The sequence below is a fragment of the Furipterus horrens genome, unplaced genomic scaffold, assembly GCF_987537825.1.
Source record: "Furipterus horrens unplaced genomic scaffold, mFurHor1.1.pri manual_scaffold_4, whole genome shotgun sequence".
Taxonomy (NCBI): Eukaryota; Metazoa; Chordata; class Mammalia; order Chiroptera; family Furipteridae; genus Furipterus; species Furipterus horrens.
Genome location: NW_028327174.1, coordinates 174299421 through 174567924, shown reverse-complemented (window position 1 = coordinate 174567924; position 268504 = coordinate 174299421). Strand labels below are relative to the sequence as shown.

The window sequence follows — 268504 nt, the reverse complement described above, 5'->3', positions numbered from 1 at the left end:
AAGACCACATCTTCTGTCATGTGGCTGTCTTCTCTACACAGCCTCTTCTCCCTCTCCTTGCCCCTTTAGGTGTAGGGTTGGTGATGTTCCCTGTAATTGTGGACTCTAGAGTACAGTGCCATCTTTGTTAGTTTCCCTAAGCCATGCCCTCCCCTTTACATATCGTCCCTTTATTGAACTTTCCTCAATTATTTATTTCAAATGCACCATCTCTTTCTTGATGGAACTCTAGTTCATTCATCTACAACTTACTAAATGGGCACATCTCTCTGGACTGAAATCAGCCTTCAGTAGTCCAGCAACTCTCCAAGGTAAAGGAAGTTTTAACAATTACTTTGCAGTTTTTTCTAGCTGTTGAATATATGTAAGCCCTTGATTGGATATAGGGACAGGAGGAGTTTGAAAAACAAGGAAGAGAGCTTGCTGCTTTTTATGTCAGATATACACACATGAGAGATGACACTTATTCAAACCACAAGGCTCTGGATCCCAATTAGAACTATTGAATTTAAAACTTGGGACTGCAGTTTCCTTAAGTAGGAACAAAAATATTCTTTTTAGGTAACGGGTGCTACAGCTCTATCTAAGATACAGGAGCAAACAAACACAGGAGTCTGTCAAGATGAGACAGAGAAATATGGCCCATAAGAGGGAATGGATCAAGGTTCCATTGGGAGAACTAAGCGATGAGGAGATAGCCAACTTAACGGGTGCAGAGTTCAAAACACTGGTGATAAAGATTCTCACAGGCTTGACAGATATGCTTGAGTAGGGCAGATGCATAAAGGAAGCAGTGAAGGCTACACTAACTGAAACAAAGGAAAATCCACACAAAACCAATGGTGAAGGGAAGTAAACTGGGGTTCAAATTAGTGATTTAGAACATAAGGAAGAAAAAACAGTCAACCAGTATAGAATGAAGAAACAAGAATTTTAAAAAATGAGGAGAGGCTTAGGAACCTCTGGGACAACTTTAAATGTGCCAACATCTGAATCACAGGGGTGCCAGAAGGAGAAGAGGAAGAGCAAGAAATTGAAAGCTTATGTGAAAAAATAATGAAGGAAAACTTCACAAGTTTGGTGAAGGAAACAGACATACAAGTCCAGGAAGCACAGAGAGTCCCAAACAAGCTAGACCCAAAGAAGACCACACCAAGACATACCATCATTAAAATGCCAAAGGTTCAAGATAAAGAGAGAATCTTATACACAGCAAGAGAAAAGCAGAGAGTTACCTACAAAGGGATGCCTATAAGTCTATCAGCTAATTTCTCAAAAGAAACTTTGCAGGCTAGAAGGGACTGGCAAGAAGGATTCAATGTGATGAAAAGAAAGGGGCTACAACCAAGATTACTCTATCCAGAAAAGCTATCATTTAGAATGGAAGGGCAGAGAAAGTGCTTCCCAGACAAGATAAAGTGAAAGGAGTTCATCATCACCAAGCCATTATTATATGAAATGTTAAAAGGACTTATTTAAGAAAAAGAAGACTAAAACTATGAACAGTAAAATGACAACAAACTCACAACTATCAACAACTGACTCTAAAAAATAAAAACAAAATCCAACTAAGCAAACCAGAACAAGAACAGAATCATAGGTATGGGGATCATTTGGACGGTTACCAGCTGGGAGGGGGAAGTGAGAGAAATGGGGAAATGGTGCAGGGATTAAAATATATATATTTTACCTTTACTTCTGATTTTGTTCATCATCTATTGCCAATATCCTGGATTAGCATCTGACAATGACATGCTCTATGCTTGAATTTAGGGGCTTCCAAGGAGTTGAGCCTAGCCCAATTCTTGGTTCGTAACTGCCTCCATCACAAAGGCCTTAATGGATTCTACAATAAGTCTCTTGATCCAGGGAAACATATGTGCTGGCAACACATATGTATTAATTTCCAGCAGCTGCTGCAACAAATTAACAAAAACTGATGGCTTAAAGCACCAGAAATTTATTCTTTCACAATTCTGAAGGCTAAAACTCTGAGATCAAGATTCAGTAGGGTCATGCTCTCTCTAGGACAGAATCCTTCAGTGCCTCTTCCTGGCTTTTGAGATTCTTAGCAATCCTTGGCATTCCACAACCAGTAGATATATCACTTCAATCTCAGCCTCGGTTGTCACAGGGCCATATTCTCCCCATGAGTCCCTCTGCTCCTCTTATAAGGTGACCAGTTGTATTACTTGGAATAGAGGCCCATCTTACTCCAATATGAGCACATCTTTTCTAAAGTTTATTTATTGTTTCAAGAGAGAGAGGAAGGTAGAGAAACATTGACCTGCTGTTCCATCCATCCATGCATTCATTGGTTTATTCTTGTATGTACCCTGGCCCTGGATTAAACCCACAACCTTGGTGCATCAAGACCATACTCCAACCAACTGAACTACCTGGCCAGGGTCGGTATGAGCATATCTTAATTAATTATATCCGCAAAGACCCTATGTCCAGATTAGGTCACATTCTGACATACTGGAGGTTAGGTCTTCAACATATCTTGGGAAAAACAATGCAATCCATAACAATATATATTCATAATTTTGAGGGATCAGATCTAGCTTACTAACTAATTGCAGTCCAGGAAGAGAAAATCTCACATATAAAAAATTTTTAGAACATCTTATTCAAGGAAAGCAATAGGTGAGTGGAAAATAACCCTGAACTGGAAGTCAAAGCACAGGTTTATTTCCCTAGGTGTGACATAGCTTGACTGTGTGAACTTCCAAGCCATTTTACTTCCATGCACTTCAATTTCTTTATTTATAAAATGAGAATCCAGACTTAATAATTGCAAAAGCAGGTCCCTTTGAGCTCCCAACTTCTATGATTCTTTATCATATGTGTCCAGTGCTAACAGATATTTTGCTAATAGTAGTGTGGACTTGTTTAAACTCTTTCCTTAGATTTCTTATGCTAAATGTCTCTCTGGGCTCATTTCCAATTACTGTCTCATTGACCATGAGATAGTTTGGTTTATTTTGAAAACATCTGGAGGATTCACTAGCCTTAATTCCCAGTGTCAAATATAAAGGCCCCATTTAAAGCTCCATAATTAGAGCCAGATGTTTCTCCTAATGCTATTAAATCCTCTTATCTAACCTTAGTTCCAAAAAGAGTATGGGGTTTCCTCTCAGGGAGACTGAGATAGAAGAAGGTCATTGGGGTCAAAAGGGGAAGGAGGAGAGTGGGAAGATTTAGGGTCCCTCAACATCCCACCTGTACACTTGGCCTCAATATATCCTCGTCTTCACTTATTTACAGCAGGGATTCCTCCAGGGAAGGTATTCTATTTTATTCATATCTGAGTCCCCTCACACACATGCTTTAGCCCTCAAAACAAGACCTGGCCCAGACTTTTGGAGAGAGGAAGGAAGAAAGGGAGGGAGATCAGTCATAAGACAAGCTTCATCACTGTTCTGTTTCCGCCCCATTGCTTTCTCGGACCCCCTTGAGATCCAGAAACTGACTCTCCTTTTTTTCTTTTTTTCTTTTTGGCTTTATTTATTTATTTATTTTTAGACAGAGGGGAAGAGAGGAAGAAAGAGAGGGAGAAAAACATTGATGTAAGAGAGAAACATTGATAGGTTACCTCTCATACACGCCCTGACTGGGACCGAACCCACAACCCAGGCATGTGCCCTGACCAGGAATTGAATCAATGACCTTTCACTTTGTAGGATTACGCCCAACCATCTGAGCCATGCCAGTCAGGGCTGGCTCTCCTTGTTTTGAAAAACTGTGGGAAAATATACATAACATAAAAATGAACCATTTTAACTATGTTTCAGTATATAGTTTAGTAACATTAAGTACTATATATTCACATGGTTGTGCAACCATTATCACCACCCATTTTCAGAACGATTCCATCATCCCAAACTAAAACTCTATACCCATTAAACAATAATTCCCCATTTTTGCCCTCCTCTCAACCCCTGGCAACCACCATTCTATTTCTGTCTCTATGAATTTGATACTCTAGGTACATAATATAGGGGGTATATAGTATCTGTCTTTTTGTGGCTGGTTTAGTATAATGTTCTTATTTGGTATACTGTCTTCAAGTTCATCGTTGTTGTGGGCATATTTATACCATGAAAATCAGCAGTTGCTTTAAATCAGGACTTCCCCATCCTCACCTCCCTGAGTGCCAGTTATTAAACATTTACAGCACACCACTAGATGAGGTTCCACGGCCCAGAGAGATGCACTGAGGAAAAAGGGGAAGTAGTAGGATATCCTGGTTACTAGGTGGGCAGCTAGTTTTTCAAAAATTCTCTAGTTTCAGTAGCCTTCCACAGAGAGGGCACTGTGCTGTTCTAAAGTCAATCAGGGCCCCAGCTGGTGTGGCTCAATGGGCTGAATGCTGGCCTGCAAACCAAAGGATCACCGGTTTGATTCCCAACCAGGGCACATGCCTGGGTTGCAGGCCAGGTTCCCAGTTAGGGATGTGTGAGAGGCAACTGCACATTGATGTTTCTCTCCCTCTCTTTCTCCATCCCTTCCCCTCTCTCTAAAAATAAATAAATAAAATCTTTTAAAATAAATAAATAAAGTCAATCCAGGACTTTGTAAGAGAGAGCAAAGATTCTGCTGATTCTTCAGGACCAAGAATATTATTTTGTCCAATAATTTGCAACCAAGGGAGAGTAGAATTTCAAAAAACTCCTGTTTTTATGCCACCTCCCTGAGGCCTTGGTTGAATAGGTCTGTACATCCTTGGAAAGGTTTAGCAGGGGTATGACAAGGTCATATTTTCATATTACAAATAATAGCATCACTTTAGTTTGCAAAAGGGTGAAGGAAGGAGGGTGGTTGCAGAGGCAAAGAGACGAGTCAAATAATTATTGCAGTCATCCTTGGGAGAGGTGACAAAAGCTGAACCTAAAAAATGGCAATGGGGATGCACCTGAGAGATGATGGAAAGGTAGACTTCACAATACATAGTGACTGAGTGTGGGGAAGGGGAAGGGTCACTAGGTGGCTGCTGAAACTGTTTATTGAGATAAAGAGACCAGACAGAGAGCAGATTTTTTTTTAAATGGAACCACTTTTAGCCTCACAGAATCTGAAGTGTCTTTGGATATCCAGGTAGAAAAGTCTGATAGAGGAAAAGGTGCTCAAAAGAGAGAGTTCTGCATATACACATGTTGTATATTTGGGAGTCTTCAGCTGAGAGATGACAATTGAAACCTTGGATAGAAATTTGCTTATTTGAGGACAATGCATAGGATGAGAAGAAAATTAAGGACAGAACCCTGGGTCTTAGACTCCAAGGTTAAGAGGCAGGCCAAGGAGCTGGCAGCAAAGGATCGAGAGGGGAGGGGGATCAGATGCTGGAATAACATGGCAAGAGAAGTATGAGAAAGCTGGGAGGGAGTGGTGACTGACAGAAGACACTTTGGGAGACAGGATTGATTGTGATGTCAGATAACAATGCCAAGAGAAATCTGGAGCATCCCCTGGGTGCAGCAGCCAAGAGTCCCAGAGGCCAGACTAAGTGAAAGGGGAGAAGCAGTTGCCAGTGTGCTCTGACTGGAGAAGAAGTGGGAGATGAGGTTACAGACAAACACATGCAAGTCTTTTGAGGACCATACTAGAAAGGGAACAACACCAAGGTTTAAGGTATTTTTTAGTGGTGTTTTATAAGAAAAGAGAGGCCCTAGCATGTTTGTTGCTGTGGGAAAGTAGAGAAAATTTTGGAAAGGAAGGAAAGACTGGAAATGATCCGTCAAGAGACCTACCAAGGAACACAGGAGAGGAGTGGAACTGTCAGTTTCTTAAACGTGTAATGGGTGCATGAGTTATCTGAGGCTCTTATTAAAGTTCATATTCTGATTCAATAAGTCAAGAATGGGGCCAGGAATTCTGCATTCCTCTAACATGCTCTCAGGTGAAGCTGGAACCATACTTTGAGAAGCAGGAGGCTAGAGCTCTGAATGGTAATAGTGTGTTCATTTGTCTCCCGCTCTAGGGAGAATTCTTCCTGATAATCCCTATTGTCTTACAATGTACCTGTCATATAAAGGTCTGTTGAATATATTGAATATATTGAGATGTGTATTTGGCATTATATACAACTATAAAAAAATAGGAAGGAACCCTAAAAGTCCAATAAAACAAGAATGGATAAGTTAATTCAAGTACAAATATACTTTGGAATATTCTTAATTAATTGAACTGATCATTGTCAAGTCCATATGATCATAGGGGGAAATTACTTTAACAAAATTTTAGAAAACATGTGAGTTTTTACTTACAATATTATGATTGCCACTATGTGAAATTATGCATTTGGACAAGAACCAGAATGGTACAGAAAAAGCAACTTCGATTTGTTGGAGCAATAAGATCATGGATGAATTTTTACATTTAGATCTCTGTCAATATTATAAAAATTCAGGCAAAAAATAACACTGTTACACATATGAAAGAAAAGAAATCAAGCATAGATGTTCTAACTAGAAAACCAAAACAGAGATAAGTAATCCCTACATGTGGTAGCTTAGATTTGAGATTGTATGTATTGCTTAAAATATATGTGTGTGTGCGTATCTGTGTGTATAAAACTTTTCTTTGCACAATCATTCTTGTATTCTTATTTGACAGCTTCTCTCTTCCTTTGTCTCTTTTTCCTTCCTTTATTCCCTTTCCTTATGCTTCTGCTCTCCCCTCCTTCTTTTTGAGACGTCTCTCCCTGAAGGAATTCCAATTCCCAATGATATCTCATCAAAGGAGAACATGAGTAGCTGACATTATGTAATGCTCTGACATTTGGCATTCCCAAGGCATTACCCCACCCTTGATGCAGAATAAGTTGTCAGAGCATGAAACTGGTATTTTTACATATTCTTAATGTACAGATGTCAGTCTGAAAAACATTCATTGCTATGATGATTACATTCGTTGTCTCATTTTCTTTCTATGCCAAGAGTTGCTTTTGAGATTTCTTTTCTTTTGGGGGTTTCAGAGAAGGAAGGAAAAACTTTAATGATCCAGCTTACTGATTCTGCCAAAAGGTAAAAGTAAACTTTTATGTCTCTGACCATTTTTGGCAAGCATCCTTTGGGCACAGGGGCTAACATGTAACAAGAAGGACCAGGCCCATTTGATGGTGCCCGATTCCTCAGCATGTTCCAAATCAAATCTGCTTGCAGTTTACAAATTTGTTATTCTGTGTTAATCACAAAAATGAATGGCCTATGCTTCTGGGAAGAACAACATGTGTAAAAATAATAACCTTGTAGAAAATACACAAGGTAAAAACTGGAAGGGATTTAGAGACAGTCCTATCCACCTTCCCATATATTCAACAACACCTTCCTTAATAGGATCCCTGACAGATGAGCATCCAATCTCAGTCTGAACACTTTCAGTGATGGACATCTCACTACCTCATGAAGCAACCATTCCATACTTGGACAGTGGCAAATACTGTCCAGCATTCTTTCCCCCTTCTAGAAACAGTACCAACTTCCTTTGGGGAAATGCTACTTCTTCATTCTATATGGTTTCTGACAGGACACACGGTGGAAGGCTGCTCCCTAGCATATTTGCCCTTGCATTCATTCCTTGTCTTTCCCCTGCCCTTTTCCTGGATTGTAGAGGAGAAGGTGCTGACCCCCACAGGCCCTCAGTCACAGGCTCCCGTGTCAGCTGGGTTCTGATGGGTCTGACCAAGGGGAGGCATTGGCAGGAGATGGGAGGGTGAGGCAAAGGAGAAATGCCAAGGCATTTCTCCCCCTCTTCATGGATCCATGAAGATTTCCTATCTAGGATTCATCTTATGATTCTTTTTCTTAAATATTTATTTATTTATTTTTAGAGAGGGGGAAGGGAGGGAGAAAGAGGGAGAGAAACATCGCTGTGTGAGAGAAACATTGGTTGCCTCTTGCACACCCCCAACCAGGGACCTGGCCGGCAACCCCGACATGTGCCCTCACTGAGAACTGAACCAGCAACCTTTCTCTCTGCAAGACAATGCCCAACTCACTGAGCCACACCAGTAAGGAAGTTGCTGAATGTTTTCAAGAGAAATAGTTGCTCTTCCAGACCTACTTTCTACCCTCCTCCCCTCTGTTTGGCTCCCTGGCCATCTTACTTTCTATCTGGTGCGAATATGAAGCACCACATAGAAAGCAGAGGACGGGAAAAGAGAGAAGTCAAAATACTTATTCCTTTGGTGCTGTGAAAAGAGCATAGCTGGTGATGTGGGATTAAAATGACTGAAAGTAAAATGCTGCTCCAAACTCTTCTCTGGCTGTCTGGTCCTTCCGAGTAAGGTGCAAACTCCTTAGCATGATGTTTAAGGCCCTTTGTGATGTGATCCCTGTTCAGCTCTCAGGGGTATCTCTCCCCATGGACCTCTCTGGCACACCATACCAAAGGCTCTGCATTGACTCAACTAAGCCAAGGTTCACATCAGTGTAGCTTTCCACTTGCTCTTCCCTTTGTCCAAATTGCCCTTTCCTTTCTACTCCTTGCAGAAAAACTGCTCGGTGCCACCCCACTAGACTGGGAGCTCCTCTAGAGGAGGAACACTTCTTACTTGGCTTTGGATCCCCACCATCTAGCCTAGGAAGTGCCATACAGAAGACACAGAGTAACACTTGTTGAATGAATAACTGACCATATGAAACAACTAATCAATAATTAAATGTATGCATGAAGAAAGAAAAGAAGGAAGAAAAGAATGAAGGAAGAAGCCAAGGGAACAGAGGGAATTTATTGGTTACACACAAGTGATGGACCAGTGAAGCTACTCAGGTATTACCAACAATGAGAGGTGGGTGCTAGTCCTAAACTGGAGGGGTTAAGGGAGAAGGTAGTGTTGCTGGGGTCACCCAGGGGAAGTTGAAACCATGATGGGTCTGTCCCGGGGAACTTGGAGCTGAGGCATGGAAGAAATGCAGCTGCAGTACAGGAATCTGACAGATTCTTCTTCCCCAGCATTACCTGGCTTGCTCATACATCCATGAAACCTGACTATAGAGAGTGTGTGTATAAAGGGGTGCAGAGTGAAGCCATCAAGAGAAACACATTACCTCACCTTTGTTACAAGGCAATCATGAACTAATCCATGACAAAATGGAGAGAACACAGGCCTCAGGATCAGGAGACCAGGGTTCTGACCTGAGTTCTGCTGCTAATTCAGTAGGTGACCTTGGGCATGTCCCTTCTACTCTCTGGACTTCAGTTTGACCCTCTATAAAATGACAGGGAAGGATTATGATGATGTCTTAGCGGCTCTCTTCCAGCTCTATCATTCTGTGATTCTAAATCCCTTTATAACAAAGTCGAGGAGAGGAGCTTTGCTCTTGCAAATGGAGTGTAAAGTTAATCCTGCCTGTGCTGAGGCTAACTACTGTGCGTGTGGTTTATCCTACTTCATTAAACCCTGACTCCCCACAGAGCACGCGTAAGGCAGCCCAGGCAGGTAATACCAATGTGTTGCTGAACTGGGTCTCCTAATGGAAAATGATTTTGCCTCCACTCTTTCTAGGGTTTATAAACACAAAACCTATATATGTATCCCATTTTCCATATTGTTACTTTGCAACATGTGTAGATTCAGACCCAATCAGAGGTATAGCAAATTGGGTCCTGGTACTTTATTTATGCACACACTCCCTGCTCCCATCCTATCCCATGCTGCAGGCAGAACCTTCATTTTACATGTGAAGAAACCAAAGCTCAAACACATTAGGAAACCTGCTAAGGGAAGGCACAGGGAGTTGTGTGTGATGTAGGAAGTAAGGGCAGTGTTGCTCTTGAGTGAATGCTCACGAAGGGGTGGAAAAAAGGGAAGGTAACTAGGAACCTCTGAGGTAAAGTCCCCAAGTGAAAAATTTCCCCAAGGATCTTTACCTTTCCTAAAAATTCTTGCAGAATCCCAGGTCACTTTCCTGAGACTAGAAGAGAGCACCGATTCTAGATTATCTCTTGATGAAAATTGAACAGTAACTGTCTTGGGCTCCTTCAGTTTTTCTTCTTTTATTTTGAAATATAGTACAGATATTGAAAAATGCAGATATTGAAAAATGCATAAAGTATCTGTATATAGTATAATGACTAATTAAAAGTGAACACTGGTAATCTCCACTCCAGCCAGGAAGTAAGAGTATTATGTTGAGTGACCAAAGCAAGGCACAGAGAATACATCCACTATGATCCCATTCATAGGAAGTTAGAAAACTGACATACTTGATGTTTGGGCAAAGTGACCAAGTTCTTTGCTTACTCCTATGCATATGTAGACCTGGAAAGCCTTCTTCCCCTCCACCTCATTGAGTGTAGAGCCCACTAGGAACCAAGGGGCACAGAAGCACTGTATAGTAGAGCTAGAAGCCACTTTACATGACTTTCAGTCACTTGTTCATTCATTCCTCAGATGCGTTGGTGAGGGGTTCTTACTACATAGGGACCTCTGGGCTGGGAATAATGGGTGATGTAGCTTGGCATTATCTTGATTAGATCCTGCCCGAAGGATTTGATAACCAGCCTGCTTTGGGACTCACTGGACTAGACAGATTACCAAGATCTTTTCCAACATTTATGCTTACTTTATTTGTAACTTCATTACCATAAAACCCCATGATTCTAAAAAGTCATCTTGGAAAATACTGTTGCGCTGGTCTGGGCTGAGAAAGAGAACTATTTATAGAGGCAGGCACCTCTATTATAGTCCTGGGTTACCCTCAAGATATCCAGCTGACATGGAAAAGTCACTTTTCTCTGGATCTCAGTCTTCACAAAACAAGGGCTTTGGACCAGGCAATGTTGGAGGGCCCTTCCTCTCTGACATTTCAGAGCTTAATTTCTGATGTTTTGGGGATTCATCCATTTGCACATAAACTGCCATCTAGTTAATTTTCAATAACAAAGATTGTCATGAAGGCTGGCTGTGGTCATCTGCAGTAATCTACTCATTCTTTTCAAGGCTAGAGAGTCTCTCTTGGCTCCTCCCTTGCAGTTGGTCCTGCTCCATCTGTTTTTACAGAGGAGTGTAAGGGTGTGTCCTGGCTGACTACAAGGTACTTCCAAGACCCTCATGGTTTTCTCCATTTCAGACTCAATTCATTTCAGCTTTTCTTGCTCCTGAGGACAAGTCTGTGATAAAATGAGATGTGACCTTGTATAGTTATTCTGGACCATCCCTATTCTGGACCTCAGTTTCTTCCTCTATCAGCTAGACAGAGTTATCTAGGCCTATGAATGTCCCAGAAAAATCAGTTGGGGGCTTTAAATATATATAAATGGCCAAGCCATTCTACTAAATCCAAGTCCTTCTTAAACTCCAACCTCTGGGGCCTGGGGTCCCAGAATCTATATTTTTACTATAAACTCAGTTGTTCGGAAGAGAACTGAGCCAGGTTGCATATCTAAGAGCCTTGATGTATTAGTAGTTTTCCCCCAAAATTGTTTTTGTGGTTAACACATTTTATTTTTTGAAACAGCTTAAAATATTCCTAGCTACACTGCAAGGCATTCAGATTTGTGCAATGTTTACAATGACTTTGTTGTTCATTAAACAAATTTACCCAGACTAACCCAACATGAAAGAAATCATCTTGTTTACAGTGAGCTCCTGATAAAAATACATGTAGCAAAGACAGACAAACACACATAAACCTGGATTGCCAAGTGGGACGTAATTTGCTGCCACATCCAATTTTTCTCATTAGAACTTGTTTTATTTGAACATGACTCAGTACCCCGTGTAAATGCGAGGTTGTTAATCTTATTACTATACGGAAAACAAATTAATTAGTATGCATGCTATTGGAGATGAGTTGTAAGGTTGGTGTTGGAAAGATTAGGAAAATACACTCATTATTCCAAATGATATCTGATATACACGTCTGACTTTCACTTTAAAATCAGTTCCATCATATGGGCAACAAATATAGCTAATAAAAATCAAGCTTTTGTGCTCAGCATTTAAATGTTGGAATTGACCAGATATAAACATGCTGGCCTTTTTTCTTTTAAAACAAAGGTCATGTGATGAATAACTGCTTATCTCTCTTCCTCAGCTGAGACTCAGCTGCTGTAGACTCCTTTTCAGGGACTAGCTCCCACCCCAGACAGAACCAGCTGAAAACGACCTTCTCTTTCTTCTATTGATACATGGTCACAACTTTATATGCTCTTCCCTAAGTACTTTGTAACTTCATTTAGTGGTCATTGTAAACACACCTCATTTTTCCAGGGGCCTGTGTGCTCCCTGAAGGTGGAGAACATGAGGTCTGTCCAGAAAGTATCCAACCATATGCCAAGAAAAATAGAGACATTTATTGAAGAAGATGCAAGATACAAGAAACATTGTACATAGGACAGTGCCGCCTCAGTCCCCTTCAAAACAAGCACCTTGGGACCTCACACAGTTCTTCCAATTGCCATCTGTCCCATCATATTTTCTTGAATCTCATCGGTGGTCTGAAATCTCTTCCCTTTCAAAGGTGATTTTAGTTTTGGGAAAAGCCAGAAGTTTCAGGGTGCCAAATCTGGACTGTAGGGGGTCTGAGTCACCTGGGTGATTAGATGTTTCACCAAAACATGCTGCACGAGATGTGATGTATGAGCGGGTGTGTGTGTGTGTGTGTGTGTGTGTGTGTGTGTGTTTAATTTTTTGTGTATTTTATTGATCATGCTGTTACAGTTGTTCTAATCTCTTCTCATTTTGCTCCCCTCTGCTCAGTACCCCCCTCCTCCAGTAGTCTCTCCCCCTTAGTTCATGTTCATGGGTCATGCATATAAGTTCTTTGACTTTACCCTTTCCTACATTATTCTTAACATCCCCCTGTCCATTCTGCATCCTCCTACTATACTTCTTAATTCCTGCACCATTTCCCTCCCTCTCCCCTCTTCCCCTTCCCAGCTGACCTCCCCCTACATGCTCCCCATACCTATGATTCTGTTCCTGCTCTTGTTGCCTGCTTAGTTTGCCTTTGTTTTCATTCTCTAGCTTCTGTTGTTGATAGTTGTGATAGTGTTTTCACTTTAATGTTCATAGTTTTGATCTTCTTTTTCTTAAACAAGTGCCTTTGACATTTCATATAATAATGGCCTGGTGATGATGAACTCCTTCAGCTTTACCTTGTCTGGGCAGCAGTTTCTCTGCCCTTCCATTCTAAATGATAGCTTTGCTGGATAGACTAATCTTAGTTGTAGGTCCTTGCTTTTCATCACTTTGAATATTTCCTGCTAGTCCCTTCTTGCCTGCAAAGTTTCTTTTGCAAAATCAGCTGATAGTCTTATAGGCACACCTTTGTAGGTAATTTCCTTCTTTTCTCTTGCTGCTTTTAAGATTCTTTATCCTTAACCTTTGACATTTTGATTATGGTGTGTCTTGGTGTGGTCCTCCCTGGGTCTAGTTTGTTTGGGACTTTCTGTGCTTCCTGGACTTGTATGTCTATTTCCTTTCCCAAATTAGGGAAGTTTTCCTTCATTATATTTTCACATAGTTTTCCAATTTCTTGTTTTTCCTCTTCTCCTTCTGGCACCCCTATGATTCAGATGTTAGCACGTTTAAAGCTATTCCAGAGGTTTCCAAGCCTCTTCTTATTTTAAAAAATTCTTGTTTCCTCCTTCTGTACTGATTGACTGTTTCTTTCTTCCTTATGTTCCAAATTTTTTATTTGAGGCTTGGTTTTCTTTCCTTCACCACTAGTTTTGTGTGGATTTTCCTTCATTTCACTTAGTGTAGCTTTTATTTATTCCCGGTCCTGTTTAATCTTTTCTGTCAGGTCTGTTAACATCTTTATCACCAGTACTTTGAACTGTGCATCTATTAAATTGGCTGTCTCCTCGTCTGTTAGGTTGGCTATCTCCTCACCTGTTAGGTTTGCTATTTCCTTGTAGCTTAGTTCTCTCATTGCAACCTTGATCTAACCTCCCTTTTGGGCCATACTTCTCTGTCTCCTCATCTTGACAGCTTTCTGTGTTTGCCTCTGTGTCTTGGTAGAGTTGTCACACTTTTCTGGTTGAATATTTCTTCTTTATTTCTTTGCTGAATTTCCCTGTAGTTTTGATTTTCTGGATTTTCTGGGTCTTTTTCTCATTTTGAAGTGGTTTCTTCATAGTTGTGCAAAAGACGCAGTGTGTCTATTTACACCTCTATCTTTAGAATAAGGGACAATTTTGAATTTTTTTATTATTGGACTTGCTTTTTAATAATGGGAGATGAAATAGAATCTTAGTGAGATAATCTTTGGTCTAGGTTTCTGATTTCACCAGTTGTTTCAGACACGCCATTGAAGACAATATTTGGCCTGGTTACTGGGTCTGAGTATAGATGACAGTGCTCTCTGTATGGTGTCTTCACTTAACTTCATCAATAATAGGTTCTGCGACTGGAAGATGACCTGCGGGGAACTTTACTCCTGGGAAGCTGGCACAGGTGTGGTGTGGGCCGGTTTTGCACCTCGCTGAAACCAGGCAGGCATAGATCTTGAAACCACGCTGGATAATGAGGCGAGCCAGCCCAGCAAAGGCAGCTCGGAAGCCGGAGCTAGACCCTGCGGTGAGCCTGGGAGGCGCCGTTAGCTTACCGGCTCTGCCGCAGCACCCCTCCCTTGCTGCTCCTTGCCCCCTGGGCCCCACCTTTTCAGCCGATATCCAGGGCTAGCGGAGATGGGGGCATGGGTGGGCCGAGCTGTGGGCCGTCAGGGATTCGGGGGGGCTCTGAGCGGGTGTGTTGTTGTGGTGAAGCTGCCAATAACCAGTGGCCTATAGCTGCAGCCTTCTGAATCATCCGGATAGTCTCAGTGGAGGAATGTTCAAGCCTAATGCAAAATTTGATGCAGATTCATTGCTCTACTTGCTCAGTAATTTTGAATGCAATGGCCACACAGTACACATGCTCACTTAACTGCATCTACTGCCCCCACTGACTAGTACAGTCAAGTCGTCATTGTGTGTGCATGCACATTCCAGTCCACTCTTCTTAGCTGTCAGGTCACATTGATGTCACACACATCATTCTCCTTATATTTATGATGGTTGAACTTTTTCTGGACAGACCTCATATATTTCAATTGGAGATTCAAATATTGATCAGAATGCAATGTGGTAGAAAAAAAATACAAAGAATAAGAAAGCTCTGTATATACCAATGTGGAATAATCACCAAGCTATATTGTTAAGTACACACCTATGGACTTCCTTTGGAAGTATACTGGTAACATTCATTCCCAGACTACCAAGAAGGGGACCTGTGGCTGAGGGACAGAGACAAGAAGAGGCTTTTCCTCAGGTTTCTTTTGTACCTTTTGAGTTTGAATCATACATATGTACTATCAGGTTAAAAGAAAGAAAGAAAGAAAGAAAGAACATTAAACTTAAAAATAAAATCTAGTAAAAAAGAAATATTTGTTCAGAATTTCAAAACACAAAAAATAAAACAAATAAATAAAAACAAATGTCTTTTAGGGTGTCATAGACTTTGGTAAGTCCTTTAATAAATAAACCTGTTTTATTTTAACTTAGTGTTACTGGACTTATTTTACCAGGGAGCTCCAAAAGAAACATAAGGTATCCAGTGTTACTCAAAGGTTTTGACCCTGAAATCCTTTATAAAAATATTCACAGATTATTATCTCACAAAACACAAGTGACCCACTAATATGCTCTAGGCAACATTTTAAACCAGAAGGTGGGAGCAAAGGGGGGATATTGACTCTGCAGCCAACTTCATGAATGAACCTGGTCAAGTCTTCTTGTCTCTAGACCTCAGTTTTGTCATCTCTAAAATAAGCCAGGTGTATGAAATTACCTCTGAAGTCCCTTCCAGCTCTGCAGCCCTGGAGAGAATATATTATAGCTCTCCTCCACAGTGAGCCCCTGCTTTGAGTAAAAGTTGGAGGCAAGGAGGTCTACCACGCTTGTTAAAAGAAGTTACAAATGTACGTAATGTGGACGTATTTTCCCATCTTCTTAAAAAAACCTCTGGGATCAAAAACAGACAAACAAAGAAACAAACAAACACAAACATTTCAGGAGATTATAAGAAACCAATGCAATCATCTGTTTCACTACAGCTACTGTCACTATCAAGTCTCAGTGCTTCCACTTATTCACTTGTGTGTCCATGGGCAAAGCCCTAAGTTGAGACTCAGTTTCCTCAGCTATAAAGTAGGTATAACAATTGCTTTGCTGTTTTCCTTAAATTCTTAGTAAAAGCATTTAATTCATAACAGCAAAAGAGATAAGAGAGTAGAAAGCAAATGACAGGTTTGTCAAATCATTTACTTAACAAGCAAAAATGTTGCTTATCAAGTTATTTTTCATTTATCAGTAGAATACCCTAGGTTGTAGCAAGAGGGTGGTATGAAATTATCATATTCATTCATTATTAGGGGCACAATAAATTTATAACGGCCTTTTACAAAGTGACTTATCCATGTATATTAAGAACCATAAAAGACTTCTGGTCAAGATGGAGGCATAGACAGACATGCTGTGTCTCCCTCCACAACTAAGAAGGAATATAACTACCTCAAAACTAGAAACAACCAGAAGTTCCAGAAAAATCAAACTGCATGGAAGTCCGACAAGCAAAATATAAAGAAGAAATACTCATCCAGACAGGTAGGTGGGGCGGAGCCAGGGTAGAGAGGACACGGTATGGTGGCAGCAGCAGCAGCAGTGGCGGCAGCTGCAGGCCGGTGAAAAGCACAGTCACACATTTAAAAAAGTCAGGAGGGACACCTGGGTAGTGTTTCCAGCTTCAAACCAGACCGGGAAGCTCACCGTTCCAGCACTGGAGGAAAAAAAGCCTCATTGCTTCTGACAGTGCAAACGAGTGGGGGTTGCGGCAGAAGAAGAAATGGCTAGTATCTCAGAAGAGTCTTCTTGTTTAAAGAGCCCCCACAGCCCTAGAATGTCTGCAGACCCACCCACTCTGGGAACGATGGCCAGGGCAACACCTAGGAGGTGCTAGTCCCATATGGAAGTGGGAAAAGTACCTGGAAAAGGGGCAAGTGCTGAGCAAGTGGCATTGTTCCCTCTTAGACCCCTCCCCCACATACAGTGCCACAATGCAGTGAAACAGGTTGCCCCATACTGACGAATACCTAAGGCTCCACCCCTTACAACATAACAGGAGCGACAGCTCTACCTAAGACACAGAGGCAAACACAGGAGCCTGTCGAGATGAGGAGGCAGAGAAGTATGGCCCAAAATGGGGAACGGATCAAGGTTCCAGTAGAAGAACTAAGCAACAAGGAGCTAGCCAATCTAACAGACGAGGAGATAGCCAACCTAATAAACGTAGAGTTCAAAATACTGGTGATAAAGATGCTCACAGGCTTGATGCATATGCTTGAGTACAGTAAACGCATAAGGGAAGAAGTGAAGGCTATGCTAAATGAAACAAAGGAATATCCATACAAAGCCTATGGTGAAGAAAAGGAAACCGGGGTTCAAATCAATGGTTTGGAACATAGGAAAGAAAAATACAGTCAACCAGTACAGAATGAGGAAACAAGAATTACAAAAAAAAATGAGGAGAGGCTTAGGAACCTCTGGGACAACTTTAAATGTGCCAACAGCGGAGTCATAGGGGTGCCAGAAGGAGAAGAGGAAGAGCAAGAAATTGAAAGCTTATGTGGAAAAAATAATAAAGGAAAACTTCCCAAATTTGGTGAAGGAAATAGATATACAAGTCCAGGAAGCACAGAGAGTCCCAAACAAGCTAGGCCCAAAGAGATCACACCAAAACACATCATAATTAAAATCCCAAAGGCAAAAGATAAAGAGAGAATCTTAAATGCAGCAGGAGAAAAGCAGAGAGTTACCTGCAAAGGGGTTCCTATAAGACTCTCAGCTGATTCTCAAAAGAAACTTTGCAGGCAAGAAGGGACTGGCAAGAAGGATTCAATGTGATGAAAAGCAAGGACCTACAACTAAGATTACTCTATCCATTTGCCCAGGTTTCTCTTCTGATTTTAAGATTACTCTATCCAGCAAAGGTATCATTTAGAATGGAAGGGCAGATAAAGTGCTTCCCAGACAAGGTAAAGCTAAAAGAGTTCACCATCACCAAGCGATTATTATATGAAATGTTAAAGAGACTTATTTAAGAAAAAGATCAAAACTATGAACACTAAAATGACAACAAACTTACAACTATCAACAACTGAATCTAAAAAATAAAAACAAAACCCAACTAAGCAAACCAGAATAGGAACAGAATCATAGCTAGAGGAATCATTTGGAGGGTTATCAGCTGGGAGGGAGAAGGGGAAGAAATGGAGAAATGGTGCAGGGATTAAGAAGCATAATTGGTTGGTACAAAATAGACAGGGGGAAGTTAAGAATAACATAGGAAAGGGTGAAGCCAAAGGACTCATATGCAGGACCCATGGACATGAACTAAGGGGAGTGGGTTTGCTGAAGGTAAGGGGGTACTGGGCAGAGGGGAGCAAAGGGGGAAAAAATGGGTCTACTGTAACAACATAATCAATAAAATATACTTAAAAAAAAAAAAAAAGAACCATAAAAGAATTCGGGCCCTCTGACCAGCATATCTAGATCTGGGGATTTTAGGAAATAAGAAAAAGAAAAGAAAAATTAAAAAGTGAGAGGTATACAAATTATACTTAGGATTATCTGTCATAGTACTAAGTTGAGTCCTTCTAAATATACAGTAGTAGGGAATACCATAGCTACTTAAAAGAGTATTAGCAACCATTAAAATAATTATTAAAACAGTTATTTAAAAATGATCATTATAAAGACCATGTAGAATTATAATGATAAACTGTTAAGTGAAAAAGCTAAGTACAAAACTGTAACTACATTAATAAATTACCTTTGTACATTTCTCTGGGATGTAAGGACAGAAGAGAACCAAATCGTTCATTTGTTAGGATGGTAAATTATGGATAATTTTTTCCTTTTCATTTTCTTTATTGTTATAACATTGTAAACTGAATAAAAATGAAAATATAGAAAAAATACAATGAAAGTGACAGATAGGTACATTTTGTTGTATCCTTTGTAAATCCTTTCACTAAAGAAAGGGATTAAATGTGGCTTACCATAGCAAATCATGAAATAAGCCCCATATATTGCATTTCCTTCAGACCCTCCTACCCTTCTAAGAATAAATTAAAATGTAAACACCAGAGTTTATTTTTTAAATCCAGGATTATCTCATTATTCTATTTAAAACATATAAAGGAAGAAAATGCACGCTTTTTTCTTTGGGATTAAACGTTTTCTCAGCCAAGTTCCATATATTGTTGTTCCCTGTCGATGGGGCATGGGTCCCCATTCCTACATTAAGCATTTCTCAACCTGCGGGACCTTCACTCAGATGTATGGATAGTAGTGGAGGAGGTCCAGTCAACTGAAGGGACTCCAAATGGTCCTGTTTTGAGACATGAGCCTACTAATTTCTGCCCAGGTTGCCACCTAGGTCTGTTGTCAGGATCCCTTGAAATAATACATACAAAGACCTGAAAGTGCAAATAAGTCCTCCAGAACTGCGTCCAGTGGATCTTTTTTCTTTAGGAGTCAGTGTGGCATACAGGGATAGAATCTGGGTGAGAGCGAGTGTCTGAGAGAGAGGAAGATTAGGTTTTAGGGACGCAGTAAATCTGAGCTCTGGCCAGGTAACTCACAGATGGTTAGATCATTGTTCTGAAACGCCTGGGTTGTGGGTTCAGTCCCTGGTCAGGGCACATACAAGAATCAATGAATGAATGCATAAATAAGTGGAACAACAAATTGATATTTCTCTCTCTTCCTCCCTCTCTCTCTAAAATCAATAAATAAAATTAAAAAAAATTTTGACTGTGAAGTCAGAACTGGCTTTCAAATTCCAGCTCTGCCATGAAGCCTGAGGTGAGAGAGACTTCACTCAACTCATGGTGTTAACGTATATAAAATACAGTGCCTAGTAAATAGTGAGCACTCAAGAAATGTCAGTTATTCTAATTAGTCCTGTCTCTCTTAACTCACTTTGGAATCTTTGGCAATTCTATTTCCTTCTCTGGGCCTCAGTGTCTCCATCTGTCAAACAGGGCAAGGGGCTGGATTCAATGGCTTTCTGGCACTGTGTAAGAGACAATGGTTTCACAGTGGTGGTTTTAGCAATGTCCTTTTACTTTATTATTATTTTTAAAGATTTTATTTATTTTAATTTTTAGAGAGAGGGGAAGGGAGGGAGAAAGAAAAGGAGAGAAACATTGATGTGTGAGAGATACATCAACCTGTTACCTCGCAGACCCCCAATTGGGGACCTGGCCCACAATCCAGGTATGCGCCTTGACTAGGAATCAAACCAGCGACCTTTTGGTTTGCAGGCCAGCGCTCAGTCCACTAAGCCAAACCAGCCAGTGCGCAATGTCCTTTTAAAGATAGCTTTATGTGAGAATCTATACCCCTTGGAGATACAACCATGGGAATGGGGTTCCAGAAACTTTCTGCAGGTTGGACTCTCAGTCCGATAATCCTGCTCCTGGTTTAATGCCTGAATGTGCTTCCCCCAGATGACATTCCCAGACCACTTCTTCCAGCTGAGGTTATTTGTTCAAAGACATAGGGAAGATGTTGAAGTTCACCTCACACTGTTTGAGCAGATATCTTCACAGGAACCTTCACTGTGCCACCTTATTTGTTCTTTCTTGAGGGCAATGGCCCCCAAAAGGCAGAACTAGGACCAGTATATAGAAGTTACATGGAAGCCAATGTATGCTCAATAAAGACTTCCTGGCAGCCATTCCATAATACTAATTCCACAAGGGAGTAGTGAGCTCACTGTCCCTGGAGGTATCCAAGCTCAGACTGAGTAACTATTCAATGGGATGCTGTAGGAAGGCCAGCCTAGATACAGCTTCTACAATTTAATGAGGCTCACTATCCCATGTTCCTGTGCTATTAATGAACTACTTACTGATTTATTATTATTATACTTTATCAGTACAGTGATTAATAAACTACTTGTTGTACTACCTTCAAGGCTCTGGTTTATTCTAATTTCTCTCTGAAGAAAATGCCCCTTAGGAAGTATCCTGGGGTTAGGGGTTGTTGGAGAAACACATAGAACATATGACTTATGACTCGTCTTTCTGAGCCTTCTTTCCCACAGTGACATTCTTTCTACGATGTATAGGATATGTGTGCGTATAGTGGAGTTCACCTCATTAACGCACTAATGACTACAATTATGTCTGTTCATTTTCCCTCTAGGATCTGAGGTTTTCATCTTCTTTCAGCTCTGTCTGCTGGTTCCCCCCCCTCCCTCCAGCAATTCTAGACCCGACATTGCCTTTTCAGAAATTTAGCAGCAGTATCATGACAGCTGTTAACCTATGGCTCTCAGATGTGCTTGAGTTGAATTTTTTGTTCTTTGCTTTCTCTCTTGTGTTGGCAAAGGATACTTCAAAAAGAACCACATGATTTTTTTTAACATATGAATACTGTCAGCCTCTTCCTATACAAACCTTCATTCATAGCTCCTGTCAGATGTTGGGCCATCGGCTCTTCTACCAAAGGAGAAATACATTGAGCCAACTAAACTAAAAAAAAAAAAAAAAAAAAGATGTTCTTAAAACAGCATTGAGAAGTCCAAACCCATGGTAACAATACTTCCTGAAGCAAGTGTCAGGCTATTATATTTGGTTCTCACAACAGCCCTGAGAGGTAGGTTGAGTAGGCAGCAATTAATCTCATTATGCAGGTTAGCAAACTGAGGGACAGAGCGGGGAAGTGCTAGGACATGGCAAAGGAGAAAGCATGAGTAACGAACTACAGAGGCCCCTTCCCCACATGTTTTCTTTCATCAGACACTCGACTCAAATGAGCATCTTTTATATGCAAGTCTTATGTTGTGCTGGGTTTGCAGAGATGGATCAGACACTCTCCCTGCTCTCATGAGAGGAGAGAAAGACAAAAATTGCTACAATAGAGTGGCAAAGACATTAGCAGAAGTGTGGGTCCTAGAGGGAACCTGATGTGCTCACTCAAGGAGTGACCCTAGGCACAAAGCAGACACAAAAGCCCCAAAAGCAGGCAGCACTGACCTCTGCTTAGCCAACGGGGCTCCTCAGGAAAAACGGTCTTGCAAAGCTCAGAAGGAAGTTCAGATGTTCCCATGAGTGCCACCTGGGAGTGGTAGCTAAGTGGTTCAAACTGTGAGATTGCTCTAATGCAAATCCTACTATACTCCTTGGGGACTCCATTTCCTCAGCTGTCCCCAGTTTCACCACTAGGGAACACTGACTACCTTCCTGCTCTGCCAATCCCTAAATAAGCCAAGCATTTCTGTCTTTAAGCCATTGCTCATACTGAACCCCTGGCTTATAGCACCCTCTGCTCATCTCTTCCAACTCATTCTCCCAGGCTTAAATCAAAGACTACTTCCCTCAAGAAGCCTTCATAAATTCCCCCTAGCAGAAAAGGATTCCTCCTTCATTTTCCTAACTGTATTTAATTAAAAGCCTGATTGGATTTTACCTTATAGTACAGGCTTATTTCTCTGCCCTGACTTCAAGCAACTCAAGGGCAGAAGAGTCTCATTTCCCTTTAGTACTAAGCACTGAACTCTTTGTTGAATGGAATTGTATTAAAAATGGGAGCAGGGGACAGGTGGTTCTTTGGTCCTTTGGAGGCACATTGAGAGTTGTTTGCAAATAGCATTTCTGGTACTTTGGGAATATGGATGTTGCCACTCTGACAAGCTCCAAGTTCTCGATATTTGGACAGATATAGACCTGGTGAGGGGGGCAGTACTCAGTGGATCACAGTGATTTAGTCCTTGCCCTGGAAGAGCTTTTAAGCCAGTGCTTCTCAATGGATAGTCGTGTACCTTGGGTGTCTCGGTCACCTGGAGAAGTTAGTAAACATTCAGATTCCAAGCTCTTTCCCATACCACTATATCAAGCTCTCTGGATGTGGAACTCAGGGATCTGAATGTGATTCTTCTCACACTGAAGTTTAGAAGCTACTGTTCTAAGGAAACAGAATGACTTGCTGCTGGAAGAACCTGGGTCCCAGGTGAAACTCTGTCCACAGGAGCTCACAATCTAGGAGGAGAGGTGAAGACTGGGCACACTCTATCGCCAATGCACAGGGAAATAGGGATGAGAGCGCTGAGGGCTGTGTAGCCAAAGCAGTGAGTGGTAGCCACCAGCTCAAGCTCTGAAAGGGTCTCCCACAGCCTGGGAAGATTTAGTAAGGTGCATGGGGAACATTCCAGGCTGCAGTTTTTTCGGTTTTGTTTTGTTTAATTTCCTAGACTGAGATTTTTGATGATCTTTGCAAATTTCCCAAGGCTGAAGGTGGGAAACTGATAGCTTTCTTGTGTTTCTCTCCTTTGGTCCCGAGGCCTTTCCCTTATCCTCTCTTCCTTTGATCTGGGATTCCACTCACTCCATCTGGTAAGGGGAGAATATATGTAGCTGCTGCTCTGGAAATCTTAAGGGGCTTTCCCACCTTATTCATCCTTCCCCCTTTGCCCCACTCCACAAGCCACTGTGAATTCCTTCCTTCAGAAGCATTTGCCTTTCCTCCCAATCTTTAAGTTCTTGGTCAGCTCTTTTCATAGCATTTTGCTTATATGTTAATATCTAGTAGCCTCATCTGCAAAATGGCAACATTTGCTAGATAAGTAAGGACATGCGCTCCATGTTCCACTCCCCTTTCAACACACATCTAGGTCACTTGCCTGCAAAAGGTCTCCTCCAACCTCCCTCTTTCCAGAGTCTGGCTTGACCACCCTGCTTGGTTCTCCCTCAGCCCTCTTTGCATATACCCATCCTCACAATCTTAAGGCCTAAGCAGAAGTCTGTCTCCTCTGGACAGGGCCTGGGGCTCAAGTGACAGTACATCCTGGCACTTGACACAGGGCTGTGCACCATTTCCCAGGGTGGCTGTGAGGATCAAATGACTGCTGTGTTGAGACTCACTAAGGGCTTCTCTGCCAATGTTCTTGCCCTCCTCTCTGGCACTCATGACTGTGAAGGGCGCTGGGATGGCCCATGAGGCCAAGGGGGCCAGGGTACCAAGTACCTCAGGTATCAGACTCTCCCACTGGGTCTGGAGAAAGAGTGGAGAGCAGGTATCAGATTCTCCCACTAGGCCTGGAGAAAGAGCAGAGGGCTATCCACATGGGGTACGTGGCCCTTCTAGACCAAGAAGCACACCTCTCCCTCTCCCCCATGCCAGCTGGGAAGCAGCTTCTGCCTGGGTGGCCAGAAGGGCATTAGGGTCTGCAGAGCTGCCTGGGCTGCCCAAACCCAAGCACCTGGCCTGCACTGAGAGCTTCAAAGGAAATGGAGGAACCAAATCAAGCGCTCATTAACCGAGTTTTGGTAAAAGAAACCAGGCCAAAGCCCAGCTCTGAGCTTAGTTAAAAAGAGTGCTTAATCCCTCCCCCAACAAATGTAGATCAAACACAAAGAACAGGACTGTCAGTGGCCAGGAAGACCCGAAGCCTTATAAACAAGCACTTTGGACTGTGCAGGGCAACTCCGCTATGATCTGATACAATGACTATTGTCAAGGAAGGCTGTTTTTCCATGTTTTTGTATCCTTTTCTTCGCATTTTCTTTTGCTACCTAATTTCATGCATCAGAGGTCAAAAGACAAAAGGTCAGGCCTGGTTTGGAGACAGCTCCCGCCCCACCACCAGGAACGTGTGTGTCCAAAGGAGCGCTTTGAGGCACCACATGCAGACACCGGCAGGTTTTCATCCCAGCCTAATTCTCTTTTGTCACTTCATGGAGTCCACGAGTCTACGTGCAAATTGCATGAAAAATGAGACATGAATTGCTGTATCAAAGTAGGAAAAATCGCCCCCTTTCAATTCACCAAACTGTTTCCATCTGATAGCTTGTTTGTAAGAATTTGTGCCTAACAAGAAGCCCATCTGAGAACTCTCAACCTGCCTATGTATGGAACCTTCTACATATATAATATGTGTAATATAAAATTTGAATAGATATTCCTTAATTGTTTTTTTTTCTAGGAAATTTATAAAGCTCTCTCTAGAAATATACCATTTGTCTTAAAATTGCTTTTATTGATATTTTTAGCAACATTTTAGTATAAATAATTTACTATGGTCCTTTCAGTATAAACATTCTGTCTCAGACCTCCAATCTCTCCATGACCCATTTTGCGTACTTAAGAAATAGCAGATTTTTAGTTTTCTTGTATGATAATCAAACACATATTTACAAAGAGAATATAGCATCATGATTTTCCATTAGAAATATTTTCATCATTTCAAAGGGAAATGGCTTTTTTGTCCTACGTTTAGAAGTTTCTCCTATCAACATGGGGACATCTTTAATTTTTCTTCTTTTAAATAATTTTTAGTCTATGTATTGGCATTTCATGTCTGAAAGTCTGGCCCCCCACCTCCAGTACAAAGTAGAGGAGAAGTTAAGCACGTTGGGAGGTGTCTCTGGTGATCACTGGACACTGATGCTGAGCGCAGGGCTCACCTCAAAGGCTTTTTGGACCCCTGAACAGCTCTTCTTTTCCATCTTCCTCTGAGCTGAGTTCTGGAGAAGGCTACCAGCAAGTAGTCCACCAGGTTGCTAAAATTAGGTAATCAGCAGCAAATCTGAAGGCATTTTAGGCATGTTTTCAAATCCAAACTTTACATCCCACAGCCCCTTCTTCAATGTACCAAACTTCCCCTCCAAAAGAAAAAAGAAAAAAAAAGCCATAAAAATCAGTCCACAACCTGCCAGCAGACTGAGGTGTCTGCAAGACCACACGATAGGATCCAGGGAAAGCACCCCAATCCTGTGATCCTCAGCTATAGCTCTGAAGTTATTACAGAAAAATGAAGAATGTAGTAAGTGAGGATATTAAAGGGCCTGCTCACAGGCGGGCTTCACTTCTGTTTAACATTCCAATCAGTGTCCAAAAACTTAAAGAACTGTCTAACCTGTGCACTCACTCAAAATTGCTTGGAAGTAGGCTCCTTTATGCTCCTCTACTTCATGGAGTCAAATTATATCACATTAAAATGTTATTAGTTTAAAACATATTAAATAAATGCCAGTCTTGGCTGCCGCATGAATATTTAAATCCCACATTACACAGAGAAATATCAGAAGAAAAGGGTGGGATAGCTAACAGTTCATTGTATACATATAAACTTTCTTCCATAACATATGGTTTTATTACTTACAATTATGGCATTCTTAAATTTAAAAAGAAATAGAAGAATAAATAAACTAATTTACACTTGTTTTCAGTGTTGAACAATCAGAGTGCCAGTAAATCTTTTCAATGTTTCGTTTTGGATTCTTAAGTTATGGTGGATTTCTGGGACGTGTTGGCAAATTTTAAATATAACTGACTGCCTGTATTACATATTCATATATTTTGAATGTAACTCCAGTAGAGTAAATTTTATCTCAAAATTTTTCAAGAGTTGCCTTTAAATCATCTCTGCGCATATGTATACAGCATACACTTGAGGTCTGCCATGTGTACCTGTGCGCTGGAAACCAGTCGTGGAACTGAATTGAATTACTGGATTTGAGTTGAAATGAACCCATCCAAACGACCCAGCTCTGTGCTCTTTGAGGCTTCTCTCAATAACACTTTTAATTAAAGCAAGAAAGACAGTAAAGTAAAACAACGATAGCAATAACCCAGCATGAGCACACATTCCCCGAACACAGCCCCATCGTATTTTCCATCCACACCAGAGTATTTCTGGATAGCGAGCCACTAGCACATGGTGCCCCAGCGAGCCAACAGCCAGCGCTCGAAGCCCTATACACGCAGAGGACCACACTGGCTGCAGAAATGGGTGCTTTGACCCAAACCATTTCTCAGACCCTTTCTGCCGCGGGCGCCACTTTAAAACCTGCCGCGGCAACTGGCCTGCGTTGTACACTTTTTGCGCTCTGTGCCCGGGGAGATGTGAATGGAGAGGCGCCCCCATTGCCCCCTGTGCGTACCCCTAAGCAAGCCTCTAGGTGGTACTGAGAGGGATCTACTCGTCGCGACCCGGCGTCCACCCTCAATCTTGACACCATCTAGACCCGGCAAACGAAGCGGGGCGGGGCTGGGTTTTAGGGGCGACGCCTGCCCAAGGTGCTGTGCCACGTGCGCACTCACTGCGCGGCCCCGGAATCCTGCGAGTCCAGCTGCGGCCTCAGCCTCTCCCAGAAGTGGGTTCCCAGCTTTAGGGCGGGGCTTCCTCCTTGCCTCCTTGCTGGACAGAGGCTCCCACCCAGTCTCAACCCAGAGCCCCAAGGTCAGGGTCTTCCACCGCGACTTCTTGCAGGGCTCGCACTGAGGGAGGCCCAGCGGCGGACTGCGGCGGCCCAGCCTTTGCTGGATTCCGGGCTGGGCGTTTAGGGATGGGGAGGTGGGGGCGCCCTGCCAGAACTGGGTCCTGGTCCCGGCTCCATCAGCCCTGGAGTTCTCAGATGTCTCCTGGCAGAGTAGAATAGCCTAACCTAGGCTTCTCGCTTCGCGACATCGGCCTCCCCCTCCCTAGACTGCAGTGTCCTAGGCTGGAGAGAAGCTCGCATCAGGCCTAGGCCAACCCCTTCTGCGACTCTTTCCTTTTCCTCTCACTCTGTTCTCGGTTTCTGCTTTCTCCCTCTGGAGAACGCCAGAGCGCTCGGGGGCCGGAGGAGCTTCCTCACCAGCCCCTTTCCTGCGCCTCCAGCCTGCCTTTCCCCAACAGTGTTGTCTCCCCCTCTTCATATTTTTTTTCCTCTGTAGATTGTTCCCGCATTCCCTTGCCGGTTTAGCCAACATGTCTTTCTGCCTCTAAATTTGCCTCTCCTTTTCTTCCTGGTGCAGCATTAAACAAATTCACGTGTATCGAGGTTGAAGTTCCGGCAATGTGGACAGAAAGAATGCCTTTTCTGTCCTCGGAACATTTCCGGACACTACAATTTGGCTTCCCCTTGAGGTGGTGCCCGCGCTGGATCCGCCATGCAGGCCGCTGCTACCAAGGCGCCGGTTCTCCTTCTCCTTCTCTAGCTGTGTAAGCGTTATGTTCGAGTGTGGATTTATCTATCTATGGTTGCAAACCAGAGCAGGCTCTACAAACCGAAAGCTGAGCGGAGTTGGGTTTCAGGGATTCTAAGGCTGCGGACAAGTGAGATGGGGGATTTTTCGGGGGTCTCAACGCAGATCTCCTAAGTTACATGCATCCCTAAACCCTTGCGCAGTAGCTCTAAGGGCCGCAGCATCAATTCCGTGTCCTCCGAAGAGGCTTGCCACCTGCTCCGCGGCGGGGAGCCGGCCCTCGGTCTCACGCTGCGGAAGTTGGGGAGGTCAGAAGCACACTGGCCAAGGACAAGAGGAGATGGACCCACGGCAGACAGGGTGGGGCAACAGGACGGCGGCTGGGCCTGAGTACCCCGCGAGGGGTGGGGCGGGCTCTGTGAATTCTGGCCTAAGCACTGGAGCCACAGGACCCGCGCAAGGTTAGAACTAGGGGCAGGCGCTCCAGCCGGAGCGCACAAGTATTTTGCCTCGGTCTGGAATGTGCAGAGCAAGACTCGGAAGTGCTGGGTCACGTATTTCGGAACCGGCGAGCCCACCATTCGTGATACTTGGCCTAATTCTTTGCCCTTCCTGGGTGCGGACAGGAACGGAGTAGTGGCCGGTGTCCCCTCCCTAATCAAAAGTCGCCCAAAGCCAAAACACACACGCACTCCGCAAACATAAAAACTAAAGTCAATACACGAAAACATAAACCAAAATCCCCATCACAACGCACAGCTCATAAAAACAAAATCAAAATCGAAGAAAACAAAATACATACAAACACAAAATTCACCTAACACAAAACACACAAACGACACCCACTAACATAAAATCAAGACACATCAAAGCACCACGCAGAAAGAACAGACTTCCAAACGACACACAAAAAGACAACCTACAAGGACAAAGTATAAAACATACACAAAATCAAAACACACAAGACGGAAAACAAAACCCACACAAAAGATCAAGACTCACAAAGCAAAACCCGCTAAAATGAAATCCAAGGAAGAACAACACTCAAAACACCGAAACAAAAGACTCTCTCTTAGATAATGAGGGAAAAAAAAAAAAAAAAAAACCTCACAGAAAACAAAACCAAACAAACCCTCTAAATAGAAAAACAAAACAAAAACCCAAACCACTCCCGCCCCCGTCTGGGGTGAAATGTCAGTTCCAGGAGGGCTTTTGATCTCAAGGTGCGGACAGGCCTCTCGTCCTTGGCGCAGCCTCCCCGCGCGGGCTAAGCCGGAGGGCGGGAAGCAGGGGCTGGGGCCTGGCCGCGGAGGGGAAGAGTCTAGCTCTCGGAATTGGCCAAAAATCAAATCGTCAGGCAGGGACTCCCGACCCGCAGGTTGCTGGAAGGAGGCGGCGCAGAGGGTCTGCGCAGACTACTTGGTGGTGGTGGTGGTGGGGGCGCCCGGGATTCCACAGCCAGATTTCCGATTGTGGCAAAATCCGTTCAGTGAATAAGCGATGTCCGGTTTCACCGCGCCCCCCACCCCTTCTCTCGAGCTCTGGGCTCTTCCTCTCAGGTTGCGGCCCAGCCTCGTGACCACCCCCTCCAAAAAACAAACAACACCCTCGCTGAGGACGATTCACTTTCCGAAACTGCCATTGTCCAGCGGGCCAAGAGTCCTCCTGTGGAGCGCTCCCCCCGTGGAGAACCGTGCCCCTTCGACCACCCCACAGCGGGGCCCCACCGGCTTCCAGTGGCCAAGCCGAGCAGCTGGACTCGGACTGGGGAGGGGGAAGGGGAGGGAAGTCTGGAGACTGGGCCGAAGAGAGCGAGTTGGACATGCCACTCCTCTGCCCTGTCTCTCAGGAATCAAGTCCAGGAACTCAGGGACGCCGCAACGTCTCGGGACTTGAGGGCAAAGGGATTCCATTTATGGGCCGGGGTAAGGTGTCCGGGACTCCCGCCAATCTCCAGGACTTTCTGAGATGGTTCTGCTCAGCCGGGGAGCTCCAAACCAGAGGCCCGGATTTTATCTCCAGCACTTCACAGCTTAGCCTCCGTGCTCTGAGCCAGAATGAGACATGTAGGAAGAATTGCGACCGGGAGGCTGAATGGGACCTGGGGTCTTCGGGGTTCTGGCACTGTCCAAAAGTTAGGGACCCAGCAGTAGTATTAGAGCTGCAAATTGGGGTGGGGGTGGGGTAGCCGGGAGCGCTGGGGACGGGCGCCGCCCTAGGGGTGAATCTGAGGAAACTGGATGTCTGGCAACGTCTCTTGCCTCTGCACCCCCTTCAGATGCACCTGCTTGGCAAACTGGTTAATTTCTTTAAAAACAAAAACCCGGCCTGCGCCCGCCTACGCGGCGAGGTTTGCATCTAGAGGGGTCACAGGCCGGGCGCACCTAGAAGAGGGCCGCGACACCAAGACTCAGGGGGTTTGCTGGAGGTGCTGCAGAGAGGTCAGGGCTCCAGGCTCGCCTTTGGTCGGCCCCATCCCGTAAGTGCGCGGGCTAGCTCCCGGCTGTCTGAAGCCTTCCTTCCCTCCCCCCAACCCCCTATAAAAGTCCAGGGCGGCGCGGCGGCAACATTGCTAAGCTCCCGGCCTCCAGCACTACTACCGCCCGGCCCGGCCCTGCCCGCCCCGTCTGGCCAGCTGAGCAGGCCCTGCCGCACAGCGCGGACACCCTTGCCCAGCTCTGGGCCCGCAGTGCGGGGCCGCACGCTGGGGGCGCGGCGTGTCAGGGGACATCTTGTGATGTTGGCGAGAACAGGACATGATCTCACATGGCGAGAAGCTCTTTAGTTCCTTAATCATTTCACGGTGCCTTCGGACGCTTTTTTTCCACCTAAAACGTTTAGTTTCAGCTCAGTGATCAGCTACCCCAGCTCGGCGGGGGAGCGGAAGGCTTGAATTATTTCGACCTGTGAGCGGCCCCTGACACCAGAAAAAAAAAAAAAAAAAAAAGTACAAAAAAAGTGGAAACTTTTTTCCCCTTGTCCATTCCATCAAGTTCTGAAAAATCAAAATGGATTTAGAGAAAAATTACCCAACTCCTCGGACCGGCAGGACAGGTAGGACCGCGATACTGGCTCTAGGCGCGCTAACTTCGGGACCCAGCCGGGACCCAACTGGGTGCTGGTCCTCAAGCGCGTCGGGATTGATTGCCTGTCTGTTTGTGGCACGTTTGTGTGTCTTTTTTTTTTCCACCAATCTATTCACGGACTTCTGCATCAGTCCAAGTGTCTGAGAGTTTGCCCATTTTTTCTCTATTTCTGAATGTTTATGTAGGTGTCTAGCTAGGGTTCTGAAAGTTTCTTTGGGTCTGCGTGTTTACATATGGGTTCAGAGTGTGCATGAGTGATAATGAGTCTGTGTGTCCTGTATTTTCAAATGCCTGAGTGTGTCCATGAGTTTATATGCCTGTGTGTTTATATAGTCATGAATGTGTTAGTGTGTGTTTAGGAGTTGTGTTCTTGGGTACTGTTCTTTTGTACCCAAAATGTGATGTGTGTAATATATATAATTTGGATACATATCTGAGTGTATATCTACTCCTTTAGGGGTCTGTGTTAATCTGTCATATCCCAAGTAATTTTAGAAGTGAGAAAAGTGAATACATGTCAACATGTATTCTGTGTACATGTCAATATACACGAAAGTGCCAGTTTCTAGGCACAGAGATGGGTCTGGGGCCTGTGGGGGTCTGTTGTGCTAAGCCTGTGAACAGTCAGGCTCAGGTCCCATTCTGTTGGGAGAACCAGGAATGGAAGTGTGAATTCAGGGTGTGTGTGAATTCAGGGTGTGCACACTGCTTCTCTCTGTGGGCACTGTTAAGCCTACTATTTATATAAAAGGGTCTCCAGTGGCAGGCACAGCCTTGGCAGGTGAAAGCAGGCAGCCTATAGCATAGTTGAGACATTTTTAGGGACTCCTAGCCTGCCTTCACTTTCACCTAGACAAGTCTCTGACACTGGTGTGTGTGTGCGTGTGGGGGTGTGTGTGTGTACGTGTGTACTGTGTGCTCAGGTTCTATCTTGTGGGTGCCCCTCCAGTGGAGGAAAGCACAAGTGGAGTGGACATGTGTGCCTTGCCTGGGTGAGTTCTGGTGCCTGTATGCACACAGGCCTCTCTGGCACAGGACCAGGTGTGCCTCCCACAGGCCCAGGCAGTGAGTAGCAGGGTGTGTTTATATCTGAGGGGAGATGGCAGGCAGCAGGAAGACTCTGTTTGCTCTGAGCACTGTTTGCTCTGGTAGCCCCAGAGCACTTGCCCTTTGTGGGTAAAAGCTGGGCACAGGAGCCTTTTTTATTCATTAGGTCAAGTGTGCTAACCCACACCCAAACACACTCTTGGCCCTGGCTAGAACTCCTCTTTCCCCATTCCTGTGGATCTGTAACCCAGCCCTAAATATAGGTCAGAAAGCAGAAAGAAAGGGGTGAGTTTATATTCCAAACCCAGGAAATTCCCAGGGCTTAGATGTGTTTCCAAAATTATGACTGAAGAGAAGTTAAGGCAGAAGTCAAAGACGCAGAATTGAAGAGGATTCCCCAGATTGAGAGTGCAGGAAGGGGAACCTGGAAATCCTCTCTGCTCCATCCCCAGTTCCCCTCCTCACTTCCCCAGTGGGTCCCTTAGTATGTGGGACTCCCAGAGATGCCTGTGCTGGGACTAGGGGTTGTGATTGTGTTGGGGATAGGTTCGAGGCTGGTAAAAGTTCAGTGGAGGGTCTGCATGGCTGGCCCTGGCTGCCTTTCCCGACAAGCTGTCTGCAAAGAATGTAATTCATGGTGGTCGATGGGCTCTTTGATTAGTTCAATCGCCTGAATAATCATTTAATCAATAAAGCATTTCATTCTTCAGTGAGATGGACCTGGGTGTGGTTGGGAAGAGTGGCCTAGGCTGGCCAGAGTTTTAAAATCTGAGGAGCCACGCCCCCTCTTCAAGACGAGTTGGGATAAGGGCCACCTGCTTAGGTAACTGCCAATGTCTCAGGTGACACTGCCCTTCCGCCTGTCTGCCACAGCCTGGGCCCCAGCTGGGGAAGAGCAGAGTTGAGAAGCTGGATGGACTGGGGGCATCCAGGTCTTGTTTTGGGATTGGTTTTTTTGTTGTTGTTGTCGTGGGCTTCTTTCCTCTTCTAACTTTGAGGCTTTTAATGGGCCTCATGACCTTCCTTTCCTTTCTTCAGAACTATTCCATTCTGTCTCTTGACCTCAGTTTCCCCATCTGTACAATTGGGAAGGAGTCTGTGCCCTTATAGCTCTAAGCCCAAGATCTGGTGAGGTCAGCCCTGAATAGGGAGCCACTTAGGATTTTGTTTTTTGTCTACTTTTTTCTTTGTGGTACCAAATAGGAAAAACTGAGGTCCAGGGAGGGGTGGGGATTTGTGGGGGACTTTTCTGCCCTTAGACCTCTCATTCCTGCTGGGGGAGGAGATAGAACCCCATCCTCATGGGTACCCTTGGAGAAAAACTACATTTGAACAAACAAACTTCTGTGTGAGTTAAGGCTCCCCAAGGCCAGGGAGACCAAGATAGGCAGAACACTATCTGACCAGGCAATGGCATCCAGAGCCTCAGCTCTAGAATGAGCCTGGTGGGATGATGACAATATTCTCTACCCATGGATCTTCATCTTTCAGAACCGTGGGAGGCCTCATCTCAGGGGTTCTTTTCCCTATTAGAACACATGGGGAAGCTGAGTCCTAGAAGAGCCCCTGCCTAAAGTCTTTAGAGAGAGAAAGGTAGCCCCAGAGCATTTGCCCTTTGTGGGTGCACTAATAATGAAAACAAAACCTGACAAAGACAATTGGCATTGTTCTTAAATTCTTCCCCCCTTTTCACCCACTTCAACAATTCCTACAGGCAGACCTGGGCCAGGCAGAGCAGATTCCTGATCCAGGAGCAGGAATTAGCTTTGACCTCACTAGCTGTGTAACCTCGGGTCAGTTGCTTTCTCTCTTTGAGGTTTTTAAAATAAGGGTTAGAGAAGACCCACCAAGTTAGGACTGCGATGGCTGTGTCATCTCTGACTTGATCCAACTGAACAACCAGTCTGAGCCCTGTGGGCCTCGCTTTGCCCGAAGCAAGAGCAGGGAAATGGGCTGGACTTGCGCTGCGGGAATCAATCTCAGGCCCAAGGAGCGCTATAGCAGCCGCAACCCCCTGCCACAGCTGGGCGCTGGAGGGGCGGGCGGCAGGGGAGGGTGGTGGCCTAGGGTGTGTGTTCCAGTGAAGCCAGGTTTTCTAGCTGAAGATCGAGGCGGACGTTTCTCTGGAGGTGTGTTGGCTTCTCAAACATTATTCTCAATGGGCTTTCTTTCAGTAGCAAAACTTTTAAAGGTAGTTTAATTTACATAAATTGGGTTTCTTCCCGGAAGGTTTCGTTCCCCGGCCTCCTACCTCCAGCGCTCAGCAAAGGGCTCATCCCAAAGTCCTCCTGCGGGGGGAACGAAACTATACGACTGTTGTGCAGAGCGAAGCCCGACGGCTTACAGCGGGGCGGTGTCGAAACCAGCTCCCTGCTTGTGTCTCTCCTGGACTCAGACTTGTGGGCTCGTGAGCTTCTGAAGGCCGGACTTAGGCGCGGAAGCCTGGTTTGGGCATGGAATCTCTGTAATCTGAGAATGGTTTTGTAACCTCTCTGGGGCGCCGTGGCCAGGACATCAGGTCTGGCATTAGAACCTCCCGGACACCGGTCCAGTCCGGAGGCGGTGAATTACCCAGGAGCCAGATAGAGGCTCCCTGACATGCGAAGCGCACAGTGGGGAAGGGGGTAGCTCTCAACTAAGACACCGTCCTGAAGCAGAACACCTGTGTGAAAAGGGAATCTGAGCTATTTCTTTTCAGTCAACATCTGCAGTTCAATCCTACCCTGGCAGCGCTCCGGGGACTCTGATCAAGCCTCCCAGATATGGGAAGGAAACCCGTTTGCGCAGGCATATCCTACCTGGGTCCTTTTATTTGGCACAGCACCCCACGCCCACTCCCAGATGCCCCGCCGTCCCGAGAGTGGCTATGGAGAGACCCTTTTGAGAAAGAGGTTCCCGGCCCACAGCCCTTCATCTACCCCGGACTTGCTATGTGACCTTGGACAAGTCGCATCCCGCCTTAGCCTCATTTGGCGCATCTGTAAACGGGGAAAGTATAGCCTCGGGGCCCTTGTAGCTCAAAGGGTTTACAATATGAGATTCCAAGCTTGAACTCAATGAGCGAGGCTGGAGGTGGAGCTGTCAGTTGCTGCATCCCTCTAGGCGACCCCCTCCCCCCGACGCCCCACCCCCGACTCTCAGGTAGGAATGTAGAGCTGCCCGATCGAAATCTAGTCACTTTCGTTCTACTGCGCGCTACCGGTGGAGCGAAAGCGGGAACCCTAACTCATCCTGGTCTCTTTTTAATGTTGCGATCTTCCTGCTACAGGGCATGGGTGGAGGGATGGGAGGATGGTGAAGATCCGGACAGGCCTGGTTCCAGACAAAGAAGATATAACGCCCCCACCTCCCCGCAGGGGCCCCAGAGGCCCGCCTGAGGCAGTTTTTCTGCAGCTGTGCCCTAGAGGGGGTGGGGACGGGTCAGCGTCAGAAATTTAACTACCCGTTCAAGGGCAGCTGGGACAGAAAGAAGGTGGGCCAGAGGACCGACCCAGTGTAGGGGTGTGAGAAATAGGGCAAATGTAGAGAGAGTGAAGACTGGAGCCGAGAATGACTTGGGAGCTTTCCCAGGGTCAACATGTGCTCTATCCTCCCTACTAGTCGGGGCCTAGAGTGGGCATCTCAGAGCCCTTGTTCTGGTGGGTTTATTTTTAATATTAGAGGATTATCGCTTATTAATTGTAAATAGTGGGACTTGGGGCCACTCCCATGAGCTGCTGGGGCAGGAGAGTCTTCATTGTCTCTGCCAGGACCCTGGCAGACATAAGGGCTCACAGAACTATTGGTTCCTGGATATAGACTGGCTGTCACATGCTTTCTTTTCAAAGACCAGTTCCTTTGATTGTGGTCTCAGGTTCTCACAGCCACTGAAAAACAGACTCGTTGGTCAAAGACCTGCCCTTCTGGACCAGGAGAGTTTTGTTATAAATTCCACCCATTTTGTCTTAAAAGCAACAAGAAATTCCCCAGGAGAGGGAAGGTCAGGTTTTCTCAGCAGCTGAAAGCTGCAGCATGGTAGCACGACTGGCGTGGTTTGGTACGGCCCTTGCAGATAGAATGCGCCGGCCCACCCCCCACTCGCCCGCTTCAGGGACCTTCATTAGCACTGGGCAGGACTGGGTTCATTCAGTTCCCAAGAGGCCTTGCACCGGATGCGGAATTGCCCCTGTGGAGAAGAAGCCTCCCGCTCCACGAATCACTAGCCCCCAAAGCGTCTGGCAGCTCCTTTCCTGAGGCTGGAAGGAGGTGTTCAGGCATCGGATAGCCTCCTTATCCCAGAAGCACCCTAATAACCAACTTTAAAGGAATGTGAGATTTCTTTCGCCTCAATATCTCTGCCTCTCGGTTATCTCAGAATTGGGGACCCTGGAGTAAAAGGAGAGGGGTGGACAAAGAGGCGGCGGCTTAGCAGGAGTTTGATACACTTAGGAAATGTTTCCACTGGAAGTAGCCTTCATTAAAAGACTAAATGAGCCAACTCTGCCCATTTTACAGATGAAGAAACTGAGAACGGGGCAGATGTGCACACTACCAGTCCATCGCGAGAGCGATGGCACTTAGATTGAAAGTCCGTTCTCTGTTACGCTTCTTGTCTTTCTCCAACATTCGTTGTGTGTGTGTTTTCTGGAGACTGTTTCCCCCACCTTCACTCCCCATCCCGGCATTCGCTGTCCTCAATCCTTCAGGGCATCCCAGGGTCCCATCGCCGCAGCGGATAGCCCAGGCTCTCTCGGGATGTGCTGCGGGACTCTCCAGGCACTAGGTGGATCCCCTCACCCCTCCCTCCACCCTTGCTTCACTACGCCTTCGCGCCGCGGGTTTGTCAATGAACGTGGCGCCGCCGCCCGGGCCCCGCCTCCCATTCTCTCCCATTGCCCAGGTATCCGCTAATTAGGCGGAGTCCGCCGGTTGCTCAGCCAATGGGGCGGTGTCTCGGGCCAGGGCCGGCTGCCACTGCTATGATTGGCTTGATGAAGCGTGATTGGCATGTAAACACCCGCCCCCGCCCCCGCCCCCGCCCGGAGGGAGGCTGAGCCCCGGGCGGCGCTGTCCACACGCAGCGGGTCCTGAAAGCGGCTCCGGGGTGGCGCGGTGGCGCACTGTGCGCGCCGAGCAGGCGGAGGGCTAGCGCCCGCGGCGGCCGCGCGGGCAAAGCCAACGGTGGCTTCATTTCAGCACCAGTAGTCCCGGCGGCCTTGGTGGAGGGGACCTTCTTCTCTCTCCTCTGTCCCTCCCTCCACGTCTGGGGGAAGCACGGCGGCCGTCCCGGAAGAGGCAACTGAAAGACAGTAGAACCAGACCTCCGAGAGAGGGCGGCGGGGCTCCAAGAGTTGGTGGGCGTGAAGCAGATACTCATGCAAGGAGAAGACTATCGCTGTTGTCCCTTTTCCTGGTCCCAGCGATGGGGGAGCAGCGGAAGCCGCGGGAACTTTGAAGGCAGCTGCTCCCAGGGTATGAAAGCTACAAGCTTCGGGGGACTCCGGTATCTCAGCCCCAACATCCGTGGCGGAAACGTCTGCGGACCCGCCTGAACCCCAGCACCGCCAGAGAGGAAGTTCTTTGCAACTTCGTCCGAGACGTCTGAGAGCCGGGTAAAAAGAGGCTGAAGCAGCAAGTCCGAGTGTCAGAGACTCAGAGAAGCAGAGAGAAAGAGGATCCGGTGGAGACCGAGAAGTAAAGACTGCAGAGGTAGCGAGGCCGCGGAACCAGCCTGGCAGCCCGTGGGCCTCGCCGCCCACTGAGTAAAGCCAAGGGCTGGTGTCCTGCAGGCCTCCTCAAAGCTGCTCCTATTGGAGGCCAGGGGGGCCTTGCCGTCCCGGAAGCGGGCCCCTACGCTATGCCCCCGAGGCTGCAAGCGCCTTGGCAGCAGCTACCCCGAGCCATGTCCGGAGCCGCCGCCTGAGCCAGCCCAAGAGGGAAGCCACCAGGAGTTGGGCGCCCTGCATTCAACCGGACTGTACTAGCGCGTTTTCCTGCCCGTAGGCGCCGATCTCGGCGATCTCCGGCAGGGCGGCTCTGAGAGAAACCCCGAAGCTCCAGCAGTGTTTTCTGAGCCCAGCTCGCAAGGTGCCTGGCCTGGCGGCGCAACTCCTTAGCCGAGCTGGGCAGCCCCTTGGCGCTGGGAGGCGGCGGCGTGGGTCGGCCTGCAGTCTGGAGCGCCCCGATGGAAATACACTGTAAGCACGACCCGTTTGCATCCATGCATAGTAAGTAGGCGGCGAGCTCGCTTCTCTCACTCTCCGGCCGGGACGGGGTTGGGGGTGCCGGACTGCAGGGCACGCACTAAGGCCGGTAGGACCCATGACTTCTGCAGACGTGCAGTCAAGTTTGCAAAGTTTAGGGTTCTCAGGCAGGGATGTGGAACAAAGTGCCTGGTCGCCTGGGCCCAGTGCACCTGGCACCGGGAATCCCGCCTCCACCAACTCGTAACGTAGGCAGAGAGCTGCAGCCTTTCCTGCAGTCTTTTGGAGGCTCTGGCAGCAACATTTCAGCGTGCTGGGAGAAGCCAGGCTGGGATCTGGAGAGAGCTCCGACTGGACTAGTTGGAGGGCGCGAAGTTCTAGCGAAAGGTCAGTCTGAGTCTCAGACAGCGCCCCATACCCAAGCCCCGATAGCGCCTTATTCAACAGTGGGGTTGATCAAGACAAGGGGTTGGAGGGAAAGTGGGGCCCCAGCCAGTGCTGTTTGCTTCTATGTATGAAGGACGAGGCTGAAAGATAAATGAGACACCGTGTCCAGAGCTTCCAAGGCGTTCTGGAGTTGAGGAGTGGGATTTGAAAAATCAACCAAGTAGAGGTCCCTGAGCTGAGTTTCTGCTTAGAAGCCTCCAGTTCATACACAGACCCTTAAAGACACCATCAAGTCCTTCTCTGCAGGACGCTTGCCTTATGATGGGTTCTACCCTTAAAAAAAAAAATCAAGAAGAAGCAGCCAATTAGTCACCACAAAGGCGCCCCCACCTTCGGAAAGACGCCGCGTGTGTAGGAGACGGGAAGGGTCATTTTGAGCGCGAGCGACGCCGACAGGGACAGACTGCCTGACCCACCCGGATCTGCCAGTTCACACTTTAGCACAGCCTCCTGTGAGATGAGCGTTCCTCTCACAGCGAGTTAGCGCCGGATTAGATTCGGAGATTTCAAGGAAATACCAAGTGGAACGAATCGCGTTTCCCCTCTGCGCGCTGTAGAGCTGGGTCGGAACAAGGCGCCAGGCTTTGGCGGCATCCAGCCGGGTGCCCAGCTTGGGTCCCCACCTGCCGCAGGTCATAGGGGTCGCTCCCTGGCTGGGAGCCCCCCCCCACCCCAGACAGCCTTTCAGACAGCCCAGGATCCTGCTTACCAGCCATGAGTCCCCTATTTAACAAAGGCAACAGAGACCCGGCTAGAGAGAAGGCGAATTTGTCCTTTTTTACTCGGAGAACCAAATGGCCTAGGAGGCAGAGAAATGCTGATCTAGGCGGTCGGGGCTGACTGCCCGCCGGTCAGTTTCTCTTTGTGTCAATTTCCCGAGTCAGAGGTAATCCACCCAAGCTGTGGGGAGGTTTGTGCAGAAAAGCCGCTTGCTCCGGTCCCAGCCCGAACGATTCCTCGTTTGAAGCCTTTGCCAAAAAAGGTTTACAGTCCGTGGTGACCCCAGTGCCCCCGCAGCCGGCTCCTGCGCACACTTGAGCTAAACTCGGGGGAGGCTCTGATCTCGTACAGTTAGCTAGAAAACAGACGAGTTGGGGTCAATACTCTGAGAGGTAGGCAAGCTCTCAGCTCAGCTAAAGAGCGATTAAGGGACAAAATGGGGAGGGCTGGATCCTGCGCTACTCTTCTCACGGTGGGGGAGGAATCAACAGACCCTCACTGCTTCCTTTTGCGCAGATGGGCGCCCCAGAGGTCTTGCACAAGCCCTTGGGGAGATAGCGTCAGACCCGGTGGTCTCCCAGCTGTGCATGAGGATGGAGAAGACAGCTACTTACAGGTGCTGTTAGCCCACCGCTAATGACTGTGTCTCTGTCCCTTTTTGTCCGGGCCTACATCTGCCCCCTCCTTGGGAAGGGCTCCCTCCTCCCATTTTCAACCTCTGGGCAGCATGGTGGGGGCTGGGTCCCAGCCAGCCTAGCTTCTAGAACTGGCTTCTCTGGAAGTGCCCTTGGTTCAGGACATCCAAAGCTATTTCCTTGCATAATGTAGGCCCGCTATGGGGCCTCAATTTGTTCGTGATCAGAGGCGGGGAGTTGGGTGCACAGTAGATCCCTTAGAGGTTGCTAGGGTAGTAGGGTCTCAGACCAAGTCTCACCTCCTCATCACCCCTCTTGGCGCTGGTCAGTTTTGTTCCCCTCTTTCCCTGCCCCTGATGGGACAGGACAGCTTTCTGTGAGGGACAGGGAGCAGGCACTGGCAGGAAATGGGCTTCTGAGTTCCCCCGCCCCTACCCCCTATTCCAGACTCATCACTGTCTTCAGCACAATGTCTCCTGCTTCCCTCCCCAGATGTTTCCCTCCCTCAGGTATGGCTACCATTTATAAAGCACTTTTATACCAGTCTCCTACCTGAGAATTGTCTAAACCTTTAGTTACACCCATTTTATGTAGTATGATATTGAGGTCAGAGAGACAAAAGGACTGACAGGGAGTTCACATGGGCAAACCTGGAGCTGGTTCTTAGGTCTTCAAGGATTCCAGAAAGATGAGAGTGGACTGTCTGGGTGGGTTCACACATGTGCAAGGTGCTGTGACTGATTTAACTGTATCTGTATCTATGACCCGACTGGCAATGTGTGTCAGCACCTGTCTGTCACTTAGAGAGTCCATTAATGCAATTTCATCCCTGCTCTTCCCTGTGTCCCTTCGTTCATCCTCTTGGGTGCCACTAGGAAAAAATTCCAATGACCCTGAAAGCCCTGGAGTTCAATCTGCGACTGAGCAGAGACCCTCCCTGGAGTTCAATCTGTGACTGAGCAGAGACCCTCCCTCTAAGATCCTATGCCCAGCCATGTGGGCAGCATGTTCTTATCAGGGCCTGAGGAGCATCTGTGGAGGCTGGCCCTTCCAGACCAGAGCCACAAAGACCCCAGGGGCATCTGCAATTCAACCTTTCTCCCTCCGCTGCTCACCCCCTAAACCCTTTTCTGTCCGTCCTGTGGGGGCAGGGCTGTTTCCCTGGTATCTGTGTGTCTGTTTCCTGGTCTTTGCCTTAATTTGTTTCCATCTATCTTTGTGTCAGTCTCTCTGTAAATTCTATTGGGCTCTGAAAAGTGTTGCTGAGTCTGTGTCCTTCCCTCCACCTCCCCAAATTCCCCCCACGGGGAAAAAAACCGTTACCCAGCTGCAGTCCACAGGAAGTGGAGGCTGGACTTGTGTTCTCTGAGGAGATGCAGGGCTGAAGCTGGGGGTCTGTAAAACAAAGGTCCCCCTGCACAGAAGTCCCCAGACCTCCAGTTTCCTCCTTACTGGGCTGCCTCCATTTTCTCACCTGATCTCCTTGCCTTCCTCTGTACACCACACGCACCTTTCTCTTCTTTACCTGTTCTGGCTCATCCATTCCTTTCTTCCCTCCTCTGCCTTTCTAACTTGAGGCTTCCCTTCCAGTCTAGTCTCTGTTCTTGCTGTCTCATTTAGTTGCACTCTTTGCAGGCTTCCCCTTACACCTCACTTTCTTTTCCGTCTTTTCTTTCCCTGTTGTACCTCCCCTCTCTCAGACATCTAGTTTTGCTTCTTTTTAATCTCAGGCTAAGTGGCAGACATTGCTCTCTCAGATCACAGTTGCAAATCACCTCCCTTCCAGCCTCAAAATGCTTTATTGGATAGGACTGTGACTGAGGCAGAGAGGGCCAGGTGGATTTGGGGGCCGTTCTAGGGGGCTCCCAGGTCACTCTGGGTCTGGTTTCAGCTCTGGAGGAGTACTGGTAGCCTAGTCTATGTGGGCAAGAGTATAGGGTTTAGGGGCTTGCTGTCACCCAGAATGTCCATGATACAAATGGTTCCCAAAACTCACAGATGTCCTATAGGACTGCTCTTGAAATTTGAGTCCTCTGAAGGTTGACGTTATGTTTTGAGCAGAAAGTTTAAATTGTCAGTGATACAGGGAACAGGCTATTGCAGATGGGCTACAATGCCTGGACTAACAGTTTATCTCAAAAGTGTACTGGATGCTTTAACTTCCTTTTAGTCCTTTCAGATGAGCTTGTACCAATTTTGAATTTACTTTCTTCTTAAATCCAGCTTGTTCTTGAAAGAGCCATACAATGTTTTTTTATTAGGTATTCCCAATGCCAGAACAAAGCCTTCTTAAGGCCCTTGGCCAGGCGTGGCTACAGCCTTTCAGTTTTAGGTGAACTATGCAGTCATGTTTCTAAATTGCAAAATCTTGTTTGGGATGGTTTTCCTTTTCTTATGCCTTGAGTGTTGTCGAACAATCAAAACCAGTTAATGCTCACTTATTACTTAGAACTAGAATTAAGTACTGTTGTTATCTATAAAATTGTGTTTTTCCTTGAAATCGCCCTGCTATTGGAAATTTGGGGATACATTCAACTCAGACTCTCCTGGGAAACTTCATTAATTGGTTTGGAAGGTTTTAGGAAATAAGTTATGTTATGGGTACCTTTTCCTCATCCATTTCAAATGTACATGAACCTGGACAGTACTTGAGAGCTGGGGAGAAGGTGGAGAGCTGAGATGAGGTGGCTATTTTATGCTTTAAGTTGGAGTGTGTGTACGTGTGTATATGTATGTGTGACCTCTGAGGTGCCCTGGCTTCTGTGGTGCAGTCTAGTCCCAGGCAAGTCCCAGTGTAGATTATCACCCCCCTCCCAGCCTCTGAGCTGCCATCAGCATTGGTAAATGCTTGAACTTGGCTTTTGGCTTTTGACAGTCATCAGTGATGTCAGTGGCTGATTAATAGCTATAAGGTCAATACTGTTGCTACCCCTTGTGTTTACTGGTTTAGCTCTTCAGTGGCTTCTATCTCTGTTTCCCTCCAGATGGACCTGGATGTAAGAGAAGGAAGCTTATTGGGCAGAGGAGAGTCTTTCCCAGGTCCTTTTTACTTAAAATTTGTCTCTGAGCCTTTGTAAAACCTGGGATGCAGAAGCCTTCTTCGGCTTTTTTATTTCCCCTGAACCAACTTATAGCTCTTGTCAATTGCAAAACACTCCAAAAATTTTAAGAAAACTCCTTTATAGCAAATCCTAGTGCAATAGAGTGGAATATGGTCCTCCGATCCATTTCTTTTGTGTGCTTTGAGAGGGTACAGTGGTCAAATCTGCACATCAGCCTCATCTTTTGAGTTTTTTGTTTTTTCCAGCTTTATTGTGGTGTGGGACTCACCTTCTTAAAGAAAGTGCTTTTATCAAGGCTGTGGTTGGGTTTTGTCTCAGTACCATGCAGATACTATTTAAAAAATTTAAAAAGTACGTAGCCTTTAATCAGATTGCTGATCTAAAAAAGCATTTTTTTTTTTCATGAGATCTGGGTTTATTGGGGTAGTCCTTTTCACTTTGAAGATATTTGTTAAAGGGATAGATTCACTTTTAAAAATCTCTTTAAAGTTGATGTATTTTAAAATGTATTTTTTCCCGAAGCTTTTTCTTCGATCTCAGCATCACGTATGTAATAAGTTGTGTCCCTGGTATAGACTGAGGTCTTCACATATTCCATTGTTAAAGAATGACAAGAAAAATGCTAGTAACTAAAATAAAGAAAAATCATATGGAGATGCTTGTTCTCGAGAGCCCAATCGATTGGCTGAAGACTGACAGAGGTTAAGGTTAGTTTTACAAAGCAATCTGAGGTGTTGATGTAGTCTGTATGATCAGACTCTCGGCTCAAAACATCCATTCTGTAGCCATTTCTATCTGAGGGGCTCTGGGCATTCGCTACAGCGTTTCACCTTCTGTGTGACTGGTTCTAACTACCCGTTCCCTTGCTTTCTGTTTCTGATCTGTTTCAGGACATGGAGGAGTGAATCAGCTTGGGGGGGTTTTTGTGAATGGACGGCCACTCCCGGATGTAGTCCGCCAAAGAATAGTGGAACTTGCTCATCAAGGTGTCAGGCCCTGCGACATCTCCAGGCAGCTTCGGGTCAGCCACGGTTGTGTCAGCAAAATCCTTGGCAGGTAAAGGCAGAAGCTCCAGACTTCCCTTGATTTTTCAGATAACGACCTGAAAATGACCCAGCAGCTGTCCAGTGTGCCAGTGTCACAGTGAAAATCACTGTGGCATTTCACCCACACGCACAGCACTTTAGAGTCTGCAAAGCCCTTTCGAGGCTATTCCGTTCAAAATGGTCTTGGAAAACCCCAATAACGAGGGACGAGGACTCAGTCAGGAGGGGTGACATGTTTTCTGAAAGTGTGGTTAATTATTCCAAGAACCCAAGGGTAAGAGGTTCTTGAGAATTTCCCCTGCACATCTTAGGTGAGACCAGGGTCTGAGCAGGGCTGGGTGGGAAATCCACAAGTTAAAATCACCAAAATGACCCGAGTTCAATGTTTCATTTTAATGTTTCCAAAAAGCGCATTCCATTTTATAAAGTCAGCTGTGTTTTTCAGTTTGGAGTTATCATCAACCTCATGTTGGGCTCCATCCAGTATTTTCCTTCTATGTTTTGTTTCCTTCTTGTGACAGGCAGGCATCATGAGTATATATTAAATTAGAGGGGGAAAAAATCCAAACAAACACTAACTCTCAAGTTTGACATTTGCAAGTTGCCACTTGACCCAGCGATTTGCTGCAAGCAAAATGCTAACAATGCTGATTCTCCCAAGAGGGCTGTACAGCCTTCCTCATTCCCATTGAATCCAGTGAGGGAAGCAGTTTTGAGATGAGGAAACAAACCTAGAAAGGCAAAGTGGCTGACCCAGGCCCAGCCAGCCAGTCAGTACCTGGGTGGAGAAGAGGATTTAAGGATTCTCAGACCGTGTGCATCTCACCATACCCCAAAATCAAAGCCACAGGTTTGTTTCCAGGCGTGTGAAATTGTTAGAGATCTGCCCTGGCAGCCAGGAGCAGTCCTGGGTTTTAACTGTTCAATGTTCTCTCACAGGATTTCTCTCCCCGGGTCAGAGAACAACCTTTGTCCTGTAGCTGGCATCATGGTTTGAGAACAGATGCCTGAATAGGAAATATTTTGAAGTATGTCAGTGATTTCGTGACTTTCTGCTTGCTCTTTCCCTTCCATCTTCTGGAATTCAAGAAATTCTCTTAGATGGAAGGGAACGACAGTTTTTAACCTTGGGGAGCCTTGCTAAAGGCCAAAGAAGAAGTTTCAGGGCCAGAGGTCTGGCAGCCTCTTTAGGAACCTTGATCCTTGTGTTTATTCCCCATTCCCCTGCCTAGCTTGGGTCAGCTCAGCCATGGAGGCTGTGGGCTCCACTCCTGTTTAGTACTCAGCAGCAAAGGAGCCCCAGGCAGAGTTCAAGGAGGAAGGCAGCACACCAGTGTGGTGTTCTTGTTAGATGGTGGTTTTCTTGGATGGAGAATCAGAAAAGAAAATAGAGGAAAGGAGATAGAGAAAAGAGAAAGAGAAAAAGAGAATGATTGATTTAAAAAAGAAAAAAAGAGAAATAGAGAAATGAAGACAGAAATAGAGCTAAAGAAAGGACATATTTTAGACTATCTCAGCATCAGACTCTGAGAGCCGAATGGATCTTAGACATCTTCTGGGGAAGCCTCTTCATTGTATGGAGAGAGAGAGAGAGAGAGAGAGTGAGTGAGAAGGCCCTTCCTTTGTTTTTGCTGAAACATCTTTGCTGAGCCGACATTTTGCTTGCTATTTGAAATCTTCTCAGGGCAAGATACTGAGCCATTCTCAGAGGCAATGTCTAGGTGCCAGGTCCTCATATTCTGGTGCCTGGGAGCCCTCCAGATCTCCCCTGGAGACTGAAGGGGATAGGGATCTTCCCAGGCTCAGCCGGCAGCCTCCCATGACCCAGAATAGATTTGTCACTAGGTAGAGTGGCACTCGGAAGTTACACGCCGCTCCGGTGCCTGGCCGTTTAAGTTGTCAACAATAAATTGGAATTTCATAGCTCATTATTTTCATAACTAAGAACCACAGTGGACAAAATGTCACTCTAATTAGAACTGCCTTTTAAGAAACAAGTTCAGCCCTAAAACAGTGTGACTGGGAATTTCTGAACTGGGGCTGTTCCATCCACTGATTTTTTTTTTTTTTTTTTTTTTTTTTTTTTTGTCACTGCAGAATTTGATGGGCTCATACAGGGTGACAGATTGTAGAGAGCTTATGGTGTGTGGTGGCCGTCATTTTCAGAGACTGTATGGCAAGGCAGGCAGAGTCCCCAGGGCTGGCAGAGACCTCCATCATCCCAAGAAGGTGGCGGTCTGCCAGGAGTGTGGGCATTCAGTTCACAGGGTTCAAGGCTCCAGAGAAGCTTGAGAAGCACAGCCTGTTCGCATGTGAGGCCCATTTAAATCCATCCAGAAAGACTGGCTCTTGCCTTCTTTCACTACAGCCTGTCTGGGAGGTTCAGGCCATTTGGAATTGGGTGGTATGTTACATAGTAATAAACACTCAAAGGATTTTAATCTGCCAACACATGCTCTTTATGTTTTACAGAGTTTTTCTTAATCATTCTGCATTTTTGTCTTCACAAGAGCACTGCACGGCAGGCAGGGCCAACATCTTCCCCTTATTATACAAATGGGATAACTGAGGCCCAGAGAGACTAAGTGAGTTGGCCAAGGTCACACAGCGAGTTAGTGTCAGAGCTACTGACTAGCATCTACACCTCTTTGCTCCCAAACTAATGCCCTTTGCACTGAACTGCACTGTGTGTTGATGGCTGCTGTTTGCCTGTTGTGTGTGAGCCAAAGAAATGTGTGACTGTTTTGCTGAGATGGAAGGGAGGTTTTTTAGTTTGAATCCTCACTTGACACAGTTGCCAGTTGGGGTTTCTTGGAGTATTAGAGTTGCCTTCTAAGTGCCTGGCCCATGTGTCAGTCAAAAGGAAGACAGAGACTTGCCGTGTCAAGAGCATAGTCTCCTGTGGCTGGCACTGCTCAGGTGGGATAGGTGGAGAGCCAAGGACTGCCACCCCAGCCATGCACGCAGGACAAGTGCTGGGGGTGGGGGGACTTCATCCGCCACCTTTACAGAGTTGCTGCCTGAATATTGCAGCTGCTCTCAACTAACATGTTGAGTATCCAGCACAAGGTTGTCTGTGTGTCTGTGACCCGTGCCCCAGGACAGTACCTGTCCCAGCAGGCACTCAACTATTGCGTGAATGAAAGAAAAAAATGCATGTTATAATTCTTGATAAACAGTAAAGCTTTCTACAATTGCAAAGGATTATTATTATTATTATTATTATTATTATTAAAATTCTTACAACCAAAGCAGCAGTGTGCCCTAGTAGGAGGAACTCCACATTCAGAGTCAGGTTTAAAAGCTGGGGCTGCTCCTGACTTCCCGTAGGGAGCTGAGCAAGTCACTTAGTCTTCTGATTATTGGTTTTCCTTTCTGTAAGACCTTACTGGCCTCTCAGGATTGGTGTGAGGATCGAGGTAATTCAAGGAAGAGCTCTGTAAACTTAGAGCCCTGTGCCTAAATAATAGGTTGCTGTGTTGATATTAACAAATGACTTTTCATTGTAAAATTGAAGGGATAATTGGAAGCTACAGAGATTGCTGTGTGCCTTGATTTAGATACTTTTCTAGTCTTCTGGCAAAAAGAGTATTTTCTTAGAGGTTTCTAAAAACCCTTTTATGACTAATAACAATTTTCCAGCAATTACAGAAAGAAGGAGGATAGGTTGAGTTTTGCCTTATGGTCTAAATTTGTACATGACTCATTCTTGTCAATGAAAAATAGAATTTCCAATTCCACATCACTGCTCCCAAATTATCTCATCTGTTTCTAGACTATTCACTAACTTGGCCCTAACCAGACTTACCCAGGCTGAGAATTTCAACATCTCTTTAAATTGTAACTTGTCGTTGTTCTGGGTGATGTTTCCTACCCATCTCACGAAAAGATCACTTCTTCCTTTTACCAATTATAAACTCTTGCTAGGTTTGAAAATTACCCGTCATTTCTAAAACATCTTTCTGGCTAAAAAGAAATTGCAGCTGCAAGATAATCTCCTTTGCAAGAGGAAGTCAAGAATTCCTCTGTGAATGTTGAGAGAGACATCCAGGGAAGGCTCAGATTCCGAAAAGGAATCAAGTCGTTTTGTCACCCTGAAATGATCTTTCATGGCACTCTTCTCCCTGGTCTCGGTTTTCTGTAAAGCCCTGACATCCTATTTGCGTTAACGAGGAAGAGCTGATAGCATGGAAATGCCCTTAGAAACAGTGATTTACCTCAGGGGAGGTCCCTGGAAGAGCTGCTGTGAATAGTTTTTTTGATTGCTTGGGTTTTGACTTACATTTCTAGATAATTCTGAAAATCCAACACTCCCTTTAATTTTACACTGGGGTTATTGTTTTTGTTTGTTTTTATTTATGGAAAAATAAGTTGCATTTTAAGGGACAGTTTTACAGAAGACAGATGAAAATCTGCTAGGGGATGGGAGGGCTGGCAGCTTAAAGGTATATAAGCCACTCTCTGGGGAAATTGGAGCTCAGGAGGCTGGGCCACGGTCCTGGTTTGGCCAGTGGGTTTTTCGGACTATGAGCAAGGCATTTCTCCTCTATGGATCTCTGTTTTATACTGTAGGTGGGGACCCATTCATTTATTTATTTATTCACTCAAAATGTTTATGTGCTTTAGTACAGTTGTGGGGATCAAATGGGAAAACTGACTTGAGAGTGTTCTGTAAACTGTAAAATGGTAGATAGATCTGAAGGAATAAATGAATGCATAGTATCCTGACCAATACTGTTCAATAGAAATATAATGTCACATAGGAAATTGGAATTTTTCTAATAACACATTTAAAAATGAAAAAAAGTACGATTAATTTTAATTATATATTTTATTTAACCCCACATCATTTCAACGTATGAGCAATATAAAAATTATTAACGGGATATTTTACATTTCTTGTACTAAGTTTTGAAAATCTGGTGTGTATTAAGTTTATAGCATGTACCAATGAACCATATTTCAAATGTTTAGAAGCCACATATGGCCAGTGGCTATATTATTGGACAGCGCAGATCTGAACCTTTTCTGGACAGAGTAGCCTGTTTTTTTTGTTGCCCTAATCCATTTTTGCTGGTTCCTCATGGCTAAGCTCCTTTCTCCTTGGTCCTAGGTATTATGAGACGGGGAGCATCAAGCCTGGGGTAATTGGAGGATCCAAACCAAAGGTCGCCACACCCAAAGTGGTGGAGAAAATAGCTGAGTATAAACGCCAGAACCCCACTATGTTTGCCTGGGAGATCAGGGACCGGCTGCTGTCAGAGCGAGTGTGTGACAATGACACGGTGCCCAGCGTCAGTTCCATCAACAGGTAAGAGGACCGCTGCCTGTGCGGACGGGGGGAGTGTGTGTGGAATGGCAGTAGCTAGGGATCTGGGTGGAGTGGGCGATCCTGGAAGGGTGTGTTTTCTGAAGATCTGGTCTTTCCTTTCACCAAGGCCCCTTAGGGGCCATCTGACTGGAGAGATGCTTGTGGGGCCAGATGGGTCTCTCTATTGCCATTCTTTTCTCTCCAAAGTGGACAGGCGTTCTAGCCCCAGGGAAAGGAGGCCATGCCAGCACTGTGGTTGCTTGAGAGTCTTCTGAGTCTAGAGGGATTTCTATCACTCTCTCTGCTACCCTACTCTGTGTGTGTGGAGCACTTGAAAGTGAATTGTTCTGATTAGACCTTCAGATGTCACTTTCTTGCAAGCTCAGACTCCAGGTCTGAGCACTGGCCCATTTCAGAACTTCCCAGGAGGAAAATATCCATCATCCAGTTGGGGCAGAGAGATTGAGTCCTTGAGTGCAGGAAACGGAGCCCTGATTTCGAGTTAGGAGATTTAGCTCCTTGTCTCAGATCTGCCACAAACTCAGAGTGTGACTTGGACAGAGCTCTTCCTCTCTTTGAGTCTATGGCCCTGGATGGTTCCAATGTGAGTCTGTGACCTCCAAGAGTAATGTTCTTCCGGGTGCAAAGATGCTGTGGAGTTAGGGACTTGCCCTCTCCCCGGCTGTCCCAAATCTTGGACAGAAGGAACCAGAGAGACACCATGAGTGCCAGGCTCTGGACCTTCCTAGGAGCCACAGTGGCTCCTTCTCTTCTCCTGTCTGATCCAGGATACATCTAACAGAGCTCTCAGAGCTTTAAAAATAAATTTCTGAAAGTTAGTTTTCCACTGTCAAGTGGTATAGTCTCAATTCTACTTAAACCCACAGAGTCAGGGGTGAAGTTGTGAGATAAACAGAAATGATTGTTCTATAAACTCCACACAAAAAAAAATAGAAAGAAAGAAAGAAAATAAAAGAAAAAAAAAAAAAAAAGAAAGCGGCAGACTGAAAATTTGAGCAGTTCCCATTTCTTCAGGGTCATGCGCTACCCTTGCCAGTGCAGAGCCTGTCTGGGCTAGGGAACCCCTCACACCCACCAGAAAGAGTGCTCATATGAGAATGTTTCTGAGATTTCCTCTGATTCTGACAGTTATTCCTTCTGTAGTGACTCCAGTGCACAGAATCACTGTGTGAATATGTGATGACGTTTTGAATCCTGGTATTTCATAAACCATTAGCTTGTTTTCCTTTTTTCAGTAAACCTTTACCTTGGCCCTGGCATCATGCAAGGTGCTGAGAATAGAGAGGGGAATGGGGAACACAGTCTCTTAGTCTCTGTTCTGGAGGGGCTGCTTGTCCAGGCTGGGGTTCTGGCATGCACGTAGATGTCTGGACAGCCTGAATTATGTACAAAATGACAACTATTGTGGTGGGCTCACGAAGACTAACTCCTGTCCTTTTTTGGATTACGATGGGTTCCAATGTGCTTTGTGAGTTCCCTGCTTTTGGCTTGTTGTAGGATTTCTATGACACAAAGCAACATGATGTTTTTTCTGGGTCTCCAAAAGCCCAAACATGGAATGAGGCACATAGTGCCCAGAGCAACGAAGGAGCAGCAGTCAGCCTGCTGCTCAGAGGAACCTCCGCAAACCCGTGGTCAGGCTTTGGGGGCCTAAAGATGTCCCAGTGTAGGGTATACATGAAATGTGTGGATCAAAAAGTAACTAGGTTGCTTGTGGGGGTCCCAAACTCTAGCGCCTTTACAAGCCAGACAGATAATGCAACAAGTGAAGCAGGGCAGGAGTAAGCTGATAGGGAAACACTGGGTCTGTGGCAAACTAGACAGGATAAGCCCATGGAAAGGGCAGTTGCTCCTCAGCTCCAGTTGAGTGCCGCCAGGAATGTGGGCTCAGTGTTTGCCAGCCTTCTTTCCCATTCTTAAAGAGAAGCTAGAAACTAGGACTTGTATGTGCATGTCTGTACGTAAGCTTGTGTATATGAAATACCTCTATTTTTAAACGGTGGCAACTAATTTCCATGAAAAAATGCCTTGTAGGACAAGCATAACTGAGTTGCAGGGCTCCAGCTTCCATCCTTTGTAACACAAGGAGGAAAGTGGTCTTGTGATGAATTGGTTTGAATGTATTTTAGAAACATGTAACGAGCACACCAAACCAATGAGTGTGAACTTCATGAACTCCCCCCGCCCCATTTATAGTAAAGAATGAATATTATCTATTAAAGTCAAGAAGTAAGTTATTTGAAGGAAACATACGAAATAGAGAACAGTGATTACAGACGTGGCAAAAGCTATGAAGGGGGTACTTGAGTGAGTGTTTGGGGATATCGTGGATCAGCTGATGCTTTATGCCTAGAGCTGTGCTGTGCATGGCTTGGGGCTCTGACTGCTGGTTGCTGGGGCCATGGCCAGTCTCAGGGGCCTCCTGGGTGTACTAATCCACACTGGTGACCCAGCTGGCTGTGCCTCTAAGGTGCTTTTACATCTGTGGTCTTCTACAACCCTCCAAACCTAAATCTATCCTGTGACAGGTATAAAAACTGAGGCCCAGAAGGGGCGTGCAGAGGAACAATGATTTTGACATGGAGAAGGGAATAGGGCCTGGGTCCCCTGATGGTAAGAGGAGGGTTTGTCTCTTCCCACCACTGCCCTGTAGGACTTTGCCAGTGACAGAGCTGAGGATCTGTGAGAAGAGAAACGAGGAGTAAAACAGTCATTCCTTCTTTCCCAGCCTGGCAGCCTGCTTGTTTTCTGCCTGTATGCAGGCTTCCTCTGCCACCGTGGCTCTCTCTTGTGGTTCTCACTGGGGGCTCTTCTCAAGGAGCACTCCCTGGCTCCTCACCACATTCTTCAGTGAGAGCTCTCTGGTGTTTTTAACAATCAATCGACCCTGCAATGCAAATTAAGTGTGGAACAATCTCCTGTTGCTGCATTCTGTCCTCTCTCCCACAAGAAAGCCTGAGCCATCCCGGCATAGTTTTACTTTCTATATCAAGGCAAAGCTCCCACTGCACTCAAATGGATACAGCTTCTAAGGAGCTGGTCTCGCAAATGTCTTTGTGTAAAAGGGTCCTCCCTCTCCCAACCCCTGCCTCCCTTGGAGGCAACTTCTCTCTGTTCCCATACTTCAAACAGCTAAGGAGGGAGTGGTGGCTGGACTTTTAGCTCTTCTGGTGGCCGCAGGGTCATCTTCACTGTCCACCCCTAGAAGTGTGTGCTTTCTCTCTGTCTCCTGGGAGACCAGCCTGGGGAACTGTGACTGGCACGGGGTTAAACAGCACTGAACCAGTTCTGCCAGGTTTATGGGAGAGTTCCTGGAACACAAGCTATCATGTTGCTGCGGCTTCTTAAGGACAAACACAGGCTCAGCTGCTGCACGGTCTGCAGGATGGCGTCTTAGAATTCAGCCTGAGTGTCAGGGGGCGCAGACTGTCCCAGAGCTGGCCCAAACGTTAGGAGAAATGGAGCCTTCTTCTATTCCAGTCCTGTGGCTCTGAATCAGGGGCCACATGGTGGGGAGTGGCATTCCCAGTTTAGAGGGGCAGCTCCGTTAACACCAACTGATTGTTGCCATGTGAGAATGTGGAGCCAGAATCACCAGGAGTTCTGTTTGTTTTTCAGAAGAAGCTAGAAATCCATGTATTTATAGGTAAGAGCTCCTAACTTAGAAACATTGGCAACTAATTCAAATAAAAAATAAATATACTGTGCAGATCAAACAAAAATTGTCCAGTGGGAGATGTGACTTGAGGATGACAGTTCGTAAAGCCTGCACTTAATCCTAACTTGGGCAGCAAGCCTTCTGAGACTGCTTACCCATTCCCTCTTTCTTCTCCACTTCGGTCACAGGCCTGGATGTCACCTGTGGGCCCTCTCCCAACCTGGCCCAGTGGACCCCTGGCTTTTGGATTCTTAGCACAACTGAAGACCCAATATTTTTACAGTACCAATGGTAGTTTGATCAATGAGGTAGACATGGATGTTTCTTCAGTTCTATTTCCCCGTTTCCTTTTTTAAGGTGTCATGACTTTCTCTGATGTAGTTTTGTGTGTGTGTGTGGGGGGGGGTGGCGGTGGTGAGAAGACCTAGCCTTTCAAAAGAGTAGGGGTGATGTTGAAATGCTATCCTTACAAATGCCTGTGATATTTAAAGTTCCTCGGGCTTTTAATCCTCAGATTCTAAATGGATTTTGACTCCACATGGGTTTTATGCTTCATACAGCAAGTATTTAGCAGAAGGACCACTTCCTTTGAATGTGACTCAAAAAAAAGAAAGTGTATAGGTTTCAGAGATGACTTGCTGTGTGATGTGATCCGGGGCAAGTCGCTTGAGCACTCTGGATCTTAGTTTTCTCACTCCTTGGAGCCAGCTGATTTCTGGGCTCTCTTCTCTCTTGGACCCCGTGTTGTAAGATGTTCACAGGTTACCCAGGATTATGCTCATGCTCAGCAAAGTAAAGGCTGTACCTTTCAGTATGAGCTGCCAATTAGCCCTCACTGTCTCTTGTTTAACAAAGGTCCTGAGGGTGGCTCTTATTGTGACAAGCCTTGATGTTGCTTGTTATTTTTATTTTTTTAATTTTTTTAGAATTGCTATGATTCAATTAGTCTTGTTGTTGCCACTGTTATTTTTTCTCAGTGGAGATGACGCTCTTTGTCCTTTTCTTGGCAGCCGCTGAAAGCAGATGGGCACACCTTCTACCCCTCAGGACAGCTTTGGAGGGTTTTCTACAATTCGGGTCTTGCCCACAGAGGACAGCCCCATTGCAGCCTTACAGCCGGCTGTGGGGATGGCTTACCTGATCCACCTCCCCAGCTTCCAAGGGGATCCCATGTGTTTTTAAAGCATTTTTGAAACTATGAACCTTTTAAGATTGAAGCTGGTCATTAATCTTTATGAAGATACTACTGACAATACCAGCTAACATTTGTTGAACACTTAACTGTGTAGCAGCCTCTGCTCTAAGCACTTATTTATTAACTTAATCCTCATAATAACCTTTTGAGGTAGGAATGAAGCTTGGTTCCGTTTTACAGATGAAGAAACTGAGGTATAGAGGGGTTAAGTAATTTATCCAAAGTCTTGCACCTGGCAAATGGCGAGACTGGGATTTAAATTCCAGTCTGGTTCTGGAACCTGTATACTTAATCATTGTGCTGCAGCTGCCTCTCGATGATTTATAACAATTGATAATGTCTTACAAATGACTTATACATATTTTAAAAGAAAAAGAAGGAAACCATGATTTTCTTTGCTTTGCTTGTGTACAAATTTAATGGCCAGCCAATGCCATTAGGACTTTATGCTGGACTTCAATGGGAAATAGTTATGATATATTTTACCATATATTTGTTTATAGATAAACCATATTTCCATCTAGTATATTCATATGTTCACATAGGGCTGTCTCTTTACACACATGCGTGCACACACACACACACACACACATAGAAGCTGACCTAGACAAAAATGCGAAGATTAGATCCAGTGCTAGCTTAATTCCAGGGGACCAAAAAGACCACCTCATACCCAGGTATTTGTCAATATGCTGCAAGTTTGCTTAGTGAAAATAAGTGGTTTAAATATTGAAGAAAACAAAACAAACAAACACTCTGAATGTATTTGAGGCAGTGCTAACGCTGACTTGTCAGAAAAGGGCTGTAGGCTATGGAGGCTCATGTGGCCCGGGCTGCAGCCGGCCTGTGGTTGGGCTGTGGTGTGAATAGCAACGTTTAGTCCGGGCTACCAGCCGAGGATGCCTCGGTGCCCAGTGCTGAGCCGTGAGATCACAGAGGGCAACAGCTCGGGGAGGTTAAGTGGAGGCACCTGCCGTTTCTGTCCTTCCCCCTACATTTGCAGCTAGAAATGAACTTCCAGAAATAATGGCCTGGAATGTGAAAAAGCTTTTTTCTATAATGTTAAATAAAAAGAGCAGGACACAAAACTGGATACACGGTTTAATCTTGCCTCTGTTAGGAAAAAATGGGTATTTCCAAATATGCACAGGAATGCTAGCAGTTAAGAAATACAGTTGACCCCTAAACAATGCAGGAATTATGATGCTGACCCCTGAGCAGACAAAAATCTATATATAACTTCTAATTGCCTAAAAACTTAATATAGTTGTCCTCGGTGTCCACAGGAGATTGGTTCCAGGACTTCCACGGATACCAAAATCCTGAACGCTCAAGTCCCTTATATAAAATCGTGTAGAGCAATGCAAGAGTTCGCTCTCTACACCTGTGGATTCCCAACCTCAGATTGAAAATCCTTTTTTCGATTGGCAGTTGGTTGAATCTGTGGATGCAAAATGGAGATACCGAGGGTTGATTGTATAGCTGTTGAAAAAATTTGCGAGTAAGAGGACACATGCAGTTGAAACCCATGTTGTCCAAGGGTCAGCTGTACACCACAGTGTGGTTTTAGATGTCTTCTTTAAAGTTATTGTCCAAATAGTCCACAGTGAGCGCAAAGTACTTTTATGATTAGGCAAAACTAACAAATGTTCTTTTAAAAGAGAATAGTTGGAGGCTTGAAAAGAACTTTTCCCAAAGAAGCTGAACATTTCATTACCATCCACCCTTCTCCCAAATGCCAGGGAAGGAACTTTCTTTGCAGAGCCCAGAGGAACTTTCTGTCTTGGCCCTGGTTGATGCACGGGGCTTAGGGTCTCATGGAGGCCCCATGCATTGTCCCAGCTGGAAATTTGCAAAATAAGCTTCCCAGAGCCCAAGGTTCTGCATAAGGATGTCAGAGGTCAGAGGTGCCAGGTGGCAAAGGGAGGACAGCACTGTGATTATCCCTTTTATACACTGGGCTTTTCCATGAGAGAGAGAGAGAGAGAGAGAGAGAGAGAGAGAGAGAGAGAGAGAGAGAGAGAGAGAGAGTAAGACAGAGAGAGTAAGACAGAGAGAGAGAAAGAGACAGTCCCTGGAAAGACAAGCAGGATACCCCTGGCTCCCAGCCCTGAGTAGCAGCTTTTCCATGAAGTTTTTGCAGACTTCTCTTAGCAAAGCCAAGCCAAACCTCTCTTGGCAGTACTTTAACCCTTTTTAGTTTCAGAGCCACTCATACACCCTCTTTTGATGGGTGGGATGTTACTCCTGTGGCTAAGACAGAGAAACAAGAGCCTGAGGGCATCCAGGGGAGAGGTCACCTTGGCCTGTCCCTTCATTGCACAGACCAGAGGCTGAGGTCCAGGGAAAGGAAGGAACTCCTTAATGTCACTCAGTGAATTTATGGAATTGGAGCTATTCCTGAGAAAGGGATGCCTTCATAATATTAGCACATCTTGCTTTTCTATACAACAGGCACTTGAGGCCCAGATAAGGGTGCAAATTACCCAAAGATACCCAGGGAGGTAGGGGCTGAGTTGGGACTAGTCTATCATTCTTCCAACCCCCTGACTTCTAACCTGGGTTTATAATCTCCCCTTCCCTCTTCCCCAGCTCAACCTGTGATCCAGTCTGATATGGGTTTTCTGGTTGTCTGTGCAGAGTTAGTTGAGATATCTTTTCTATTACAGTAAATAGTCATTACATTTTTCTCCCTGCCCACAGGATCATCCGGACAAAAGTACAGCAGCCACCCAACCAGCCAGTCCCAGCTTCCAGTCACAGCATTGGTAAGAACTTTAAAAAAAAATTTTAAATATCGAACGGGCTCCAAATATTCTAAAGAACTTTTAATCATTCTTATGGGCAGATAATTCTGCATAAAACACTTCGGCACACGTACTAATGCACCTTCTTTGTCATTCTCCAAGGGCTGAACCCAGTAAATGAATTTTATAAATACTGCTAAAAGGTTTTGAATTTTACTGATTATTATGATAAATAGCTTTCAGCATGAGACAGAAAATTGAAATCTAAGCCAAAAAAAAAAAAAAAAAATCCACTAATGGGGGTCTATAGAATGTCAGATAATTAAAGTAATAAATCAAGAAAGGGGTACTTATTCATAACATTTTCTGCATCATTAGTCAGTAAGTAGTTTTGAATGTGTTTTTTCTTCTATCAACGAGCCCTTCTACAATTCTTTGTGCACTTGCAGTCTTGAGTGAAGATGTGGCAAAACTTCTTAAACTTTCTCTCTCTCTCGCTTTGATCTCATGTACTCCGTAAACTCTCAAAGGCTGCCAGTGGAGTTCCTGACACTCAGAGGTGAAGTCTGAGAGTGACTGACTCATAAGAATGGGAGTCATATTTCCTACTAGTTGACCTTTGAACAACAAGATGGTTAGGGGAGGCATAGCACTACCGACCCCGTCTCCTTTCCACAGTCAAAAATCTGAGTATAATTTAAAAAAAAAGATTTGTTTATTAATTTATTTTAGAGAAAGGGGAAGGGAGGGAGAAAGAGAGGGAGAGAAACACCAATGTGTGGTTGCCTCTTCCACGCTCCCAACTGGGAACCTGGTCCACAACCCAGGCACGTGCCCTGACTGGGAATCAAACTGGTATCCCTTTGGTTCACAGGCTGGTGCTTAATCCACTGAGCCACACCAGCCAGGGCTGAGTATAATTTTTGACTGCCCCAAAACTTCACTGTCCTTCAATATCTGCAGTGGGTTTGTTCCAGAACCCCTACGGATAACCGAAATCTGCAATGCTCAAGTCCCTTATATAAAGTGGCACAGAACAGTACATACAGTAGGTCCTCTGTATCCGCAGACCCCCAACTGCGGTTAGTTGGTCAAATCTGGGGATACAGAGGGCTGTCTGTATAATTATTGAATAAAATCCACATTTAAGTGGACCTGTGTGGTTCAAACCCATGCTGTTCAAGGGTCAACTATACTCAAGAGTTCAGAAGCTTCCTTTGGCTTTCCCTTCTCTGCAAAGACATGCGTCTAATTAAGGCTTGTTATTTCTCCACTTGGGATAAAGGTAACTCCTCTGGTTAGCTGGGGGAAGGTTACTCCACTATAAGGAAATGGGCAACTATTCAGCAAGCCTCTGACAGTTCTGGTCACCACAGTTCCTGTCAATTACACTTAATCATGCCTCAGATTCTGTACTGTTTCTACACATTTGTCACTCCTTTAAGTGAAAATTGGAACTCCCCATGGTGATGGGGGACAGACAGAGAGGCCTGACTTATAGTTCCAGCTCTGTCATGAACTCACTCAGGAAACTGTGTATATCCCTTCACCTTTCGGAGTCTCAGTTTCCCTATTTGTGGACTGAGGTGATCCTCCATGGTTGCCTCTTTGGATGAAGGTAAGACAGAATTCCTCCCTGCCATAAAATTACTCTTCATTCAAAAAGTGTTTGCTAAGCCCCTGCTATGCAGACCTTGGCATTGGAGACTAATGCTTTAATTAGGAGGCAGGACAAAATTTCCATTCTCAAGAGCTTCTCAGTCTAATGGGGGAATGAAACAAAGAGGAGTTTGCAGAACACTGAGATAAAGCTCAGGAAGTTCAGGGTGCGTTGGTAGCCAAAGGGAGGGAACCACCAGCTCTGCTGAGTGGGGGCCAAGGGGACTGAAGAAGGCTCCTGGAGAAATGTTTGTGGCTGAGATTTCACTTGTGTGGCTTTTTAACTATTTCAGGTCACTTAGCAATGAATATCAAACTAAGAGTAACTAATACTATTCTTCCAATTGTGTTAGAGGAATAATTCTACAGTACTTGTAGGTCAGCAGAATGCTTTGTTTTGTGTCCGAAATTTTTGTGAAAACTGTATCTTATAGGTGTAGAGCCCCTTATAGTTTACAAACTTAATGAGGAGAGAGGAAAAGGAAGCTTAGAGAGATTAAATAACTAGCCCAAGGTCACATTTCCAGGAAGTGGTGGAGCAGGAATTGGAACCTGGGTCTTTTGAGTCTAGTGTAATCACAAAATATTGGAACTAATCTCATCGGCTCTGTTAGCAACACAGTGAGCCTTGGTTATATGTAGTTGTTGTTGTTTAAAGTACCAAATGACTTGTGGTCTTCCTTCTTCCTCTGTTCTTTGCACCTTAATACAGAAAAGGTTTTGAGATTTGCATAAATCTATTTCGAGTAGCTTATTCTGGGGAAAAAAAAGAGAAGTTAACGATTTCTACTTCTGTGTCTCCTAAGGAAGATCTAAAATCAAACTCAGAGAAGAAAGGCACTGTTCCCTCTAGGTCTGCAGGAGGGGAGCTGGATGTGCTCCAATGAAAGCAACGAACAGCTTCTCACACAATCACCACCATTTCTAGTAGTAATTTCCTACACGGTCCAGTCAAAGGCGGCTTTACCTGCCTCCAGCTAGTTATAGCCCAAGGAAATGTGTCTGAGACTGGTTTGTAGGTTTTAATGAACCAAGAAAGAATTCCCACAGCCCAGAAATGGAAATTCAGCTGTACAGCTTGAGAGGACCCCAGTGACTGACTGGCCGGCCTCTCCTCTCGCTAGGACTCTGGGACCAGGAGTTAATGCAAAACTTGCATACTTCCCCCCCCAACCCCATTCTTATCCTTAAGAACTCAGAGATCTGGCTTCAGTCACAACAAGTCACTGACTTCTGCCTACATTTCTGGGCAGGGGAAATCTAGACTTTTAAGTGAGCAGACCTGCGACTGAGTCCTTGTGTTACTGCTTATTGGCTAGATGACTTGGAGCTAATCACTTCACCTTTGTGAAGCCTCAGTTTCTTCACTTGCTAAATAGGGATAAATAAAGCCCTCTAGTTTGTTGCAAGCATAAAATGAAAAGCACTGTATTATGTGAAGCATATTATTGGTTTTCGTTATTAATTAGTGAAGAGTGGATTACTATAGGGGTTAAGGCTAGTTTCTTGGTCCCAGTCACCACTCTGCCTCTTAATTAGCTGTGTGACCTTGGGCAAGTCACTTCATTTCTCTGAGCCTTGGTTCCTTTATCTTTTCAACGGGATAATAAATGAGCTAGCTTATAAGATTGTTCTCAGAATTAAATGAGAAAATGCCTCAATGCCTGGCACAGAGTAAGTTCTCAGAAAATGTGAGGTATCATTATATGTATTAATATCATTGTTATTTATAGTACTATATCAATATTATGTAATTAATATTGAAATCTGGTAAAATGGAAGGAGAAAAGACAGTGAGGAACTGTAGAAAGAAGGGGTAGCTTGCCATTTGGAGTTTTGTTGGCTGTGTGTCTGAATGTGCAGGTATTTGTGTCTGTATGGGTGGGTGCGTATGTAAGCAGGGAGTGAACCTGCCTAATGAGCAAATCTAGGTATTTTCTGGCAGTGGCTGGTGGTGGGCCCCAGATCCCCTTTCCCTTCTCCATCTCCCTGCTTCCTGTAGCCTTGGACAGGCTGGGATTTGAGCTAGTGCCCTTCTTACACTGTCCCTCCTCACTGCCCGTCCTCCTCTGCCTGTCACCTTCCCCAGCAGCAGAAAATCTGGGCAGATGGCCCAAGGGCCGCCCGCCTTCCTTCCCAGTGGCCATGACTGTCCTCAGCACCCACCCGCTTCCCTGTCCCTGCACTTCCACTCCCTTGCTCAGCAGTCACACCCAGCCCAGGGCAGGGTGAGTGCCTTTGTTTTGCCCTCTGCTTCTGCTCCCTCTGTACTGGCGCACCCCCACAACCCTCCTGCTGGACCCTCACAGCCCCTCTTCCTCTGCGCAGTGTCCACAGGCTCCGTGACGCAGGTGTCCTCGGTCAGCACGGACTCCGCTGGCTCTTCGTACTCCATCAGCGGCATCCTGGGCATCACATCCCCCAGCGCTGACACCAACAAGCGTAAGAGAGATGAAGGTAAGAGATGCGGTGCAGCCCTTTCTGGGATGGAGGCTGCGGGACCTGCCTCAGGGCGCTCACTCAGGGGTGGAAGCAAACATGCCCACTGAGCAGCCCCTCACCTGCAGAGCACCGAGTTCCCCCAGCCAGGCCCATTCCCTTCCCTGGACCTGGACACACAGGGAGGGGCGGACGGGGAGCTGGCTGGGGCTGTGGGTTTCTTGCTGGCCTCCCCCATCTTTACCCTTGAGTGGAGAAAGGTGTGTTTGGCCTGAGCTTTGGGGCCTTTAAGAAGAAGACCTTGTGGGTACAGAGAGGATGCAGGGTGTGGAGGGTATGAGCACAACACCATGTCCCCTTTGTGAGGGAGCCCTGGAGGAGAGAGAGGGGCTGGGCATCCTGCAGTGAGGGGGGCACACATAGGGTGGAGGGGTCAGGGGATGGGTCAGGGGTGGGCTGTGCACACCTCTCAGGAGAAGGCCTTCGGAGGGGGTGTGGAGGAAGTTAATAATCATCTTATCTCTGCCCCGGGGCCTGGAAGAAAGGAGTGCAGGGGCCTCCTGGGCATTACAAAGATAACAATCTTCCTGTTGGTTTTTCTCAACCCCTCAGTGGTACCAACTGGGGCTTCTAGAGCTGACTGCCCTGTCCTGGACACTGGCCCACCTTAACCCAGCTCTCCTTTCCTCCGGCAGGGCTGCCAGTGCCGCTGACATTAATGGGTTTGAGAGGAAAAGCGACCCTCTGGGAGTCTGTAAAACCTTAGTGAGGAAAGGAAGAAAAAAAAAAGAAATGGGCCTTGGTTGAGGGCCTGAGAGCAGCGTGACAGAAATCTTGATTCAATTATTCTATTCCTCGGCACAATTCCCATTCTCAGCTCCCTGTAAGGGATGTGTGTTCTGGTGAGCACATGCCTAAGTACTTAAGATCTGTAACTAGAAAATTGAGTCGGCCCAGCAGTGGATTGGCCTATGGTCTGTGTGTTCCGGGCATTAAAGAAGCTGAGGCTGTGGCTGCTGTTTGGAGCTGTGGGGTGCGTGGGGAAGATTCACGGCGTGGGGAACCTGCCTCCCCTCTTTCTCCTGCTCCTGACACTCAGAGCTGATGTCAGACGTCTTTAACTCAGTGGGTGGCTGTACATTGTTACCGCGGGAGGCCGTAGTCCTACCATCTCTGTTGGTTTACGGGGTTGGTGGTGTCATCTTTTCTCCTATTGTCACCTGGACTCGAAGCAGATGTGCCCGCACTGGGGCTGGGCTGCATTTGATCACAATGGAGGGGAAGCTGGGTGTAGCTCCCTCGGAGGCTGAGGGAGCCAGGCAGAGATTTTTGGAGGAAGAAAAAAAATATCTAGTTTGATGTTTACTGCCAAGCAATCAGGTCCTGATGGGGAAATTGTTTTACTGTGTGTGTGTGTGTGTGTGTGTGTAGGGCTGTATTGGCTTTCAGTCTCTGATCCATGGTCACTGTTTAGCCTCTCAGGCTGCTTGAAAAGGCGTTGATTGGTCAGCATGTGGGTGTTGTTAGTTTAGACTGCTTTGTGCTGCTCAGATCATTCTTGAGGACTGTGGCCCATTTGTGGTATTGACCTTTAATGGGGACAGTGACAAATCAGGATGTGTTCAGATGGGTGTAACCTGGATAAAGAGAGATCTGGAGAATACCTTAAAGGTCTAGGGATGTTCTGGAACAAAGAAGAGAAGAATGAGCAGAAAAGGATTGTTTCCTTCAAATATTTGGAGGGCTGGTATGGAAGGCAAGAGTAATGAGTCAGTTGTGCGGCCTCCACAGCCAGTGTGTGGCAGATGCAGAGGAGATTTCAGCTCAGTGAAGAAATAACTTTGTAAATATAATGCTCTAGGGTAGGTCTGGGGAGGTAGTGAGTTCCCTTTCACTAGAGTTATGTAAGTAGAGCCTTGGTGGCTACTTGCTGGGCTTCTGTACAACAACAGTATTAGGAATCAGATGCAGGGTTGGATGGTCTTTGAGAACCTCCCCGTTTTGAAATTTATGATTGAGCCCTGATCCCCAGAAAGATTTGGGAGGTGATCCAGTCTGTGGTCTGGGGGCTAAGGGAGAATGATTTGATGGTCTCAGCAGCTTACTGGACTGGGGAAAATGGGAAACCCAAGGAGCCACCAGGGCACACCCCTCCCTACCCTGCATCATTGAGAGTGTTTCTGGTTGAGCAGAGAGGGGTGGGGCAGAAGTGCCCTTGCTCATATCAGCAAGCTGTCTGGCATGAATACTGCCTAGTGCTCCCTGCTGCTCTTTTTTCACTCTGTCTATGTCTCCTTGGATCATTGCACTGGTTTCAGGGAGAGTTGAAGAGGCAAAGATCGCCACCCCCATTTCAGAGGGGAGGGAACTGAGGCCCATGGAGTTCCGTGAAGTTGGCAAAGCTGCAGAGCTGGTGTGTCCTGGGGGGGGTCAGGGGGAGCTGGAGAGCCCCTGAGTCCTCAGTCCCTTGATAGTATCTGGCCACCTGCTGCTCCTCAGCCCCTCCAGAGAGGCACTTTGGAGGTGGAGCAGCATGGGGCTGGGCAGAGCCTGAGGACAGTGTGAGGAAGAGTTTCTAGCAGAAGGGCATGGTCAGTGTGGTGAGAAAGTAAGAACCAGCCACCGGGGAAACACAAAGGAATTTCCAGGTGCCCTGGAAGTCTGGCCCATTTGGACAGCAGACTATGGCACCATTTTTTTCATGAAACCTCAGCAGCCTGGGGGAAGGGCAATGGGGCAAAAGAGGCACTGGAGGGAGCAAGAGGAAGACCGCTGAGGGTTCTCACCCCCATTTCTCAGATGAGGTGATGGGCTGGGCAAAGTGGAGTCACTTGTTCAGCTCTGGTTCAAAGGCATCTCTAACTTGGACTTGGGTCTTTCCCTGTGGGCACCTCCGGGTGCCATTCTTGTGCCCAGGCTGCAGGGCAGGGTGGGTGATCATAGAGTCCAGTCACAGAGAGCCTGTCCTCTAGAGGTGGCAGGCTGGTGTGACTGACTGGCAAGCCCAAAGTCCCTTCAGCGGGCAATAAGTGAGGTGATATGCAATGGTGAGGATGACACCAGAGGGGAGAGCAAGAGAGGGGGTGCTGATTTTGATCAAAAGGATCTGGGAATGCTCCTGAGAGGAAGTAGCACTTTATTGAGAGAAAAAAAATATTTTCCACTGTTTCTATTGTTAAATTAGAAATTTAATTATTCAATTGCACTAGCCACATTTTCAGTGCTCAAAAGCCATATGTGGCTAGTGGCTACTGTATTGGATAGCATGGCTTGAATACAAGTGTGTGGCACATAGTAGATGCTCAATAAGAGCTTCTGGGTGCAGTGGATCAGTCACATGTCTGTAGAGGGTTCACAATTAGGGAGGAGGGTGTGTGTGCAAGGAGTCTCAATTTAGGAGTGCTTCTGTTTGATATTTTGGGCTTCCACAGAAAACTCTGAGTGAAGAATTCTGTAGCAAAAACAAATAAGTTAGAAAGCTGTCAGACCACTGGATTGCCAAGTGCTCTTTCAGTCTAGAAGTTCTAGGATTCCCCCCAGGACATTTGCCTCCAAGACAAGCCTTGGGGATGTGGCCACTGTTTCCAAATCTCAGATGAACTCTTCTGTGGCTGAGGCAGCAGATAAGGTCCCTGGGGACTGAAGGAAACTCAAGCAAGTTGAAGGAAGCTACAGGGAGGCAGAGTATGGCTCAGTGCAAGGAACAGCTTTCTGGCAACAGCCAGCCTGCACTGAGGATGGAAGCATTATCTTGGAAAGGTAGTGAGCTCCTCATTTTTGGAGGTGTGAGCAAGGGCTGGACAAAGGAGGGGCAGAAGAACCAAAGAAGGCATTCTGTTTTGGACTCTGTGACTTTTGAGGGATGTTACAATTTGAGTAGCACATGCTTCAATAAGTGCCCTGTGTCTGGAAGTGGTTCTGCCTACTGTTTTTCCTTCCTGCCACCTGACTCTGAGTCTGCTGTTTACATAGACTTGTCTGGGCAGGGGACATATCTATCACATGCGAGTGTTTCTATTCCCAGCCTGCCCATTGGCACAGGGCCAGAGTGCAGAGGCACTCAGGAGGCTTGTGGATGGCACTGAGAGCCAGGTTAAGGTGCTGCCCAGGTGTGGCCTGCAGCCTCTTGTTTCTTAGTTGGGGCAACCTGAGAGCTTGCATGGAGAAGGTGGTGGGATTGGGCTCAGAAATCCAGCTGGGCGAGGGGGACAGGGCCTGAGGCAGTGCCTCCCTCCCCGGAAGGCCCAGAGGAGGTGGTGGCGGGGCTGGACTTGGCAGAGCAGGCAAGGTTGTGAATAGCGGCCATGGGTGAAAGGGCAGCCCCAGACCCTCTGTTCGTTCCTGGGCCTTTGATCTCTGGTGGGGCCTCCTTCCGCCCCCATTCAGGTCCCCTCGACCTCCCCCTCCCCTCATCCCCTCAGAGTTTTGAAAGGCCCTCTGCACACTGAGGTCAGCCGAGTGCGAATCCCTTTCACTAGCTCAGAAAGCTGCCCAATCCAGCACCAGTATGGACTCGGGACCAGAAGCTTCTTTTTAGGCAGTGGAGGCTTCATTGCAGGTGGAATTTCCGGCCTTCTGGGCCCCGGACTGCCCTCTGCCTGAAGAGGCACAGGAAGGGCAGCCAAAACCCAGAGGTGGTCTGTTCTTTACAAGAGATGCCAAGTCCAGCAAGACCCTCGTGGGGAGGTTTGGGGGCATTTAGCAGGCTCTCCTGTTGTGACTGTTCATCCCTCTTTTAGGGGGTGTCTGTCTTCTCTCTGTCTCTTCTCATATCTTTTGTTTGGGGATGCATCTCACCCAGTGTTATCTGCTTGTTCATGCCCTGTTTATTGAGACTTCCTCTGTGTCTGTTTCTGCTTCCTGGCCCCTCTCTCTCTCTCTCTCTCTCTCTCTCTCTCTCTCTCACACACACACACACACACACACACACCACACACCCTCACTTTCTTTCTGTATTCACTCTTGCTCTCTCTCTTACCAACTCCTATCTTCCAGGCTGGGAGCCCCGCCTCAGCCCTGCCTTGCAGACCTCCATGGGATCCATCTTGGGGACGGAGGGACTTCAGAAGCCCACAGGCCAGTCAGGGTCCAGGGCCCTCCTGACTGTGGGGAGATGCCGGCCTTCCTTTCTTGGGACCCTCTTTCTTTGCTGGACACTCAGACCCTGTCTGCTGCCCCTGGGCTCAGAGCAGAAGACAGAGGCTGGAGCAGAAGGTGCAGAGACCCTTCTCAGCTTTCCCAGAAGGGAGTGGGATGTGTGGAAATCTCCCCGTCACTGGAGGTGTGACAGGGACTGGACAAAGGAGGGGCAGAAGAACCGTGGAAGGCATTCTGGTTTGGACGCCGTGACTTCCAAGGGCTGGTACAATCTGGGCAGCATGTGCTTTCTGTCTGGAAGTGGTTCTGCCTACTTGTTTTTGTCTCCTGCTACCTGAGGCTGAGTCAGGAGTGGTAAGCATCCCTTGTGGCACCAAGATGCCAAAGACCTCTGATTTCTGGAGAGCCCCAAGTAAGGTATGGAGGTACTGAGGCAGGGACACAGGCTTGCAGGCCGGAGATGAACTGGTTGGAAGATTTGCTGTGATGAAAACCTTTGGTGAGTTCCTTAATCTCTCTGAGCCTCCCTTTTGCCTTCTGAAACATAGAGGTGGTCCAAGTTTTATAGGTTACTGTGAGGATGAAATAAAGTCACACCCATGAATGATTTAGCCCCAGGGCCTGCTGATAGGTAGTAAGCACTTAATACATGGCCACAGAGGGAGATTGGGGCTTGAGGCTGTGAGGCCAGTCACAGGCTGAGGGCAGGCAGGCTCCAGCTACAGTTCCCTTTGGCAGCTGAAACCAGCTGATCTGCCTACCCCCTGCTTCCTGTTTGTCACAGCCCACTGCTTGGGCATCAAGACTGAGCAACAGTGCCCCCAGGTGTCAGCCGCAGAACGAAGGGCCACTCGCTTTCCTGGTTCCCCAGCCCCTTGAAGGAAGAATAAAAGGGTCAAGCCTCAGTTTCACATGCAGAGTTACCCTGGGTACACAGGGCGGTGGAGGTCCCGGGATGGAGGGCAGAAGGCAGAGCACCTGGGCCTGGGAGGGCTGGGCATCTGGGATTGGAGTCACTAGCTTGGACCTCCAGACTCCCCTATCAGAGCTGGAAGGGCCTTGGAGAGCATCGAGGACATGTCACCCAGTCATTATTCAGATGGGAAAACGGGCTTGGAGAAGGGAAAGGGTCTGATCAGGTCACACAGTAAAAACCCGGAAAGACTAGAGGGAGAGGATGGACTTCTCAGAACATCCTGGGTCCTGCTGCCATTGGATGGGACAAATCTAATTTTTTCCTTCTCCCCTCATTTCTCCCATTCTCCTAGGTCCATCTTCTGTCCCTTGTTGAAAGCTACCAGGGACCCTTAGCCTGACACTGACCCTGACCAGACCCTGGTGGTGGAGCAGCTGACCTACTAATTCCCCCAGGGTTAACGTCACCTCTTGACAATGAACCCTGACCTTCCCTCCTCAGCGTCCCGTTCCTCGCCCTCACCCCTTCTGTGCTTCCTGCCCTGTGTAGTCTCTGAGCTTTCCTGTTTCTGAGCCATTATCCGTGCAGGGCCTTCTACCTGGAATGCTGTCCTTGATGCTTGTCTGTTGACCTGGCCTGGTTTGCATAGCCAGCTCACTCCCTGGGGAGATAGCCAGTGCTGGGCCAGTGGTCCTTCATAGCTTACCAGAGCCCTCGGATTCACCAGGGGCCAGCATGGAGCTCTGGTGACCAGACACGCTCTGCAGAGAGGGAGAAAGTGACCGCCACTTTGTCTTGGTCTCTCCTGGGGTTTCACCAGGGCAGCCCCCGCCTCACCCCTTTGTCCTCCATAAGGTGTCCCCTCAGGCTGGCCATGCAGGTACAGACACCGGTACCAAGGTCTCTGTGGGGAGGGCATCAGTTAGAACCCAGGTGGCAGTTGCCAGCCTGGCAGTCATCCTTTACTTGGCTTGCCCTGTGTCTAAATGACTTTGAGTTAGTTACCAATATTTAAAAATCAAAAGATTTCACATATAGATGTCTGGCTTTTCTTGGGGGTGGGGGTGAAAGCCATCAGCTCTGGCAACACTTGGTGGGCTTCCTTACATGGCAGTGATCATTTGGGGCTGCTGGGCTGCACTCTTCAGACTGCTCCCTGTTCAACTGGCTCATAGCCTTGGTGCTCGATTTCTCTCTGTCTGAATGCCTTTGAGTTTCTGGAGTCTTAGTATGGACTCTCAGGAATGCATTTGGTTGAGTCCAGTCTGTGGCAGCTAAAGCCTACGGGAGGCAGGTCCCTGACCTACTGAAGCTGTGTGTGTGCGTGTGTGTGTTGGCGGGAGGGGGGACAGTCAGAGGAGTTGGGGGTCAGGCTCTCAAGCCAGAGGTGAGTGGGGTAAGGGAGGCAGTAGGGCAGGGCCCAGTAGAGCAGTGAGACTGAGGTCTTTCTGTCCGGTCTGTACCATCCAGGCAGGGTAGTTCAGGCACAGTGGGCTCGGGCTTGCCCAGGGAGTGCAGCGCCTAGTTAGTGGCAGAGATGGTGAGGACGGTTTTCATCTCCCAGCCTGGGTGGCCACTCCTTCCATCCCTGTGGTCACTGGCCCCTCGGCTGAGCCCCAGGCTCCCTTGGAAAAGCAGAGGACTTGAGGCCAGGTGGTCAACCGGAGGGGCTCCTTGGGCCTTTCCCTAGTGCTCAGGGCCTGTCCCTTGTGTGGTGGGTCAGGTTTCAGTTCCTCCTGGCCCCTGGGTCCCTGAGTTTCATTTTGATTCACTGAGTGAGAGCCTGCGTGAGAGAGCCATCACCACTGAACGCCCCCTCCATCCAAGCCCCACCTGTTTGCCCACCTGCTTTGCCCAGAGCTCTTCTTCCCTTCCCCCTACCTGCTCCTGTTCCCTTGGGACTGTGCACTGGTTTCTGGAGAGCCCCTGAGGTGGCACAGTGTGAGGAAGGATCTCAGTTCAGAGAGTCAGTTCTGGGGTTGCTGAGAACAAGAGTTGTGGGGTCAGCTGAGGGGATAGTCTCATCCATTGTGAGCAGGCCCCTGCCAGGGTAGTCTGGAACTCAAGATGGAATGGAGTGGCTTTCTTCACACCCTGTATGCCCTGTTGCCTTGTGGGGCAGAGGATCTGTGGTCCTTTCTCTCTGGCTTTGGAATATGCTTTAATCCTCAGCTGCAGAGTCTGCGGTTCAGGGACTTTGCAGCACTCCAAATTACTGGAGCCTTGGAGGCAGGAGAAGGAGCCTGGGGGGAGGGAGCCAGGGGCTCTGGGTTCCTGTTCTGACTCTGTGGTTCACTTGCTGGTGACCTTAGGGAAACCCCTTCCTCTTTCTGGGCCTCAGTTTTCTCATCTACCACATAGGATTAATACATTCCTAAGGCTTTTTTTGGTACCCAGATTCTGAGCTTCTCCTGGTCTCATCTCAAAGTCCTTGGGTGTTATTTTAGGCCAGAGGTTCTCAAACTTTTTGTTTTGGGACCCCTTTAAACTATTAAAAGTGATAAAGGACTGCAAGGAGTTTTTTAGTATATGTAGCTTAATTAAAATGAACAAAAATTTATGCGCTGGCTAGTGTGGCTCAGTGGATTGAGTGCTGGCCTGTGAATTGAAAGGTTGACTGTTCAATTCCCAGTCCGGGCACATGCCTGGATTGCAGGCCATGTCCCTGGTTGGGGACGTGTGAGAGGCAACTGATCGATGCAGCTCTTGCACATTGATGTTTCTCTCCTTGTCTCTTGTCTCTGAAAGTAAATGAATAAAATCTTTAAAAAAAGAAAAGAAAATGTCTCTCAATTTAGGCTCCTTCCATTCTCTTTAAAATAAATAAGTAAATAAATAAATAAAATGAACAAAAATTTAAATATTTATTATTAGTAATTTGTTAAAAATAACAGTAATAAACAAGACATATAAATAACATTTTTGAAGTAAGAGAGGATTCTATTTTCCAAATCAAAATATTTAGAGTGGCATTGCTTTATGATTTTGCAAATCTCTTTAGTTGTCTGACTTAATAGAAGTCAATTGGATTCTCATGTCTTCTGCATCTGATCTGTTGTGGCATCATGTATCCTAGAGCCTCTGGAAAACTCCCCTGTATACAGTGATCCCTCACTTATCGTGGGTATTATGTTCTAGACCCCCCGCGATAGGTGAAAATCCTCAAAGTAGGAACCTTGCATTTATTTTAGTATTTACTGTACAGTACTGCAAAATTTTGCGATACAGAGAAAAATCTGCAATAAATATTTAAATATAATATTTTTTAAAATCCCACGATACAGTGAGGCCGCAATGTGAACCACGATATAGAGAGGGACTACTGTACTTGTGAAAGAATGAGAGTGAAGAAGTCTAATAACATTTTTGTATTATTATGAAAATAGTTTGACCTCAAAGACCGCTTAAAAGGATCTTAGGGGCCCCCCAGGGGTCTCTGGACTATACTTTGAGAATCTCTGCTTCAGGGTCCTGCAAACTCTGAGGCTCTTACTCATACAGATAGGAAGAGCAGTCAAGTAATTTTAGTTTTTAGAAAGGTGCCACCAGGTTGCCCTGTTCTGAGTTCCTGAAGTCAGTGAGAGCCATGGCAGGTCTCTGCACTGGGGAGGGAGTGACAAGACCTCCTTGGCTTGTCTTCTAGTAGAGTGGGGTGTGCAGTGCTTCCTGATCCTCACCCCAGCTTGATCTTCCACGAGAAAGGCACAACTGCTGAGGTTCCATTCAGTTTCAGTGGAACGTCTGTAGGGTTTGAGGGCTGATCTCCCTCCAGCGGGCTTCCTACGGGGGCCAACAGAAGCCACCTAGTGCTCCCTAAGAGCCTGGGGAGTGGTCGTTTGGGACCCAAGCATGCCTCTCCGTCTCAGTTTAGCTCTGCATTAACCTACAGATCCCTGAGACCCCACCTGGGGTGTATTTTTTTTGGTGGGGGGAGGAGAAAATGATATTGATTAGCAATGAGACAAGATAAAATGAAATAAAAAAGTGGGTTTGGCATTTATCTTGGCTCCTGGCATTTGAGGAAAAGCAAGTCTGAAAGGCAGTTGAGAAAGGAGAAATCTTTGTTCTGATTCCATTGGGGCTTCTGGGTCTTTCTGGAATGCTGGTGGTTAGTCAGTCGTGTGTGTGCATATGTGTGTGTATAAATTCATTTCAAAATGTCCAGTTTTTATTTTCACTGGTACCAGTTTATCATTTGTGTTAGTGCTTCCTGAGTCTAATGGACTACAGTAGAGGTGGGGGAGAAAAAGAGAATGTCTTAAGGTAATTCGAGAAGCACTGAGAGAGGGAGGATAAAAGGTGCTAGAGAACATATGTATGAGAAAGAGGTTGCTTGTAGTAAACCGACCTAGGCTTTGAGACAGTGAAAGGCGTGGTTAGAGACTAGAAAGGAGGATGGGACAAAGGGGTCAGACACTTCCCAGCACCAGCCACCAGGTGGCACCATTGACCCAAGACAGCTTAGTTGCCGTCCAGGGTTAGGGACAAGAGGGTAACAGGGCAGTGTATACTGGCCATTTGTGGTATGCTGGTAACTCGATGGGGGAAAATGGGACCCAGGTAGTCTGACAATTTGCCAGAGTCTCACTTCTTTGCTAGTATTTAGTCAGGGCATGAGGAGGTGGGACCATTGCCATTGGGGACCAATGCGGTTGTTCCTCACCTCTGTGGTACAGATGTCCTGATACGAACCACACTGGAAGTCCAGTTCTTGGTTCCTATTCTAAGCCTTTACTTGCTGTGTGACCCTGGGCAAGTCACCCCTCTCTGCCTTGTTTTCCTCATGTAAAATGCGGAGATCTGAACAGATGGTTTTAAGGGTCTTTGGGCTCTGACATTCCACGGTATGGCACAGAGAGCCCTGGAGTTGGGATTCGTTTCAGGATCTTCCTCTCTCAGCTGTGTGACCTTGGGCTGTTCACTTCCCGTCTTTTGGGATCATAGTAATATCTTCCTCACAGACTTCTGTATAAAACAGCAGGTTGGGAAATGCTTTGAAACCTTTTCTGATGCTGTAGGAGAGGGACGGGCTGCTATTTATTATTTTCCCTGGAATTTCCGTTAGCCAGGAGCAGGCATTCTGCCATTCTCACAGTTCAGAAAGTTTGTGCCTCTGCCTGTGGCTGCACCAAAAGGCTTTGTGGCAGGTGTTTTCTCAAGGTCACTGCCTCTCTGCTCATTTTTCTCCATCCCCACTGCTATTGCCTTGGTCCAATCATCCTCTCCTCTGGTTTGGACTGTTGCTGTGGCCTCCTAGTGGTCCCCACTTCCAACGTCCCTGACTTCTCCAAACAGTCTGCCTTCTACATAGCAGCCCCAGTGGCACCTCTGAAATACAGTTCTGAACAGTGGCTTGCCAGAAGGGTTTTCACCATTCAAATCTGCACGGGGCCTGGTTAATGGTAGTGAAGCCTGGAGTCCATCTGGTGGGTGCAGGCTGCTGAGTCGAACCCAGAGCCTTACACATCAAACATCCTCCCATCCTGCCTGACCTCAGAGTCTCCACTCTCCCGCCGAGCCTGGCCCCATAGAAAGGATCTCATGACAACCATTTTAGAGGGGCAGGGAACTCTGCCGTAGTCTAAATGCACATATGCACATACACATGCACAGATGTGCATGCTGGGGCCTGTGGCCCTCGTTCTGCCTGCCTTACCTGAGCATATGTTCTAGGTGTATATAGCTCATGGCCGCAAACAGAAACTACAACTCTAATGGCTACTAGCACTTATTGATTGTTTACTGTATATATTTTAAATTATTAACACATTTAATGCTCACCGCCACTGTACCAGGTGAATACTCTTATTATTTTCATTTCATAGAGACCAAGGAAGTTGTCCAGGTCACACAGCTCCACAGTGGCATTGCTGGGACCGGCCTCCAGGTGGTTGGCTCCAGAGTAGCCTTACCTGCCAACTTGGTCTGCCTCTCGCAGAGTACCACAACAGGATGACATCAGTGGAAATGTCCTCATTGCTCTCCAATATGGGGCTTCAGTTCCACCTTTTTTTTTTTTTTCAGTTCTGCCTGGTCCTCATCACCTTGCCAGGCTGAGCTGAGAGGGACCTTGGCTCAGACCCCTCTTTCTTACTCAGGTACCTCATTTTTGTGGCTTTCCCCAGCACTGCTATGCATACTTTTCTGTCACACCTTCAAGTTGGTCAGGTTCAAGTAGAGTTGGATGAACTTACATGTGGACTTTAAACCAAGGCAGGGCAGTGGACTGGAGTTCAAGCCCAGCCCTCCCAGTTACTAGCTGTGCAAGCTTTGACAATGGCCTTATCTACTTTGAGCTTCAGTTTCCTCACCTGTCAAAAGGGGATAATAATTCCTGCTTTTCCTGGTAGTTAAAAATGTTACCTATAATATTTTGATTAGGACTGGCACATGGCAAGTTTTAAAAATATCAGCTATTATTATTTTTATCATCAGAGCAGTTTTAACCCTGAATCCAGATTCCTCAATACAACCTTGTTAAGAACTTCCTAAATTCCCATCTTTTTTCCTCCTTCTCTGTTTTTTAATAATTTCATTTATACTGTTAGGTCTTATGATAGGATTATTCAGGCTACCATCAGAACAAAAAAGACGTACCCACCAGTATTTAGACTGGCAGAATTTTAGATCCATGTTTCAGAAGCTAATAATTTAAGCTGTAGATGAGGGCAGCTGTCAGAGGCAGGACGAGCTGGACAGGGGGCGGTGAGGCCTGGGTTCCCGGTACCAGTTCAGCCCCTATCTTGCTGTGTGATCTCAGTCAGGTCCCTGCCCTCTGGGTCCTTGCCTTGGAAGCAATGAGCCCAGACAACCCTTCCAGCCCCTGGTTCCCCCTCCTCCCTGCTCCCTGCTGTTCCCCCTCCCTCCTCCTCCATCTTCTCTCTCTTCATCTCCTTTCTGTCTGAGACACAAATGCCATCCAGCACTTTTGAATGGTACTTTTGTTCCGCTAACATCTCTTTTCTGAAAAGAAGGATCAGTCAGGTTTGTATCTTTTAAATGCTAGCACATTTTATCAGTTAAGAACCCGCATACCTCTCTCCCAAGACACTGCCTTAAGGGGACAGAAGCAGCAAAGGAAAAGGTTTCTGGGAGACAGGGGAGGAAAAGCAACAAAATCTCTTTGGGGGCCTGATGTACAGTCAGTCCTTCCAGCAAATGCCTTCTTTTCCAGGAGCCCCCTTTCCTGCTCTTCCATGACCCTAAGCATTTTCCAGCCTGACTCCAGCTATGACTTGTATTCCCTTTTAGCTCCCCACAGAATTGGGGGCGGAGGATGGGGCAAGAGCAGAGCCTATGCTTGAGTCATCCTCCTCTCCAACCTCTTTGAAGTAGGGCTTGGGGCCCTGGACTAGGAGTCACAGGACACTGGGGTGGAGTGGTGACTTTGCCCTCCCATGCTGGTGATCTTGGGCAACACATTCTGGGCCTCGGTTTTCTTAGCAGCAAAAGAAAGAACAGAAAGTCTTGCTCAATGTATTGTGCAAGTTCAGTGAGGAACAATGTGTGAGAAGGTGCTTTGAAAACTGTAAAGCTCTATAGAGGTGTGAGAGTGTCCTTGTACTTCATCTCACCTGCCTGCTCTGTGACCTTGGACAAATTCTTTGACTTCTCCAAGCATCAGTTTTCCCATCTGTAAAATGGGGACTATCATCCTTAGGTCATACGATTACTGTGAGAATTTCATAATGAATGTAAAACACCTGGAATAGTTCTTGGCACTGGCAGGTAGGTGCCCCGGTCTAGGTCGTCCCTTTCCCTCTCTTGTTTCTTCACACTTACCTCCGGTTGTGACCATAAACAGCTCCTGAAGTCTGGCCTACCCAGGTTGAAATCCAATGGGCTACTTCTTGGGTAGAGGATCTCTGGCAACTTCCTAACCCGGGCTTCCATTCTCTTGCCTGCAAGGGAAGATAATAACACCGGTTTCAGAGGGTTGTTGAGCAGATAGACCTTGCCCATAAATGACTGGGGATAGTGTCAAGGCCAGGTGAATGTTAGTGATTCTGCTAGACTTTGTTCCCTTCTTACACCCAGACACAGGACCCAGCTGCCATCTCCTTCAAGCGCTTGGGCCGGTAAAGAAAGTCAGGCCTGAGCAGAGAGGAGAGGGATTCCCTCAAGGTTGCACGGGGACTTATGTGCCAAGATCTTTAAGGAATTTCCAGGGCTTCCGCTGTGCCGCCTTACTGATGAAAGCCCCTCCAAGAGGCCAGACCCTCCTCTTCGGCCCTGCTCTCCGGGGCCCCCCCTTGGCCCGGAAGGGAGGGCAAAAGCCTTCCAAGTGGGCATTAGGATTTTCGTGTGTGACATGGAAGGAGAAATAAATTCGACCGCGTCAGAACGTGGAGCAAAAAGAAGGAAGCGCGCGGCGCCCTCGGGAGGGAGGCGGCCCTCCCGCACGGCCTCCGCCAAGCATTTGCAATTTAATTGACATTTGGCGGCTGGAAGCCAATCAGTATAAGTCAATTGACTTCTGAGATAAAACTAATCGCAGGCGGGCGCTTCCCCCCGCCGGCGCTGCTCGGCTGGGCCGCGGGGCACAGCGTGGCGGCTGCAGCGCCGGCAGGTAATGGCGCGGGCGCGTGTCTTGGCCCGCGAGGGGGCAGCCAGCGGCCCACTGATTGCAGCACAGCCCACAGCGGCCGGGAGAGCCCCGTAATGAATGACTTTATTTGGTGGGGCCCTGCTGAGAACAATTGAGTTTGTTATGATAACAACGGATGCCAGCTTTCCGGGCCCCGGGGAGCACGGCAGCGGGAGCCGGGAGCTGGGCAGCAGAGCAGATGATGCGCGCAGAGACGAGGGGCGCTGGCGCGGGGGAGCCGGCCCACCAAGGGACAGGAACCCGAGGGATGTTAGGCGCCCCTGAGCCCTTGATGGGGAGAGCAATGGTCAGGCTGCCTTGGACCGAGGTGCTGGGGTGGCTTGATGCACATCACTCTTCCATTGGACCATACTGCAGAATTGGGATGGATTCATAAACTCCTTGTTTGCTTCTTGAACTGGCCAGTCATCCTGGGTGTCCCTGCAGCCTCTTCTTCCCTCTGCCTGGTGGGGTATGGGGTGGGGGTGGCGGCTCGCCCCGCTGAATGATGCCGCCCTGAAGCATCAGCTTTTTGTCTCTTGCACCAGTGGATAAGTAGAAAAAGGCACAAAGGCAGCCCTGCTTGGCACGCCATGGCTTGACAAATTCAGGGCTGCATTTCAGATGGTCTCATATGTTTTGGCATTATCTCTGTGCCCTCTGCCCTGTTCTGTGTCTGTGTCCCCATGCTTTCCAGTGTGGCACCTCCCACAGGAAGCCCTCCTTGCTCCCGCAGAGAATGTTGTCAGCCTGGAAGCCTTCTATGTTCCTCCATCAGACCATGGGTGGCTGAGGCAGGGGCCATCGCAGCTTCATCCCAGTGATTCCCTCTGCGTCCAGCTTAGGGCCTGACAATGGGCACAGACATGGAAGAAGTGGATAAGGGAGTGGACTTCTTTCTTCTTTCAGTCTCTCGTTTTCCCTCAGACACCAGAGTTCCTTTTCCTTTGCTTTCCTGTTTCAATTCCATTTTCAGACTTGCTGTCATTCATTCACTCGACAAATATTTGCTGAGAACAAACCTTGTCAGGTACTCTGATGTAACAGGCCCTGCCCTAGGGGAACTTACGCGCCATTGAGAGATGATAATGCAATGCATGTAGTAAAATGCTCGTCAGGCACCTACTGTGTGCTGATTAATGGCCAAAATTTCCTGAGTTGGTGAAGGCTTAATAAGGGCTTGCTGAGGGCTTTTCCTGCTGTCACTGCATTCAGTGATCCGTGATACCACTCTGTGACAATCACCTTCATTCACAGATGTACAAACTGATGCCTGAAGTGTTTAAGAAGGAGCATGATGCTTGTGGAAGGAGTCTAGACTGGAAATTAAACACTAGGTTGCTGTGTGAGCTCTGTCCATTTTCTTCTCCTCTCTGGGCCTCAGTATCCCCATCTGTAAAATGGGGGAGTTGGAATTGATGATCTCTGCTGGCTAGTTGAGTGTGAGTGGTCCAGAAGAGATGGAGCCAGGTCCTGGGCTCTGCTTCCAGCCCAGCGCTCCCTGGTTTTGCAGTGTGACCAGCGGTAGGATGAGGATGCTCTCTTTTTTTCAGCTTTATGAGGCTGGCAGTGAAACTGAAGCACTCACTGTGTGACAGGCACTGTGCTCACAGCAGCCTTAAGAAGTGTAGGTGTTACTGCTATTTCCTGTTTGCAGATACAAAAGATGAGAGGTTAAATAACCAGTCTAGGGCCACACAGCTAGTAAGTTGCAGGGCTGGGATGTAAAGCCAAGTAGTTTAGTTTCAGAGCCTGTGCACTTAACTATAGGCAGAAGTCAGACATACTGCAGGTTTGGTTCCAGACCACCACAAAGTAAATATCGGAATAAAGCAAACTGTATGAATTTGGGGGTTTCCTTGTGCATATACAAGTTATGTTCACATGATACTATAGTCTATTAAGTGTGTAATGTCATTATGTCTAAAAAACATGGTGTATAACTTAATTAAAAATACTTTATTGCTAAAAAATGCTAACTAGCATCTGAGCCTTCAGCAAGTCATAATCTTTTTGCTGGTAGAGGGTCTTGTGTTTTCAATTTGTAAAAAAGAAAAAAAGCAATATCTGTGAAGCACAATAAAAGCCAAGTGCCATAAAGTGAGGTATGTCTGTGCTCTGCTAGTGGCAGAGGCAGCAGAGACCCCTTCTGCCTCCCCCCCTGCTCTTGTACTTCACCCCAGCCTTAGTCTCACCCCTCCTGCTCTCCGAGCTCCAAAGCTCATTCTGCGTGTTTGCAGGGCAGCAGGAGCACTGATTTTTCAAGGTGCCTTTTCTCCCCCCCGGCCTTTTGCTCTTTACCTTGATAGAGATGGCTGAGAAAAGGCACAAAAGAGAAGATTCTGCAGAATCTGGGTTTCTTCCTGGTTCAGTCCTAGCTGGATTATTGTCTCTGGGAAATAGGTTTCTGTAAAGGGTAGGGGAGATCCAGGTGCCGTCTTGTAGGGACAAGCTCTCACTGTTCATGGCTTGGGGAAGTACATTTATTTTAGAGTCGTTTTTGGCACCCATCTTCCCATCTCTAAATATGGGTCTGCAGAACTCTCTCTCCTGGGCAGTATCGCTTTTTCAGGAAGACAGATTAGGAAGATATTCCCGCACTGAGATTGTCCTAACTGGCAAAACTGAAGGAGCTTTGGAAATCACACACAGTGATTTTAATTCTGTCGACTAAAACAAATCCTTTGTAGTACCTCATTTGCTACCCTAAAGTGAGATTTAGAGAAAATATAACCAACTCACATACATAATTTAAAAGGTCAGTACAATGCCCCAATTGTAACAAAAAGGGGAAAGAAAAGTAAAATCATAATACAATGATGTATTTCATTATGTAAATGCTCAGGCATGACTACACCAGACGACATAATAAAATAGTCAGTTGCTTGCACTTATGTGTAGAATTACCATGAATGCAGCAGCTACAAATGTGGACAGCTGTGTTTTCTGGCAATACAAATACCTCTGGTCGTGTTGCCATCAGCAAACTGATTTTCTGCAATTGTGACCATGTCTTGATAAAATTCCAACCAAAGCAAAACATAATCTTCCCTCAATTTATGTGATGGTTGTATTCCTGGAAAAGTCAGCGTAAATTAAAACACCAAGTTTGTGTGTATAGGTAAAACAGAGTATTTATAAAGGGGTTTTTCACCAACCTGAATGTATGATGGGGCATTTCAGGGATGGGAGGGTTGGAGGTTGATCCTTCACTGTGCTCCTGGGGTGGGGCTGGGTAGCACCCCTAACTCCGCCCACAAAAGGCCATGACCTTTCCCCAAGAACAATAGCTTACAGATTTCTAAAATCTCCTCTGATCTGATCATCTTTGTTGAGATCCATGGGAATAGATGAATTTCTCTCTGGGGTTCCCTCCTTTGGGAAGTTCTGTGACTTGGTGGAAAAGCCAAGTCTGCATATATTGTGTACCTACTGTGTGTAAGACCTGGCAGACAGAGAAGCATAGCCTCATTTGTATGTGAGTCTGTGAAAGTTATTTAACCCTAGTCCATGGGTGCCAAGCTCCCAGGGGCCTCAGTCAGTGAGCATAGCCCACCTACATCTTATCTTTTGCCTAGGATTTCCTCTGCCTCCTTCCTGATGCAACCAAGTCCAAATTCTGGCTCAAATACCACCTCCTCCCTCCAGGAAGCCTTCCTTGACCCCTTTCTTTTTTACTCTCTCTGTCTCTGGGCCCCCCATTGCTTGGTTTTTGGGCCCCCTTAGGGTGCTTTCTCATGCTTGAATCATAACTCCATCTCCAGGCCTTGTCTTTCTGACAGAGAGTAGGCACCTGAGGGCTGGGACTCGGTTCTCTTACAGGATTGGGCTTGGGGTCAGAGCACCAGCATAAAGTGAATGAATGCTTGAGCCAAGGGATGTAACTTAGCCAGGTGCCCCTCTCTGTACACATCTTGTTCTTTTTAATGAAGCAAATGGTTTTCCTTGTCCTGCCCTTCCTCCTTGTCCTCATGGGCTGACACAAGATGCTTGCTCTGCAGACAGTGCTGTCTCATTCGGGGTCCATCGGTTTGCTTGCTCTGACTCAGTGCTGTAGGTTTGGCAGGATTTATTGACCCATTGCACAGATGAGCTGAGCTGAGTAAGATCACACAGCTGGCAAGTGGCAGAGCCAGAGCTGGCACTCTGTGTGCTGCCAGCTTTGTCATTTAAATACTTTCAAGAGAGGGGTCTCCCCGCTGGGGAGTCATTCATTCATTTGCTGACTCCTGACTCAGTGTTAGGCACTGTAGACACAGTGGTGGGCAAAGTCTGGTGTCCCCTTTGTTTTTCCTTAGGAAGTTTTGTCTCCAAAGCTCCAGGCCAGACACAGAAGGGGAGGGAGCATCAGATGCCTCCAGGGAGGGAGTGACGGCTCTTTCCCAAGGAGTGACTGTCTTCTTTGTACTATTTTTTTTTTTTTTTGCACTTTGCATGAAATATCCACTTTTATCCATTTGTACCACAAGTATTTATTGTGTGCTTGCTATATACCAGGTGTTATTCTAGGTGCTGGGGATACAACAATGAACAATAAAGACAAAAATCTACTGTCATGAGTGACATTCTAATGAGGGAAGAGAGAATAAATAAGGAAAATAAACAGCATGTTGAGTGCTCCGGAGGATAACACAGCTAAGCAAGGAGACAGAGAATGGAGCAGGGACAGAAGTGGGGAATATGCTGGTTTATGGACGGTGGTCCTAATGATGAGATGACATTTGAGCATAGAGGGACGAGGGAGGGATGAGTGAGCCAAACAGGTAGCTGGGGAGGAATGTTCCAGACAGAAGGAACAGCACATGCAAAGGCTTGGCATGGTTGAGGGACAGCAAGGAGGCCAGTGTGACAGGAGCAGCATAAATAGGAGAGAGGTCAGGAAGGTGGGCTTGCAGGGCAGGGTACCCAGATACAGTGGGGCCTTGTAAGCCTTGATCCATTGTGGATTTTGCCCCATCCAGTGGATGGGGCACCAGTGGATGGCAGTCCAGAATGTCTAACAGGGAACTTTAGGGGCGGGTTCTGTCTCCTACAGCCAGTTAATCACTAACTCCGGCAGACTTTTCCTCCTAATCATCTCCTGAACTTGGATACCCATTCCCGTCATTAGCTCTCTCCTGGGAGAGGGCCTCCATCTGGCCCAGGGAGCTCTGTTTCATTTCCCTCCAGTGGGGTCTCTACACTGTGTCCAGATCAAACCACATGAGCCTCTCCACCCCACATCCTTTTCATGTCTGCAGTGAATTAAAAATGTACCATTATGACCAGACAAGAACCCAACTAAGGGATCGAGGATTTGGAGATTGGGGTAACTGGAAGGTGGACTCATTTGGTGAGTAAGGGAGGCAGCACGCTGTAGTTGGAGGCCCAGAAGCCCTCCCCACCTACCCTCAGCAAGCCCCTCACCTCGCAGTCTCTGGCCTTGGCAATGGCTCCCCCCAGAGGCGCCTCCTTTATTTATTGCTTCTCTCCAGCTCCCTGAGGGCAGAGGAAAGTCCATTAGTGTTGTTTGCAGACAGCCAGCTCTGAGCAGATGCAAGGTTTATTTGCAAACTGTCATTGCTCTGGCTTCCTCCAGAGACCTACATGCTGGGCTCAGCCTTGTGGCTGCAAGAGCCACCTCCCCCAGGCAGACAACCTGGTCGAGTCCGTCCCCTAATTTCCCAAAGCACAGCGTCATGGAGTGCAGTTGGGAAAATTAAATTAAATGCCATGGAGGAACCATAACAGCACACTGGCCCATGTTGACAGTGGAGAATGAAGTTCTCTCTGTTGATAGGAGCTCAGTGGCTCAGCATAAATTAGGGGTGGTGGTGAGAGGAAGCACAAAAAGTCCTGGGCCTGGGATACAGGTTTGAGTTCCTGTTGGGCTGCTGAGTGTCTTGGCGACTTTGGACAACTGTTTACTGTCCTCTGGGCCTCAGTTTTTAAGCTCAACAATAGCCTGCAGGCAGTCTTAGAATCCATCATAAGCTCTGAAATTCTCTGAATTGAATTTTGAGAATGTTTTCTTCATCCAGTAGTCAGAGACAGAATGGTGTGCCCAGAATCCCAAAACTGCCTGGAGATCAGTCTTAGCGGAGTAAGAGGCACTCAGAAGCTGAGACACTAGAGCTCTCAGTCTCACCTGGCCTGATAATTCTGCTGTGTGACCTTGGGCAAGTCACTTCCCCTCTCTGACCCCATTTCTCATCTGGTAACTGGAAATGATAATTGCTTGCCCACGTCCTGAGGTTGCTTGAAAATCAGATTAGCTGATGAATGTGAAAGCTCAGCATGAATATATACTTGAGGAGTGGTGCGAGTGGCAGTTATTATTGTTGTTACCATGTTCACATATGTCGTACCCTGTCTAGGCATGTATACTTGCCAGTATAATACAAGAATATGCCCTTACTGAGTACAGAGCCCAAAAAGTCAGTTGAGCTATGTAAAAAGGAATGATGGTGCCTCTATACAGAGTGAAGAGCCCCTATTAATTTGTGCTGGCTCCATTCCACGCCATCATAAATCCACAATGGACGTGTGTGTGTTTGGTGAAAAACACACTACAGATATACACAAAAGCCTCTTCAGTCCTTTTCAGCTGGGACAGGAGATGACACACGTTGGCAGACAGAGGCTGATCTCTGTGTATCCATGAGGTGTGAGCCAGTCCGAGTATATCTAACAGGTCAAGTTCTGAAATGAAGAAGCAATAAGCCAGTGAAATGGTACTATCACCGAAACATGATTGATCAATTGAATTCTATCAGAGACAGTGGACAGTGAGATTAACTCAGGCCTGATAGGTTCAATGAGTTAAAGCATGATGTTCATTTCAGCTTCATTTCACCAGTCTTTGCTTGTGAAATTGGTCAATCAATAGAGGTTGAAGATCATATATATATATATATATTGGGGACCATCTTATGGGGAATATAATCTCAGTGGCTGGCTTCTGGCTGGGGCGGCCTGCCTAGGGTAATGGAGACAGAACAGGGACTCCATCAGCCCCATCGAAATGGCCTGATATCTTCTCCAAATGAAAAGTATTTTTGGATCTCTGATGATATATCTTTTTTTCCTCCCACTCACTTTGATCTGTGACAAAACCCATACCCATCTTGGAGAAATATAGTGATTTCTCCTGAAAACATTTGTGCAATGATCAGATAGATACACTTCAAACTATGAATCTTTTTTTAAAAAGTAATATTGTCCTTGGAAAAAAAATAAAGAGTAATTTAAAAACTCAAGTGGGGGTAATGCAAAGATATCAGAGTAAATACGATTTTTAAGCCCATTTATTTATTTATTTCTGTGTAATGGGGGGTGGGCAGGGGACAGCCTGCTGTGTGCGTGGAAGCTGAAAAAGGGATGAACACACAAGAAGTCCTTCCAGGTATAATTAAAACGAAGCCTTTAGCATTCTTTGATCTCATTTAAAAGCACAATTCACAGAAACAAATCACCCTTTTGCTCCTAGTAATATTTCATTGGCTTTGGAATATTTTCACTATGGTGGTTAACATCCTTCCTAATTAGTGGGCATATCTCTGGAAGGTGGAGTAATTAGGTGCTACCGTATGAGGTAATGAACTTAGGCAGCATGGATTAGAGAGAACAAACTTGTCCTGTGGCACTGCATAAGGTATTTCTTCCTTCCTGCCTATTCTTTGAGGTCATCTTGATTCTTTTAAACATAAAATATTCCATCTCTTCATACCAACACCGTGAGAGTTTCGATAACCCACTCGCACTGTTTGTACATCAGAGCATGTATTAGGCTCTCGATAGTGGATAGTGGTGCTGAGCAGCTAGACAGAGAGGAAGGAGCCTTGCACACGTTGCTACCCTCCCCTACCCCAAGTCTTGCTTTCTAATCCTACTGAATTATAACCCTTTCTCATGCACCATGCTTTCTTGTGCTTCTAAGCCTTTGCCTATGCTGTTCCCTCTGGTTGAAATGCCCTTCCTTTTCTCTGCCCCTTTCTTTAGCTAACTCCTTCTGACTCTTCCTTAAGACTGGAGCTGTATCTTTTCCAGGGGACCTTTCCAGATCACCCTGCCCCAAAGTCTGGAGTTAGTGAGTGGTTTAGTGTACTAGGTTAGGAGCAGACTCTGGAGCCAGACTGCTTGGGTCGGGATTCTGTCTGCTCCATCTCTTAGCTCTGTGACCTTGAGCAAGTTGCTTAACCTCTCTATGCCTCAGTTTCTTCATCTAAAAAACAGGAGGGGGCAATAACAGACTTGGTATCACTGGGTCACTGTGAGGATTAAATAGGTAGGGTGTTTGGAATAGTGTCTGGCACAGAGGAAACACAGATTAGAGTCGGCTACTACCGTTTGGCTCTGGGAGCTGTCTCTTCTTCTCAGGCTCCCAGGACTTACTTTTCTGTGCTGGAATTATCCACTTGTCTGTGTCCTCCACTTGAGGGCAGGGGCTAGATCTGAAGCCCCTCTGTAACTCAGGTGCCCAGTGCAGAGCCAGACACCCAGCAGGGGTTTGGTGCATGTTGCTCAGGAATGAATGGACTCAGGAGGCTTGGAACAGAAATCGGGGGCCTGATGTTTTCCTAGACCCACCTCGCCTTGGACCAGCCTTCTGGCCCCAGACAAATCCCTTTGCCATCCCTGAGTGTGCAATCGTAGGCCCCGTGGGGCCTTTCTGTCCCTGACAGCCCACGACTCACTGGGCAACACACGACACAATCAGATTCACTCCAGTCAAACCTGAATGTATTTGGCGATTTTACAATTGTGCATTTTCCTTCTTCAAGAAGAAAGATTGAGTGAAACTAATGGCCGAATAATGGTAGTTCCGATGGAATTTTCCTCCGTGCCACTTCGATTTTTCTCAGTCTGCAGTCCCAGTTTAGGATGGGATTTATAAGATCACCTGGGACATTGACTTTGATTCTGGGCTGCCACAGGACATTTCTAGCCCTGCCACCCTGGTCCCCAACACAGGGCCTGGCTCATAGTAGATGATCTGGAAATTTTGCCAACTGACTCTTGTTGTCTGTGCCTGGTATGCTATCCCCCTAGCTCAGAACCTTGTCCCCTCCCCTTATATCAGGTCTGGCTCGGTTGGTCCCTCCTTCAGGCACTCTCCCCACCTCCCTTTGCTAGTCATCTCTAGGTCTCCCTAAGCATCTGAACGCCACCACGCAGAGAACAGAAACTCTGTAAATTGACTCTGAGTAGAAGAATTCATGGCATCTTGTTTTTGCTGTTGGACTCAGCAATATATGATTTTCTGTGTTTTCCTTTTGGTGTGTGTCGCCAGGAAGTTTAGAGCTCAATTCAGTTTTGGTAGTTTCTCATCCTCTTGTTTAAATTTTTATGAACTGCCTCAGACCTTTCTGAGAAGTAGGTAGAACAGAAACCCTTACTTGTTTCCTCCTCTGGGATGACTGATATAAGGGAGGTTACTCCCAAGAATTTCTACAGAGTTCTCTGATGATGCCAGAGACCATCCCATTGCTGAGATCCTTTGAACCATTCAGACCTGCTACCCCTAGAGGTCACTTATTCAGTCAACAAACCTTGATTAGCATCTTCTGTGCTTGAGGTGAGACAGACCAGGGCTCTGTCCCAGAGAACGCATACTCTTAGTAGGAAGGAAACAATTAATACTGCTAGAAGCAACTCATGTTTATTGAGCTCTTACTGTGTGCCAAGTACTATATACTAAGCATTTTACATTATCTTCATTCAGTTCTTTCATCAATTGCAGGTATCATTATTGCTCCATTTTATAGATGAAAAAATTGAGGATTAGAGAGATTAAGGAAGTTTCTCGAATACCATAAGCTTGGAAGAGATGGAGTGAGGATTTGAACCTGGGCCTGTCTGAATTTGAGGTGCCCAGGCTTCCCTAGTGTGCTATTACAGCATTCAGTTTTACTCTACAACATGTTAAGAGGTGTGCAAGTGATCTGCCATGTATTCACTATGACCTTGGACAAGTTACTTCTTATCTCTACTAGTTTCCCCAGCTATAAAATGGCGATTCTGAGAGGACCAACCTCATAGGATGGGTTGTGGGGAGTAAAATGCAGGCCGTCGTGGTCGCCTGTGTAGCTTGCTGAGGAAACCCGGGAGACAGCTAATTCACCCTGGATTGGAGGCAGGCTTCAGAGAGGAGGTCGGGTTTAGGCTGAGCCTTGATGGGTAGAGGTGAAGGGGAAGCCAGCAGAGGGAATGGAATGAATGATGGCATTGGAGAGTGATATGAAGGGACACTTGAGGAATGAAGAGTGGCCTGCTAAAATGGTGGTGTGGGGTGACTGGAGGGGAGACCCTGATTTGAAGGGGAGATCACGGAGGCCCGGAAGGCTTGGGCTGTGCCATGGGGAAGCCTTGGAAGGGGTTTTCTGGTGGAAATGGTGATGACCACAGCTAACATTGTTCGGACACTACCTTCCTGCCAGGTACCCTGCTAGGCACCTCCTGGGGATTATCTCATTTAATCCTTACCAAAGCTCCAGGGGTTGTCCCACATATCACTGTTCCCCATTTACAGATGAGGAAACAGGGCATTGGTGTTAGTAGTTGCCCTGAAAGTAAAAGGAGGTGGAGAGAGCGCTGGATCTTCAGGCAAGTCCCAGCTGCGGCTTGGTGACTCATCTCTCTGAGCCTCAGTTTTCTTATCTGTAGAATGGAATAAGAACACATATCTCACACAGTTGTTCTGAGGATCAGTGAAATGTAATGATGCCAAAATAACTCTGCCCAGTGCCTGGTCCTGAGCAGTGCTCCATCCAGGGTGAGGTCAGGGGCACTTGGAGAAGCTTGTGTCCCCATCATCTGTGTAAGTACCCCTTCATTCTTTGCTAGAGACAGAGGATGCTCTCACAGTTGTATGCAGGGCATTTTGCTAATATATCCCCAAAACAAATACCCCATCTCCTTCCTTTTATAACCCATAGTCACGCCTAGTCCCTCCTGTGGAGAAATTCTAGATCCACTATTGCCCTTGGCAAGCTTCGGTTGCATCTGAAACAATTTCTTAAAGCTACAAATTATACTGGTGTTCTGAACTTGGTTGGTCTCTGCTTTATAGACTGCTTTTAAGCCACTGCTGCCATCTGAGGAGATCAACCCCAAGCTCCCTGGCTCACTTGACTCAAGCTGGAAATATCCCAGGTCACACCAGTTCAGTCTTTCCAATCATACTAGCTCTAGACTGCTGTGGCAGGTGGCCTGCCAAGACCTGTCTCTGTCCCCTTGTTTTCAATGGGGGAGGCAGGTCGGGGGGCATGGTGGGTGCCAGAATCCTGGGGGAAGAAGCAGCAAACAGGTGGGGTGGCACCTACCATGGAACCCTGCAGGCCAGATCTGGAGAGGACCTTGGGGTAAGGATGTTGGGGACATTGTAGAGCATAAAAGCAATAATGGTGGGATCTGGGAGTTATTTTCACAATTTTAAAAAGATTAAGGGTAAATGTATCCTAGTGAGGAAAAAAGAAATTTCTTCCCATGTCTGACTTCCTCCCAGAAGCCCCACTCCCTTCACATGTCCATTCCTAAACCAAGTATTGGCAAAGGTAGGCTTGGGCAGTCATGTAAGGTTAGAATAAATATTGGGAGGGGGGGTCTCTTAAAAAGAATGCACAAACAACCAATGGGAAACTGAATTAATGCTTATTTAATACTATTTAGTAGAAAAAATCTAGGCAGATTTTGAAGAAAACAGAAATGACCAATTCAGCTTCCTTAGTTTATTGATGGGGCTCCTGAGGCCCAGAGAGGGAGAGGCACTTGCTTGGGCTCACACAGCAAGTAAGGGCAGAGCTGGGGCTAGAACCCAGATCTCCTGGCTCCCAACCCTTTTCCCACTGGGCCCTGCCACTGCCCTGCCATGCTGAGGAACAGCTGTGAGGATGAAGGAGGCTCTGTAAGGGTTCAGGCTCTGGTTGGGCTTTGTAGAGAAATGGAACTCCAAGAGAGGTGGGGGCCTGCCTGGTGGCTCCTATCTTCTTTCCTGGGGCTCCTACACCTCTGGCAGGGGTTACACCCCGAAGACCACGATGCCATAAGGGATTATGGAGATTCTTGTTTGTATTATTTCCCTCTCGGTGAGCATCTGCAGACATAAAGTACACAGTGATTTTTAAAGAAACAAACCAGAACCCTCCAAGAAAAATGCAAAACCCTTGATTCTGCTGTGCTCTGAAGAAAATGCAATGGGTTTATGATCTTTTAAAACACACAAGAGACAGCTTTCTCTTGACAGATGGGAATCTGAGGCTATTTTGTTTCCTCCCCCTTTGCGTGACCAGACCCGATTGTGTAAAGCTTTTAGCTTCAAAGCCGGGTTGTGAATAACATTGGTTTAACCTGAAATTTAAAGCCAGCATTTCTTTGCTCCCTGAGACGGGGCTTCCTGCCCCTTGCTCCCCTGAAGCTAGCTTCCAGAATGTTAATTCTGACAGCCATGGTTGACTAAGCCCAGCACTGGGTCTATTACATATTATTTGATTTGGAGTAGAAAAAAAAGATTTAAAGATACCATGCCCCCTGTATACCTTTGTACTTTTACCCATGTCTGTCCATATATTTAAGCACACCATTTACATTGCGAGTACAGGTTTTTCTCCCTGGAATAACACGGGTCCGGGAGTTTCTGTAGCCTGTCTCCAAGGCCACAATCCCCAGTGCAGTCAGACAGCATCTCTGAGGTACAGATGAGAAACACTACAGAAGCTTTCACTTGGGAGGCCTGGAGGTTCAGATCTGCCTTCGTGCTGTGGATCATTTTCTGGTATTCATTTTTGTAGTTGCCTGTGAGCATATACTCTGTTTGTTTGTGCACCTACTATGTGTGGCACCCAGAGGCAGATCGGCTATGTCCCTGGCCTGAGAACCATGAGCCTTTATGGGTTGCACTTATACCTTTACTGGTCTGATTATTTTCCAATGAACATTTGCCTCTTCTATTGGACATAATTCTATGGTGACCAGGGCTGGGCCAGTTGTATGCCTGATGTTAGCACAGTGCCTGCTTACTAAGGTTGGTTGAGGAAAGAAGGAATAAATGAATGAAAGTCAGATGGAGGGATACTGACATTTGCAGACCAGATCTGCGGAGTGAAGGCGGTTGTAACAAGTATTACTAACTTGTTCATTTACTCCAGAAATATTCCCTGTGGAGAGCAGAGTGAAAGTGAAGGGTCCCTGGAGAATGTGATTGGAGGGAAAAGCATCTGGGACATGAAGGAAGGCATCCTGGAGGAGGCGACATGCTTGCATGCTGTGTCTGTCCTGGCAACACTGTACATGTCAATGAGCAATGCTATACCTTCCATGTGGGCATGGTGGGTCACCTGCAGCTGACAGGCTAACTCGATGCATAACCTTCAAATGCCCACGGATGTAAAATTCATGTTGCCAGCTCCTACTCTTCCCTGAGGGGGAGACTTGAGAGCAGCGTTTAGAAAACATGGCTTTATCTAAAGGAACTGGCGATTCAGGCCCTGGGACTGAGAAACGTGAAGGCCGATTGTTTACCTAGCCCCCTCTCGTGGCTCTCCACTTCACCCAGCAGGGCCTCAGATCCTCTCTGGGACCTCCATGGCTGCCTGGCCACACTCCTGCCTGCCTCTCCAGAGTCTCCTGGGGTCCGTTCCTCTACTTCCTCTCTTTCTTTTCTCTCCTCTTGTCTTTGGGCCTTTGTACAGACAGTCTCCCCTGCCTGGCACTCCTACCCTCTGTGCCCTGCTGACCTTCCTCCACTTTCAGTTCAAGCATGACTTCCCCATGGAAGACTTCCCTGACTCCTCCTCGCTTACAAACAGTCAGTGTAAATATGCCTAGACACCTTTTCTGCTTAGCAGTAATCACAGTTTGTTGTCATAAGTCAGTATGAGTACTTGACCCAAGTGGGCTGCCCTCCGTGGATTGGAAGGAGGGGCCTTGGACATCACTGTAGCCTCTGTTTTTGTTTATAATGTTTCCTGGTATGGAGTAAACACTTTATCAATATTTGTTAAATAACTGAACAAATGATTTTATGTTCAGGAGAGTCTAAAGCCTTCTTAAGGAAATGACAGACCTCAGGCATCTGAACAAAGTGACAGGGTAGGTTTTATTCACCTTCTCCGAAGAGAAAGCAAGTAGAGGTGCTGGCCGGGGCAGGGCTGCAAGATCCATCACGATCAGGGTGAATGCTTGGAGAGGTGGCTCTTCTAGCCCGCGGTCCTCTACTTGGAGTGTCTAGGTCATCAAGACAGCCTAGACACCCTCCCAGCCGTGGGGGCCGTGGATGACTTTCAGAGAACCAGAGCAGGATGCAAGTCTTTCTGGACGACTTGCTGCAGGTCCCGGCGAAGCTGCCTCTGTTTGGAATATGTTCAGTGTTCTTGGGGGATGGGCCTCCAGGACCCCCAGTGCATGCACTTGACTTGGCCTATGCCCTGAGTCTTTACTCTGTGTTGGGCTCTACTCGGTGACCAGACTGTGACCTTGTACACAGCTGAGCCACCCTTTCTGAGCTTCCTCAGCGGAGGCCAAGCTCTGCCTTTCCTAAGCTCTGAGCTGTGCCAAGAGCCCATCCTGTGAACAGTGGGAGAGGGACTGAGCCTGAGGATATCTGTGGCAGGATGGCCTGGTGGGTGGGGAGGGGCCTCCTGGAAGGGTAGAGTTGGGGCATGTCTGATTGTGGAGCCCCACTGGGAGAGAAGAGGTGGGCAAGTGAGGCCTTGGTAGGAGTTGTCAGGAGCTGGCTGAAAGGAAGGAGCCTTCATGAAGAGTTTTAGGCCTGGCTGGCAGCATAGGGAATGGGCAGTGGGGAGTAAAAGTACAGTTGGCAGACAGAGAGAAGTCTCTTAAGAGTGGATGTGGTCTTGACATGGAGGAACCTGGTGGAAGCACTGTTGGACTGAGGCCAGGGTCAAGATTTGGCAGGAGTGGCTGGGGCGGGGATGACTGGCCAGAGTAATAGCCAAAGAGAAGCAAGCTGAGCCTTCTTCCCGTGTGTGTGTGTGTGTGTGTGTGTGTGTGTGTGTGTGAGCGCGTGAGCGAGACCTTTGATAATAGGGTTATTTGGTGGATGCCAACTAATGAGAGAACATGCTGGGCAGACACAGACTGGGCTGTGAGCTCCCACATCCTGCTAGTCCTGGTACCCATGGGGATGCACCATTATGGAAGAAAGGGCATCATGGTGTTGATGAGGGTGATGTCCTGTGGGCAGGGCAGGGACCCAGGCTATAGTATCCTCTGTGTTCAAAATTCATCTGGGATCCATTTTTTCAGGGTGCTCATGAGCCACCTCTAAGGGCTCTTCTTGTGGAAGATGCTGGGGTGCTCTGAGCTGTTAGCCTTTCCAGGGACTTTGAACAGCCAATGCTCATGTGAACCCCACAGCTTGTGTCTTTATTCAACTATCAGACCCTGTGTTACATTTGCCCCCAGATAGGACAGTGGAGGAAACACCAACTTTTGGCAGCATCTCAGTGACACAATATCCCATTGCTTCAGGCTCCTTGGTTTGGCCTCATTCCTTACATGGGTGGGTTTAACATGATGAACAAAGTCTAGGCCAGCAGTGTGCGGTAGAGGGTCGGGGTGGGGGAGGTAGGGCAAGGCCTTGTATGAGAAGGCACCTGTCAGTGAGATATTTGATGCCTGCTGGTCCCCCCTGCATTTGCTTCCCAGTGGCACAGGCAGAGGCTGTGTTCCTGGGCCTGGGTTCCAGCAGAGTCTCTGCTCAGCCCTGTGTGAGCAACTTGGTCCTAGAGAGCCCTGGGGAATGACGGCCCTTGAGGTTATTTTCACCTGGAAACTTTTGGCCTCCTTGTTTTCTTTCATTTTGAACAGTTCAAGCCCCAGGCTTACAAAAGTTATTCCAGTCCATTTGCTTTTTTTAATTGATAATTCATAATATTTTCATTGACATGCAAGCATCATCATCGAAGACTATTATAGTGTGAAGAACTAATGATAAAGAACACACAGAGAACTTAATCCTGTACTTTCTTGGTAATTTACATTTTTGAATAGGCAATACATTTAAAGGTCTGCAACGAAACAAAACAAAACAAGCTTGCTATGAAGTTTCCCTCCCCTTTGCTTACCTCCACTTAGCTCCTACTTGCCTGAATTATCTGTTCCAGAGTTCTTGTATGTGTGTGTGTATTTTATATAAAATATATTTTAATATGTATATGCATTATATAGTATATATTAATTATATAATTAAATAATTATAATATATCATGTTAATAGGTATGTATTATATTGCTCTATGTATATTTTATATAAATATATAATGAATTATATAAAATGCCTTATTTTCTTCCTTTTTACACAAAAGGTTGCAATTATACATGCTGGACTTTACCTGGCTTATTTATTTTTTATATAATAATGTATCTTGAAGTTCTTTCCATATCAATTCACAGAGGTCATCCTCTTTCCTCTGCAGCCACACAGGATTCCATGGTGTGGACATTCTGTGACTTATTTATATCCAGCCCCTACAATGTAAACTCCTGGGTTGTTTCTAGTCTTTTGCTGCTGGAACCTGAACGTTATCACTTCCCATATGTATAAACCCAGCTATAAAATAAATTCCCAGAGGTGCAGTTGCTCTATCAAAGGGAATGTGCATTTGTCATCTTGACAGATTTTGTCAAATTGTCTGTTGTAGGTGTGTGACCAGTAGGCTTCCATCAGAACGGCACGAGGGTGTCCGTTTCCCTACAGCCTTTCTAACAGTGTTTTATTGACTGGTCACATGATGTGGTGACAAATGTCCCCGGTAAGGGCATGAACTCTGGGACAAACCTGTACCTCCAAAGGGATCACCAGTGTAAGAGAGGCAGTGGCACCTGCTGATTAATCCTCTAGAGTCAAACTTAGCTCCAGTCCTCAGGCAAATCACTTGATCTTTCTAGACCTCAATGCTCTCATCTGAAAAATGGGAAAATCACATTGTCTTCAGTGGGATCCCCGTGAGGATTAGACGAGAAGAGGCTTGTGAAAGGGGCTGCGCACAGTGCCTGCACATGGCCATGGGGTCTGGCTCTGCACTAGCCAGCAGGGTGACTCTGGCCAGGGGCCCCTTGTTGGTTTCTGGGCTCGTGGATCTCACAGGCCGTCTTCCCAATCTCAGGTCTGACCTGTCTTTCTTCAGCAACTCATGTAAGCCGTACTCACCTTCCTCTCTCATGCTCATCAAAGGTATTCAGGAGTCTCCGGTGCCAAATGGTCACTCGCTGCCGGGCAGAGATTTCCTCCGGAAGCAGATGCGGGGAGACCTGTTCACGCAACAGCAGCTGGAGGTGCTGGACCGCGTGTTTGAGAGGCAGCACTACTCGGACATCTTTACCACCACGGAGCCCATCAAGCCTGAGCAGGTATGCTCCATGACGCGCTGCCTGCCACGCCTCCGCCCAAACGCAGGTCCGGGTGGTCCTCCCGCAGGCGTCTGGCCGGGTGTGGGTGAGAGCACCAGGTTCTACTCAGAGGCAGCTTCTGCTTGTTCTTGGCCAAACCTGGTTGGTCACCACATGCCACGAAGTCAGGAGGACTTGTTTGGGGTCCGGGAGACTTCTTGCCCCAGTGCCTCTGTCTCCCTGGCTGGCCAGGAGAGGATGTGACTTCACTGGCTGCTCTGCCACTGCTGAATGGTGGCCTTTCCCAAGGGCTCTTTGCTCAGGGGGTGTAATGATCTTCCGGACCACTCGAGGTGGTCTTGGATCATTATCCTGTCAGGGTGAAGGCAGGAATATATAAGCACTTTATGGCCATAAGCCATGTTATAATGGTACGGGTGTGTACCCCACAGCCAGCCCTCTTGTTAGGTTGTCCTGCCATGCTTTTAGGGGCTGAATCCAAGGGTTTGGGACTGAAGAAATGTCTCACTGGGCAAACACCCAGCTGCGTCATTGGCAAGAGAGGAAAGAAAGCGGGAGGAGGACCACTTGCTGAACAGCCTGCTGCTGCACTGCCCTGGAGAGAGAGGCAGTCACTGCCTATGGTCACAGAGATGGGACCAGAAAGGGTCTGCCCAGTGAGAGGCTCTTGGGGCGTGGGTAAGGTCCAGATTCAATTCAGGACACTAGCTCCTGATGCTCAGTCTGTGCCAGGCCCTGGGATGGTGTCCTTGTTGGCATGAGAGGCCCAGATACTGTTTCTGCCTGCCAAGATCTCCCATGGGTCAGAGAGACCTATGAGCAATGACTTTCCCAGAACTTTGCTAGCTGGTGCTGGTGATGAGGATTGGCCATGCTGAGCGTCTTCTGCATGCTAATTAGATGATGCTTCTGACATTTTCTGTAGGTTGTGTACACAACTCTTGTGGAGAGGAGAGTTGCCCAAGGGGACCTTGGGTGGTGAGGAGTGCGCAAGGTCTTGGGGCCACCATCCTATGACAGTCTGGCCACCTCTCAGCATTTCCTATGAGGGCTCTCACAGACCATTGATCCACTTTGTTTTCAGATGGGGGAACAAAGCCCAGAGAGGTAAAGAGACTTGCCTAAGGCCACAGCAAGACATGTATTCATGTAACGAACACTGATGAGTGTCTACTATGTGCACAACACAGAACAGATACTAGAGGTACATTTGTGAACAAGAAAGGCTTGAACCTTCCCTCTGGGAGCCTACACATGTGTGAAAGAATCACAATAAATAAGAATAACCCAAAGGGTTGTGGATTACAGATGTGCTAGGTGCTGAGGAGGGCATGTCTGAGGTTCTTCAAAACACATGGAGCAGAGACTGAGCAAGCTTGAAGGGTAAATGCATTTATGCTAAGCCCAAATGGGCTGGGCTGAATCAGGAGAAGGCACATGAGTGTGGGTGAAGTGCCTGGCAGAAGGAAGAGCAAGTGCAAAGGCCCTGAGGTAAGAGGAGGGTGGTGGGGGTGAAGAACAGGAGGAGAGTCAGTGGCTGTGTTTCAGGGAATGGGCTGCCAAGAGAGGTGGGAAGTGATGTGGGGAGATGGGCCTAGCCATGTAGACTGTGGTCAGGATGTGGTCTTTGTCCTAGAGGTGGAGTGAAGTCTCCTCCGGGAATGGCGCCGTTGTGTGGGCTGGACAGACCTGATCCCACACACTTTAGGTTCTGGGTTTTAGGGAGAAGAGTTTGTTTCCATCACAAACAGCCTTTCCCACTGCTCAGAGCTCCTCTGAGAGATGGCCAAAGCCACATTTCATCTGACATGGGAGGGGAAAGAAAATGAATTTATTCAGAAAAACTTCCTTAGATGTGGCCCACCTTTCCTTCTAGAAGCTGGGAGAAAATTTATCTTCCAACCATTGACAAGATCACATAATTTGAGCACTGTGGAAACTACAGAGGCAAGCTTTCACCCTCCATCTTTAAGAGGCCCAGAGAGGGGACAGATTTGTGTGAGGTCATCCAGTAAGTGAGGGGTGCAGAGCAAGGGAACAGGCACAAAGCCTCTAGCATTTCCTCCAGTAAGCCCTTATTTACTTATGCAGACATTCAGTATTAGTGACTATGTCTCCCTCTGTGTTTCCCATGATCCTCATGGAAACTCAGACTCTGAATCATAGTTCATTTAGCCTAGAATGCCCAGAAAGACCAGGCAGAGACTGCAGGGCTTCATAATCGGGAGGAGGCCCTCCATGTATATATCCATTTGCTCACATGCTCATTTATCCAACATGCTTTCTGCACGTTGGCTGTGAGCCTGGCACAGTGCCAGGCACCCAGTGGGGAGAGAGATGAATCAGGCATCAGCTCCCAGGGGCAGTGTCATGTGGATTCAGATTCTGCAAAGCAAGGGAGAAAGTCCTGTAGCCCTGAGGAATGGAGTTGTCGCCTCAGCTGTGCGCATCAGGGGGGATGTTAGGGAGGAGGCGATGTTGGAGGACAGGTTGATAGGTCCATGCAGAGATGGGGCCTGATGGAAAGGAGACCTGAATTACCAACTCTGTGAGGTCTGCTTTCTAGCAGTGTCGCTGTGCGGTGTCCTTCAGAATGATGCGGACATGGCCATGGGCCTGTATCTGACTGCGTGGGCTGAGGCGGGGCCTGCAGGCGAACCTTGTGGTGGGATAATGACTGACTCAGGGCTTCTGGTTAATCTGCTTCACCTCCCTGTAATGTGTGGTAATGAGGAGAGATGGAAGGTGAGGCCGCGGGGCCGCTGGGCACACACACAGGCACTGGACTATGAATGACATACCCTCGCTCCCAATTCCCAATCACTTTGGACAAATGATGGTCCAGGCAAGGGGCTGCAGACTGGGAAGGCGGGCACGTCAAGGGTACAGGTTCCTTGAGCCCCATCCTGCTTGCTTTCGCCTTGCCTTGTGAGCCCCAGGGCGGGCAGGACGGTGGCGCCTGGAAGGGGGCCTGGAGCTCTGGCTGCTGGGGCTGGCCCCTCTTCTGTTGTGAGGACATCCGTGACTCCGAGGGCTAGTGGCCCAGGTGGGGGCCTTGCTGTCAGTTGTATTGAGCAGCCTGGTGGGGAAGAAAGAGTATTTGCTGGCCTTGGAGTTGGGGGAGTTGAACTTGAGTCCTGGCTCTGCCCTGTTGGGCAAGTCACTTTTTTCCTGGAACTCAGTTTTCATATGTGAGGCACTAGGAATTGTGATTTTGATAACGATAGCAATAGCAGTAGCAATAACAACAGTGATCTTTCTCACCTACACATGACACTGTACAATTTTCAGATACCTTTCCCTTCCATTCTCTCACTGGACTCTCAATGTAAATGCCTGCTAAGCAGGCTGGGCAGGTTTGTGAGCCCCATTTTACAGATTGAAACATTTCCTCTCAGACTGTTCACGCTTTGTCAGGCCCAGGGGGCTTCTGGGATTTTTCAAGGCCACAGAGCTAGAATTTGACCTCAGGATCTTCTGTCTTTATCTTGCACAAGATGGTTACATGGGTCTTCATGTCCTGGAAAAATTCTAGAAGCTGGTTTTCTGACTGGCTGGTTTCCAGAACCAGCCTTTGGTAGTCAGAGTCCACCTGTCATTCTAGAACCCTTAGAGACTTGCCATAGGCTTGGGTGCTCAATTCCTCCTAAATCACCCACCCAAACGCCCATGGGAGGAACCTTCTTCAGGGCCAGGTTGGGGTCCTGCCAGTGACGTCCATGAGCTCAGGGCCTGGCCTCACCTTGCTGCTTTTCCTGCCGAGATCTACCCTGGGTGGATGGGCCCAGGCTTCTTACTTTAATAGGGAACCTTAGTAAACCCTTGGTCCTGGGTGGAAGGGGTTAATGTAGACACATTCCTGGGGCGATGCAATAACTTCCTTTTCAAAATGGTTATAGAAAAAGCACTTCTGTTTTCTCTACGTGTGGAGTGAGTAAAAATCACCTTGGAGAAGAAAAGAAAAAAATGAAGTAACAACTGCTGGTGGTGTGTCGTGTGTGCACATGCATGTTTCTGTTTCAAACAGGGAAATCTGTTTTAGGAAAACTGGAGTTGATGCTGTCGTGGGCCCTGTGCTCCTGGTGGGAGCTGGTCCCTCCTTTGGCCTTGGCAGGAAGGCTGCCGCTGAGCACAGCCTGCCGTATTTACTCTCGGCAGACTATTAACCAACACCAAGCTATTAATCTGGCTTTTGAGCCTTCACTAAAGCCCATAAAAGCTCACAGTTGTCAAATGGAGTTCATTTTAATTTCCTTTCAATCACAGTAAATTATTCAGGTGATAAATCAGCTGGAGCAGCCTCCTGGCTGTAATAGAAACCCTAATTCCTGGCTAATTATCCAGCCCATTGCTGCCAACAGATCAATACGGGTGCAAAATGGAACAGGCCCAGGGCCCTCCCTCCCATTGGGCCAGAGACAGAAAGACAGCTGGGGAAGGGGGGACATGCTGCTGACCTCCCAGGAAGTTCAAAGGTCACAGGGGTTAAATCGAGAGAAGGCCTATCCCTCGTCTGACAGAGAAAGCCACCAGAAATGCCTCCTGCTCTCATATGCTGCTTTGCCTTCTGAATTGTGGCATTTCTGCAGGCTGGTATGTCTGGGGCTGAGCACTGCCTGCTCCTGTGGGCATCCTGCTCCTGGGAAGGGGCTGGTTTGTGTTTTTGAGCATGAGTTTGGTGATCAGGGATGGCCTTGAACACCTACCTGTCTGAGTCAGAAAAACGGTTGGGACTATGGGGAAAAAGATGAGGTGCCAGACATGGTTTCTTTCCTCAGGGAGCTCAGGTTCCTGTGTAGAGTGGATCTCTGTCTACCAGGGGAGGAGGGAAGGGGAGGAGACAGGTGTGCAGGCTAAGATGGGGGGAAGGCTTCCTGGAGGAGGTGTCCTTAGTGCTGTGCCTTGGGAGATGGGCAGAATCCAGTGCTGTGGAGATTGTAGAGTTGGCTGGAGAGGGCATTCTAGGCAGAAGGAACAGCCTGGGCAAAGTTATGAAGAAATGCAGGTGTGGCAGGAAACTGCAAGCTGATCTAGGTGGTTGGAATGCAGGGTAAGTGAAAGGAAGTCAGGGGCATGGAGCTGGAGAAGCAGGAGGAGACCTAAATCCCAGAGGGCTGGAACGTGCAGATGAGGAGGTCTGGCTTTGCTTTGGGAACAGTGTGTCCCAAAGAGCCCCGTGCCTGTGGCCTAGACTATTCTGCTCACCTGGAATCAACCTTCACTGGGGCCTCCTGCCTCCTGCCCATCCCTGCTGCTACTGTTTGTTCTCTCTTCTGGAAGCCCATCCCCACATAAGAGCCCCTCCTGGTTCCTCACCACTCGAAATCCAACCTCAGTCCTTTATCCCCATCATGACCCTTCACCGCCCTCATGCCCCTCTGCCTGCTTATGAGATGCTCTGACTGTGGCCGGGCCTCACTGCCCTCTATGGGATGGGCTCCTCCTCTGTCTGAGGGGGCCACAGACCATGAGCTGGTGTGTGCATATGTATGTGTGCGCATGTGTCTGTGTGCATGTGCGTGAGCAATGGAGCACCAGGGATGGCTCTGAGCAGGCAGGGTGGCAGGTACTGCAGTTACTATTACTTTCTCAGTGTTGTTCTCACTCCAACCCCCTGCTCAGGGTTTCCCTGCATGGGACATTCTTCAGTCTGTTTTTAAATCTGTTCTGTCCAGGGCCATTAGGAGACCTATCTGCCCGAGGAAGTCTTCACTGACCCACTTCAGCCTGCACTGACTTGCATCTTGTCAGAGCTCATAAATGCATTGGGTTCTCATCACCACTGTGGTCATTGTTGTGGCGACTGTGTATCCGTTGATCACCATGTGCCTGACCGTGTTCTAAGAACTCTTCTTGCTCCTCATCTGAGCAACGAGAAGCCTCTGCAAGATTTTAAACCAGGGATTATCAGGATTCAATCCAATACAGATTAGAAGATTATTCTGGCTGCCATGAGGAGAGTTAGAGTGTGAGGGACTAGGAGGCTATTGCAGGTGATGTTGCTGTCCCCTGGATGTCACTGTATCCCTGGAGATGGTGGCCTGCCGTGCCTGTGGCATTGACTGTTGTGGCCTCATGATGCACTCACTGTGTCTCTCCCTTCTGCTCCCCTACCTCTTCCCATCTACCCCCAGAACCCAATTCTCTAACCAGGCTCCCAGGGTTACTAGAGTTGAGCTCATATTTGATTCTGAGCTTCCTGGTGGCCAAAGCAAAATGGGAAACACAGTCCATTGTGTGCTTCTCATTGTCCACCAGGAGAAGACAGGCCAGTTCCCCAGAGGAAGCTGTGTTTTTTCTGACACTTAAGTGGAAAGGAAATTATCATATGGTGTTCCAATGGGAGCCCCTGCAGAGGCAGAGGGCACAGTCTTCAACACACCTATAGAGATGCTGCAGCAGGTTTTATAAGGCTGTGTCCAATGGATAAATGCAATGATCACATGCTAATCAGTGCATTTCTGCAGGGGCAGGGCTGCTGTGAACACACAGCTCAAGAATGTAACCTTTCTAATAGCCCAGCTTAAACTAAGAAAAACCGCATCCACTCCAGGGTTAGCCAGTCCTAGATTTTCCAATTTGATGCTCCAGGAAGATGTGCTACTACCTGGGGGCTCTGTGACCTCCTGCCACCCAAGGACCTGTGGGAAAATATCTCCCCACCCCAGTTAGAGAAGCTTATATCTATAGGAATATACTTTACCATCAACTCAACTCTTGACTAGGAGGAGAATTTAGTGGTTTGCATTTGATGTCTCTGATGAGGACTTGATTGATGTACAAGAACTTGGTGGCTATTGAAGAAGGGAAGAGTCATATGTGTTAGAGATTACAGAAGCAGATGGCTCACCCACCCAGGTACAGATGGAGAAAATGGAACTGAGAGAGGGCCTTCCCTGGGAAGCAGGCATGGTCTGACCTAACCACCACCTGGAAGCCTGATAAACCAGAGGCAGATTTCTGACCTCAAGGCACAGTGATGCTTCCCAGGGTGGACATGGTCCAGGGAATGTCCTGGACTCTGACCAGTCCGATGAGTGACTTCTCCCATGGAAGGAACTACGAGAGGGTGGTAGTAGCAGGGAGAAGGGTGAGAGTTCCTTTTCCAGTTCTTCCCAGTATGAGGAGAGGGGGTCTAAACCCCCTTTTTCTGAACTGAGGTGCTTACGCAACATTTAACTTGGACGTCATCTTGCCTTTGGAATGAGATAACGACAAGGATTATGCTGGAATTCTTGCTGCCTAGATCTCTAGAGGTGCTGGATATGTCTCAGCTGTGCTCTCCCTTACCCTTCAACTGTCATCATTGCAAAGGGACCCAAGGGGCCGCAGCCTTCTTCACTTGCTCTGCTGACTACAATCTTATCTGGGGATGCCTATTTCTTCCTAAAGAGCTCTTGAAATATTTTCTCAACAGCTGAGTATTCTGAGTACTTTTGTCTTCCTGTGGATCAAACAGAAGTGTGTCTACCCAAGAAGAATGACTGTGCTGGATTTGCAAGACTGGGGACTATTTGAGCTATGAGCAAGTAGTCACAGTGTGAAAGCAGGGGATGGACCCCTGGGCTTTCGTGATGGCTCCTGCGATAGTCACTTTTTTCTGGGTTGTGGTTTCTGCCTTTGGGCTGGGGGATTAGACAGGGTCATCCTTGAGATCCATTCCAGCACAAATATTCCGTAAGTGATCAAAGAAACTGGAACTCCGTCTCTTGTTTTTATTTTGACTTGTTTACAGTTTTTCCTCCTGTCTGTTTCACTCTTTTAGATGACAGGTAAATTCTTTGTATGTGGGATTTAAAGATTACAAGTGAATTGTCAAGGAGCTGCCTGTGCCTCGCTGGGATGTGCTTTCATTCATTTATTCATTCATTCATCCAAGAAATTTCTACAGATATGTCATGTCAGTGACATTGACCACCTGTCCTGTGCTGTGTGGTGCAAAGAGCAATAGCCGCAGCCAAAGGTATTGTGTGAAATTCGACTTTTGAGTAGAGATATTTTCCCCCAAACAAGACTAACCAATATTTGCAATAAACAAAAGACAAAAGAGACAGAAGGACAGGTAATTTTACTCCTACAGCTTGTTTGTTTTGAGAGTGCAGCGGAAGAGTGGCCTAAGAAGTTTGGCTAGTCACAGAGCTCTTAAAAAACCCCAAACCTTTATTATATTGTAAATTGCCCACCCCCAAAGAACATAGATTTCTGGTTTTGATAACAAGGTCTGAGCTATTGAAGACTCCCCTTCCATCTCTAACAATAGAAATACTGGATCAAATGTAACAGTTAACTATTTTTGATATATAGCTGAGGTTTAAATAATGAAAGGGAAATCCTTAGGATCTAGAAATTAAGAAGGAGCTCAGAGTCAGAACTTTAAGTGAATGAGCTATTATTGTCCAATAACCCAGGGTACTGGTACTGGATATAGTTCCTAGTGAACAAGGGCTGGGATTTGATGCTGGTGTTGAGATGAAAGATAGGGCCTTAGACTTATATGATATGGGAGATGGAACATGAACTCCTGCAGAAAACTTGAAACCTGGAAGGACTAAACTTTCCATGGAGTGAGTGCTAGGCAAATTTCTCCTACAGGCAGAGGAAAGCAGAAAGGAAGCTTGGTTCTGCATGGGACTCAGAATGGAACAAAAGTTTCCCATGGGAAGCTGAAATCCCAAGCTTGTGCCTTATACAGGAGTGGTATCTTACTTTATATTATTCACAAGAAAGCCAAGAAGAGAAAGTAATATAAAAACTAGGCCCATATCAGTGAAATTCTTGAGATACCTAGCAGAAGCACATGAAAAACTTTCATCTGGATCCTTCCACAATCTAGTACATACAACATACCTATAGAGTAAATGATAACTACTGAAGGTGAGCTCACAATTTAAAAATTGCAAACCATACAAGGAAATGAGGGCAAGTCAGGAGACATAACGGGAAAATTAGTATTCCAAGAACCTACAATCAGAATCAGAAAGAGACTGTCAAATGACTAAAGAGATGAAAAAAGGACTAGAAACATTGCAAAAGAATAAAACATCATGAAAAAAGGATAATAAGATTAAAAAATACAAATTAAATTTCTAGAAATAAAAATTTTAATTATCAAAATTAAAAGTTCAGTTTATTTTTTTTTTAATGCTAGGTAAGACACAGCTGCACAGAATATTAGTGATCTGAGTGACAGCCAAGGAAATTGCCAGGAATGCAGCACAGAAATCTAGAGTTGGGAAATATGAAAGAGACAGTAAGAGTTTAAACAGAATTTCCTGTGAAGGTCTAATGCACATCTAATAGGTGCTCTGGAAAAATAAATAGGAAAAATAGAGGTGAAGCAATATTTGAAGAAATAATGGCTAAGGAATTTGTAGAACACAATTTTTGTAAGATGTGTATCATTACGATGAACAAGCATTGTAAATCCCAAGCAAGTTACATAAAAATAAATGCATGTCTAGGCAAAACTGGTGAAATTGAACATCAGAGACAAAGAGAAAATTATAAAAGCAGTCAGAGAGAAAGTATAACTTTTAGATTGACAGGGCACTTTTAAATCATCAATAGACATCTGAAGACAAATAGAAATTTTCTTTAAATGTTGAGATAACAATTAACCTATACTCAGGTAAATGATCATTTAATGGTGAAGTCAAAGACATTTCAGACAAAAAGGGAGAGAATTTACTACTTATGGGACTGTGCTGAACAGCTAAATAATATATTCTAATAAGAAGGATCTGAGAGACTTCCAATTGCAGTTCTGATATATAAAGAGCCTGGAGTCATCACTCATGTATTTATAAGAAATAAAGCTGAGCAAACTGAAAATCAACAACTTTTCTTGACCCTTCAAGGAAGTGAAGTTACAGGCAGTTACTGAAAAATCTGGAGAGATGGGAGAACACAGAGAGTAACAGCTGAGATCTGTCAGATGAATATAAAACTTCATACTAAAGAACTATTTTCCTTAGTTTCTATTATCCAATATATCACGTCCAGCTTTCAAAAAGAGTTAAGCAAGAAAAAACACAATCTAAAGAGACAAAGTAAGCATTAGAACCAGAATCAGCTATGACACAAATTTTAGAATTTTTAGACAGGGAATTTAAAATAACTGTGATTGATATATTAAGAGCTCTAAAGGAAAAAGTAGATGGCATGAAAGAACAGATGGGTAAGGTTCAGCAGAGATATGGAAACTAAAAAAAAATCAAAATAAAATGCTAGAAATAAAAATCACAGTAACAAATACAGTGCCTTTGATCGATTCATCAGTAGATTGAACATAGTCAAGTAAAGAATCAGTGAACTTGAAGGTATGTCAGTAAAAACTTCCCAAACTGAAATGTAAAAAGAAAAAAAGGATGGAAGAAAAAAAATAAAAATCCCAAACTACTAGAAGAGAATATTCAAGAATTGTGGGATAATTTTAAAAGGCGTAACCTATGCGTAATTGGAATACTGGAAGGAGAAGACAGAACGAAGAAAAATATTTGAAGTAACTGAGACTTTTCTAAAATTAATGACAGATACCAAACCACAAATGCAGGAACTCAGAGAATATCAAGGTATTTTGATATCCACACCTATGCTATTCAAACATCAGGAAAGCAGATAGAGAAAATCTTTTAAAAAGCCAGAGGGGGAAAAACCACCTTACTTACAGAGGAATAAGGATAAGAATTATAGTGGATTTAATGTCAGAAACCATGAATATAGGAAGAGAGTGAAGTGAAATACTTAAAACATCAGAAGAAAAAACTACCAAACTAAGTAGAATTCTATATTTTGGAAAATTATTCTCTAAAAGTGAAGTAGAAATAAAGACTTTCTCAGTCAAACAAAAATGGATTGAATTCATGAGCAGCAGACCTACTTTGCAAGAAATGTTTAAAAATATAGTTCTTTAGGGAGAAGAAAAATAATATGTCAGAAACTCAGATCTACAAAAAAGAAAGGAATATTTATTCAGGGAAGGAATAAATGAAGGGAAAAGGAATTCTTTGATTTTTCTTATTTAAAAGATAACTGTTTAAAGTTTTAATAATAACAATGTATGGGTTGATTATAACATATGGATAAGGGAAATAAATGACAGCAATGTCACAAGGGGCAGGGAGGGGCAAGAAGGGGCAGGAGACATGGTTGTTGTAAGGTAGTTTTATTTACTTGCAGCAAGTAAAGGAGACAGGGGATTCACGTTCAAAGCTCTGCCTCCCCAAAGAGAGACTTAGGCATTGCTTATATGCTATTTGGTCAATGATACATTGATTTCAATTGGCTACGCTTATCTGGGTTGGATTGCTGTCAAGCTCATCCTGTTTACAGTTGGTCTGCAAAATACTCTACTAGATTTTAACATTTAGCAAGAATAGCATTTAGTAAGAATGACCAAGACCTTGAGACCTTTGTCCTATCTAACACTTTTAGAGGCTACAGACAATTCCATGAGGTCATGGAATTAGTGGTATTATTTTTTCAGCTCAGATAACTTGATCCACCTGTTGTAACTTACAGGTGTTCCTGGAAAGAGCTGGCTTATCAGGATGAGGGTGTGAAAGGAAGGTGATGAGGGACTATGCTCAGAAGGAGTATAGGGGTTTGAGGTCTTGGAGGTGGGCCAGTTCCAAATGACAGGATAAGATCCTGATTCATGAGGTGGGGTCTGGGGAATGGAGGTCAAGACCAATGGATTCAAAGAGGTGTGCTCTGTGAGGTCCAGGGTTGGGGAAGATAGCAGTGGGAGGTCCCCTGGAAGGGGGCATCTGTCAGGAGGGATTTAGGCAATTACTAACAGTCTGGAAGGACTGGCCTGGGGAGACTTGTGGGGTTCTGAGGAGAAGTCATTGTGGCAGAATGGTGGAGCAGTGCCTGGAATTTGTGCTGGGAACAGATTGGTGCAGATTCTTCTGTCTATCCCAGACAGTCACAGGGAGGAGAGGTATGTATAATTCCCATTGGAGCGGTCGTCAGGGACCCATATCTAAAGGACTCCTGGAGGCAGTACAACATCATGGTTAAGAGCACAGGCGTCCAAAGCAGTGGCTTGTGACTTTGATGCCTGTTATGTTACTCTGGAGCTTCTTGGGAGGTTATGATAATAAGTGGTTGCCTCAGAGCCTGTGTGGTTCTTCCTGTATTCGGGCTTGAGCGTGCTCATCACCATCACCTCCCTAACAAACATTAGCTTCCTTTGTGAGCAAAGTATTATTTGAAACCTACTTGGCTTTCCCACTGCTTCCACCTCAGTTTTCTCCTATGTAAAATGGGATAATGACAATTGTGTTGTTTTGGTGGTACTGATTAAATGACGTAAACATAAAAAGGGCTTAGCCACGGGTCCAGCCTGTAACAGACGATCGATAAATGTTACTCCTCCTGTTACTATTCGCATTACCACCAAGGAGCATTTTTGCCACAGCAGAGGTTCCACAGAGCAGAGAGAAGAGGTCATGGTGGGGAGGCGGTCAAGGCTGGGGGGCAGGATGGGAATTCCAGAGGAGGCAGAGAGGCTGGCATTGTCAGGAGGTTGGGAGAAGGGTGAGGGGATGAGAGATGGTCCAGAGGTGCTGTCTGGCCTGCAGTGGTGGAACATTTGAGCTGTGGAGTTGCTGGCAACTTTCTCCTCCCCAGGCTTTCACTGTTTTTACTGTCTGCCTGGCTACAGAGTACACAGGCTGATGAGCTCAGGCTTAGAGGGGGAAATCCCATTAAAGTAATCAAAACAATTTGTACCACTTTTAGTACTTGTGCCTGAGGAGCTAAGAAATCTTCGTAATAAATTATTAATTCTGAGTTGTATTATAAGAGTTTCCCCTACAAACAAGCAAGTTAATATTTCCACGTTGGTGCAACAGAGGACAGGAGTTCTCTGGTCTCCTAGATTTGTCTTGAAGGAAAAAGGGAGTATTCAAACGCAGATGCTCATACTTCTGAGCTTGTAAATGTTCCTTCAGGGAGGAAGCGCTGGGACTGCCAGTGCCTGTGACTGTGCTCGCAGGGACGCCTGCCTCGTTCTCAGCCTGATTGGGGACTCAGGCCACACTACATTGGTCACTCACATTGGCCATATGGCCAGGTGGTCCAGAGCAAGGGCTCTGAAGTTTGCCTGGTCCTGCCTGGAACCTGGTGCCTGCCTTCACCTATTGGCTTTGTGATCTGATCAAGTTGCCAAGCCTCATGAGCCTCAGTTTCCCCACCCACAAGGGGAAGATGGCGATACTAGTGTGGCCCTCTCTGAGCTGGTGTAAGGATAGAAGGGGAGGTTCATGTGTGTGAGCTCTTGGCACATGGGAACACTCAGTAGATGGTATTTATCATTATTTACATCCTCAGAGAAACAAGGCTCCTGCCCCCACAGAGCTTAGAGTGTGGGGGGCTGCACAGGAAGTAGATAGGGAGCAGGATGAATAAGGGGGTGCCAGTAGGAGAGGAAGAGCAAAAGCAGGGAGCCCTGTGCATGTGTAATCTGGGAAAGGGACAGTAGTTTCAGGGGGCCAGAATGTGAGGCTTTGTGACTATGGAAAGCCTGTTTAAAAATACAAACACACACACACACACACACACACACACACACACACACACACAATACTATATAATGCAAAGTAATATAACAATGTACATATAATAATATAATATCTAGACAGTGCATGTAGTTAGATACTTTTTTGTATTATTCAGTTAATCCTCATAACAAACCCTTCCAGGTTAGTGTTTATTTCCTTCATTTAAAAGATGAGGAAAGATATAAGAGGGCTAAATGGTCATGGAAAAAATACAATAAAAAAAAAAAAAAACGATGAGGAAACTGAGGGGCTGATATTTGACACCCAACAAGGTTTAAATTTTGTTAACGTTGTTTGCCTGGCAAAACACACACAGTGGGTTTGGTCACACAGCGTGATCTTGACCGTCTTTTAAATCTCGGTGCTCATCACTTTTGGCTGCTGGAGTGTGAGGACTGTGTCCAGAGCTCCTGGGAAGGAGAGTGTTGCTTCCCGTATCGTATCGTATCGGCAGCCGTCCGTCTCGAGAGACGATGGTGTAGCTTCTTAAGAGTCTATCTGCACCGCCGAGAATGGCTGTGCAGTCCGACTCGGGAGTGACACGGTATCTGTCTCCTCCCGTGTTGGATCGACATCCTGCGATGACGCTGGAGAGTCCTCTCCAGTGAAGCTGAAGCTTCCCGACAGGACACTTTTAGGGACAGGTGTGGTAATTTACACAGATCTTTCTCAACAAATTCACTTATGGACAGAATTTGGGTACAGAATTATAGCTATGGACTAAGTCTGGAGACATCCTATGCTGTCGGAGCCCTGGGGGCTGCCCTGTGCTCGTAGATTCTCTTGTTACTAATCTTTCTCTGGGCTCCTGATCCTCTTTAGAACTGATATTTTGGATTTGGAAAAAAGTAAGCGTTTCCCTCCTGTTTTGACCTTGGTCATGACTGACTCCTCATTTATTCCTTGTGGTTTGGGAAGTTAGGAGCTAAGAAGCAGAAAGTGGGCCTAGGGTTTTCAAATTCTGTTGGGGAACCTGCCTGTTAGTAAGTTGCCTCAAGTACCACACAGTTCACTATTGAATCCTAATATCCTACAATGGACTTGAACCACAAAGAGCCCAGGTGAACCTGCAACCTATCACAGCACCTGGTTTTCTCTTCCATGAGCCAGGAGTCAGAAACCTGCATCTGTGCTGGGATGAGGGTGGGTAGAACAACTCAGAAATGTTTACACACAGCCTTGAAAGGTGAACCCTCATTACCTTGGAGAAGCTCAGATATAGGAAAATCTTACGGGAGTACCTGACATTGGCCATTATTAGATCCCCTAATATGGTAGATTTGGGGTCATGATCTCTAGCTGTTTCAACCTGGTGAGTGTGGGCCCAGGTTCTGGCTGGTTCTGGGGAGTTTGTTTTCCAGGCTCTATGAACTGAGGTCAATTGCTTGGATTTCTCTAGGTTTTAAATTGGTTCTCAGTAACAGTTACCTGGTTAAAAAACTCGAGCTGGCACCTGTGCACCCAGAGACACAGGAATGCTCACTATGGCAGAGGTTCCAGAGCTTGGGGGAGGCTGGGCGGGGCACCTCTGATAGAGCAGTGCAAGTTTCCCTCACACTTTTTTTTTTGCTTCTTTTTGGGAATGATGTGTGTGTTGCATCCTGGAGTAGAGAACTTGAAGTTAGGCCCTCTCCAGTCTGTGACCATGTTGTTTTATAATAATAGAGTGTTTACGTTGTGTCAAGCGCAGGTCTGAGCACTCTGAGGGTATTAGCTCATTTATCCCTCCCACAGCCCTGTGAAGTGGGGACTTTTGGTATCTTAAATTTACAGATGAGGAAACCGAGGAACAAAATGGCTAAGCAACCTTCCCAAGGTCTCACAGCCAGTGGGTGGTGTGCTGGGATTTAAAGACTGGCTCCTCTTATCTTGTTCAAGGTGTAGCCCCAACAACTGGACCAGCTTATTCGGTTTGCCAGAAAGAATGGCCATGTATTCTAAACTTTTAAAAATCTAAAAGTAGATCCTATTTTTAGGGCCTGTTTCCCAGATTTGAACAGATTTATAAAGAGCAATCCATTTTAACGAGCTACTCGATGTACTTACCTTGACAGATTTCATCTTGGAAGGTACCAGCAGTAGCATTGATCAAAGCTAGTTGTCCAAAGAGTTTTATTTCCTTTGTTTTTTAACAACAGAGATGGGAGTGTAGCTACACCTGCCCCAGATCTCTGCTGGGACCTAACCCTGGTGACAACGTTAAGTGGAGGAGGACTCTGGGCCTCCATCATCTGGTGATCTGGGTGTTGGCGTGGATCCAAAACAATTTTCTAAGGAGGTCCTGTCCCTGCTGGCAGGAGTTGCGCTGCTCACCTGTGTAAGGCTTCGGGCTCTGTCCCCGTCAGATGCCCTCAGTGTTCTCAAGATGGTGTCAGTGCTGCTCCCGGCTGGGCCTGCATTTAACTATGGGCACAGAGTAGCTTCCCTCCTGCCACTTGTTAGGCATCAAAATGCTTCCCATTGTTATTGGCTTGGCCCAGAGAAGCAATTATTAGGGAGATTGCTTGGAAAACATATATTCTGAGTCTTCTATTGATCCTAAAATTATTCCCAAATAAAGTCATTTAATGGGGTAACCCCCTGTATTGTCCCCTTAGAGTTACTTTCACTGAGTTGCACTTTGGGGGTGATGCCTGAACCTGCATGAGGAACACTGTAAGGAAGAGCCTGCGGCAGTCATCCCTGGGTCTGGAGGACAGTCATGCTTTCTCAGCCCGCTCTCTAGGGAGGGCTTGGGAGAGCCCCTCCTGGTCCAAGAGTCAGCAGGAGGACCTGTGAATAAAGGACAGTCTACATCTCATGGATTCTGTGAAGTAACGCACCCGGTTTCTCTTCTCCAGCTTGCAGCGAGGAGGGCCAGACATGCTCTCTCCTGCAGGAAGTTTGTAAGCACGGATCTTGGCTTTGTGGGTGTGGAGGGCATGGTGTTGGAGTGGGTGGGCTCTGGAGCCAGACTGCCTGGGCTCAGTCCCGCCTCTGTTGCTGCCAGCTGCGTGGTCTTGGGCAGGTGATTGAGCCGCTACGCCTCAGTTTCTTCATCTACAAAATGGAGGTGATGAACGCTTGCCTGAGAGGGCTGTGAGCACGAGGGCGTCTGTGCAATACAAACCATAAGGCAATGGAGAGCCAGAGAAATGGGGTCTGTCCCTTCCCTCCTTTCAGTTGCAAGTGTCACTTTTCCTGAGACCTGAGCTCTGATTTGGACCCACCTGTTTTCCTGTGGTGTCCCTTTGAGCCAGTCTTTTCCCCTCACCAGGTCTCAAGTTCCCATCTGAAAACTGGTGAACGGAGAGGTACCCCAAGTCCTTTCCAGCTCACACACTGCCTGTACTTGTGGACCTGGTGTAGGAGGGTCTCTGTCCTGCTGCTGAGCTGAGGGGTTGGGTAGGGTCCTAGACAGGTGAATACATGCAGCCACACATCCAGCCACCAGCCGCTGCATACTCTGCCTGGGAGAGTCATGCCAGATGTGCTGGGTGATGCAGAGGTACACAGGTCAGCCCTCAAAACAAATGGGGTCCTGAGGGGCCCATGGGCACAGCTATAGCCCTGTTCAAGTCCAGGCAGTACATGCTTATTGCCACTTACTGGAGCAACACTCTCACTTTTTTATTAAAATAATTTTAATACGTAGTACATGCAAATGGCAAGATTTTTAGATAATACCAAATGTACACGGCGAAAAGTAAGTCTTCTCCTTACTCCTTCTCCTTACTGCCACCCAGTTCCCCTCCTGGGAGGCAACCACCATTACCAGTTTCTTCTGTATTCTTTAGAGATTTATATACGGTACTTGGGTGAGGATAAGGTATACATGTATATAGGCATGTTTCAATATATATATCCCCCCTTTTGAACCTATATGGTAGCATAGTGTATGCATTGTTCTGTTTTCGCTCTTTTCCTATAATAGGTATTTCTTGGTGATTGTTCCATATCATTCTTTTCAATAGCTACATAGTATTCCATTGTCTGGGGTATCATAATAGGAGCCCAAGTTCCCTATTAGTTGCTTTCCATCCTTTTCTTTTTCAAAAAAGGCTGCAGTGAGAATCCTTGTCCATGTTTTATTTGTGCACACATGGGATTATACCTGCAGGATAAATTCTCAGAAATAGAATGGCTGGATCAGTGTATATGCATTGTGAATTTTGAAAGAGCGACACCCCTGCTCTCCAGAGAGGTTCATCTTGGGAAGTGGGAGGACCCAGGTCCCCAGCCTGCCCACACAATGTATTATCGATCTCTTGACTAATTGCTGATCTGATACATGAAAAACGATATATGGTGGTTTTAATTTGCTTTTCTCTTATGTGAGTGAGCTCTGACTTCTTATTTTCTTTATGCTTTTTATTTGGGAATAATTTCAAGTCTGCAGAAAAGTTGTAAAGATAGTGCATAGTGTTCCCACAAACCTCTCACCCAGTTTCCCCTGTTAACATCTTATATAGCCACTGTCCATTGGTGAAAACTAAGAAATCGACATTGGTACAATACTAATAACTAAACCGCAGACTTTATTTGGCTTGGGAGCCAAGTTCTTACATTTGGCTGAGGGTGAGATGTGGTATAAGCTGAAGGTAGCATTGTGGGCGCCACGGCCTCCCACAGGGGTGTCTGGGCCTGTGACTGACGTCATTCTCAGCACAGCACAGCACAGCACAACCTGGGTGGGGCAGTGATTGCTGTTTCTCTTAGTGCCTCTGGGGAAGAAACGCTGTTACTCTTAAATCAATTATAGGCCCTTTATTGCTGATCCACTGGCATTTCCCCAGTGGAGGGAACAGCATGTGCTAAGGCTCAGAGGTATGACACTTCAGCCGCTTTAGAAATCTTGATGACACAAGTAGTACTTCTCTTCTAGTAAAATTAACACATTACGGATATGGCTTAAAACAAGGCCAATGTCAGTCCCTTCTTCTCCCTGCTAGGGGCGACTCTGTGGCCGCTTTGGTGTATAGCCTGCCAGACCATTTTCTGGGGAGCACAAACTTTTCAAGGTGAAGCCAGGAGTGGGGGTAGCTGGAAATGACATTAGGCAGGTGATAGGAAGCTCACACTCCTGAAGAATGTTCATATCCCTCCCATTCAGACAGCATGTTATGCTAACAGTGAGCTTCACAATGTGACCTCATTTGAGTCATAGAGGCTTCATAGCAGCTCCGGGTTGGGTGTGTCTTATTAACGCTCTTCTTGGACAGATGAAAGGAAGTTGAGGCCCAGGAGGGTGGGGTAACTTGTCCCAAATCACACAGCTAGAGGCAGAGTTGTACTTGAACTCACTTCTGTTGCTTCCTGAAGGATAATAGCAGCCATATCAATATTGATGGCAAAGCTTGATCAAGCACTAGTCACTTGGCAAACATTATCTCATTAAACCCTCAGAACAACTTGCGAGCTAAGTACTATTATCAGACTTGTTCCATAGATGAGGGAGTGGGGTGAGGTGGTCGGTCTGTGGTGGGTGGAGCTGGGATTCTAAGCCAGTTGTGCCTGTTTCCCCAGCCTGCAGGCTTCGAGGCGCTGCTCACCATCCCCCGATCTGTGTCTTTCTCTTACCCCACAGCTGCCTTCAGTTCAGTTTAGAGTGTACAGTCCTGGGAACTTTCACTCTGTCACTTACTGATCAGCAGTACCAGAGCTTTTGTTCTGGCCTTCACTGTCCCTGGGTGTGCGCCTCTGACTCGCCTTAACCTTTTTTCAGGCTCTCTCACCCACTCACTACCTGCGCCCAGATTCTTCTCCTCTCCCTGGACTGCTCTGGGTCTAACAGGGTACAGAACAGACAAAAATGGAAAATGGCTGTCCTTAGGGAGCTTCCATTCTCCTGAAACAAAGACGATTTCTAACCGGAGGCTCCGCTGCTTCTCTGGGTCTAATTCGGACTCTCCCTCTGCTGGGCTCTCACTGATGGGCCCTCTTATTGTTTGCTCGGCCAGGGGCACGTTCTGGTGTCTGTTCTAGAGGTCCTGCATGCTCCCCACCCAAGACCTGCCCTCCTCCCACAGTGGCCTGGGAATGTCGCTGTGGGCTCAGGGCAGGTCCCTGGGCTGTCCCCTGGGAACCTCCATTGGTGTGATTTACCACACCTCACCCTGCCACATGTCTTTAAAATTACAGTGCCCATTTCCTGCTGAAATAATTTCCACAAAGAGTAGTTCCTATTACCGCAAGAGGCGTGCAGACGTCATGATTTATTATTATTTATGGTCCCAAGGCCTTGTTTATGCAAGACGGGTTAGGTGCGTGCGATAGAAATGCCATTATGCAAATGACATTGAATGTCCTTACTGCGCCTAAATAATTTTTGTGTTGGACGATTAAACCTCATCTGTTATTGATATGGGCTGCAGTTGGGCTATTACAGAGTCCCAACAGTACTTACTCCCAGTAATGGGAAAATTGAGAGAGAGAGAGACCAACACAATTGCCTCAAGTGCGCCGTGAGGATCTGTGAGGATCTGTGAGGGTCTGAAAGGAGTAGGACGTCTTGGAGGCCCGCGCTGAGGGAGCCTGCAGACTCCTCTGGATAAATAAGCAAGGCAGCGGCCGGCAATAAATTAAGTCTCCCGTTTGAGTGGGTGCTTTGGAGGATTTCCGGCCTTCCAGGGGTATGATTTAGCTATTTGATTTAGGCAGGGGACCAGGCAGCTCCATTCTGAGTCCCAGGGTTGCCCACGCTGAGGGAGCTGCCAGCCCGGAGGGGAGAGCGCAGCAGAGAGGGGTGGCCGCTGATGACACTGGGCGTCCAATCTGCTGCGCCCACACGGCCGCTGCCGCCGCCGCCCCCGTGCGCAGCCGCCAGCCTGCGCTCTCACTCTCGCTCCGGATCTCTCTCTCTTTTGCTCTCTCCTTTTTTTTTTTTTTTTTTTGACACAGCTGTGAAGTCCCATTTTGATCAGTGTTGATAGCTTATGAATTCCAAAATTGACAAAATTTACAGAAAAATGAGGATAATCCATCTTCCTTAGCGGCCTGTCAGGAGCTGGCCATACTTCATAATCTCCAATTACAGATGCTATTTTCCGACATTTACATGCAGATATTAGAACCAAATGAAAATGAGAAACAAAGAGAGAATGGAAATGCAGCTATTTATATGTATAAAAGGCAAACAGGTAAATTCGAGACATTTAGATTGGATTTGGGGTCCCTTTAGGAGGCTGGAAAGAGACAGCCTTGAGCACATGGGGTTTCAGAATAGAATGGTGAGACACGTGGTCCCCCCAGGCCTACCCGTGGTCTGGCAGTTTGGGTTCAAAATGGGTCAACTCTGCTGGAACATCTGGGGGATACTTGATTTGGGTGGGAGCATGTAGGGCATCCCCCAGGGTTTAGTGATCTCTGGGAATCACCCAGAACTCATGCTAAATAGGGGGACTACACTTATTTCACAAATGAGTACGTTTAGAACCTTCAACATTTGTTTTAAAAAACAGCGTATGTGTGTTGGGGAGGCAGAAAATGGCACTTGAGTGAGGTCTCTCTCCAGGGCAAATTTCAAAGAGTTGACAGGTTCTGGGGACCAGTGTAAAAACTGCCCGTGAGGAAGGGATATAGGCAGGGATCAGGGCTTGTCTGAAGGGCTCTGGCCAGGTGCACAGGGAGTTCCACCAATAAACTTTAAAAATAGGATATAAATAATAAAATTAATGGGGAGAGAAAGAGTTCTGATATATGGATCATCCGCTTCCTTCTCCGCGCTAATCTGGCTGAGAGAGGAGGCTTTGTAATGAAAATGTTCTTCCCATAAAATTGAAGGGAGAGCAGCCTTGTTGCCCTTGCAGCTGTATGTGGCACTGGCTGCTGGAAAGCCAGAGATATTAATTAGCACTGCTTTGGATTAAACTCTCCCAACCATGTCGGATGGTACGATTTTTTCTCTTTGTGAGCTTGACACGGGTGGCAAGGAGAAGTCTGCTTGGGGTTTTCCAGCTTACTATTTTTCCTGAACTTTTCTTTTATTTGGGGATCGAATCTCTTTCTCTCCTGGAAATGAAAATGAGATAGTTCAGGGTTTCCATGGACAGTTGGTTAGAAAGCGGCTGTTTTGTTGGAGCAGGCAGAGGAGGTAGAGATGGTTGGATGGGGAGATGTGAACTTCTCCGCCTTTGGCTTGAAAGCTTTTGTTTATCTGTGGGAAGTCTCTTTCTAGCCAGCAGGTTTATATTATCTGAGGTTTGATTTGTGGAAGAGAGGTGAAGAAAATAAAACCAGGAGCCTAATTTAACATATGTGTGTGTATGAGAGAGAAAAAGGAATTGTCAAAAATCAAACTCAGACCAAACTATCACCAGTGCCTTGTTTATACGTCCAATCTCAAGGCCAATGGCTTGCTTGTTTAAGTAAATTATAAGTATTAGCACAAAAAAATGATTATTATTTATGCTTTGCTTCCAAGTACAAAATGCAAGACTCATAGAATTGATACATAACTGCTAAGTGCCAGTGTATTTTTATTAATTAAAAGCAAGGGCTCTTAAGTCAAGTTAACCTTGATAAAAAGGTAAACAGAAACACTATTGTTACTGTGCTAGTTTTTTTCTCTATTATTTACATTAGCTAAAATTTGGGTTTACAAATAACAGCTAAACCCCAAGCCTAGGGTCTCCTTTCTTTAATTTCTGATCTTTTGAAAAGCCAGAATGTTACCTTTAGTAAAGAACACAGTACCTGAACCAAGCCAACGGTCTGCTACCTGAATTTTCCTTAACAGTGTCACATGTTTTCAGTTTTTCTTTCTATTATTTTTCAGGAATGTTAAGATTCATTGCTAATGTTGACAAAAATCTGAGCACAGCTGTCCTCTGAGTTTGTCATATAGGTCATCCTCTGAGTCTAAGTGGGGAAAATAGAGGATAAAGTTGACATCTACTAAACCCATCTGTAAACATCTCTTACAGGAAATTGTTCCTAAGCCAGGGGCGCATAGATAACGATAGGGCAGGGCACTGAGAATGGAGGAATGGCCTTGTCACAGGTCAGAGCAGGTAGGTGCCTAAAGAGATCACGAAGTCTGTGAAGGTGCACCTGGCCTTGCAGTTGGCGTTCCTCTCTCTGGGCCCCAGTGCCTCATCGTGAGGCACTTGAGAATCACAGCGAAGAACAGACTTTGGGATCAGACAATACCCGAGTCTGACATCCCTCTCCACAGCTTACTCTGCTGCTCTGCCCTCAGCATTCTCATTCACACCGGAATGGGGTTAATGATGGTGGCAGAGAACTGGTGTTGAGTGCTGTTCAAGACCTTGGACTTAAGAGTCGCACTGCTGGGAGTGATTCGGACACATTATTTTGGCCTCTCATACCTTATTTTCATCATCTGTAAAAGGGGAATCCTAACACTTACTTAGTGTTGTTGTAAGGATTAAATAAGGTCTTTTAACACCTAGAACAGTAGTAGCTGGTGTGGAGTAAGCATCCAGGAAGTACAAGGGATTCTGACTTATTCTGTATGTGAGCATTAAGGTGAGAGCTGGTGGAGTCTTCTGAGTTGCAAACCCAGGAGTCCACATTAGCCATAGGAGGCCTGGCCTTCTCAGCTTTCTTTTTCTGGTACTTCCCTTGCAGTTTCTGTTTGGCCACAGCAAACCTTGTTGACAAAGCAAGTACACCCTACCAAGGCTGCCTGTTTGCCTTTGCAGAACATTGCCTGTTAGCAAGGTCTTTCTGATGGGGAGCTGAAGGTGCAGAGAGGTGGCCTTTGACCTGAAGGTGGGGGGAGAGGGCAGGGGCATGGAGAACATGTGTATCACCACTTAGCAGAGCACGCTGGGTGGTGGGGACGGTCAGCGAGGCCCACCTCTCTGCCCCCACCCTATTGATCTTACAGAACACAGGAAGGTCTTTTCATATATGGGCCCAGGATAACCTTTCTGTCCTCCCACAGCTGGGGAGTCTGTTCAAAAGGAAGTGAACTATGAGCATCCTGGGATGCCCCCTGCACTCCTGTGCCAGGTTAGGGTAGGAGGGGCCTCTCTTTGCATGTCCCCATTCAGGCGCCTCAGTAGCCAAGAGGCCTGTGTGCCTCTAGGGGTAATGGGCGTCCCTTCCCTTCTCCCTTCCTAGCCCTGTAGCAGAATGGGACAGCCAGGCCACACCATGGACCACCTGGAGGAAGCCTGTAGAATTTGGTTGCCCAAGGTGGAGCTTTGTTTTGGAACTCCCCCTCGTCTTCTCCACATCAGGATCTGCAGCTGCTGGTCACGAAAGCAGGCAGAGCCTGAGCAGACCCTGAGCTCCCCGACAGGGAGTCCTCCACCCTCTCCCCCACATGCTCACTGCACCTTCTTATCATTTAGGAGCCATGGCAGTCTGGCTCTTGTCCTCCAGCTGAGGAGCTTTGCGCTCCAAACTTTGATGTTTCTTCTCCTGTATCTGGGAAGACAGAAAGGAGAGCTGGGATGCTCTGAGCCCAGGGCCTCCTCTTCCTGCTCTTCTTGCAGATTTCTCAGGGTTCAGAGTGGTCCCGGAGTCCTTCCCTCCTTCTCTCTCTCCCTGGCCCAGCTTCAGGCAGGTCCTCCCAGGCCTGCTGGTGGGAGCCGGCTTCAAACCAGGCAGGGATGCTGCCCAGGGGGGCCTCCCCAGCTCAAAGGGAGAGTAGACATGGCGCCAAATGACTGGAATAAAGTAGCAGGAGACAAATGTCCTAAACAGAGTGTGGGGAAAACGTCATGGGAATTTAGAGAAGGAAATGATTTATTTCTACCCAAGAGACTGACTTCGGAAAGTATCCAGGAAGAGACGGTATTTGAACTGAGCTGTGGAGGACAAGGATTTAGACTGGGGTGAAGCTCGGAAAACGGCGCAAGCAAAGGCTTTGAGTGGAGGGAACTGGGCACACAGGGAACGGTGTGTGTGGTGAGGTTCAGAGAACACAGTGTTTGGAAGTAGGGTGGATCCGCGCTGAAGTGGAGAAAAATAGGTTGAGATTTGGATCGGGGCCTGTATGACAAACATTTTTAGTCAAGTTTAATTAATCTTTATTAGGGTTAGTGGGGATGGAATGCTAAAACCTTGTTTTTTATTTTTTAATTCTTTTTAAAAATTAAACTTTTAATTTTGAGATAATTGTAGATTCACATGCAGTTGCAAGAAATAATACTGGGGGATCCTGTGTGCTCTTATCCAATTTCCCCAAAAGGTAACATCTTGCAAAATTATAGTACAAGTTCACACTGGGATATTGGCATTGATATATTGAAGACACAGGGTCCCTCCTATTGCCCTTTTCAGCTTTTTAAAAGTATTCATTTATATGTCTGGCTCCAAGAACTCAAAAAATGGGGATTTGACAGCCTTCTCCTCCCCTCTGTGTCTTCTCACACCTAGGTGAGTTAGGTCATATGTCCCCTTGCTACAAATGAGAACAGGAGCCAAAAATGTGAGGTGCCTGGCCTAGTTCCACAGAGCATGAGCTTGGCCATGTCAGACTTGAACCCTCTCCGCCTGACCCCAGGGCTGGTGGGTTTCCTCAGCCACGCTCCTCCACCAGTGGCCCCAGGAGTCTGGATTCAGGGGCCTGCATAAAATGGGTAGCATCTTCACCTATCCACAGAGGCCTCAGCTACCTCAGGCAGAAACCCATTCCACATGATGGGGTCCCCACCTGTGTGGGGTACAGTCCCTGGTGAAGCCTCAGAACCAGAAGGGCACTGACAGTTCTGGTCCATCTCCCTCGTTTGATAGATGGTGTCATTGAGGCCTAGAGAGGGGTGGCGTCTCCCAGGTCTCCAGGCTCCCTGCCAATCAGTATAATCCATTGTAATCAAGACAGAACTCTTCCTTAACCTATGCTGTGCAGGTGCAGCTTTTGTGTCCCCAGGTTTGAAAAGTGTGGAACCTTCCTCCTTCTTGCTTCAGATCCAGAGCTCTTTCCCTAGCTGGAGGAGCAAAACTCTGACTGTGGCCAGGCAGCGTCACAGAGAGGACGTGCCACCCTCCCACCCTAAGTGTCTGAGCTGTTCCCTCAGGGTTGGTAGCAAAGGCTTCTCCAGATTCACTTCCAGGGCAGTGGCCTGGCACTGAGCCTGGAGCTGGCACACCTGGGCTCCCCTCTCTGGGCGCTGTCTCTGTGTCAGCCTGCACCCCGGGACTCCCAAGGATCTAATGGCCTTGCAAGGGCTTCGCAGGCTGGCAACTACTAGGAGGACAGGAGACCTTATGCTTCTTGTGTTTGGGACCGTGGAGTCCCCGAAGATGGAGGGACAGTGGCCTTGGAAAGAGCAAAGGCCTCTTAGGTCCTCTCGTTATTCCACAGGTACTTGTTGGACAGCCAATGGATGCTGGCAAGTGGTGCCATGAGTCAAATACATGCTGTTTGGGGTTTTTGACTTTAATTATGGACAATTTCAATAGTAGACGGAATAGTCTCATCATCCTCTGAGCACCTTCACCCCGATTCAATGATTATTGACTCACCTCAGGCTTGTGTCATCGATACGCCTACACTCCCCATACAACACTTTATTTTTTAACAGCTTTCTTGAAGTAAAATTTTTATACCATTAAATTCACTCATTTGAAGCACACAGGTCAGTGATTTTTAGTAACTTACACCAACGCCAGCACCACAGTCTAGTTTTAGAACAGTTCCATCCCTCCACAAAGATCCCTTGTGTGAGTTTATAGTTGATCCCTGCTCCCACCCAACTCCAGCCAACCCCTACTCTGCACTCTGTCTGTAGATTTACCAGTTCTGGACGTTCCATTCATATCTGGCTTCTTTCACGTAGTATGCCGTTGAGGTTCATCCATGATGTAACTTGCATCAGTACCTTGTTCCTTTTCATTGTTGACTAGTATTCCATTGCATAGATACACTGCACTTTGTTAACCCCACTTTATTATAAAGTCAACTCCACACATCATATTGCTTCACTTGTAAACATTTCAAAATGAGTCCTTAAAAGAGGATACCGTTATTACCATAATGATACCATTATTACACCTCACAGGTTAGCAGATTCTATAATGTCATCAAATACCCAATCAAATGTTCCCAAATGTTTCATATGCCATAATATTTTTTATACAGTTGTATTTTTTACAGTGTGTTTGCTGCAATCAGGGTCCACATTGTGATTGATTGATGCGTCTCTAAGTCTTCTCTAACCTGTAGGGCCTCCCTCCAGCTCTCTTTTCTTGCCTTGGTATCCATCTGTTTTAGAGGGACCTCTGCTTGGTCATGTGGCCAGTTACAAAGGCAGAGAGCACCCAGTCGCGGCAGTAGACTTAGTGATCAAGTGTAAGTCCTCAGACAGGTGGGGAAGCAGAGGTCAGCAGAGGGTAAGACCTGCCCACAGAGCCCTGTTGCGTCCTGGCTGCCTCGGGCACCCAGTCCCCTCTGCCTTCTCAATCTCCAGTCATCAGGCCAGGCCCTGGGGACACGCCTCTCATGCTCCAGCTTTCATCCTCCTCTGGGTAGGTGTGTAGCTAGGCAGGTGGCTGGTCCCTCAGGATGGGAGTGGTTGGCCTGGCTCTGGCCCAGCTCCCGAGGGCCACCTGAGACCCAGCAGTGAGCCCGAAGGAACTCAGTAGGTGATGGGGAAGCTCGTGGCCCAAGGTGGCCACGGAGGTAGCCAGCCCCGCAGCCTTGTCCCCCTGCACTGCCCTCCTTCCTGCTGCCCTTCTTCTTACGTGTCTGTGTTTCTTTTCTCCTCCATGCTATGGCAGTGGTGCCCCGTGCTGATGAGACAATACTTGGTGCAGCCCCAGGCAGTCCTTTTCCAGGTAATCTCCTAGGGACCCAACTGACACCCAGCGTACACTTTCGTGGGGCACGTGCCTCCTTAAGCCCCTTCTAGGATTTCTTAACCCTTAATGGTGCTTAGTTTCCCAAGTGGTACCCTTCTCTTTCTCCTTCGGATCCTCACAGTCACGCTGGCGGCAGGCAGCAAGGGGTTAGACTTAAATCTCATTTCATTAACGAGGAAAATGAGTCTCAGAGAGCTCAGCTGGCTTGCCTAACGTCACACAGGTGACGAAGAGTTAGAGCTAAGGCAAGAACCCCATGTTACCGCTCCTGGTTGACTCTTCTTTCTACCATGGGGGCAAAAGATCGAAATGCAACAGATGAAAATGAGCTAAGGAAGTCCATCTCACTCCCCCACTGCCATACCTCAGTTTTTCCTGGTTGGGAAAGGTGAGCCTGAGTATCCTTCTAGCTCAGACGCCTGGGGCGTGGTGTCTGTGAGGCGGGCATGCTGTTCTTAACCTTGAGTTCTCACAGGAGTCTGTGGCAGTAGGCAGAGAAGTTTTATCCCAATTGCTTGCATTAGAGTGGACAGTCTGTGAATTGCTGACCTGTTTCTCTTCCCGGGTCACAGTCAAGGACAACAACAGGGCATCCTGATGGGAAGGGAGCAGAATCCCAAAATGACATCATAAGAAAAAACTCCAAGAGCTCAGAGAAGTAAGAGTGTGAAACACAGCTATTGCCTGTAACTGTCAATGGCCAGGGGTGGGGAGGAGGGGGCTTTGTTCACAAGTGCATGGGTGCATCAACACACATATATGTGTGTCATGTGTATTCCTAGGGTCTCTGCATCCCACTGTTCAGCCCTCGGCTTTCTGTGACCAGAAAAAGAGGCAATAATGTCTTCTTTGTTTTTCTCTCTTCTGATCTTTCTTCCTCTTTCTTTTTCTGTCATTTTTCCTACCTCTCCCAGCCTCTACTTTCACAAAGGACTTGAAGTATCTTGCAAAATAAACAATTGCAAGTATCTTAGTTAAGTTAAGGTTGAAAAACAGTTAAGAAATTACACAGAGGAAAGTGGAAGATCATTGCACCAGGTGCCAGCAATGATGTAGTTGTGGCAATTGAGCACTGAATTTTATTGAGCTTCCTGGCAGCCAAAGCAAAGAAGGATATGTACTGGGTTCCAATGCTTCTGCTCTTCAGTCAGAGACAAATTAACCATTCATCAGGAGAAAAGGTTTGTCCTGGAAATGAATTGTAGGAAGGATTGACATGAAATTTGAATATTTTAATGGTCATGTCTTCAGGGGTTAGAAAAAGAAGTTCTTTGTATGGCTGTTTTCTTTCACTGCCTCTGACCAATGTTGAATGCCTGATATTCCATCATAGACCAGTGAAGGCACTTCTCCTGGAGCTTTAACAAGCGACATTATGTTCTGGTCACCCGGACTTGACGAGAGGTAGAAGCAGAAGGTTAGTGTGTCACTTGGAGCCGTTGTGGAAGTAATCCCTGGTTAATTTTTGACTGTGGCTAATGTCTTGCTAATGGATTATACTTTCATTCACTCAACAGGCACTTGGTAGGCTCTAGGGATGTTTCGTGCCCCATCTGTTCAAGGCAACCTAGAGGGAGCTAGACAAACGTGATGTATGGTGGGATAATGGAGGTCTGTGCAAAATGTAGTCAACTAGGGAAACGTAGATAAGGAAGTTACGATTTCTTTGCAGGAGTAGTGGGGCCCAGGAACGGCTTCATAGAGGAAATGGCATTTAAGCTGGGTCTTGTGGACAACGTAGCAGTTCTCTCAATGAATGAGTGAGATGGGGTCTCCAGGCAGAGGTAGGACAGTGCCTGGAGTTCCAGGGCACCCAGGAGACTGAGAATGCAGTTACCTTTGAAAATTTCAGGCAGTTCAGAGGGACAGACAGTGATGAGGACTTAGGGATAGTCACACACCAGCACTAAGTGGCAGCATCCCCTGACTCACGCAGGAGCAGAGTAAGAGCTGCAGGATCCCCCAAAGAAGAGAGACTGGGCCCAGGCCAGCCCTGCGAGGTGATAATGGTGGGAGTCACAGACGGAAAAGGGCAGTGAGGGCTACTTTCCAAGTTCCTGTTCTCCCTGAGCCCCGGCTCTTTAGGGACATTCTCTTTACCTTTCGGCAGCCAATGGTGGTTGGGCGACTGGATTTTTGGACCTTCCACCACATGTGTAATGCAAGTTGAAGACTTTGTGGCTTTGAAAGATGATCCAAACTCAACTGTTGAAGTGACTGGACAAACTTTGATAGTGAATTTTTTTACAAAAACAAAATCAAATAACAGAGGCCCTTCTATGTGGACATTAAAGAAACTAAAAGGCAGTATGTCTCCATTGGCCACTCTCTTGTAATGTTCTTAAATCCAGGATGGCTCTGCTTTGGTGGGGGGTGGGGGGGAGTAGCAGCTTTCTCTTGCAGGCTCAGCTGTGCAGACTGGAGTCTAAGAAGGAGAAGGCTTGGGAGTGGGGTGGGGAGGGGTTAGGGATGCTGATGCTTGGCTGAGATGCTGCCTGGCCTTCCAAAGGGTTACTCATTCATTTGTTCATCCACATGTTCACTGTGCAAGCCCTTCACAGTCGAATCCCACCTTATTGACCTTTCCATCTTTACCTCTTCTACTTTCACCTTCTCCAGCTATTTGCCCTGTTTCTGGGTCCTCCTGTCCTCTTACCTCTGAGCCTTCCTTTAGCTCTTCTCAACCTTAGGGGTCAGGGATGGCTCAGACCCAGGTTAAATACAGTCTGCCTGAGGAAACCTTTCCCAACCACTTCTCCCCTTGTGTAAATTAATGCCTTTGTGCTCTTACCCCGCTTGGATGGAGTTTCTGGGACCATGTGTCTTTTCCCCTTGAGGTCCGTGGATGAAGGTCAAAGAGCATGTCTGGTCTTCACGTGCCATCATGTTGCACACAAGGGAAGCTCAATAAACCCTGAATAGCCACTATGCTCAAGCCTCCACGACACTCGGGACACTCAGAAACACAGGGAGGAGGGAGGTACTGTCCCCACCCCCAGGATCCCAGGAACTCCAGAAGACATCTTCTAGGAAGAGAACCTTATCAGAGGCATTTTGATCCCCCTGTCTTGGCTCATAGCAGTGAACTGAACGAGCTGCTTCTGGTGGGCTTGACTTCCAGGTTTCATCTTAACAAATTAGAAGGCTAGCACCACCACCAAGTCCCATTCTATGTATGCAGGATGAAATCTAGACAGAAACTTTTTCTCCATAGCTCCCTGTTACATGGAATGAAGACTTTGCTGGTTGTAACCTATAGCAAGAAATATATTTTCATCTCTACCTAGTACATACATATCCACTTACATGTGAAACAAAGATTCACTAACAGAACTTACTCTTTCTGTGTGCGAGACCCTTGGATATTTTCTGTTCTAGTCCATTCTAATTTCATTTTTTAAATGTTAGTACTAGCAAATTGATTTCATATTTGTTGAAAGGTAAGGACATACTGTGGTATGAAAATAATTAAGGCGATTGTCAAGACTTTAGAGTCAGATGGACCTGGTTTGAATCCTGGCCCTGGCACCGAGAGATATGTGACTTTTGGCAAGCCCTTCCCCTCTAGGATAGAAGTCTCAGTTTCTTCATTTGTAAAATGGGGATAACATAGAACCCACTGCGTGAACTGATTGTAATGATTGAATGGGACAATACAGGTAAACCTGATTGGTCAATGTGAGCTTTGGACATGGTTGTAAAGATTATGTCCTGGCACCACTTGTTGCGGTCAACAGAAAGAAGGCATTACTCCTGTCTCTTGGGGAAATGGTAGTCAGGAAGGACTTCCTGGTGGAGGAGGCAATGGAGCAGGGTGGCAGGTTGATCAGAACTCACTACTGTCCTTACAGTGACTGAGAACCCTGTGTGAGTGTCCCAAGGTCACTTGTTTCCTTTCCATGAAGGGCAGACTTTTTCCCAAATTTGGCCGGACCTAGAGCTGACCACGTTAGATGCTTTTGCCTTTCACATTTAGGTCTCCAATCCACCTGGAATTGATTTTTGTGTCTGGTATGAAGTTAAGATCCAATTTCTTTCTCCCCCTTTGTTTTTGAATGGATAGTGGGTACCCAGCACTATTTATTAGAGCCATCGTTTGCTGATTTGTACATCACCCCTCTCATATATCAGGGTTCCATATATGCACAGATCTGTTTCTGGACTTGCTTCTGTTTCATTGGTCTATTTATCTGCCCCGTGCCAGTCCCCCACTGTCTTAGTTACTGCAGCTTTATAGTGATTCCTGATGTCAGGGAGGTCTGTCCCTATCTTGTCCTCCTCCCTTAGAAGGACCTGGGCTGGCTTCAGGCCTGTGCTCCTCTCTGCGTTTCAGAACCAGCTTCTGCGGGAGGTGATTGAAGAACTCTGGGAGCTCTGGACAAGCTGTTGTCAGGGAGAGTCCGTCTCAGGGGCTGTGCCTGCAGTTCCTCCTGGACTCAGCCACCATCCCCTCTGGTGGGCATCTGAGCTGCCCGGGAAGCACTTTCTAATCCATTTGCAGAAAAAAGCGCCAGGAATGCACCTCAGTCTGAGTCCCCTCTGCCTGCCACTTGCCTAGTGGCTCCTCCAGTTTCCCTCCCTGTGGCTCAGTCCTTGTGATCTTGCCCAGGGTGCTTACAACTCCTTTCAGAAGATGGCTTGCTTTCCTGTCCCTATCTGCCAGGAACATGATTCTGGACAAACAAGGGGGTGTCTTCCACTGATGATGCCAGGGTCCTGGAGGGAACGCCCCACATCAATCAGAGCTTGGAATGCACAACTAAATTTTTTGGCTTAGGTGTTTGCACATATTTGCTTTATCTGAAAATAAGCCTGGGGGTTGGATGGGAGGAAGAGACCTGTCACTCATGCTTATAATTTAGTCTGCTCTTGAATGGGAAGACCCAGGTGGCATCTTTGCAGCCTTCTTTGGAGACCATTCTGACAGTGACTTGGATGCCAAGGAAACGTTTCATGGCAGGCTCTGCTTTCATGAAATGGCTTAAAGGAAGGAGCGTGACTCATGGGCCAAATGCGCGTAGTCAGTATGGACTTGGTAAATCAGAAGTGATGTATGCACCTCACAGTGTTTAGCATACGGGTATTTACATGCTTCCAGAATTCCCAAACACTTGCCAGACTGTCAGCTGGTTTGACATACGGAATTTGGGATGGGAAGTTAGGGTAAGCCATCCCCTCCACTGGGACCTTGCTCGGTTGGCCTTAGACAAGGCCCTCCTCCCCTTGGGCCTTGATTTATTCATCTATGAAACGAGGGTTTGGATTGGATGATATCTCAAGTTTCTGTTAACCTTGTTACTGTGACTCTCTATCTGTGGTTTAAGAGCACAGAATCAGAAACCTTTCTTTCTAGCCTCTTGGCCACCAGGCTTTTACTTCTGCCTTGCTTTTGGTTGCTGATGTTTCCCTCCCAACATTGAAGGTGCTGGTTTTCTCTGGCGGCAGGGGCTGGGTGAGGGGAGCCTGCACGCCCCAGAGAAGCGGGGCTTGAATTCTTGCAAAGCTGCACTTAATGCTGCCCACCTCTTCACCTGGGTGGGGCTGCCAATTCTGTGTACTGTCTTGTTCTGTCAATACCTCTCAGCGCCTGGGTGTTCATGAGTCCCTGGAGGCCTTGGCCCTGGCATGGCAGCCCAGCTAGGTGGCTGAGCCCGGAACGTGGCAGTGATGTTTGGTTGGGGTGCTTTGGAGTCTCGATGCTGAGATGCTTCTGTTCTGTGTTCTCTTTCAGACCCCTGAGTATTCAGCCATGGCCTCACTGACTGGAGGGCTGGACGACATGAAGGCCAACCTGACCAGTCCAACTCCTGCTGATATCGGAAGCAGCGTGCCTGGGCCACAGACCTACCCCATTGTGACAGGTGAGGGCACCTGGAGTGTGGGCATGGGTGGCAGGGGGAGAAGAGAAAGAGCTAGAGAAAGAGAGAGATTGAGAATGCCTATGTGGCAGGAAGAGTGGCTTCTTGGTGCTTTTGGGCTTGAGTGGTCATTTTTGTTTTAATGAGGCTCTAAGGTCCTGGAACAGGTCAGGCAGGAGACTGCTGGGGCCTGGGGTGGTGGCTGCGATGAGACACGGCTGTAGAGGGAGGCACAGCTCTGATGAAGCTGGAGGAGAGCAAATGCCACACAGACTGTGCGCTGGGAGGGGCAGCGGGGAAGTCTCACGTCAGGGGGGCCTGGTGACTTCAGGATCCTCTGTGTGTGGGGCCGAGTATGCAAAGGTCTGAGATTTACCCCCCTCATGAGACAGGCAACCCTGGTCTGCTCCAGCCTCAAGGATGAGTGGGCCGCCTGGCAGATTTTTGTTGGCATTTCAGATTTCCAGGCAGAGGTCGGGTCCAGAAGGGCTGGAGGGTGCGTGGTGTATGCAAAGCAGCTGCCTTTCTGGAAGGCCTGGGGCCAGCCTCTTTAGCTGTCAGTGTAAAGATAAAGAGTTTGGGCCTTGGAGGTCCACTGCTGGGTTTGAAGTTGCCATTGACTGGCTGTATAATCTTGAGTGATTTATATAAGAATTATGGGCACATGTGTGTGTGTGTGTGTGTGTGTGTGTGTGTTTTAAATCTCTAAAGTGGGAATGGTGATAGCACCTACCTCATAGTGCCGTAAGCGTTAATGCATATAAGGTGCTTAGACTTTGGTCTGGTACACAGCAAGCACCCAATACATGTCACTATTATTATTTCTCGGAGCCATCTTATGGTAGCTGGTCACTGCTGGGATTGCTGCTGCAGAAGGTGCTGAACAGGAAGGACCCAGACAGAGTCCCCTCCCTGCTCCAGCAGCGCTGGGACAGACTCAGCTCTGGGAGGTTGTCCAACCTGGCAGGCAGCAGACAGTCTCAGATACTATACAGACAGACAGTGGGGACTGATGGTGGCACTTGGGCCAGAGCCTTTGGGTCCAGCCTGAGGTAGCAAGATGTCCTCGTAGGTTGGTAGGCAGGACTCGGTGATTAGTGACGGAGACAGGGGTTCTTCGAAATGCAGGTAGGCTGTGGTTGTACCAGGGGAGCTGGGGGCAGGACTCAAGTTAGAACATTAGGGGAGGGGGCAGGAAGGGACAAGGTCACAAAGCAGGGTCGGCCCAGCTCTGAGCCCTGGGCTGACAGGTCTGCTAGTACTGGCGCTCATGGGGCTCAGGCAGAAGCAGCCAGGACCCTGTTTACAGACTTGGGCACCATGTGGGGATCAGTCAAGTGGCAAGAGTAACTTGGTCCCCTGTCCACCTAACATGCAGCTGAGCCTGCAGGTGAGGAGGTATCTCCAATGGGGCAGTGATGGGGACATGGGAGCCTCAGTTGGAGTGATAGACTATGAGGTCCTCTCCCTTGGTGTCGCAAGGGTCTGTGACAAGACCTCTGACAGCACTCCTGTTTTATATACACAGAAACCAAGTCTCAGGGAGGGGCAGTGCCTTGCTCAATAAAAGGGGCGAGGAAAAAAATTGGAGCTGGCCCTCAAGCCCCATACCCTGGTCCTCACTTTTTTCAAGGACTATACATAATTAGGGAGATGGGGGTGGTAGAGTGGAAAGAAAACTGGGCTAGTGAATTATAATAGTAACTGTCACTTTATCGAGTACTTACTAAGTACCAGCTACTCTGCCAGGGCGAACTCCTGTTACCCTCAGAGGAACCTTGGGAGGTAGGTACTATTATATTCAGGTCCATTTCATACACAAAGAAACTGAGGCTTTGGGACGATTACATACCTTGCCAGAAATCCCAGCTAGTAGGCAGTGAAGTTAAAAATGGATTCCAGGGCCTGTGCAGCCAGCCACTCTGCCACACAGGTAATCTGGGGGCGAATCCCAGAGCTGTCACTGCCTTGCTATCTGGCTTTGGATGCATCTCTGAGCCTCGGTTTCTCTGTCTGTGAAATGGTCCTTTGAGGATCAGATGAGATCCCCAAGGGGACTGCTCTGCAGAGGGGTTAGCGTTCATGGGAAGCTTGGCTTTAGCCAGATCGCAAGAAGATTCTATTCTACTATCTGTGCTCAAGCCTCTGTAGATGGAAAAGAAGCCAGTGAGCGCTGAGACTGTGATTGCACTTCTGAGACTCTAGTCTGCTGAAGGACTGTGCCGCTATTAGAAAGAACTAAATAGAGCTATCAGTGCTGACATGAATGAGTGTCCAAGATGTATCTTTAAGTAAATAAACAGTTTGTAGAATAGTATTTTAAGTATGATCCCATTGTTGTGAAAAGCTATAAAGGACATGCACACAGAGGCATGACATAGACCTGCAGGTCGGATGCTTGTATGTGAGGGTTCTGTAGAAGACCCCCAGTCCCTCCCCCCGCTACACAGGGCATTCTGGTGCTGTGCTCAAATTGGGCTTCTCTGCCGAGTCCCACCCAGCATCCCCTTGGGTTAGCACATATTAACATGCCTTTTTACTGTCCTGAAATTAACTTCATTAAAAAATATAGCCTATCTTCACATCTGATTTCAAATAAAATCAAAATAATGCCTTAATAATGAGATGAAGGAGAAAGTGAAATTGTTTACAGTTAAATGACATGTACTTTGAAAAGTAAATAACTCTGTGTGTCTAACTGTGAGAACTAATGATGCAGTCTGGGGCTTGCCCCATGCCCAGAATCGCTGTGAATACAATAGCCCTGAACACGAACTAACACAGAAGGGTGGACATAGGAACTCATACTGACTCAGACTGTGAATGTGACACTGCCAGTAGGTGAGCAACACTTTGTCTGGCTTACATGGTAGTTACACTCCTAGAAACTCAGTGTATAATAAGACCGTGGAAATGGCAAGTTCACATTTCTATGTAAATGAAGTTCAATTCTGGATTTAAATAATTACAAACAGATATTTTCACCTACATGAATGTTTGGCAAGACATGACAATAGTATAGAATGAAGGAAACCTATTGCGTGGGACTGCTCCTCTGTAACCAGTAATGTCCCTCAATCATGTAGAAGCTCTCACAGATTTTCAAAACATCTGTTAGGGGGCTGTTGCTGACCCCCACTGCACAATGGTGGAGCGCCTTGAATGAAAGCCCACAAGAGCTGTTAGGGTAGAGCAGGCCTCCATGTTACCCCGTGGCCTTTAGTTGAATTCCTTCTGTGTTAGTGATGTGCTGACGCAGTTCTGAGCTCTTTGGGGGAGAGCTAGAGTCTTCCAGCTCCAGGCCTTACCTCCTCCCACAGCGGGACTGTGAGCCCAACTCAGGGCTCCAGCTGGAGCATGCCAGCCTGAGGCCTGGGGAGGGGCTGGGCAGGTGGCCTCGATGCTGCTCCATCCCAGCCCTCACACTCCGAGCTGCCTCAGGAAGATCTCATTAGAGAACAAGTCAGCTTCTCTCCGTCATTTATGTGCCACATTAAATATTAAGTTAAACCCCTGCTCTACCAGCCGGGGCCATGGTTCAGAAACTGCTCGCCGTTTGCAAATCAGTGACATGGCCAGCCAGTTCCTGCACTGTCAGCAATTTGGGCCGATCCTGATTGGGACTCATTATCTGCAGGTGTGCCCTTGGCCACAGGCCTGCTACAGTGCCTAGCTCCTAGGGAGGCAGCGGGTGGGGATCCAGTGAAGGGCCAGGCAATCATGCCCCAAGCTGTGCCCACTCGACCCTTTGCCTGAGAGAACAAAGGAACGGGACAGCCTGTGTCCTTGCTAGTCCCTTCCCCTGAGGGCCATGTCTCTGTATCAGCGGGCTTGAATGGCGGACAGAGACTTCTGATTAACAAGTTTGGGAAACACTAGGCTGGTGGATGACCTAGGCCCTGGAATCTGAGGCTCCCACTCTAAGCAACAGAGACCATACGTGGGCAGTCTATGAACACCCACAAAGCTGGACAGAATGACTGCCAAGCCTCTAAGACTGCTAGCTCTCATTTGCTGTATCCCTGAGGGTTGATGTTTAGAAACTCAGAGCCCCAAACTTGGATGTGCAAGTAAGTCCATCCTCTTCTGTCTTTTTTGTCTAAGCAATAGCTGAGGGCTGGAGGAAAAGGCTCTAGACCAGGTGTCTGAGGAATAGGTTTACGTCTGTTCTCTGCCACCTGAACTGTCCTATCCTTTGGCAAATAGATTGTCCTGTCTGAGCCTCAGTTTTCCTAACTTTGAAGTGGACATGGCAACTTCTACCCCATCTGACTTCTTTGGTTCTTTTGAGGATATAATGAGATAGTAGGGGGAGAAGGTTTGAGAGATGCCAAGGTGACATCTGAATGTGTGGGCAGCTGCGGGAGAAGGTGACAGGTAGGATCGGAGGGTCATGCGGTCCAGCTGCTCACCTCACAGCTGGAGAGACCCGGGTCCAGAGAGGGAGAGTGACCTCGAGGCCACATCCAGTGAGTTAGAGCCGGAACTGGGGCTTCCCCAGGGCCCTGGCTGCTATTATGTGATTGGATGGACTGAGACATTCCATTTTAAATTTCCAGCAGGCATTTCTTCTAGCATATAATTGAGAGGGTCAGCAGAAAGTCCAGACTGTCTAGCTGGAAGCCCGGCTTCCCCGTATTCTAGCCGGGTGACCTTGGGCAACTTCCCAGCCTCCATGCCCGTGTGACCCATTTAAGATGAGGCCCGCGGTCCAACTTCCTCCTGGGATTCCTTCAAAGATTACATGCGTGGTCCATGCAGGGTTTGAGCACAGAGCCTGGCACATAAAACCCTCAGTAAATGGTAGTTAGTAGTATGTTCCTGAGCTCTTGTATCAAAAATCTGGCCAGGTGCCAGGCTGCCCTGAATGGCAGTATGTTCATCTCTCCCTGGGGAACTGTTCCTCTGATCTGTTTCTCTTTCTTTTTGTCTTTCTTTCGCTCTTTCTTTCTTTTTTTTAAGATTTTATTTATTTATTTTTAGAGGGGAGGGAGGGAGAAAGAGAGGGAGAGAAATGTCAATGTGTGAGAGAAACAATGACTGGTTGCCTCACATGCCCCCAACTGGGGACCTGGTCTGCAACCCAGGCATGAGCCCCTGACCGGGAATCGAACCAGTGACCTTTGGGTTTATAGGTCGACGCTCAGTCCACTGAGCCATGGCAGCCAGGGCTGACCTGCTTCTTATGACTCTTTTTGAGGCTCAGTCAGACCCAGCTAAATAACTCTTCCCCCACAGAGTGAAATCATAATGAATAATAAAAGCAAAAAAGACAAGAAATGCCTTATGTGTTCAGGTAGCCAAAGGCACAGGGAAAATGACAGTAAACACTACAATCAGCATAAACCACCTCAGTCAGGGAGCTTTTCTAGGAATCCTGTGGAAGGTGCTGGGTGTCAATGTTGTCATGTGCGTCAGAGAGGAAGCAGACTATCATAGTGACTGTTTAGTGGACTGTCACGCTGTGCCCTGCTGGGAGCACAATGGCGGCCATGGTGGACGGTCTCTGCCCTCACTGGGCTTCCTTGCTGGGGAGAGTGAGACAATTCACAGCAAGCAAAAGGAAATGGGTGATGTAATTTTATAACAAACTGGGGGAGAAAGGAGCAAGAGGCTGGGGTTGAGGGATGGTGATGAGTGTAGAAAGGTGGCATTTGATCTATGATCCCAACCATGTGAAGCCTCTGAAGATTTGGGGGAAAGGCATTTCTGAAAGAAAATACAACTTCGTAAAATGTCTTTTAAATATATAAATGAATGAGCAAATGAGATGACAAGTGGGTGGGACCATTTCTCAGTTCTCTCTCCACTGCCAGTTGAGTCCAGCCCACAGTCAGGCCTGGGGGACTCTCAAAGTGAGGGGAAGCTAACTTCAGAGATTAGGTAGCCTGACCTTTCACCCAGCCCTGGGATCTATTCTACACCAGGTATTGGTCACCTATGGTGATAGGGATTTCACTACCTCAAAGGCAAAGAAGTTTAAACAGGACTAACCTGAAGCTGTTCTCCATTGACGTGATTTCCTTTCCCACTGGTGAGCCAGAAGCTGAGGTGTCTGCAAAGTCCAGGCCAGCACTCATGCTATGAGCTCACACCTGGGCAGTGCCTAACTCCTCCTTCCACTGGCATTTGGTGTCCCCGTGATCCAGCCTAAAGGTTGTTTTGTCTGCCTAGTGCTATTTAAACTTAAAAAATAACCCCAACATTTTAAAGATCAGAGACAAACAACCCAAATATCCATCAGTAGACTGGACAGATGAAGAGCAGCTTGTCCATACACGGGACTACTAGAATGAAGAAGCTCTTTATGCCCTGATAGGAAAGGATCTTTGAGACACATTATTCATGCAAAAGCCAGAAAGGTGTGTACAGATGCTAGCTGTTGTGGAAAGAAGAGCGGGACAGTGGGAATGCATATCTGTAGTTGCGCACACATGCGTAAAGACACTCCGGAGGGATAACCATGTGCACTGAGTGCGAGAAGAGGACTTTTTACTGAATACCATTTTCATTTTTAATTCTTTGAACTACCATCAAAAGTTAAATTTAAAAGTGCCTTATAAATGAGGAGATTTAACATAAAGACTCAAATGTCTAACTTCTCTTGAAACATTGGGAGATTTGTCCACCTTGGGTCCCCATGCCCGTGTGGGCACGCTCAGGTAGAGCTGAGAAGTGGTTGCCCTCTCTGGATGCACTGTGCTCTCCTGCTTGCCCCAGATTCCACTTGGCCAGCTTGTCTCTCTGCTGGCCCCTGTGGGCTTTTGAGTTTTTGATCCTGCTCCAGCCCCATCCTTCCTGTGTCCTCTTATTTCTACTCTTGCCCAACAGAACCACCACCACCCCCGGCCCCCGATGTCAAGCCAGGAAGGGCTGCCTACTGGCTGTCCAGCTGGCCTTGCCTGTCTCTGACTTCAGGCCTTTGTTCAAGGTGTTGACCCTGCCTGGAATGGCTTTCACCAAATCTCAGCTCAGTGTGTATGCTCTCCCACGGGAAGGCCCAGAGTACTGAGTGCAAAGTTCTCCAGAAAAACGCAGCATTTCATTCCGGTGCAGTGATGTCCAAACAAAATGTTGTGGCCTGCTTCAGGGGACCCCAGCCCAGGGAGAAAACTTAATATCCAAGATTGGAACTTTCCCAGATACAGAGGGCCATTTGCATTCCGGAAAGACTCAAGGTCAATGTGATTGGGGTTTAAAGTATTTGGTTTTGGATCATTAAATAGACTCATGGTTATAGATACTGTAGAAACTTAGAGTTTTGGAATCTTAGTGTTGGAAGGATATCAGAGGTCCAGACAAGCTGGAGAACTGATCTTTTTAAAGCCACAATGAAACTCAAGCACCTCTGTAATTAAAATGCACATCAAAGGAAAATATGATTTGCTTTCAGGTTAGCACAGTGTTCTCAAGAACTATCGCTGAATAAATGAATTAATATCTGTGTCAAGTGCAGTGTCAATTAAAAAAAATAATTTCATCAGAAAGTACTCTGGTTGTTTCTGACCTTGTATTTTGTAGGATAAAAATAAACAAAGCTGGATGGCCATCCTGGTAATACACTCATAGATTTTTACACTTGCGGGCAGCTCCGAAGCTGACCTTACCAAATAGCCTTCGAGCAGGTTTCTGGGCCTCCAGCCTCCCAGTCCACCCAGCTGTGATCCATCTTCCTAAAATAGCGATTTCATTATTTGGAAATTGCTTGTTCTCCTGGTCAGACATCTCTACTGCCTTGCCGTTACTGGGAAGAGAAAATGCACCAAACTGTAGTGCCTGGCAACTAGCAGAGCTGCCGCCGTTCGTTGTTCATGCATTCATTCACTCACTCATCTCTCCGTCAGAACCCATCTCCTTTCGGTCAGATCATAGCCTCGGCTGGATCTTGAGGGTCGGAGGGTCCTGCCCTCAACATACTCACAGTCTGTTGGGAGAGGCAAATGTGGATAAATGTACAAAGGAAAACAAAATAAAACAAACAAGAAAAAGAAAGATAAACGTCATGGGAGAAGCCAAGGGCTTTTGATTGCTTTTCTTAGACTGTAGGGTTTGGGGACCATTTTTGCAGAGGATGCTGCGTCGAAGCTGCTCTGGGTGAGCCACACTCTCTTGGCTTCTCTGCTCTGAAGCGTGCTTTCGTCTCTCTCAACCTCCCTTTTAAAATTCCTTTTTAATCACAAAGTAATACTGGCTCCTTGTAAAAGAAATCCAGATGGTTGGGACGTATGTATAGCAACCTGTGACTGTTCTTCCTCACCCCATTCCTAACCCAGTCGGCTGATGTTGTTAGAGTTGATGACTTGATATTATGCCCTTCCAGAACCTTTTCTATGCATCAAAACATAGGTTTTTACTCTTCGTACCGTTGTTCAATTTTTTAAATGTTTATTACATGTTTTATGGATACCCAACATGTCAGTAGGTACAGAACTCCCATCTTCTCCAGTGTTCTAGATGAATGCTCCAGAACTTTTCTCAAGCAATAGGGGCTACAGAATCCTCACCCTCAGGGCTAAGAACTAACTACCTCTTGTATTTGACATCTGAGGATGTAGAGAGAGAAGGACAGGGTCCAGGAAGGGGAGGGGCAGGGAACCTTGTCATCCTCAGGCCTGGGGCTTTGGCTTAAAGGCCGCTGGCTCTTGCCTTCCCAGTGGTCAGGGCAGTGGGGAAGTGGGGAGCACCAGCTGAAGCCACAGGGAGGCAAGCTTTAGTTGAGCGCATAGAAGAACTTTGTAACGGTTTGAGCTCCTGGAAAGTGGAATAGGCTGCCTCAGGAGATAATAACAATGATAGCTAATGTTTATTGAGCATTTGTTATGTGCTTTGGTTCATTTAATCCTTTATGAAACATAGGTACTATTTTTGTCCCAACTAACACAAAGAGACTGCCTGAGTTCACACAGCAGGGAGTAGCAGAGCTGGTTTTCTCTGAACCCCTGTACTGTTTTGCCTTTGTTGGTAGTAAGCTCCATGCCATCAGAGGTATCCAAGCGGAGCTCTCTCACATTCACCTGCAGCACAGCAAGACTGATGGCAACTGGGCTCTGCGGAAGCTCATCCAGGCCTGTCCTTTTACCACCTCCCAATTCACCTGTGCCAGTCCTGACTCTAAGCCTTTGTTTCTGCTGGTTTCTCCGCTTAGAAGGCTTCTGTCATTTGCCCAGAGGTGGCAGCAGTCTGCTGTGAAAGGAAGAGTGTTGGGCTGACTTGATGTCAGAATCACAGATCTTCATCCCAGCTCTGCCATAACTCGCTGGGGATGTTAGGAACACCCTTCCCCTCTCTGGGCCTCAGTTTTCACATCTGCTCAGTGGGAGTTATAATTCTGGCTGAGTCTCTCCTTGCAGGACTGTGGTGAAGTACACATGAGCTGGAAGCTGGAAGGAGCTGTCCCTTACTTGTGAGTTCATGGGGCCCTGTGCCACCTTAATGGTGTTAGGTGCTCAGGTCCTGTGTCCCCAGCAGGAAGGCAAATGTGAGCTGGTGTGGGGCTTTGCCTATAAAAGGCCCTCCTGATGAGGGACTGAGGAACTAGCAAGCTGCCAGTCTTAGCCATGTGCCTTTAGGGCTGTATCCAGGGAACAGTTCCCAGGTGCCACCTCTTCTAGGAAGTCTTCCCTAATGACCCCATATTCAGAGTGATGTTCCCCTTATCTGGAGCTTGAATCAGCCTGCCTATTATCTCATTGTATCTTGATTTATAATTCTTTGTGTCCAGCTGAACTTTCTCTTTATACCATGAGGTTCTGATCTCTGCCTTCCCCAGCACAGCCCAGCAAGGGGTTCAGAACATAGTAGGTACTCAGGAAGTGTTTGTTGGATCGATGGATAAACAAAATGAGCTGTCTACCATGATTGGTTGTTACTAATTTCCCAAAACCCTATCCTCTTAGGTCAGCGATTTTCAACTGGTGTGCTGCAAGAAGTTTTAGAACACGCAATACCTGACTCTCTAGTCAGGCACACTGACCTCTTTTCCCTTAGACTGTCAGATTAAAAAAATGACGACAGCCAACAAAACAATAGCCGCTGGTATGAATGAATCAAAATTATACCTATTTTTGTCAGATCTGCAAAAATATATTTTGAGGTGTGCTGCAGAATTTTAGTGATTAGTTTATACATGCCATGAGGTGAAAAAGTTGAAAATCACTGGCCTGGGTTATTGTCAAAGTTATTGACATGATTTACATACTCACATATACACCTTTGATGAGCATGAGGGACATCTGAATGCAAGATATTATCACAATTATTATTTCTCTCCAAATGCATGATCTGCTGCCTCCTCCCACCCCCAATGTTCATAGCCTAGGAAAAAGCCTCTCTCTAGTAGTTTGTCTCTATTAGCTTTCATTTTCATTACCTGAGAGGCTGTAGAACTTCTACTTACACTCCTAGATCGTCTGTAAATGTTTGATAAGGCTGGTTTCGGCACGAATCCTTAGGGGCACCTGCTGCTGTCTGGACTTGTCCATCCAGAGAAGTGTTTGTCTTTTCAGACCCACTAGTTCCTTTTGTAAGCCTGTGGCAAGCAGCCTACCTGGAGGGTTGGCATCTAGGGTGGGGCCTAAGGTGAGGGCTCTCCCCCCAGAGCTGATCTCAAACCTAAACAGGATCCAGGAAGCCCAGTCATTAGCAGGAGTGATGATTAATACTTGCCTTCATTCACTAGGCATCAGGGATTGTTCTAAGCACTTTACATATGTTAACTTGTCTAAACTGCATAACACCCCTGTGAGGGAATTAGTCATCACCCCCATTTTACAGATATAGTAACTGAGGCACAGAGGAGCACAGAAACTTGCTCAAGGTCAAATAGCTTCTAAGTGGTGTAGCCAGGTTTCAAATGTCATCCAGTCCTAGAAGTCACACTCTTGACCACTGTGTCAAGCTGCCCATCATTCACGTGATCTGACAGTGGCATGCAGGTGATCTAACCAAAGGGGGTTCGAGTTGGGCAAAGCATGAAATGAAGAACAGACCACAAACAAGGCTGATAGGCGTATCAGGGCCATGTGTTGGGGGATTTGCCTGACATGGCTTGTCTTAATCTCGGGTGGTTTCTGGTTGAAGGACATTGGGTTGACTCACTCTCCAATAGATGACACCCAGCCTGTACCCAGACAGGGCTGCCTAGCCTAGCTGGACCTCACACTCAGCAGGCCCTCAGCGAAGGTTTGTTGAGTGGAAGGGCAGACAACAATAGGTATCATTGTGCTTTCTTTCTTGGGAAACTTAATACCTTATACCTTCTGGCATGTTCCTACCTGGACCAGGCCACCTGACAACCCCCTGGCAACCCCAGAGCTCTCAGACCCTGTGGCATAGCCCACATCTCAGGCCATTCTCTGTCAAATGAGGGGGGCCCAGCACGTCCAGAAACTTCCCACCTGGATCTCTTTTGTTGTTTTGTTTTTGGAAAAGAAAGCAAAATAAAAATAATTGTCATTGCCTTTGTTAAATAAACTTTCTTACTCTTTCCCTGGTCAAGTACAGGGGGAAGATCATGCCATTTAAGTCCTGGTTCTCTGCAGGAACAAGTCAGTTCAAGTCCCCAGCTCTTCACATCACACCCAATCAGCTTCCTGCTTTCTCATCCTTTATTGTCCTGCCCACCTGAGAGGGAAAAAAGATGCCAAGCAACAGTCCTGGTGGTGAAGGGTGGGAGCCTCTGCCCAGGCCCTGGCCGAGGCCCCTCACTGGGGTGCCGGAGAGCATGCTGGGGTGGGCGCCGTCCTGGTCCTCACATGAGAGTGGGCTAGGGCAGGAGGACTCTCTTAATCAGATGGAACCTGAGGGTGTATCTCCTCCTCTCTTGGATCCCTGCCTTCCATTATGGTCAAGATGGCTGGATTTAGGGAGGCATCAGCGAGTCCAGGGAAGAGGCCAGGTGTGGCAGAGGGTGTACTTAACGGCTCTGGGCAGTGACTCCTTCCCAGCTGGCCTGGCAGTCTTATGGTATCTTTCGCAACTGGTAGTGTCTGGATAGTTGTTCAAAGTGTTGCTCAAAAGAAGGCCACCAATTGCCATCAATGCCAATAACAGAAAGATACCTGTATTCTTCTTACCTTTAAGTCTTTTGTACTAATGAGACTAATGAATTAAAGACTTCTATAGAACCCAGTCTGGGGCCCCAGAGCCCAGGGTAGGGCTGTCTGTCCTCTCAACACTCTATCCTCTGGTCCGGCAGCCCGTTTCAGCTGGCTCCTGTCCCGGGCTCACACGGTCTATGCCGGTCTGCTGCCTGGAGCACACCCAGCAATTGCCCAGTTTCTCCATGGGCTGAGCACACCTCCAGCAGGGACGGGCGCTGCCCGTGGCACCCCCCAGAGGAATCCCTTCTTTGACCTTTGTAATTATTCCTGTTCAATCTTCCTTCATGTTTTTTTCTGCCCCCCTTTCCGAGGTGCTCAACTCCTGCACTCTCTCCAGTGTATTAAGGATGTGAGTGAAATTGATGACTGGGATGTCTCAGGTCTTTATGATGATGAATGACTTTCACTGACAAAGCTTTTATTGTCTGTGATTTGGGAAGAAGGGGGAACTGATATATCAAGGCTGCCTGTCACACCATTTAATACAGTTATAAATCCTGACGTCACTAACTGGTGGTCAGGGGCTGGAGAATTCTACCGGCCGCTGCTTTGCCGAGCCTTTATGAATATTTCTCCTGCTCTCCTTTCTTGGTTTGACTGTCACAATTGTGTTGAGGGAAAGGGGACAGAACAGTTGGATGGTGATTTTAAAAATCCCAGGGGCAACCTGGGCCAGGGAGGAAAGTGGGAGCCTTCCCCACTCTAAAGGAAGGAGCAGATGGCAGGCCTTTGATTCTGAGTGGGCAAGGAATGTGTTCAACGAAACCACATCCTAAAAGTATGCTGATATCTTCTGGCATGTGCTTTACTAAGTAATTTTATATCTGTTATTTATCAGAGCTTCCTTCCATTTTGAGGGAGGGGTGGCAAGAAGAGACTTGATCCCCCTTTTACAGAAGAAGGAACTTGGCAAAGTGACTTGGCCAAGGTCATGCCACACGGGGCACATGCAGAGGATGGCTTCCCGGGTGAAGCAACAGAGCCTCGCCATTAGGAATTCTGGGTGTGGAGTCAGACAGCCCTGGGTTCCCCTCCTAGACTCATCACTGTCCAGCTGCTGATCTTGGAAGGGTCACTTCATTTTTCTGACCCTTGTTCTTACAGGTGTGAAATCCCCAAAACTGGACAAAGGGCTAGGCCCAGAAAAGGGGCTTAGGGAAGGTTTTCTGAGGAAAGGAATGAATGAACCAGTAAGTGTATGTCTGGCCTCAGTTCTGTGCCAGGCACTGAGCCGGCACCACAGGGAAACAGATCAATGGGACATGGTCCCTGCCATGGAAGGGTTCAGTCTAGTGTCTTCCACTTCAGCCAAGAAGTGCTATGCCATGCAGCTAGGCGCTGGGGCTCTGGGAGCGCTGAGGAGGGAACATAGATCTGTGGGTGGGCAGGGCAGGGTGGCGCATCTGGGAAGGTTTGCCACAGGAGGTGACATGGATGGAATTTGCTGGGTGCTGTCAGGGCAGGGCAGTAGCGCTTGTTAAGGCTCCAGAGCAAGGTTAGGGCCAGAGAGGTGAGAGGCTGGAGCCTGCGCTACTCCAGTGGGAACAGAGGGCAGTGAGAGGTCTGGCCTTGCTCCAGAAGCTGTGGGGAGCCTTCTGTAGAGGGACTGTTGGATTGGAGGAGGCTGGGGCCAGGCAGGGAGACAGTGGGGGGTGGGGGGTGATGAGAGTCTGAACTATGGCCAGAGTTGGCCATGGATGTAGAGAGGCTGTGACTTGGTGACACTCCCAACCTCCACTCCAGGGCTCTTAGTGGAAGAGGCTGCGCCTGGGGGTGCCACGGTGTCCAGGCCGGGCCTTCTTGTCTCGGGGCGCCCTGGAGCCTGCTGGGTGCCTCGTTATGCTGCTCACAGACGGGGAGCGATAAGGGCAGCGATTGAGATGGCGGCTGCCTCCTGCTGGTGTGCTGAGTGCCGCGCAAACCACATGAGATCCCATCTCGCGCATAATGTGCATCCCAGGACAAAATTAGATTGAGAAGTAAATGGAGCCGAAAATTTCCAAAGCATTTCCCGTCAAGAAGCTGTTTGATTGCGTGTTTTAATTCCCTGAGTCCTCCTGCCCAGTAGGCTCATTTTGGTGGGGATGGCTGGAGCAGAAGGTGATGGGAGGGGAACGCCAGGGACCAAGGGACCGGGGGCCTGGGCCCAGGTCCGTGGGGGGAGAGGAGAGGGCTTTCCTGCGTGGTGGCCATGAGTCCAGGCTCCATGTGGCTTCCTCTCCCAGGGAGCCTCGTTCAGACCTCAGATAGCCCTGTGAAGAGGGTGTTATTGTTCCCATTTTGTAGACAGGGTAACTGAGGGCAGAAATCACGTAGTAACCTGCCAAGGTCACGTAAGTAGTACATGGTTGGCTGGGGTGGCAAGTACTGGCCTGTTGGACTTTAAAACTCAAGCTGATACACATTTGAATGTTTCCATCTTTTTATAATACCAGGAGGCTCTGCCTTCTTCCTCCGTCTCCTTCTCGTTTCCTCCCTCTCTTCCTCCTCCCTTCCCAAAGCCCGGGAAGCCTGGAAGGCAGTGCGAGGGGTATAGTCCCATTTTGCAGATTTGCAAAGTGAGGCTCAGTGAGACACAGTCATCGGTCGTATGTTGGTAGCATGGAGGGTAGAAGCCAGTAGCAAATCCTGTGAAATCTGATTCCTGTGTGTGATCCCCCTACCTTCCTGGACCAGCAGGGTCAATAAGTACAAAGATGTAACAAAATATTGATCTCTGTCACACACACACACACACACACACACACACATCCCACATTTAGAAATGTCTCTGGGCAGGAACCCAGCTGGTTTTGCCAGTGCCTGGCCCTGCCTGGCCCCAGGCCTCTCTGGGCACCTGCTCCCCCATGAGGGCTCAGCCCTCTCCCAGCCCCAGAGCCACTGCTGCCTTCAGCCAGGCCTGCGGAGCCCAAGAACACGCCTGCACTCTTAGATTGGCCCACAGAGAAAAGTGCTCTTTTTGCTTCATCAGGGACATTTGTGCCCTGAACTCCTGGAAGAAAAAAATATTGAGAATCAGTTTCTTGAACTTGAGGGGCACTCTGTGAAGAGAGTGAAGAGGCAGAAAGGAATTTTAAAAACCAAGGAGAGGAAGTTTGGATCAGGAGCCATGGTGGTTCTAGGGGCCAGGCCTGGCTATGCACACTCTCTGGACAAGGCCTTGCCCTTGAAGGGGCTTCTTAACTCACCAGCAGTAGGGGCAATTAAAGATTTTCCAACAATTGTTAAATTTTTAAACTTTTTTTGTCAAGAAAACTTTTAGTCACATAAAACTTTCCTGGGAAGCCCTTAATGTAAACCAGTCAGAATTGAGGTTCAGTGGTTTTGGGGGTGCCAGTCTCAGAGGTGTCCAGGGTCCCCCAGGAGGTCCAGAGGAACACATCTGGAAACCCCCTGCACTGGCTGACTTTTAGCATCCTTCCAACTCTGGTGCTTCCCGACTCTGAAGTGGTTTTCAAGCCACTGTGAAGGCTGCTCATAGAAATTGTGTATCTTGTACTCAGCCTGGCTCTCAGTTCCCACCTCTGAAACCCTGGTTCTCACACCTTATACCCCAGTTGCCCACCTGCCTCAGCCCAACCCCTGCCTGTGCCTGAGGTTGCTTAGATCGAGGCCCAAGCACACTGCCTCTTGCGGCTCATCCGCTGGTGGGATGGGATCCACTCGTACTGCAACCCTTCCCCAACTCTGCCCAAGCCCTGCTCCCAATCCCTCTGGAGGAACCCTACCTACTGAGACCCAGTTCCAGGGCCTCCTCCTCCAGGAAGCCTGCAGTACTGACTGCTGGCATTGAATCTCAGGTCTGCTCTTTGCTAATTGTGTGATCTTGGTCAGGACCTGTCTTCTCTCTTAGCCTCAGTTTTCCCAGCTGTGCTCATTGAGATGGTGAATAACTGGCAAGTTGAACCCAGGCCTGACTTGTGAACTTGTTCCCACTTGAGGCCCCCTGCTCAGTAGAAACCCTACCCTGGGTTGCACAAAGCACTCTCAGTTCTGTGATCCCACTTGGGGCTCCAATGGCCCATGAGGGAGTCAGGGCTGGGATAATTCCAGAACTGGCAAGAGTTTACAAACAAGAACCTGAGCTTCACCAGGCCTCTCAGAAGCTCTTACACCTGACTCACCCTCTCAGGGTGGGCGATGGGGGCAGGGAGGGAGGGGCTGGCGACTGGGCCACCTGCAGTGCCAGCCAGCACTGCAATTTGAGGTGTGATCTCTGCAGCACAGTAATTTGCTGTGCACCCTGGGAGGTGCCTCTGTGGGTGAGCTTGGTTTTGCCTGGCAAACAGCACGCCTGCCCAGCCAGCCCCTCATGTGGGCCCCTCGCAGTTACCAACGGTGACCTCACTGTGTGGTTGGGAGAAGCAGTCAGAGGAGTGGCTAGGCTCTCTCAGTTCCTGGTCTGGCTCTCTGTGATGTCCACTGTCCTATTGCCCTCGGGGCCAAAAGTGGAGCAGCCAAGCCACTCTTTGGGGAATTGTGACAGGCCTCCGCCCCTTTACACGAGATCAGAAGCTTGTCTCAGGCTTTTCTGGTTTAGACATTTACCTACTGACTATTTCTTAAATGCATGGGTTGTCCACAAGACAGGTGGCAGGGAAGAGAACTGGGTAATAATATGCCTTCCTCACGGTTCTAGTGTTGTTTGATAACCCCCAGGTAGGTGGCCTGGGGTTAAGACTCAGGCACACAGAGAAGGGAAGGGACCTGCCTGAAGGCATAGTAAGGAGGTGGGAAGCTTTGTGACCCCAAGTCCAGGGCTGGCTGGGCTTCAGTTGGCCTTCACCCTTGGGCCTCCAGCCATGACCTTGGCCTTGAGCTTAAAAGGCCCAGTAGACCCTTCCTACAATGCTTGACTTCATTTCAAACCCATCCTAGATGTGGAACTTGGTGGTCAAGAGCACAGGCAGCCTCAATATCTACCCTCCGCTCCCCATCCCCATTTTCTGCCTGTGTAAACTTGGCCAAATTAGTCAAGCTCTCAGCCTCAGCTGCCTCCTCTGACTATTGGAAGCAATAATGGCATGGCTAACACCTGGGGGTACTTAATGGCTCAGGCACCTCTCTTAAGTGCTTCCCATGCCCTAACTCTTTAGTCCTTTTTAAACAGCCTAAGAAGGTGGTGGTATCATTTATAGATGAGGAGACTGAGGCAGACAATCTTGCTGAAGGTTACAAGATAACTAGTCAGTGGTAGCGCCCAGATTTGAATCCAGGCAGTTTGCTCTGAACCGTCAGGCTGGCTCAGCCTCTCAGTAAGCACCACCATGACCACTGCAAGAACAGCAATAATAATTTTTACCTCTCAGGATTGCTTTGAAGATTAAATGAGATAATGTCCATAAAGCACATAGAACAGTGCCTGGTGAATAGAAATTGCTCAACAGAGCGTGCTACTCTCAACCACTAATTGCATGCGTGTTCAATGACACTGTGGGCACACACAGTGGTGGGTGGTATTATTGAGTGTCCTTTCTCTGCCCAGCCCTGTGTTAGGAGCTTTACGTGCTTTTGTTAATTTAATCTGTGCAACAATTCTGTAAGGCAGACAGGATTATCTTTACTTATAGGTGAGAAAACTGAGACACAGAGAGGCTAAGGCACTTGCTCAAGATCACACAGCCAGCAAACGTGGAGCCAGGGTCTAGATGGAGACTGCAAGCCTGTGGCACTTGTCCCTGTCTTGCCACACTGCCCCCTTTTACAAAGGTGTAATGTCCCCCGGCCTGGAAGGCCACTTCAGGGGAATTCGATGCTTTCTGTGTGTTCATATATTCCTTCCAGTTTCCACTTAGTAACCATCTAGTTTATATAGACTCCAGCTCTCAGGAAGGAGGACTTTCCCACGTCAGGTGTGGGAAATGTGTTCTGTATTAGCAACTTGGAGGTGGGCAAAGGTGATAAATTGGAGCAGAGAAAGGGGGACTGGCTCACCTCCACAGTTCAGTCCGGCCATGGAGCTCCATGATTCTGAAATGCCACGGGGCAAAGAGACGTTTTTTATCTTCTCCAGCTAGTGTGGGTGTGTGCATCCCATGACCAGGAGCAGAGGAATGGCGGGGCTCCGTCAGCCATCTGATCTCCTGGCGGTCTTTGCTGTCAACATGCACCTTACAGCGGTTCTCCAGGAGCCCGTCCTGGACTGAGATGGACAATTGAGCTTTTCTCCATCTGCTGCTTATGATTACATAGGTCCCAAGACAACTTTCAAAATATTAGTTTCTCACATGAGAGATACACATCATTATGCTGGAAGGATACAAGTTCACCCTCCTCCAGTGACAGCACCCAGGGTTGCCTCTGTGGCATTACTGACCCTGGCGCGATACAGAGGTCTGTAAGCGGACAGCTCGCCCTTCTGCCCAGTACCCCAGACTGCTGAGGTTTGGCTGTCTCAGGTCTGATTATATTGTTTTCCTATCTCCATTCTTGCTGCTCACCTGTCACCTATCACTTGTCCTAGTGTCAGTTTTCCTGGCTCTAGAATTCTCTCTCCTCCTTATTTTGCTGTTTTCAATCTGCTGGAGGCTGGAAAACCAAGTCACTGAACTCATTGGAACTGTGTGCAAATGATGATTGGGCCTGTCAGAGCTGGTGCCAAGAGGGATGCTAAGGACAGGCTTCGTGCCCATCTTTTGGCTACCCGCAGCCAGGATGTTGGGGCTGAGATGGCTTGCTAACACATTTTGAATCAGTGGGATATCACTGTCCTTCCTGCCCCTGTCAGGGCTGGATGCTGGCTTGGAGAAGGCCTAGGGGGACCATGAGCCATGAGTATGTGACTTGGCCATAGTACTCCTGGCATCATGATGTTGTCCTTGAAAGCAAGAAGTCCCTGCTGTGACAGTCTGGCCCAAGAGCTGCAAAGGTGGGAGCAGGGGGCAGGGCGAGCCAGGCACTCCGAGCATCTCGTATTCATTATTACCTCCCCTCTGAGACTGTGAGTGAGCCCCTTGGGGGCACAGACAGTGTCTGGTTCTTAAGATAAAGTTAATTTTAAATCAAAAAGTTAATTTCAAATAAAAAGTAATACATCCATGTAGTTAAATATTCAAACCATACAGGAAAATATAAAATGAAAAGTAAATCTTCTTCCCTCAACCTCAGCCCTCCCATTCAGAGTTCATCACCCCAAAGTTAGCAAAGTCTTGTGTATATTTTCAGTAACACTTTTATACATCTCTTAGTATATGGATTTTATCTATTTTTTTTTTTATTAGCACAAATGGAATCATACTGTATGTAATCTTCTTCTGCACTTTGTTTTATTCACTCAGTAATGTATCTTGGCACTCTTTCCACAATCAGCACATTCAAATTGACCTCTGTTTTTCAGAACTGTGTAATTGCCCTGACTGGTGTAGTGTGGTGGGTTGAGAGTCGTCTTGCCAACTGAAAGGTCGCTGGTTCAATTCCCAGTCAGGGCATATGCCTGGATTGCGGGCCGTAAAGGTGCAGGAGAGGCAACTGAAGGATGTTTTTCTGACATCCTCTCTCTCTAGAAATGAATAAATGAAATATTCCATCATGGGGAGGTACCATAATTTATTTAACACAGCCATTATGATAGATACTTCAATTGTCTTCCTTCCTTCCTCCCTCCCTCCCTCCCTCTCTTCCTTCCATATTTCCCATAACATGTAAACTTTGGTGTAGTTTTCTGTGTCTTACCATAGCTGAAGTCATAGAAGTAGAATTGCTGGTCAAAGAGGAGGTATGTTCTGCATTTTGCAACTCACCTATTAAAGCAGAACAGTGCAGGGAGGTAGGTGGTAATGACATGACTCTGGCATCAGATGGACTCAGTTTGCATGCAGCTCCACCTCTTCCTAGCTGCGTACCTTATCTGCAAATTGGGGATTATGAAGACTTATATCTCCCAGGGTGGCTATGATATTTAAATGAGATAATACATATAAATACTTAGAATGGTGCTTGGCACATGGTAAAAGCTGTGCAAATGCTAATTGTTACTGTGGTGGACATTGTTATTAATGTTGTTGTTATCATCATCTCCCAGGTCCTCTGGAGCACTAAGGAAGGTGCTTAGAATTTAGTAGGTATCAAATAATTCATTCATGCACACACGTATGAATGAATGAATGAAGACAGGAGCTTGCCCACAGTTGCCCTCTGCATTCCCCTTCTGGAACTACTGGCTTCCCTCTGTCTCTGGGGCAGTGCCTGTCCTGGCAGGGAGGTCCAGAGCCAGGAGCATGGCAGAGCTTTCTGCAGCCATGCTCGTTAAATCCCGGCCGTTGTTGGTTTGTTACATTGGACTAACAGTTGCTAGTTTGAGGAAGATTATGTCATAAGTGTTTATGAAAACATTGACTGAGCCCCACTGTCTGCTTTCAAATGCCAGGTAAATGAAATTCAGGCACTCTCAAGAAACCAAAACACAGGGGTGGAGTCTGGACATTCCCTGTGATTCCAGGGAAGTAGACCAGGTTGGTTCAAATGAGGGAATGCGGAGTGTTGAGACTGCAAAGTAAACAGTGACCCGATGAATGAGTCGTCCAAGTTGTCTTCCCTGCTCTACAAATCCAGATTAGATCTCTAGCCAGTACAATTAAAGAGAGGCCAGTCAGAACTAGTGAAAAGTGGGGATTAAGTAATTTTGAGAAAGGAAATTTAGGGTTATTACTTCTAAGTAAACACCAGCACCCAAACTAATAGCTAATAGACCTGTCATTAGGAGCCAGCCAGGTCTTCTATAATGACAAGATGCAGCTCTTCAGCAATTAACACGTCCATTGTGTGCAGGCAAATCGGGCTGTTAAATCACTGCCAGCATTTCCCTTTTAGGTGTAATACTCCCCTTGTGCACTCCTGGCTCAGCACACTCTTTCCTCATGGCAGGTCCGAACAAAGTGAGACTTCAGAGCAGCCCCTGTTTCAACTGTCACACGTTTCAAACGCCAGCTGTAAGGAAGGAGCCCAGTGGTGTACACACTATGTGAACACGTACACTGGGGTTTGTGTAGCACAATCAATCCCCTCCCTGTATCACAGGTGTCGGGCTATTTCTTTCCCTCTCCCCTCAGGTGACAGATTAGTGTCATCTGCTTTGGTGTTGATTGAAAATCTTCAGCTCATTCATGTCACTCAGGCACGGTTGATTTTTTCCTACAATAAGCATCAAAGTATAGTTTTCTTTTATTTTTTTTAAGTTAAGGACATAACCCATGTACAAATATAAAAAATACCTGTGAAGATTTTATTCAACTCATAAATTAATGAGGGAACCTATAAAAAGATAAAAGTGGTTCTAAGAGCATTTTAGAAACTAGGAATTTATATTGTCCATCGGAAAAGACATTTTAATTTTTTAAAAAGGTTATATTTATTTATTTTTAGAGAGAGGGGAAGGGAGGGAGAGAGGGAGAGAAACATCAGTGTGTGGTTGCCTCTTGTACTCCCCCACTAGGGACCTGGCCTGCAACCCAGGCATGTGCGCTGACTGGGAATCGAACTGGTGACCCTTTGGTTTGCAGGCCAGTGCTTAACCCACTGAGCCATACCAGCCAGGGTGGAAAAGACATTTTTTTAAAATGTTGAATAAAATTGCTAGATTAGGTACAAAATTGGTTAATGTCCTACAGGATAATACCCCCAAACTATTGGGGTTACCTTTTCTACCTGATAGAAATCTATACGTTAACTTGTAACTTCCCCATGTCTTGTCTCTAATCTAATAATAAAGAATTGTCAAAAACAGGTGTATTCTCTTAGAGGTATGAGTCTTGGGTGTGCCTATTAAATAATGTGTCTTACATGGAAAGGCTATGCTTCCCACATTTATGACCTGTTTTTAAAAGTTTTAATGATTTTTTTTTACACTCAGAAAGGTTTCTCATGGTTCTGAGACTCTGAGGAAGGGCTTTTTTGGACAATGTCCTAGACGTGCCTGCAGGTTCAGGTTAAGTGAGACAGATTGAGAGCTTGGGCTTCACAGCCCTCACTGAGTTCCACGTGGTTTCAGAATCCCCTTCAGGGTGAGCAGAGTGGTTCTGACTGCACGCTGGGAGGGGAGCCCTGGCAGGCAGTCCAGAACAGAGGCTTGGTCCGGGGACCCAGGAGGAGGCTGCGAGGAAACAGGAGAAAGGGCAAACAGTCTGACCTGGGAAGATCGGGCCATGGAAAAGAGGGTACTCGGAGGGTGGAGAGTCACGAGGGGTTTGGGGACTGACTGGACATGAGGGAGGGGGTGTCTTTGTAGTGGGCATGGGTGGGAGGCTGGTGCTGTCACCCACAAAAACAAGAAAGATGGCAGGACTTGAAGGCTTTGAAGGGTGGATGAAGGCTGGAAATTGGCAGTCTGAAAGCTACACGTGGCCTTTGTACAAGTTTTCCTTGGCCCTCAGTGTGTATTTCAAAAACTGGATTAGTGTCAACATGCACAGACAGGAGATTCCCAAATGAAATGAAACCAGAGTGCTAGCTTCTTATGCAAACTAGCCAGAGCTGAGCAGGGGCTGCTCTCCTAGGCCAGGTACCCAGGTGGACATTTGGAGAGAGGGCCACGGCAGTAGCGTGTGGGCCGGCAGCCCCCACCTGATTCTATCAGTTCCTTTCCTGGAGATAGGAAAGTAAGACTGATGCTAACCCTCCATTCCCTCGGATTTAATGCGGCAGCTCGAGGGCGTCTGAAGCTGCAGGCATTAGTGCTGAGGCAAGGTGGGCAGGCACTGACATACCCACCTCTGTAGCGGCCAGCACCAGCCTCCGGTTCCATGAGCACAGGAGTGAGATGATGCCTCTGACTTAGGGAATGTTGGAGCAGAAAAAAACCCAAGAGACCATCTGTTCCCACTGCTTGAGCATTCAGATGGGAACACCAAGGTCTAGAGAGTGATGGAACTTACCTGAGGTCACACGGCAAGTCACTGATGCCCCTTCCATGGACGTGCAGGCTTGCTGGGCATTGAAAGTCCCCTGTGGACAGGATTGCCATATTGTGAAAGACTTTCTCTCCCAACCAGCTCCTCCACCTGCCCTCAGAGCCTGGGCCCAGCATGTGGAGGCAGTCCTCCTCTGGGCAGAATTTCCAGTGCAGTGCTGCCCAGGCCGGCAGGCCCTCTCTGGCCATTGGGCCACCACCAGCATCCCGCCCCCACCTCCCATCATGTTCACAGTAACTCATGGCTTCTGAGTGGCTTTCTTTCTTCTTTGCTGTACTCACACACAGTCAGGTAGCTAGAGGGGGAGTTCGGTTGGTGCCCTGTGGTATTCAAAGTGAAGGGCTTTCACACTGTCAGGGTAATGAATTCTGTAAGGGTTTGAAGAGAGGGGCTGGGAGAATCTCCATGTCATGTGTCTAGGAGTGACAACCCCCAGTGGTTAATTACTGCCACACGATGAGAACCGAGCTGGTAGCAAAATGAGATAAGTTCATTATGAGCTAAATTTGAAGTTAATTGGATTCACATTTCCCCCCATTAGTGCACATAGAGAGAGCCTACCTAGACATGAGCTGTATGAAAGAAAAAGTTGCATCTAAGCAAAAAACAGATAAATCAGGCCTACTTATTTCGTGAAGTTCATGATAAAGGGCTTTCTGAGATGGTGAGATGGGAACCAAAGTCCCTTTCAGAAGGTAGAACTAATGTCTGATTAATTTTCTCTTGGCAGCCTGGGAACATACCACCCTGAATGCGCCTGATCTTGTCTAATTTCATCTTGGCAGATATTTCTGAGCACCTACTGGGTGCCAGCCCGTGCAGGGGCCTCGTATTGACTGATTGTTAAACACCCCCAGCCTTGGTGGCATGCCTGAAACCTGTTAAGAGAAGGGACCAAGAGGCGGAAAGTATTCACACACTCCAAGGTCATAGAGTTCCCAGCTCAGTGCCAGGAGAGTCCTTACAGGCCATCAAAGCAAATTTGAGGCTTGAATCCACTCTGGGTTCCCCCTCCAGCTGGTGTCCAGCCTCTGCTCATATTTGAGTAGGTGTCCTTAGAATGTCCCAGTCAGCATGATGAGAACAAGAACAGGTAACATTTATGAAGTCTTGCATCAATCAGCTGTTGCCAGAACACCTATGCTTAGCAAACCACCCCAAAGCTCAGGGCTTAAAACAACAATCATCTCTTCTTGTTCATGCTCCTGGGGGTTGGCTGGGGTTGGCTGATCTGGGCTGGACTTGATTCCAGTTGTAGGTTGGGTCCATGTTTGTCTTCCTCCTTGTAGCAGGCTAGCCAGGGCATGCTCTCGTGGTGATGGCAGAGGTACAGAGAGGTGCACCCAGTCACACACACCTGTGTAAGCTTCTCCTTGCCGAATACCTGCTCGCATTCCATTGGCCTAAGCAAGACACGTGGCCAAGCCCCAACTGAAGGGGTAGAGAAGCCCACTCCTCCAGTAGGAGGAGCTGCAAAGGACTTCTTTGTAGTTTTTCATAAAACTAAATTTACTTGTTTTTCACTTATTATTTTTAATTTATTTGGTTTGAAAAGTTTCTTATTATGTTTTTCCTACATTTTGATGTCAAATTACCACTTCTTTTTCGAGACGACAGTTATAAGGGTGGGATTGAGGGCTGCAGCCAACAATTCAGTCTTCCATCAGTGCTCACTGGGCTGTACATGCTTCTTGTCACTGACCCCTCCCCCCCAGTGCCCCATGAAAGAGGCAGGTTGTTGTTATTGAAGCCAAGGTGGCATAGCACAGGGGTTCAGAGTGCAGACTTGCCAGCGAGACTGACTGGGTTTGAGACCTGGTTTTCTTACTGACCAGCTATGTGAGTGTGAGCAAGTCACTTAAACTTTCTGTGCCTTAGTTTTCCCACAGTAAAATAGGCATAATAGTAGCTCTCTAAGAAGGTTATTGCAGGAATAAATGGGTCATAGTTTCCTCTATAAGTGTTAGCTGTTGCTTGTTCTAGATAAGTGTTGACTATTATTATCCCCATTTCACAGATGAGGAAACTGAGGTTCAGAATGATTAAGGAACCCTCTTGGGGACACACAACCAGTAAGCGGTAAAGCAAGGGTTCGAGCCTGGGCAGAGTAGGCTCTTAATGGCTGTGCTCTGCTACCTTCCTTTCCATTTTGAGCTGCGATCAGCCTCCCTGTGACTTCCCTCAGGGTCTCGTGAAGTTTAATGGGAATTTTATAAGCTGTGAGGATTAAATGGAATAATGTTTACGAACAGCCTACCCCCGTGCCACAGAGTTGGGAGAAGGTTCAGGTATCTGGAGATGGCACTGATGTCACCAGTCTCTCCCTCCTTTGCCCACCACACTGCAAGTGATAGCTCAGACTCTGCTTCTATGGCCAGTCCCAGGAAGGTACAGCTTCAGGCCATAACCTCCAGATCTAGGGACATTTGCTGGATAAAATTGGAGCCATGGAAGATACAAAGGAGTTCCCCAGTGACAGGGAACTCAGAGGCAGACTTATATGTAGGATACATGTGGCCTTTCATCAGCTCCTCTCTGTGCACAGGGAGGTGGGGTCTGGTGGACTGAGTTCCCCAGCATTATGTCCTTGTCCTGAACCCTTGCTGCAGCTGGATGCTAGGAGCACATCCATTGTCCGAGGAGGATACATGAGCCCTCAGAAGCTCACATTACAGGATTGATTGTGGGGGTTCCAGAGCTGCGGGCACATCTGAACTTTAAGGTAGAAAAATCTACTCACAGCTAAATGATCCTTTGTGTATATGCACACGCAGACCAGTACAGGCTCTGGGATATCACTGAGCTAAGAGCTCTGTTTTAAAATTGGCAAAGGCTGATGCTCAGAGTAAATGGCTTGCTCTAAGTCCCACAGCAGTTCAGTAGCAAAACGGGCTCAGATCAGTTAAAAGGCCCTGGATGGCCTTCTCGTCCTGGCTCTCCAATGAACACTTATCAGCACTTGCTGTGTGCCAGCGTCCATGCAGCCCTGCCCCCATGGAGCAGGCTAATATTGGAGAGCTTATTCCCAGACAGGCATGGACCCCCACCTTCTGTCCTGGCTTCTGAGAGCCCATCTTTGACCATACCCTCTCTTTGCTGCTTTAATCACATTACTGCTTCCAGCTGCTAATCTGAATAGCAGAACTTCCCAGTTCTCAGCCCTCCTTGTTTACTTGTTTTCTCCCCACCCCCCCACCCCCACCCCCACCCATTACACCCACCACCTGGAGTCAGAGCTCTGCTCTCTGTCCTACTAGCTGTGTTATCTTAGGCAAGTTACTTAACTTCTTCCTTCCTCAGTTCCCTCTTTTATAAAGTGGGCATGATCATCTTCAAACCTCCTGGAGTTATTCGGATGATAAAACTAGTTAATGTATGGAAAAGAGGAAGAGTGCCTGGCACAAGTAAGTGCTATCTTATCAGTAGTAACATCACCCCCTCCCTCTTGCCTGTTCCCCTGGCATGATGCTCCCTTTGCATTGGAAGGGATGGCGTGAGAAGCAGCGGGACCTTCAGAAAAGGTAAATACTTAAAGGGCTTTGACAAACTTTACAGAGGAGCTGGCTCTTGAGAGTGACATTTGGAAGCTGGGTGAAAGGTTTAATAGATGGGAATGAAAGAAGAGCAGTTGGGAAGAGCATGGCATGAGCCAGGGTGTGGGGACAGGAAAGAAGTACAAGGCCATTGGGGGACTGGCGGGGAAAGTCAGAGTTGATGAGGCCAGAAAGGTCACAGGTGGAGGACAGATTGAGATGGGCCTTGGAAGACAAACTGAACAATCTATACCTAATTGAACAGGCAGTGGGGAGCTACTGAATCTAGAAAGGTGTTGACTCTAGCCATCCATTACCTGGCTGTCTCACCAAACTTTTTGATTGGTTCTCGTAGATAAGCTGATTTGCTTATGATTTTCTAGATCCAAGATAGAGCCAACTAATGACCGTTTCGGTGTCCCCCCTCCCAATGTGTATGTCTCTATCTTCTCTTCTTGTACTGGCTAAAACTCTCAGAACAGTTTTCAGTGCTAATGGGTTTCCTTGCCATGTTCTTGATTTTAATAAGAATGCTTCAAGTATTTCACCAATTAGGTATGATGTTGACTCTAGATTTAAGATCAATATCAGATCAAAGACGTATACTCCAATTCATAGTTACGAAGGAGTATTATAAGGAATTAGTATTGAGTTTTAGCCAATGCCTTTTCCATAGCTTTGACATAATCGTATGTTTTTCCTCCTTTGATGCATTAATATGATTTTCCAACCAACGCTTTAATATTGATCATCCTTGCATACCCCAAATAAGGCTTATTTGGTCATGGTATACTATTTCTTCTAATATTGCTTGATCAGTGAGATTGATTTTTTCATGTATATTAATAAATTGTGAGACTAGCTTTTCATTTTCATTTTGATGGGCCATATTTAAGTTTTTACATCAGGATCATGCTAGCTTGGCAAAATAAATTGGAAAGTTTTTTTAGTTTTTACACATCCTGAAACAATGCCCCTTGAAGGTTTAGAAGAACTTGCCCAAAACAAAAACAAAGAGTTTGTTCAAGAAGCTAACTGGATAAGTCACTTTATTTTAAAAAGTAATTTAAGAAGCAACTATTTATATTTCTTCTAAGGTTATTGGGCTGTCCATATTTTCTACCTCTTCTTAAGTTAATTTTGGTAATTCATGTTTTTCTAAAAATGTCTGCTTTTGTTGAGATTTCCACATTTATTAGAATAGAGAGGCCATGCATTTTCTTATGTTTTTTCAATATCATCTCTTCCATATCTCTGGTTATATCTTCTCCCAATTCCTTATCTTGATATTTGTATCTTCTTTTTTGAATATTTCCCTAGGTTTGCCTATCTTATTGGTCTGTTTATTTATTTAGTTATGATGTAATTTTTACTTTTAGAGAGAGGGGAAAAGAGGAAGAAATAGAGGGAGAGAAACATCAATGTGTGGCTGCCCCTCACGTGCCCCCAACTGGGGACCTGACCCACAACCCAGGCACGTGCCCTGACTGGGGATCTAACCAGCGACACTTTGGTGCACAGGCCGGAGCTCAATCCACTGAGCCACACCAGTCAGGGCCCTATTGGTCTTTTCAAATAACAATTCTTGGTTGTATTTATTGTTATGCCTGCTTTTCTGTTTACTAATTTGTTATTTTCTTCTTTTTCTTTAACAATTCCTTTTTCCTCCGTTCCCTAGGTTCATTTTATTGCTTTTTAAAGCTGGCTTCTTGAGTTGAGTGAGACATGATTTTCAAACTCTTGCTTTCAGGATCAAGGTTTTAAAGCTTATGTAACAGTGGCAGAAACTATTGGGGTTCAGCTCCCCGTTGAAGAAAGCACCCAGTCCCAGGGGCTGGAGAGCTGGATTCCAGGATCAGCCTTGCCTCAAATCAGCTTAGTGTCTTTAGGCATGTCTCTTCCCCTCTCAGGGCTCTTTATCTGTCTCAGGCAACCAGGAGGGATGTGGGGCTCATGGGGCTTGGCCCCCTCAGCTCCCCTGCCCCAGGCCGCCTCTTAGCAGGAGAATACCCTTCGTCTTCCAGGAGGCAGACATGGCTTCCTCCTGATGTGCTCCTGGCTCTCATCCCAACACACAGATCCACAAAACCTGTGTAGGTGAATTTCATTCTGCGTGACAGAGCCAATAAGCAGTGGTGACAGTGTGGTCTGAAGGCAAGGCTCAGTCGGGTGTCCCAGCCGAGACACATGGAGCCTGTACACTTGGGGTCAGACACACAGCCAGGTATATGTGCAAGGCAATGGAAAGGCTAAACATGTGGACTTTGACATTGTATTCCTTAGATCTGAATCCTGGCCCTTATTGTGCAACCTTGGACAAGTTACTAGGCCTTTCTGTGTCTCCTTATCCTATAAAATGGGGGTAGTATCAGTACCTTACCTCATAGAGTTGTTGAGGGTTAGACGAGTTAATAATTTAAAATACTAAGAACAGAGCCTGGTGTTTTGTGATTGTGAGGTTAGTGCTTTGGGTTTGCCATTGTCATCATTAGGGTGTGAGTCTGTGGGCAGGGCCCGAGGGGGAGCAGCTGCTCAGTTGGGTCGGGGCGCCAGCCCACTGGAACAGCCCATCCGTGGCTGTCTCCTCTGCACGCTGCTTAGTCCGGACCCGGCACTGCAACCATGCACTGACCAGTCTGATGCTGCACTGGGTCTTGACCATGAATGGAGAGGACTACGATGCACTCCAGAAAACTGCTGCTTCTGTAGCAGGGCCACTTCTTTCATTTACTCAACGAGTATTTGTAGGCCTATGCCATCTGACTTGGGGTACAAAGACTCTGTCCTGAAGCTTAAATTCTGTGGAGAGAGCAGCTGCTGTCGAGGGTGGGTGGGGATGTTGAATTGGAAGGAAAGGAGAGAGGGAGGCATAAGACTGCTGGGGGCTGGGGGGACCCCCTTAAATCACTTATAATTGTGGTCATTTCTGCCAATTCCAATTATCTGTTTAATCTCAGCTCTGATGGGGAATCATATGCAGATCATATGGGGGAAATCAAGGACCCCTGGGGGCATTTGCTCCCCGGTCCCAGTGCCTCATGTGAAGAGACACCAGCCATGCTTGTCACAAGCCAGGGTGCCCAGTCCAAAGCCAGGAAGGTAGTGAGCAGAGGGAAGGAGGGAGCCTGCTGTCTGGCAACTTCCTGGTGTTCAAAAAGGTTCTGGAAAGCAAGCAGAACCCTGTGAAATGAGGCACCCTCTGGGTGCTGGCGGAACAGTCTGAATGACTGGTCTTCTGTCTGGGAAACATCCATGTCTCCTACCACGTGCTGGCTTGCAGTTTTGGGGGTGTTGGTCAGAGGTGGTCCTTCTTGCTGAGCCACCTACCAGTGGGGCTGAGCTTAGAGTCGTCGGCCTGTGTACTACCAGCACCGCCCCACTGGGCTTTGAGGGAGGCTCCTGGGGCTCAGCGTGGCTCTGTGTGGTCAGGGGCTGCTCCCCCATACCCCTGGGCCTCTCCTGACTTCCTTCATCCTCAGTGTCCACATCCAGAAAAGGTCAAGATCCTGCCCTCCCCACCTTGTCCCAAGGCCACCTCATTTCCCACCCACTTCCCAGCTGCATCCCTTTCTTTAGGAGCAACTATCAATTCCACCCGGTGGGGTGGGGTCTCATCTTCAGGGCCCTGCAGGTAATCAGGGGACAGTGCGGTCTCCCAAGGTCTGGGTTGTTGGTCTTACCCATGAGCACTGTTACGTACACATACCTGGCAACGTGTGAAAGGACTGTAGCCCCACTCCTGCCCCAAGAGTCAGACGTGCCTCAGAGGCATCTCCCTCAGAGCCCTGCTCCTTTTAACACTCGGGTGAGCCTTTCATCCACACATTTATTCACCAAGACCCTGCTAGGCGCCAACCCTGGGGTGGAGGCAGGCTGTGTGGGTTATGAAAGAGGGGTCACCCCTGCTCTTCAAGAGCTCGCAGTCTGCAAAGCGGTGAACACGCACTCACCAGAATTTCTGCCTCAAGGGCTGAGGCCTTAACCTCCAGCTTCCAGTGCCCGGCACAGTGTCTGGTATCAGAAAGACTGTCACTAGGAAAGAGAAGGAAGAATTCAGTGAGGACCAGTGCTGTAGGGTTTGAGGCGGAGGGAGGCGCCTGAGAGGTTTTGAAAGGTGGGTGGTGCCGGGCTGCGTGCAGCTGGAGGACAGGGCTTCGTGCAGAGGGCACGGCAGAAGCAAAGGCGTAGCGCTGCATAGGTCCTAGTCCTGCTAGGGGAGTAGAGGGCATGGGGAGCCGGCTGGAGCTCCAGGTCCCAGGGACACAGCAGAGCCACTCTTGGTTCCTGCTGAGTGGAGCCAGGGTGGCTGGAGGGGTGTTGTGTGTGTGTGTGTGTGTGTGTGTGTGTGTGTGTGTGTGTGTGTGTGTGTCCATACGAAGTATGTCAAGAGCTGAGGGCGTACTAGTGTTCAGCATCCAGACATGACAAATGTGCAGATATCCAGGGAGCTGTGGACGTGAGCTGCTGGCTGCAGAGACGCTCACCCTGTGATTTGTTGCTTTGATTCCTCAGGCCGAGACTTGGCGAGCACAACCCTTCCTGGGTACCCTCCGCACGTCCCCCCCGCCGGACAGGGCAGCTACTCAGCGCCCACGCTGACAGGGATGGTGCCTGGTGAGTTTGCATTGTTGGCGTCTCTGCAGCACAGCGGGTGGGGTTTCAGGGGGCATCCCCTCCACACAGCCCTGGTGACCTCTATGCTCTGAGAAGTGGACCTGAATAAATCAGGCAGAGGTCTGCACTCCTAGCCTCCTCTACAGCTGGGCCTGCAGTGGGGCTGGGACCTGCCAGTGGCAGCCCCTGAGAACACATCAGAGAGAGGGGGGCTATCGGCTGTCACTCAGACAGCCCCTCCTTGGCCACATGGGAAGTCTGAACACAGAGAGGTGCAGGACCTGGTCGAAGGTCACCCAGCCAGTGGGGAGTGGGGGCCCTCCCCCATCCTCTCTCCTCCCACTCCCCCTTTCCCACTCAGTTTATGTGACATGAACACAAGGAAGCATCCCTGAGGTGCCCTCCATGGCCTTACTCCTTGGAATTGAGGACCATGTACTCAGCACAGACAGCATGCTGTCTGGTGGGTTTGTCACTTGATTCTAAACTGAACACCCTTTGGCCATTGGCACCTGATCCCCTCGGGCCAGCCATGTGTCAGTTTCTTTCAAGGCATTAGGAAAGGAGGCTACCCCGTGTCCTTCCGCCGACAACACATCACGTGATCCTGGCTGCCTACGAAGGGCCTGAGCACAGTAGGGATATCCTAAGTATCATTGTTTTGAAAAATGTTTTTAAAAACGATCAGTGGAAAATCAGGTCAAAGTGTTGTCACACTTCTCTGAAGTGTTCATGTCCCTCGTTTTGAGTCATTTACAGGGGCCGCACCACGAGTCAGTGCTGGGGGCTGTACGGCCGCTCCTCTCCCTGCAGACACTGTTGACTCTCCCTGGATGCATGAAAAAGCCAGACTGGTTATTCCCTCCCTGCTACCCAACGGGTTTCTCTTAGGAGCCTCACAACAGCTCTGAGGAGTAGGCGGGGAGATCATTCACCCCGCCTTCTTGGTGAGGAAATTAAGCCCAGAAAGGGGTGGGGACGTGCCTAAGACACCCAGAAAGTAGGAACCCTGACCCAGCATGGACCACCCTTAGACCTAGGCAAGAGGGACCCACTGTGCCCCGCAGGCCTCCTCCGCCGCCCCCCACCCGAGCCATAGAGCGTCTTCAGGAACATGGGGATCTGTCCACCTGGTACCTGCTCCCTTCCTTCTAGCCCACCCTAGAGGTGCTGTCCAAATAGCCCCAAGCCTCTTGCAGCCTCTCCCCCGACCTATGTCACAGGCATATGCACCCCAGGGCCGAGGACTGGCTCTTCGTGGGGGGTGTGGACAGAGCTTGGAGGTGAGGGCTGGAGGTCCACCCCTGTGTGTGAGCCTCGCAGGACGATGCGTGGAGCTGGGGGTGGGGAGGGAAGCAGGGCGGGTCACAGCTCAGGTGGGCTCCCCCCATGCAGCCAGGTCCTGGTGCAGATGCCAAGGAGGCCCAGAATTCTAAATTCGCTCCTGGCTTTCCAGATTATTACAAAGATGTGTTTAACAAGGTAGGAGGACAGAGCATGTTTCATTTAATGGTTTGTTAGCTTGATTTATGGCTTTTAAATATGAGACATATGGGAAGTGGCCTCCATGTGTACTCTTGCCCTGGGCTTTGCCAATGCCAAAGAGGCCTGCCAAGGTCACACCTGCAAAGCCTTTGCCTTTTCTGCTGCAAGGATGGGCCCGTGCAGAGCATAGGCGAATATCGGGCATAAGGCAAACAGGTGGTGAGACAAGTACCCCCCTTTCCCCCGCCTCACCTCCCCTCATTTCCCAACTATCAGCAAATTAGGGCAGCCTCAGGAGATGGATCCCAAGTCATATCTGTTCTTGGCTCTTTGAATTTATGTAGCATTTTAAAGAATGCAGAGCGCTTTCCTAGGAGCTCGGTGACGGTACAACCCTGTGAGGTGGGCTGGTCTGGAGTATAGTCCCCATTTTCCAAAAGGAGAAGCTGAGACTCAGAGCAGTTAGGGCATTTCCCAAGGCCACGCAGCTTGAGTCTGGGTCTTTGCCCTCCAGTCCAGCACTCCTTCCTCTGCTCTGTGCCGCTGTGGGTGCTTTGAGTTTATGGACGCAAGCTTCTCAGTGAGGCCAGCAGAGCAGGTGGCAGTATGTCGGCAGGTGAAGCTGAGGCCGTCTAGCTGGCCCTGCTGCTGCCCCATGGCAAACCCCAAAGAGGCCGAGTTCAGAGAAGCCCTGGGCCTGGGAGAGCCCCCGTTGGGAGCTGATGGCAGCTCCTTGCCCATTTGTGGCAGCAGCAGGGATCATAGGCCAAGCCTGACCAAAGCTGCTGGCAGCAGCTGAGCAAGGGCTACCACAGCGCTATGGTTCCCCTGAGACTGTCCCCAAAACAGAGGGAGGGCACACAGTGTCCTTCTCTGCATGTCTCTTCTCATCCCTTTCTCCTCAACTTCTTTCCTCTTCTCATATACCCAGCACTCATTCAATGCCACGCTGTGTCAGGGCTGGGTGGGAATCCACACTTGGTGGACACAGTCTTTAGTTCTTGTTCCTCAATGTCCAAATCAGTATCACATCTTTGGGACTGTTTCCAACATGATTTCCAAATCTGTTTCTTGGATGGCTTCATGGGACAGTGCTGGCTCATATGCATGGTCTTTGCTGCAACTGCCCCCCAGGTTGGCCCATAGCAAAGATGGCCAGAGCAGGTCCTTGGCCTGCCATTCAGGCATCACCGTGGTCTGGCCTCAGCTTGCCTTTCTGGCCTCCTATCCCAGCCTGTCCCCAACCCTGACCACTCACTGGTTCCCAGAACAACTCACTCTTCTTGGTCAGTGTCCCTCTTGATTCTGTGCTCTCAGCTTAGACCACTTCCTGTCCCAGACTGTTAGGATCCAGTGTTACCCTTCAGGGCTGAACATACTTACCACTTGCTTCATGAAGCCTTCTGGTGTGGCCCTCCTCTGGGGATAAAGCTTTACTAAAACTTGGCTTTGTTATGCCACGTGGCCTGGTATATTTGTAGCCTAGTTAGCTATGCCACTGGGAGGTGACCTCGTTGAGGCCAGGCCCTCTGCTTTACTTGTCTTCTACACTCTTTATGGACCCTAGCACATAGTATGTCCTTCAATGGGTGTTTGCTAAGGGAAGGAGTCAGGGAAAATTAATATTAACCCATGTATTAGAGTCCTGTGGCTGCTATGAATAATTACCACAGACTTAGTGCCTTAAAACAATAGAAATGTATTCCCTCAGAGTCCTGGAGCACAGAAGTCTGAAATCAGCATCACTGGGCCAGAATCAAGGTGTTGGCAGGGTCTGGAGGCCTTGGGGTAGATCCATTCCTTCCCCCATCTTTCTTCTCATGGCTCCGTGCGTTCCTGGGCTCTGGCTGCGTCACTGCCATCTTCAGAGCTCCCTCTGCTCCGCCTCCACTGCACCTCCCCTCTGTCGGGGTCAGATCTCCCTCTGCCTCTCTTATAAGGATGCATGTGACTGAACGTAGGGTCCACCCAGATAACCCAGGATGATCCTCCCATTTCCAGGTCCTTAACTCAATCACACCTATGAAGAACCTGCCGCCCCCAGCCTTGGTTGGCCTTAGGAGTCACATTCACAGGTCTCAGGGATTAGGACATGGATCTGACACAACCTGTTGGAGGATTTCAACTTAGTATATGTTTGAATTTCTGATTTATAACCTCTTGGGCGTCTGGATCTGTGATGGTGCTAAAGGTGATGTCGGTTCACAGACCGCTAGGGGCAGGTTGGAACAGTTTGGAGAAACCAGCTGAGAGCAAAGTGTTGGGAGGGAGATCCGTTTATCATGCTCTTGTCTCTCTGAGGCTGTTCTGGGGTGATGGGTTGCTTCACTGTATAGAATGGCCCTCTTTCCCAGCCCGCAAGGAATCCAGGGAGAAACTGGAAATCTTCTGAGTTGCTTTTCCCAGGCTAGGTTTGGGGATATTTGGCTGCCACTTCTTCCATTTACAAGGGAAGGCTTCCATCTGGAAGATTTGCTTTTGGGACAGTGGAGGGAGATAGTCTCCAGGGTACACACAAGCCACCAAACGTTTGGGTCAGAAAAAATAGACCTTACGTTTCCCTGTACTAAATGCCAGCCTGTTGGCTTGGATTCTTGTTTATTGGAATCCTGATTCTGTCATTAGGGTGTTGTCTGCCCTTTCTGGCTCAAGGGCATCCCCGCATTTGCAAACCAGGCTCCTTGATCTTCTCCAGTGATTGTAGATGCATTTTCTGCAGCTCTGCGGACCACATACAGCCCTTTGCTGATCAGTTATGTTGAGTAAAGCAAATCCTATCAGCTCAGAATGGAGACAGTTTTCAGGTTTTGTTTTTATCAAGTCCCAGCCAATGCCAGGACTTTTGCACCAAAGATTCTATAGTGTCTCAACCAGTATAACTAGCTGGTTCTTGTCTGAAGATACTTGTATAATCTAATATATATCGACATGGCATTTGAAACTCTTAACAATTCTGAGCTGGGGGAAAAGCAAGAGACATTCACTGTCATTTGGCTTTAGTGGGTCCAAGAAGAAGGTAGTCCAAGAAGAAGGGAAGCCATCTTTGAGATGAAGTAGTCAAGAAATGCTGGTGCCCATGTACCCTCAGGCTCCCCAGGACTCTTACTTAACTCCTCTTTGGTGGCTTTAGGCCAGAGTGCCAGGAAATCTTGACCATGTCATGTTTGGCCCCCAGGACTGCAACACACAAGATGCTGTTTGGTAGGAGGCCATAGAAGGAGTATGGGGGATTCCTTCAGTCCTGGGCACCCTATTTGCCATAGATTGGTATACATCATTTCTAGGTACCTTCCAATGAAATTGCTCATTTAACTGATGGCTTTTATCTTCTTGACAACGTAGGAGGATGAGGAGGTCTGCAACAGCAGCAGGAGACCAGCAGACACACGGCCTGCTGAGCTCTGGCAGGAGGAATGAGAGCCATGTGTGATTTCCTTCTAAGGCTCAGCCCCTCCCTGCTGTTCCCACCCGATGGGCCCCGCCTGCCCTGCCCCTCTCATCCCTGTGGGTTTCTCCTTCTCTGAGGGGTCTTCCCTTTGACCCAAAATGAATGCGTTTCCTATTGCTGCTGAAATGCTTTACCACAAACAAGTGACTTAAAACTAGAGAAATTTACCGTCTTACAGTTCTGTAGATCAGAGTCCAGCATGAGTTTCACACAGTTCACGTCCAGATGTGGGCAGGGCCATGTTCCTTCTGGAGGTTCCAGGGGAAAAGTGTCTTCTTGCCTTCTCCAGTGTGCAGCTACTGCTCATATTCCTTGCTCCAAGGCCCCATTCCTTCCTGGTCATCTTCACAGCTGGCAATGTTGGGCTGAATCATTATCATGATGCCATCTTGTTGGTTCTCTCTCCTGCCTATTTCTTCCACTTAGGTGACTCCTTGGGCTGTTAATGGACCCACTTAGATAATCCAGGATAATCTCCTTATCCTCAGGTCAGCTAATTAGCAACCTTAATTCCCCTTTGCCATATAAGGTACCCAGCTCACAGGTTCCAGGGTTAGGATACAGACATGTTTGGTGGGGGCCTGTTATTCTGCCTATCACACCATCTAAGCCATGACCCCCCACCACGGCTCTCTTAAAGCATCCCATTCTTATGTGTGATTCTAAGCACATGGAAAGAATGTAACCCATCCTTTACTCCTTCCTTGTCTGCCTTCCCCTCAGGGCTGTGCAGCACGCAAGAGCTGTACAAACACAAGGCTCTGTCTGTCTGTTCACCGCCATGCTCCCATTCCTGGCTGAGTGCCTGGCCTAGAGGAAATATTAGTTGAAATAAGAAGGGGGCTTTGGGCTGGGCTGCAGTGAGAGCTCTGCCCAGTGCGGGGGCAGTGCAGCCAAGGATGCTGGGCAGCTGTGTGGTGAAACGGGGAGGCTGGGTGACTAGGAGCATGGGCTCTGCAGTCAGACTGCCTGGTTTTGAACCACTGACCTGCCTCTCACTGACTCTGAGACTTGGGGCAAGTTGTACACATTCTCTGTGCCCTAGTTTCTTCCTCATCTATAAAATGGGGGTGATGATAATAAGAGTGAGCATGAAGTGATGTAATATATATTAAAAACGTTAGAACTTTGCCTGGCATGTATTAAGTGCCATAGAAGTATTCATTATAATGCTTCTGCTACTGCTGCTGATTGTTTATACAGGGGCCTGAGCTGGGTGTGGTGGTGAGCAGGAAGCCTAGCTGGCATGCCTAAAGATGGCCTGGCTGAGTTGGCATTAAATCAAGAGCTCTCCAGCAGAGCTGGTACTGTATAGATCAATGGGAGCACCAATAAGAGAAGAATCAGTCACAATCAGAGTGTTTTCAGGCAGGAGTCGGGGCAGACACTGAATGCTACAGGTCTGGAGAAAATGGAGAGGTACCTGGGGTTGATCCAACTGGGCAAGATGTCTTGGTGAAGAGGGACTGTAAGTTAGGCTGTGCCATGTATTTCCTTGGCCATCTGAAGAGGAGGGCAGGGGCATTGGGAGTGAGGCAGGGGTCTAGCCCAGTGGTGGGAATGGGTTCACATGGGTGGGCCTATGGCCTGCCAGCCCAGTTGAGGTAAATGAGGTTAGCTGGAAAGGGAGCTGATTGAGGAGGCTGATGACCAGCACAGTTAGGTTTTGGACTTGTCAGCTTTTGGAGGCCAAGCAAACATCCAGGCGAGACCCTCTACAGACAAGTGGTCAAGCAGGTCAATAGCACAGGGGCCTGGTCTGGGCCAGAGAGAGGGAAGTGAGGGGTACTGTGGAAGGAATGTGGTTTTCTTACTGCTGAGCTGTGTGACTATGCACAGGTTCAAGACCTCTCTGATCCTGCTTTGCTTTCTGTGTTTGAGGATCATTGGAAATGATGATTGTGCAGTTACTGAGGCCCCAGCCATGTGAGGTAGGAAGGGTACCGGTTCTGGAAGGGAGGAGATGTGAGTTTCTTTTGTCCACCTTAAACACCTCCGAGCTCTGAGCATGCACACTTGGGGCTGGAGGACTCAGTACCAGACAGAGGTGAAAGCCCTCGATTGTGGCCGAGCTCAGCCAGGAACTCATTGTGTGATCTGACATGCCATTTCTACTCTCTGGGCCTGCTTTCGCCAGTGGACTGGGGGTAAAATATTCTCTGCACAGTTCCATAGGCATGGCTGGGACCAGAGAATGGGAGTCAGGGGGACACCTTTTTCAGTCTTGTATAGAGCCCCTTCCCCATAATTAGAACTGAAGATAGGGGAATGGGCCATTGAGTTAGGACGGACAGGAGCATCAGGTGGGAGATAGGACGAGGGCTCTGCTCCCCATCTGCCTTCCTGGCCCAAGCATTGGGTTGGGGAGTGTTTGCTCAGGGGATTAATGGTCTTTGTTCTTAGTTCTTACTTCCCCTCACTAAGGCTTCTCAGGTGGTTCAGGGCCGGGCACTTCCAAAGCTCCTTGCATTCCTTTCATAGTGTGGAGTTCTCCCACCTGTTGATCATTTCTGGCTCTTTGCTGCCCTCTAGTGGCCTGTAGCTGCTCTGCCACAGGACGTTACCCCAGGGAATGCCAGGCACAGCCAGGATGAAATGGCAGGTGGCCCTTTATTTGTTCATTCATTCATTCTTCAAACATTTCCCAAGAGAGACGCTGGGTGCTAGTTCTGAGCTAGGTGTGGTGTTGCAGACATAGCCCCTGCCCTCAGGGAGCTCATAGTCTAGTAAACATACAAAATGATCTTTGCATGCTATGTGTAGAGCTAAAATCTAGGTATGTGCTGAGGAAATGCACAGGAGGGGGCTGCTGAGTCTGCTGGGGCAGTGGGTGGAACAGTGGAAATCAAGGAAGACTTCCCAGAGGAGGTCATTTGAGTTGATCAGGTTGCAGTAACCATCCAGCCATCATTTCTTCTTTTCTTTCCTCCTTTCTCCCTCCAATCCTTCCTTGCTTTCAACATTTGTGAACCATCTACATGTGCCAGGCATAAGCCTTCGGATGCAAAGGCAAAAGCCATGGCCCTGGTCTATGAAAAGTTCTCAGTCTGTAGTGCAGATGGCAAGTCAATAAGGGCCTGGGGGTGGGGGTGCAGATAGGGTAACAGGTAAGCTCAAGAACTCTGTGAATACTGGAGGGGGGTCCAGCCTAGACTGGGGTGTCAGACATAGAAGGCTCCAGAATTTCTCTATAGGAGAGCTGGGGCAGGGAAGGGCATGTCTGGAGCCGCTTTTGGAGAGAGTTTTGCTAAAATTGAGAAACGCCATTCACACCAAAGAATGGGGCAAGTTAGGGGCATAGCTAAAGCATCCTAAGTCACTGATGGTGCTCTCCTGGGTCAGGGGAGGAATTGAGGAGAAGATGAGTCACTGGAGTGAGGAGGGAGAAGAGGAAGGATTCTGGCAGGGCAGGGGCAGCGAACACAAAGTTCTGAGACCTGCTTTGCTTCTGTACACACTGGAGTCCCCCCCAAACCCAGACTGAATCTGCTGGGGTCACCTGTGTTCTCCTCACTGGAATCTGCAGCCCCATCCCCAAGACCTCATCATCACCACCTTCATCACCACCATCATCATCTGCCCTTAAGCTAATTCCACCAACAAGCCTCCCCCCAACCTGCCCGGTGCTTTATAGTGTCACACAGCTGTACAGGGAGCTGCACCTCTTATCCCCAGTTGCAATCTGAAAGCACCTTGTGAGGTTGGGTGTTTATACCTGTTTCAGAGGCCTGCTAGCTGAGTTCATGGAGGTTCCACACTTCACCAGAGGACACGCCCAAGCAGGGGTGCAGCGGGGCCTGCATCCGGAACTCATGCCTCAAGTTTACCCAGACCCTGGTACCCATGAAAGCGAGAGGGAATGGGCTCTGGGCCAGGACAGGGTCTTCCTTAGAGCTCCCCCAGGGCTGCGGATGGCCCTATTGACCCCGAGATCTTTTATGGCCCAGGAGAAGCCCTCCCCAGCTGGGACACCAGGGGAACCACACTTCAGATTCTACAGTATTCCCTCTATTCCCCATCTTCACCTGTGCATGTCTGACCCATCCTGTTAGGCCCCGATTAAATGATCTCTCTTGCAGGCAGCCTCCCCCCAGAGGGGCCTCATCTCTCCCTTGAGCACACCCCAGGGCACTGCCCACCATCAGTCTCTGCCAGAGCTGCAGCAACCAAGGGCTCTGATCTCCTGGTTCCTCCTCTCGGAACCCTCCACCTGCCCGGTCCCTGCAAAAAGCAAGCACTCAATGCATATAGGTGGAATCTGTCTGAATGTGGACATGCCCCTCCCTATCTTGTCCAGTGCGGAGTCAAGGGCTTAGAGTCCAACCGTGTAATAAATTGGGCTTCAGCTCATCTTCCACACACACACCCCTTGCTTTTTCAATATTTTCCTTGGCTCCTCCCTGGAAGACGCTGAGACAATGGCCCTTGTTACCCTCTGTTTGAGTTATTTATTTTTTCCACTTTTCCCTTCTTCCCCTCTCGGGGGACTCACCTCTCGCCCTCATCCCTCATGTTGTCCCTTTCACTTGACTGTCACTCTCATTGTCCTCCCGGGGACCGGGAGCGCAGGGTGACAGGCAAGGGGAGCCCAACCGGGCCAGGGAGGCTGAAAATATAGTCATTAATGGGACCCGCGAAGCCCAGATGTCCTCCCTGAATGCGGGTAATTTGTTTTTAATGAAAAACCACGCAGTGACCCTGAACAAATGAATTTTCTTTATAAGGAGTCTATGTGCAATGGCACAGATAAAGGACCCTAATTCGGAGACTTAGATCCAGGGTGGAAGAAAGAAAGAAAGAAAGAAAAGAGGGAAGGAGTGGAAAGGAGAAGAGAGAGATAAAAGAAAGAGGAAAGGAAATTTTTAAATGACCACTGTGTTTAAGGTCCTTTTGTCTAAAGAGCAATCCTAGGTCTCAAATGCCTTGGGCACGGTCCTACCAGAGCAGGATGCGTGACAGTTCTGGCCATTCTGAGGTCTTATTCACAACAATGGGAGGAGTGGGAACCACCATCTGGATGGATCTCTACAATGTCATGTACAAGCCTCTTTCATGTGGGGATCTCAGAGGATGCCCACTGTAGCATTAGAAGGGTATGGTTATTAGCCCCATTTCACAGAGATGAAAACTGAGGCTTAGGAGAAGGGATTTGCTGAAGGTCACGCAGCTAGCAAGTGGTCGAGTCAAGATGACAAGGGAACTTCAACAACTTGGAGTTTGACTCTCAGAAACACTGTGCTAACTCTAGAAATTGCTGTCTCTGGGAGACAGCAGCAAAGGGGGCAGCACGAGCAGCTGTGAGGTCACGGGTGGCACCGGGTCTGTACAGAGGAGGCTTGGATTGAAGCAAGTCCCCGCAGCCCCTGGAACTTTCTTTCCACTGGGGCTTTGTGAACGTGCAGAGTTTCTAAGAACACTTTGCATGGGAAATTCCTGGAAAGAGAACCCCCCAGCAAGGAGCCAGTGACACTGGGAAAATGGCTGCAAGGGAATTGGAACCTGGAGACCAGATGTAGGCCACCCACGAGCACCCAGGACCTTGCGGGGAGGATGTAGAGCAGGTAACCAGGGACAGCAGCAAAGGCATTGACTCAGCGGAGGTCCAGGCTGAGAGCCCTGCCCTTGGCTTTCGGGTAATCCGCCCAAAGGAGAAGCACTGAAGGCCTAGACTGGGTGCGTCTGTGTGGTGTGTGGAAGGCTGTGTTCCAACACACACCTCGCAGGGAACAGGAGATGGCCCTTGTACATTCTGCAGCCACCCCTTCCGTCGCAGATGGACAGGGCTGGGTACCACTGTACTTTAGAACTCAGCCCGGGAGTGTGCAGATGAGGTCAAGGAGAGGACTTGTTCAAGGTCATATGGCATGTCAGAGGAAGAATCAGGCTGCCCTCTTGCTGTTGGGAGCAGCCTGCCCTTTGTCCCCACTGGGCTAGTTAAAAATATCAACACCACCCGCCCACACACACATACCCAGACTTTAGTTCCTCACTGAAGCGATGGAAAGGAAACATTTTTTCCTGACCTCATGCAGGCCCAGTGTCCCTGGGGTGGCCCCTGGGTGACCTGGCTTCTAGAGCACCTCAAAGCAGGACTCATACCTCACCTACGCCAATTTTGTCGTGTTGTTCCTGAGCCCACATCCCTCCCCCAGGCCCTGGGACCTGGCCAGCTGCATCCTGGGATGCAGGCAGTATCTATCCCCAGTGCCTGTCGGAGGTCTGGCCTGGGACCTGCAGGCCACGCTAAGGCCCCAGTTCCTCTGCTCTCTGCTTTCTTCCCAGAGCCAGGCAGCTAGACAGAAAGAAATGATTGTTTTCTTTTCCTGGGTTCAGTTTCCCTCTGGAAGTTGTGAACCTAATTAGAAAATAAGACAAACAGAAAAATCTGGCAGTGACCTGGGTGAGGTTATAAAGTCTCAGCTGGCATTTAGGGCTCTGCTTCGCACACCTGTCTGTGAGCCTGGCTGGCTCAGGCTGCCTCGCACCTGGAGCAGACTTGCCCCTGAGTTGTGCTTCTCCATGGCTGATGGTTTATCGCCCACTGACTTTCAGAGCGGATTGGAGGCAGCTTCTTGACCTTTCAGTAGCATCAGCCGGAACCTGAAATCCCCGTCATAAAATAGGAGGGCTGCCTATGGGTCACATGGAGAGGCCCAGGTGTCACCTGGTGGCCCCACCCACTAGTCGGACTGGTTTTGAACAGGTTGCCACCCTCCAGCCCGGCCTCTGAGATGGCCGTGTGCCTGGGGCTACTCACACTTAGCTGCTGGGAGGAGGGAGCTCATATTCTGGGAAATGGTTTCCATCTGGGTGCATTCCAGAGCACACTTCCAAAAACATACTTTTAATCAAAAAGCAGATCACTAGAAAAACTGGGACAAATTGTGATTTTGACAGTGGACAATTGCAAATTCCAGGAGGGGTTGCCAGGTGGCAAATAAACTCCTCTGGTTAGGTCTTGGATTAATTACACCACCAGTGAGCTGACTAGGTGGGGTCTCTCTTAATTGGCCTCATTTGTGGGATAAGTTCTGGTCTTCCTTCCTCCCTACCCCCCCTCCCTCCTTTGTTCCTTCCTTCCCACTCTCCCTCTCCAGTGCTCTCCCCCCTCCCTTATTCCCATCTCTCTTTCCTTCTCTTTTTCCTTCCTTCACTCATTCATTCATTAATTCAGCCATTCATCAGACAATCCCTGGGCTTCTCCTGAGTGCTGACCAGTTCAGAGCAGACACAGAAATACTGAATTTCTGAAGACCCAGGAGTATCTATGAGGAGAATCACCCATGTTACCTGCTCAGAATGGAAAGAAACCAGCTTGAATGTGGTGGTTTTGTGGGATTGCTAGGCTCAGGGACAAGACAGGGACTCCTGAGGGACAACAGAGGGTGAGGTTTGCAGGATGCAGGAGCTGAGGGCTCCACCGCTGACAGGAAGGGGTGCTCTGGCCCATCATGGCCAGCTCACCCTGAGTCTCCCAGCAGGGCTCCAAGGGAAGCCTGGCCCCTGCAAATCTCCATCCCTGACACAGGTGCCAAGCCCGTGTGTACAAACAGGGGGCTCAGTATTTAGGAGCGGGGAGGAGCAGGGAGCTGCCCTGAATGGCTGCCCGCTTTGGAAATTTCTATGCATTTGTAATAACAAAATTACCATAATTTGCTCGTTAACGCAGCTAGATCAGTCAAGCATTGTTCCACCACGGGCGGGGAGGCCACTGCGCCTCTCTCTGTACACTCTACACGCCCCAGCCAGCCCGCCAGCCCGTTAGAGCGCTGGAAATTAGCATGCAAATGGTCCTAATTCGGTGGGCGAGCTGTCAGGCAGCGCCTCTCTGGCCTTGTCTCTGTGAAGGCCCTGACAGCCCAGCTCCAGCGCCAGCCCACCCTCCTAGCTCCAGCCAGGAGGGGCTCTGAGGGGCACCTCCAGACTGACAGCTTCGCGGTCTCCCTCCCTCCGTCAGTGCCATCAGGCCTGGCGGCAGCCTCCCTGGGGAGCAGGCAGGGCCTGCCACCATGCTGGCCAGACTGAGGAGGCAGGCAGGCGGGTGGGCTGGTGGGGGAGGCTGGCAGGGGCTCAGGTCCACCAATCTTGACTGGACTGGGGCAAAGGGCAGAGTGAGGCTGGAGGGGTGGCCTCTGACTCAGGGCCCAGTTGTGGCACAGGGACCCTTATGGCTGAAGAGTTCTGAGAGTGTCCCCCATGGGAACTCTGGGGCACCTCCCACCTGCACATCTATAAAGAGCAAGTTCAAGTCCTGCCTTGCTCTCCCTTCTTTGTATTCCAGGGCTGACCTTAACATATCCCTGCTCCCCTTCCCCCACACCTGGGACATCACTGTCCAAATCTATGCATGAAATCCCTCCAGTTGTAATGGAGAACGGCAGAGGTAGTGGGGGAGGCTGAGAAGGTGTGTGCTGTAGGCAGGACACCTTGGGCCAGGGCTCAGCACCTTTGGGTCTCAGTCCTGCCTCCAGGTTTACTAGCCTTTGGGGGAAATCACCTTCCCTGCTCTGGACCTCAGTCACCAAATTTTTATGGTGGAGGCATCTTTATGGTCTTCCTCCTGGAGTTGTCCAGGATAAGAGGGAGGAAGAGGTCTGCTCAGTAGCAATAGCAGGCATCTAGTGAGGATTTCTATGTACTAGGCCCTGGGCTACTGCTGTGCATTTCCCAAGCTGCTTCCTCTTCACAGAAACCCCACCAAGCAAGTGTTGATGTTAGTCCACTCCACAGAGGAGGAGGCCGAAGCCTCAGCTCACACAGAGCAACTTGTCCAAGCAGCAGGACCACGACAGAGTCCAGGCATGCTTGCTCCAGGGCCCTTTTAACAAGAGGAAAGACAGGACCCTGAGAGCCAGATCACGCTTCTGCCGTGACCGTGGCAGGCATGAAGGCGCCACTTGCAGGCAGCCTGTGCCTGTTTCCTTAGTACTAGATAAGTGGGAGTTGAAAGAAGAGAACTCAGGTGGACTCAGGTAAGACTACCTTTGGGGATCCACTGCATCCATCCTTCGGTCCCCTCCTGATGTGTGACAGCAAAGTAAAGGAGCTACTGCAGGAGAAAGAGGTAAAGCCAAAGGGCTTAACTCAGAGTGCCCCCCAGGCTGTCCCCAGGCTGTTCTCAGGACTGTGCTCCTGCCTCCTGTGGAGGGGAGGCAGCCCCATACCAGGATGTGGGGTTTGGTGAGGGGAGAGCCGGCTGGGCCTCAGTCCCCACATGCCCAATCAGGTGGTTCTTGTGCAGTGAACCACCTACTCATCCGTAGATGGCTGCCCTGCCCCCTTTACTGGGTCTGCTAACTTTCAGATAAATGGAGAGGTGAGGGAAACCCAAAAAAACTCAGTACCAACAGCTGGCCCTGGCTGCCTGGGGAGAAGAAGGGGTGTCCTGAGCCTGAGTCTCTGCTGCATCACAGCACCACCCACCACCCGCCACCCGCCATCCATCACCCAGCACAGAGCCTGGCACAGAGCAGATTCTCAGGGGAGGCTTGAGAAGCCACACTAAAGAACACTTGGACTAAGAGAATAAAGAAACACACACGCGCGCGCGCAGGGATGAACGAAAAGCCATCCAGCCTGCCTGCCTCAGACCGAATGCCTTGAGCCAGGGGTAACTCTTCATTTCCATGTGGCTTTTCCTTTCCACCCACTCTTTGGTTTGTTCACTTGGGACCCGGGACATGAGCCTGATGGAACTTTAGCTCTCTGAGTACCAACCTCTCAACCACTCTTGGAGAGAATAAGCCCTGCCGACCACAAGATCCTGGTGGGCACTGTGAGGACAGCTCAGGGACACATTCATGCCCATCCCAGAGGGCCATGCTGGGCACTTCTGCAATTGCCTGGGTGCCTGCAAAATGCATTTCCGCTCAAGGAAGAATTGCCCAGGCTCCCCCTAGTGGAGAGTTGGGGTGCGTCGCCCTCTGTTGCTACACGTACCCTTCTCAGTTTACCAACAGTTGGTACATCCCTGTTGTTCAAGGAATTCTCACGACAACCTAGTAGGTATTCTTGGTTTTTGCTTTTGTTATAGGCTCAGTGAGAGGAAGGGGATGTCCCAAGGTCATGCAGAGCCAGGGCTAGAATCCAAGGTACTTTTCCTTCCACACAACAGCCCACATCTGGCCTCACTCCATGAGGGTCCTTGGCTTTGGCCAGCAGACCATCTGCTTACATGGCCACACAGCCTGGCCTTTCCCAGCCTTGAAGGCATTAGGCTCCAAAGGCCAGAGGTGCCCACTCTGTGGATAGGTCAGTCTTTCAATAAAGATTTGCAGTAGCTTCCTTACTGGTCTCTCCACTCCCATGCTTACCCCACATTCTCAGCATAGAGCCAGAGTGAGGCTGTTAAAATCTGAGTCAAGCCATGTCCCTCTTCTGCTCACTCAGAGTAGAGGCAAAAGTACTTATGTGACCTCCCTCTTTCTACTTCTCTCCTTGACTTCATCTTCTGCCTCCCACCCCTCACTTCTCTCCAACTATGCATACCTCCTCGATGCTCCTCCAATGCACTGCCCACACTCCTGCCTCAGGGCCTTTGCACTTGCTGTTCCCTCCGTTGAGAGTGCTCTTCTCATAGATATTCACATAATTAACTTACTTCCTTCAGCTCTGTATTCAAAAGTCACCTTTTTAGTGAAACAATCCCTAGTCACTCTACCTAAATTTTACCACTTTGTGTTTTGTTCTTAACACATACTGTATGCTTTATTTTCTTTTTAATTTGTCTTGTTTGTTGTCTGTGCTATTAAAATATAAACTCTATGAGGGCAGGAACTTTTTTCTGTTTTGTTCGCCGCTGTATCCTTGGTGTCTAGAACAATGCCTGGTACTCAGTCAATATCTGGGGAATGAATAGGTGGATGAAATATTGGCTGTTGTGTGCCTTGCATTGAGGTAGACATACTCTGGGTCTCCCCAGCACACTTGTGGAGCTCTCCCACCTAGCCCTGCATTTGCTCCCTTAGGAGGCTTCTTCAGTCTTCCTTCCTTGGCCCCCAAAGATATCTCCCCTCCTCTCCTCCTAGGTCCCTCCCTACAAAGCCACCTCTCAGCCAGGTCTGTGGGCTGGCCCCAGAGGACACGGATGGAAGTGTTAGCTTAATTTAAGAAAGGAGAGATCTCCATCAGCATAGCCAACTTCAGGGCTGACCTACTTACTGAACTCATGTGGAAACTGAGGCCTGGACTGGGGAAGGGTCTTGCTCCAGTGACTCTGTGGTACAGACGGGACTTTGTCGGAGCCCCTGCCTTCTGGTTCAGCTTTAGCAGTTGTGAGAACCACCCTGGGGGGTGGTCCTGATTCAACTCCCTTCGTAGAACATGTGCCTTATGAAGCAGGCTGAGCAATGGTGGTGGCTGCCCAGCAACCTGGTTGGAGCCCACCCACACCAGCTAGCCCCTCTTGGCAGGCAACCTTCTTACAGGTTGGCTGCTTTAGGGCCCCCTTTTCAGAGGGCCTGGAGACTAGACATCACTGTGCCTCTGAGGACACCAGGAACCTCCTTAACATGGGTTGGTGCTTCTCCAGACTTCACTGCACACAAGCGACCTGCGGATAGTCTCTCAGAACTGTGATAAACCTAGAGCAAGGCCCAGGGTGCTGCCTTCCTTACAGGCTCCTCAGGACTGCTGCTGGCTCTCAGACTCACCGTCCATGGCAGCAGCTCAGGTGTTTGGACAAACTCTGCTACCCGACCCCAGCCAGAGAGTCTGATTTCACCAGCCTGAGGCATGGCCTGGTCTTGAGAGCAGCAGGCCTGAGTCCTGCCCTCAGGGGCAGCTCCACTGTCGGGAGAACAACATGACTTAAAGAGAAAGGGGTTTGTTGACATGGTGAGGAAGGGTGAGGAGCTGGGAGGCTACATCCACTCCAAGGCAGCCTCCACAGAGGGCACCCAAATGACTGAATGGGGGTGCAGGTCCTGAAGGAGAGGGAGCTGCTGAGACCCTGAGGCCAGCAGGGGGGAGGGTGACGAGCCCTTAGGAGACCTTCCAAGCAGATGAGTGGCCAGCAGAGCTGAGCAGCTGGATGGCCCTGCAGAGCCCCATCTTCGGCTTTGTTCTTGACTCTGACTTTGATAGAGAAATAAGTCCCCCATCACCTCCTCTGCCCAGCCTGCCTCTCATACATGTATCCGCACGCTGGTCCCCAGCCACCCAGGATCCGAGTAATTTATGTGTGTGTTGTCCCCTCCCGCAGACTGTGGGCTCTTGGTGGGCAGGGACCGTGTCTGATTCATCTCTGCCTCCCCCAGCCCTGGGCCTGGTGGGCAGGAGAGGTGTATGGAATGAAGCGTGTTCCTCCGGGCACACTAGGGCTGGGGCTCTGTGCTGCTGAGCTCCTGGTGCACAGCAGAGCCCGCGCAGCATGATGGTAATTGTGGAGGTAAATCTTGTCTGGTCTTCTCGCAAACACTTGGTCAGGCGTTCCATAAATATGTCAGCAGCAGCATTAAAATTTGATGGCAGGCGGCACAGGTCGGGACTAGCACTGTGACTTCCCAGCAAGGTATGACACCATCACCTCCCTCTCATTAGTCAGCGGTGGGGACACTCTGGCCTGCTTACCGAGTCAGGCCTGGCCAGGTGGGGCGATTTCTTTTAGAGGAGACAGGCCAAGGTCTAGGCCACAGAAAAGTAACTCAGCTTTGGGCTGACGGTGGACTGAGAGGAGTCCCTGAAGGCTCTAGGAGTGTGCCCAGAGGTTGGGGGTGCCTCGGAGCTTGGAGGGGGCTGGGGCCATGTTTTGAATCTGGGAGCTGAGCTGGTAATAGGAGCCGGGGACTTGTCTCAGCTTTAGAGGCAGCCTGGTGGAAATTGTTGATTTTCCTGCAAAAACGCCTCAGAGGACACTCAAAGTGAGCAAAGGGTCACTTGGACAGGAGTCAGGGAGAAAAAGCATCCCTAGTGGCAAAAAGATTGGAAACCAGTCTTGTCTTACCTCCCACCCAGCCTGAGTCCAGGCTGAGCGAACATGAAAGGGACATGCTCAAGATCACAGTGGTAGAAACAGAGATCAGGGATCCTGGCTCCTAGTTCAAGACTTCCCCTACAATCAAGAATTTGGGGCACTTGTTGAAATATGAAAAAAGGAATCTGGAAATATAATTTTCATTAGAAAACAAGCCCCTGGGCCTCTTATTTTTCAATAGTCCCACAGCGAATGTGCTGTATGCCAAGGACTGAGGAAAGCACCAAATAACCCCCCCCAACACACACACACTTTCTGATTCACAAAAGACTTTGAGTATGTCGATATTATTTAGTCTGTGAGTGCTGCCATGCCACACTGCAAATGAGTGACTCAGGTTCAGAGAGGCAGGGTGGTGTCTGCAAGGCCATGCAGCTGAATGGCTGAGGGGCTTTGCTGGGGACTGGCCAACTCCAAGCCTGCAGTCTCTCATCACCCCAGTTAGTAACCCCACGTGTCTGGGTCTCAGGACCTGTACAGAAGATCTATGCCCACCTTTTCACAATTATTTATAAAAATCATGGTGTGGCTCAGAGCTATCTAAAGGTTCCTGGGTTTATTAGCTCATTAGCAGTTGTCTTGTCTGGGGGTTCAAAGAGAAGAGTCAGGCCTCTGTGGCTCGTTCCATTCTAGGACACATTGTCCTGCTGAACCTCCTCCTGTTTTTGAGGAGCTGGAGACTGGCCTTGCACCCAGGTTCTTTTCCATAGGGACAGGCAGCTGATTTTGACTTTTTTAGAATGCAGCCAGGACTGGTGAAAGGTGCATAGCGAAAGATTTCAGTAACCCATTAAATGAAACAGCTTCAGTGTCCTTCAAGGCCCAGATCACAGCCACTTCCTACAAGAAGCCTTCCTGGCTATCGCAGCCAGAATAAATTATAACTTCAGCTCTGCTCATAAATTCACCTTGCCCTTTGCTGGTACCCAAACATCTAGTTCTGGGTCTAAGAATCCCCTTAGATGTAGGGAGTTTGCTGAGGCCTGGCCGCCCTGGCACAGAGCTCTGAACGGACTGACCAAAATCCTTGTGAGTTCAGCAGGCATCCATCACAAATGTGTGAGTTGGATGTTCTTGGGAATACAATTCAGTGTTATTCCAACGGAACTTTTGGAACCTGCCCCCTGGCAGCTTAGACTGCGGGACCACGGCTTCTGGCAACATTCTGGCCACTCAAAGGAAGTCTTCGGGTTTCCAGACTGAGCACCTTCCAATGGCCCGATGGGCACTAAGGACAAGCCTCCCCAGTGTTTCAGCCCAGCTGCAGCCGCATGGAATGTAGTCTGGTCCTGTTCTTTTTGAGCTGTAACTATCAGTGGTTTTTGCTGTTTTTAAAAAACAAAAACAATCTGCTCCTGTTTCCAGGCCTCTGGTTCTATTTTGCTCATTTGTTTGTTTTGTTCATTAGGTTCCTCTTATAGGTGGGATAATATGGTATTTGTCTTACACTGTCTGGCCTATTTCACTTAGCATAAATACGGGGAAGGGTCTAGTCAAGGAACAAGTATAAATGACCCATGGACATGGACAACAGGGTGGGGATTCACTGTGGGAGAGGGGGTTGGGTAGGGCAAGGGAGAGCAATGGGGGGGGGGGGGAATTGGGACAACTATAATAGAAGAACAAGAAAAAAATAAAGTAAAAATAAACAAAAAACCAGACACCTCTTTGACCTTTTGCAGTGAGCTAAACTTGATGCTGTCATGCTGTGGCAGGGAGTCCCAGTGAGGCCCATGGGGGTCCCAGTCCCTCAGGAGAACACCCACTCAGAGTCCCTTTCCACCTGTGGGGCCTGCACTGCACCCTGGCCTCTGCAGCAGACGTAGCCCTGTTCTCCTTTCTGCATGTTCTGCCGCCTTTCTCTGTGTCTCTGTCTCCTGCTTCTTTCAAAGATCAAGGCCTGGTGTTTCACTGGTACGTTGCAGTGCCTGTTTCTGTTTGATGAGGAAAGGGCCTGGCTCAAGGAACATCTGGCTCAAGGAACATCTGTCGGAACAAGCAGCACTCAGCCAGCATTGGTACTACGGGCAGGACCCTGTGCTGGGGCCGAAGGGGCTGCTGGAATCTGTCAGTCACACATGATCAGTCCTGGTTCCTGCCTTCAAGGAGGAGCCACAGACTCACCAAAAGGCTCACAACCACCCTGCGTCTGGGCAGGGATGGACCCAGGGCTGGGGTTCAGGGGAAAATAGGAGAATGTTCTCCCTTAGCTGCGACAGTTGATCCAGAAAGGCTTCCTAGAGGAGGTGGTATTGGAGCTGTGTCTCGACAAGTTGAGGGGTTAAGACACAAGGAAGAGGAGGAAGGTGGCGTTTCAGATGAAGGAAATAGCACAAGAGGAATGGCAGTTGGCCTGGAGCACGGCGGTCACGGCAGTAGGATAGGGGCAATGGAAGATATGGCTGGGAAACGCCTTGGGAACCAGACCCCTCAAGGTCTTGACTGCCACCATGGGGCTTCTGGACATCACCTGCTGGCTTGGTGGTCAAGCCTGGCGTGTGGCGGGATGCTGTAATATGACAGTGGGGTTGTTTCCCTTGAGTTCCCTGAAAGGTCCTTGATTTCAGGTTTGTGGTGCAGACAACAAGAAATGAGCTGAAGGCACCACAGCCTCCTCTCTCTCGAGGACCAAATTGAGGCCCAGAACCATCCCTCAACCACCTCCTGGCTGGTTAGAGGCAGTGCTGGGGCTCAGCCCTGGTCTCCAGCCCCGTCTCACTGTGGCCCAGCCAGCACTGCAGGCCAGCTGCGAAGTCAAGGGCTCTTCAGGAGAAATGGAAATGGGACACATCCTGCATTCTCATTCTCTCTCTCTCTCTCTCTCTCTCTCTCTCTCGGTTTTTCTCTTTTCTCTGTTTATCTGAAGGCCTTCGTGGCTGGCCTGAGCTGGCGGAAGAAGAGGTTTTTCCCACAAATGGATCGATGCTCGGCATGCGGGCGACCTGGGCTGACAGGGCTGACCTTTACTGCATTTCCTCTGGTTCTCCTTTCCCCCCTGGGAGCCCGGGAAGGTCTTGCTCTGGAGAGAGGGAAGCTGAGAAGCCTTGGCTTCCAGCGGGCCAGGCTAGGGTTGGGTGCCATGAAGACGAAACAGGCGAGAGAGAATCTTAGTGCTGAAACCCCCCTAAGGTCACTTATTTATACCTCTCCCACATACACAACTTTTACAGGTGGGGAAATTCAGGCTTGGTGAGAGAAGGGGCTTGGTCAAAGTCACTCCGAGAGCTTTGACGGAGCCCCAGAATCCTGTGTGTGTGTGTGTATGTGTGTGGGTGTGTACATACCCATACACAGAGTGGGGCAAAAATAGGTTTACAGTTGCTTGTATGAAAAATAATATCTTAATTAATAAATAATAACAGAAAATAAGTTCCATGTTTCAAATACAACTGTAAACCTACTTTTGCCGACCCTGTATACACATGAGGGTATATGTGTGTGTGATACAAATTGTTATATATACACATGTTTGTATTATGTGTATATGCATATGTTACATATATAATATATTACATAATGTAGTAATAGAATATATTCGCTATTATATATAATATATGTAATGTACATACTCGACGGGCTGCCTGCCTGTCTGGGGCGCTGTGGTTACTGTGGCCACAGACAGCAGTGCACCGGGTACCCATGGACCCAGAGCCACAGCACAACATACATTTTTACAAAACCATGGGGTGTCGCTGGAGAAATCTCCTGGTCCTTTTCAAGTCCTTTTTTCCTCCTCCTCAGCAAAGAGTTTCTCTCCAAGCCCAGTTTCAACCCTTCGGAAACAGAACTTGGCTACGAAGTCACTTTGAAAGTCTTTCCGTATGTTAATTACAGCCGGCCAAGGTCTTGAGCAGAGGTGGGAGCCCACCATCTGCAGATGGGGTCGGCCCCCAGCGTGCTCTGCAAATCCCCATCATCTGGCAGGTGTTGCTTTGGGTTAATTAAGAGCTACGCTGAGCCGGTTTACCTGTCACTTCTGAGAATTTTAGGAAACTTCGACTTCCTTGCCATCTCTGAGCTTGTAGTGAAGGGGAAACTGAAAACATCTCTGATTCTGGTGATGTCCCTGGTTCTGGGTTCTCCAGGACAGCTATAAGAAGTGCTTTTTTTTTTTTTGTGGCCCCTTGTAAACTTTTATTTTAATCAGTCCTTTCTAGGTACCTCGTTGGTTTTTACAAACTAGCTTTTCTATATTTGATACAGTACTGTTTGGGGGAAAGACATGATCTATCCTAAATTTCTTAAGGCTCTGCTTTTTTACTGTGTCTTCAAGGGAAGGACACACATTCCTTGACTTTATTCTGTCTAGTGGCTTTGGAAGGGTTTTTGATTTGCAGGTCAGGGGTCTATTTCCACGATCGGGGTTTGGGTTGTCAGTGCAGATCTTAGAGCTCTGTTCACAGGGGAAAAACTACCAGATCCCCAGACACCTGGGTTCTCAGTAGATCAAAGCCCTCCTTCTTCAGCATGAGAGAACTTTCTCCAGGATGATGACAATGTTCAATATCTTGATAGAGCTTTGGGTTACACAAGTGTGCACATTTGTCAAAACACAGGAATAGTACATTTAAAAATTCCGCATTTCCTTATGTGTACACCTTCAGCCAAAGAAAAATCTTATAAACAAATAATGAATCTTACTTAATGATAAGCATGCTAAAATACTTAGGGGAAAATGTACTGATGTTTGCAGCTTACTTTGAAATGCATAAAAAATCAGATGGATAAAAAGCTAGAGAGATGGAGAGATATAAGCGAGTATAAAGGAATATTGATGGTAGAATTAGGTAGTGGGTACACATGTATTCACTGTAAAATTCTTTCAACTTTGCTGTGTGTCTAAAAATTTGCTAACCTACCAGGCATGGAAGGGGTGGGAGGGAAGGACTTCCTCTTCCTCCGCTGGCTCAGCCCAAGGAGGGACAAAAGCCCGAGGGCCCAGGAATGCAGCTGGGGCACATGGTCCTGCTCTGTCCCTGCCTACCTATGTGGCCTGGGGGCAGGGGAGGCTGGGGGGAATTCTATCTCACATTTGTCTCAGTCCTCACAATCTGGGACTATGAGTAACAGCAGACACTGGTGAGGCTCAATGTAAGATAACTGTGTGTGGATGGTCATGGGCCGATTTTGCTTCCCATCAAATCCAGGAAGGAGCACACTGCTTGGGGTTGGGTGGGAGGGAGGTGAGTGGTTGCCAGTCCCTGGATGCCCAGTGAGTAGTGTTCCAGAAGCCCCAGACGGATGGAAAGGGGGTTGGAGGGGGGTGGACAATGCTGACTGGGGTCCGTCTTCTATAGGAATTGGAGCCGCTTATGGCTCTTTGCCACTTTGGGGACAAGGTGGGGATGCAGGATGGATAACACAGACATAATTAACTTTAGCTAAATGAACCCAAGATGCACTTCAGGGGCTGGAGATCAGGGAGGCTTCCTAGAAGAGGTGGCCTTGGAGCCTGGCAGGCAGGCAGGCACAGTGCATCAGATGAAGATGGAGAGATGGCCACAGCCAGTGTAGCCAGCCCGGTGCCCTGGGCCCAGGTGCAGCGCTGTCAGGAAGTGCCTCTGATGCAGCAACTTCGCAGGCACCCGGGGCCCAGGCTGTCCCCCTTCCCCAGGCTGCTGTGTCTCTCTGCTGCCCCAGCCTGCCCCTGAGGAGGAGGAGGAGGAGGAGGAGGTGCTGGGACTCTGATGGATATGCCGGGGCTGGGCTGCAGCAGCCCAGCACTGTCACCACGCTCTCCCTCCGTATGCCGGAACCTGACACCCTGACCACTGAGGCATAAAAAACAGAGAATTGGAAGGCTCAGCCTGTCAGGCTGGGAGTGGCCCCCAGAGAGGTCTGGGAGGGTGGAGTGGCTGTGCACGCGCCTGCGCCCCGCACCCGCACTCTGCCTGTGTGAGGGGGAGGTGGTGAGGAGGAGGGCTGGGCCCAGGGGATGGGAGCAGCTGGCCCCTCAGGCCCACTTCATTGTTCCAGCCACACCTGGCGAGTCCCGAAGGCTCTACATTTGGGTCCAGGTCAGCAGGGGAACAGCAGTGCTCCCACTCTGACATCTGGCTGGTCCCTTCTCGGAGCTCCTGCCCTTTGGTCCTTTGGCATCCTTAAGAAGAATCCGTGGAAGCTCGTTGGGCTGAGGGTGGTCCCATGGGCTGTGTAACTCCTGTCACCACTGCCAGGGAGGGGCCCACATGCTCTGCAACCAGTGGCTTCCAAAGCCACTCAGCAGCCAGCTTCTGACACAACCTGGGCCAGGCACTGGGGGACTCCGCAATGAGTCAGGCCCACACTCTGCCCTCAGGGAGCCCCCAGCCACAGGCAGGAGACAGGCAGCAAGGATGTAAGGGAAGGAATCTTGAACTCCCCTCCCTGGGACTGGCTGGTCACAAGAGGCTCCCCTGGGGCTGGAAGCAAGAACACGGGGAAGTGCCAGACAGGAGCATGGCTGTGCCATGAGCAGCTGGGCAGGATGAAACCATCCTCAAGCCCCACAGCCTCCTCTCACACCCATGCTGTCCCCACCTGGCGCAGCTGCAGTTCCTGCTGAGCACGCCCTGGGCCGCCAGCAGCAGCTGCCTCCCCAGTGCCCAGAGCCCCCCACCGACTCCCTCTTCTGTGCTCCCTCAGACTTCGGGTTTGCCTCTGTCTCAGCCAAGTGCCGTCTGCCTCCCCCTGGCAGAGGTCCTGACTTTCTGTCTCCTCTTCCCCATTGGCCGCAGCCTCGGGAGCAGCCACCTCTGGATCCTCAGCACAGAAGGCCGGACTAGAGCAGGGGCTACCCTTGGTTTCTCAGTCCAGCTCCACTCAGGAAGCACATAGGAAGTAGCGTCCTGGAGTGGCCTCGGGCAGGGCTGAAGACAGGCAGTCTGGGGCTCTGGGCCTGGGTGGGGGCATTGAGGCCGTTTTGTGAGAACACCTGTGCACCAGCCTCCTCTCCTGCAAAATGGGCCAGTGACTCCAGGGAATACCTGGCAGTTTCATGGTACATGTGAGAGGCTGCCATTCACTTCCGCTAATAGAAAAAAATTGTAGGGGCCAATCTAGACAATGCCAATGTCAGCTTTCCACTTAATAAGGGTGTGGACCAGATCTGTCTTCACTGGTTACGAAAATCCCCACAATGTGTGTCAGAGACGAATGCCACTGGCATTTTTCAAACTTGCTTTGACATTTCGTTCCTGTTTCTCTCCCACCCACGACATTCAGGAAGTGAGTTTTCCGGGAGCCCCTACAGCCACCCTCAGTACCCCTCCTACAATGACTCCTGGAGGTTCCCCAACCCGGGGCTGCTCGGTGAGTACTGTCGGGGGACTGGTGAAGCCCCTGGGCCATCAGCTGCGCCATCGAGTCCCCTAGGTGGGCCTAGGTCCCTCCACATTTCGATGCCCGGTAACTGAAGTAGGGTGGGTAGCTTGCCCAGAAATGTGTGATATGGGAGTTGTGCTAGGGCCTTAGCACAACTCACCACTCCAGGCCTGCTTAGGCCCTGATCCCTCCCACAGATGTTTTGGTGGATAAGGGAAAATGGCACCAAGCAGGAACAAAGACAGAAATGGGCGTGGAGGCAGAAAGAGAAAAGTAGGGAAAGTACCTGCCTAAAAGTAACTTATATTTCTTAAGAATCATTGACTGTTCAGATGAGAAGTTTCCAAAGAGGCCAACTCAGATTGATTGATAGCGGATACCTGTCTTGATGAGGACTCTGAAGGCCAGGGATTGATTAGCGGTGTCTGCTGTGGTCATCACCATAGCCACCAGCTCTGTTGGAAACTGGTTACTTTGTGGCTCTAGACCTGCCAAAGCATGCCATTCCAAGCTCAGCTGGTGCCTAACCTCTGCCCAGGCCGCAGACTGGCAGATTGGCCATGGCTAGGGCCAGCCTGATCTGGGAACATCATGTAGATACTTGGACCATCTCAACACCAAGCAGGGCTCCTCAATCCTCGAATGGCCTTTTGTTTGTTGAAATGAACTTACATAAAACCAATGTGCCAGCTGGAGCCGAAGGTTCTAGAGCATGAAACAGGAGCCCAGGGATCACAAATGTCACTCACCACCTGGGAACAAAGCCAGCCAATCAGCCTGCAGACAGAGCACTGATCCCTCCCTCAGCAGTCAGTTGGGTATTTCCCTCAAAGGCCAGACAAGGACGTACTGCTGAGACCATCCCGGTTTGTCTGTCCAGCTTAACAGGGCTGCTTAGGACAGACATATGCCATGCATACCATCATTTGCTGCTTGTCACCTTCCATGCACTTGGGCCTTGGGCTGCCCAAAGCATTCTGGTGTCTTATGCATCATTGCAGGTGAAATAAGGAACTATTCCAATTAGTGCTCCAGGTCCCTGGGCCAAACGTTTCCAGTTTTATGGACAACTAGGTTCTTACTGTTGGTGGCTTCCTGGGGAAGCTGAGTCTGTGGATTGATCTCTCAGACTTCCTTTTTGGTTTTGGTAAAAATTACCTCTAAATATTGAACGACTTACTTTATGTTTTACCTTAAACACTTCGCCAGGAGGCCCTGAACTTTGAAGTGGCCCAGCCATCAGTCTCAGGAGGCAAAGATTGGCCCTGAACCAGTGTCTTTCAGCAGGGGTGAGGGTAGGGGCTAGGTCTGGAGGCCTGAACTTGGGAGCTCTTCCCTGCTAAGCAGCCTCAGAGTCCTGGTCCCAGAGCTGCTGTAAGACCCACAGAGGGTGTGGCACAAAGAAAGGAAGCCTGGGCCAGACCATGGGAGAGGCTCCTGGTGATAGGGATATGACCCCAAGAAGGTTATATTGACCTAGGTCATTTATGTATGGCTGTGTCCTGCCCAAGGAGACAAGTGGGGGCTGAAATCAAGCCCGGGCATGACACAGTGCCCCAAATCCTGGCACAAGGCTACAGCTGCACAGCGTGGGCACCTTTTTAAAATTCTCATGAGGTGTCCCTTAGGTTCATTTGCCTGGGGACCAAGAGGCAGAGGAGTGGTGAAGGGGCTCCTCAGGAAGGTGTGGCAAAGGGATGGAGATGGAGGTGGGTGGTCTACGGGGCCGTGGGGGGGTGCCCTGACACTTAGAAGCTTGAACTGATTGTGCGGGCAGCTAGGAGCCCAAAGGGGTGGCGAGGAGTGGGCGGACTTGACTACATCTGAGGTCTTCGCTGCTCAAGCTGGAGTGAAATCCAGTTCACATCCTGTTACTAAGTGTGGGCTGCATGCCTGGTGTGGAAAAGATGTGGACTGTCCCAGGGAGCTCACAGGCTGGGGGTGAGGGAGCCTTGGACAAGTGTGTCTTTGCTGGGAGGTGCCCAGGGCCTTGCTGGGGGCCAGAGCCAATGCAGAGGGGAAGAAGAAGAATCAAAACTGTTCATCTAAATGAGCACTTGCTAATTGTGCAGGCACTAGGCAAAATCCTTCCTGTGGCTTATCTCACTCTATCCTTTCAACAGCCCTAGGAGGCATATACTATTATCTCTATTTTACAGGAGAAAGTGAGACTCAGAAAGGTTAATTAACTTACCTGAGGTCACACAGCATGCAGATGGCAGAATGAGGGCCCAAGCTCAGGTCACCTTGACTCCAGAGCCTATATTCATAGCCAGTGTGTGATGTGAGACTCTTACTCTCCCTGACTGATTCAGTTAGAACAGTACTGCAGCCAGGAAGAGAGACCTCATCCTTCCACAGGAACAAGCCTTGAGCTTTCTAAATACTCAGACCACGTATGTGATGAGAACAGCTCTGGTCTATTTTTTGAAAGCCAGGTTATTGTATTTATCTATCTGGCTTTTAGTTGAAACCATAGAATCCACTTTGGCTGGTTTAAGCAGAAAACAAATCTATTAAGGGTTATTGGGGGCTCCCAGAATCTCTGGGAGGACCAAAGAGACAGGCATGGGACCCACAGCCAGGAACAACACCTAGTCACACTGCCAGGGCTGTTTTAGTGTAAACACACCTGCTATTGCTGGTTGACACCCCCAAGCTGCCCGCTCTCTGCTGCTTCTGGGGTGCTTGAGAGCTCTGCCCTGCTGCCACCCAATGCCAGTGGCCTCTGCCACCCACTCCCAGCAGATGGGGTCTGCCAGCTCATTTCCTCAAGTTGCTGCCTTCCCAATCGAGGTCATATGTAAGAGAGTCTAACTGGCAGAGACCAGGTGACACATCTGTACTCTAGTAGCTAGGGAAGCTGGGAGAGTGAGTTCTGACCTCTAGCTCAAAGAGGCGGGCCCCATACTACAGGAAAACAAAAGAGGTTTAAACAATGCTGGGAGGTTACAAATGTGAGAGATGACTCCTGAGCTGCCCAGGTGGATAACCTGGGAAGTCTTGGCCAGATCATCAGCCAGTTTGCACCTCGGGTGTGAAATGAGGATAATCGCCAGGGGCAGCTTTACGTAAGCAGGAGCTGAACTCGATGCTCTCTGGAGGCTCGCTTCCCTGAAGATGAGTGAGGTGCCAGGCTCACTCTGCCATAGTCTCACAAATAAGCCCCACCTCACAGGCAGCTCACCTCCACCGGCCTGCCTTTCCCTCAGGGTATCTTCCAGGCTTTATCTGGAAGAGTTTCATGGAGCAGGGGACACAGACTGATTTCTGCAGTCTGGGAAGGGGGCCAGGGTGTGGAAACCTGTTCTGAGGCTCCTTGGTGCTCCTGCTAGATCAGTGGGAGCTGTGGAAACAGTGAGACCCTCCCCACACACGCTCCCAGGGGCTCACACCTTCCCCTCTGGCCTGGTTGAAGCCTCCTACAGAGAAACGCTGCCAAAGGAAGGATGGGCAATGCCACCTAACGAAGTTGCACACTTACTTCTCAAGAGAACTTCCCTCCCAGCTGGGTCTCCTCCTCAGGAGCTGCCTGTCCAGCCAGGGCAGCGTGACCCAGCCTTGTGGGGGCCTCCAGGCAGGCGAGGCAGGAGGTGGAGAGAAGGGCCCCAGCGGTCAATTAGGATTAGAATGGGAGTGCCTATGGCCACTGTAAAGGGATTAGAGAGTGAGTGGGAGCCGGAATGACTGTGTCAAGAAGTAAATTGATGATAATGTGAATTAGAGAGGAAAAATGACAGAAGAAAGGACAAGTTTATTCTAGATGAAGGTCTAATGGGCACCAGGAAGACAGAGTGCTTTGTGAAGTGATGTTTTCATTTCTCACGGTCAATGCAGGCGTTTTTGATTTTGCCATAGAACTTCATGCTGAGGCCCCTGGCCAGCCTGGCCAGGAGATTAGGCTCTGGGTGAGAGCAGAGGGAGTCTGAGCCCAGGTGAGAGGTGGCGGGTGGGGGGCTCAGAGGCTGCCTCAGGGTCCTCTGAGTAGGCTGAGTTCCATTTCCTGTCCCCCAGGCCCGTTTGTGGGGGCGGTCCCCGCTCCTGTGCCAAGTCTAGACCTGCCAGAGTAGCACCCATGTCCTAACACTGTCCCCATTGCACAGAAGAGGGAAGGAGAGAGAGCAGAGGAGGCTGACAGGTGTCTCTGAGTCAGGGCTCTGACCAGCGAGGTGAAAGAGAAAGCAGCAAAAAACTCCATCTCTGGGAATATGCAAGCGTGGGACTGGTGGCCATGAACACAGCGAGGCTCTGCCCGCTCCTCCACTGTCACTGCTGTGGGCTGGGTTTGGAGGGCTGGTGGCCGGTGCTAACGTGCGACTAGGTACATGACCCTTGGGCAAGCTGCTTACTCTCTGTGCCTCAGTTTCCTCCACTGATAAACGGGAAAACACTAGTGTCTACCTGATAGAATCGTGGCAATTAAAAGAGTTAGTGGATATAAAGTGCTTACAAAAGCACTTTCATGTCCTTATCCCATGGTGCCCTCTTAGAGCATGACTGTGACCTCCTTTTACAGATGAGACCACTGAGGCTCAGGGGAGTGAAGCCACTTGTTCAGGGTCACTCAGTCAAGAGTGACAGAGCCTGACAGGCAACCTCCAGGCGCTGGTGCCCCATTATGAAATCTGGGAGAATTGCCAGGATTGGTTTGGATTTGGGTGAGATTTCAAAATCAATATGTGTCACCTCCCCTGGGAAATTAAGAAGCTTACTATTCCCACCCCAGCAGACACGTGGTCTAGGAGGGCTCACAGGGCCCCAGCTGCTGGCCACTTGGATAAGCATAGGCAGCCTGAACTCCAGGCCAGGCCCTGGCACCGAGAGGCTCTGTGGCTTTGGGCACATGACTTTGGTTTGTTGAGCCTCAGTTTCCCTCCTCATAAAAGGAATAGAGGACCTTGGTGGTTCTAAGGATCTTCTGATCTCCCAGAGCCCCTCACACCATTTCATCCCTGGGGAAGAGTGTGAACACAGAGCCGGGCTCCTGGAGGCCTCATCCAAAGTGTGTAGTCCAATGATGCAGCCCAGAGGCAGAGGGAGGGGACCGGGGGACCTCCTGTCTGGAAGACATGGAAGGCAGGCATTCTCCCCATGTCCAAATCTCCTTGTCCTCCAAGCACAGCCTGACCGCTTCCTCCAGGAAGCCTGACCCTGACAGAATAATCTTGTGTTCCCCAGAGCTCTTTTCTCAGAGCTCCGATCCCCTTCCTTCCTCCGAACATCGGCCTCAGGTATGGGGCTGCAGGCACAAGGTCACCCTCCAACCTCCGTGCCCTCTTCTCTCTCTTCCAGGCTCCCCATACTATTACAGCGCTGCTGCCCGCGGAGCTGCCCCACCTGCAGCCGCTACTGCCTACGACCGTCACTGACCCTCGGAGCCAGGCGGATGCCAAGCACTTATGACACATATCACTGAGGGTGATAGCCTCCCAGCCCCTCAAAGACAGCCAGAGGGGCTCAGCGAGACCATCCCCCAGCAAACCCCAACTCACCTGAAACTCGGCCCCCTCTTTTCCTACCAGGGACTCTGGGGTCCTATGATATGGGTGCCGGACTTCTAGACACCTGTCTATTCCTAAGAGTCAATCGATGCACTTCTCCCAACGGTGACGAGGTCTCCACAAACCAACAGACTGTTCTGCACAAAACTGCAGCCCAGCCCAGCCTGCCAGTCCCCCAGCTGTCTGACCATCTGCCCGTCTTCCTGCCCCAGGCCTGGGAAGGAGAACTTGCTTTTGTCATTTCAACAGCACCTGTGTAAATACCTTCTTGCTTTTTATGTGGGCCCAAGGGTCCAACTGAGCAGACTGCCCACTGTTATGCATTCTGCGCTCCCAATGCATCACAGGACGGCTTAGACCTGTGTGCAGAGCATTCCCTCTGCCCTGGGAGACCCCATAGGGTGGGCATGGAGCTGTCCATGAGATTGAGGATGCCCAACTCGGGGCCCCAGCCTCCTGCTCATTGCTTCTCCTTTAACATCTGGACTAGGAGTCTCACTGGACTAGTTATGCTCCAAGCCCCCCCCGCTGAGACTCCTCCCCCCAGAAGAAACACACTTTGGGGAGATACCCTGGCTTCCTGCTCCATTTCCCTGGGCCTGTGCAGTGTGAACAGTGCTTTTCCATATATCAAACGATTCAAAGAACTGTCTGGGAGATCCCTCAACTGCTGTTCTAAAGTAAGATGTCCCAGATGCCGATTTCATTGTGGACTTTAAACGTTAGGGCTGGATGGGACCCAGGAGATCATGATCCAAGGTGGGGCCTGAGGCCCTCCTGACCTCAGCCCCTGGAACCACCAACTTGAACTGGGATGTGTTTTCTGAGGCATTCCCAGACTCCGATTACTTTGGACACCCACTATGGACACTGCCCCCACCTTCTAGGACCCCAGCGAGTGGATTCTGGGCAAGCCTATTCTGCCATGTAGACAAGGATGAACAAAAAGGACTTTGCCTGCACTGAAGACCACATACACCTGTAGCAGTCAGCCACTTCCTGGGCAGCTCTTCCCCATCCTCGTGGAGCCTAGCCTGCTGCTGGGATTGGAGGAGCCAGGGTGGAGGCAGATGCCTACCTTCAGACAGTGGGTATCTACCTGTTGATGGTTGGGGCCATGGCTGAGGGCCATGGGAGCTGGGAGAGGGAGTTGTAGAACTCCCTGCGGGCTGGAGTGGTCAGAAAAAAGCCAGCTGGGAGGCTAAGGGGCAGAGGAAGGCATCCTGGGAGAGGGACAGGATGGGCAGTGAGGAACTAACTAGCAGGTAAACTGGGAATGGTTTTGAGACAGTGGTGCCAGGAGCCACCACCCCTTTGCCTAGGGCCTCACGTCCTTGCATAGTCTCCCTTGCCAACTCAGAACAGCCAGATGGAGGCTCTGCCTAAATCTGGGCTGAATTATAGCAATGACAGTGGACTTTGAATTTGATGTGACAGTGTCCCACATGTCTGCATGTCACCAGGTTGGCAGAGAGCTGGGGTAGAGAGAGCCCGCAGTTGAGGTTATTGGCCCTGAGAGGTCTTGTCCTGGCCGCACCTCTGCCTTGCTGTGGGGCCTCAGACAAGACTCTTCACCTCTCTGAGCCTCGGTTGCAGGGTCATCTGACAACTCTCTCCTTGCTTGCTCTCTCGTAGGGACTGGGGACAGGCCCTACATGCAGAGCAAGCATAAATAGGTGGGCACCTGAGTCCCGGTAATATTCAGACCAGGTGAGAAACAAGAATACCCAGAGGGGTGGGAATCAGCCTTGAGGAAGAGCTAGTCTAGCTCCCCTCAAGGGAAACTGAGGCCCATCTGGAGGAAGCCCGGGACCACGCAGGGAGACAGAGCAGACCCCCGCTGGCCACCACCAAGTGTTTTCTCCTCAGCTCCCCTGCGAGGTGGTGGGACAGAGAGAAAACCGAGGCTCAGCAAAGTGGAGTCCCCAGGCAGTGACTGGCAGAGGTGGGGCTGGGACTTGGCCCCTGACCCCAGCACATGGGGATCCCCCCATCCCTGGGGAGGGCAGTAGGTGACAGTTTTCAGCCTGCTGCCCCAATGAGGTGCCCTAGGGCTGTTAGAACTGTTGAGAGAGCCTAGTCTCCCAGGGCGGAGGTGGAGCCCATGAGCTCACTGTAGGCACAGCCACTCCCCTGGAACCTGCTGGAAGAACCAGTTCCAGCCTCCACCTGCCAGGCCAGACGGAAGAAAGTATGTTAGCTGCCCTCCAACCTCTTCCTCCCTTCTGAAGGAAGTGCTGAGGTCAGGGGTCTGCTGCACAGACCTCTTGACCTCTTGCATCCTTGGATCCTAGTCCCCACTGTGGTCTCAGGCTGTTAATAGGAGGTCAGCCTTCCCTGAGCTGGCTGCCTAAGGCACAACCATCCTTCCTCAGCAGAGCCGACCTGGCCCCACAAGTGCCCCTCTACCAGCCCTGTTCCTCCTCAGCGCTGTGATGAGCTCCCTCCACACCTTTCCTCTCTCCCCTGAGGCTCTGCTGGTTCTCAGATTGCATTTTTATTTATTAGACAGCCATTTACTACTTGGCTGTCAGGCAGAAGCACAAGAGCCCACGATGCACATGTATGTTCTTACATTCATAGCTGCTCTCACCCACGGACCTCCCACGCTGCCCAGTGGAGCTGCCTGGGAGCCTGGAGGGGAGGGTTCCAAAGGACACAATTGTTGGTGCCAGAGGACTCTAGATGGAAAACACAAGGCCAGGGCTTTCACCAGCATCGTGTCAGAAGCCTGGGACGTTTTCCCGTGGGCCTTTAGCTCCATGTTCTAGCTCTGACTTTTTGAAAAGGACATTGTGAATTTTATGAAAGTTTTCACACATTAGTCTAGCTCCGACTTGGAAAATTTTGATGACATATCAAACTTGGTATCCCTTTCCCAAGGCGCCTTAGTTAGGGTTAGCCCTTTCCTAATTGACATTCATATGGTGCTTTGCAATATTGGACCATCCCCTGGGCCTATCAAGGCTCATTTTACAGATGGGAAATGTGAGATTTGGGGCTCACAAGGCAAAGTAGAGGTGAGGTGAATTCTTAGATCTCTGGGCCCCATTCTCTCTCAACAGAAGGGTGCTCCTGTCATGGGAGAGTATGGCTTAAAGACGCTCTTCAACCCCCTAGAAACCCTCCAGACCCACAAGGAGCAAAGAAAGAACAGGGAGCCAGAGGCTGCCCTGACAAAGGAACCTGGGGGTTGGAGGTGTTGCTGGTCCAACCTGATTCTCATTAACACCAAAACCAACCTGAACAGCCTTTGCCCAGATTCATACCCAGACTCCTTTCCTGCTGTGCCAGAGGCTCAGAGGGGACTGACGGGAGCTTGTCCAAGGCAACACCATAGGCCTGACAGGGCCTGGACGTGGGCCCAGCTCCGACTCCCAGGGTCTAGGCCTCCAGTGTCATGAAATGTTCTCTCACTCTTTTCTTTATCCTTTCTGCTGTGGATCAGACTCCAGGCCTGGCTGTGACAATGTGCAGGAGTCCTCAGGCAGAGACATCGGGGCCATCAGGGTGCCCACAGTCCTGGGAAACACAGATCACAATCTCAGGGGCCCTGAACTAACTCCTTCCCAGGCTTGGCAGGTGGAGTTAGCTTGCAACTTGGGCAGGACATGAGGCAGCATGGGTGGGGGGCCCCAGACCCCAAAGCCTGCCTGCCCCTTCCAATGGCATTCAAGTGTGAAAGCTTTTAAAATGCTCTGTCCAACAAAAAATATGCCTATGGGCCCCTGGCCACCAGCTTGTGACCCTCAATCTTTGTTCAATGCCCCCTTTCTTCTCCACTCCTTGCCCTTCATTGCAAATTTGGGGGCAGTGGGAACCCAGATTTATAAATTTCAGGTGGTCCAACCCCTGGTCCCTGTTCTCCACCCTCTTCATCCTGGGCTCTTGTAGACAGTTTGGGCTTTGAAGTCAGAGGCGGTGGGGTGGGGGGACTGTTGACTTTGAGGGCAGGTCAGTGTTGCTGGGGCCTTTCACATATGTAGGGAAGAGCCCCAGATGTGACCAAAGGGCACTGGAGGGGTGAAATCCCTTTATGAGAAGTCACATCCCAGAGCAACTGCCCTGCCTTTGGCAGTCCCTGGCACCAGCCACCCCCTTCTGGATGACATTTCGGCTAGACTCTAGCTCCTAGCCATGAGGAGCAAATCTTAAACAAACCAAGCACTCCTGACAAATACCTGGAAACAAGGTATGTCTGAGACTCAGCTGCCCCGAGGGTAGAGGAAAATCCAGGCCCCTGTCGGCCAGGCCCAGGCTGGAGCGGGTAGATCCCGCCGCACTCTGAGCTGGACCGGCACACCAGTGGCTCTACTAAGAGGCCGGATCTGCAGTCTCAGCTTGTCACCCACCCAGGGACCTGTCTCTGATGGTTTCCAGGTACGCACACCAGTGCTCCTGGATTTATTCCTTTAGTTCTTTTGGCCTCAGAGAGGTCCAAGGCAAATGCTTTTCTAAAAAGACAACAAAATACATGATTGGAAAGTTGGACAGTCAGGCCATGACTCCTCGCCAGCGGTCTGCCCCACCTTCCGCAGCCCCGGCAGCCCCTTGTCCCCTGCTGTCCCCATACCTCAGGATTCCCTCTTACATATTCATGGTGGAGACACAGTGTTGATCCGCACTTCCCCACTGTCAGCTCGGGCCTCCAGAGTGGTGGCCAGGTCCCAGGGGGCGCGGCAGAGGACTGGAAGCAAGTTCCTTGCCTGCTACCCTGACGAGGGGGTCTGCTTCTGTGGCATGGATGCGTGCCAGGAGCAGGCAAGCATCAGTGTTTCTTTCATCTGCTCTAACTTCTCAGTGTTGGGATCCTGTTCCTAGACTGTCTAAAATCAAAGGGGACTGCAGGGTTCTAGAGTTTTAGGTCAAGTGCTCCCACGGGGTCCATTTCAAGTTGGGAGTTAGAACCATCACCATTCAGTGAGTCTGGATATTCTTCTCACATCTTAGACTCCTGAGAGGCTCCAGGAGAAGATGCAGCTATTTCTCTATTCACAGAGGGAATTCCCATGCATTCTAAAATGGAGTGGATCTCAGGTAGTGTGTTTAGCCCGTGGGTGGGAGAGAGAGGGCAGGAATCTCCCTTCAGTTTGGGGCAGCTCTGATCAAGGCCCAAGTAGGGAAGCATGGGGAACAGCAGGGGAGTTTCATGCCCCTCCCTGACTCCACGGCCTGGCTGGAGGAGGCCAAGCTGCAGCCCCTCTCCCCATCCCAGCTCATTTCGTCTCGCGACTGTGGGTGCTGGGCCACCTTATTTCCCAAATCACAACGCTTGTCGCCACATCCTCATTGTCTCCAAAAGCACCATTAAGAACAAGTGATTTGGGATGATGGATTTTTGATTTCCAAACAGTACATTTCCCTTGGAGTGGAACAGAAAGGAAACCATTTAATGGCTCCCTTATTTTCAAGCATGAATACATTTTAATGAAACTATTTTATTGTATTGGAGGAAATGGAGAGTTGAACATTCCAACCAATCAATAGCCAATTAATTGCTATAAGACTAAAAATAAAATAAATAAGTCCCAAGTGTATTTGAAACTCCCTGCAAAGCTCCAAGCCTCCAAATCCGGCCTTCCCCACCGCATGTGCACATGAACGTGTGTACATGCGCACGTGCACATGAGCGTGTGTACATGCACATGTGCGCACACATCCACATCTCAGACATACTTGAAACTCAGAGAAAGCACTGAGTCTCCTCCTGCCAATTCTTGCCTGCTGTCCTCTGCCTTTGGTTAGAGAAGGTGAGCAGACCTGGCAGCGGCCCGTTCGGGGGCTCAGGAAGAGGCAGGAGTCCCCTGGCCCCACGCCACCAGCACAGTGTTGGATAGTGGGCACCGAGGGCCCCACGTCCCGCTGCTGGGCCTCCAAGTTTGGGCTGAGGGTAGAAATCTGATTAGGGTTTTGCCCTGACTCTTACTGGAAGATGCTGCCCTGGTGTTTTCACCCTCTAGTGGCCTTTGGACATTGAGTATTTGTAGAAATGCAGATTACATTGCCATGGAACTCTTTGCCAGGAAGACATCAAAGAAATATGTATCTACTGTATCTGCCAAAGTTTGTGATGCCTGCATAGAAGCTTACTTGTAAAAAAAGAAAAAGGTACAAAAAAACAACAAAAAAACCACAATTAAATTGCCTTTGAAAATGGGAGATGATCTGTCTCCAACAGATTGAAAAAAAAAAATGCTTCTTAAAAATGTGTATGTTTTGTATTCTTCTTTTCTAGTAGAAAATAACTGACTGAAAATATTGGTGTTTTTTTTTCCTTAGTGACGTGTGTTGCTTTTGTGTGTAATAATATTTGAATGTAATTACAGCAGTTCCAATTTGCCAAAGATGTTGGACATATTTTTCTTTTGTTGGGAGGAGGGCAGGGGCTGGGGGTGGGATTTGGGAGGAAACGGGTGGGATTTTGGTTAATTTTTTAACTTTCTTTTTCTGGTCAAACCTGAAATTTGTGGTTTTATTTTAAGTTAAATGGTTAACTGCAAGCCTTTTATTTTAGATTAGTTGGAAAAACTTGCAATAAGCTTGGGTAGTTTCAATATCTGTGTGTCTTTTTATGAGTGACTGTTACTTGTGAAGAATTGATTTTATGTAACCTTTATGTGAGATAATTATTTGTAAATATTTGCCATAATTTTATTGGTTCCTAAAATAAAAGTAATTTTTTAAGTTCAGAATAAGAGTTTGAGCTCGTTTGCTTTTATCACCTCATAGCTGGTCTTCGGCAACTTTGACAAAGCCACATGGAGTTGTGGGGAATTTTATTGTCTCTCCTGATGAAACTGGGGTTAAAACAAATCTGATCAACTAGAGTGGTGGACTGTGGCCTGGGCAAGGGAGGGAGAGACAGGGTCTTACCCCGGATGAGCTCCAGGCAAACTACCAGCCAGCTTGACTGAACAGAGCAATGGTTGAGCTCCCACCCTGGATCTGACTCCTGGCTCTGATACTCACTGTCTGGGGAGCCTTGGCTGAGTTCTGTAACCTTAACTTCATTAACTCTAAAATGTTCAGTAGCATCCACCTCATTCTTTCATTCATTCATTCAACAAACAGTGGCTGAACATCTACTCTGTCCCCAGCACTGGGGACACAGCAGTGAACAGGGCTACCAAGGACCCTGCAAACACGAAGCTTACAATCTAGGGCTTCTTGTGAGGTTTAAGTTAACACACATCAAATCTGTGCTCAGTAATAGTGCGTGCACACACACATGCTCTTAATCTTGATCTAAGCTGAATCTTAAAACTGGGCACTCCACCTGCCTCTAACACAGAGAAAGAGCTCAGAAGCCTGGAGACAGTGTCTTTGGGCTCCAAAGCTACAGGCCATATCTGGCCAGAGCTCAGAGCTCAACAATCCATAATCCTTCTGTGGGAAGTACCCTGTCCCTTTGCCTTCAGAGCTGAGCATTTTGGCTACATGAGAGCCTGGAGGAGTCTTTCCAGCAGGGACAGGGCAGCTGCAGACCCGAGGCCTGCCCCTGCTGGGTGGTGTCAGTCTGCAAGGGCAGGCAGGGACTGCTGCGCCCCTTGGCACAGTGTGTGTGACGCAGTAATTGCCAGAGATGGAGTAGGCGAGTGACCGTGTGGGGGCCGTGGGCTCCGACTCATTCATATTTAATAAAGCTGGCTGCACGGCCTCCATTCATTTTGGCAATGGATGGTGACGAAGGTGATTCCTGAGGGAGGGAGAGAGAGAGAGAGAGATGTCGCCACGGCGGAGCCCAGGCCCAGCTCTGTTCTTCCCAATGCTCGTGACTTACAGGCACACACTTCTAAGAGAAGCGGGAGCATCTGGGAACTGGTGAGACAGAGCAGGTACCTCCACCCCTGATGTTGCAGCTCTTGCCCCTGGGTCTCCTGGGACAGAAGGCCTCATGCCTGCTATCTTCAAATGTGGGGCACCAGTAAGCAGGGCGTGTGCAGCCCCCATGTGACAGCAGATTGGAAGCCATGGGCAAGTCCAGGAGAGGGTGGAAATGCACCTTGAACGTGTGCAGGCAGCCTCCAGCAGCGCTCTGCCCTCAGTGACCATCACAGAGAGGGGCGGAGGGGGACATAGGAGGCCTGCCATAGGAGGCTTAGCTTTAGGCCTGTTCCTTCCTCACACCCCTGCTGGAGCCCAGCCCCATGCTAGGTGATGGGTACAGAGGCAACCCATGAGGGTATGGACTGTACCAGGGCTATGGAAAAGGCAGAGGGATAAAGTCTCCTAAAAGCCTTGGCTGGGGGTCTCAGCTCCAGCTCGTGCTGGTCAGTTTGCTGATATAAGCAACTAACCTCGAGGAGCCTTGATTCCTTCATCTGTATCATGGGTATAAATCGCATATCATATACTCAGAAGGTGTTATGAGGAACAGATGTTACGCATTGTGTGAAAGTTTCCTCAAAGGACAATGTGAGTTTTGCCAGGATATTTCCCCTGCTGTAAGGAAGTTAAAAATTTACATCCAAAGGTCAAACTCTAGTCGGACCCTCCTCTGAGCTAAGCTCAATGCTAGGTGCAGGAGGAGGGTTGCTATAGACTGAATGCTTATGTCCCCCCAGGATTCATATACTGAAACTGACTCCCCAATGTGATGATATTTGTAGGTGGAGCCTTGGGAGGTGCTTAGGTCATAAGGGTGGAGCCCTCATAAGTGGGATTAGTGCCCTGATAAAAGAGACTCCAGAGAGCTCCCTCATGCCTTCCACCAGGTGAAGTAATAGGAAACAGGATATCTCTGGACACTGTATTTGTGGGTGCCTTAATCTTGGACTCGTCGGCTTCCAGAACTGTGAGAGATAAATGTATGTTGTTTAAGCCTCCCAGTTTATGGTATTTTTGTTATAGCAGCCCAAAGAGACCAAGGCAAGGCTGAAATGCAGAAATGAACCAACAAGGAGCCTACATCTGAGGCAGATGAAGTGTATATTTTAATTCCAGGCAATCCATGACCAGTGCCACATACAGGTGGGGCAGACAGAGAGGTGTGGGCTCTCAGAGGGGATTCCATTCAGTTGGGGGAGGAATGATTTGGGAAGGCTCCCTGGAAGAGGTGGCTTCTGAGCGGAGCCATGAAAGATGGTCAAGACTATCACAAAATTTTAGAGAAAGTAAGAAGGAAAGGCATTCCAGGCAGAGGGAACAGTGTGCACAAAGCTACAGAGGTAAGGAAAAGGTTGTGTCAGGAGACAGCAGACAGTTTATCCCTGAGGTGACCAGACACTAGCCTTTTTCCTTAAGCCTGTCTTCTGAGGCTTTGTGGGTGCCACTGGATGAAAGGTAAGGGCTAACCTGGACTCCGGGTCAAAGGTGTGGGCTAGCCAGGGCTTAAGTCATTTCCTAGCAAATGGGGTTGGCTGCTTGAGGAGGAGGGGCAGTGGCAAGTGCAAGCAGAAACTGCAGATCCTTCCTGGAGGCTGCAGAGGGGGTGGGAGTACATGGATTTCCAACCTCATGGATCAAGCAGCTCTGGACCTCCTGGCTAGCTGTGTGGGGTTGGGGTAAGGAGACTATTCCAGCTGCACCAACACAGGCAACGACAGCTGTTTCTGGGAGAGACACGTGGTCTGCACACTCCAGGGAGAAGTTGGTGGCCGTCACAGAGAGCAAATCTAGAGGAGGCCCCTCTGCAGAACACACAGCCATTGTGAGTTTGGACCATTGGAGGCATTAGCACCCCAGGTGATCTTACTTCTTTGGCTGATCTTCCTGTCCCGATTTTTCTTCAATGAACATGCATTAAGCACAATTTTAAAACAATTTTAAAAATTAATGTCATCTTAACTTGTCTTACTAGCAGACTGTGATGGGAGCCTTTGTAGTCCCCACTTCAGACCAGCTCTGGGGCGTTTACCTGAGAGCCCACCTGCATTTGCTGGGTCTGCTGTTACTATGCACCACAGAATGGGTGGCCTAAATAATAGAAATTGATATTCTCACAATTCTGAAAACTAGATGTCCAAGGTCAAGGTGTTGGTGGAATGGGTTTCCTCTGAGGCCTCTCTGCTTGGCTTACAAATGGCCCTCTTCTGCCTGTGTCTTCACGTGAACTTCCCTCTGTACTTATCCAGTCTACTCTTACTGTCGTATTGGATTAGGGCCCACCCTACTGATCTCATTTTATAACTTAATTACTTCTTTTCAAGACTTAAAACAATATTTCTCAACTTTACAAGATCTTTTTTTGAAAAGAGCCTGTTCTGGCGAGGATGTGAGGAACTGGGCGCTCCCCTACATTGCCACTCAACTGTCTGACATGTGGCCAAAGTGGCCCAGGTGACCCAAGGCCTGGTGCTGGCTCCAGGGATCCCTGGAGGAGCAGGTACTCCAGGGGATGCTACACCCAAGGCCTGTGTTTTTTCCACTAGGCTGGCTGCGTGCAGTCACAGAATGACATTTACAGCCCAGGTCAAGTGGGAAACATGGCGTTTCCAGCCCGACTGTGTCATTTGGAAGGGCACGCAGGCAGCAGAGGTTCCCACATTATCCACAAACATGTGTAAATATCGTGACGGCTCATAATATAACCAAGAAAATCACTTCCCGTTGTTTCCCCTTCAGTGATATTTTCTGCTTGGCTGAGTTTGCTTAGCACACTGGAAAGGCCAACTCATCAGTTCTTGTTGTTAATCAAGAGCAGTAATTGTCCGAGTTCAAAGCCTCCTGACTTAGACTTTGCTGAATAGGATAACAAGTTCCAAAAATGCTAAGTAGTAGTTTCTCTGTGGGCCTTTTTAATAGAGGAGGCCTCTGAAGAGGAATGAGAAGGAAAACCTTTCTGTAAAGTAGAATTAAAACATTGTAAATACGTTATAGGGCAGGGCAGATAAACTCCTAAAAGTCCTAGAAGTTCTTAAAGTACGTACGATGTGGGTGCAAACTAATGTCCTCATTTACTGTGTGAGCCTGTGTACTGGTTCAGGTGATGCCAGCCAATGTAACAAGCATGACCTATGACTTCAAGGTCTTAACACAAGAGAGCTCTGTTTTTCTCTCACACAACTATTAAGTGTGGGCATTCTTGTCATTGGAATTTATTAGAGAGTTTCTAGATACAGTAGTCCCTCTGTGTCGCGGTTCACTTATCGCCGCCTCACTGTATCGCGGGATTTTGTAAAATATTATATTTAATTATTTATTGCGGATTTTTTGCTATATCGTGGGATGTTGCAGTACTGTACAGTAAATACTAAAATAAATGTAAGGGTCCTACTTCGCGGATTTTCACCTATCACACGGGGGTCTAGAACGTAATACCCACGATAAGTGAGGGATCACTGTATAACCAAGATGTCAATAACGGTCCTTTCTCCCTACCAGAAAAGGAGGAGGGGATAGTTCTACACAGCACAACTGGAGGAGCTTTGGGAAAATTAAATCATTTCCTGTTTATACTTCAAAGGGTTGTGACTCCTTAATAAATAGATTTCAAGCACATTATCTCATTTACTCCTCATACTAACCCAATGAGGTAAGTACAATTATTATCATCCTCACCTTTACAGATGAAAAGACTAAGCTTGAAGAGCTCTGATGTCATTCCCCAACCCACACAGCTAAAGAACAAGGGGACCAAGAGGTGAAGCCAGGCCGTGTGAGTCCAGAGCAGAGTCCCTGGGTGTCACTGCCTCTGGCTGTGTGCTCAGTCCCAGTGGAGCGGCCACTGGATCGTCTTCCTCCTCGTAAGAGAAGCACTCGCTGGGTGACACCTTCAGACAGAGTTCCCAGGGCCCTTCTCTTATGCTGCACCTGGCACTCTGTGATGCAGCCAAAAGTTGAAACCAGGGAATAAACTAAAATTCCAATAAAAATCATCAATCATATGGACACGGTCAGGATCTGCATTTTAAAATTAATTTCCAGTTGTTTCCTCCTTTCTTCAGCCAGTCAGTGGTCCTCGATCTGCGCTCCATGCCAAGATCTGGGCTGGACACTGGGGGCTGGGGGCACCAAAGTGCATTGAGCATGGTCCCTGCCCTCGGGAGGTGTCCCATCTGTTGATGGGGAGACAAGCCCGGCAGGAAAATAGTTATAGGGCAGGCCCTTGAATAACATCGTTTCATTTCATGTTGATGAGATGCTGTGGGAACTTAACTCTTGCTTATGGTAAAATTGCTTTCTTAATATGTCATTTTGCTAAAAGTCACTGAACCTATCAATGATGACATTAAGTGAGGATTTGCTGTACAAGTGAGCTCTACGAGTGAGCAAGTCAACAAGCAGCATCTAGGAGGTGCTTTGGGACAGGCAGGCACATATCTCTTTATTTAAAGTATTTTCAGTCAGAGAACCTAGTTTCTTTAATAAAATCTTTTGAGAAAGTCCAGTGATTTTTTTTTTTTTTTTTTTTTTAGCAAAGCTGGAAAGAATAGGTATTTGTTCCAAACCCTTGTCAAGTCTTTATTTTACTGCCTATAATAAAATAGATCAACTATGAATGACAAAAAATCCAGAATAACAATGGCTTAAACAAGAGAGAAGATTACTTTCTCGCATATATGAAGTCTGAAAGTCAGTGATCCAGGGTTGAAATGGCAACTTAGCTGCAGGAGGCTCACAGGGACCAGATTTTTTAGTCGTCCTTGGCCCTCCAGAGGCTGCGTACCTCAGCCTCAGGGTCTAAGGTGGCAACATCAGGATTTCAAGCAGCAGGTCGGAGGAGACAAAGGAAAGACAACCAGCTGTCTCTCAAGTAAGGTTCCAGGAAGCTCATATCTGCTTATATCCAGAAATGAAGCAGACCTGCTAGGAGACTGAGGAATGTGACCTTTGTGTTAAGTGGCCCTATTTGTCCAGCTAGAAATTCTACTGCTGTGGGAAGAGGAGAGAGTGGGTATTAGATCACGATCGTCACTTCCCGCCACACTGCCCCGTCTTTGTAGCCTATAGCACACTGCCTGCTTCAGAGTAGAGACTCGTTCCATTATTTATTCAACCAATTGTTATTGAGTAAATGTTTGTCGAATTCAGTTGAAAGGAGGTGGGAGATGGGGCACAGATTTGTGCGAAGATAGTAGAGGACTCAAAGTTTTTGCTTCAGAAACTCAAAAGAGGTCCCAGTTGAGACCCCCACCCCCACCCTCCCAAGAGAATGCCATCTCCCTGCCTGATTCCTCTCACTCCTATGTCCAAAGATCTTCACGTGGGGCTCAGTCTCTCCATTTGTACAATGGGAAGGAGGCATGAGGTTGACCCACATCTTCTCCAGTCCTTCCATCTCAAAAGCTCAGCGAGTCTGTGGTTCTAAATGAATCAAAGGCAAGAGATCAGACACGGACCATGAGGACTCAGGGTCAAAGATGAGAGATCAAAGATCCTGAGAGCTCCTTCAGTATGGCCTTCCCTGTAGTGACCTTTATTTCTCAAAAAAACCCTCTGAAAGCCCCAGGTACTTGATCCTACTTGACCAACGAGCTGGATCTATATCATCATTGGCAACTACCCAAATGCTGGGAAGAAAGTTCAGAATGAAATTGCAGAGCTCTGGCCACAATGAAGCACCTGTCATTGAAAATTATCCCCAAGTCAAAGAAGTGCCAGGCTGCCCCTGGCAGTAGACTGCCTGTCAACAGGAGGTATCCAGCGGAGTTATTAAACATGGTGACTTGGGGTCCCGTGAGGGACAAACCATGCGGAAGGAGGAGTAAGGCTTCGGCAAAGAGAAGCCTGCCTGTCTGACCCAGGAGGCTTTTTTTAAGAAGATGATGTTTGGATGAGAATGAACCAAAGGTTGTTATTATTTAGCCTCCAGACGGCTTTGGGAACATTCCACAGCAAACCCACCAAAAACACTGAGATTTCAAGAAGTCTTGAGAAATTTCCTTATGATGAGCAAACTGGCTTAGGAGGGAAATAGGATAAAAAGACACTTCTATGAATGGAATATAGTAATATCTAATTCTCTAGGGACTGGAATGAATGGTTTTAGTTAATATTTGAGTTATTGGGGGAGAATTCCTCCTGAGGAACTAAACCACTGGAAGAGCTCCGGTGGAGGCTCGGGATGTATCAGATGAGCTTCATCGGGCAAAAGCACTGCCTACAGATTGGGGGAGTAGAAGACACAGCCCCAGAAATTACATGGAGATTAGGGCTGCTTGAGGATGCCTCAGAAGTTGAACTTATGCTGAACCAGGGAATATTTTAAGTGAAGAATATACCCATGGAATGTTTGGCCAACCATAGTCCTGGAGTGCAGCCATACTGGCTCCAAAATGCAGAGGAAGGGAAGGCCAGCAGCATCCTTCAGTCCCAGGCCCGCCAACAGTTGCATCTTCTGCCGGGACACTAGGCTTGCTATCCAACTTCCCCAGCGATTCTAAACCTGGGAAGGGTTTTAATTTTCTATCTTGATGAAAAATGTGTGGTTTACACACTGTCGTGGAACAAATAGAAATGGGATTTATGTTGTACAACTTACATGGTTTGTTTGAGTTTTTTCCATATGTCTTTGACAGTCCTATCACATTTCTGACAGTTACATTATTATTTTTTTTTTTTTTGTGGGAAGTTAGGGAGAGGCAGAGAAAAGGTTTTTCCCTTTCTCCACTAAGCCTAGCTTGGGAGTATCTGTGTGCAATTTATGAACCTATGCATGTGTGTCTGTTGTTGAGAGAATTTTTACATGAATGTGCCTAGAGTGTGGCGTTGTGTGTGTGTGTATGTGTGTGGCCTGCTGGGCTCCAGTGTGTGTAAGTGTATATGTTAAATGTAGTCATGTGTGTTTGGCTATTTGTAATGTGGCAGTGGAGGTGGTATATGTGTATCTGCAATAGGTACAATTCAGCAATTAGATGTTATTCCAATTCAGAGGTCATTAGTAACCAGCCTTTCTTCTGACAATGTCGTGTGCTGATGTGTACTGGGCTTGCCTGTAGTTAGAAGAGTTGCATTGCTTTCCATGTGTTTTCAATTAGTTTCACATGTGTGTTTGCAAGTGTGGTACTTCAATGAAATATGTGAAGAAAATACTCCCAATTATTAATCAAGTTCCATTCCCTCACTCTGTGCTGCTCCGTTAAACATGACATCAAACCCAATACTTTTACTAATTTCTTTTTCATTATAAAGCTGATTTACAACTTTGGAGTGAGGCCATTGGTGAGGGTTCCCCCCCCCACTAGAAAATTCATCTGTATCCTAGAATCAGCTTGTAGCTCAATGTAAATTCAGCATAGAATTTAGTCAGTTATTAAGTGGATTTAAGTGGCTGAACCCTGGTGTAATCTGACCAGCAATGCATGAAGGAAAGTGTTGGAGGTGTAAAAAATGTCAAATAGCTTTCTCAGATGCATTAAACTATTAATAAAGATAAAACGATCTTTATGTTTGGGGTTTAGAACATCTCTTTTATGATATCGAGAAGCCACTTTGATTCACGACTCGTTGGCTTCAAGGTCTGGTGTCATTATTCAGAAGGTGTCAGGAAGAAAACGCAGACAAGCTCCTCAGCAGGGGGAGAGGTAGGAAAAGAAACGGAGTTCAGGAGGGCCGGGGCCCAGCTGGGCTGGGCAGGGAGATGTGGCAGTGAAAAGCTGATGGATGACCCATGTGCACAAGTCCCAGGATATGTCCTTTGCGGTGGTCCTGGCCCCCTGCAGATGGGTCAGCCTAAGGCAAAGTTGGTGGGGGACGGGTATATGGGGTGTTCTCCACTTGTCCACTACCACCACCAGACCATCCCTCTCCTCTGCCCTGCTCTGTAGTCTGGGAGGTGGATCTCTGTGGACCTCATCACCCAGACACCCTGGCCTCTAGAGACAGCAGCCACAGACAGGAGGGCAAGAAGAGAGAGAGCTCAGGAATTCATCTTCCACTCCCTCCTTGCCTCACCCCAATTCTGTAGGGGCTGCCTTCTAGGGGTCCATCGTCTTGCAACCCTTCCTCCATGGCTCCTGCTCTTTCTCCAGGTCTGGCAGCCTCCCCTTTACCCACCACCGGCACCTCACCATCCCCCGCAGGTCTTCCTAGCTCTGCTCATGCCTCCTCAAACAGTCTCATCGTTAACCTTTTCTCAGCTGAACTCTGTGAGTGGCCAACCATTTTCTGTTGGGACGCGGACTGTTTCAGAGGAGACTTAATGTTTCAGAGAACCAGACTCTGACCCTTCTGGAGGGGTGTGTGTGTGTGTGTGTCAGGGCAGGGGGGTCAAGGCAAGTCAGCAAGATAGGGAGAAGGGAGCCAGGGAGAAGGAGCCTTGGCATAAGGCAGTTGTTACGTGAGGAGCACTGGTGCGTGGTGGCCTCTCCATCCGAGGCTTGTCAGGTACCCCATTGCTTGTCCCCATCTCCTCGCTCCACAAGCATTTCTTGGGAAACTCCCAGGGCCCAGGTTTGTGCTAGGGAGACCCTGCCCTCGTGGAGTTTACAGCCCGCAAGCAAACAAACCCTTCAAGCTGTGTGCTAGTGCCATTGAAAGAGGGCTCAGGGCTCTGGGATGCGTGTAAGAGAGGCGGGGGCCAGAAGGGCAGGCAGGGAAGATTTCCTGCAGGAAAAAACATATAAACTGAGGATGAGAAGGATGAGAAAGATGTCTGAGGGAAGGAGTCGGAGGAGGGGGGCACAGGGAGAGTGGTGTTCCTGGCTGAGAAAACAGCATGCAGAAAACCCCGAGGAGAGAGGCGAGGAGAGAGGCCGCTGGGGCTTTTGACAAGCGCGGGGGGTGCAAGGAGCTGAAGATCATGGACAAGGAGGAGCAGTCAGAGGTAAAGTAGAGGCTGGGCTGTGGTAGATCCCACTGCCCTGCCCTGCCCCTCACTGGCCCCAGGGCCCTAACTTTATTCTGAGGGCCCCAAGGGCCTTCGGGGCAGACCATAGACACAGCCAAGTTTACATTGGAAGCCAGACCTCAGTCTATACCAGGTGAAGGACAGAATGACCGGAATGGGTGACTCCATCAGAGGAACCAAGGTGAGAGGGACCTTGACTGGGGAATGGAGAAAAGCAGGTCCACATGATCTAATCTGAAACCCCCCACTTTCCCGATGGGGACATGAGGCCCAGAGAAGGCCAGACCTTGCTCAGGTCACACAGGGAGATAGTGACCAGGGTCCAGGCTGCTGCAATCAGAGCCAAGGGAGCAGCCAGTCTGGAAGCCGCCTCATCCTGGGAGGGGGACTGCTTTGGCCGGGGCTTCAGGGGCAGGTCTGAGGCCCTGGTCACCCATACATTTCCTTGCAGGGCTGGGTGGTCTTTGGACCAGAGGGGCCCCACGCCGGCAGGGCCTGGACCTTCTCCTGGGTGCACCCTGGGCACCTTCACCAAGCACCAGGGGCTCAGCCCAGGTGACTGGTGCTTCCCACCGAAATCATTGGAATATTAAGCTAATCAAAGCCTTTCCTGGGAAGGGATGGGGCCGGGAAGGCGGCCCTAACAAGCAGCGTGTCACTCCCTCCACCCTGCGAGTCTCTCGCTGTCCCATTTGTCTGGCTGTAATCTACATTTCAAATGATTACATGGGAAGCTGAAGTGGTAGTGACAAGGATAAACGAAGCTTGTTAAACTAATAGCTGCACTAATGCCCAAATATGTGAACTTCCCGACGCAGGCCGCATCCTAGCCTGGCGGAGCTGTCAGCCCCGCTCCCCCGGGCTCTGCCGCCAGCCGCGGCCACATGATGAATGGCCCTGTCGACCAAACTCATCCGGGGCCCAATTAAACAGGCAGAAATGAACTGGAGCCGTCAGGCAGCCGGGGAGGGGGGAGGCGGGGAGGGGGGAGACCGAGCCAGATGAGAGGGGGCTAGTTACCTTACACAGACAGGAGAAACAGAGAGAGAGGAGCGGGTGGAGTGGGCTGGGGACTGGGGGTTGCGGGGAGAGAGGGGGGCCAGAGACCGGAAAAAGAGAGAGGTAGCCACAAAGATGAGAGATGCCAGGGTGGGAGGGGAAGCGAGAGAGAGAGAGAGAGAGAGAGAGAGAGAGACGCTAAGAAACCAGGAGTGCAGAAACAGACACTCGTGGGCAGAGGTGGGGAGACAGGGAGGGGCAGCAGAAGAGACCGGGGACAGCCTCACAGCAGGGGGCGCAGAGTCGGAGGTGGGGGAGCAGGGGGAGGTGGGGGAGGGGAACAGTGGAGACACGAGGGGGAGAAGAGAAAATATGTCCCCGAAAGTCAAGGCAGCTCGGCAGAGGCAGCGGGAGAAGTCGTTCTGTCAGAAAATGGTCATTTAATGGTTTGCCGAGCCCGCGACAGATATGTCATCTGAGGCGGCTCGGCAGCAGTCCCAGGGCGGTTCATTTATTAATTACCAGCTTCCAGCCGGTTCCCGCGCCCCCCGCCTCGTGCCCATCAGCCGCTCACCCCATGGCTAGAGGCCCCGCGGGCGCCTCGCCCCATTTTCCAGAGGAGGCTGCCAAGGGCAGAGAGGGGCCGGCCCGCCAGAGCCTGGCGCTGAGCAGGCTTGGGATCCGGGCTCCGCTACCGCCTAGAGGGTCTGGCCTTCCAGACCCTACCTGCCCCCCAACCTCCCCGCAGCCCCTCTGGGCAAGACCTCTAGGACCAAGGGTGGGGGCCAGTCTGGGGGCCAGGCCCTGTCCTTGGGGCCCCCACCACCTGAAGGAAAGGCCTGGAACAGCACTCTCTCCTTTTCTTCAGTATACATTACACCTTCTATTTCACAAATACAATCACGTATTACAAGCATAATAATTTTGTGTCCTTTCTCCTTTTATTTAAACTCGTTTTTACAGCCTTCTGATCAACGCTTTTCCCCTCTCAGCAGTTCCTAAGCCTTTTAAAATGGACTTGACCCTAAGTTTCTTTAAATTCAGGCCCAAGGAGCTAGTCTCCATGTTTCAGCAGAGGTCCCTCTTGTGTGGCCCCTTGCTAATGAGAAATGTTTCTCCAGGAGTGTTTAGTGAAACAGGAACACACACCCACATACCGTGTCAGTGCAAGCCCTGTCCCCCTGCACACCTGTGCACCTGCCTGGCCTCCGCCTCCCCCTTCTTCCCAGCATCCACACATCTTCCAAGCTGGTGGGAGCTGCCATGGAGAAAGAGAAACTGCAAGGGCATTTCCTGGTTCTCAAAGAGTCAGGGACACCTCAAGAACCAGAGACCAAGAGCTCTCCCAAAAGAAGAAAAGCAGTGAAATCCCTGTTCTAAGCAGAATGCCTGACCAGAAATGGTGGCTCCGGCTGGAGGTGGACTGCTTCTTTCTCTCAGAGGCCGCAGGTAGGAGGCCTCCAAGGGCTGGCGTGAAGCTGAGGCATGGGTCTGAACCTCCCACCTCTACTATCCCCGAAATCTCCAGATGGCTCCCCCTAAACTGCACATGCTCCACATCTACAAAGGAACTTAACTCCTTCTCCAAAGCTGCTTCCCTGAGGTCCCATCCTGGCCAAGGGCATTGGCTGCCTCTGTCATATGGCTTGGGTGGAATCTCACAGCTACTGATCACCAAATACTGTTCAGTCAGCCTTCTGGCCCAGCAGACATCATCCCTCTCATTGTAAATATGAATAAACTGAGGTCCAGAGAGAGGAAAGGATTTATGTAAGATCACAGAGTGAGCTGAGAGCAGGCCCAGAGCCAGAGCCCAGGTCACCTGAGCCCACCTCCAATGCTCTTCCCCCAAAATAACATAGCCACTGACGCTTCTGCATTTAAAGCCTTTGGAGGAGCAACAAGACCCCTACTGAACACAGAACTCCACAGCTTTCATTAATCTTGTCATATGACCATGTCCACCTTCAAAAGCTCATTAAAAATTATATATTATTATTACTCTCTCCTTAAATGACCCAGCCCCCCAGATTACAAGGATGAATACAAACACTCTTCGTGGGTCATTTGCCTATAGTAGACAGCCTGAGAAAAGGACCATAGTGGTTTTTGTTAGCTCAGCCTTGCTTCCTTTGGAGCTCTGTTATCCTTCGCTGTGTGTGATTTGCCTGGGGCTGCAGGTCAGTCTCAGTACAGGCCTGACAAGCAGTAGCACCTCTTCCCTCTGTCAAAAGCGATTGGTCCAAGAGATGGGCATGTGACACATCAGAGTGAATCAGAGTGCTTCCCTGGGATTTATACACTGACACTGATACTTCTTGTTTCTATTGCAATATAAGGCTAGAGCTTTCAACAGCTCTTTTCTTCATTTGCTTAGAGGAAGTCCAACTGCAATGAGAGGTAACGAGGTCAATATATAGAAGGAAGTAAACTCAAGAGATGGAGAAAGAGAATTTTAATGTCTTGGTTTAAGCCCTGAATGCAGCCATGCCCTGGAGGTAGGTACTCAGTCCCATGGATCAATTAATTCTCTTTAATCTTTATTTTAGCTTGAGTTGGGATTCTTTTCCCTGAACCTTAAAAAAAGTCTAAAACCAATACAAGGCCCTTTCTTGTGTCAGTCTGTTTCACACAACAGTTGGTACACATACAACCCCCACTCTGAACAACCTGGAGTAGAGTGCTCACACATACATTCTCTTGCCACTGGGAAGAAGGTCCCAGCTGCAGGACCCTGTGCCACTCACACTCCTGCCTCTCCTGTATTGTTTCCTCAAAACCTTGGGGTGTCTCCTTGTGGGCAGAGAAGAGCCCCAGGTAGGAGGCCTCTAAGGGCTAGTGTGAAGCTGAGGCATGGGTCTGAACCTCCCACCTCCATTGCTATCCCCGAAATCTCCAGATGGCTCCCTCTAAACTGCACATGCTCCACATCTACAAACAAACTTAGCTCCTTCTCCAAAGCTGCTTCCCTGAGGGCCCATCCCGGCCAAGGGCATCGGCTGCCTCTCTCATCTGGCTTGGATGGAATCCCACATCTACTGGTCACCAGATACCACTTAGTCAGCCTTCTGGCCCAGCAGATATCATCCTTCTCATTGTAAATATGAGTAAACTGAGGTCCAGAGAGAGGAAAGCCTCTCTCTGGGTTTTAGGGATGCCAGAGGCTCTATCCTTTGGGCTTACACACAAGGCTGTGCCTGGGGTGAATGAAGGAGCCCCTCTCACTCAAGTGCTCTGATCACATCACTGATGTGTTCCCAAAATTTCAGTGATTCTCCTTCTGGTAGAAGTCCAGACTCTTTAGCCTGGCATTCAAGACTTTATAGTCTGCCCCAGCATCCTCATCCTCTACTCCTTCCTCCCTCTTGGTCTTTGCTTGTACTGTTTCTCCTCTTTCCTCTGGAAAGTCTTTCCTGTCCTTCTAGGCCCAGCTCAAACACCACCTCTTATAGATAGCCTTTCTCATTCCCCTAGTAATAATGAAACTTGTTCTGGGACCTCCCCTAGCACATTATCCGCCCCTCTTTTGTGGCCATCATATAGTTTGCCTTGTGTTAAATGCATTGTTTCTTTTCCATAATGTGTCCCTGTCTACCCTACCCATGTCCAGACTCGGTAACTTTTAAATTCATCCTTTAAGTCTCAACATGAAGTTCATTTGCTCAAAGAAGCCTTCCTTAGTTGCTTCACCTTGACAAAATCTGTTTCTTTGTTTTCTTATGCTCACATCACTCTAGACTCTTTTTCAGTGCATATCACAGTTTGTAATAAAAATTTTATTAATGTAATTATTTGGTTAATGCCTGTATCCCTTATTAGAACACATGCTCCTATAAGACCTAAGACTTTGTTTTGTAGCTAGAATGGTAAATGGAACATCAATCAATATTAGTGAAATTAGTATTAACAGAATTAACAACTGAATAAGTGAATGAATGAATGAATGAATGTCTTCCTTAGCCCTTTACTGACTGGGAGCTCGCTGGGGTCAGGAATTATGTCAATAATCTTTATATTCCTCATAGTTCCCAGCATGTTGTCAATAGTAAGTGTTCAGTGAACATGAATTTAACCATCAGCAGGTACATAGATTCTACCCATGGTGATAACATGAACCAAGAACATGAGGGTCTCAATCCAAGCTGGGCCAAGAACTGAAAAATTTTAATAAATAACCACAGAAAATATTCCTTAATCCAGGCACACTAGGGCTGGAACAAGAAGGCCCCCTACCCTCAGGGAGCACAGAGTGCAGTTGTCTTCAGTGAGTTGTTCTGACCCATCACCTCTCCAATGGGGTATGACATTATTCTCAAGTTTTATTGTTAAAAAATGGACTCCCTCAACTCCTCAGTAAACAGCATTACACTAGCGCCATGCACACACATACAAATCCAGAGTGGACAATAACCCCGAGCATATTGGAGTGTTTGATGGGATGGTCACTGGAAAGCAAGCCAGGAGCCAGTTTTAAAAATAATATGTATTTATTACAATTGGCAGAGCAATGGAGAAAATTGCCACTTAGGATTTTATATTTTGCAAAGCATTTTGTAATCAGCACAAATTCTCCCAACAATTCTCGAGGACAAGTTGTTTTTGTCATTCCTATTTGCAGACAAAGAGAAGGTAGTGGGAAAAGGTGAAGGGAAATGCTATGTTTCTACTTTGCAAACCACAAGCTAAAAGGAGAATTCTGGCTTAATTGGAAGTAAGCAAGCACTTAAATTTTTTTTTTTTTTCTATTATGTGCTGGGCACTGGGAATCTGGTTGTTTACAAGACCTGCATAAGATTCTGGGCTTTGGCTCACTGCTGGTTTCTCTGGGGATATATGTCCTTTGTCTTACCCAGAGAAGAAAATAATACATCCTCTTACACCTATAATTTTGCTTAGCCATCTCTATTTTAAAACTTCATGCAAATTGTATGGGTCAGGATAGGTTAGGTAATGCTGTTGTAACAAACAATCCCCAAATCTCAGTGTCTTAAAACAAAATTGTATTTCTCCCTCAAGCCATATGTACATTGTGGGTCAGCAGAGGGAGCTCAGAGATCCAAGTATATGGGGTGGCTTTCATCTCAAATATCACTGGTTAATGTGCTAGAGGAAAAAAAGAGTCTGGAGACTCTCACATTAGTAGTAGCTCAGTGCCCTGGTGCAGAAGTGACACATATCATTTCAGTACTCACTTATTGGCTGAAACTAGTCACACAGCCTCACTTAACCATGAGGTCTCAAGGAAGTGCAATGCTACCCTGTGTCCAAAAAGTGGGAGGGCTAGAAGTACTTGGCAAATAGCACTTATAACTGCCATGCAAGTTAAATTTTATCCATGCCAAGAAGAAAAAGTAAAGCCAAATTATTGAATTTGTTCTTAAGTCTGGAAAAATACAAACCCTGTGGGTAGAAGGGATCTTTGCAACTGATTATTTGTGCTTTTTAATGAAGGCAAAAATACCTGAATTTTACCCAAATCAAGAGCTTTTTTTTTGTTTTGTTTTGGTTTTTTTTTTTGATACTTTAAAGGGAAAAAGTCTACCTAGTGCAATAAGTGCGGCTCAGTTGGTTGGGTGTGGTCCTGCAAACTAAGGGATGACTGGTTCAATTCCTAGTCAGCGCACATGCCTGAGTCGCGGGTTTGGTCCCTGGCTTGGGGTTTACAAGAGGCAACTTATCAATGTTTCATTCTCACATTGATGTTTCTCTCCCTCTCTTTCTCCCTCCCCTTACCCTCTCTCTAGAGTCAACTTTTAAAAAGGAAAAAAAAAAAAATTAAAAACGAGAAAAATAAAAGGCATACAAACTGCAAAGGAAGAACTAAAATTATCGCTGTTTGCAGATAACATGACATGACATAAGAGGTCCTGAGGAATGTTAGAAAAACTACTAGAACTAATAAATGAATTTAAAACAATGCAATGTATAGAGTCAATATAAAAATTAATTGCCTTTCTATATATTAGGAGTGAATGATTAGAAAGTAATATTAAAAATAAACACCATTTATAATAGCTTTCAAAAGCAACAGACACTTAAGGATAATTTCAACAAAAGACGTGAAATCGTATGTTGAAACAATGCAAAAAGAATTAAAAATACCTAAATATATTCAATAAATTAAAAATTGAATTTAAAAATTCTGGATTGGAAGACTAAATATTATTATAATGTCATTTTCCCCAAATTCATCTAAAACTCCATTGTAATCCCAATCAAGATGATTTTAAAACTTATTTGGGAAGGCAAAGGAGCAATAATAGTCAAAACAATCTTGAAAATGAATTACAAAATGAGAAGACTTAACCTACTAGATTTTAAGACTTCCTATAAAGCTATAAAAATAAAAACAATATGGTTTTGGTAAAAGGATAGACAGATAAATCCATGGAACAAAATAGAAGGTCCAGATAAAGGTCCACACATATATTGTCACTTGATTTTTAACAAAGATGCCAAAGCCATTACATGGGGAAAGGAAAATGTCTTTAACAGATGGGGCTGGAACCGATGGTTATCCACATGAAAAACAAACTAGACACAAAAATAAATTCAAGATAGATAGATTATAGCCCTAAAGGAAAAAGTGGAAGCAAGAAATCAGAGAAAAATATCTTTGTGACCTAAAAATCTTTTTTCTTAAAATTCTCACTCCTGAAGATATAATTATTAATGAGAGAGAGAGAGAGAGAGAGAGAGAGAGAGAGAGAGAGAGAGACATCGATCTGCTCCTGTACTTGCCCCGACTGGGGATCGAACCCACAACCTAGGTATGTGCCATAATCAGGAATAGAACCAGCAACCCCTTGGTGCATGGGACGACACTTCAACCAACTGAGCCACCTGACCGGGGCTGGTTTTCTTTAAAAAATAGTCTAGTTCAGCATTTTAATTTAGACTATCCTCCTTTCTATTTTAGAGATGTTTAGTCTGGAGAATATAAAATTGAGAAAAACCTAAGAGTTGTTACAAACTTCTGAATATCACAGGGGAAGAGGATCAGAGTTTTTCTGGGTAACCCCAAAAGGGTGAGGCTAAGATCAATAGAAAGGAGGTACAGAGTGTCAGGGTGCAGCTCCATGAAAGGAAAAAATGTTCTCCTAAGCACAGCCACCCCTTCTTCAGAGCCCCTCCAGAATCCAGGCTGAAGGAGATAGGATTGATTACATCTCCCTCCCATGGACTGGGAGACTGAGGCTGGGAGAGGTCACAGAAATCATCACACGCTCAGTGAGAGAGCCAGAGTGATTCCCTGTCCCCTCTACCTGTCCCCATTTGAATGGCATCTGGGAGGCAGTACAGCTCAATAGGTAAACATGGAGACTCTGGAATCACACAGATCTGACTAGGTTAGTGTCTCCACTGCTACCGAGCTGGGTGACTTTGGGTTAGTGAACCTTTCTGGACTCCAATTTTCTCATCTGTACAATGGGAATGATAATAATAACAGCTATCTCATCAGATTGGTCTGAGGACTAATTGAGATGATGAATAAGAAAAGTCTCAACATCTGGCACATAGTAAGTGCTCAGTAAATAGTGGTTATTATTGTTCACCCTAGAGATCCAACCAGTGGTACAGTACCCAGCGCCAATGGCTTGACACAGGCTTAAGGTCACATCCTGTAAGATGGAAAACATCTGGATCTTATGCAATGTTTGCCACGCCAAGGAGGACTGGCGACCCAATTAAAATTGCTACTCTGTTTGCATTAACTAATGTCAGGGTTTTTTTTTCTTTCTCTTCCCGCAGAGCAAAGATTTTTCTTATCAAAAATCTATTCACTAAAATGCTAATGATCATCAGTGATTAGAAACTGCTGCTCAAATTTTGAAAGTTCCCAGTGGGCCTCTCAGACATGGCTTGTAACTTGTCAGTTGAAGAAATGTTCTCAACAAATCAAACTTAGCTGTATATGTTTAAGGGAAAAAAAGAAAAGGATTTCATTTCCTTAACGCTTCACTGTACAGGTCCAGGAGGGACTTTTGAGTTAAGTGACAGAGACCACATTATTAGTTGTGGAGTCAGTTCTAATGGAAGTCTCTCAAGGCAAGATATTTTCAGCTAGGCCTCAAAACTGCTAACAAAATTCTGTCAAGCTTATCTTAATTTCAATAAGCATTTAGTTTGCCGAAGAGAAGCACAGTGAGCAATTTGCTTCTATTCTCTTCTTTTTGTCTTCGCCTCTCTTCGGCCTTCCTCTTTTGGAGGAAGGATCTCCCAGGCTGGGTGCTTCAACACTCAGCCAAGGATCCCAGCGCATCAGCCATCCTCCCTGGTTAGATGTGAGAACCTGGGGCCTCCTGGGCTGGGCTTGCACAGCCCCTGCCAACCCAGACAGGCTGATGATATGGTGGGTCACTTCCTCCTGGGCTCTTGGTGCGCAGGCAGAAACAGGAGACCTTCAGGCCAGCACAGGGTCCATCTCCCCAGGGGTCTGCTCTGCAGTGTCAGCAAGTTGGGTGGAGAAACAGCGTCCAGGGGTCTGCATTGCAGGGGATGACTAGGCAGTGTCTACCAACCCTCCATCACCCTTCCTCTATTTGCAAAAACTCCGAAGTAGCAGTGCTTCTGTGCATTTAAGCAGCACACATCCTAATATATCTCCGCAACAAGATGGGGTGGGACACTCGGATGGAAAATGGAAGTCTTGTCCTCCAGCCAGCCAGCAGCCACACCATCGGTCTCACTGGGGAGCCTACTAAGTCCACCGCCACTGACCTCAGGGGCCTTCGGGCCTGGTTGGAGGATACAAGACACAGAAGCAGCTGGTTGGAATATCAGGTAGAAAATGCTATGAGGGAGGCATTGGGCATTTAGGGGACAGGGAGACTGATTCCTGTTGGGGTGGAGGGTTCGGGGGGTGGGGACACCTTCCTGGATGTACATTCCCTTGGGGACATCTATCATTTCTTGCAGGAGCTTCCAAGTCTAAAGAGCTTTTTAGTCCCTCCTCCACCCCTTTGCCCTTGGGACTGTAAATCAAAAAGTCCAGTTCATAGAAATCCTCGACTCGACTCGGGAGCAGAGGAGGGAGAGACTCACAGTTGGTTTAAGCTCCCTGACAGCCTCTTTGAAGGGGAAGGAGATGTTTGAGAGCCGCCCCCACTGTGATTTGTAACTGGGAGGTCCTTAGGGAATATCGCGACCAGCTTTCCCACCGTGGAGTTGAGCTGGAGAAGGAAGGCACGCTGTCAAGGTGACGCGCTGCGTGAGCGGCAGTGCAGGGAGTGGGATCCCGAGTTCCTGCCCCACACTCCCATCAGGCAGGAGGTGGGGAGGGAGAAGGCATGTCTGCGAACACTGGTCTGAACTGGCTACCAGACGCTCCTGAGCCCCCTGTGCTGGGTCCTTTTCCTCGTCAGTTACCACCGATTTCTTGTCCTTGCCTTCAGAACCTATACCCACCCACCGGAAACTGCTTTCTGCCCCAATGGAGCAACTAAAAGCCCCGAAGTCGAGGCAGGGGCCTCATCTAGTCATACTGTGCCTCCTGCATTTCCCTCTTTCAAAGCCTCTGACCAATTCCTTGCCCTGGCCCTGGGCTTCCACCCCAAGGGGCTAGGATCCTACTTGTCTGCTCCCTCCAGACTCCTGACCTGTCCTCCTGTCTGGCCTCCCCCACCCTTGCCTGGCCTTCCTGGCCCAATGAGAGTGACCACTCACCCCCACCCCCAGCTTCTCACTCTCTATGGCTGCATCAAAGAAGGATAAAACCCTTCAGAAAGCGTCAAGAAAAACTATCAAGTTAGCATTGCTTTAAAAGTCAAGTAAGTTAATAAAGCTAGAAAAGGAAAACAAAAACATGGATTTGACTAATGAAAATTACACTACTTAGAGCCAATGAAGAGAACTTAGCTTTATTGATCAAAACTTATTTGCGTCATTATCATGTGTCAGAGTAGCTTTTGCTAGGAGTTTAATCCGATGATACCACTGAGCTTTGGAAAAGTGTCTCGTTGGCCACTCATGTAGCTATGTCATCTGCTGCCAATTTTTTCTTTTTAATCCTTACCTGAGGATATGTTTTCATTGATTTTAGACAGAGGAAGGGAGAGAGGGAGAAACATTCGTGTGAGAGAAACATTGATTCGTTGCCTCCTGTACACACCTGACCTGGGATGGAATCTGCAACCTAGGTATGTGCCCTGACCAGGGATCAAACCCACAACCCTTAGGTGCACGAGACAACAATGCTCAAACCAACTGAGCCACCCGGTCGGGGCTCTGCTCCCAATTTTAAGCAGGGAGAGGATACAGCTTAAAAACTTTTTGCCATATTCAGATACTGTAACAGTTATTATGTTCATAATATCATCATGTCAAAGGATTGCAGAGGCCACCTACATCAACCCTGAGCTCATGGAAAGAGTCCCAGCCACGCCTCTCAGGGAGCTGTCATCCAGTCTGGTGATGGGCAGCTTACTTCCTACAAGGAACTCTGTTGGATCTTTGAGCAACACTAGTTGAGGAAAGTTCTTTCTTAGGTGAAGTTCAAACCTGCCTCTTTGTGGCTTATACCCTTAGTCCTGGTTCTGTTGATCTAAAGATTAGTTAACCTTCCTGTTATCATCTTCCATATGACAGCTCCTCCAATAGTTTAAGACACTGAGATTGCTGGACCCCAAGAGGTAAATGAGATTATGGTTCAGACCCTAAATATTTGGGTTGAAGTACTTGTTCTACTGACTACTGGCTATTGTTATGTTGAAAGAGTTATGTAATCTCTCTAGGCCTCAGTCACCTGGACTGTAATATGGGGATAATAGTTATCTCTTAGGGTTACTGAGAGGATTAATGAGCTGATACATGAGAGGCAGTGGGATGGTGCCTGGCACATAATTATCTCTATATACATATTAGCTCACATTATTTTCTCAGGCTTACAGACTAAATCAAATACTCTCCATTTATTCACATATTACTTATGTCTCCTTCATATGGAAATAACATGGGAATCCTATGAGTTTCTCAGATCAGCTACAAGAAACAATATAGGGTTGTTATGAAAATAAAATGAGCTATATCAAGTAAAGTGCAGAATACAGTGGCTTAGCACATAACCTCAATAAATATTTGCAATTATGGTTATGGGTGCTTATTCAACTATTCTAAAATAGAGAAGAGAGATGTATGAGTGTTACACGTCTCAAATATAACCGACTTTTGAATAACTTCACTGTGTACCTAAGTGAAATGTCTTAAATAAAGATTAGGCATGTGTGCAGAAAACTGCTCTAATTACTCAGCTCATGCAGACACATCCCGTCTTTGGAGACTCACACAGTCTCAGTTACGGGGTTCCCCCCAGGTATAGCGCTTCACGGTGATGAATGGGAACTGATTCTTGGCATGGAAATGCTGTTTCCGCAGGGCCTCTGCGGCAGCAGCAAAGCGTTAGGTAGCTGTTTGAAATGCAGGGTGTTGGAGAGGAGCCTGAGGCTGCCTTGGAGAACACCCAGCACAGCCTGGAGACTCATAGAGGACAGGAAAGCCTCTCACATGTGCGAGTTCCAAGCAAGAGCTCCAGATACAGCTGTTCCATCACAGCAGCTTTTTCTGGGCAAATCAAACATACTGTCTAGAAAACTCCAAAACCAACATATGCTACATTTCATTCCCCTTTTTACCCACCCTTTTCCCACCCCCACTCTTATTGTTTGAGTTTGACTACTTCAAATGGAGCCCTCTCACCCACAGCTCTCTGACCACCCTCTGTGCTCATTCTCTTCTGCCCACCCCAAGGGGCCATCTCCCTAAAACTCCAATGTCACTGGTTGCTCACTTATTAAAGCCATTTCATGTCTCCCCATTGCCCTCAGAAGAGAAGCCTGGCACTCCCGGTCCCTCTCCAGTTTTTATTCCTGTCTCTCCTCTTCATGAGACCCTTGCACTGGCTGCCATCCATAAGAAACACTTATCACCCAGACTTCCCAGGCATAAGCATATAGGAATCCTTTCCTCTCTGATCCTTTCCATCTTCTTCCACCTGTCACACATACGTTCATGCACGCATATACATGCAGACATGCATGCACAGGCACAGGCGCACACACTCACGTCAGTCGCCCCCTCCCCTCCATCACCCTTGTGTCTCCCTCCAGCAGAGCCTGAGACACGCTGCATCATCCTTGTCTTTACATGCTCTGTCTCCGCCCAGACTGAGGGGCTCATACCTCCCCAGAGACCCCACAAGGTGGACGTGGAGGGAGGGCCTCTGACATTGTGGCACAGGACGCTAACTGGCAGCCACCTTGGCCTGAGCTTCCACAGCAGACCAAAAAGGGCATTCTGCAACATCCCCTCCACTTCCCTTGAACAAGATCCAGATGAAACAAATAAAAACAAACAAACTGTTCTTCTCTCTCAGCCCCAGACTGGTTCTCCCTGGACGCTGTGTTTTCAAACATCATCTGCTCTCTCCCCTCCGAGGTCTATCTATCATCTTTGCCAGAATCCATCCCCACGGGGCTGTGGCACAAGAATAGTCAACATTTAACACAATCAGAGCTTGTTCCATTGTGGGGGAGGTGGAGCAGGAGGCTGGCGGGGCTGAGCACTTCTGTCTTCTCACTGAGCACAAATGCCTACAGATGGGAGGGATTCTCTCGGGAGACCCTCCTCCTCCTTCCCTGATTCCTATTTTCCTTTTACCAAGAAGGTGGAGCAGGACAAATGCAAACCTTGGGCCCATCAGAGCGCTCACCTCCCCTGCCCTGGCCATACCTCGTGACCTCATTTCAGTGTGCTTACCTAACCATCACCACACAGCTGTCAGTGGCCAGGAATTGGGGAATATGTCAGCTCCACTCCTTCCTGCCTTTGGAAGCAACTGTTGTACCTGAACACTGCATTCAGAGAAGTGCATACAGCTCATGGCGGGAAGCCTAACTTAAAGACTCCCAGTGGAACTTTAGGTGAACTGGCAAAGGGGACAGGAAGGAGAAAGAAGATCGAAAAAAGATATATAAAGGCATTTTAAATGTTGTCTATGTTTAGAATTTCCTCTCTTTTCAAGTTTCTGGTTTCAGACCTTTACTTATGGACCAGGGCAGGAATGACAAGGTGAGTATTGGAGACCCAGTTCTAGACTCCTCTACAGCGATGTCCATGTCCAAAGAAATGGTATATCTGTCCTTGACCATGGCCAAGGGTGTGCTCAGGGCCAATTCAGGTTCAGTGTTTTGAGACACAGGTAAGAAGGAAGGACCAAGAAAAACACTGGCTGATTCTGGAATCCCCCTCCCTTTGCCTTTTTGGGGTGGACATGCCCTCATTCTGCGTGGGTGTTACTCCCAAGGCATTGAGCTGTGGCCCCCAGGAGTAGCCATCAGATGCCCTCGTTGACCCTCTGTAAATGCCCCACTTGACCAAACATGGGACTGAGACACCTCAGAGCTACTCCTTTCCAGGGGCCTGATTTGCAAGTGCAGAAAAAAAGCAAGGCACTTATTAAGCATGTACTAGTCCCAGCTCACCAGAAAAGCAACCAAGTTCCAGTCACTCTGCTCCAGGCAGTACCGAGCCTCCTGGGCCTTTGCCAGAGGGTGGCTTCCCCCAACCCACCCAGGAACAGGCTGATTGATTGAGCCGAATTCATTTTTCCTGCTGAATACAGAGACAAGTGCTTACAAATTGAATGAAATTGATGCAATCTCTGCAAGTGAAGTTATTCAATTTTCAAGCCTCATTCTGAGCCTTTAGCATGCTCCTCACAGTTTTAGGACCAATAATATTTGTTTTTCCCTTGAACAAATATAAAAATGCTTCCGGCATGCTGAAAGCCCCTCTTTTGGGTATGTGCACTGAATTCCATTTCTGTAAGCATTTGCTGAGGCGTTATTGGTCCTGATACCCCGCAGCTGGTTAACATTCCTTGAGTGCTTACTATTTGCCAGGCATCTTTACATGTACATCTCAGTTATTGCCCGTGAGAATTCTGAGGGGGGTATTACCCCTACTTCACGGATGAGGACTGAGTCTCAGAGAGGTGAAATGGCTTGCCCAAGGACACACAGCTAGTCAATGGAGGATCTGTCTCCAAAGCTGTTTCCTCTTCTACGGCCCCTGTCACCCATGGGACTGCAGGCTATATAAGGGCATTAGCCAGCTCCAACTTGAGCTGATGTTGAGTCCCAGCAGAAAACATTTATGAATAAATGCATAAGTCAATGAAGAAACAATTGAGTGAATCCTTGCCACTCAGAACAAGGTTCCCATATCCTCCTTTCCATGCTCCATCATTATGCTTCTCTCATTCTGCTCTGGGAGCCCTAGACCCAAGACATCCTCCCAAGCCACATCCCTCACTCCACACCACATCCCTCACTCCTCACCACAGCCCATGTGGTTATGAAGCATACAGAACCCAACATCAATGGCCCCATGAAGAGGAAACCCCTGAAGTACTATCTCAACTCCCCGGAGATCTCATTTCTGAGTGTGCTGAATGGCAGTGCCCAGGACAGTTGTGATAGTCTGACTGCAATGGCAGAGCTCTGCAGCCCTGGCAAGCTCCTCTAGCCATGACCTTGACCATACTCACAATAGCCTCAGCTGGCAGGCTAGGGAGGATCCTGGTGGAGCAAAGAAGGAACCAGACTCAAAGAGATAGGTCATAGCAGAACCAGGGCCAAGCCCCATTCTCATTCTTCTGCCCCACAACACATCTTTCCTGACTACCAAAGTCATGGAGAGCCCCTTATCCTAGGCCCTGGTTTGGAAGTAGGTTTCATTTTGAGTTCATAGGAAAGAGTACATGATTGATTAGTAATGTCTTCCATAAGCAAAGGAAAGAGTGGCACCAGAGGTGAAGTATGTGTATGGATCCTTCCCCAGACCCTAACTAATATGCCTTTTCCTCTTCAAAACAAAACTGGTTTTGAAATTACCGCCTTCTCCCTGTCTCCAGCTCAATAAGATTTTCTGACCTAATGGCCAGAACTTGGGAGATTTCACCTTAATGCTTAGTACCTGGGAAGGAAGGATTTGATAAACAATTTAACATAGACTTCAAGATTGCTAGGGGAGTGTTTAATTTGTTCAAGAAACCCACTGTCCTCAAGGACACCAGTCCATTAGCTTTTGTCCAACTAATGACAAGTGAGTTTTCTATATTCATTAAACCAGACTTGGGATTTGGCTTGAGGGGCAGTGAACTGGAGAGGAAATAGCACTGGACTCAGGAGAAATGTTCTTGATTACCTGCTGTACATTTTGAAAAAAGAATAAAATGGTGTTTTCTAAAACCCTGTTAAATCAGACTTCTCTTTAATAGTCAGGTGCCCCTTCCTGTGGAAACCAGAGGTCTGCCCCCAAAACAAGATTTTCAGGTCAACTCAAGCCAGCTCAACTCGGCTCAGGTCACTTCACCTGTCTACTCCCACTCGGCTATGCTGGCAGAGACTGAGATGGGACAGAGCCAGCTTGCCTTTGAGGAGCACACTCTCTAGTCACTATCTAAGGGGGGACTGCAGGTGAGAGCAGTGAGGGACAAGCACCCACGGGCCACCGTTACCACTGTCCTCAGCCCCTGTCTCTCCTGCTCCAGCTTTGCAGAATTCAACTCACCTCAGCACATTCACAGGATACTGCTAGTGCCAGGAGGCTTAAAAAAAAAGTAGAAGATCTGCCTTTGCTCTGTCTCTGCACTTCCGTTTCAGTCATCCTAGCCATGGGACTAACAATCCCTATTTGGAGGCTGTTGTGACAATTCAATGAGACCATGGATGGAGCACTCACTAAATGATAGTTTTCCTTTTCTTCCCCCAATAGCCTGGGTAGTCCTTGAGGGCGCATTGTGTCCAACCTGACCCAGTCTCAGCTCTCAGAGTGGGCCTGGCACTCCATGGGTGGGGCCACATAGTGTGCACTGTTTAGGACTGCAACCCGCTGTCATCCTGTGTGACCTTGGGTGGTTACTTGGCCTCTCTGTGCTTTGTTTACTCATCTTTAAAACAAATAATAAAAACAGTAGCAGTGGTCCTAGCTAATATCCATGCATAATTTACTGGATGCCGGGTACTGTTTTAAGTTCATAATGTACATGAACTTATTCAATCCCCAAAACTGCACCAGTAGGTGACATTGGATACTTTTGCTATTGACCAAATATTTTCAGTTCCCCTTTCAGGCACTTAGTTGGGTTACAATTGTCCACCCCCTTGGAGTTAGATGTGGCCATATGACATGCTTTAGCTGATGAAAGTGAGCAGTTATACTACACTGTCACTTCCAGGAGTCAGTGCATGATTTTCCATTCTCTCTGTTCCTCTGTCAAGAGATCAGAGAGACAATGACAATAGCACAGACCAGTGCCCTTAGCTGACCAAGAGGGACTTTGCAATGTGATTGAAGCCACTTTAGGCCACGGAGACCTGGGAGGTACTTGTTACTCCAGCATAGCTTAGCTGATCCTGACTGATGCCCATGCGGCCTTTTATTGTCCTCGTATCATACTAAGAAAACTGTAGTATCTATGTCAGAGGTAAGACCGAATATTGCATAAGCTGGTCCATGTAAATTGGCACATGATGAGCCCCTATTTAGTGCTACCTATGAGATGCACAGACATAGGCATAAGTACAACATGGACATGGCTCTGGGCCAGTGAGTCTTTCCAGGGTATGGCTCAGGGCAGTCCTGGTCCATCACAGCCTAGAAGGAAGGCCCTGGTCTCCATAAGCACATTTCTGTGGCTCCATCACAGGCCGGAGCTTGGAAATTAGCAACCTCAGCAAATGCCAACCCTTCCCTTGGTTCTTCCTGTCTATCTGGCCATCGACCTTGACTCAGTAGCAATTGTTTCTGGATGCCTGTGAGCTGGCAGACATGGATTTTCTTTCCTTCTGGGTTAAATTTCTGGACATCAGTGGGTGAGTGTCTGTCACCGCTAGCTCACCTACATCTGGCAGAGCTCAGGAGAGCTGAGAGGCTGAGGGAGGCTGTGACAGCCAGGAAGGGGCAGGTACCCTTGGACACATTCCCAGGCCCACATTCTCTGATCACCTGCATCATGTCCTAATCATTCCTGATTGACAAAAGGTAACATCATTGAGGGTTACATTTGTACAAAGCTCCCCAGTTTAGAATGAAAACGTTTTCCTTTTCTTTATATACTCAACACTTACTGGTCTCTATACTGGGCTGATATTGATGCCCCCACTAATTCACAATTTGAGTAACAACGGCAATGATACCAGCTAACCTTATGAATGTTTCTTCTGTGCCAGGCCTATGCTAAGCACTTTGCATGAATTACCCCATTTTACCTTCCCCACAGGCGTGTGAGATGGGGACTAGGATTATCACCACTATTTTATAGATGAAGAAACTAAGTCATGAAAAGATTATAACAGGACCAAAGACACAGCTAGAAAATGGTGGAGCCAGGGTTCAAATCCAGGGTTCAAATGGGGCTCCAGAACCGCAGTGCCCTAATAGTAGTGGATACAAATGGTTGAAAGGCAGAGAAAGGGGAGCTAGGATCTCATTTGTTCCTCATGACAGCCTTGTAAGGTAGGTCTTTTTGTCCCATGTTTGCAGATGGACTTGCTGAGGACCAGAGATGTAAGGAATGTATGCAAGATCACACAGCAAACAAGTGGGGGTGGGGGGGAGTCATTCTTAAGTTTGCATGTCGCCAAAGCCTCCTCTATACAGGAAGTCACCAGCCCTGGAAAGTGGAAGCAGGCCAGTCAGGCAGAAGGGTACCACAGACCAATAACACATTTAATGAGGACATAAGCAGAGTTTGGGAAAAGCCCAGAGGAAGGGTAATCAAGGAAGGCTTCCCAGAAGAGATGGCATTTGAATAAACACAGGAAAGGAAAAAAAAAAACAGAAGAGTGGTACAAAGGCTATGTTCTGTTATACACAAGAGTCCAAGATATGGCGACCAAGGTAGCCTGAGGCTGGCATTGCCTGTGCCTCTTGAAGGCTGCCATGATAAGATCCACAGGTGAACTCCTCCTTTGCTAAGTCAGAATACTCAGACCTCTCTACTGAGAGGGGAAGTTTTGGTCACTCCAATTCCCCATCCCCTGACCACTGGGAGGACCTTGGGGCTGGGTGGTAGTAGTGGTGGCCTGAGAGCTCTCAGGGGACACACTCATGAGGACCTGGACACATTTTCCAGCCCATCCAATTTCCCCACTATATCCAGACCTGTCTTCTTGCTATTATAATTCCAGCTTCACTTATTTTATACCTACCTGTCCCCATCTGGAAAGAAATTGAGCAAGAGTAAGACGGGAATAAAATAATAGAACTTTTTAATCTGGAGCAGTCATTAAATGTTCTCTTTGCCCATCAGACTGGTATTTCAATGGAGGAGGGGTCTGGGGTGGGCAGAGAGGCATTGTTAACCACTGCCTTGGTGTGGCAGCAGGAAGCAGGAATAACAGACTTGGAGAACATTTTTCAGATTGTGCTGAATTGAGGAAAAATAACGGGTTCCAAAATGGAAGAAATGGCTCATAGAACCTCTCCATGGATCCTGCCGGCAGCAGCAGACATTCTGCCTTTCTCCTTTTCTAATAGGACTGAATTAATTTGGGGACCTCGCAAGCCTTGTACTCCCATTTTGATAACAGACAGACCTAGATTTTGCAGAACTCATTAACTAGCAGGTCTGCAGGGACCTGGGCTTCCAAGCCTTGCTGGACAGGCCCAGGGAGCCAGCTTCCCAGGAATCCAGGCACCTGTAGTGTGGGCAAGGCCAGGGCTGAAGTTGGGCGTCGGGCCTCGGAGGGACGTGTGTGGAGGAGGAAGAGGAGCCTGAATAGCCAGCTTCTCACCAGCATGCCAGGCTATGACCACTGACAGGCACAAGGGGAGATTGGATATTGGACAATGTGAGTCCTGAATTTCCTATACAGTATTCCCTCACTTATCGCGGGTATTATGTTCCAGACCCCCCGCAAAGTAGGAACCGTACATTTATTCTACATTCTTAAACCGACGGAACTTTAACAACATACGTATACAGGACTGCAAAATCCCGCAACATAGCGAAAAATCAGCGATAAATAATTAAATATAATATTTAAAAAAATCCCACGATACAGTGAGTCTGTGATAAGTGAACCATGATATAGCAAGGGACTATGTAAAAGGTCATCCTCCTAGTAGCAATGAATCTGGTCAGCATAGGGCAAGAAGGCACTGAACCCCAAAATGGAGACTTGTGGCTATATTCTAATGCTGCCAGGTCCTCAAGGTTCAACTCCAGGGTCCTCCTCCAAAAAGCCTTCTGGGACATCCCAGCTGGTCAGTGTCCTCTCTCTCCTCTGTTTCTATTCCTATCCCCAAAACAGTCAGCCCTTCATACTCTGTAAAGCAGGTATTTCCCTCCATTTCATATCTCCCCTGCTGAGCTCTAAGTCCCCAAGGGCAGGCTCCTTGGACTCTTTGCATTCCCAGCCTCAGCATACAGTGTGTTCCATGCTTACTTGTTGCCTACGTGAACACACACATGAGTGAAGAGCGGCTGTAGGGGAAAAAGTGTAAAAAGAATACAACATCTCATGTAAACCTTCCCAACAGCTTAATACTAAGAGATGAATGAAGGCAACTGAGTGTAGTGTCAATATATTTTCTTCCTCTAGGCAGGGATATAGAACCATGTGGAAGCAGGCTCCTCAGGAGAGTAGCAGAGCCTATGCATTAACCCAGACTCTGGGGCCAGACTGTTTAATTTATTTCCTAATCATGAACTTCACAGCTCTGTGACTTTGGCCAAGTTGTCTGTCTTCTCTGGGCCTTTGTTGCCCACCTGTAAGGCGAGGATGATAAAATAGTACTTACATACCTCATGGGACTGTTACTTGTAAGGTACTTAATGCGGAGCTCAGCACAGTGTGGAGCCGTTACCTCCACTCTTCTCTGCCCCGTTGGAGGTCTGGCTTTTCTTTGTCTCATCCTCGCTCTCCCACCGCCTACCTCGCTTCTCACCTCAGTAACTGAGCTGTGCTGGGCCATGAGGACCCCTGGTGGTTAAGACATGGAACTGTCTGACCACAACAGCTTCATTGCCTCCCTCTGGGTTTAACCCCAGGTGAAAATAACGTCTATATAGAGCCCCCACTTCGCCTTGCCTCTTACTGCTCATAACTCAGTTTATGCCACTTCAGATGCCCTCTCCTACATAAATAAGCATCCTCTCTAATTTTGTCCAGTTGCCTTTAGTGAAAATTTTTCCTTTGTCTCTAGTATCTCTTTTTTATCGTCATCCTACCCTGTTTTGTTCCACCTGAGAACCCCAAGTGTGTTTTGGCTGATGAGCTTAATAGTAGTGCTGTACTGCACTGTCCAATATGCCAGCCACTGTCCACGAGTGGCTATTTACATTTCCACTTAATTTCATTAAAATCAAATAACATAAAAAATTCAGTTCCTCTGTTGCACTACTCACACTTCAGGTGTTCAATAGCTACATGTGGCTAGTGATTGCTATATTGGATATACTTGTAGAACATTTCTATAATTTGCAGAAAGTTCTATTACACAACACTGCTCTATATTCCTCTAAATAAGAGAAACATAATTTCAACTTCTGAAAACAGCAGACATAATAAAGAACTAGTTGTATACTTATCTCTGTGTGTATATATATATATATACTATGTCATGCATGCACACATATGCATATATATGTTAGATATATATAGTTAACCCTTGAAAATGTGAGTTTGAAATACAAATCTTTTCAATAAACACAGTAAATGTATTTCCTTAACAAAAGTTTTTCTGTAGCATACTTTACTGTAAGAATCCAGCATATAATACATATAACATATAAAATATGTGTCATAATCAAATGTTTATGTTATCAGTAAGGTTTTGGTCAACAGTAGGCTATTAGTAGTTAAGTTTTTGTGAAGTCAAAAGTTTGATCTGAATTTCTGATTGTGAGGAGGGTCACACCTGCATTGTTCAAGGGTCAACTATATATAGTAGGAACCTTACATTTATTTTAGTATTTATATATATTTTAAGGCTTTATAAACCCTTCCCACACACTTATAAACTGTTCCCAGTCCCTTATTAACCTTTCTCACTCCGTTATTAACCTTTTCCACACTTTTATAAACATTACTTCTATTCTTAAACATACTCTACACTCTTAAACCTACGTAACTTTAACAACATATGTATACAGTACCACAAAATCTTGTGATATAGAAAAAAATCCGTGATAATTAAATATAATATTTTTAAAAATCCCGTGATACAGTGAGGTTACAATAAGTGAACCGTGATATAGAGAGGGACTACTGTATATACATGTTAGACACAGGTATCTACCTATCTATCTGTATTTGTATATATTTTATATAATACAGGGGTGGGCAAAAGTAGGTTTACAGTTGTTTGTATGGAAAATAATACAATAATTAATAAATAATATAAGAATAAACTGTGTTTCGTGTACTCACAACTGTAAACCTACTTTTGCCCATCCTGTATTTTGTGGGGGGTGCAATGGGGTACATGTATTATAACCTTAAACCCCTTTAAAGGTATTTGGTATTCAGGAGCCCTCTGGAACTTTATGAAGGTATCTGACAATCATCTGTCATCTAATTCAACCTGTTTTTTCTCAAGCAACTGTTCCTTCGCTAGTTAAACTATGCATGGTATGTTATATTAATCACACTGATAATGGCAGGAATAGAACCCTTATTCTGTGTAGTTCAAGTCGTTGAAATGCTGGTGTAGGTGCCCACACTATACACAACAGCCCAGCAGATGGATACTCTTCTTGCTGGAGAAGCCTTCATTTCCCTTATGCCTTTTTCTTGGTAAAACAGCTGGGAAGGGGGCAGTTATAGTGTGTGGGGGCCTACCCTGCCCCTGCCCCTGCTCCCAGTTTATGGGTTAGAGGCAGGCCTCAGATAAGCTGACCCAGCAGATTCTCTCCCCTGAGACTTTGGAATCAGGACACTTGGACACTGGCCAATAGCCAAGGGAATGGAGTAGGAAGGCCTTGGAGCCTTGTGGCTACTTTTTATTTTTTAATCCTCACCTGAGGATATGTTTTTATTAATTTTGGAGAGAGGAAGGGGGAGGGAAAGAGGAGAGAGAGAAAGAGGGAGAGAGAAAGAGGAAGAATGAGAGAGAGAGAGAAACATCGATTGGCTGCCTCCTGTATGTGTCCTGACCAGGGATCAAACCCTCAACCTTTTGTGCACTGGATGACACTCCAACCAACTGAGCCACCCAACCAGGGCTGAAGCTGCCATTAATGGGTCATATGCAAACAGATGAATGTGTGGAAAAGCCAGTCTGCAGAGCAAAAAAAAACGAAATAGAAGCCCCAGAGACATAAAACAAGAAAGCAAGCATTCTGTGGTAAGGGGTGAGGGGTGGGTGGCAAGGTGGAAAATTTAGATGCCTGAGGCCTATCTAGTTCCGTGGGGTCCATCTGTACTTTCTGTAACTGGGTGTCATGATAGTCCTCACTGTCTTCATGACTCCTTCTTTTTACTGGAGCTCTAAGTGGATTTTTGTACCTTGCCTGGAAGTGATTTCTAACCAGGCTCTCAGTGTCTCAAAACAGAACTCTGACAATGTGTTGAATTGTGTTTGTCTCTGCCATCCTGCACCCAGGACTGTCTTTTGTAAACACCATATGATGGCCTGAGGGACCCAAAGGAGAAAACTAGATGGGCAGGGACTCAAGCATGTCCTGGGTTCTCCAATGTGCCAAGTCCTGGGTAAAGGGTACAGAAGTGTCCTTGTCCTTCCACTTCCAAATCCTAGCAGGGCTCTCTGCTCAGTGCCACCACTTCCTTGAAGCCTTCCCAGATCTATGTGTGTATGCGTGCACAGGCACACACACACACACACACACACTCCATCTCCCAGACTCCTACAGGAGGGCCTCTGCACCTCTATTTGGGCAGTCTTATCTTTCCACCTGTGTTACAGTTCTATGCATTATGGGCTCATTCCTTACTAATATGTGAGATACCTGGGGATAGAAGCTGTCTCCTGCTCACCTAACTCATCTGCCCAGTGTTCAGTGCCCAACAGGTGATAACTAGTTTGGATTGGATGATTAGATAAACATTTAGACCACCTTTTTGGTCTTCAACATGTCTAACCTCTCTAGGGTGCTCATTCAAAGCTGTAGTTTTCAGAATTCTCTGGAGTGTGTATGGGCACAATTCCTGATTTCACCAAAGAAGCACTGTGGCTGAGAGAAGTAACTGATGGTGCAGCTTCACTTTCTGCCTTTCCAGGATGACTAATCTTACTTCTCCAGAAAGAAATCCCAGGGTCGCATTGTTGTAATAAATATTACCCCCATCCCAACACACCCATCCCTCTTGGAGATATTATTCTGAGCCACGGTGGCCAGGGCAGGGGGCATCCCAAATAGAAGTAAGGAGATGCCCCAGTGAACTCTGGGTGGCAGGCTCCATGGAGATTGGGAATGAGGCAACTTTGCCCTGGTTCACTGGTTTGACTGACACACTCACTGAAGTGACTGATAGGGCATGTTGGGAGGGCTAATGTCCATATGCATTTCCTCAGGGTGTTCAGCAGCTAAGGGGTAGCTCAGCATGACCTCCAAGAGGATGGGGTCCCCGTTGGCCTTTTACGTCTAAGCTGTCCTAATTAAGAACATGGCACACACTGATCAAATGTGCATCACCAAATTGTGAAAAACTTTGTCATAACAGGGGCCAGACCAACTTCTGATACCTATGGCGTGTGTTACAGGTAAACTAAGTTCCAATGTCACTAAAACGCTGATGCTGGTTAAGTCGTGGTTTCCTTTTCTAGACCAGGGATGGTAAATAAGTTTCATCTCACTTGCCAGTGCTCACTGCTTGGTGGTAGTTGCTTGGAGCCTGTGTTGAGGCTCAGAGTAAGTGCTGGTGAATGACGTGGATCTCACAGTGATAATTGAGGCACTGAGGAAGGTGTGGCCAGGCCAGGGGGCCAGGACAGGCAAAGGTTCATACAAAGTCCGTCCCTGGCAACATCCACACCTGTCGCCCTAAGGGTTCAAAAAATGACAGCTGAGAATATTGGAGTGAGAGCATTTGGACATGAGAGGAATGCTTTGAAGACGGTGGTGGCCCAGGGACCCCTGTCAGCTGTGATGGCAAAGAACCCAGAGGAGAGCCGGCTGCAGAGCAAATCTGCAAGGTCACTGTGACACCCTCTCCTGCCAGTGGCTCCCTCTTCTCACCCAGGGGGACAAGCCTGTGCCTGCCTCATCAAGAAACTCAATGTTCATTAAGGCTGTGATTCCCAGGCTGGCGGGCAGTGCCAACATGGTGCTCCCCTAAGCCTTTCAGATGTCTGCCTATCTGCCCATCCCAGAGACGGTCTTGATCCCCAGACCAGAGGAGGCCCTGGAACACAGCAGTGTGTCCCTGTCCCCAGAAGGCTCTGCAGCAGGACGTGAACACTTACCTTTGACCCACAGCCCTTCTCCCATTCTCCTCATCTCCCACCACTCCCTCACCTGCAAGCAGACAGTCGACTCCAAGGTTTGACTAAAATAAAAACTGACAGTGTGGAGCCATATTCAGGGCCGAGCTACAAAGGATTCATGCAATTATCTTTGTCAGAATTCATTTTGTCAATGCCCCTCTCCTTTTCAGGTTGCTTGCTACTAATATCTTTCAAAAGTTTGAGGAGACTGAAAACACAGTAAGAGAAGTAACAGGAGCGTCTCAAGATTAGAAGAAACTGTCACAAAGTGGATGAGGGCAAAGTGTGTGAACCCCGTGAGGCAGAAAGTTTCTGAATCACAGTGAAAAGGGACCCGGGGGACAACTAGTCCAGCCCCCACCCCCTACCGCCAATATCAGGCTCCCACTCCTCAGCCCCCCAGCTCAGGGACAGGGGCTTATCACAGTTCAGACCACTCTGGCATTCTCGGGGGTGTGGGCAGCCCCTGCCACATGCCCTCAGCACCTGCGCAATCCAGGAAAGGGCAGCGCTGGGGGGGACAGCCAGAGCCATGCATAGGTTACCCCGACCATCTCCCATATCCACCACACACGCGTGCACGCACATGCACCCGCACCCGCCCACCAGTGGCTCATCCGGTGCTAACGACCCCCATGCTGATGCGGCCGCCAGTGCTTCTGCACCGCCCTCCAGCCAGGGTGTCCATTACGACTGGCATCGCCTGCCTGGAGGGCTGACGGCATCTCAGATGTGTGCGGCTGAGCGCCTGACCTTCTCCCCCGGTGCCACTCACACCTCCGCTTCCTCAACTCAGGCCACCTCAGGTCCTCGCAACTCTGCCCGTTGAGTAGCTCACGCAAAAGTCCTCAGACTCATCCTCACTTCCTTCATGTCTCTCAAACCCCACATGGAATCCGTTGGCAAATCCTATCAGCTCTGCTTTCAAAATCTGTCCAGATTCTGACCACCGCTCCCACCTCCAACTCTCCCACCTGAATCACGGGCTCCCTTACTGACCTACAGTTTCTTCTCTGCCCAGCAGCCTGAAAGACCCGCTAAACGCATAGGTCCAGGGATGTCATCCTCTTCCCTGTGTCTGCAAGGCGTGGCCCCCAAACTCCCCTCAGGAATAAGGGGCTCATCCAACATGGATGCTGGAAGAGGCACCGCCAGCAGCCCCAGCCCTCACCCCCTCAGGGACTCCTGCACTGAAGGAAGTCCCCTCACCTAGGGCCACACTCCCTTCCCAGGGCGCCCTGCACCTCATGCCTCATCAACACAAGGACGTAAGGTCCAGACGTCTCATCCCAACCCAGGACACCTGTGAAGGTGAGCGCACCCCCAGACCTCCCTGCGAGGTCCGCTGAGGCCTCCACTGAGGGGCCTCCCTGCTCACCTCCTGCCTCTGCCTGGCCTGCACCTTCTCCTTTCTGCCCTTGCATTCCCTTCACTTCCACCGTGCGGGCCGCAAGAACACCCCCAGTAAACCTTCTGCACCTCAATCTCCATCTCAGAGTCTGCTTCGGGGGAACCAAACCTGTGACAAAGACTCTGTGGAGCTGTCCCCTTTCCCTCCCGCTCACTCCCTCTGCTTCAGGCTCTGGGCCTCCTGGGTCTTTCTGAAACATGGCAGGCAGGCTCCTGCCTCAGGGCCATCCTTCTCGCTCCTCCCTCAGCCTGGGAGCCTCTGCCCCCATATGCTTCCTCTCATTCAAGGCTTTGCTTAAACATCACCCTCTCAGAAAGGCCTTCCCTGGATGTCCCATCTGCAAGTGCAATGGCCCTAACACTTCCTCTCTCCTTCCCTGCTTTGTTTTCTCCATAGCCCTTATTACCATGTAATGTACCATGTGCTGGATTTTGTTCATTGTCTCTCACAACTAGAGTGTTAGCACCATGAGGGCAGGGATCCTTTGTCTGTTTTGTTCAGTGTGGTATCCCCAGTGCCTAGAACAGTGCCTGGCACATGGTAATCTGTGCTGAATAAATAAATTGATTAGCTTCAATATTGTGAAATCCATCTATCCATTCTGCAAGCATTTACTGAGCATCTCCTCTGGACACGTCAGGCAAGGTATTGTGGGAAAGTCATGAACACCACAATTCTCTCTGTTGACAGTTTCAAGGCTGAAAGGGCTCAGAGGAGTGGTAGATGCCTGCCAGCCAGGGAATAGACCAGGGTGGAGGTGAGGGAGCTTCCCAGAAGAGGGGCACTGCCCCTGAGGGGACAAGGAGAACTTGGAGAAGGGGAATAGAAGGAGGATACTCGGGCTGAGGGGAAGATGGAGTAAAAGGTGTGAGTCTGGGTGTGGGGGAAGGGCAGCTCAAAGAGGACAGAATTTGGGGGACCCTGGGGAGAGATTCCAGGAAAAATCAGTGGGTCAGCAGATAAAGATATTGAACCTCTGCCCTCTGGACAATGGGGGAGCCCCCAAAGGTATATGGGCAAAAAAATGAATGTGGTCCCAAGTTGACAGAGAAGTCATCCAAAGATGGAAGAGAGGACCCAGGAGGGCCATCAGACATTGGGCTGCAGGTTGCATGAGTGGAACACTCATCTGAGTGTTCAGAGAGCTGGGCTCCAGGGCCACTGTCACCACTAATTATGTGTGGCATGTTTAGAATACCAAACCACATTTCCTCACTCTCAGCCTAGTATACCTGTCATTAAATCCCTGAGAGTCATTGAGCTGCCAGGGACCTCAGAGGTCAGCGAGTCCAGATTTCCAAACTCCAGGCTGGGAAATCAATTTACTGAACTGAGAGTGTTTTTAAAATGAAATAAACAAGAGGGGACTATGTCAGAGGGCAGCACTTGTAGTAAAGGTAATATTGCTTTGAGAAACTTTTGTTTTGTGTGTGTGTGTGTGTCTGTGTGTTTTCAAAATATAAATCCATTTCTGTGGGTCACAGTATGAAACCACTGATGTGGCCCCTCTTCTGCACCGTGAATCGCCTGTGCAGTATTCTCTGTTAAATACATGGCAGCCCTTGCTCAATTCTGGGTATCGAATGCTGACCCTTTCCAAGGTGAAAGCCCCTTCCTGCGTTGACTGCTCTGTGCCTTGGGAGCACTTCATACTGCGCTCATACTGGCCTCTTGTTCTCCTGCCTATTGGTTTTCCCTAGTTGTCTGACCCCACCCCCCAATAAACCCAACCCCACTTGCAATAACAACATTTAGGGGGTTGAAGGCAGCTCCTGGCCTCTTGCTATGTTCCTTTGAGGCTTCAAACTTGTCTGTGTCTCTTCCTGCCCAGCACCCCTTCTCCATAAGCAATTGGTCATTCAGGATGACCACTTCTGCCCAACTCATAATCTACGTGGTTAGAGGTAGGCTGACTCCAGTCCCAGGCTCCAGAGATGGTCCGTGTGAGCACCACGTGCCCTTAGTCACAGGGACAGGTTCCAGGGTGGTCACACAGTTCAAGCTAAGACAGGCAACGAGGGACTTTCTGCTGAAACTATTAGGAAAGATGGTATGATGCTGAAATAGGGGACTAGAAGCCCAGGGCTACAATGACAGTCTGTGCCAAAGCCTGGGGAAAATCTGCCATTGAATGAAGCAGAGAGAGAGACAGATAGAGGGAGAGAGAGAGAGGGCTGCTATTTGGAAATAGTGTCTTTACAGAGACAATCAAGTTAAAATGAGGTCAGTAGGATAAGCCCTAAGCCAATATGACTGGTGTCCTCCAAAAAGGGGAAAATTTGGACACAGAGACAGACACGCCCATGCTGTGAAGACACACAGGGAGAGTGCCCTGTGGAGACTGCAGTGATGCATCCACACGCCAAGGATCAGCAGCGATTCTGGCCAACTACCAGAAGCTTGGCAAAGCAAGGAAGGATTCCCCTGCAGGTTTCAGAGGCAGCACGGCCCTGCCAGCACATTGACTTTGGACTTCCGGCCTCCAGAACTGTGAGACAGAAAATAGTTGCTCATTGTTGTGTTAAGCTCCCCAGTTGTGATACTTTGTTACGGCAACCCTAGGAAATGAACACAGTTGCTTATACTTGCAGAGCATTTACTGGGTGTTCCACACTTATCTAAGCACTTTACATATATTAATTCATTTAACATTTACAGTAGCCCTATAACATAGTATTGTTTTTATCCCCTTTTACAAAAGAGGGAATTGAAGTGCCAAGATGTTACATAACTTGCCCAAGGTCACAGACCTCACAAGAGGTGGGGCCAGGATTCAAAGGCAGGCAGTATCTGACCACTAGGGAGTCCTGCCTGTCAAGGGAGATGGTGTTCTGAGGATGCTATTGCTACTTGGGATCCAAAAGCCAGAGGCCAGTTACGGGAGCCAGTAAATAAACGCCCATGATTTTTCCTGAGCTCCTTTGATTTGGGTTTCTGTCACTAACCAGTGCACACTTTAGACATCCAGTTTCGTAGAGCCTTGCTCTTCAGGGTGGTTCCCAGACACTCTGTCATCTTGCCCTATCCATCTCCATGCCCTCTTCCCCGCCCCATACACACACACTGCCTGCCACTGGGGGATGTTCTTGCCTGGTAACCAACTAAGGTTCTTAAAAATGACCCGCAGGCTCTCTGGATGGTCCTCATGGACTGAGAAGCTAGCAAGGAGCAGCAAGAAGGCTGAATAGAGTTTTCTGAAAATTCCATCAGAGGAATTCTCCCTCCTCAGTTTGAAGCAGAGGTCATTAGAAAAAGAAGAATGAAAACAAGCACGTATGAAATTCATGTGGGACCTTAGGGAACTGGGCATCAACAAAGGTTTGGGGTTGACAGGGAGAGATGCGAAGAAGGTTTCAAAACGGGGGGAGGGGAGAGGAGGGAGACGGGGAGGCAGTCTCTCCGGATCTTGTCAGCCATTTTTTCCCAAGCATCTCTCCAATCTGGCCCTTCGTCCCCTGCCAGAACACCTATGGCTGACAAAGTCTCACAAAAAGAGAGTTAAAGTGCTCAAAAGGGAGGGAGGCTTCCAGAAGACTAATAGAACTTTCTGGAAGTTCTGGAGCACCATGGGCTGAGAGAACACTAGATCACCTTCTAGAAAACCCAGAAAGCCAGAGAAGAGTCATAGGGAGTTCACCATCAGCTCTCAACCCAGAGCCTAGGAGGCAGCCCGTAGTGGACAAAAGACAGTTTCAGACCAAAGAAAAGGTGGCGGTGGGCCAGGGTGGTGGGGGGAGGCTACAAGTTAGAAATGGTTGGTAAACTTTAAGAACACAGAATCTCAGCTGTCAAATAACAACATGTTGAAGAAGGGTTTAGGAGGTTTCAGAGGCCTCTGATGGGAGACAGTTAGGTAGTGTTTATTGGTCTTAATATTGATGACAGACAGGGATGGGTACAGACCAAAGTAAGAAAAAGGCAGGAAACTGGAAGGGAGGAGGAGGCTGAAGAAGTGGAAGGAAGTAGAGAAAGGGGACCGGAGGGGCGATGGAAAATGAAGGGAAAGATTAGACATGGAAGGGCCGGGATGGAAAGAGAACAGATGGGGGACAGGCAGGGTGACGTGTACCACCATTTCTGAGGGCAAAGATGCCAGACGAAAGAAGGTTCAGTCTAGCTGCACCTAGGGGACCGTGGAGAGAGGCCTCGGCCCCCCGTGGAAGTGGCAGAGTGGGGTGAGGAGGCAGACTGACAATGACTCTCTCAGTTGATAACCCTCATAAAACAGACCTGCACAAATAGCTTTATTTGAATTTCCAATACTTGATAAAGTTCAAACCCAGAACAGTCATTTCTGATGTAAAAGATCAATAAACAGTTTCCAGGGCTGAATCCCAAGGAAATTGAGACCCTTCCAACAGGGTTGCTAGGGTGACTGCTTCTTCAAATGCTAAATAAACGCTGGCTTATATCTTTTAAAGAACTTTTTTTGTAAGGCAAAGATTAGCTTTGTAAGGAAGGGCAGGATGGAAATTAATCTAACTTACTGTGACCTCCTCGGTCTGGGTCGGAATTACATTTCCATGTGGCCTGTGAAGCTCTTTCACATCTCTCGCTCCATTAGTTGGTGTACTTAGCAAAGGTTGGGTAATGAGCAGACCTACTTTCTAGCCCAGAACATGATCCTGCCGCACGGCCTGTGTGTGTCTGTTGGAGGTCACCTGCATGGGTGTGAGATGTCTCTGTGACACCTCACGCTGAAGGCTCCTGAGAGCAATGGACAGTACCATTGTCGCCGGAGTTCTGGGATGGCACAGGTCTCATGTGGGTCCCCATGCTCTGGGGCCAGAGAAAATTTAATAGAAGCCCTCAAGTTTCTTATACTCCCAAGGGGAAATCCATGTGTGCCTTTCAGAGAAATGTTTAATTTCAAGCAAAGCAGCTAACTAAAAGTCAAAAGGAGGAGGAGGAAGAGGAGAGAAGGAGGAGGAAGAAGAGGCATAGGAGCAACTTTAGCCTGGCTGCTCCCTGAGCAATGTCCACCAACAGCCCAGTGGCTGCATGAGGGGCAATCTTTGCCCAACAAGGCTCCCCTCAGAGGGCACCTCCCCACTGCACCCCAGAGACCCAAGCACATAGTGAGGAAAGGCTCCCAGGCTCCACATTGTTCTCTGGGTGAAAACTAGCTCACAGAGCTCCCAAGCTGGGAGAGCATGACTGATCGCCCCGTTTCACCTGCTCAAAGATTCCTGGATCCCTCTTTTCCCTGCTACTCTTTGCCTTCCCTTTGAATGAGCCCAGAATCATGCCAATGACCAACCCTCCCAAGGGAAAGAGAAACTGGGAGATGAAATGTGAAATCTGAAAAACTTCAGAGCAGGGCCTGCAGCCTTGGCAAGCCCTCGCATCCCAGAAAGCCCTTCAGAGGATTTACCCAAGGCTCCCCCGCCTTGCCAAGCTGTCTAGTCACATTTGTTATTCTTCTGAAACCAGCCATTATAATGAATAGACTATGTTTAATTCCCTACCCAGGATCAGAGGTGATGTTTTAAAAACGTTAATTGGGACTTCTGGCCAAGATGAAGGTCTAGACAGACATGATGGGTCTCCCTCCTCAACTAAGAAGGAATACAACTACCTCAAAACTAGAAACAACCAGAAGTTCCAGAAAATCAAACTGCATGAAAGTCTAACAAACAAAAAATAAAGAAGAAATACTCATCCAGACAGGTAGGAGGGGCAGAGCTGGGGCAGAGAGGACACAGTGTGGTAGCAGCAGCGGCGGCAGGCTGGCGAGAAGCACAGTCACATGTTTAAAAAACTAGGGAGAGAGACCTGAGCGCTCCCAGCACCAGACCAGAGCACACAGCTCATGGTCCCAGCGCTGGGGAAAATAAAGCCTCATTGATTCTGACTGTGCAAACCAGTGGGAGTTGGGGCAGAGGAAGAAACTGCTGGTCTCTCAGCAGAGTCTGCTTGCTGAAAGGGCCCCCTCAGTCCTAGAAAGTTCTCAGATCCACCCACTCTGGGAATGACGGCCAGAACAGCAGCTAGAGAGGCACCAGTCCCATACAGAAGTGAGAAAAGTGCCTGGAAAAGGGGCGAGTGCTGAGCAAGCCGTACTGTTCCCTTTCAGACACCTCCCCCACATACAGTGCTACAACGTGGTGAAACAAGTCACCCATACTGATGAATACCTAAGGCTCCACCCTTACAACATAACAGGTGCAACAGCTCTACCTGAGACACAGAGGCAAAAACAGGAGACTGTAAAGATGAGACAGAGAAGTATGGCCCAAAAGAGGAAGTGGATTAAGGTTCCAGTGGGAGAACTAAGCAACGAGAAGATAGCCAACCTAACAGATGTAGAGTTTAAAACACTGGTGATAAAGATGCTCACAGGTGTGACAGATCTGCTTAAGCACGGCAAATGCATAAGGGAAGAAGTGAAAGCTATACTGAATGAAATGAAGGAAAATCCACACAAAACCAACGGTGAAAGGAAGAAAACTGTGGTTCAAATCAATGATTTGGAACATAAGGAAGAAAAAAACAGTCAACCAGTACAGAATGAAGAAACAAGAATTGAAAAAAATGAGGGGAGGCTTAGAAACCTTTGTATATGTGGGCAATATACAGATCATAGGGGTGCCAGAAAGAGAAGAGGAAAAGCAAGAAATTGAAAGCTTATGTGAAAAAATAATGAAGGAAAACTTCCCTAATTTGGTGAAGGAAAAACATACAAGTTCAAGAAGCACAGACAGTCCCAAACAAGCTAGACCCAAAGAGGACCACATCAAGACACATCATCATTAAAATGCCAAAGGTTTAAGATAAAGAGGGAATCTTAAACACAGCAAGAGAAAAGCAGAGAGTTAGCTACAAAGGGATGCCTCTAAGACTATCAGTTGATTTCTCAAAAGAAACTTTGCAGGCAAGAAGGGACTGGCAAGAAGGAATCAATGTGATGAAAAGCAACAACCTACAACCAAGATTACTCTACCCAGCAAAGCTATCATTTGGAATGGAAGGGCAGACAAAGTGCTTCCCAGACAAGGTAAAGCTAAAGGAATTCATTATCACCAAGCCATTATTATATGAAATGTTAAAGGGACTTACTTAAGAAAAAGAAGATCAGAACTATGAACACTAAAATGACAACAAACTCACAACTATCAACAACTAAATCTAAAAAATAAAAACAAAATCCAACTAAGCAAACCAGAATAGGAACAGAATCATAGGTATGGGGATCATTTGGAGGATTATCAGCTGGGAAGGGGGAGAGGGAGAAATGGGGAAATGGTAGAGGGATTAAGAAGCATAATTGGTTGGTACAAAATAGACAGGGAGAAGTTAAGAATAATATAGGAAAGAGTGAGGCCAAAGAAGTTATATGCACGACCCATGGACATGAACTAAGGGGCAGTGGGATTGCTGGAGGGAAAGGGGGTACTGGGTGGAGGGGAGCAAAGGGAAAAAAATGGGACTACTGTAACAACATAATCAATAAAATACACTTAAAAATGTAAAATGGATCATGTCTTTGCCTTTATAAAACCCTTGGATGGCTCACGGTCCCTCATAAAATGAAATCCACATTCCTTATCGTGCCCCACAGGGCCCTGTGTGGTCTGGCTGCTGGCTGCTTCTCCTAGATGATAAAGAACTGTTCTTCCCTTTCTCACCCCACTCCAGCCTTACACAGCAGCCTTACCTTTCCTTGGAACTGCCAGTCTCATTCCCAGCCCAGACACTTTGCACAAGCTGGTCCCTCAGCCTGGAACACCTGGCTCCTCTCATCCTGACTTGATCCTGACTCACTCTGGCTCACTTCTTCTCACACATCAAATTTCAACCTAAATGTCACCTCCTCAGAGAAACCTTCCCCACCGATGATGCATTGAAATGAAGTATCACCTCCACATAAATGGTCTTTTCACAGCACCATTTTCATCCTCTTTGTAGCACTTCCCTCCATGCATGATCACTTAGCCATTTGATTGTTTTCTGGTTTGTAATTGGTCTTGCTCCACCAGGCTGCAAGTTCTAGAACAATGCCAGTACATAAAGGCTACTCGGTACTCATTTGTTAAATGAATGAACTGATTGATTAAATAAGCATTTATTGACTGTTCCAAGGTTATGGTAAAAATCAAGAAAGATAACACTATGTAATATGAATGGTTATCAACATCAGCCTCAACTATTTCTACCTACAATAAACCTGCAGAGGATAAAACTGCATGAACCAACCACCAGCCAGTTTTGCCAGGCTGGTTATTTCCAGCATAGTCTGAACAATAGCAACCATAGAAAAGGTCAAGGCTTCTCCCACTTTGCACAGCAAGAATCATTTACAGTCCAATCATTTGGATTAATCTCTTAACTTGGGTTTGATCTGTTTTCGTCAGACAAGCAAATATATATTGATATTTGCAAAGAGCTTCATGCATGTGGTGCCCACTAAAATATGTCTGCATTTTCCAAAGTAATTGTCTCTAGAAGCTCATTCCCAGCTGCGCTGGCTCATTTAGAGAATTTGCAGTAAGTATGGTATTGATCCAAGCAGCAAGGGGGGAGCACATTAGCCTGGCCCATGGAACAGTGATTACTTTGGCTGCATGGTCACTTCACAGACTTGGCTGAAGTCTAAAAGCCACACTGAAATGGTCTGGAACTGAGTCCTCTGCCCTCCCTACCCACTCATCCCCTACCACACATATTCACACAGGAAGTGGGATCTGAGCTGGCCACAAGGAGTGCCAGTGTGGTGGCAGCAACTCAAAGAGACCTTATCATTCCCATAAAAGGGCTATTATCATTTTTTTTCTTTTTTAAGTATATTTTATTGATTATGTTGTTACAGTAGTTCCAATTTTTTTCCCATTTGCTCCCCTCTGCCCAGTACCCACCTTCCCTCCAGGAATCTCACCCCCCTTAGTTCATGTCCATGGGTCGTGCATATAAGTTCTTTGGCTTCACCCTTTTCTATATTATTCTTAACTTCCCCCTGTCTATTTTGTACAACTGATTATGCTTCTTAATCCTTGCTCCATTTCCCCATTTCTCCCTCTCCCCCATCCCAGCTGATAACCCTCCAAATGATCCCCATACCTATGATTCTGTTCCTATTCTGGTTTGCTTAGTTGGGTTTTGTTTTTATTTTTTAGATTCAGTTGTTGATAGTTGTGAGTTTGTTGTCATTTTAGTGTTCATAGTTTTGATCTTCTTTTTCTTAAGTAAGTCCCTTTGACATTTAGTATAATAATGGCTTGGTGATGATGAACTCCTTTAGCTTCACCTTGTCTGGAAAGCACTTCATCTGCACTTCCATTCAAAATGATAGCTTTGCTGGATAGAGTAGTCCTGGTTGCAGGTTGCCTTTCATCACATTGAATACTGCTTGCCAGTCCTTTCCTGCCTGCAAAGTGTTCTGAAAATCAGCTGATAGTCCTATAGGCACCCCCCTATAGACAATTCTCTGCCTCTCTCTTGCTGTCCCCAGGACTCTGTCTTTATCTTTCACCTTTGGCACCTCAGTCATGATGCGTCCTGGTGTGCTCCCTCTGGGTCCAGCTCGCTCCCAGACCTATATGTCCATCTCCTTTGCAAAATTTGGGATGTTTTCCTCATTTTTTTCAATTCTTGCTTCCTCATTCTGCACTGGTTGACTGTTTTTTTCTTCCTTATGTTTTAAATCATTGATTTGAACCCTAGTTTCCTTCCTTTCACCATTGGTTTTGTGTGGATTTTCCTTCGTTTCACTTAGCATAGCCTTCACTTCTTCTCTTATGCATTTGCCATACTCAGGCATATCTGTCAACCCTGTAAGCATCTTTATCACCAGTGTTTTGCATTCTGTATCTGTTAGGTTGTCTATCTCCTCATCTGTTAGGTTGGCTATCTCCTCGTTACTTAGTTCTCCCACTGGAACCTTGATCCATTTCCCCTTTTGGGCCATACCTCTCTGTCTCCTCATTCTAACAGACTCCCATGTTTGTCTGCCTCTGTGTCCTGGGTAAAGCTGTCACTCCTGTTATGTTGTAAGGGGCAGAGCCTTAGGGATTTGTCAGTACAAGGCAACCTGTTTCACCACGTTGTGGCACTGCATGTGGGGGAGAGGTCTGAGAGGGAACAATGCCACCGCCTAGCACTTGCCCCTTTTCCAGGTACCTCTCCCACTTCTGCACTGGACTGGCACCCTTCTAGCTGCTTCCCTGGCCATTGTTCCCAGAGTAGATGGATCTGCGGATGTTCTAGGACTGTGAGGGCCCTTTAAATAAGCAGACTCTGCTGAGACCAGCAGTTTCTACCTCCACCTTAACCCCCACTGGTCTGCACAGTCAGAAGCAATGAGGCTTGATTTTCCCTGGTGCTGGGACTATGGGCTGCTAGGTCCAGTGAGGAGCTGGGAGCCCTCGCCAAGTGTCCCTCCTGACTTTTTAAAACATGTGACTGCACTTTCTGCCAGCCTGCCACTGCCGCCACCACAGCGCATCCTCTCCGCCCTGGCTCCGCCTTTCCTACCTGTCTGGATGAGTATTTCTTTTTTATATCTTTGTTTGCTGGACTTCCATGCAGTTTGATTTTCTGGAACTTCTGGTTGTTTCTAGTTTTGAGGTAGTTGTATTCCTTCTTAGTTGTGGAGGGAGACACAGCATGTCTATCTACACCTCCATCTTGGCCAGAAATCTCATTTCTTTGTTCATTCAAAACTGACACTGTTTTATAAAAATGAAAATATTCGATGCCTGCTAAGATTCATTAAGTTGATATTTTCATATGCTGCTATGGAAATATAAATGAACACAATCATTTAAGAAGCCAGCTTGACAGGATATATGAAAACGCCCATATTCTCTGCCCCTATAATTCTACTTCTGTGAATTTATGCTTAGTTAATAGTAATGGGTGATAGTACTATTTATAATAATTAGAAATGTCCAAAAATAGGAGATTAGTTAACTGAATAAGCTATTATGCATTGTTTCAAAGAATATTCTTCAGCAATAGAAAAGTATTTGTGTGGGACTTCCAGTCAAGATGGTGGTGTAGGCAGACATGGCTCGCCTCTTCACACAACCACATCAAAATTACAACTAAAATATAGAACAACCATCACTCAGAAACATCAGAAATAAAGTTGAATGGAAGTCTGACAACTACAGAATTAAAGAAACCACATCCATCCAGATGGTAGGAAGGGTGCAGACATGGAATGGGCTGGCCCATCAACCATGTGTGGTGGATAAAAAATTCAGGAGGGGTATCTTGAGAGCAAGGAGTCCCAGCCTCACACCAGGCCCCCCAGCCCAGGGTTCCAGTGCCAGGAAGAAAAGTCACCACACTTATGGCTGCAAAAACCAGCAGGTATTGTCTGTGGAAGAAACTGCTGGAGCCCCAAGAAGTTCCTCTTAAAGAATCCACACAAGGACCCACTCCCTCTGAGCTCCAGGACCGCGGTGGCAGCTTGAAGGGCACCAGTGGTATACAGAGAGAGGCTGAGGTGTCTGGCATCAGGTTGAGCAAAGGCCATTGTTCCTTTCCTGAGCCCTCCTGCAAGGCCACAGAGCCAGCAAGTTGGTGCCATATATGAGACTCCATCAACTTGGCTAACACTGTTTGACCTGCCTTGGAGATTCCCAGAAACTCTGCTCCACCCATCTTATGGCCTACCCAAGCTTATGGCCTATCCATATAAATGGCTGGTCTTGGCTCATGCTGCACAACTTCCTAAATCCTCTGAAATAAGCAACAATTGGCCTCATTGAGCCAAAGGCCCAAAACTAGCAGCAGCCAGCTCAGATTCACAGCTTGGCTTCACCTGAGAATCTCCAAGCCCAGCAAAAGTAGCAGCCATCTCGGATTAATTTATAGCTCAGTCAGGGTGGCCCTGGGAAAAACACAGGTAGGAGCTGATCTTGGCCTACACCACCTGGAAAACCTCAGGGCCAGTGCACCCAGTGCACAGCTATAGACCACATCAAAGCACCACCACCCTGCCCCTGCATAGATGAACCTCCATAGAGGGTGGAAGTTAGTGGTTAGCAATCACAGCCAATCCTTGCAGTTGACTGGCCTGGGTAAATCCCTTCCATTGATCTACCAACAGCAATCAAGGCTCAACTATAAGAGGAAGGTATACTCAGCCCACACATGGGGTGCACCTCGAGTACCCAGCTTGAGTGACAGGGGAGGCTGTGCCACTGGACCCTACAAGACACCTACTACATTAGACAACACTATCAAGACATGGAGTCAAAGCAGCTCTAATACAGAGAAACAAACACAAGGATGCTGCCAAAACAAGGAGACAAAGAAATATGGCCCAAATGAAATAACAGACCAAAACCCCAGAAAAATTGCTAAACGAAATGGAGATAAGCAATCAATCATATGCAGAGTTCAAAACATGGTTATAAGGATGCCCAAGGAACTTAATGAAGACCTTAGCAGCATAAAAAGGATCCAGTCAGAAACAAAGGATACACTAATTGAAATAAAGAACAATTTACAGGGAACCAACACTGGAGTTGGTGAAGCCAAGGATCAAATCAAGGATTTGGAACATGAGGAAGCAAACACAACCAATCAGGTCAACAAGAAGAAAAAAAATCCAACCAAAATGAAGATAGTATAAGCAGCCTCTGAGACAACTTCAAGAGGTCCAACATTCACATCAAAGCGGTGCCAGAGGGAGAAGAGAAAGAGCAAAAATTGGAAATCTAGTTGAAAAAATAATGACAGAAAACTTCCATAACTTCATGAGAGAAAAAGTCATGCAAATCCAGGAAGCACAGAGGGTCCCAATTAAGATGAACACAAATTAAAATGATAAGATTGAAAGACAAAGAGATAATCCTAAAGGCAGCAAAGGAGAAACAGCTAGTAGCATACAAGGGAACTCTGATAAGGCTATCAGCTGATTACTCAACAGAAACACTACAAGTCAGAAGGGAATGGCAAGAAATATCCCAAGTAATGAAAAGTAAAGAACTACAACCAAGACTACTCTACACAGCAAGTCTCTCATTAAAAATGGAAGGCAAAGTAAGGAGTTTCCCAGACCAAAAAAAAGGCTAAAAGAATACATCTCCACCAAACCAGCATTGCAAGAGATGCTAAAGGAACGACTTTAAGAAGATGAAGAAAAAGAGAGATAGAGGAACACAGGTACAAAGGGGGGCGAAATGGCAATGAATCAATACCTATCAATAAGAGCCTTAAATGTAAATGGATTAAATGCTCTGATCAAAAAACATACAGTAGCTGAATAGATAAGAAAGGATGACCCACATATATGCTGTCTACAAGAGACGCACCTCAGATCAAAAGATATACAAAGACTGAAAGTGAAGGGATAAAAAATATTCCAAGCAAACAGACACGAAAAAAAAGCTGGGATAGCAATACTTATATCAGACAAAATGGATTTCAAAATGAAGGCCATAAAAAGAGACAAAGAAGGACACTATGTAATACTTAAGGAAATAATCCATCAAGAAGATATAACCCTTGTAAACATATATGCACTTAACACAGGAGCACCCAAATATAGAAGAAAAATCTTGGAGGATTTCAAGACAGATATTGACAGCAACACAATCATAGTAGGGGATTTTAATACCCCAATGTCAATAATGGATAGATCTCCCAAGCAAAGAATCAACAAGGATATTGTGGAATTGAACAACCCCCTAGATTAAATGGGCTTAATTGATAGATACAGAACATTCCACCCAAAAGAAGCAAACATACATTCTTTACAAATGCACATGGAACATTTTTGAAGATAGACCAAATGGTAGGAAACAAAACAAGCCTCAAAAAATTCAAGAAAATTGAAATCATATCAAGCATCTTCTCAGATCACAATGGCTTGAAACTAGAAACCAACCTCAAGGAAAAATGCAAAAACATTCAAATTCATGGGGACCAAATAACATGCTATTAAATAATAAATGAGCTAACAATAAGATCAAAGAAAAAATTTAAAATTTTCTAGAAACAAGTGAAAATTAACACACAACAGCCCAAATCCTATGGGACACAGCAAAGGCAGTCCTGAGAAGGAAGTTCATAGCTATGCAAGCCTACCTTAAAAAGATAGAAAAATCTCAAATAAACAACCTAACCCCACATCTATAAGAACTAGAGAAACAACAACAAACAAAGCCCAGAGCGAGTACAAGGAAGAAAGTAATCATGATCGGAGCAGAATTAAATGACATAGAGACTAAAAGAACAATTCAAAGCATCAATAAATCCAGGAGCTTGTTCTTCGAAAGGTAAACAAAATTTACAAGCCTTTAACCAGACTCATCAAGAAAAAAAGAAAGAGGGTCCAAACAAATAAAATCAGAAACAAAAGAGGAGAAATTACAACCAATACCACATAAATACAAAGGATTATAAGAAATTACTACAAACAACTATATGCCAAGAGATTTTACAACATGCACAAAGTGGAAAAATTTCTAGAAACATATAATCTTCCAAAACTGAATCAAGAAGAAGCAAAAAGCCTGAATAGACCAATAACAACTAGTGAAATTGAAGCAGTAACCAAAAAACTCCCAGCACACAAAAGCCCAGGACCAGATGGCTTCACAGGAGAATTTTACTAAACATTTAACAAAGAACTAACTCCTATCCTTCTCAAACTATTCCATAAAATCCAAGAAGAGGGAAGACTCTTTTTATAATGCCAGTAGTATCCTAATTCCAAAACCAAGTAAAGACACAACAAATAAAGAAAATTATAGGCCTATGTCACTGATGAACATAGCTGCTAAAATCCTCAACAAAATATTGGCAAACTGGACCCAGTAATACATTAAAAAGATCATACACCATGACCAAGTGGTATTCATCCCAGGGCAGCAAGTATGGCATAATATTTGCAAATCAATAAATGAAATACACCACACAAACAAAATGAAGACAAAAATTATAAGATCATATCAATAGATGCTGAAAAAGCATTTGATAAAGTACAGTACCTATTCATGATAAAAAAGAAAAAAAACAAAAGCTCAGCAAAGTGGGAGTAGAGGGAGCGTACCTCAACACAATAAAGACAATATGCAAGAAACCTACAGCTAACATCATACTCAATGGGCAAAAACTAAAAGCTTTCCCCCGAAGATCAAGAACAAGACAAGACTGTCCGCTTTCACCACTTTTATTCAACATAGTTTTGGAAGTTCTAGCCACAGTGATCAGACAAAAATAAATAAATAAAAGGTACCCAAATTGGAAAGGAGGAAGTAAAATTGTCATTATTTGCAGATGACGTGATAGTGTACATAGAAAACCCTATAGGCTCCACCAAAAAACTACTCAACTTAATAAGTGAATTTTGGAAAAATAGTGGGATATAAAGTCAATATTCAGAAATCAAAGGCATTTTTGTACACCAACAGTAAAATGTCAGAAACAGAAACTAGGGAAAAATCCCATTTACTAGAGCAACAAGAAAAATAAAGTACCTAGGCATAAACTTAAACAAAGACCTGTACTCAGAAAACTACAAAACACTAAAGAAAGAAATTAAGATACAAATAAATGAAAGCATATATCGTGTTCATGGATTAGAAGAATTAACATCATTAAAATGTCCATACTACCCAAAGCAATTTATAGATTCAACACAATCACTATTAAAATACCAGTGACATATTTCACATACTTAGAACAAATATTTCAAAAATTTATATGGAACCAAATAGCTTCAGCAATCTTGAGAAAGAAGAACAAATGACCCTGATTAGCTTCAGCAATCTTGAGATAGAAGAACAAAGTAGAAGGAACCACAATACCTGTTGTCAAACTATATTATAAGGCCACTGTAATCAAGACACTCTGGTACTGTCATAAGAACAGACACATAGATCAATGGAACAGAATAGAGAGCCGAGAAATAAACCCATGACTCTATGGTCAATTAATATTTGATAAAGGGGACAGGAGCATAAAATGGAGTAAAAATAGCCTCTCAACAAATGGTGTTGGGAGAACTGGAATGGTACATGCAAAAAAATGAAATTAGACCACCAACTTACACAGTACACCAGAATAAACTCAAGAGGGATCAAAGACTTAAATGTAAGCCGTGACACCATAAAAGTCCTAGAGGAAAACATAAGCAGTAAAATTTCAGATATCCCACATAGCGATATTTTCACTGATATATCTCCTATGGCAAGGGAAATAAAGAAAAGAATAAATAAATAGGACTACATCAAATTAAAAAGCTTCTGCTCAGTGAAAGAAAACATCAGCAAGATGAAAAGGGAACCAACCATATGGGAAAACATATTTGCCAATGATACCTCAGACAAGGGTTTGACCTCCAAAATAAATAAAGAACTTATATGACTCAAGACCAGGAAGACAAACACACCAATAAAATAAAATAAAAAAATGGGCAAGAGACCTGAACAGACACTTCTCCAAGAAAGACATACAGAAGACCCATAGGCATATGAAAGGATGCTCAACAATAGACATCAGAGAGATGCAAATAAAAAGCACAATGAGATACCACCTCACATTAGTCAGAATGGCCATCATCAACAAATCAACAAGCAACAAGTGCTGGCGAGGACGTGGAGAAAAGGGAACCCTAGTGCACTGCTGGTGGGAATGCAGACTGGTGCAGCCACTATGGAAAACGGTATGGAACTTCCTCAAAAAACTAAAAATGGAACTGCCTTTTGATCCAGCAATTCCACTGCTGGAATTATACCCTAAGAATCCTGAAACATCAATTCAAAAGAATCTATGCACCCCTGTGTTCATAGCAGCATTATTTACAGTAACCAAGTGCTGGAAACAGCCTAAGTGCCCATCAGTAAACAAGTAGATAAAAAAAACTGGTGCATTTACACAATGGAGTACTATGCACCAGGAAGAAAGAAGGAACTCCTACCCTTCACAACAGCATGGATGGAAATAGACAGTGTTATGCTAAGTGAAATAAACCAGGCGGTGAAAGACAAATACCATATATCTCACCTATAAAGAGGAACCTAATGAACAAAATAAACTAAGGAGCAAAACAGAACCAGAGACATGGAAACAAGGAACAGACTGATAATGACCGGAGGGGAAGGAGAGTGGCATAAGGGGAGAAAGAAGGGGAACGTTCTAGTCAAGGAACATGTATAAATGACCCATGGACACAGACAACAGGGTGGGATTGACTGTGGGAGTGGGGATGGGGGTGGGGCAGGAGAAAGCATTGGGGGGAAATTGGGATGACTGGAATAGAATAACAATAAAAAAAGTAAGCAGCACTCAGAGACAGCACCCAGTTGGTGAGCACCTGCCAGTGAGGAGCCTGAGAAGAAGTGATGGAGAAGAGAGACAGATGGGGGGATAGAACAAGGCATTAGAGGTAGGAGGAATGGCTCAGATAAAGGCTTGGAGCTGGGAAACCACGTACGGAAAAGATGGTTAGTCCTTGTGCTTGGTTGGTTAGGCCTGTCAAGGGTGTGGTGGGAGGCCACACTAGAAGGATCAGGAGGTTCCAGAATCAGACAACTGAGAGCAGTAAAAAAGGGCAGGGTGGGGGCTCACAGGGGGAGTGTGTGTGTTACGGCTACATAGGCGAGATTGAACACTCTGAAGCGGTGTATAAAGTTAAGCAAAGGATTTTTAATATTGGCCAGGAGTTGGGCAGACCCTGAGCAGGTCTCTAACATGCTCCAACCTCCAATGGAGTCTAAACGCTGGGCTTTTATACTGGTGCAGTCTCTTTGTTTCTTCTTTGGCGGGAAACAGCCTTAGGAAGAGGGGGCTGCGCAGGACTGCAGGAATGTCTTGGCAGTAACAGGAACAGAAATTCGCAAGGCTAAAGGTTATCTTCGACAGCAACACAGCTCTTCAGCCAGGGACGAACTCCCTGTGAAGCAATTTATTTTCAAAGGGCTAGACATTCTGCAAAGCACAACCTTCACAAATGTTATAAACCAGACACAAGCAAGCAAATGGGAGGTGATAGAGGCTGAAGTCCTTTTAGCTTGTAAATCACTAATTGCTATAACACTCCTTCTTACATTCCTTTTTCCAAGGCCTTTTAGCAAGTCCTTGCTACTTCTTACAAAGAACATTTAAAGCCCTTACATACTTACATATTGAAACTTTTTACAGGGAATATTTGGTGCCCCTACATAATCCCCCCTCTAGTCCCTGGACTAAACCTATTAGGGACGTCTAGGGACTATAAGTAGGGTTTTTAAACCCTGGTTTTCAGGAGGGGCTTAGTAGCAAGGATAAGGAGTTGGGTATTTATAATGCTAGCTTTCAGGAGCTGCAAGGAAGAAATTAAGTTTTCAGAAACAAATGATAATGAGTATACAACATCCCAAAACTAAAAGGGACACAGCAAAAGCAGTTTTGAGAGGAAAGTCCATAGCAATACAGGCCTACCCAAAGAGGATAGAAGAACTCCACACAAAAATTTAACCCCACAGCTACAAAAACTAGAAAAACAATAATAAACAAAGCCCAGAGCAAGCAGAAGGAAGGAAATTATTAAGGTTAGAGCAGAATTAAATGACACTGAGACTAAACAAACAACTTAAAAGATTAACAAAAGCAGGGGCTGGTTCTAGGCCTATAAAGAAAAAAAGAATCCAAATAAACAAAATTAGAAACAAAAGAGGAGATATTATGACCGATAACACAGAAATACAAAAAATTGTAAGAAATTACTATAAACAACTATATGGCAAGAAACTTGACAACCTAGATGAAATGGACAAATTTCTAGAAACATATAATTTTCCAAAACAGAATTAAGAAGTAGAAAGTCTTAACAGACCAATAACAAAGAAGGAAATTGAAACAGTAATCAAAAATTTCCCGGCACACAAAAGCCCTGGACCGGATGGCTTTACAGGCGAATTTTACAAAATATTTAAGGAAGAACTAACTTCTACCCTTCTCAAACTATTCCAAAAATTCAAGAAAAGGGAAAAATTCCAAACTTTTTCTATGAAGCCAGTATTACCTTAATTTCAAAACCAGGTCAAGACATAACAAAGAAAACTACAGGCCAATATCGCTAATGAACATAGATGCTAAAATTCTGAACAAAATATTGGCAAACAGGATCCAACAATACATCAAAAAGATTATACACTACGATCAAGTGGGATTCATCCCAGGGACACAAGGATGGTTTAATATTCGCAAATCAATAAATATAATACATCACCTAAACAAAATGAATGACGAAAATTACATGATCATATTAATAGATGCAGAAAAAGCATTTGATAAAGTACAACACCCATTTATGATGAAAACCCTTAGCAAAATGGGAATAGAGGGAGCATACCTTAACATAATTAAGGCTATATATGAGAAACCTGAAGCCAACATTCTACTCAATGGACAAAAACTGAAAACATTCCTTCTGATATTAGGAACAGGATAAGGATGTCTACTTTTTTCCTTTTTTTTTTTTAAACAGTGTTGGAAGTTCTAACTACAGCAATTAGACAGGAAGAAATTAAAGACATTCAAATTGGTAAGGAAGACAAAACTGTTACTACTTGCAGAAGACACGATAGTATACATAGAAAACCTTACAGACTTTACGAAAAAACTACTTGACCTAATAAATGAATTTGACAAAACGGCAGGGCACAAAGTTAATATTCAGAAATTAAAAGCGTTTCTATATACCAACAAAACATTAGAGATAGAAACCAGAAAAAAATTCCATTTACTATAGCAACAAGAAAAGCAACAGTATTCAGGGATAAACTTAACCAAAGAGGCAAAAGACCTGCACTCGGAAAGCTACACAACCCTGAAGAAAGAAATTAAGAAAGACACAAATAAATGGAAGCATACACCACATCCACGGATGGGAAGAATTAACATTTCCAAAATGTCCACATTATTTAAAGCAATTCATAGATTCAATGCAATTTCTATTAAAATACCAGCAACATATCTCACAAACCTAAAGCAAACACTTACAATTTAATTTAGCAGACATTTGTTAAGCACTTGCTATGTGCCATGCATTGTAGATTCAATGATTAATAAGAAGAGCAAATGGAATGTTAGCAAGATGATGGAAAACAAATTTCCAGACCCTTATGGAAACATTAAATTAACAACTAGGAACTGACTAAAATAAGTTTTTACAGCTTTGAAAACTAGTCAAAGATTAATAGCAATTAAGAAAATGACCAACAAAGAAAGCACTACATTCAAAATGATAGAAAATTTTATGGCACTGTACTTATTTTTGCCTTACCCTTTTTTTTTCAATGTAGTGCAGTATACTTGGGAGGAATTAGCCTAATTCCCAGTTTTTTTTCTTTTCTTATAAGGAATGTCTGAAGCCCCTGTATAATTCCCCTCCTTAGACTTAAGACCTTTTATTTTATAAGAGGACAATGGGCGAAGGTCTCGTGCTCTTCTAGCTGCTTCAAGCTGAACATGGTCGTCGTCCTACCTACCCTTGGGTCTAGGAATTTCTAATAAGAGTGGGGGTGGAGGGGAGTGCGGCCCTCCCTTATGGGGAAGGATTTTGCAGAGTCCAGGTCAGTTGGCTGTCCCCGGGCAGCGGCATTCTTGGTTTCCAAGGGCTGGCACTGTTGGACAAATTGACATCCTTGTCATATTCTGGAGGCAACAGATTTGGCAACCGGGTTAAAAGGCATAATTTAACCCACAACTACTAGATGACAAAAGACAGAGATTAATTTTTCAATGTCCCACATTAGGAAAAGAAATGGCTTCTTTGGAGGAAGGTGTGCAGGGCATGTCACACCTGTCCAAAATTCTTTTGCTCACTATACTTAGCTAGGGCTGAGGGAAATATTTTAGGTTTTTCCCCCCTCTCAGACCTTTAGGCCCTTTTTGTCCAAGTCATTAGGATAGAAAAGAGAAATAAGTTTTTTAAAGTGAAGCTCACAGACTACCCCATACTTTACCAACCCAACCACTTAGTTCAGCCAAACCGTCGAGTCTTAGGAGGAGGCACTGCAGATGGGCTTCTTAAGTGAGGCCTATAAGTACAATTACTCAGGTAATGAGATCATAAGCTTATGCCCTGTGAAAACAGAAAGAACACACATGTTAATTCACACAACACAATTCACAAACCAGTCTCCAAATCGGAGAGACTGTCTTATTGGGAAGACATCCAGTTGCAAGGCACTTGACATTCTTCTTGCCTGTAAATTAAGCATCCTTGATAATGTCACAGACCTGGTTTAACATTTAAGTGAAGATAAACTTTTATAGACAGTTAGCTGCACTGAGCATTGCGATTTTCCCTGAGTCACGATTTTTCTCCTTAAGATTACCCTCCTTGTTATTAAAGGAACTGCATTAAATACAGTTTTAATTTAGCCTGTCCATTTGCATAAACACAACAAGAGCAGTGATTGACCACATATGATTTTTAAGTCTACTTTGCTGGAACTTATACAAGGAACCTTCATGCTGACTATTAGTCTGCCCACTAGGGCACAGAAGCTGAGCCACACACCTGCCATTCAGCCTTGCCTGTAAACACCTGCTTTTCCCAAGTCCTTTGGATTTTTCATTGTGCCTTGACGTTCCTTTTAGCCATTTTTCAGGAAAGCAACCTTCGTTCCTTCCCTGGAAAGACTGCCATGAACCGCACAACCAACCAAGGTGTCAGGCCTTTTTTTCATGGGCTTTTCTTAGCTTCAAAAGTTAAATCCAGTTCCTTAGGGCTTCCTGGTAACAACCAGAGCCTAAGCATGCCTCTTTCAGGCATATTATTCCAGTCAAAGTCTTGGTTAACAATACCTTTATTAACAACTGGTCTTTTTAGTTTTATGCAAAGAAACCTAATGTCATTACTTACTTCTTTAAATTGCCAAATTCTGGAGGGATCAGGTAGGGAGAAAAATATACAGTGTGAAGGAAAATCCTTGTTCTTCTAATATTTTACTAAAACTGCATTTCCATGCCTTATACTTTCTTTTGTTCACTTTCCTACATGTGAAGTTTTCTTTTTTTTTTTTTTTCTTTTTTACTTTCTTTGGGAAACCTCAATTTTCCTTTCAGATTATATGGCTAATACCAATACAGAGAATTCTAGACCTTTTCTATGTCCCCAATGGCTAATGTCAATTCCAACACTGGGAATTCCAAATGACCTTTCATAGGTCCCAAGGCTAAATGCCAATACAGAGGTACAGTAACCATACAATTAGACCACAAGTAGTTGAGGTTTCCTTTCCCCAGGTTTAAAACTTTCACAACCTTTCTATACATTTTTATGACTTTCCACAGACCTTCTGCAACATTCACAAACTTTCCATATATTTACCCATTCAGATTTAACCATAATTTATTTCCAATTCTTGTTCTTTTCCACACTGTAAAGGACTTTACTCGAACTCAGTATTTAGCAGCTAAAATTTCCCTAGATTTGTAGATATTCTGCAGTTTTCTGAAGCTTCCTGCTTTTTTTTCTTTTTCTTTTCTAACATACACTTTTGAGCTTTTCCTGAGAAGTTTTTCAATTGTTTTATTTGGCCTATTACTATTCTATTTAGGATTTTATTGGGAACCTTTTGTTTGGCCAGGACAATTCCCTGACCAGGAGGATGCTTGCATTTTTTTATATTCTTATAGAAGCCCACCTGATTATTCCTTTTTCTTTCCTATTGAAGAGGATGTCTAGAATGGACATTAGTTTTATTCATGTGTAACAACACTTTTCCTTAAGATACAGGCACATTCCCCCTGCTGAAGCAGTGAGGAGATTGAAGGCTCTTTAGTTACAGCTTTAGAGGTGTTGCTGATTGGCACCCAAGCAGCTTGCACCAGTTTAAAGAGCGGCCTGAGTTTTAAAAGTGTCACTTTTTTTTTTTTTTTTCCTCCATGCTGGAGAGACAGACATTCTGCTGTTTCTGTAACCTGTAGCAAGGGGATTAGACGGCTGCTTCGCTAGCAAATTTAACATTGTCCCTCCTTGCAGCTCCAGCAGGGAGTATTCAGATGCAAACTGAATTGCTAGAAGTTACCTGGGGTGGAAAGAAATGCTGCAAGCAAGTTCTCTGGGGAAATTTTTAAGGAGCCTCATCCCTCTGGCCAGGGCTACAAGGCAGCGGGAGACAGCACAGAGGGTCCTAGGCTTATTTTTTTTTGGGGGGGGGGGAACACTGCCTATATTGATAGCCTTGGTTTTCATGTTCCCTACCCCCCTCTCCTGCGCCTGCAGCTGTTTGAGAGATAGCAATTTGATCTGGGAACCAGGGGCCTTCCCAGATTACAGAATATGTGAAGCTAACCCACGTTTGTTTGGCCTTCACTAGCCATCTGCAAGATAATACCTTTTTTTTTTCTTCTTAAAAAAAACACTTTTCCCTTAGAAGTGCAGAGCAGGAGCCACTCTTTCAAGGCACAGCTCCCTCCTGCCTTGCTACTTCCTCCAATAACCCTCTCCTTTCTGCTTGTTGCATTTTTGCTTCCCGAGAGACACCATTTTACACTTATAATATTTAGATTTAAAGTACTCCCAAGGGGGGGTGGGGCTATCTGACCCCAAAAGCAGGCCACTCTGACCTACAGAATGTTTCCAGGGTGCCAGAGTTTATGAAGGAATTTTGTCCCCGGAACTTGGGGAAATTCCGGAGCACACAGTCAAGAACTGTGGGTGCAGGCTTAGACTGGCGTCCCCTTATGTTGGCTAAGGTGACTGCCACAAACATGCACTTAATTTGGATTACAATTTGGAGCTGGAACACAAGGCACAGGGGCAATTCCCCCCTCATGGCGCAGACAAACACGGGCTGGGAGCTCCCAAAGGAAGCCAAACAAATGCCCGCTTGGCCTCTCCTCCTGCGAGGCTAGAGGCCACTCAGACTCCATAGACCGAAGTTTGTGGAGGCACACAAAAAGGAGGAAATAACTTTTTTTACTTTAACCTTAACATTCACTCACACATTCACTCAGAGGTTAAACAATCCCACCCAAACCCTGCCTAGGCTTCTGAGATTAGATGAACAGCATCGGCTACAGGCAGCAGAACCCCAAAACCAAAAGAGCTCTATACAATCCAAATGAAGCTAGCCAAGCCGGCTTCAACAAATTCCCTGTTCGGGAATATGTACCTCTGCGTCCAGAGGACAAAAGAGACCAAGTCTCAGTGGCAGTGGCCCAAGTCCGCTGCCCAAATGGGTTGCCACTCACCTGTCGCCGAGGCTGTCCTCTGTCCTTTGCTTACTCTAGACTGGGCCGTCAGGGCTTCTAGCAGCTCCCGAGTGTCTCCTGAAGGTGCAGGGAATTGCTCCCAATCAGAGCTTGCGGCCGCTGTCCTGCCACACGTCAGCTAGACACACGGGACCGCACGAAGCCCCGGGGGCTCACCGAAGGCGGCACCGCTTTACAGAGGCATCTCGCTGGGGCCTCCAAAATGTTACGGCTACATAGGCGAGATTGAACACTCTGAAGCGGTGTATAAAGTTAAGCAAAGGATTTTTAATATTGGCCAGGAGTTGGGCAGACCCTGAGCAGGTCTCTAACATGCTCCAACCTCCAATGGAGTCTAAACGCTGGGCTTTTATACTGGTGCAGTCTCTTTGTTTCTTCTTTGGCGGGAAACAGCCTTAGGAAGAGGGGGCTGCGCAGGACTGCAGGAATGTCTTGGCAGTAACAGGAACAGAAATTCGCAAGGCTAAAGGTTATCTTCGACAGCAACACAGCTCTTCAGCCAGGGACGAACTCCCTGTGAAGCAATTTATTTTCAAAGGGCTAGACATTCTGCAAAGCACAACCTTCACAAATGTTATAAACCAGACACAAGCAAGCAAATGGGAGGTGATAGAGGCTGAAGTCCTTTTAGCTTGTAAATCACTAATTGCTATAACACTCCTTCTTACATTCCTTTTTCCAAGGCCTTTTAGCAAGTCCTTGCTACTTCTTACAAAGAACATTTAAAGCCCTTACATACTTACATATTGAAACTTTTTACAGGGAATATTTGGTGCCCCTACATGTGTAGAAAAGCTTTCTGTTAGAATGGACCCTGTAGGTGGAGGGAGGTTGGATGGGCCACGTTACAGGCATGGTATCCAGTGGAGAAGCTGGAACATGGCCAAATGAGAAACAGGTTGGCCAAGCCCGGGATGGTGGTAGTGGGGCCATCCAGGAAACATCCCCCCAGACCAGCCGCCGTGATTCCCTCTAACCCGAAGCCCACCCACAGTGGCCTGAGCCAGGCAGGCTGCCTGCAGGACCACCTGCACTGGCAAGGGACACAAGCCAAGGCACAGTGCGGGCTCCGTCTCTCTGGCCCTCCCCCAACATGTTGTGAACGAGTTAAAATGTTGACAAAGTCAAGATTAAGGAAAGGCTAAAAGGATGTTCTGGAAAGTGTAGTTACCCTGCCCCTCCCCCCAGCTTTGCCATTAATGCCCAGATCAGAAGTCGGGCAAAATCACTGTCCTGGAACAAAGAGAAACCTCCTCTCCTGGGCCCAGGACCTGTTTTTTCTCACTGCACCATCAGCTGGTGCCCAGAAGGTTAATGGGTGCAGCTTCCCTCATCTAAACTGACCTTTAACAGCACCTGTCCTGGACCTGAGGTCCATCCTCTCGTAAGGAAATATACAAAAACTCCCACCACACACACACACACCTGTACCAATCACTCCCCAATGCAAACTGTAAGTGGCTTTTTCAAAATCAGAGTTGAAGGCAGAGCTGCCTTTGGTCTGAGTGTCCCCAGCATCCCCCCTCCTCCCCTATTTCCAACCCCACAGAAATGATAAACAATCTCTTTCCCAGGCAAAGGAAATGCACAATCAATCCACGCCTTTAGGGCTGGGCCACAATTTAAGAAGAAGAGGAGAGAAGATAAATAAAAAGGCCTATTTTCGAAAGAGCCATTTAAGCCCAGAGAGAAGCCATATAATGTGTGCACTAGCTCTGCTTAAATTCGTCCCCGGCTCTCTCAAAATTACCCTGAGATAATCAAAAGGAAGTGAAGAGGAACAACATGGGACTCCAATTCAGAAGAGGATGTGGTAATTAGCACTCGATGCCTGAACCCCACTGCCAGGCAGAGCAGTTGGTCACTGTGGGGCTTCCTGCTGTCTCCCAGTGGCAGACACACTTCCCATCTCGCCCTGAAGTTGGACAACACAGATCTGACACCTCCATGGCTATATTTCTACAATCATCTCTCAGAGAGATAAATGGCTTCCTCCTCCGGCGTTGTCCAACCTGGGTCTGGCAATAGATAAATTCATTTACTCAGGAGTTTGATCTCCATTTTTCTCCTGGCGCCATCTATAATCCCATCTCTTTCAATGTTTGAGACACTCAGCGTGATAGATGGACCCCAGCGAAGGGGCACGTGGTGAAATCCTCACAGGGAGGACCGAGCGGCCCATCTTAGGCCAAGCCCATGTGGTGACCTGCTCGCAGGGCACGCTGTGTTCAAGAAGCCACCACACAGATGGGTCCCCTGGGAGGCATTCCACCAGGTTCCAAGTTGGAGTTCTTTCCGATGCATGTCAGGCCTGTCTACCTGGGCTGCATAAGCTGAAGGCTGCCTCAAAGAATGGCAGGGCCCCGTCCACATCCCCTGCAGCAAGAGACAAGGGCTGGCTGGGATTAGAGAGGGCAGGACAGGCAGCCTGGCCCCGGCAGATGGCCCAAACCCGTAGCTGCTGCAAGAGCTAGGTGGGCCTAGAGAGATTCTGGTGCTAGTCATTCCTGCTGGGGATTTTGACAAAGAAGATCATGAAAGTCATCCTCTTCCGTGTACTCATTGCCCATCCAGATATGTGTGTCAGGGTTGCCCAAACCCACGAGTTTGTTTCCTCATCCATGATGAAGGGGTCTTAATTCCCACCCTGCAAGGATTCAGAAAAGCCACATAGAGCCACTGGTAACATGCAAGGGCCGTCATTCTGTCCTAACCAATCAGATCACAGCAGAACACCTAGTCTGGTGTGTCCCAGCCCCTGTCATACATTTACATCACTGGGAAGCCATAAAATAAATAATAAATAAAACATGATGCCCGGGGTCCCAGCCTGGACTGATCACATCCCATCTCTGTTAATGGAGCCAGTGTCAGTATCTCTCAACATGCAGCCAGCGCTGAAGCTCTGGTCCAGTTTGCTAATTGCCCATTCCTTTTCTCAGTCCCTTGTTTCCTATCTCTAATTAGTACCCTCCTTCCCCTCTCTGCCCAGCCTGTGTGGCATCTCTATGTTCTTGTCTTTGTCCTGGGGGACAGAGGCAGACAGATATGGAGAGACCAAATCTCATTCCTGCTCTCTGGGCAGCAGAGCCGGAAATCCCCACGAGCTGGGTCTGGCTGTGACCCTGTGCAGCCAAGGTGCCCACCCTTTTGTTTGGGGCATCTTAACACTGTGCAGTGGCTTCTGCCATCCCACCACCAGCCCTGTGAGGAGTTCCATCCCATTAACTCCTACTCATCACCATGGCAACACAGGCTCCAGACTCTCCCAAAGATCAGAGATAGGCATACTGATGCCAGGGGTGCCTGAGCCCCATCTCCAGATAGGCAGAAGGACCAGACAGGACAGCCACAGTGCCTGAGCTCCAGAACACCCCCAAATCAAGACACCCACAGCCACTACATGTGCTAGCAGATGGCTGTCATCTTCTTTTAGCTTAAGTTTCTCCATGGCTGTGTACCTGCCTTTTCTCCCCGCAGCACTGAAATCCAAGCTGGCCCATAGCAGAGCTGGAGCTGACACAGTAATAGTACATAGCAGCTGTGCACTCCCATTTTCTTATAGACTCCCTAGTGTAAAACTCTGTAGTATATATGGTGGTTCATCCCATTTTATAGAAAAAAAGAAGAAGCTCAGAGAGGTTAAGTAACATACCCAAGGTCACACTGCCATTAAATGGAAGACAAAGATTGAGTTCAGTGCTATTTTCCACTTGGTATATTGGACACTTCTGTAGTTCTTACACTATGCCAGACATTGTTCTGAGCTTCATGCATATTAAGTTTTAATCCTCATAACAACCCCTTGGGGTAGGTATTATCAATAGCTCCACCTTACAGATGAGGATGTCAAGGCACAGTGAGGTTAGGTAATTGGCCCGAGTCACACAGAAAGAGAGGGAGCCTGGATTCAAGCCCAGGCAGTCTAGCTCATGAGTTTGTGTCCACAACCACTGTGTTCATTCTAGGGCTCCTCACTCCAAGCTGCACCCCACCCCACTCTGAAGTCGGGAAACTGACCACTTGACCGCCTCCGATAGCCACGCCTGGCTTCGCTCCCTGAACTGGCTGGCCTCGCAAACAGAGCAACTGGCTAGTTTTGAGGATTTTATCTCCCCAACCATCCTGCAGCTTTCTTTTCCAATCTCCCCCTCTCTCCAAGTAATCTCAGGTTTCCACTCATTGCTCTGGGCTTTAAAAGGCTCCCATTTGGAACAACAGTGAGGAATTGTCTTCCTTTAGAGAGAAGAGCCTCCCAGTGCCCTCACAAGGGAAGTCCCCCTTGTCCTCCAACACTCAGCCTGTCTCCAAAGACCATTAACGCCATCGCTTAACAAGAGGCCAGCTCTAATAGAAAGGAAGAAAGAGGAGGAGCATTGTTAGAGGTTTGAAGGGGAGAAGAAATCATAAAATCCATCAAACCTGTATTTGTCTCATTAAAAGTGTTTCTAATTTATAATGTCCTGGAATGAAGATGCCGCCCAGCTGTGCGGACCTGGGAGTGCTGCCTGGTACTCCCCCCTCCCACTCCGGGGCCCCCTCTCCCACCTCACTGGGACTACCATCAATTTCTGCTCATCAGCGGCACTTACAGTAAATGGATTCATTTGTGGCAATGGGAGCTGAGAGACAAAGGTGACAATATAATTAAGGTTTTTAATTCTATGCCTGAACAGTTAAGTCCAGAACTCATGATAATTAGCCGGCTGTAATGAAAGATCTTTAATCGTTATTTTCCCTTTGTTTCCTATAATTGTTCATTTTGGCCAACTACATTTGTCCTTTCATTTGAATCGGCTTCACAGTTTAATGTCACTTCCATTATTCCTATAAACTTCAAAGAAAATATGTTGCGGAGCTGGTCATTTACAAAGTCATGGCGAAATGGCACAGGGAGCACATTTGTGCACAGCTGCTGACGGGGGCTCTGGCTTCTTTCTGGAGGAAAGGAAAACTGGGCTCAAGAAATCCACAGGCCTGGGGATGTGTCTACATAAAAGCAGAACTGGTAGGAGAATGAAAAACAAAAGGCCCTTCATGGCTGAACTGGCTACATGAGCCAGTTTGCAAACTGTCTGGTTCCTGGAATCACTTGTATGATTGTTATCACATAAGTTCTTGATTCTCAAATGCATGTGCTGTTTGTTCACAATTTACCATTCCTAGTGTCAGAATGATGTGCATATTTAATGTCATATCTACCTTCTGTCTTTCCTGAGAATTTATGAATTAACAAAGTTTCTTATGGGTGATGGTACCTTCGATTTGAGAAAACATGGTAAAAGCATCATCCATGCAACAAATATTTATTGAGCACCTGCTACATTCCAGGCAAGGTGCTGGGACTGCAGTGATGTGTAAAATCTGACCAGTCCCTGTTCTCATGGTCTCCACCATCTAACATATCATCATCAATTCAGTCTCCTGTCCAACCATGGCTGGCAGGTGGACAGGACAGTTTTCATGAGCTGTGGACTGTTTGGATCTATTCCAACTATGGGTTCAGGTAGCCAGATTTCTGGCAGGTAAATGCCTCTCAGAAACCAGAACAGAAAAGCCAGAGGCTGGGAGCTTATAGCAACAGAGCAGAAGCATCCAGAAACCACCTGGGAAAACAGGGTGGCAGGATTGTAATAGGAAAGGAAAACTGTCCTCAGACAGGAAGTAAGAAATGCATGGGATGTGGGGGACAACTGGACAGAAGGCCTGTGACATATTCCATGCCTTTTTTTCTCTTCCCTCCACCCCTGAGCTCTCCTGAAAGTTATTTGCTCAAGGCCACATGGCAACTTCACGTATTTCTGGAGAGGATTAGGGTTGGTGTAAGTCTCCTGTGATACGCTGCCCTTCATCTCGACTCGGTGAACATTGTTTTGTCTCCAACTCCTTTTAGTTACCAGTTACCGTGAAGGGGAAAATCAGGCCAGCCCAGTAAAAATCTTCTTGCTCCTCCCCAATCCATTCTAAACACAATGTCAGAGTAGGTCCTTTATTATTATCTGCCCTACCTGCCTCCTGAGAAGCGGGCACTGGCTGGCACACCACTGTGTCCCCAGTGCTAGGACAGGGCCAGATCCAGAACAGGAAACACTTGTGATAGGAATCAATGAATGAAGAAGGTTAGGAGCTGACCATACCGAGCTGGGCTTTCTAGTTCTTCAACAAACAACTCGAGAACCCCCTCTCTGCACCAGACCTGAGCTGGACACTGAGGCATTAAGTCAAGTAATAAAACAGCTCTTCCTCCAGGTTGTTCACAGGCTTCCAAGGAACCCACGGGGTACAGCAGAGGTTCAAACCCCATCTCCACCACTCACTAACTGCAACCTTGTACAAGTTTCCTATTCTCTCTGTGCTTCAGTCTCTTTATTTAAAAAGTGGGACAATGACAGAAGCAACTTCAGAGGATGATTTGAAGAATAAATAAAGTAACGCGTGGAAGTGTTTAGGACAGTGCCTGGCCCATTACAAAGGAGCCAATGATGTTAGTTTTAGCTCTCGCAGCTCGCTGCTGCTCCCTGTCCTTGGGGCAGCCTCTCTCACGTGAAGGCCCGTATATCCCCTGCTCCTGGTCCCTCAGGGAGCCAGTGAGGCAGAGCCAACAGAGCACAGGCTGAGGAGTCACCCAGGTGGGAATGCAAGACCCGGCTCCACCAACTAGCTGTGTGACTTGGAGAAAGATACATGTGAAATAGACCGTTTCCCCCAGAACCCAGCTGAGCCTCCATGTTCCCTTAGGACAAGTAGAGAGAGAAAGAATGACTGCTCTGCCTGCTTCGTGGAGCATTGTGAGAATAAAACAAGATAGTGGATGTGAAAGTCCTTTGTGGGCTGCAGCAGGATTATTCTAATCAGAGCACTGCATCCAGGGGGTCACCTGAGTGGGCTGGACCAGGCTGGTGTGTGAGTGAGGACAGACAGGAAACCACTGGCCCAGTGGGGCAGGGGAGGGAGGTGAGCAGAGGGTGGCAGATGCGTGACACCTGTACCAGCAGGGCCTCAGTGAGCTTTGGGGTGCACCCTGGGGAAGTCCCATCCTCTGGCTTCTGATGCTGATTTCTGGTGCCCTTCCCTCCCCCTCCCCTAGTGCCTGCCAAGGTCTCCATGACAGCAAGTGCCACTCCTGAGGACTCACCCTGGCCACAAGGCTGCTCCTGTGTCCTTGAATCTACTAGACAGAGCAAAGTGATTAATTATTTTACTCTCTTTATGGCATCAACTTTAACTTGCTTCACACCCAGATTTCCAATTCCATAAGCCCAAGTCTTAAACTCAGGAGGACATGTATTATTGAACTATTTATAATCAGAGTTTTTCAGAGCAGAAAAACCTCTGCCAGGCTAGAGCTACACAACCAAAATTAATGATTCAGAGACCAAAAGACGATCTTTCCATAATCAGAGGGGTATGGAACGCAGACAGGGAAAGAACAGAGAGATCAAGTCTGAATCAAGGATGGCAGACCATTTCCTACTGAAAGGCACAGATGCCCCTCCCCCACAAGGGGAAGGCAAATCAGCTGAGGAGTTGGGGTCAGGGGGACACACCATGCAAAAAAGCAATCAAATTTAGTTGAGGGAGCTATTCTTTGAAGCAAATGACTTAAGCTGGGTTACCCCAGTCACACCAACTCTAGGTTTTAAATGGGGTCACATAGCTACTGCTAACCAATGCTTCACTTTCATGGTGCACCCCCCACCTGATAATTATGAATTTCGAGGGGCTTCCAGCATCTCCCTAATTAATTCTGGAGAACTCATGGGTTCTTCCCAGAAAGTCCTATCAGCCACTGCTTGTTCTTCTCCTTCTTCAGCTCCCGCCAAGTCAGGGGAAAACACCCCTCCACTGCCTCAGGGCCACCTTTAAGCCACCTTTCAACAGACAGCGTCTTCTCCACCATGGATGCTCCAGAGCTCCAGGTGGTCCACAGCCGGGCTTCATCCCTCTGGGGATGCCTCTCCCTCACCTTGGTGTTGCAAGGAGGCCTGTGTTCCAATAATTTGTGGAGGTCTGGTCAGGGCAGGCCTTTCCATGTTTACCCATTGCAACCTCCTCCCCGCAGTCACCAGGCATGAGTTTGTGATGAACTTGGACCACGGGAAACGTTCTCAGACAAATTCTCCTTGCTGATGACTCCAGGCTGGTTGCCAAGTTGAGTTTATGAGTCTGGCTCTCCTCTGAACCACAGACAGATTCCTGGAGGACCCTCCAATCAGTCCCCCAGAGAGCTTCAACTCAGGATCAAGTTAGGTCCCTCGTACAGAAACATAGAGGGCACAGGTGCACAGAGGTCACTCCTGTTGTTGAGCTCCAGTTACATGCCAAGTGTTGGATCAGGCTGTGTCCTCACAGAAACCCACTAGGTAACTGCCATTAGCCCCATTTCACAGATTAGCTAACTGCAGCTCAGAGAGGCTAGGAAACTTGTCCAAGGTCCTACAGCCAATAGGCTGTACCAGGCTACCCCAGGATCTGTCAAGGTCTGTTGAATGCCAAGATTCAAAGTTATGCCTCTCTCTCCTACTGCTTGTTTAAAACATAAAACTTGACAATCCATTACCAGCCCTTCGTCTAGAAAAACCTGTTCTCAATATAGAAGAAATAAATGTTTTATTTGTTTTTTTGTTTTTTCCAGGGAAGCAGAGGAAAGGACTACCATTAGCAAACACAGGCACAGGTTTCCCTCCTAGAGCATATGTTTGCTGAAGTGAACTGTAGTCTTAAAAAGATGACCGTAGAAAAGACATCATGCCTTCTATTAAAAGCCTTTATTTTTCCTTTAATGGTAGAGACTGGCCAGCTGTTCCTGAAACCTCTTCCCACTTCACCTGAGCACTGAGCTAGGTAGACTACATTTCCCAGTCTTCCTTGCATTTGGGTATGGCTGTGTCCCTGGTTCTGGCCCATGGAATAAAAACAGAGCCATATACTATAGTTAACAGCTCTGGCCCACAAAAACCTCCCCATATCATCCTCCATGCTTATTCCCTTTTCATCAGTTTGATGCAAATGAGCGTCAAGACCTTGGAAACCACAGGTTGTAAGTGGCTGGTTCAGGTGACAAAGCCTGGGGCCCTGAACTAGTATGGAAGGAAGACCACTCACCTATCTAGAGTTCCATAATTAGCAAAAACTAAAACAGGATTAAATGTGAATTTCAAATAACCAATGAATAATTTTTTAGTAAAATAAGTTAGGGACAAACTGCCTGTAGGGCTGGGGGCGCATCGCTGAAGTCCAGGGTCGACCATGGGCTACGTGCAGGCCGTGGGGCTGTCCTTCAGGGACAGACCGAGAGGCTCTGCGTCTTCTGTACCCAGCGATCAGGCAAAGTAACAGCACCGCCAGCCTCGCGTGCGCTGCTGGGGGGGCGGGGGGGGGGGGGCGGGACAGAGAGACCGAGACCCGGGAGGAAGGTAAAGGCAACAGGTAGTTTATACTAATGCTGCTTCGTAAGCTGTTTATGATGTTTTTAAACGTTAGTGAGCACTGTGATAGTGATTATTCATATCCTCAGAGAAGAAGTCATGGGGCCTGGGTGCACTCTCTGCCAATGTCATACCCTTTTTAGTTTTCTGATACTCTGGGGGCCCTTGGCCAGATGCAATAGAAACTGACCTGTTGCTTCATGGACCCATCCATGGGCAGAGCAGGGTTTCTATCCCACAAGGAGGCGGGGAAAGAGGCTGTCTTCTTCCCTGAGGTGCAAACAACAGGCCTCTGAGTGGGGGCTTAACATCTAGAGCCGGATCCCCAGCTCGCGGACTCCATCTCGACAACCCCTTCCTCTCCCACACCTGCCACTGGCCACCACATCAGAAGGCTGGGCCCACAGGTGAAGGTGCCGAGGCTCCTCAAGGGCACGTGTGGAGACCACAGGAGAACGCTGCAGAGGTGAGCTGGGACCTCAGGCCCGGAGCGCAGAGATGACGCAAGGGCAGGGCCAGACGGCCTTGGAGTGGGGCCACGGGTCCATCTGTGCAGGGGGACCCCCACTTCCAGGTGCCCAGGCCACTGACAGGCTACTGGGAAGGGGAGGCACAGGCCACTCCTCTGGCCAGCTGAAGCTGCCAGGAAGGTAATCGGCTGGCCTCAGCAGGACGCCTCCTGACCCCAGTCCCACATCCCTGGTGGCACCGGCACGGTGGGCGGGTGCAGGGCTGGACAAGAAGCGCCGCCTATCTGCGCAGGTGCTACCTGAGCTGGAGCACCAGGCCGCTGCTTCTTCCTGACCACGGACCTGGTGACCAGATGAAGCTGGACAACAGAACACAGCGATGACAAGGACTACTGGCACCTGCGAGAGCGTGGCTGGGTGGGAAAGGCACAGCCCAGCGGAGCAGTCAGCACAAGCAGACCCACCCTGAGGGCCCACTGACGTCAGTCCCACACAGAGCACAGACAGGGACTACGGAAAGCGGAGGCCAGGTGGGGGAGGGGCTGGCTGCAGGGGGCGCACGGGGAGCTCAGGGACCAGGGAAACGCTCCACGGTCACAGGACGGTGCACCTTCCTCACAGCTCGACAAATTGTACTTTTTACATCGAGACATTTTACTATATGTCAGTTGCCTCAACCAATAAAACTGCCTTAGAAACGTCTTCTGTCCGGGAGCAAAGGCCACGTCAGGCCTCCGGAACAGTGGCCCTGGCTGGCCTCTGCTGTCGTCCCTTGGCAAGAACACAGCCCAGGCCTCCAGCAGGCCGCCCCGCCTCACCTCCGTCACATCGTGCTACTGTAATAACCTCCCATTTGTGTCTCTCTCTTGTGACCGAAACAACTCTAAGATATTTCCTGATGGAAAGAAAATTCATTTTCTTAAGTAGCTCAGGAGGCCCACACTACCTAGAAATGTAGTATCGTGAAATTTTCTCATACTGGATTCAGGCGGCTGCGTCCCTCTGGAACGCTCGGTGTTGGCCTCGGCCACCTTCCTACATAGACAGGTAAAGTCCTGGCTTTGCTTGTTTTTGAATTAACGTCCTAAAATGACCTTAGTCAGGTTATATTACCTCTCTGATCCTCAATTTCCATCTCTATGAAATGGGATCACACCAAATAAGTGTTGTAAATTTTTCTGAGATCAGGTACCCAAAGCTCCTAGTTGGTGCATAGCAAATGATGCTGCCTCCTGAGGGTCTGTCAGCTGGAAAGAAAACATGAGGGGGAGCTCACCTTCTTTATAACTCCTGAGTTTCCATTCGTATGCATGCCCTAACTCCCTCCTTCCTTTCCCCCATCCCCCGTAGCCCAGAGACCACTGCAACCAGGGCAGAAGGAGGTCTGTTTCTGATGCCTTAGTCTTTCCTTCCAGTCAATGACCACAGAGCTCCAACCACAGTAGAAAGGGTTCCAAAAAGAAGGTTGGGCTCCAGACCAGCACCCCACACCAGCCTCTCACATAACATCGGTAAAACTCTCTTATTAACAGGATGGACTTTAAGTGGATGAGTCTGGGGATCCAATAACTACCTCCAGCCTTGTTTCTCCAGACTGAGCCTCACTCCTTCAGCAGACACCCTTGTGAACCTAGCATTCCAGGGATGGCAGGTGAAGCCTGAGCTTCATGGCCCAGATGCTCATCGCCAGCTCTCCCATCACTCACCTGCTCTTGGAAATGCTCCCGTTGGCTCCTCTGGAGCCATTACCGTTCGTCATGTTTATCTGCACTTTGGTGCGTTGGGGATTCACACACTCCGATCTGTCTTTGCTCATGAAGCAATGGCCCAAAAAATGGTAATGAGGCCTCTGACGCTGCAGCATTACTGCATTCTTTCCCTACAGGGTTGCTCGATTTAGCAAATAAAAACACAGGTATCCCAGTTAAATCTGAATTACGAATAAATTATGAATAATTTTTTTGGTATAAGTATGTCCCAAATAAGCATGGGACATACTAAAATAATGATGCTCTTTTACCTGAAATTCAAGTTCAACAGGGTGTCCTCTATTTTTTCTGATACCTGTCCTGGTGCAGCTAGGTCATGCCCATCTAGAGAGTTTTCAAAGTCAGGCAAGAAGTGGAGATATGAGGCACCTCTCTCCTTGGCCAGATTCCAACCCATCTTTCTCTGACATCTGCACCCACCCTAGCTTTCCACAAAAAGGCTCCTACTTTTTCCCGAATACACACTCACTTTCCCACCTCCAGGCCTTTGACTACACCATTTCCACTGCCTGGATTATCCATTTTTCTGTAATAAGAGTAAAGTTGTCTTATATTGAGAATTTGGACTCTCAGCTCTATACTAGTTACTCTGCAGTCTATCAGCTCATCCTTACAACACAGAATACATACTCCTCTTACTACTAAGTGCCCACATATCCTGGTTTCCCAGGACAGTCCTGGTTTATGGTGGCTGTCCCAATATAGTGTCCTGGTCTGGATGACCCCAACAGTCACCTTAATTATTATTCTCCTTTTATAGATGAAGGTATGGAGGCTAAGAGAAGTTAGTTAACTTCCCCCAGGTCACACAGCTAGGATGTGATGGGCTGAGAGTTGGACCTAGTCTGCTGAGTCTGGAT

The 268504-nt window shown here is 47.5% G+C and overlaps 1 protein-coding gene across 3 annotated transcripts; it reads left to right on the top strand.

The window, feature by feature from the left end:
• Positions 1-30314: 30314 nt before the first annotated feature.
• Positions 30315-190063, top strand: PAX5 (paired box 5). 3 transcript variants are annotated; one of them, XM_090274426.1, is made up of 10 exons: positions 30315-31026; positions 44042-44207; positions 49311-49508; positions 57086-57150; positions 61117-61245; positions 93000-93175; positions 126230-126359; positions 157407-157508; positions 182618-182704; positions 188009-190063. In XM_090274426.1, exons 1-10 carry the CDS (start codon positions 30981-30983, stop codon positions 188083-188085), a joined length of 1176 nt encoding a protein of 391 aa, XP_090130552.1. In that variant the 5' UTR covers positions 30315-30980; the 3' UTR covers positions 188086-190063. The 3 variants fall into 3 exon arrangements, with proteins under 3 accessions (XP_090130552.1, XP_090130553.1, XP_090130554.1); XM_090274427.1 differs by lacking the exon at positions 30315-31026 and adding an exon at positions 37784-38311; XM_090274428.1 differs by lacking the exon at positions 30315-31026 and adding an exon at positions 38398-38674.
• The last annotated feature ends 78441 nt before the right edge of the window (positions 190064-268504 follow it).

What these genes read in the sequence shown, in the direction of transcription:
- PAX5 (XM_090274428.1), top strand. Translation starts at nt 38,461, where the DNA reads ATGTGGAACAAAGTGCCTGGTCGCCTGGGCCCAGTGCACCTGGCACCG. An exon ending in GCGCGAAGTTCTAGCGAAAG is followed by an intron (nt 38,675 to 44,041) that starts GTCAGTCTGAGT and finishes GATCTGTTTCAG; the next exon opens with GACATGGAGGAGTGAATCAG. An exon ending in GTCAGCAAAATCCTTGGCAG is followed by an intron (nt 44,208 to 49,310) that starts GTAAAGGCAGAA and finishes CCTTGGTCCTAG; the next exon opens with GTATTATGAGACGGGGAGCA.